Source organism: Trachypithecus francoisi, unplaced genomic scaffold, assembly GCF_009764315.1.
Source record: "Trachypithecus francoisi isolate TF-2019V2 unplaced genomic scaffold, Tfra_2.0 Lachesis_group11, whole genome shotgun sequence".
Lineage (NCBI taxonomy): Eukaryota > Metazoa > Chordata > Mammalia > Primates > Cercopithecidae > Trachypithecus > Trachypithecus francoisi.
The window spans coordinates 80654435-80919497 of NW_022681456.1; the positions used below are offsets into that span (position 1 = coordinate 80654435).

At 45.4% G+C, this 265063-nt stretch overlaps 7 protein-coding genes and 3 pseudogenes across 61 annotated transcripts in view; 5 read left to right on the forward strand and 5 right to left on the reverse strand.

Moving 5' to 3' along the window:
• The window catches only part of ATP5MC2 (ATP synthase membrane subunit c locus 2), a 12657-nt gene extending 2691 nt beyond the window's left edge, over window positions 1-9966 (forward strand). The window contains exons 1-5 of one of the 2 annotated variants that reach the window (XM_033221849.1): window positions 1083-1175; window positions 2170-2239; window positions 5031-5108; window positions 5637-5830; window positions 9705-9966. In XM_033221849.1, the coding sequence (XP_033077740.1) occupies window positions 2201-2239; window positions 5031-5108; window positions 5637-5830; window positions 9705-9819 (426 nt within the window). In that variant the 5' untranslated portion in view covers window positions 1083-1175; window positions 2170-2200 and the 3' untranslated portion in view covers window positions 9820-9966. Of the gene's footprint in view, window positions 1-1082; window positions 1176-2169; window positions 2240-5030; window positions 5109-5636; window positions 5831-9704 lie in introns of those variants that run through there. The other variant, XM_033221848.1, reaches the window with a different exon arrangement.
• Window positions 9967-11588: 1622 nt separating this feature from the next.
• Window positions 11589-43580, forward strand: LOC117090864 (annotated as a pseudogene).
• Window positions 43581-50530: 6950 nt separating this feature from the next.
• LOC117090030 (cyclic AMP-dependent transcription factor ATF-7) lies at window positions 50531-171316 on the forward strand. Of its 5 annotated transcripts, XM_033221855.1 has the most exons (13): window positions 50925-50996; window positions 52243-52296; window positions 80110-80178; window positions 132417-132513; window positions 141768-141886; window positions 148699-148836; window positions 152867-153024; window positions 153949-154048; window positions 154589-154702; window positions 155323-155475; window positions 162530-162727; window positions 163898-164006; window positions 170426-171316. In XM_033221855.1, the coding sequence occupies exons 3-13, from the start codon at window positions 80131-80133 to the stop codon at window positions 170641-170643; spliced, it is 1452 nt and encodes a 483-aa protein (XP_033077746.1). In that variant the 5' UTR covers window positions 50925-50996; window positions 52243-52296; window positions 80110-80130; the 3' UTR covers window positions 170644-171316. The 5 variants fall into 5 exon arrangements, with proteins under 5 accessions (XP_033077748.1, XP_033077744.1, XP_033077745.1 ...); XM_033221857.1 differs by lacking the exons at window positions 50925-50996; window positions 52243-52296 and adding an exon at window positions 50531-50664 and having other exon boundaries at window positions 141768-141919; XM_033221853.1 differs by lacking the exons at window positions 50925-50996; window positions 52243-52296 and adding an exon at window positions 50531-50664.
• On the reverse strand, window positions 72391-72955 carry LOC117090865 (annotated as a pseudogene).
• Window positions 171317-175398: 4082 nt separating the features above from the next.
• On the forward strand, window positions 175399-182354 carry NPFF (neuropeptide FF-amide peptide precursor). Of its 2 annotated transcripts, XM_033221908.1 has the most exons (4): window positions 175399-176673; window positions 181047-181669; window positions 181900-182021; window positions 182149-182354. In XM_033221908.1, exons 2-4 carry the CDS (start codon window positions 181568-181570, stop codon window positions 182264-182266), a joined length of 342 nt encoding a protein of 113 aa, XP_033077799.1. In that variant the 5' UTR covers window positions 175399-176673; window positions 181047-181567; the 3' UTR covers window positions 182267-182354. The 2 variants fall into 2 exon arrangements, with proteins under 2 accessions (XP_033077799.1, XP_033077798.1); XM_033221907.1 differs by having other exon boundaries at window positions 175400-176673; window positions 181047-182021.
• A 254-nt stretch (window positions 182355-182608) lies between these two features.
• On the reverse strand, window positions 182609-188834 carry TARBP2 (TARBP2 subunit of RISC loading complex). Of its 4 annotated transcripts, none has more exons than XM_033221903.1 (9): window positions 187549-188834; window positions 186827-186991; window positions 185913-186015; window positions 185238-185333; window positions 184571-184643; window positions 184225-184342; window positions 183778-183905; window positions 183191-183392; window positions 182609-183047 (listed from the first exon to the last, which is right to left on the reverse strand). In XM_033221903.1, the coding sequence occupies exons 2-9, from the start codon at window positions 186984-186986 to the stop codon at window positions 182890-182892; spliced, it is 1038 nt and encodes a 345-aa protein (XP_033077794.1). In that variant the 5' UTR covers window positions 186987-186991; window positions 187549-188834; the 3' UTR covers window positions 182609-182889. The 4 variants fall into 4 exon arrangements, with proteins under 4 accessions (XP_033077794.1, XP_033077792.1, XP_033077793.1 ...); XM_033221901.1 differs by having other exon boundaries at window positions 186827-186996; XM_033221902.1 differs by lacking the exon at window positions 187549-188834 and adding an exon at window positions 187302-187440 and having other exon boundaries at window positions 186827-186996.
• Window positions 188835-189315: 481 nt separating this feature from the next.
• Window positions 189316-209593, forward strand: MAP3K12 (mitogen-activated protein kinase kinase kinase 12). Of its 3 annotated transcripts, XM_033221852.1 has the most exons (15): window positions 189316-189582; window positions 201695-201868; window positions 201968-202176; window positions 202500-202683; window positions 202874-203065; window positions 203652-203810; window positions 203960-204118; window positions 204943-205051; window positions 205288-205397; window positions 205586-205702; window positions 205823-205960; window positions 206118-206733; window positions 206922-206992; window positions 207079-207352; window positions 207967-209531. In XM_033221852.1, the coding sequence occupies exons 2-15, from the start codon at window positions 201732-201734 to the stop codon at window positions 208063-208065; spliced, it is 2574 nt and encodes an 857-aa protein (XP_033077743.1). In that variant the 5' UTR covers window positions 189316-189582; window positions 201695-201731; the 3' UTR covers window positions 208066-209531. The 3 variants fall into 3 exon arrangements, with proteins under 3 accessions (XP_033077743.1, XP_033077741.1, XP_033077742.1); XM_033221850.1 differs by having other exon boundaries at window positions 201695-202176; window positions 207967-209593; XM_033221851.1 differs by lacking the exon at window positions 189316-189582 and adding an exon at window positions 196178-197091 and having other exon boundaries at window positions 201695-202176; window positions 207967-209593.
• Window positions 208994-237459, reverse strand: PCBP2 (poly(rC) binding protein 2). Of its 43 annotated transcripts, none has more exons than XM_033221887.1 (15): window positions 237129-237459; window positions 234609-234752; window positions 234114-234137; window positions 233991-234023; window positions 233460-233576; window positions 229492-229623; window positions 227758-227886; window positions 226320-226394; window positions 224029-224121; window positions 222908-222949; window positions 221601-221673; window positions 221050-221088; window positions 220056-220108; window positions 217134-217303; window positions 208998-209875 (listed from the first exon to the last, which is right to left on the reverse strand). In XM_033221887.1, exons 2-15 carry the CDS (start codon window positions 234675-234677, stop codon window positions 209839-209841), a joined length of 1086 nt encoding a protein of 361 aa, XP_033077778.1. In that variant the 5' UTR covers window positions 234678-234752; window positions 237129-237459; the 3' UTR covers window positions 208998-209838. The 43 variants fall into 43 exon arrangements, with proteins under 43 accessions (XP_033077783.1, XP_033077781.1, XP_033077789.1 ...); XM_033221885.1 differs by having other exon boundaries at window positions 226320-226406; XM_033221884.1 differs by having other exon boundaries at window positions 220056-220111; window positions 226320-226406.
• Window positions 237460-247907: 10448 nt separating this feature from the next.
• On the reverse strand, window positions 247908-253597 carry PRR13 (proline rich 13). Of its 2 annotated transcripts, none has more exons than XM_033221905.1 (4): window positions 253357-253597; window positions 252424-252462; window positions 251373-251737; window positions 247908-248539 (listed from the first exon to the last, which is right to left on the reverse strand). In XM_033221905.1, the coding sequence occupies exons 2-4, from the start codon at window positions 252440-252442 to the stop codon at window positions 248492-248494; spliced, it is 432 nt and encodes a 143-aa protein (XP_033077796.1). In that variant the 5' UTR covers window positions 252443-252462; window positions 253357-253597; the 3' UTR covers window positions 247908-248491. The 2 variants fall into 2 exon arrangements, with proteins under 2 accessions (XP_033077796.1, XP_033077797.1); XM_033221906.1 differs by lacking the exon at window positions 253357-253597 and adding an exon at window positions 252571-252669.
• Window positions 253598-261283: 7686 nt separating this feature from the next.
• LOC117091182 lies at window positions 261284-261384 on the reverse strand (annotated as a pseudogene).
• Window positions 261385-265063: the final 3679 nt, after the last annotated feature.

Sequence of the window (265063 nt, forward strand, 5' to 3'; positions counted from 1 at the left end):
CAGCAGCAAAATTGGGTTACAGTTACCTATAGGCAAAAATCAGAGTTCTAGATAGGACAAGAGTTGAAGACATCCATTAACCTAAAAGTAATTAAGGCTGGGTGTGGTGGCTCATACCTGTAATCCCAACATTGGGAGGCCAAGGTGGGAAGATCATTTGATCCCGGGAGTTCCACACCAGCCTGGGCAACAAAAATTTTTATAATGACACTGTCACTACAAAAGCAATTAAGATCTTGGATTCAGAAGTGTTTTAACCTGGGACAGTCTGAGTTCAGTTCATTTAAGGAAGTGGCATTTGATAGGCCTAAGCATTCACTGAGTATTTCAGCCTGTAACATTAGAAAGCATGTAACTTAAAAGATCCAAGTTCAAGTCTGTCCTCTACCACTACTGCAGTTTCAAGACTGGGTTTAAGGTCACGCTCTAGCATTAAGTATATAGAATAATCATCTGGAAAACTTGTTTGAAATACAGGCACTTGAGCCTTATTCCAAGAGATCATTTTTGTTTGTTTATAGAGGGAGTTTCACGTTGTTGCCCATACTGAAGTACAGTGGCATGATCATAGCTCACTGAACCCTCCAACTCCTGGGCTGAAGCAGTCCTCCTGCCTCAGCTTCTGGAGTAGCTGGAACTACAGGTGCACTTCCACCTCACCTGACTAGTTTTATTTTTTGTAGAGCCGAGGTCTTGCTATTTGCCCAGGCTGGTCTTAAACCCCTGACTTCAAGTTACCTTTCCGCCCCAGCTTCTTCAAAGTGTTGGGATTACAGGATTGAGCCACTGAACCTAGCTCCCCCAGAGATCTTGACCAGGAAGGTCCAAGTTGGGCCCAAGAATATGCATTTTTTAATACGTACACCACCCAGATAATTCTGGTTCAGATGGGCTTCTCACTTCTCTTGGAGAAACCCTGCCTTTAGGTTTTTAACGCACCTTCTGTTTCAGGTAAGTTCACTTCTGCCAACTTAGTTACCTATAGGGTGTCAGGACTTCTTTAGATCTTGGGGAGACACAATTTAATAATTTTTTTTTTTTTTTTTTTTGAGACGGAGTTTCCCTCTTGTTGCCCAGGCTGGAGTGCAATGGCGCAATTTTGGCTCTCCGCAGCCTCTGCCACCCGGATTCAAGCGATTCTCCTGCCTCAGCCTCCTGAGTAGCTGGGGTTACAGGCATGCACCACCACACCCGACTAATTTTGTATTTTTAGTAGAGACGGGGTTTCTCCATGTTGGTCAGGCTGGTCTCGAACTCCTGACCTCGTGATCCGCCGGCCTTAGCCTCCCAAAGTGCTGGGATTACAGGTGTGAACCACCGCACCCGGCCACTAATACCCTTTAGATAGACTAATAGCAGAGTTCCTCCTTGATCTTCCTCATCTTATTAATACAGGAAATTGAAGTATTTTGAGGAATCTGATAATTCCAGGGATCAGCAAAGAGATTGTTGGAGACCTTCCAGTGTCTTGGCCTTCAACAAATATCTCCCAAAACTACAAAGACTCTAAAGGGCAACTTTTTTGTTTGTCTTTTTGAGACTCATGCTCTGTCACCCAGGCTGGAGTGTGGTGGTGTGGTCTCTGCTCACTGCGGCCTCTGCCTCCTGGATTCAAGCAATTCTCCTGCTTCAGCCTCCTGAGCAGCTGGGATTATAGGCATGCACCACCACACCTGGCTAATTTTTGTATTTTTAGTAGAGATGGGGTTTCACTGTGTTGGTCAGGCTGGTCTTGAACTCCTGACCTCGTGATCGGCCCACCTTGGCCTCCCAAAGTGCTGGGATTACAGGCGTGAACCACGTGCCCACCCTAAAGGGCCACTTTTAAAGATCCAGATGATGAAGTCTTGAGAAGGGTTCCTTTTGCATAAAAACTAGGGAAAACTTAGGCAAAAGACACTCTGGGAAAATTCGTGTGGCAACTGCAAATCCCAAGTGATCACTTGTTGAGACCAGGGGAAGTCACTTGGTTATAAGAAAATCTTGGGAGCTGTGTGGGGTTTCTGGAAGAAGTCATGACTTCAGGGTTTTAATTCTATTTCTGCCCATGACTTAAGGTCAGTCACTGTTTTCTGGGCCAGTTAAGCTTTCTAGGGCCCCTTTTCTGCTAATAAGGATATAGTTTAGTGAATGAGGAGAGTGTTTACAATACTGCTTCTATAATTCCAGCTCTCCTGCCATAGCCCCTCACCCCCTGAAAATGTTCGCCTGCTCCAAGTTCGTCTCCACTCCCTCCTTGGTGAGTACCTGTTTTTCTGGGAGAGTTTTAAAGGAGAGACATCTTGTCTCTCTTGCCAATAGATCTTGTTCTTCACAGCAAGGCTAGGGGAGAGGAGGTCCAGGCGGGCATATCACTTGAGGCCAGGAGTTCAAAACCAGCCTGGCCAATATGGTGAAACCCCATCTCTACTAAAAATATGAAAACCAGTTGGGCGTGGTGGCGGGTGCCTGTAATCCCAGCTACTCAGGAGGCTGAGGCAAGAGAATAGCTTGAACCCAGGAGGTGGAGGTTGCAATGAGCCAAGATCGCACCACTGCACTCCAGCCTGGGCGACACAGCAAGACTCTGTCTCAAAAAATAAATAAGTAAATAAGTAAGAAAGATTCTTGGTGAGGGAAGGCCCTTTGCTATGATTGCCTAACAGGAGAGAGTGAATGCTTGGTAGATACTCTCCTGCCCCATATCCCTTGGTGGCCAGTTAATTCTTTTTTCTTTCTTTTTTTTTTTTTTTTTTTTTGAGACAGAGTTTCGTTCTTGTTGCCCAGATTGCAATGGTGCGATCCACCACAACCTCCGCCTCCCAGGTTCAAGCGATTCTCCTGCCTCTGACTCCCGAGTAGCTGGGATTACAGGCACCTGCCACCACACCCAGCTAATTTTTGTATTTTTGGTAGAGATGGGGTTTCGCCATGTTGGCCAGGCTGGTCTCAAACTCCTGACCTCGTGATTTGAGTAGAGACAGGGTCTCTCCGTGTTGGTCAGGCTGGTCTTGAACTCCCAACCTCAGGTGATCCGCCCTCCTCAGCCTCCTAAATTGCTGGTATTACAGGCATGAACCACCGTGCCTGGCTGTGGCCAGTTAATTATTACCCAGCCATCTTAGGAGAAGAATAGAGATGAGAATCTAGACCAAGATCAAGTTATTCCTACTCCTGAAACTATATGTCATGTAAACTGGCCATCCAGATTGGTAAACATAAGTAGATTACATAACTTGGACTGAGTATGTGCTGTGTGGAGGATCTTGTCCTGAGTGAGCCAGAGCTAAAGAGTTCATTCTGGGACTTAAATTTGGATAGGAAGCTAAAATTTACATAAATACACATTGGAAAAGTATTTGAGAAACAACAATATGGAAGAAATATTTTATTTATTTATTTTTTTTTTTTTTTTTTTTTTTTTTTTTTTTTTTTTGAGACGGAGTCTCGCTCTGCCGCCCAGGCTGGAGTACTGTGGCCAGATCTCAGCTCACTGCAAGCTCCGCCTCCCGGGTTCACGCCATTCTCCTGCCTCAGCCTCCCGGAAGAAATATTTTAAATAGTAGTTAGAGGAGGCGGTTGGTTCATTCACAAATAAAAAGGAGTACCATTTATTTAGCATTTATCATGTGCCTTCGCACTGAGTTAGTTTACTGATTGGTATACATAATCTCATTTACTCTTCAAATCAACCCTGAGAGATGATATTTTGATTTCATAAATGAGAATACAGGCTTAGAAAGGTTTAAGCGACTTATCCTGAGAGTACACTGCTGATAATAGAGTTAAGATTTGAATCTCACTTTATCTGATGCCTAAAGCCCTGGCCGTTAATCACCATGTGTCTGTTTTGGTGTCACTGGGTTGGGGTTAGTCAGAAAAGGCTACCAGAAGGAGATAAATTTTGAGCATGAATCTTTGTTCCTATTTTCCAAAAGGATGTGTTCAGGGAAAGTTACTGGCTTCTTTCTTGTGAGCTGACCATTACCCATACAGATGGCCCCCAACTTTAGATGATTTGACTTAAGATTTTTTTTTTAACTTTATGATGATGCAAAAATGATATGTATTCATTAGAAACCATACTTTGGGGTGGGCGTGGTGGCTCATACCTGTAATCCCAGCACCTTGGGAGGCCGAGGTGGGTGGATCACCTGAGGTCAGGAATTCAAAACCAGCCTGGCCAATATGGTGAAAACCTGTCTCTACTAAAAATACAAAAATTAGCTGGGTGTGGTTGTGGGTGCCTGTAGTCCCAGCTACTCAGGAGGCTGAGGCAGGAGAATTGCTTGAACCTGGGAGGTGGAGGTTGCAGTGAGCCAAGCTGAGATCACGCCACTGCATTCCAGCCTGGTGATAGAGCAAGACTCTGTCTCAAAACAAAACAAAAAAACCATACTTAGAATTATTAATCTTTATCTTTTCCCAAGCTCGCAATGTGTGGTACAACACTCTGTTGCAATACTCAGCAGCAAGCCACAGCTCCCAGTCACCTGCCCAATCACAAGGGTAAACAACCAGCACTCTACAGTGTACTGTGTTGCTAGGTGATTTCACCTAACTATAAGCTAATGTAAGCTTTTTGAGCACATTGAAGGCTAGGCTAGGCCAGACTATGGTGTTTGGTAGGTTAGCAGTAGTAAATGGTTTTTCAATGTGTGATGGATTTATTGGCACATAACCCTATGGTAAGTTGAGCATCTGTGTATATCTCCCTTGTTGAGTGAGGCAAATGCTTCTGAGGCTTAAATTTCTTCTCATTCTCAAGAGCTATAAAAGGATACAGCAAGGGTGGATGCTCCCTTGTAGCCCAAAAGGAAGTAGACTTTCTTTCCTTAAAGCGAAGTCTGAGAAGCAAGAGAAATGGTGTGGTTCTTTAATTTAGACTTTGCTAAAAGGAAGAATGATCCAGAATTCTAACGTATGTATGAAGATGGGAAGGCCATCAGAGGAAAGAAAATCCTATCTGATGATATAACAACGTGGCATAGTTCTGAAACTCCTCTGCAGTCTTCCTTGACCTTCCTGCCCCTGTATATCATTCCTGCTAGGTCAAGAGCACCTCACAGCTGCTGAGCCGTCCGCTATCTGCAGTGGTGCTGAAACGACCGGAGATACTGACTGATGAGGTACCTTACTGGTGGAGTTGGGACTGTGGTTTGGGGGGTGATGGGTGGGGAAGGTTACCTGCCAGAACCAGGAGGTAGAATGCTGAGGATAGTCATCACAGGCTAAAATTCATGAATGGCCAAGGCCATGGGCTTTAGTTGGAGATGGAGAATGTTAATACGCTGTATGCTATAGTGCTCCAGCTTTTGCCACTGGTAGCACATGCCCTTGTGCACTGCTGCTAACTGCTATTACTTGGCCTAGTCAACTGACTTCAGTTGGAAGCATTTAGTCCTGGGAAGATGATCTCCTTGGGGCAGCAAGAATAGACTAGGGCCTCAGTCTTACACTTCTTGACCACACCTGAATCTTAAAGGCATTTGAAGTCTATATCCTACATTATAAGGTTCTGCTTGCCAGCATTTTAGGGGGTTAAACAGTTTTCCGTTTGGGGAAGAAACAATGGGATTTGGCAGCATAAAGGTTTTAAATGGTAAAAAACTTACTAGAGCAAAAAACTTTACCTTCTATCTGCCTCTTTTTCACAGAGCCTCAGCAGCTTGGCAGTCTCACGTCCCCTTACCTCACTTGTCTCTAGCCGCAGCTTCCAAACCAGCGCCATTTCAAGGGACATCGACACAGCAGCCAAGTTCATTGGAGCTGGGGCTGCCACAGTTGGGGTGGCTGGCTCTGGGGCTGGGATTGGGACTGTGTTTGGGAGCCTCATCATTGGTTATGCCAGGTAAGATAAGTTGGGCCCTCCACTGGTTGTCTGATATGCTTTCCAAAGGTCAGAAAATATTTGGGGGTCTAGAACTAGGCTATCCCACTCTGTAGCCACTAGCTACATGTTGGTTGGTTGTTTTGAGACAGTCATATTCTGTCGCCCAGGCTGGAGTGCAGTGACGTAATCTCAACTCACTGCCACCTCTGCCTCTGGGTTCAAGCGATTCTTGTGCCTCAGCCTCCCAAGTAGCTGGGATTATAGGTGCGTACAATGACGCCCAGCTAATTTTTGTGTTTTTAGTAGAGATAGGGTCTTGCCATGTTGGCCAGGCTGTTCTCGAACTCCTGACCTCAAGTGATCCACCCACCTCGGCCTCCCAAACTGCCAGGATTACAGGCGTGAGCCACTGTGCTTGGCCTGAATTTTAGTTTTAATTAATTAAAAATACATAGTTTAGGTTTTCAGTTCTTCAGTCACACTAACCATATTTCAAGTGCTCAGTAGCCAGATGTGGCTAGAGGCTACCATATTCAACAATGCAAATATAGAATGTTTGGGCACAGTGGCTCACTAATCCCAGCACTTTGGGAAGCCGGGGCAGGCGGATCACTTGAGGTCTGGAGTTCAAGACCAGCCTGGCCAACATGACGAAACCCCATCTCTACTAAAAATACAAAAATTACCTGGGCATGGAGGCATGCACCTGTAATCCCAGCTATTCCGGAGGCTGCGGCAGGAGAATCGTTTGAACCCGGGAGGTGGAGGTTGCAGTGAGCTGTGAGCCAAGATCATGCCACTATACTCCAGCCTAGGTGACAGAGTGAGACTTTGGGGGGAAGAAAAAAAGCAGAAAGAAAAACAAATATAGGCTGGGCGAGGTGGTTCATGCCTGTAATCCTGCACTTTGGGAGATCAAGGTGAGTGGATCACCTGACATCAGGAGTTTGAGACCAACCTGGTCAATATGGTGAAACCCTGTCTCTACTAAAAATACAAAAATTATCCAGGTGTTGTGATGGGCACCTGTAGTCCCGGCTACTTGGGAGGCTGGACAGGAGAATTGCTTGAACCCAGGAGGTGGAGGTTGCCGTGAGCCAAGATGTTGCCACTGCATTCCAGTCTGGGCAACAGAGTGAGACTGTATCTCAAAAAAAGAAACAAAAAAATGCATATATATATATAAAAGAATATTTATATCATTGTGTCATTGAAGAAAGTTTTATGAACAGCTTTGTTCTAGAGCATGTGTTGGCAAACTAAGGCCTAAGGGCCAAATCTGGGCCTTATCCTGTTTTTGTATGATTGAGCTAAAAATAATTTCATGGCCGGGTGTGGTGCCTTACTCCTGTAATCCCAGCACTTTGGGAGGCTGAGACGGGCAGATCATGAGGTCAGGAGTTCGAGACCAGCCTGGCCAACATGGTGAAACCCCTTCTCTACTAAAAATACAAAAATTAGCCAGGCGTGGTGGCAGATGCCTGTGTTCCCAGCTACTCAGGAGGCTGAGGCAGGAAAATCACTTGAACCTAGGAGGCAGAGGTTGCAGTGAGTAGCAGTCACGCCACTGCATTCCAGCCTGGATGAAAGAGTGAAACTCTTTTATTTTTTTCTCAAAAAAAAATAGTTTCACATTTTTAAAAGGTTTCATTTTTTTTTTTAAAGGAAAAGAGACTATGTGGCCTGCAAAACCTAAAATTATTTACAATGTGGCCCTTTACAGAAAACGTTTACCTTCTCTGTTCTAGAGACTCAGTGAACCTAGTGACTTTACTGCTGTTTTTCCCCATCTCTGGGAATTTCCCTCTGCCACTCCTGGGAAAACTGGCACTGCAGCCAGCCCCTGGTTTCTGACGCCTGGGACTGTTTAGTACTCCCAGCTCTGGATAACTCAAAGTTAAAACCAAATTAGTCCTCTAGAGACCAGCAAGTTATCTTAATGTGTTTGGGAAATAGAGTTCTTTTTACGAATTTGTATTAAGAAGTCTGACTGCTGCTTTATTCACTATTCTGTTAAATGTTGGTGTTGATTTACCTTACCCATTAAGACTTCTGGAGGTATCAGAGTAAGGGAAATACAGGTTATATATGGGCCTTCAACATTGAGAGTCCTTTATCCATACTACTTCAATTTATAAACCCCATAAACCATTTGTAACTTTTTTTTTTTTTTTTGAGATAGAGTCTCACTGTTTCTCAGACTGAAGTGCAGTGGTACAATCCCAGCCCACTGCAATCTCTGCTTCCTGGGTTCAAATGATTCTCCTGTCTTAACCTCCCAAGTAGCTGGGATTACAGGTGCCCACCACCAGCCTGACTAATTATTATTATTATTATTATTTTTGAGACAGAATCTGGCTCTGTCACCCAGGCTGGAGTGCAACTGTGCAGTCTTGGCTCACTACAACCTCCGCCTCCCGGGTTCAGGCGATTCTTCTGCCTCAGCCTCCCAAGTAACTGGGATTACAGGCATGCACCGCTACCCCCAGCTAATCTTTGATTTCTGTGTGTGTGTGTGTGTGTGTGTGTGTGTGTGTGTTTTGAGACGGGCCTCACTCTGTCACCCAGGCTGGAGTACAACTGTGCAGTCTTGGCTCACTGCATCCTCCGCCTCCCAGGTTCACGCCATTCTCCTGCCTCAGCCTCCTGAGTAGCTGGGACTACAAGTACCTGCCACCATGCCCAACTAATTTTTTGTATTTTTAGTAGAGACGGGGTGTCACCGTGTTAGCTAGGATGGTCTCGATCTCCTGACCTTGTGATCCACCCATCTCGGCCTCCCAAAGTGCTGGGATTACAGGCGTGAGCCACTGCTCCCGACAAGTTTTGTATTTTTTTTTTTATTTTTATTATTTTTTTTGAGACGGAGTCTCGCTCTGTCGCCCAGGCTGGAGTGCAGTGGCCGGATCTCAGCTCACTGCAAGCTCTGCCTCCCAGGTTCACGCCATTCTCCTGCGTCAGCCTCCCGAGTAGCTGGGACTACAGGCGCCCGCCACCACGCCTGGCTAATTTTTTGTATTTTTAGTAGAGACGGGGTTCACCGTGCCAGCCAGGATGGTCTCGATCTCCTGACCTCGTGATCCGCCCGTCTCGGCCTCCCAAAGTGCTGGGATTACAGGCTTGAGCCACCGCGCCCGGCCTAAGTTTTGTATTTTTAGTAGAGACAGGGTTTCACCATGTTGGCCAGGCTAGTCTCCAACTTCTGGCTTCAAGTGATCTGCCTGCCTTGGCCTCCCAAAGTGCTGGGATTACAGGCGTGAGCCACCACACCCAGCCCATTTGTAGCTTCTTAAAGCCCCAAATGTTTTGACTCTTTGAAATGAGAGAACATAATCTGTCTGTCTTACTCTCTTGTCTTCTAGAAGAGTGGTGTTCTAATTGTGTTCCATAAATCCCTAGGATTCTGAGGATGTGCCCCAGAGACTGTCTTAGTGAATAAAGGGGAGACCAAGCCGTTAAAATTTCCCCTACTTTTGTACCATTGCAGTTTGACTTTTGGATGTTTACTATATTGGAGTTCTGCTTTAAGTTTGAAAACACTGCTGTAGATAGACCCTTCCACTCTGGATGCCTCTTCCATCCTATTTGGACCCTGGATATTAAGTGTCTAGGCCAAGAGGTCTTAATTTGTGGTAATGAGATGGGTGAACCATTAGAGAAGGTCATGATTATACCTGGGCCATGTTACAGGATTTTAGATTGTCTGCTCCCCCTTCATTCAGTTCTTATAGAGCCTTTGGGGAATTAGGGCAAGAATTTGGGCATGATGGTGTTACCCTAAAAGCTTCCTTATGTAAGATAAAGAGGAGAATTCTCCCTGAGCCCATCTTAGATATTTGTCCTTTTCTTTGTGTGAACTAGAATTTCAGTCTTTTCTCCTCTCCTTCTCCAGGAACCCTTCTCTGAAGCAACAGCTCTTCTCCTACGCCATTCTGGGCTTTGCCCTCTCAGAGGCCATGGGGCTCTTTTGCCTGATGGTGGCCTTTCTCATCCTCTTCGCCATGTGAAGGAGCCATCTCCACCTCCCATAGTTCTTTCTCCCGTGTCTGGTCAGCCCTGTGTGTTCCTTTTCCTATACCTCCCAGGCAGCCTGGGGAACGTGGTTGACTCAGGGTTTGACAGAGAAAAGACAAATAAATACTGTATTAATAATATGTTTCTTGAGTCTCCTGTGTATATTTCTTTTCCACAGTTGGCTGAGTGCCTTGGTGAGAGCACAAGGCCCGAAGGGTAGTGATGGTGCTAAATTCAACATGGATTTGGCTGAGCTTGCTTTTTCTTAATTCTGTTTCAGGAAAGCTTTATTTGAAATAGCATAACATTTTAAATGATTTTCACCTGGCATGGCTTGCTACTTGCCTGGGAAGATTGGGGTCATTGGCAACTTCAAGTTTTAACTTAAAATGTTGGCTAATAGTCTTTCTGTTTCCACTGTCACTCTCCTGGCTCAGGCCCTCATTGTCATCCTCCTTGTCTATTGCAAGAACCTCTTAACTGACCTTCTGCCTCCAGTCTCCTACCTACAGCATTTACTTCTGCCTACCATTGCCAGGTGAATCATCCTGAAGCATAAGACTGGTTTTATCAGTTACTGGTTCAAAAAGTCACCTCAGCTTTCTCTGCTTTATCTGTTATTAGTCCCATACACTACCTAAAGTGACTTGTCATTTTTCAGATGTTTTCCTGTCTTTACCGTATCTTCCTGCCTTTTTCTTTCTCAGCTTATTTCTGCTTTCTTTCCCTGAATCTTTGCTCACTTTCCTCTTTTTCGAACTCTGTTATCCCTAAAGACTTAAATTTAACCTCCATGAAGCTATTTTCTCGTTTCCATCCACCCTCAGCCAACAGAGCATTAAAGAGCCAAAAGAGATCACACCACTGCACTCCAGCCTGGGCAACAGAGCAAGACTGTCTCAAAAAATGTATTCCAAATCCTTCATTGAAATCTATTTATTTGTTTTTGAGATAGGCTCACTCTGCTGTGGTACAATCTCAGATCACTACAACCTCTGCCTCCCAGGTTCAAGCGATTCTCCTGCCTTAGCCTCCTGAGTAGCTCGGATTACAGGCGTGCACCACCATTCCCAGCTAGGTTTTTTTTTTTTTTTTTTTTTTTTAATTTATTTATTTTCATTTTTAGTAAAGAGGTTTACCCATGTTGGCCAGGCTGGTCTCAAACTCCTGGTCTCAAGTAATGCACCTGCCTCCCCTCCCAAAGTGCTGGGATCGCAGGCATGAGTTACCACGCCTGGCCTGGAATCAAAATTTTTAAAAGTCTGGGCCAGGGGCGGTGACACACCTGTAATCCCAGCATTTTGGGAGCCCGAGGCAGGCAGAGCACCTGAGGTCGGGAGTTTGAGACCAGCCTGACCAACATAGAGAAACCCCATCTCTGCTAAAAATACAAAAGTAGCCAGGTGTGGTGACACATGCCTGTAATCCCAGCTACTTGGGAGGCTGAAGCAGGAGAATTGCTTGAACCCGGGAGGTTGAGGTTGTGGGGAGCTGAGATCACGCCATCGGACTTCAGCCTGGGTAACGAGAGAAACTCCATCTCAAAAATAAAAAAACGTCTGGCCAGAAGACATCTAGAGAGAAAACTCAAGGATGCTGAAGGCAGCAAGACCTGCTTCCCTCTTCTCAGTTTCTTACAAGGTCAGTTGTGTTTCTTCAGCACCACAGGAGGAACATCAGTAAGTTTGCGCCATCCTAAAATTAGAAGCAAATGATGCCCTTTGAAAATCACCTCAATGCTAAATAACAGTAATGAAGAACCATGCTCCAGCCTCCCTTTCAAGATGGATTTAATAGTTTGAGGCCTTCTAAGAGCATCAGGATGAGAAAGCTGACCAGGGACAACACTGGTAATTTGGCTTGAGTTGGTGTCTGGGAACCTAGGGCAGCTCTGTGTCTCCTCACAGATGAGATGAAGGAGTATTCATGTATAATTCAGGAATAGAAAAAGTAAGAGCAGTAGTATCACAGTAGTGAGTAGAGAATATTGTCCTAGTCCCTCAAGTTCTGAGCAATTAAACTTTTTTTTTTTTTTTTTGAGACAGAGTTGCATTCTGTTGCCCAGGCTGGAGTGTACTGGCACAATCTTGGCTCACTGCAACCTCCACCACCCAGGTTCAAGTGATCCTCCTGCCTCAGCCTCCCCAGTAGCTGGGATTACAGGCATGTGCCACCATGCTCAGCTAATTTTTTGTATTTTTAGAGAGAGGGTTTTGCCATGTTGGCCAGGCTAGTCTTGAACTCCTGGCCTCAGGTGATCTACCTGCCTTGGCCTCCCAAGGTGCTGGGATTACAGGCGTGAGCCACTGTGCCCAGCCAAAACTTTGTCTTTATTGGGCCATATCAAAATAGCATGCATTTTCCAACATGTATTCTTAGGAGACATTCTTGGATATCTTGGTGTTCTCACCATTTAATGAGGAAAAAGTAAAACACAGGAAGATCTTTTTGTCCCCAGGCATCCTTAAAATTTATTTTTGGCTGGGCATAGTGGCTCATGCCTGTAATCAGCACTTTGGAAGGCTGAGGCAGGTGGATCACGAGGTCAGGAGACGGAGACCATCCTGGCCAACATGGTGAAACCCCATCTCTACTGAAAATGTAAAAATTAACTTGGTATGGTGGTGCGCGCCTGTAGTCCCAGCTACTCGGGAGGCTGAGGCAGGAGAAACGCTTGAACCCAGGAGAGAGAGGTTGCCGTGAGCCAAGATCACATCACAGCACTCCAGCCTGAGCAACAGAGCAAGACTCTCTCTCAAAAAATACATATATATTTTTAAGCATTTATCTCAAGGCACTGTGAATATTAGCATATTGTAATCAAAGTAGCCACTTTAGAAATGGCAGAAGACAAGGATAGAATACCAGGCATGAGGTTAGTCCTCTCATCCCAAATGCTTGGCTTCTCTTATTAGTGTAAATGGTTAGTTAGAGATAATTTATTCCTGCTTCTTCCCCCAACCACCAAAGATAATTTCTTCTTATCTTTTGAATAAGTGCTACGGTGGGCAGAATTTTTTAAGTGACCCCTTAAGAATGTCCTACCCAAAACAAAAACAAAAAGAATGTCCTACCCTGGCCGGATGCAGTGGCTCATGCCTGTAATCCCAGCACTTTGGGAGGCCGAGTTGGGTGGATCACTTGACGTCAAGAGTTTGAGAGCAGCCTGGCTAGCATGGCAAAACCCTATCTCTACTAAAAGTACAAAAACGAGCTTGGTGTGGTGGTATGTGCCTGTAATCCCGGCTACTCAGGAGGCTAAGGTGGGAGAATCGCTCAAACCCAGGAGGCAGAGGTTGCAGTGAGCCAAGACCATGCCACTGCACTCCAGCCTGGGCGACAGAGTGAAACTGTCTCAAAAAAAAAAAGTCTTTTTTTTTTTAAGTGTATGCCATACTGTTACTATATCTGTTTTGTTTATGTGAAATAGATGTGTGGTTTTTTGTTTTTTGTTGTTTTGTTTTGTTTTCTTGGTGTTTTAAAAGATGAGAAAACTGAGACTCAGGTTCAAGAATCATGATTTGGGCCTGACAGAGTGACACGTACCTATAATCTCAGCTACTTGGGAGGCTGAGGCAGAAGGATCTCTTGAGTACAAGATTTCAAGACCAGCCTGGGCAACATCACAAGACCTTGTCTGTTTTTTTAAAAAATGAATGAGGCCAGGCATGGTAGCTCACACCTGTAATCCCAGCACTTTGGGAGGCCAGGGCAGGCGGATCGCGAGATAAGGAGTTTGAGAGCAGCCTGACCAACATGGTGAAACCCCGTCTCTATTAAAAATACAAAAATTAGCTGGGCATGGTGGCACTCGCCTGTAATCCCAGCCACTCAGGAGGCTGAGGCAGGAGAATCGCTTTAACCCTGGACTCCGAGGTTGCAGTGAGCTGAGATTGCACCACTGCACTCCAGCCTGGGCAACAGAGCAATTCTCTGTCTCAAAAAAAAATAAAAGAATGAAAGAGGGCTGGGCGCGGTGCCTCATGCCTGTAATCCCACCACTTCTCGAGGCCGAGACGAGTGGATCACCTGAGGTCAGAGTTCAAGACCAGACTGGCCAACACAGTGATAACCCATCTCTACTAAAAATACAAAAATTAGCTGGGTGTAGTGGCGTGCACCTGTAATCCCAGCTACTCAGGGGGCTGAGACAGGAGAATCGCTTGAACCTAGGAGGGAGAGGTTGCAGTGAGCCAAGATTGCGCCACTGCACTCCAGTCTGGGTGACAGAGTAGGACTCCATCTCAGAAAAAAACAAGAATGAAAGAGAAAAGAATCATGACTTAATTTTCTAGGTTATCTAGGTAGGAAGTGATAGAACAGAATAAGAACCCTTGTCCAAAGCTCCTTCCATTATACTATACTGCTTCCTGGGGTCAGGATACCATTGGAGGAGAGGGAAAGACAAAATCTGGACAATTTCTGAAATTTCTCAGTGAAAGTGATTGATCTGGTTTTTGTTTTTTGGGGGGTTTTTTTGTTGTTGTTTTTTGTTTTTGTTTTTGTTTTGAGATGGAGTCTCACTCTGTTGCCCAGGCTGGAGTGCAGTGGTGCGAACTCAGCTCACTATAACCTCCGCCTCCTGGGTTCAAGCGATTCTCCTGTCTCAGCCTCCTGAGTAGCTGGGATTATAGCCACACATCATGCCACCACGCCCAGCTAATTTTTGTATTTTTAGTAGAGACAGGGTTTCACCATATTGGTCAGGCTGGTCTCGAACTCCTGACCTCAGGTGATCCACCCACCTCGGCCTCCCAAAGTGGTGGGATTACAGGTGTGAGCCATCGCACCCAGCCTTGATCTGTTTTTCTTATTATTACTATCTCTGCTCTTATCTTGTAGATAGGTAGCATTTTGCCTACCACTGGGTTCATTTTACCCCACTGCTTATTTTCCGAGTTTATGGGTAGGCTGTTTGGTTGGCTCGACTCTGTCCCCAAGATAGATATTTTTAACCATAGTGGATTACAGCCTTCCAGGAACTGTGTGGCTGCTTTTACAGAAATGAACTCTGCATATCTTGCTGGGAGATGGTTGGTGTGTGTGTGTGTGTGTGTGTGTGTCAGGATGGTATCTGAGCCTAAACAGACTTGCAACCCCTCTGTATCCCTGTGACTTTTCCACTCCCATCTCCCAACATCTGGAGTAGGGACTTCAAGTTTCCAAAACATAGCTGCAAAGGGTAACAAACAGCTAGCCCATAGCTCGCTTAGCAACAGAATAGTCAGTAGGGATTTAAGATAGGGAGAACATGTAGCTCAGGGAAAATGTGTGCAGTACAAAAGACCCATAAATTTTTCAGAAAACAGCTTGGCCCTGTGAAGTTGACCAGAATGAAAGTCCCAGAATCCTGGGTTCCAGTCACTCAGGAATGGCTTTTGGTTAATTCTTCCTGTGCTTCAATTCCTTCTCTTGTGTGAAATGGGTGACACCTTATCTGCCTCCCTGAGATGTCATGGAAATAAGCAAAATTAGGTCTTAAAACGACTTGGAAACCTACATTGTGAAAATTATCTTTATCTCTGTTGTTTCTTAGTTACCAGTTTACCAGAAGTAACTTAACACTAGGATTCTCTGCCAGTACTAAAATTAGACCCTACCACTCGGGGCTTTTCTTTTCTCCCTCTTGCTTTTGTTTTCGGGGCGTGGGGGAGACATCTGTGCTGCTGGAGTTAATAATAAACTAAAGACTAAAGAACAACTTCTCCCACTAGAAAATACTATTTTCATCCTACCCACCTGATCAGACTTTAAAAGAAGGAGCCCAAATCTGCCCTGGATTTTGATTATTTGATGCACTTTTGGAAATGTGAGAAAGCCTAGGGAATGAGAGAGTGGAATAAATGGAATTGGAATGTAGGGAAACCAAGCTCCTGATACTTCCAGCCTCCCTTTCCCGGCCAGATAGACTTTCTGCCACTAAAATCAAGGTTCTGTGTCACATCACAAAAGGGCATGAAGTTACTGTTAAGTATGCTGACATCTCTGGAGGTGGGAGGTTTGGGTATTGGACACTTTTCCTGCCCAGGGACATGGGAAAAACGAATAGGCAAGGAGGGAATCAATCTTTTCCAGCTGCAACCTAGAGAGAAAAGGAACAAATTCTTCACCAGGGAAGATTGTGTAAACAGCGCCTTTGGCTGGAGCCATAGGGTTGGGGAAGCAAAGAAAGGGATCTTTGTTCTCTCCTACTCCAGCCAGAGCACAATCGTAGAGCTGGGATTGTTTGCTTTGGCAAAAGACTCCCTGCCTGAAAGGGCTAGGCGTTCCAGAGACTGGTGAGGCCTCTGTTGGGTTTCCCTTATGGAGCTGAAGAGAGGACAACTCCCAGCCTAAATCCTTTACCTAAGGAAGTGAGCTGGGGACTCAGGAGGCCTGAGGCATCTGGCTTATACTTCTCGACCTTGGTTTGCCTCCTTCTCTTCCTACATTCACTTCATTACAGTTGTTAGTTTAATTGAACTCAGTCCTCCTGCCTTTAAGGGTGCTTTCTGTTCTTGTACCAGTGTTCTATCAAAAAAAAAAAAAAAAAATACATTTTCACACACAGCAAGACAATGCCAGAGCTCCTGTCTAAGGACCCAACAGGAAAAGGGGATTCTGAGATCATCTTATCCAGCCTGTGACTTTAGGTGGCATTGCACACGACCCTGACAATTGCAGTCAATCTTTTCAAAAATCTCCGGAAATGTACTACTTTTCTTGGATAACATTAGTGTCTCACAAAGGCAAGGTAATCTTTATGTGGTCCGCTTATGCCAGGTGCTTTACAAATGCCATTTTATTTAATCCTCAAAGCCACCCTATGAGGTAGATAGAATGACCCCTGCTTTACAGATTAGGACACTAGGGATTAGCAAGATGAAATAATTTGGCCAAGGTCACATAGATGATATAGTAGTTTGCAAGGACTGCTATAATAAAGTACCACAAACTGAGTGCCTTTAACAATAGAAAGTTGCCGGCTGCAGTGGGTCACCCCTGTAATCCCAGCACTTTGGGTGGCTGAGACGGGCAGATCACCTGAGGTCAGGAGTTCGAGACCAGCCTGACCAACATGGTGAAACCTCGTCTCTACTAAAAATACAAAATTAGCTGGGTGTGGTGGCACATGCCTGTAATAGCTGCTCAGGAGGCTGAAGCAGAATTGCTTGAACCCGGGGGACGCAGGTTGCAGTGATCCAAGATCGCGCCATTGCACTCCAGCTTGGGCAACAAGAGGGAAACTCCATCTCAAAAAAATATTTAAAAAAAATAGAAAGTTACTAAAATTAGCTGGTATGGTCGTGTGCACCTGTAGTCCCAGCTACTTGAGAGACTGAGACAGAAAGATCTCCTGAGCCCAGTAGTTTTATGCTGTAGTAGCGATGACTGTGCCACTACACTCCAGCCTGGGTAGCAGAGTCAGATCTTGCCTCTGTAAATAAATAAATAAATAAATAAATAAATAAATAAATAAATAAATAAAACTATAGAAAGTTACTATCTCACAGTTCTGGAGGCTAGAAGTTCAAGACAAAGGTGTTGGCAGGGTTGGTTTCTTCTGAGGGCTTTGAGGAAAAATATGTTCCATGTTTCTCCCCTAGCTTTCTAGTGGTTTGCTGCCAATCTTTAGCATTTTTTAGCTTGTAAGTCTAGGCTTTCATCTTCACATGGCATTGTCCCTGTGTCCAAATTTCCACTTTTTTTTTTTTTTTTTTTTGAGACAAGGTTTTGCTCTGTCGCCCGGGCTAGAGTGCAGTGGCGTGATCTCAGCTCACTGCAAACTCTGCCTCCGGTTCAAGCAATTCTCATGCCTCAGCCTTCCGAGTAGCTGGGACTACAGGCACGCAGCACCACCATGCCCAGCTAATTTTTGTATTTTTAGTAGAAATGAGGTTTCACGACGTTGGCCAGGCTGATCTCAAATGCCTGACCTCAAGTGATCCGCCCCCCTCAGCCTCCCAAAGTGCTGGGATTACAGGCATGAACCACCACGCCAGACCTCTGTTTTTGTTGTTATTGTTGTTGTTTTCTTTCAGACCTCCGCTTTTTATAAAGACACCAGTCATATTGAATTAGGGGCCACCCCTACTGAGTATGACCTCTTCTTAACTAATGACATCTGTAATGATCCTATTTCCAAATAAGGTCACATTCCAAAGTACAAGAGGTTAGGACTTCAACATATGTATTTGAGGGGGACACAATTCAACCCCATAACAGGTAGTTGAATCTATCTTGGGTCCATCTGACTCCAAAGCCATTTCATGCTCTTTCCACTGCACTGTGCTGCCTCCTAAAAACTCAGGAAATTATTCAAAATGCCTTCTGGTTTCCAATATCTTCCTTCTTCAATCCAAACTATATTGCTGCTAGAGTTATCTTTCCAACATGTGGGTTTCATCAATCACCCTCTTTCTTAATATCTTTTAGTGACTTCCAGTGGCTAAATAGACTTTGAATAAAATCCAGACATCTTGTGGTGGTAAACAGAGCCTTTCTTTCTTTCTTTTTTTTTCTTTTTCTTGAGACGGAGTCTTGCTCTGTTGCCCAGGCTGGAGTGCGATGGCATGATCTCAGCTCACTGCAACCTCCGCCTCCCAGGTTCAAGCAATTCTCCTGCCACAGCCTCCCGAGTAACTGGGATTACAGGCATACGCCACCATGCCTGGCTAATTTTTTTTTGTATTTTTAGTAGAGATGGTGTTTCACCATACCGACGAGGCTGATCTCGAACTCCTGACCTTGTGATCCGCCTGCCTCGGCCTCCCAAAGTGCTGGGATTACAGGAGTGAGTTGCCGTGCCCGGCCAACAAGGCCTGTCTTTCATGCCTATATTTTCAGTCCACTTGCACTCTTTCCTCCCATCCAGTCACCATAAATTCCAACCATACTGGCCTATTTGCAGTTTCTCAAACACATTGTGGTTACATACTCCTTTGGGCCTTGCTTTCCTCCATCACTTCTCTCAATCTCTTCCTTTTACAGTTATCCTAATTTTAACTATTCATAACAACCTAAGGCTGAGCTGGGTGAGGTGGCCTGTGTCTATAGTCCCAACTACTCAAGAGACTGAGGCAGGGGGAGCACTTGAGCCCAGGGTTCAAGACCAGCCTGGGCAACAAAGTGAGACCCTGTCTCTATTAAAAAATGGAAATATTAGCCAAGAGTGGTGGCATGTACCTGTGGTCCCAACTACCTGAGAGGCTGAGGCACGAGGATGGCTTGAGCCCGGCAGTTTGAGGCTGCAGTGACCAGTGGTCACACCACTACACTCCAACCTTTATTTTAAAGACCCTGTCTCTAAAAATAAATAAAAACCCGAGGCTCATCCTGGATTCCTCTACTTCCTTGATTCTATACATCTACCTCCACTGTCACCACCCTAATCTCAGCCACCATAATATCTCACTTGTACTGCTATAACAACCTCCTAACTGGTCTCCCTGCTTTCATTCTTGTTCACTTCCTAGTAAAGTAATAAAGCAAAATTGTAATTGTTATTCTTCTGAATAAAACCATCAATGGCTTCCCATTGGACTTAGAATAAAATCTGAAGTCTTCACAACATCTATATGTATACATATAATTGCATTATCTATCACTATGTAACATTACCCCAGACTTAGTGGCTTAAAACAACAAATATTTATGTCACAGTTTCTGTGGGTCAGGAACTCAGAAATGACTTAGGTAGTCGGTTTTGGCTCAAGATTTCTCAAGAGGTTGCAGGTAAGATGTCAGCCAGAGCAGCAGCCCCAGATGACTCAAGGAATGGGGCTCAAGAATCCAGTTCCAAGATGTCTCATTCATCATTGTGGGCAAGAGGACTGTACCTTACCACATAGGCTTCTCCATAAGGCTAGGTGAGTGACTTCACAGTGTGGTACCTGGCTTCCCCGAAGTGTGTGATGCCAGAAAGGAAACGGAGAAAGCTGCAATGTCTATTTTGGCCTAGTCTCAGAAGTCAAACACCACTTCTGCTGAATTCTGTTTGTTAGAAGCATGTCACTACATAAGAACACCCCACACTCAACTGGAGTGGAATTAGGCTCCACCTGTTGAAGAGAGGAACGTTAAAGAATTTGTGGACTGGGCCAGGCATGGTGGCTCACACCTGTAGTCCCAGCACTTTGGGAGGCCGAGTTTGGTGGATGGCTTCAGCCCAGGAGTTTGAAATCAGCCTAGGCAACATGGTGAAACCCAGTCTCTACCAAAAACACAAAAATTAGCCAGGCATGGTGGCCTGCACCTGTGATACCAATGAATCAGGAGGCTGAGGCATGAGAATCACTTGAATCTGGGAGGTGGAGTTTACAGTGAGCCAAGATTGAGCCACTGCACTCCAGCCTGAGTGACAGGGTGAGACCTTGTCTTGGCGGGGGAAAAAAGGATTTGAGTACACATTTTAAAACCATACTCTGGCCAGGTGAGGTGGCTCACACCTGTAATCCCAGCACTTTGGGAGGGCAAGGTGGGTGGATCACCTGAGGTCAGGAATTCGAATCCAGCCTGGCCAACATGGTGTCTCTACTAAAAATACAAAAATTAGCCGGGTGTGGTGGCTCGTGCCAGCGCGTGCCTGTAGTCCTAGCTACTTGGGAGGCTAAGGAAGGAGAATTGCTTCAACCCAGGAGGCGGAGGCTGCAGTGAGCTGAGATCGCACCACTGCACTCCAGTCTGGGCGACAGAGTGAGACTCTCAAAAGTAAAATAAAATGAATAAAAAATAGAAACCATACTCTTGGCTGGGCAGGGTGGCGCACACCTGTAATCCCAGCTACTCCAGAGGCTGAGGCAGGAGAATCACTTAAACCCAGGAGGCGGAGGTTGCAGTTAAGCCTAGATTGCGCTACTGTACTTCATCCTGGGTGCGGTACAGTACTGGGTGACAGAGTGAGACTCCATCTAAAAAAAAAAAAAAAAATACTCTTCAAGCTCATTCTTGTTGGTTAAAAAAACAAAAACAAGGCCAGGTGTGGTGGCTCACACCTGTAATCCCAGCACTTTGAGAGGCCAAGGCGGGTGGATCATAAGGTCAGGAGATCAAGACCATCCTGGCTAACATGGTGAAACCCCTTCTCTACTAAAAAAAATACAAAAAAATTAGCCAGGTGTGGTGGCGGGCGCCTGTAGTCCCAGCTACTCCAGAGGCTGAGGCAGGAGAATGGCGTAAACCCGGGAGGCAGAGCTTGCCGTGAGCAGAGATCGTGCCACTGCACTCCAGCCTGGGCGGCAGAGTCAGACTCCATCTCAAAATAAATAAATAAATAAATAAATAAACAAACAAATAAACAAACAAACCTCATACTGGGTGGTGGTTCCTTTAAAATTCAGGTTTATTGGGGAATAATTTACATAAAGTAAAATTCACTTGTTAAATAATGCGCTACCCACAGACGGGGGAAAGACAACAGACCCAGAGGCAGCACGAGAAGAGTGGTCCCAGTCGCCATGGATGTCCTTCCCTTGCATGGTTTAGGCCCGGCCCTGCAGAGCATGACATCACATATTGATCAAAATTCACTATTTTTTAAAAATCAGATTCATGTGGGCTAGGCATGGTGGCTCATGCCCCTAATCCCAGCATTTTGGGAGGCCTAGGTGGGTAGATCACTCGAGGTCAGGAGCTCGAGACCAGCCTGACCAATATGGTGAAATCTCCTCTCTACTAAAAATACAAAAATTAAGTCCAGGCGCGGTGGCTCACGCCTGTAATCCCAACACTTTGGGAGGCTGAGGTGGGCAGATCACAAGGTCAGGAGATCAAGACCATCCTGGCTAACACAGTGGAACTCGTCTCTACTAAAAATACAAAAAAAATTAGCGGGGCGTGGTGGGCACCTGTAGTCCCAGCTACTCAGGAGGCTGAGGGCAGGAGAATGGCATGAACCCAGGAGGTAGAACTTGCAGTGAGCGGAGATCGCGCCACTGCACTCCAGCGTGGGCGACAGAGCGAGACTCTGTCAAAAAATTAATTAATTAATTAATTAATTAAATGTCTTTTTAAATTTTTTTTTATATATAAAAACAGAAAACATGGGAAGTGGTCTCCCTATGTTGCCCAGGCTGGTTTCCAACTCATAGGCTCAAGTGATCCTCCCACCTCAGTCTCCCAAAGTGTTGGGATTACAGGTGTGAGCCTCTACACCCAGCCTGTATATATATAATATATATATTTGTTGTTGTTTGTTTGTTTTGTTTTTTGTTTTTAAACAGAGTCTCTCTCTGTTACCCAGGCTGGAGCACAATGGCACTATCTTGGCTCACTGCAACCTCCGCCTCCCGGGTTCAAGCAATTTCCTGCCTCAGCATCCCGAGTATCTGGGATTACAGGCATGCACCATCACATCCGGCCTGGGCATGGCTTTCTATAAGTACCTAGAGCATATTCTCTGGCTAGAGGTATGTACTTCTTCAGAGGTTAGTCAAAAATGAAACAATACTTGGTCTTTGGTTGCTCTTGTAGGCACAGCTATTCTGTTGTCTCCCAAATGTGTATAGCTAATAACCTCAAATATGGTTCCTTTTGGTGTAACTATGTAAGCTATTAGAAATACCATCATGGACATAGATTAGTCACACCTGGTCTAATAATGAAACCTGATTTCCTTTCTGCCACAAGTAAAGGAATAGCCAGCAATAATCCTATGAATGAAAATCAGCAGTCAAAATGATTGGAGAGTTTTTTTCTTAATTAAAAAATAATTAAGGCCAAGCATGGTGGCTCATGCCTGTAATCCCAGCAGTTTGGGAGGCCGAGGCAGGCAGATCAGCTGAGGTCAGGAGTTCAAGACCAGCCTGAGCAACATAGTGAAAACCCATCTCTACTAAAAATACAAAAATTAGCCAGGCATGGTGGTGGGCGCCTGTAATCCCAGCTACTTGAGAGGCTTAGGCAGGAGAATCGCTTGAACCCAGGAAGCGGAGGTTGCAGTGAACCGAGATAACGTCACCGGACTCCAGCCTGGGCGACAGAACAAGACTCCATTTCAAAATAAAAAATAAAAATAATAATTATGAGCCTGTCTGCCAGTCTTCCTCTGTTTCTTCCTTCCTTTCTTCCTAAAAAAATCAGTCTAAAAGCTATTAGGTGGGGAACATAGGAGTCCAATGAGATGATGAGCAACAGTGGCCCATTTCAGGGTGTTGGAGCTTAAGGAGGATAAAGAAGTTTCTGATTCTAGGTGGGGGCAGCTTCAGTGGGAGAGGCTTTGTGGGTAGAGCTCAAGTAGGGTAAGGAAAGGCATCCATGACAGCAGGGAGGGGCAGGCATTAATAGCAACAGAGATTGTTTACATATTAGGGGGGATTGATTACATCAATAAATATATTGAGGATAAAGGAACCCAGATTTCTTGCTGCCAGACAAGGGTCTCAACTGTAGAACAGGAAAAAATTAGAATTAACTCTGTAACATTAGGTTAGAATTGGAAATAACCAAAGTGAAATACATATGAATTATATATTATATATATTTATATATAATTATATATTACCCCCCAGTTCTGTTCACTGAGAATCGTGACACCACAATAACATTGATTAGATATATGTATATATACATATACATTTCCACAAATTCTGTTCACTGAAGGAATCACAGTACCCCAGTAGCACTGATCACACCTGGTATTGGTTTCCAAATACCATTCTCCTTTTAAAAGAACCATTGCTCCTTGGAGAAAGGGCTGATTCTAGGGCTGGGGAGGGAAAGTACAAGATGAACCTGAAATATATGGTTGTGCCAGAAGGTATGGAAGAGCTCAAAGAATGATGGAGACATATCAAAGGCTTTAGGAGCCCCCTTGAAGGGACTCCCGTTGGCCAAATCTGGAACAATTTGAACATCAAACTAAATCCTGACAGTAAAATATTAAAATCCATTGAATAAAATAGTAATCCATGAGTCACTCCAAAATAAATAAATATTAAATGAGAAGAAAATAACTTTTCTGTCTAAAATGACAGTAAATATAGCAGGAATGATGGAATTAGAATACCTGCATATTATTTAGTAACTATCATAGTAATAACTAAGCTGGCCGGGCACGGTGGCTCATGCCTGTAATCCCAGCACTTTGGGAAGTCAAAGCGGGCAAATCACCTGAGGTCGGGAGTTGGAGACCAGCCTGACCAACATGGAGAAACTGTCTCTACTAAAAGTACAAAAAATTAGCTGGGCGTGGTGGCACATGCCTATAATCCCAGCTCCTTGGGAGGCTGAGGCAGGAGAATCGCTTGAACCTGCGAGGTGGAGGTTGCAGTGAGCCAAGACTGAGCCACTGCACTCCAGCCTGGGCAACAAGAGTGAAACTCTGTCTCAAAAATAAATAAATAAATTAGTAAATAAGCCACAAAACATCAACAAATCCTAAACCTAGTGGGTGATTTGTTGAGGAATATGGTATTTCCATAGTCTCAAAGTACTTTCTCATAAAATACTCATTAATTACAAAGGGAAAAAGAATAATTTTTGTAGTGGAGACGTAGCAAACATTGTCATAATCCAGAAATCAATGTTGGCCGGGCGCGGTGGCTCAAGCCTGTAATCCCAGCACTTTGGGAGGCCGAGACGGGTGGATCACAAGGTCAGGAGATCGAGACCATCCTGGCTAACATGGTGAAACCCTGTCTCTACTAAAAAAATACAAAAAACTAGCCGGGCGAGGTGGCGGGCGCCTGTAGTCCCAGCTACTTGGGAGGCTGAGGCAGGAGAATGGCGTGAACCCGGGAGGCGGAGCTTGCAGTGAGCCAGGATCCGGCCACTACACTCCAGCCTGGGTGACAGAGCGAGACTGTGTCTCAAAAAAAAAAAAAAAAAAAAAGAAATCAATGTTAACATTACCGGAAATGAGACAAATCAAAGTTATGTGTAGCCTTAGAGTATGCAACTAGAACACCATTTTTGTTGTAATTTTTGACAAAAATGCATAACCTGAAACTAAACATGAGGAAATATTGGACACACCCAATTGCTGAACATTCTACAAAATAACTGGCCTGTAATCTTTAAAAGTGTCAAGGTCATAAAAGTCAAGGAAAGATCAAGGAACTGTTCCATATTGAAGGAAGCTAAAGTGACATGACCACTAAATTCAACATGTGATTCGGGGCTGGGTCTTTTTGCTCTGAAGGATATTTTGGAGGCAACTGGCAAAACTTAAATGAGGTCCATGGATTACATGGTAGTAATGTATCAAATATTAATTTTCTGATTCTGGTGGCTCTAGTGTGGCTTTCTAAGAGAATGACCTACTTGGTAAGAATCATGCGTAAAAGTAGAGTTGATGAGGCACCATATCATCACCTCACCGGCAAATGGTTCAGGGGAGAAGAGTTACTTGGTACTATCCTTGCATCTTTTCCTTAAGTTTGACATGAATTAAAAATAAAAAAAAAAGTATGAATGATTTGAAACATTTAAAAAGCACTAAAACTAAGGTGATAGATACCTAGGCATCTGCCCCAAGATGAAAAGATATTAACATTTTGACCTTATTTGCCTCAGATCAACTGCCTGTGCACATTTGCCCTCTCTTTCTGTTTGCTTCAAGAAATAGAACACTAACTGGGCTCAGTGGCTCACGCCTGTAATCCCAACACTTTGGGAAGCCAAGGCAGGTGGATCACTTGAGCCCAGGAGTTCAAGACCAGCCTGGGCAACATGGTGAAATGCCGTCTCGGCAAAAAACACAAAAATTAGCTGAGTGTGGTGGCATAAGCCTGTAGTCTCATCTACTCAGGAGGCTGAGGTGGAAGGATGGCTTGAGCCTCGAAGGCAGAGGTTGCAGTGAGTCAAAATAATGCCACTGTACTCTAGCCTGGACAATACAGCAAGACTCTGTCTCAAATAAATAAATAAATAAAATGCTACAGAAATGTCTGCTCTGCTGGGCGCGGTGGCTCACGCCTATAATCCCAGCACTTTGGGAGGCCGAGGCGGGCAGATCACAAGGTCAGGAGATTGAGACCACAGTGAAACCCCATCTTTACTAAAAATACAAAAAATTAGCCGGGCGTGGTGGTGGACGCCTGTAGTCCCAGCTACTCAGGAGGCTGAGGCAGGAGAATGGCGTGAACCCGGGAGGCAGAGCTTGCAGTGAGCCGAGATCGCGCCACTGCACTCCAGCCTGGGGAACAGAGCAAGACTCCGTCTCAAAAAAAAAAAAAAAAGAAATGTCTGCTCTTATCACTTATATTCAGCATTATGGTTGAGATTAGTTGGTGCAATAAGGAAAGAAAATGAAATTAAAAGTACAAAGCCAGGCATGGTAGCTCATGCCTATAATCCCAACATTTTGAGAGGTTGAGGCGGGAGGATCACTTGAGCCCAGGAGTTTGAGACCAGCCTACACACCATAGCAAGACCCAATCTCTACAAAAAAAATTTCTGTTTTAATTAGTCAGGTATGGTGATGTGTGCCTGCAGTCCCAGCTGCTTGGCAGCTGAGGTAGGAGGATTGCTTGAACCCAGGAGGTCAAGGCTGCAGTGAGCTGTGATTATGCCACTGCACCCTAGCCTGGGTGACAGAATGAGACCCTGTCTCAAAAACAAACAAACAAACAAAAAAAAACAGAAAAAGTACACATTTTAGGAAGAAATTAAAGTGTTTTTTCATAGATAACATGATCATTTATGTAGAAAATCCTATGAAGTCCACATACAAAAAAAAATACTAGAATTAATAAGTGAATTTAGCAAGGTTGCAGGACACAAGATCAACATACAAAAATCAGTTATAAGCTAGGCATGGTGGTGCATAGCTGTGGTCTCAGCTACCCAAGAGGCTGAGGCAGGAGGAGCCCAGGAGGTCAAGGCTCTGATTGCACCACTGCACTCTAGCCTGCATGGCACAATGAGATCGTGTCTCCAAAAACAACAACAAAACCAATTATATGTTTATATACTAGCAAAAATAAAATAAAATAAAATCAGAAATTGAAGTTTTATAAAACAATATTTACAATAACATCAAAACTATTAAGTACATGGGGTGAATTTGACAAAAGATATGAAAAACCTGTACACAGAAAACTAAAGAGAGAAACTAAAGGCCTTAAATACATGGAGGGACATGCCACATTAATGGATCAGAAGACTCAATAATGTTAACAGTCATGTCTCCCCAAATTGTTTTTGATTTTTGTTTTGTTTTTCTTTTGAGACAGGGTCTCACCTGTTACCCAGGCTGGAGTGCTGTGGCACAAAAATGGCTCACTGCAGCCTCGACCTCCCAGGATCAAGCAATCCTCCCACCTCAGCCCCCCAAGTAGCTGGACCTATAGGCATGTGTCACCATGCCTGGCAATTTTTTCTATTTTTTTCTAGAGATGGGTCTCACTACATTGTCCAGAACGGATTTCTCCTCATATTGATGTATAGATTTAACACAATCCCAGTCAATGAGTCAAAATCCATACAGGCTATTTTCTTTTTTTAGAATATGACAAGGCTGGGCACAGTGGCTCACACCTGTGCCAGCACTTTGGGAGGCAGAGGCAGGAGGATAGCTTAAGCCCTGGGGTTTGAGTCCAGCCTGGGCAACATAATAAGACCTCATTTCTCAGAAAAAAAGAAAAGAAAATGACAAGCTGATTATAAAATGTCTTTGGAAATGCAAAGAACCCGGGATAACCAGAACAGCTTTGAAAAAGAACAAAGTAGGCTGGGCGCAGTGGCTCATGCCTGTAATCCCAGCACTTTGGGAGGCCAAGGCGAGTGGATCACCTGAGGTCAGGCATTCGAGACCAGCCTGGCCAACAGGGTGAAACCCCGTCTCTACTAAAAATACAAAAATTAGCTGGGTGTGGTGACAGGTGCCTGTAATCTCAACTACTTGGGAGGCTGAGGCAGGAGAATCGCTCAAATCAGGGTTTCACCATGTTGGCCAGGTCTCGGCCTCCTGACCTCAAATGATCCACCCACTTCAGCCTCCCAAAGTGCTGGGATTATAGGTGTGAGCCACCATGCCTGGCCTCTTGCTGAGTCTTCTGGCTGTCTCTCTCTTCCCATGTTGGACACTTGCTTCCCCTCCTCCTGCCCTTGGACATCAGACTCCAGGTTATTTGGCCTTTGAACCCTGGGACTTGCACCAGCGGCCTCCCAGGGGCTCTTGGGCCTTTGGCCTCAGACTGAGGGCTGCACTGTTGGCTTCCCTGGTTTTGAAGCTTTCAGACTTGGACTGAGCCACACTACTGCCTTCTCTTTCCCCAGCTGGCAAATGGCCCATTGTGGGACTTCGCCTTGTAATAATGTGAGCCAATTCTCCCTAATAAACTTCTTTTTTTTTTTGAGACAAAGTGTCACTCTGTTGCCCAGGCTGGAGTGCAGTGGCACGATCTCAGCTCACTGCAACCTCTGCCTCCCAGATCTCAGCTCACTGCAACCTCCACTCCCAGGTTCAAGCAACTCTCCTGCCTCAGCCTCCCAGGTAGCTGGGATTACAGGCGCCCACCATCACACCTGTCTAATTTTTTGTCTTTTTAGTAGAGACAGGGTTTCACAATGTTGTCCAGGCTGGTTTCAAACTCCTCACCTCAAGTGATCCTCCCACTTCGGCCTCCCAAAGTGCTAGGATTACAGGTGTGAGCCACCGTGCCCAGCCAATAAACTTCTTTTATATATACATATGGCTCATTGGTTCTATCCCTCTGGAGAACCCTAATATAATACATATACATATATATTGGAGATGTGTATGTGTTTGTGTGTGTGTGTGTGTATACATATACAAGCATATGTATAACAAAATAAAGAGGAATACACATAACATTATTACAATCCTCATTTCTGTAACTGGTTACGTGGTTGTAGCTGTTATTTATAACTACCTTCTTCATCTACCCATTCCTTTTGACTTCAGCAAGCACCTCAGCTGGTCATGTTTCTTTACCTGATAGAAGGACCTCAGCCTTCATACCTGAATGGTCTGGACCATTAGTAGTCCTTCCTGGACTGGGTTGTTGTAGTTTGCCATTGACCTTAATTACAAGGCATGATAATACTAAGAGACACTTTGAGGGATCTCTTGTATTCTAAATATACTATTCCTTAACTCCAATGTTCAGTAACAGTCCAGTGTCCCCTCGGTAGTTGGGATCAATCACCCCAACCAGCACAGTGATTTCCTTCTTTGGCTGTTGATGCAGAGGCATGAGGAGTCCATGTGGCAGGTGTCCTGTGAACAGGTAGCAGTCTTAACTTTTATTTCAGTAGAATCATTGTTGTGTCTCCTAGCAAAAGCATTCTTTCCTTTGGAAATAAGACCTCTAGGCCAGCAAACCATAAGGTTGCAGGAATTAGAAGCAAAAATTTTGCTAGGGTGGCCGGGTTTGGTGGCTTACATCTGTAATCCCAGCACTTTGAGAGGCTGAGACGGGTAGGTCACCTGAGGTCAGGAGTTCAAGATTAGCCTGGCCAACATGGTGAAAATACAAAAATTAGTCAGGCATGGTGTCGTCCACCTGTAATCCCAGCTCCTCAGGAGGCTGAGACAGAAGAATCACTTCTTCTGAGAATCACTTGAACCCAGGAGGCAGAGGTTTCAGTGAGCCGAGATCATGCCACTGCACTCCAGCCTGGGCAACAGAGAAAGACTCTGTCAAAAAAAAAAAAAAAATTTTTTTTTGCTAGGGGGTTACTAGAGGTAACAATGAGTGGTGTCACTCTCATTTCTACCCCTTGACTCCTGGACCTGTGAACCTTGTCTATGGAAAAAATAACATCATATATTGGACACTGATTCAACTCATATCTCCTCCTAGAGAACCTTGCCCCAGCTCTTAATTATATATTACCATCTAGCTGGAGCTGTAACTGAGTTTCCAAAAGGTCATTCCACCATTCTATCAAACCAGCTATTGCAGGATGGTGGGGAATATGGTAAAACTAGTGAATTCCATGAGCACAGATCCATTGGTGTGCTTATTTTGCTGTGAGGTGAGTTCCTTGATCAAAAGCAAAGCTGTGTGAAATACCACCATGGTGGATAAGGCATTCTATAAGCCTACTGATGGTAGTTTTGTCAGAAGCATTGTATTCAGGGTAGGCAAATCTGTATCTATAGTGTCTGTTCCAGTAAGAATAAACGCCACTCCTTCCATGATGGAAGCTGTCCAATGTAATCAGTCTGCCTCCAGGGAGCTGGCTTATCACCCTAGGAAACTGGCCACAGTGGGGACTTAGTGTTGGTCTCTGCTGCTGGCAGATTGGGCACTCAGCAGCGGTGGTAACCAGGTTGTCCCTGCTGAGTGGAAGTCTATGTTAAAGAGCCCATGCATAGGTTCCATTCCTGCCACCATGGCCATTTTGTTTATTAGCCCATTGGACAATGACAGGGGTGGCAGGGAAAGAGGGCTGACTGGCATCCATAAAATGGGTCACCATATCCACGTTTTTTTCTTTTTTTTTGTTTATTATATTTTTATTATACTTTAAGTTCTAGGGTACATGTGCACAACGGGCAGGTTTGTTACATAGGTATACATGTGCCATGTTGGTTTGCTGCACCGATCAACTCGTCATTTACATTAGGTATTTCTCCTATTGTAATCCCTCCCCCAGCCCCTCAGCCCCCACCCCCCGACAGGCCCCTGTGTGTGATGTTCCCCCCACTGTGTCCAAGTGATCTCATTGTTCAATTCCCACCTATGAGTGAGTATATGCAGTGTTTGGTCCTCTGGCTTTGTGGTAGTTTGCTGAAAATGATGGTTTCCAGCTTCATCCATGTCCCTGCAAAGGACATGAACTCATCCTTTTTTATGGCTGCATAGTATTCCATGGTGTATATGTGTCACATTTTCTTAATCCAGTCTATCATTGATGGACATTTGGATTGGTTCCAAGCCCTTGCTACTGTGAATAGGCTGCAACAAACATACGTGTGCATGTGTCTTTATAGTAGCAAGATTTATAATCCTTTGGGTATATACCCAGTAATGGGTCAAATGGTATCTCTAGTTCTAGATCCTTGAGGAATTGCCACATTGTCTTCCACAATGGTTGAACTAATTTACACTCCCACCAACAGTGTAAAAGCGTTCCTGTTTCTCCACATCCTCTCCAGCATCTGTTGTTTCCTGACTTTTTAATGATCACCATTCTAACTGGCGTGAGATGGTATCTCATTGTGGTTTTGATTTGCATTTCTCTGATGACCAGTGATAATGAGCATTTTTTCATGTGTCTGTTGGCTGCATAAATGTCTTCTTTTGAGAAATGTCTGTTCATATCCTTTGCCCACTTTTTGATGGGGTTGTTTTTTTCTTGTAAATCTGCTTGAGTTCTTTGTAGATTCTGGATATTAGCCCTTTGTCAGATAGGTAGATTGCAAAATTTTTCACCCATTCTGTAGGTTGCCTGTTCACTCTGATGGTAGTTTCCTTTGCCGTGCAGAAGCTCCTTAGTTTAATTAGATCCCATTTGTCTATTTTGGCTTTTGTTGACATTGCTTTTGGTGTTTCAGTTATGAAGTCCTTGCCCATGCCTATGTCCTGAATGGTATTGCCTAGGTTTTCTTCTAGGGTGTTTATGGTCTCAGGTTCAACATTCAAGTCTTCAATCCATCTTGAATCAATCCTTGTATAAGGTGTAAGGAAGGGATCCAGTTTCAGCTTTCTACATATGGCTAGCCAATCTTCCCAGCACCATTCATTAAATAGGGAATCTTTTCCCCATTTCTTTTTTTTTGTCAGGTTTGTCAAAGATCAGATGGTTGTAGATGTGTGGTGTTATTTCTGAGACATCTGTTCTGCTCCACTAGTAGTTTTATTTTTAGTTCTTTGGGTAATCTCCATACTGTTTCCCATAAAGGTTGTACTGAAATTCCCACCAATAGTATGTAAGCATTCCCTTTTCCGCTGCATCTTTGCCAACATCTGTTGTTTTTAGCCCTTTTTTTTTTTTTTTTTTTGTGAGCTCTCAGGCTGGAGCGTGGTGGAGTGATCTCAGCTCACTGCAACCTCCACCTCTCAGGGTGAAGCAATTCTTGTGCCTCAGCCACCTGAACAGCCAGGATTACAGTGTTTTTAGACTTTGTAATAGCCATTCTGACTGGCGTGAGACAGTATCTCATTGTGGGTTTGATTTGCATTTCTTTGATGATTAGCGATGTTGAGCATTTTTTTTGTGTTTGTTGGCTGCTTGTATGACTTTCGGAAAACGTTTATTCCTTTGGTCACTTTTTAATGGGGTTATGATTTTTTTTCTTGTAGAGTTGAGTTCCTTAGAGATTCTGGATATTAGTCGTTTGTCAAATGCATAGTTTGCAAATATTTTTCCCATTCTGTAGACTGTCTATTTACTCTGTTGATTGTTCCACTTAACTACTAAAATCCTGTGCTACCGAGGTCATGCTTTGGTGAGCTTTCATGTGGGACACAAATATCTTTTCATTTTTTTGCCCAAAGAAGTCTATCCATATACCTCTTTTTTTATTTCTTTGTCACCAATTTTCTAATCATGTTCATTCCACGTCCATGACTAGCCAGCCAAACTATTGGCTACAGACCATGAATCAATATATAATAGAATGTTTGACCATTTCTCCTTCCAAGCAAAGTGAACGACCTGGTGTAATGCTTGAAGTTCTGCCCCACTGGGAGGATTTCCCTTCACCACTGTCCTTTGGGGTGTCCCAGAAAGGGACTCTTGTGTGCAGCTGTCCACTTTTGGGTGGTGCCTGTGTAATGTACAGAACCATCTGTAAATCCAGCCTGAGTCTTTTTTTCTCTGTCAACGGATCATAGGCAACATTCCATGAGGCCATAGGTGCAGGCTGGGAGAGAGAATGCAAAGTAACAGCAATGGGGGCTAGAGGTATTTGGATCACTTCTTCATGTAACTTACCTGTGCCTTCAGGGGCTATTCAAGCCCAATCATGTACACACCACTTCCATTTGATGATGGAATGCTGCTGTGCACGCCCAATGTTGTGACTTGGTGGGGCAGATAACACCAAGTTCATGATAAGCAGCTCAGGTTTCATGGTAACTAGGTGACCTGAGGTTAAGTATTGAGTCTCTATTAACACCCAGTAGCAGGTCAAAGAGTTACTTCTCAAAAGGAGAGTATTTCTGGCCGAGCACGGTGGCTCATGCATATAATCCCACACTTTGGGAGGCCAAGGCGGGCGGATCACCTGAGGTCAGGAGTTCAAGACCACCCTGGCCAACATGGCAAGACCCTGTCTCTATTAAAAATAGAAAAATTAGCCAGGTATGGTGGCAGGCGCCTGTAATCCCAGCTACTTGGGAGGCTGAGACAGGCAGAATCGCTTGAACCCAGGAGGTGGAGGTTGCAGTGGGCCGAGATTGCACCATTGCCCCCCTCCAACCTGGGTGATAAGAGCAAGGCTCTGTCTAAAAAAAAAAAAAAAAAAGAGTACTTCTTTGCAGAGGATTGAAGACCTTTGAGAGTGTCCATATCTGCCCCTGATACTTCAAGCACCACTAGATCTGCTGGATCACATGGCTCAAGCAGCAGAGCTGCTTGCACAGCACCCTGGACCTGTTACAGAGACTTCTGTTCTGGGCTCCACTCAAAATTGGAAACTTTTCAGGTCATTTGGTAAATGGGCTGGAGTAACATACCCAAATGGGGAATATATTGATCCTAGAAGTTTGAGGTTATAGTGAGCTATGATCACACCCCTGCACTCCAACCTGGGTAACAGAGTGAGATCCTGTCTCTAAAATAATACAATAATAATAATAATATCAATGTAATGGGCCAGCATAATATCTCATGGAAGAAAAAAGCAATCAAGATCTTTGTGAACTAAATTATGACAGTGGACTGGAGAGTTGATATAGCTCTGAGATAGCATAGTTAAAGTGTATTGCTGGCCTTGCCAGCTAAAAGCAAACTGCTTCTGGTGGTCCTTATTAGATACCCCTGTGATTTCATCTCCAGCCAGTCAATTGTTTCAGTTCCCCAGGCCTCTGACTGTCAGAGTACCCTTAAAAACCCCAACCTCTGAATTCTTGGAGAGGTGAATTTGAGACATTTCTCCCATCCATCCTCTTGGCTGGATCTGCAATAATTAAACTCTTTATTTGTGGCAATTCTCAGTGCATTGGTATTTTTTGTTTGTTTTTGTTTTCTTTTTTTAGACAGGGTCTCACTCTGTTGCCCAGTCTAGTGTACAGCGGTGCGATCATGGCAAACTGCAGCCTAGACCTCCTGGGATCAGGTGATCCTCCCACCTCAGCCTCCTGGGTAACTGGGACTGCAGGTGAGTGCCACCATACCCAGCTAATTTTTTTGTATTTTTTTGTAGACATGAGGTTTTGTGATGTCGCCCAGGCTGGTCTCAAACTCCTGGGCTCAAGCGAGCTACACACCTTGGCCTCTCAAACTGCTAGGATTACAGGTGTCAGCCACCACACCCAGTCTAGTGCCTTGGATTTTTTCAGGGCAGTGGGCAAAAAGAACCAGTCAGGCTATAACTTGACCTACAGAGGAGAGGGATCACAGAGCTCTTTGAGGATGCTGGAGCCTCTCACAAATTTATTTCTCACAGAACGGTAAGTCATCTGGACCCTCCCAGTGTAGGTAAGTAGGTCTTAAATGACAAATGCACTCTAACATTCCAATTCCCTAAGCCTTTGAATCCCTTCCTCTGCATTAAACCAAGACAGGTCCAGCAATTTCAATTCACTCAACTATGGGACATCTTTGGAATATGTTTTAGCCAACCACTCAAACTGTTAGAGCACTTTCTAACTCCTCAAGCAGCAACATTCAATGCAGTAAGCCCATATCAATAAACTGGGCCAAATCCAATTTTGTGTTGCTTACACTATTATCCCAACCCTTAGTATCTATTCCCATACATGTTCCCCAAATTTCAATTTGTATAAATTGGAAAACTCAAGCAGTCTTTTGGAGTGTAGCCCACCTCCTCCTGGGTAACACTTTATACCTCACCTTTAGACACCTACTAGGACTCTTTTATTTATTTTGAGGCAGAGTCTTACTCTGTTTCTCAGGCTGTAGTGCAGTGGCACCATCTCAGTTCATTGCAACCTCCACCTCCTGGGTTCAAGCAATTTTACTGCCTCAGTCTCCCAAGTAGCTGGGATTACAGGTGTGCACCACCGTGCTTGGCTAATTTTGATATTTTTAGTAGAGATGGGGTTTTACCATGTTGGCCAGACTGGTGTCCAACTTCTGGCCTCAAGTAATCTACCCTCCTCGGCCTCCCTAAGTGCTGGGATTACAGGTGTGAGCAACCATGCCCGGCCAATATATGATTTTAATCGTCCAGTTTTCAACAAAAAATTATGACACATGCAGAGAAAATCTGAATCACACAGAAAAAAAGCAGTCAATATCAATTATCCTTGAGAAAACCCAGATGTTGCACATACTAGATAAATACTTTCATTTGTTTATGTTTGAAAGAGGGTCACGCTGCTCTGTTGCTCAGGCTGGAGTGTGGTGGCACAATTATAGTTCCCTGCAGCCTCGACCTCCTGGGCCCTTGCAATCCTCCTACCTCAGCCTCCCAAGTAGACAGGACCCCACAGGTGTGCACCACCATGCCTAGATAATTTTTTAAATTTTTTGTAGAGACAGCGTCTCTCTATGTTGCCCAGGCTGGACTCGAACTCCTGAGCTGAAGTGATCCTCCCACCTCGGTCTCCCAAAGTGCTGGGATTACAGGCATGAGCACTGTGCCTGTTCAAACAATTAAGGAAACCATGTCTAAAGAATGAAAAAGAAGTGGCTTTGTTTTCTGTTTCTTATAATGGAATACCTGAAACTGGGTTATCTATTTATTTACTTACTTATTTATTTATTTTGGAGATGAAGTCTCACTCTGTTGCCCAGGCTGGAGAGCAGTGGTGTGACCTTGACTCACTGCAACCTCCGCCACCCAGGTTCCAGCGATTCTCCTGCCTCAGCCTCCCCAGCAGCTGGGATTACAGGCGCACGCCCCCATGCCCAGCTAATTTTTTGTATTTTAGTAGAGACGGAGTTTTACCGTGTTGCCCAGGCTGGTCTCCAACTGCTGAGCTCAGGCAATCTGCCCACCTTGGCCTCCCAAAGTGCTGGGATTACAGACGTGAGCCACCATGCCCGGCCAGCAATTTATTTTTAAAAAGAAATTTATTTATTTGTATTCCTTTTTATTTAATTCAAACAGTCATTGAAGGAATTTGTTTCTTATAGTTATGGAGGCTGAAAAGTCCAAGGTCAGGGAGCTGCTTCTGGTGAGAGCCTTCTTGTTGGCAGGCACTACAGAATTTTGAGGTGATACAGGGCATCACATGGTGAGGGGGCTGAGCATGTTAACTCAGGTCTGTCTCCCTCTTGTTACACCGTTTCCACTCTCACAATAACCTGTTAATCCTTTAACCCATTTTTCCATGAATGGATTAACCCATCCATCACGTCAGAACTCTCATGACCCAGTCGCCTCTTAAAGGTCCCACCTCTCAATACTGCCACATTCAGGGTTCAATTTCCACATGAGGCTGGGCGCGGTGGCTCACGCCTCTAATCCCAGCATTTTGGGAGGCTGAGGCAGGTGGATCACTTGAGATCAGGAGTTCCAGACCAGCCTGTCCAACATGGTGAAACCCCACCTCTATTAATATACAAAAATTAGCCAGGCATGGTAGTGCATGCCTGTAATCCCAGCTACTCAGGAGGCTGAGGCAGGAGAATTGCTTGAACTCGGGAGGTGGAGGTTGCAGTGAGCAGAGATTGCGCCACTGCATTTCAGCCTGGGCGACAGAGCAAGACTCCGTTTCAAAAAAAAAAAAAATTTCCACAAATTCTGGAGGGGATAAATATTCAAACCATAGCAGAAAGTATGAGAAATGTGTCACCAAATAGAGAATATCAATAAAGAGATAGAAATTATGACTGGGTGTGGTGGTTCACATCTATAATCCCAACACTTTAGGAGGCCAAAGGGGGAGGATTACTTGAGGCCAGGAATTTGAGACCAGCCTGGTCAACACCCCACCTCAATTAAAAGAAACAAAAAGAAAAAAGAAGAAAACAAATTATTTTGAAAGAACCAGTCCAGACGCGGTGGCTCACGTCTGTAATCCCAACACTTTGGGAGGCCAAGGCAGGAGGATCACCTGAAGTTGGGAGTTTGAGACCAGCCTGATCAACATGGAGAAACCCTGTCTCTACTAAAAATACAAAATTAGCTCGGCATGGTGGCATATGCCTGTAATCCTGGCTACTCCAGAGGCTGAGGCTAGAGAATTGCTTGAACCTGGGAGGTGGAGGTTGCGGTGAGCTGAGATCACGACATTGCACTCCAGCCTGGGCAACAAGAGCGAAACTCCGTCTCAGAAAAAAAAAAAAAAGAACCAAATAGGCCAGGTGTGGTGACTCACACCTGCAATCCCAGCACTTTGGGAGGCCAAGGCAGTCAGATTGCTTGAGTCTCTGCCTACCCTGTCTCTACGAAAAATACAAAAAATTAACTGGGCATAGTGATGTGTGCCTGTAGTCCCAGCTACTTGGAGGGCTGAGGCAGGAGGATTGTATGAGCCCAGGAGGTTAGGGATGCAGTGAGCCAAGATTGCACCACTACACTACAGCCTGGGTAATACAGTGAGACCCTGTCTCAAAGGAAAAAAAAAAGAAAGAAAGAAACCTTGGTGTTGAAGAGTACAATAACAGATGAAAACTTCACTACAAGGTCTTAACAGCAGATTCAAGCAGACATAATGAGAAAGACTGAACTGGAGGCAGGTCAATTGAGATTATCCAATCTGAGAAAAAACAATCAAAAGGAATGACGAAAAATGAACAGAGCCTCAGAGACTTGTCATATGTCATCAAATAAACTAAGGTGAGGAGAGAAGAGAAAGGGACAGAAAGAATATTTGAAGAAATGGCTGAAAACTTCCCAATTTGATGAAAAGCATTAATTTACAAATCCAAGAAGTCCAACCAACTCCAAGTAGGAAAAATTCAAACAGATCCACCACTACACACTACACACATCATAACCACACCATCAAAAGACAAAGATTAAGAAAGAATGTTGAAAGCAGCAAGAGAAAAGTTACTCATGTGTACAAGGGATCCTCAATATGATTTATTAACAGAAACCTTGGAAGCCAGAGGCAGTGGAATGACATCCAAGAACTAAAACAAAAAGACTGTCAGCCAGGTGCCATGGCTCACACCTGTAATCCCAACACTTTGGGAGGCCGAGACAGGCAGATCACTTGAGGTCAGGAGTTCGAGACCAGCCTGGCCAACATGATGAAACCCTGTCTCTACTAAAAATACAAAAATTAGCCTGGTGTGGTGGCACATACCTGTAATCCCAGCTACTCAGGTGGCTGAAGCAGGAGAATGACTTGAACCTTGGAGGCGGAGGTTACAGTGAGGCAAGATTGCACCACTGCACTCCAGCCTGGGTGACAGAGCAAGACTCCATCTCAAAAAAAAAAAAAAAAAATAGAAAAAGACTGTCAACCAAGACACTACATCCAGCAAAGGTATCCCTCAAAAACTAAGAAGGCAGGTGCAAAGGGTCATGCCTGCAATCCTAACTACTCAGGAGACTGAGGCAGGATGATCACTTGAGGCCAGGAGTTTGACACTAGCTAGAACAACATAGCAAGACCCCATCTCTAAAACAAAAATGAAGAAGAAATTAAGACATTCTCAGATGAACAAAAACTGAAAGAATTTGTCACTAACAAATCTGTCCTCTAAGAAATACTAAAGGAAGTCCTTCAGGCTTAAATGAAAGCATACTAGATAGCAACTCTAATCCATATGAGAAAATAAAGAGCTTTAGTGAAGATAATTGTATAAGGTAAATATAAAGATAATATGAATATAATTTTTGCTTGTAAATTTCCTTTTCTCTTGTCATATTTAAAAGACAATTATATTTTAAAATTATAAATCTATGTTGATGGGGCTGGGCATGGTGACTCACACCTGTAATCTCAGCCCTTTTGGGAGGTAGAGGTGGGTGGATCACTTGAAGTCAGGAGTTCGAGACCAACCTGGCTAATATAGCGAAACCCTGTCTCTACTAAAAATACAAAAATTAGCCGGGTGTAGTGGCTCACATCTGTAATCTCAGTTATGCAGGAAGCTGAGGCACGAGAATTGCTTGAACCCCAGAAGCAGAGGTTGTAGTGAGCTGAGATTGCCCCACTGCACTCCAGCCTGAGTGTCAGAGTGAGACTCTGTCTCAAAAAAAAAAAAAAATCTATGTTGATGGGCATACAATGTAGAAACATGTAATTTGTATGACAATAACTGCACAAAGGAGGAAGGTGAAAATAAAGCTATACAGAAACAAAGCTTTTATTTACTGTTAAAATTAAGTTGATATTAATTCAGATTAGATTGTTATAAATAAAGATACTAATTGTAATCCCCAGGGCAACCACTAAGAAAATATTTCAAAAGATTATTAAAGGAAATAACAAAGGAATTAAAATGGGACACTATTTAATACAAAAGATAGCAGGAATCCTGGAATGGGAGGGGAAACACAAGACGTATAGAAACAAATAGCAAAATGGCAGATATAAGTTCTGTCTTATAGGAATTACACTAAATGTAAAAGGCAGAAATTTGCATAATGAGCAAAAAAATATGATTCAACTATAAGCTGTCTACAAAAACACATTATAGATTCAAAGATACTTACAGGTTGATACCTGATGTGGTCACTCATGCCTGTAATCCCAGAACTTTGGAAGGCTGAGGTGGGAGGACTGCTCGAGGCCAGAACGTTCAGGCCAGCCTAGACAACACAGTAAGACCCTGTCTTGCTAATTAAATAATAACCTCACTTTTTTTTAACAGCAAAAAAAAAAAAAAAAGAAAGAAAGAAAGAAAAAAAGACATTTATAGGCTGAAAGTAAAAGGAAGAAAAAAGATACATGATGCAAACAATAACCAAGTAATCTCAATTGGTTTGTACTAATATAAGACAAAAAAGCACTGAAAGTCAAAAATTGTTACTAGAAACAAAGAAGGACATTTAAAAATTATTAAATAGTCTTTTTTTTCTTTCTTTTTTTTTTTTTTTTATCCTGAATCTTGCTCTGTCCCCAGGCTGGAGTGCAGTTGTGCAATCTCAGCTCACGGCAACCTCCGCCTCCCAGGTTCAAGCGATTCCCCTGCCTCAGCCTCCTGAGTGGCTGGGACTACAGGCACATGCCACCACGCCCAGCTAATTTTTTGTATTTTAGTAGAGACAAGGTTTCAACATGTTGGCCAGGATGGTCTCGATCTCCTGACCTTGTGATCTGCCTGCCTCGTCCTCCCAAAGAGCTGGGATTACAGGCATGAGCCACCATGCCCAGCCCTTTTTCTCCTTTTTTGAGACAAGGTCTCACTTTGTCACGCAGGCTGGAAAGTAGTGGTGTGACCATGGATCACTATAGCCTCAAACTCCAGGGCTCAAGCAATCCTCCCACCTCAGCCCCACAAGTAGCTGGGACTATGGGCACACACTATCATGTCCCGCTAATTTTTAATTTTTTTTTGTCAAGATGGGGTCTCACTATGTTGCCCAGGCTGGTCTCAAACTCCTGGGCTCAAGTGATCTTCCCACCTTGGCCTCCCAAAGTCCTGGGATAACAGGTGTGAGTCACTGCACCCAGGCAAAAGGTCAATTTTATCAATCAAGAAGATGGACAAGAAAAGAGAAAAGAAAAAGATGTAGCAATTATCAACATAAATGCACCTAACAACAGAGCTTCCCAAAACATGAAGCAATAATTGACAGACTTGAAAGAAGAAACAGGCAATTCAGGCTGGGCGTGGTGACTCATGCCTGTAATCCCAGCACTTTTGGGAGGCCAAGGTGGGTGGATCACTTGAGGTCAGGAGTTTGAGACCAGCTTGGCCAACATTGTGAAACCCCATCTACTAAAAATATAAAAATTAGCCAGGCGTGGTGGCACGTGCCTGTAATCCCAGCTACTTGGGAGACTAAGGCAGGAGAATTGCTTGAATCCAAGAGGCAGAGGTTGCAGTGAGTAGAGATTGTGCCACTGCACTCCAGCCTGGGCAACAGAGTGAGACTCCACCTCAAAAACAAAAACAAAAACAAAACGGAATAAGCAATTCAATGATAATCATTGAGGACTTCAATACCTCCACTTTCAATAATGGATAGAACATCTAGACAAAAGATCAACAAGGAAAGGGATGATTTGAACAATACTATTAACCTACTAGACTTAACAGCTATCTATAAAACACTCCACCTAACAATGGCAGAATATATTCTTCTTAGGTTCACATGAGGACCAGGGGCAGTGGCTCACACCTGTAATCCCAGCACTTTGGGAGGCTGAGATTGATGGATCTTTTGAGGCCAGGAGATCGAGACCAGCCTGGCCAACATGGCTAACCCCCATCTCTACTAAAACTATAAGCATTAGCCAGGTGTGGTGGTGCACGCCTGTAATCCCAGCTACGGGGGTGGCTGAGGCATGAGAATCACTTGAATCTGGGAGGCAGCGGTTGCAGTGAGCCAAGATTGCACCCTGTACTACAGCCTGAGTGACAGAGTGAGACTCTGTCTAAAAAAACAAAGAAAAATAAAGGGCACATGAAAAAATTTTCAGTATAAAACATATTTTAGGCCAAAAAATAACTCATAAACTTTAAAGTATTATAATAATGCAAAGTATGTTTTGTAATCATAACGGAATAAAATTAGAAATTAATCACAGAAGAAAATGAGAAATTCCCAAATATGCAGAAAATAAAAAACATATTCCTAAATAAACAATGAGTCAAAGAAGAAATTACAGGGATGTTAGATGACCCTTTGAAATAAATAAAAATAAAAACAAAACCTATTAAAATTTTATCGAATGCCGCTAAACCAGTGCTTAGAAGGAATTTTATAGCTGTAAATGAATGAATTTAAAAAAGAAAAAAGACCTCAAATTCAATAGCCTAAACCAAAGGAAAAAAACATCTAGGTGCTATGGCTCATGCCTATTATCACAACATTTTGGAAGGCTAAGGTAGGAAAATCACTTGAGGCCAGGTATTTGAGACCCACCTGGTCAACATAGTAAGACCCATCTCTACAAAAAAAAAAAAAAAAAAAAAATTAGCCAGGCATGGTGACACTTGCCTGTAGTCCTAACTACTTGGAAGGCTGAGATGGGAAGATCACTTGAGGCCAGGAATTTGAGGCCAACCTGGTTAACATAAGTAAGACCCATCTCTACACCACCCCCCCAAAAAAATTAGCCAGGCATAGTGACACTTTCCTGTAGTCCTAGTTACTTGGAAGGCTGAGATGGGAGCATCACTTGAGCCCAGGAGCTTGAGGCTGCAGCGAGCTATGATCGGGGTACTGCACTCCAGCATGGGTGACAGAGTGAAACCTTGTGTCTTTAAAAAAAAAAAAAAATTGTAATTAAAAAAAAGAAAACTAAACCCAAAGCAAGTAGGAGGAAAGAAATAATAGAGATATAGGGATTAGACTGGAAATAAATGAACTAAGGAATGAAAAAATAATAGATAAAATCAATGAAACCAAAAATTGATTCTTTGAAAAGACGAACAAAATTGACAAAACTTTAGCTAGAGTGACTAAGATAAAAAGAGAGAAGACTCAGCTGGGCCTGCTGGCTCATGCCTGTAATCCCAACACTTTGGGAGGCTGAGGCAGGAGGATCATTTGAAGTCAGGACTTTTTGGGGGGATTTTTTGGCTTTTCTTTGAGACAGTGTCTCACTCTGTTGCCCAGGCTGGAGTGCAGTGACACGCCATTCACTACAATCTCGAACTCCTGGGCTTAAGCGGTCCTCCCAACTCAACCTCCCTAGTAGCTGGGACTACAGGTGTGAGCCACCATGCCTGGCTAATTTTTGTATTTTTTGTAGACAGGGATTTCGCCCTGTTACTCAGGCTGGTCTTGTACTCCTGGACTCAAGCAATCCACCTGCCTCAGCCTTCCAAAGTGCTAGGATTACAGGTGTGAGCCACCATGCCTGGCCAAAGTTAGGAGTTTGAGACCAGGCTGGGCAACAAAAGTGAGATCGTGTCTACACAAAACAAAATTCAAAAAATTAGCTGGGCTGGCATGGTGGCATGTACCTGTAGTCCTAGCTACTCAGTAGGCTGAGGCAGAAGGATTGCTTGAGCCTGGGAGCTCAAGGCTGCAGTGAGCTATGCACATACTTCACTTCAGGCTGGGCAACAGAGCAAGACCCTGTCTGAAAGAAAGAAAGAGAAAAAGAGGAAAGAAAGAAAGAGAGAGAGAGAGAGAAAGAAAGGAAGGAAGGAAGGAAGGAAGGAAGGAAGGAAGGAAGGAAGGGGAAGGAAGGAAGGAAAGAAGGAAGAAAAGAAAGAAGGAAGGAAGGAAGGAAGGAAGGAAGGAAGGAAGGAAGGAAGGAAGGAAAAGAAAAAGAAAGCTTTCCAACTTGGGCCCAGAATGGCCTGCAAAGAAGGGTGGTGAGAAGAAAAAGGGCTGTTCTGCCATCAACGAGGTGGTGACCGAGAATACACCATTAACCTTCACAAGTGCATCCATGGAGTGGGCTTCAAGAAGTGTTCCCCTTGGGCACTCAAAGAGATCTGGAAATTTGCCACGAAGGAGATGGGAACTCCACATGTGCGCATTGATACCAGACTCAACAAGGCTGTCTGGGCCAAAGGAATAAGGAATGTCCCAGATCACATCCGTGTGCGGTTGTCCAGAAAACATAATGAGGACGAAGATTTACCAAATAAGCTCTATACTTTGGTTACCAATGTACCTGTTACTGCTTTCAAAAATCTGTAGGCAATGTGGATGAGAACGGCTGATCATCATATACATCAAATAGTTATAAAATTGCTTTCAAAAATAAAAATAAAACGAGAGAGAGAGAGAAGACTTAAATTGCTAAAATCAGGAATAAAATAAAGAATGTTATCATCAGCCTCACAGAAATAAAAATTATTCTAAGGGAATATTATGAAAATTGCATGCCAATAATTAGATAATCTAGATGAAATGTAAGAATTCCTAGAACGACACAAGCTACTGAAACTGACTCAAGAGGAAATTTTAAAAAATTAAATAAACGCATAACAAGAAAAGAGACTGAATTACTCATTAAAAATAAAAAATTTCCACAAAGAAAATCCCAGGACCATATTGTTTCACTGGTGAATTCAGTCAAATGTTTAAAGAAGACTTAACACCCTTCCTTCCTTCCTTCCTTCTTCCTTCCTTCCTTCCTCCTTCCTTCCTTCCTCCTTCCTTCCTTCCCCCTCCCTCCCTCCCTCCCTCCCTCCTTTCCCCCTCCCTCCCTCCCTCCCTCCCTCCCTTCCTTCCTTCTTTCTTTCGCCAGGGTCTTGCCTTGCCTTGCCCTGCCCTGCCCTGCCCTCTCCTGCCCTGCCCTGCCCTGCCTTGCCTTGCCCTGCCCTGCCCTGCCTTGCCTTGCCTTGCCTTGCCTTTTTTCTTTTCTTTCTTTCGACACAGTCTTGCTCTATTGCCCAGTGCAGTAGCATGATCATAGCTCACTGCAACTTCCAACTCTTGGGCTCAAGCAATCCTCCTGCCTCAGCCTCCTGAGGTAGCTAAGACTACAAGCATGTGCCACCATGATGCCTGGTTATATATACATATATTTTTGTAATTTTTGTTGAGATGGGATCTCACTATGTTGTCCAGGTTGAACTCCTAACCTCAAGCAATCCTCCTACCTCAGCCTCTCAAAGTGCTGGGATTACAGACATGAGCCACTGCACCTGGCCATACCACCAATTTTTCACAAACTCTTCCAAAAAAATGGAAGAGGAGTTTGGCTGTGGTGGCTCATACTTGTAATCCCAGCACTTTGGGAGGCCGAGGTGTGGGGATCACTTGAGCCCAGGAATTAGAGACCAGCCTGGGCAACGTGGCAAGACCCTGTCTCTACTAAAAATACATAATATTAGCCGGGCATGGTGGCACGCACCTGTAGTCCCAGTTATTTGGGAGGCTGAGGTGGAAGAATTGTCTGAGGCCAGGAAGTGAAGGCTGCTGCAGTAAGCTGAGATCGCACCACTGCACTCCAGCCTGGGTGATGGGAGTGAGACCCTGTCTCCAAAAAAAAAAAAAGAAGAGGAGGCAACATATCTCAGTTCATTCTATGAGGTCAGTATTACCCTGATTGGTAATCAAACCAGATAAAGACATCACAAGAAGAAAATTACAGACTAATATATCTTATAAACATAGACACAAAAATCTTCAACAAAGTACTAGCAAACTTAAATCCAGCAACATGTAAAAAATTATGCCCTATGACCAACTGAGATTTATCCCAGAAATGCAAGGTTGGTTTAACAAATGAAAATCAATCAATGTTATACACTATATTAACAGAATAGGAGACAAAAACCACGTGATCATCTAAATAGACAAAATATTTGATAAAAATCAAACACTCTTTCATGATAAAAACACTCAACAATCTAGAAATAGAAGGTAACTTCCTCACTTTGATTAAAGTACAGCTACCAAAAAAACAACAGCTAACAACACACTTAATAATGAAAGACTTGCCAGGTATAGTGGCTTATACATGCAAACCCAGCACTTTGGGAGGCTAGGTAGGAGGATCCCTTGAGGCCAGGAGTTTCAGACCAGCCTGGTCAACATAGCAAGACCCCATCTCTAAATGAAAAAAGAAAGAGGCCAGGCATGGTGGCTTATACCTGTAATCCTAGCACCTTGGGAGGCCAAGGCAAGAGAGAAAAAAAAAAATTAGCCAGGCATGGTGGCACCCACCTGTAGTCCTAGCTACTCAGGAGGCTGAGGTGGGGGGATCATTTGAGCCTAGAAATTGGAGGTTATAGTGAGCTATGATTGCACCACTCCAGCCTAAGTGACAAAGGGAGACCCTGTCTCAAAAAAGAAAATAAAAAGTATGAGTAAGTTTAACAAGAGAAATGCAAGATTTGTACAATGAAAACCACAAAACACGGCTTGGCACAGTGGCTCATGCCTGTAATCCTATCACTTTGGGAGGCCAAGGTGGGAGGACTGCTTGAGACCAAGAGTTTGACACCAGGCTGGGCAACATAGTGGGACCCTGTCTCTAACTTAAAAAACAAAATAAGGCCAGGCGAGGTGGCTCACACCTGTAATCCCAGCACTTTGGCAGACTAGGGTGGGTGGATCTAACCCCATTAGAGACGGGGTTTCACCTTGTTGCCCAGGAGTTTGAGACCAGCCTGGGCAACATGATGAAATCCTGTGTCTAAAAAAGTAAAATAATAAAATAAAAATACAAAATAAAAAACAAAGTAAACCTACAAAAAATACAGTTGAAAGACATTAAGAAGCTCTAAATAAATGTTAAGACATTCGATGTCCATAGATTGGAATACGATATTGTTAAGATGGCAATACTCCCTAATCTACAGATTCAAGGGAATTCCTATGAAAATCCTAGATGGAAATTGACAAGCTGACCCTAAAATTCGGGTGGCAATGCAAGGGACCCAGTATATCCAAAGCAATCTTGAAAAAAGAGAACGAAATTGGAGGATTCATACTTCCCAGTTTCAAAACTTACTACAAAGCTAAGATTATCAAGCCTTTTGATACTGGCATAAGGACAGACATATAGAAGAATGAAATAACATTGAAAGTCCAGAAATAAACCAATATATTTAAGGTCCAATGAGTTTTGGCAAGGGTGCCAAGAGGACTGAATGAGGGAAATAATATTTTTTCCAACAAATGGTGCTGTGACAACTGTGCATGAAAAAGAACGAAATTGGACCTCTACCTCATACCATATACAAAAGTATCTCATAATGAATCAAACTGCTAAAAACAACAAAATTCTTAGAAGAAAGCACAGGTGTAAATCTTTATGATGCTGTATTAGGCAATGGTTTGTTAGATATGACACCAACAGCATAAACAAGATAAATTGGACTTTATCAAAATTTAAAACTTTTGAGCTTCAGGCTGGGCGTGGTGGCTCACGCCTGTAATTCCAGCTCTTTGGGAGGCTGAGGCAGGTGGATCACGTGGTCAGGAGATTGAGACCATCCTGGCTAACACGGTGAAACCCTGTCTCTACTGAAAATACAAAAATTAGCCAGGCGTGGTGGCGTGTGCCCGTAGTCCCAGCAACTCAGGAGGCTGAGGCAGGAGAATGGCGTGAACTCGGGAGGCAGAGCTTGCAGTGAACCGAGATTGCACCACTGCACTCTAGCCTGGGTGACAGAGCAAGACTCTGTCTCAAAAAAAAAAAAACACACACACACACTTTTGAGCTTCAAAGGACACTATTAGAAAGTGAAAAGACAACTAACCTGCAGAATGAGATAAAATATTTGCAAATCATATATCTGATAAGCATCTAGAATCTAGAATATATAAAGAATTCTTACAACTCAACAATAAAAAGACCGGGCACAGTGGCTCAAGCCTGTAATCCCAACACTTTGGGAGGCCTAGGTGGGAGGATCATTTGAGTCCAGGAGTTCAAGGCCAGCCTGACCTAGTCTCTACATAATTTTTTTTTTTTTTTTTGAGTCAGAGTCTTGCTCTTGCTCTGTCACCCAGGCTGGAGTACAATGGCGTGATCTCAGTTCACTGCAACCTCCGCCTCCTGGGTTCAAGCAATTCTCCTGCCTCAGCCTCCCGAGTAGCTGGGATTACAGGTGCCCACAATCACACCCAGCTAATTTTTGTATTTTTAGTAGAGACAGGTTTCGCCATGTTGGCCAGGCTGGTCTTGAACTTCTGACCTCATGGTCCTCCCGCCTCGACCTCCCAAAGTGCTGGGATTACAGGCATGAGCCACCGCACCTGACGCGGAAAAATTTTAAAAATCATCTGGACATGGTGGCATGTACCTGTAGTCCTGGCTACTTGGGATGCTGAGTTGGAAGGATTGCTTGAATCTGGGAGGTCGAGGATGCAGTAAACAATGATCATGCCACTGCACTCCAACCTGGGCAACAGAGGGAGACCCTGTCAAAAAAAAAAAAAAAATGGCCGGGGGTGGTGGCTCATGCCTGTAAACCCAGCACTTTGGGAGGCCAAGGCGGGCAGATCACAAGGTCAAGAGATTGAGACTATCCTGGCCAACATGGTGAAACCCAGTCTCTACTAAAAATAAAAAAAGTTGCTGGGCGTGGTGGCGTGCGCCTGTAGTTCCAGCTACTTGGGAGACTGAGGCAGGGAAATCGCTTGAACCCAGGAGGTGGAGGTTGCAGTGAGCTGAGATCGTGCCACTGCACTCCAGCTGGTGACAGATCAAGACTCCGCCTCAAAAAACGAAAACAAACCAACAAAAACCCCCACCAATTTAGAATAGTACCTGGAACATAGTAAAATCTATAAATATTAGCTATTGCATGTATACAGTAAGAGCCAATTGTTCCAGCATGATTTGTAGAATCCTTTTCCCTCTGATTTTTAAAAATTTATTCGTTTTATTTATTTATTTATTTTTTTTTTTTTTTTGAGACGGAGTTTCGCTCTTGTCGCCCAGGCTGGAGTGCAGTGGGGCAATCTTGGCTCACTGCAACCTCTGCTTTCCGAGTTCAAATGATTCTCTTGCCTCAGCCTCCTGAGTAGCTGGGATTACAGGCGTGAGCCACTGCGCCTGGCCAATATACAAATTTTTCTTTTTTCTTTTTTTTTTTTTTGAGACGGAGTCTCGCTCTGTCGCCTAGGCTGGAGTGCAGTGGCCGGATCTCAGCTCACTGCAAGCTCCGTCCCCCGGGTTTACGCCATTCTCCTGCCACAGCCTCCCCAGTAGCTGGGACTACAGGCACCCGCCACCTCGCCCGGCTAGTTTTTTGTATATTTTAGTACAGACGGGGTTTCACCGTGTTAGCCAGGATGGTCTCGATCTCCTGATCTCGTGATCCGCCCATCTCGGCCTCCCAAAGTGCTGGGATTACAGGCTTGAGCCACCGCGCCCGGCCAACATACAATTTTTTCTTACAAATTTAAGGTATGTTTCCATCATTGTATTCTTATTTATTTTTTTTATTTTTTTTTTGAGACGGAGTCTCGCAGTCGCCCAGGCTGGAGTGCAGTGGCCGGATCTCAGCTCACTGCAAGCTCCGCCTCCCGGGTTTACGCCATTCTCCTGCCTCAGCCTCCCGAGTAGCTAGGACTACAGGCGCCCACCAACTCGCCCGCTAGTTTTTTCTATTTTTTTAGTAGAGACGGGGTTTCGCCGTGTTAGCCAGGATGGTCTCGATCTCCTGACCTCGCGATCCACCCGTCTCGGCCTCCCAAAGTGCTGGGATTACAGGCTTGAGCCACCGCGCCCGGCCCATTGTATTCTTTTAAGTAGGAATTGTTTTAGGGGAGAGTAGTTTGGAAGCCAAGACACCTCTCAACTTTTTTCAATTCACTACATAAGAAAGAAAGTGATTCTACACCTGTTTCACCTTAGATATCTAGGGAGAAATCACCTAGATTCTTCCTACCTCTCAGAGGGTGCTGTGAGGATAGATGAGATGTTAGACAGAAAGTTCAGAAAGCTGAGTAACATAAAGCTGCAAAAGGAGAGAACAGAGATTCCATAGATAATATTTTAAGTCAACTACAATTTGTTAAATTTTAAGATGATTATTTATTTTATTTATTTATCGAGACAGGATCTCCCTCTGTTGCCCAGGCTGGAGTGCAGTGGCCTGATCTGGGCTCACCGTAACCTCAACCTCCTGGGCTCAAGTGATCTTCCCACTTAGTCCCCTGAATAGCTACTACAAGTGCAGGCCACCATGCCCGGCTAATTTTGTATTTTTTGTAGAGCTGAGTTTTCGCCACGTTGCCCAGGGTGGTCTCAAATTCCTGGATTCAGGCAATCCTCTTGCCTCGGTTTAGCAATGTTGGGATTACAGGCGTGAGTCACTGCAACCAGCCTGTTTTTTGTTTTTCTTTTTTCTTTTCCTGGTTTGTCTTGAACAAGACCTATAAATTTTTGAATATAGACTTTGCATTTGATAATCCCCCTGAAATCTTCCCAAGTCATAATTCAACTCCTGGTATGTTACTTCCTCAAAGAGGTCTTCTTTCAAACACTAGGAGTAAAGCTTCTTCCCCACTCCTAATCACTTTCTGTCTCACTATCCTGAAGCACTTTTCACTATTTGAAATATTTGTGTTTATTGGCATTTTAACTGTCTCCCGTTCCTCACTCAAATATAAATCCTACCTGGGTTGATAACTCCTTAACCCCATGTTTAGAACAATGCTTTGCATGTAGTATGCCCTACGTTTTGTGAAAATATTTGCTGAATAATATAGTGATTTTAAAAAATCCTCAATTTCATGTACCTCATTTGATCATTACAACAATTTGAATAAAATGAGATTGTTAGTCCCATTGTACAGAGACTCAGAGAAGATTTTCACCCAAGGCAATAGGACTAGTAAAATGGTAGTGTTAGAATTGCTGTGCAGGTGGATTGCTTTGTCCACATATGGACTTCATTTCTAGGGCTAAGGGTATTTTACTTTGCAGTTAAGGAAGCGATGACTCTGAAAGATAGTAGTAACTACCACTACAGGCACCTGTAAAGATCTTCTCTCCTTTTTCCTTTCTCCCGCTAGATTCTGCAGCCGAACACGTGTGACTTATGTGGACAGTACTCGCTCAGTCTCCCTCCCCAGTCCTGCCCACAGTAAGCCCGACACCTTCTTTTCCCGGAGCCCCGCCTCTCGGCCGCTTTCCAACTCAGCCCCCACGGATCTCGCCCTTCCCCCGCGGCCCCACGACTTCTCGCGAGAGTTGAGCGCGCCTGGCCGGACGGGAGGAAAGTATCCGTTCCGCCGAGGGGGGAAAGGAGGAGCTGGAGAGAGATTGTAGGACCGAGCGCGGGCAGGCGGAAGGCAACGGAGCTACCAGCCGGTAAGTCCTTTTAACATTAGCTAGCCCATGATCTGACGGAACTCTCCCTTTCAACTCTGGCCAGTCCCAGCGTTCCGGGCTGGGGTCTCCCCTCCCAGTCTGTATTGGACGGGGGCGCTGAGGCGGTGGCCGGGCCCTGTCTGAGGAAGAGGGTGGGGGCATAGGCCAAAGCCGGCCAATAGGAGAGAAGGATGCCTCGATTGGCGGCGATGAGCGCTAATGGGAGATCGCTTTTTCCTTGCCGAGTGCCGCCCCTCTTCTCTCTGTACTCCCGCCTCCTTCCTTTGGGGGGAAGGCGGGGCCAGAGGCTTGAAGTGTGGGGAGAACTTGGGGTAAGTAGCCCCAGGGGGCACAGGGCGTGGCAAGGAGAGGGGAATTGAATCCTGAGGGAAGGGTAGTCTAGTGGAGCCTAATGGAAGGATCATGGGATGGGGTGGAATGGGAGAAAGAGGAGGGATACTAAACTAGGTTAGAAACCCAGGGCTTCCCAAAGAGTGGGATTAGGAGCTTGGAATTGGAAAAGGGTAATAGGCAGGAGGTAGGATGAGTAGATGAGAACAAAGATCTTGATCTGGTGACACAACACCCCTCTGGGTTTGTCAGGAAAGATAGATAGGGGTGGATTATAGGAAATGAGGGTCGTGGCATTTCGATTGAATTAATAAAAAGAACATCAGGGACATGATATCAGAGAGAAAGTATGGATTTGGAGAAAATTAAGTGAATGAATTTAAGAGGACAGTATGGGTGAGCTGAGTCGCCATAAGGCATGGCTTCTGGAAGGATATGAGCCTCGAGAGCGATAAGAGAAGTGTTTGGGAAGGAGATGGCTGATATACACATGTCTTTTGCCTAGGTATCAGGTGGTTGGGATATTGATTTAGGGCTTCTCGTGGTTATGGCACCTAGACTGGTGACCAGCCTCCAAGATGCTAGGATGGGAGTTGAGAAGGAGAAAAATAGAACACTTTCATCGCTTCTCTGATTTTCCTTCTCCCTCTCTTCTATTTCCCAAACTCTTCCGAAACACCGAGATGTGGGCTTTGGACTTAAAGCAGTCCAAGTTGGAGCCCCATAGGGACTTATATGTTGCTCTGAATTGCTTGTTATGTTCTCTGACTGGGGTGTTTATAAGCCAGGGCACCTCCTACCCAGATTCCCGCGTTGCTGCTTTCCTAACTTTAAAAGTTGGTTTTCTACTTAACAGAGGGTGTTTTAGTATCTCTGAGGGTCATGTCATATTAAGTACAGGTGTGTGGGGGGTGTGCAGAGTTTTCTCAGCAAGCTCACATGAGTCCTGTGTTTAAAAATTTTACAGTAGTGTAATTCTTGTAGAGATACCAGTCTTTATGGGCATTCTAAGCAGAAATACTAAAATGAAGTTTGTTTTGTTAAATGTGGCTTCCCAGTCACTCTCAAAGAGTTGTCGAATGGGTGGTTACAGTTTTAGTTAACTTATATAATATGTTTTTAAATGGTGTAAATGAAATAGACATGTTATTTCAGGAAAGTGAAAAATGTTCAGTTTTTTCCTTTGTGTCCAGACTCAGAAACTAAAGCTATGTCATAATGTCTTAGGCCAAGGGCTGGGGAAATCAAACACAATTTGTACCTACACATGGAAGTTGTAAGGTAAGTGGAGGCTCTTGCGAAATGTATCATGTCTGTAAGAAAAGAAGCTAAAGAAAAGTTTGGCAGCTCTACTAAGTAGTCTTACCAGTTCTTAATTCTGTACAGAAAAGGGTCAGGGCTTTGCCCTTTGTTTGATAGTTGTGTATCATTTAATAACGAATTGGACTAATGTAGCCAATTAATAACTTCTTTGCTCTTGCGTAGATTTTGCTTTTACATTCCTTCTCTTCTCCTTTTATTTTTGAGAAGTGAAATAATGTCTGAAATATCAGTAAAGTTATTATATGAAGAGAAACCAGAGTATGTAGTTGTATTAACCTTTGGTTTTCTGCAATCAGTTGAAACTTTTCTCCCTGGCCAAGAAGTTGCCCCTATAGCACATTGAGACCAATTCATTGCTGACCCTTTAGCATTAACTACTGAGTTGGGTTCTAGTATTTCACTAGAGCATTGCTATTGGACATTCAGAAAATTTCCAGTTTGCCTGGCAGCAGCACAAAAAAATACCCAGTGAGAGAAGCAGAGTCCCTTGTTTTGGTCTTCTGTCCTAGAATTGGTGATTGGCTTTGACTAGGGCACTATTAAACCCGAGATTTTTTCTCACTAGTGTTACCATCTAGCAGAAAGCTACAGTGATAACACTGCTCATCTTTCAACTTGTGGATCAAAGTTTACACCCTGTGGTAGTTTCAGTGTTGTAATTTTTAAACACGTTTGTTTACCACGGTTTTAAAATGTTAATAGCTCCACTTACTGTATCTTGTTCTCTTTCCTTTCCTCATTTCCAACCCTCAATGAAAATTTTTTCAGCCAACTCTTAAACTACTTCTTTGCCTGGAGTAAAGTTGCTGGCTCTGTCTGAACACAGCTGCTCTGAAGCTCTCAGAAGTTATTGTTTTGTGCATGTCAAGACTGAGTTTTTCCTAGGCTACAGTGGGAGGGAGTTAGTATTACCGCAGCCTCCTATCCACGTCTGATAAGGAGGAGCCTTCTCCTTGCAAGGAAGTTTTAGGTGGAACAGATAGAACTCCATGTAAATGTCTGATAAAACTAGCTCTCTTCTTGAGACTAGTTGGCATACTGGTATGTAATTGTCCTTTATCCCTTGATAAAAGTACTAAAGTTAAGGTACAGATGTTTCTTTGAGAAAGACAAATGCAGCATTCATTTAAAAGGAAAAAGCATTCATTTCTTTTGTTGTTGGTTTCTCAGAAAATGGTCCTATGGTTTTGGAGTTCATGAAAAAGTCTGCTGTCTCTTTAAAAATATGTCAAAGAAAATAATTTTTAAGCTTCTCTGACATTTACTCATTTTGACATGTTGCCTTCCTCTAAGAGGTTTTTTTTAAGGAGAGATCAAATAAATTCATGATGTCTGAAAACACATCATAGCTGTTATCGCTGACGGTTGGTCTTTTAACTTCTGAATGCTCTAAGGAGAAAGTGTCCACTTCACAGATACCCTGTTCCATTATTGAAGCTTTACTTTTAGAACATTTTTTACGTTGTGCTGAAGCTCTTTAGTTCTGTTATCTGACGTCACAATAAATAAATCTAGTTCCTTATTAACATGGTAGTCTTCAAGTAGTTCATGACACTTATCGCTTTCATTCTTTTAGAGATAGGGTCTTGCTATGTTGCCCAGGTTGGAGTGCAAGTGACGTGATCACAGATCATTGTAACCTCAAACTCCTGGGCTAAAGATCTTCTAGTCCTAGCTTCCTGAGTAGCTAGGACTCTTGGCCTCAAGCAGTCCTCCCAGCTTCCAAGTGGCTGGGACCGCAGGTGCACGTCACCATGCCTGGCTAATTTTTAAATATTTTGTAGAGATGGGGTCTCCCGACACTGCCCATTCTCTTCTTGAATTCCTGGGCTCGAGCCATCTCCCCACCTTGGCCTCTAAAAGTGCTGGGATTACAGGAGGCATCTCTTTGGGGGTAAATACCCCAAGTTCTTTAAGCTTTTTTTTTTTTTTTTTTGAGATGGAGTCTCGCACTTTTGCCCTGGCTGGAGTGCAGTGGCACGATCTTGGCTCAATGCAAACTCTGCCTCCTGGGTTCACGCCATTCTCCTGCCTCAGCCTCCCGAGTAACTGGGACTAGCAGGCGCCCGCTACCACGCCTGACTAATTTTTTGTATTTTTAGTAGAGATGGAGTTGCACCCTGTTAGTCAGGATGGTGTCGATATCCTGACCTCGTGATCTGCCCACCTCAGCCTCCCAAAGTGCTGGGATTACAGGCATGAGCCACTGCTCGCGGCCAGCTATTTCTATTATTATTATTATTATTATTTATGAGACGGAGTCTTGCTGTGTTTCCCAGGCCAGAGTGCAGTGGTGCGATCTCAGCTCACTGCAACCTCCACCTTCCTGGTTCATATGATTCTTGTCCCTCAGCCTCCCGAGTAGCTGGGAGTACAGGTGTCCACCATCCTTGCCCAGCTAATTTCTGTATTTTTAGTAGAGATGGAATTTCACCATTTTGGTCAGGCTGGTTTTGAACTCTTGACCTCAAGTGATCTGCCTACCTCAGCCTTCCAAAGTGCTGGAATTACAGGCATGAGCCGCTGAGTCCAGCCCGTACAATTTCTTAAGTGACATTTTTAATGAAAGTTCAGGCTCTTCATCAAGTAGTTATCTGAGTGGTTTATGGTTCCTTATGTAGGTCTGAACATCTCAGATATAATCTAATAAATACAAACTACGGGGGGAAGCACAACTTCTATTTTATTGCACTCTATGCCTCTGTTCTTAAAGCCTAAGATCACATTAGTTTGTGTAGTTGATTTTTTTTTTTTTTTTTTTTTGAGACAGAGTCTTGCTCTGTCACCCAGGCTGGAGTACTGTGGCTCGATCTTGTCTCACTGCAACCTCTACCCCCCGGGTTCAGGCGATTCTCCTGCCTCAGCCACCCGAGTAGTTGGGATTACAGGCCTGCACCACCACACCCAGCTAATTTTTAAAAAATATTTTTAGAAGAGACGGGGTTTCACCAGGCTAGTCCCGAACTCCTGACCTCAAGTGATCCACCCACCTTGGCCTCCCAAAGTGCTGGGATGATAGGCGTGAGCCACCGCGCCCAGCCGTGTAGTTGATTTTTTAATGTAATTGACAATTTTACATAAGTTTATCCCTGTGATTATCATCTTGTTAATTTGGTTTGTTGTTTTAGCTTGATAATGTCATTTCACCTCTTGATCATTTCTCATGTTTGTATTATTGATAAATTTGATAAACATGATATGTGTGTTTTTGTTTTCGGTCACTGGTAAACATGTATAAGGATAGAGCAATGCTATACAACATGAATAGACTATCATTATGTTAATTTTTTTTTTTTTTTTTTTTTTTGAGGCGGAGTCTCGCTCTGTGGCCCAGGCTGGAGTGCAGTGGCCGGATCTCAGCTCACTGCAAGCTCCGCCTCCCGGGTTTACACCATTCTCCTGCCTCAGCCTCCCGAGTAGCTGGGACTACAGGCGCCCGCCACCTCGCCCGGCTAGTTTTTTTTTGTATTTTTTCAGTAGAGACGGGGTTTCACCGTGTTCGCCAGGATGGTCTCGATCTCCTGACCTCGTGATCCGCCCGTCTCGGCCTCCCAAAGTGCTGGGATTACAGGCTTGAGCCACCGCGCCCGGCCATTATGTTAACATTAATCTGTTAGCCTTTTGGATAAAATTCAGTTGTGAATCCCACCTGCTGTTTTATATCATCTAACCTTTATTTTCTATGAAATAGCAAGAGATATTCTGTTGAAATCCAAATACAGTATTTTCTGCCTCTGACATCTCTGAACTCCTAGGCTAGTGACCCTATCAAAAAAGAAAACGAAGTTGCATATTAGTTGCTGTTTGGGTATCTTATGCTACTGTTACAGATCATAAGTGATCTGTTTAATAATTCATTTAGAAAGCCTGTAATCCCAGCACTTTGGGAGGCCAAGACAGGTGGATCACGAGGTCAGGAGATCGAGACCATCCTGGCTAACACGGTGAAATCCCGTCTCTACTAAAAAATACAAAAAAAAAACTAGCTGGGCAAGGTGGCGGGCACCTGTAGTCCCAGCTACTTGGGAGGCTGAGGCAGGAGAATGGCGTAAACCCAGGAGGCGAAGCTTGCAGTGAGCTGAGATCCGGCCACTGCACTCCAGCCCGGGCGACAGAGCAAGACTCCATCTCATAAATAAATAAATAAATAAATAGGCCGGGCGCGGTGGCTCAAGCCTGTAATCCCAGCACTTTGGGAGGCCGAGACGGGCGGATCACGAGGTCAGGAGATCGAGACCATCCTGGCTAACACGGTGAAACCCCGTCTCTACTAAAAAAAATACAAAAAAAAAAAAAAATTAGCCGGGCGAGATGGCGGGCGCCTGTAGTCCCAGCTACTCGGGAGGCTGAGGCGAGAGAATGGCGTAAACCCGGGAGGCGGAGCTTGCAGTGAGCTGAGATCCGGCCACTGCACTCCAGCCCGGGCGACAGAGCGAGACTCCGTCTCAACAAAAAAAAAAAAAAAAAAAAATAAATAAATAAATAAATAATAATAATAATAATAATAATAATAATTCATTTAGAATCTTTCTGAGAAATAATAATTCACCAGTCCACAGTTTCTGTACTCGACCTCTCTTGCCCCACATTTTAAAAAATTATAATTTTCCCATTTCCAAGACTTCTAGTCCTGTTTTTTTTTCATTTTCAAATAATTATTGAAAATTAACCATATTTCTTCATAGTTGCAGGGATTTTTTTGTTGTTATTTCGTTATTGTCTTTTGGTTGTGGTTTTTTTCTTTGTTTGGTTTTTTTTTTTTTTTTGAGACGAAGTCTCGCTCTGTTGCCCAGGCTGGAGTGCAGTAGCACGCTCACTGCAACCTCTGCCACCCGGGTTCAAGCGATTCTCTGGCCTTAGCTTCCCAAGTAGCTGGGATTATAGGCATGTGTCACCACACCTGGCTAATTTTTGTATTTTTTTAGTAGATAGGGAGTTTTCTCCATGTTGGCCAGGCTGGTCTTGAACTCCTGACCTCAAGTGATCCGCCCACCTTGGCCTCCCAAAGTGCTGGGATTACAGACATGAGCCACTGCACTCGACCATGGTTGTTTTTTTTGAAACAGGGTCTCACTCTATTGTCCAGACGGGAGCACAGTGGCACAATCATGGCTCACACTGCAGCCTCAGTCTTCCAGGCTCAAGCAATCCTCCTACCTCAGCCTCCTGAGTAGCTGAGACTAAAGGCTCATGACACTATGCCTGGCTAATTTTATTTTTTGTAGAGGTCTCATCATGTTTCCTGGGCTGGTCTCGAACTCCTGGGCTCAAGCAATCCTCCTGCCTTAGCCTCCCGAAGTGCTGAGATTACATGTGTACCTGGCCAGATTTTTTGACATTAAATGAAATTCTGTTTTGGAAACTTTTTTTTTTTTCTCTAGACAGGGTCTCCCTTTGTCTCCCAGGCTGGAGTGCAATGGCGCCATCTTGGCTCACTGCAGTCTCTGCTCCTGGGCTCAAGTGATTCTCCTGCCTCAGTCTCCTGAGTAGCTAGGACTACAGGTGTTCACCACCGTGCCCATCTAATTTTTATATTTTTTGTAGAGATGGGGTTTCCCATGTTGCCTAGGCTGGTCTTGAATTCCTAAGCTCAGGTGATCTGCCTGCTTTGGCCTCCCAAAGTGCTGGAATTACAGGCGTGGGCCACCACGCCCAGCTTGTTTTGGAAACAACTTCTTTTTTTTTTTTTTTTGACACAGAGTCTCGCTCTGTCTCCCAGGATGCAGTGCAGTGGCGTAATCTCAGCTCACTGCAACCTCTGCCTCCTGGGTTCAAGCAGTTCTTCCTCTCAGCCTCCCAAGTAGCTGGGACTACAGGCACATGCCACCACGCATGGCTAATGTTTGTATTTTCAGTAGAGAGCTGGTTTCACCATATTGCAGGCTGGTCTCAAACTCCTGGCCTGAGGTGATGCGCCTGCCTGGGCCTCCTGAAGTGCTGGGATTACAGCGTGAGCCACTGCACCCGTCCTGGAAACTCTTTTAGAAAAAAACTTTATTCCCTGGACATTTTAACTTAGAAATAAAAGAATTAAACTACTCTCTGAAGAACAGTTGTATGTAGCTTCCCCATAATATTGACATCTCCAATTTAGACCTAACTTTTCATTTTCTGTTTTTTTCTTTTGGAGACAGAGTCTTGCTGTGTCACCCAGGCTGGAGTGCAGTGGTACAATCTTGGCTCACTGCAACCTCTGCCTCCCAGGTTCAAGCAATTCTCGTGCCTCAGCCTCCCAAGTGGCTGGGACTACAGGTGCCCACCACCGTGCCCAGCTAACTTTTTGTGTTTTAGTAGAGATGGGGTTTCACCATGTTGCTCAGGGTGGTCTCGAATGCCTGAGCTCAGGCAATCCGCCTCCTTTGGCATCCCAAAGTGCTGAGATTACAAGCGAGAACCATCGCGGCCCTAACTTTTCATTTTCTGTTTGGAATGAAAACCTATACCAACTATAAACACACAGACACACACACACACACACACACACACACACACTTGCCATTTATAATTGTAGTTGATTAGCAAGGATGGTCTAAGTTTACCAGGCTATGTGTTGTAGGTGAAGGGTGCTACAAACAAGATAGAACTTCAGAAGACATCTCTAGGGACTAAAGACTTTACATTGGCAGCCAGCAACTTTTCCTGCTTGTTAATTTTAGACCTGACAGTTGAATTTATGTTTGAGCAATTTTAGCAGATAAATGCATTTTTAAAGTACCTTCCTCTTTTGGCATTTTAATTTTTACTTTCATTTTTAAAAAATTGCAAATTGTGAATGAATGTGCATATTAAATTAGCATGCTACTAGTCAGGGAAGCAATGCATTTTCTTTTGATACTTTCTCATTCATCTGATAGTATTAGTTATGAATTCTCCTGGAAAGCAGAAGGATGGATTTGATAACCCCTCAAGGTCCTTTTCAGGCCAGACATTCATAAATAGAAGTTAAGATCAAGGAATTTACTCTTGAAGAATCAGGAAGAAAAATAGACTGTAAAGAAAATGAAATTGAAATGTTTCTATTGACTTGGTGGGAATGGATAAACACAAGTAAGAAACATAAATAACGAAAAATAATAACTCCTTTGAGCTAAAAACAAAACAAAAATCAACAACAACAAATATTTTGCACTGGGGTCATTTTATATCTTAAAAATATTTTATCATGACATTTTCTCTTCGACATTTCCCTTGTGGACACTTTGTGTTGAAAGAATGTTGGGTTTTGTTCCTGTTAAATCATAGTATTTTGTTTCCTTCCTTTCTCTTGTTTGTCCTTTTGTTTAAAAACTTTTTTTTTTTTTTTGGTCTTCTGTATAATGTACTGACTGCCTGTATACAATGAGGCAAGATTCAATTCCATTTTGAAAGTATTTGCTATATCACTTCCTCAGAAATGAAGGATGAGTGTTACAATTCAGGAAAGGTTGTATGAAAAGATAAACTTGTGTAAAAAGATAAGCTTTTAAATTTTTGTAGGCCAACATTTAAGAAAGGTTCCCAACCAAAGCAAAGGTGAGTTAGTATATTAGTCTTTTTTTTTTCTTTTTAATTTTTTTTTTGAGACGTAGTCTTGCTCTGTCACCCAGGCTGGAGTGCAGTGGCACGATCTTGGCTCACTGCAGCCTCCGGCTCCTGATTACAAGCAATTCTTCTGCCTCAACCTCCCGAGTAGCTGGGATTACAGGTGCCTACCACCATGCCTGGCTAATTTTTGTATTTTTAGTAGAGACAGGGTTTCAACCATGTTGGCCTGGCTGGTCTCGCACCCCTGACCTCAAGTGATCCACCCACCCTGATCTCCCAAAGTGCTGGAATTACAGGTGTGAGCTGCTGTGCCTGGCCTAGTATAGTAGTTTTAAGAAGAACATAATACGTAAGCATTGGCTGGACACAGTGGTTCACACCTATAATCCTAGCACTTTGGGAGGCTTGGGCCCAGGAGTTTGAGACCAGCCTGGGCAACATGACGAAACCTTGTCTCTACAAAAAATACAAAAATTAGCCGAGTGTGGTGACGTGCGTCTGTAGCCCCAGCTACTTGGGAGGCTGAAGTGGGAGGATTGCTTCAACCCAGGAAGCAGAGGTTGCAGCCAGCCGAGGTTGCAGCACTGCACTCCAGCCTGGGCAACAAAGTGATACCCTGTCTCAAAGAAAGAAAGAATACATAAGTTTACAGTAAAACTCATTACAAACTCTTGACGTCAGGTTGTTAGCTTTTTCTCGTCTCTTTTTTTTTTTTTTTGGAGACGGAGTCTCACTCTGTTGCCCAGGCTGGAGTGCAGTGGCACAGGCTCGGCTCACTGCAGTCTGCCTCCCAGATTCAAGCAGTTCTCCTGGCTTAGCATCCTGAGTAGCTGGGATTACAGGCACACACTGCTACTCCTGGCCAATTTATTTTTTTGTATTTTATTTTATTTTATTTTATTTTATTTTATTTATTTATTTATTTATTTATTTATTTATTTATTTATTTTTGAGACGGAGCTCGCTCTATCGCCCAGGCTGGAGTGCAGTGGCCGGATCTCAGCTCACTGCAAGCTCCGCCTCCCGGGTTTACACCATTCTCCTGCCTCAGCCTCCCGAGTAGCTGGGACTATAGGTGCTCACCACCTCGCCCGGCTAGTTTTTCGTTTTTTTTTTTTTTGTTTTTTTTTTTTTTGGTAGAGACGGGGTTTCACTGTGTTAGCCAGGATGGTCTCGATCTCCTGACCTCGTGATCCACCCTCCTCGGCCTCCCAGAGTGCTGGGATTACAGGCTTGAGCCACCGCGCCCGGCCTTTTTTTTTGTGTTTTAGTAAAGATGGGGTCTCACTGTGTTTCCCAGGCTGGTCTCAAACTCCTGAACTCAGGCAGTCCGCCCACCTCAGCCTTCCAAAGTGCTGGGATTACAGGCATGAGCCACCGCGCGCGGCCACACTTTTTCTCATCTGTTGGCAATTTTAATCCTCAGTGTTCCCATACATTTGAAACCAGAATGTGCATAAAGTTTCTTTTTTTCTGTTCAATACTGCATCTCTTCTTTTTTTTTTTTTTTTTTTTGCATCTCTTCTTAATAAATATCGTGAAAGTCTATGAAAGTATAGGTTGGGTGAGGTGGCCCACACATGTAATCCCAACACTTTGGGAGGCTGAGGCAGGCAGATTGCTTGGGCTTGGAGTTTGAGACCAGCCTAAGCAACACAGGGAGACCCCATCTCTACAAAAAATTTAAAAATTAGCTGGGCTTGGTGGTGCACGCCTTTAGTCCTAGCTACTTGGGAGGCCAAGGCGGGAGGATTACTTGAGCCTGGGAGGCGGAGGTTTCAGTGGGCTGAGAGCACGCCACTGCACTCTAGCCTGGGTGACAGAGTGAGACCCTGGCTCAAAAAAACCAAAAACTAAACTAACGGGAGCCAAGATTTAGCTAAAAAAGTCATTTCATGAGCTTGTGGCATGGACATCTGTGGTAACATGTTTTGCCACAGCCCCACCTTCTCACAAAACCCAACTTGCTTCCTTCAAATGGAATTACTTACTGTTTTCTCCTGATCTGATAGATTGCTTCTTTTCGCTGTAGTAGACAGGGAATGTTTGTGTGCTAAACCGGTCAATTTTTGGGGGGCCTTAAAAATTACCATGCAGTAAGAAAAAAACATTCTGTCAGATTGAAAAATAGGGCACAACCATTCTTTTTGAAACAAGAATATGTCTGACTCATTATTATTATTCTTATTTTTAGAGATGGGTCTGGGCCTGTCACCCAGGCTGCAGTGCAGTGGCGTGATCATAGCTCACTGGCAGCCTTGAACTCCTGTGCTCAAGTGATCCTCCAGTCCTCCTGCCTCAGCCTGCCAAGTAGCTGGGACTGCAGACACACACTGCCTCGCTTCCGATCCAGCCAATCTTTAATTATTTTGCAGAGAAAGGATTTCACTTTCTTGCCGAGGGGTCTAAAACTCCTGGCCTCAAGCGATCCTTCTGCCTGAGCTTCCCAAAATACTGGGATTACTGGTGTGAGCCACTGCTTCCAGCCCCTAACTGTATTATAAAATCAGGATGATTTGTTGAATGTGACATAATTAATTACTGTAAATGATTCATGTTGGTACCAAGTTTCTTGCCAGTAATATTTATTTAAGTTGTATCAAACTTGAATGACACCTTGCTGGTTTTATTTAACATCATGTTTGTGGTACCAACATGACTCCTGTAGCACCATTTTCTTTTTCTTTTTGTTTTTTTTCTTTTTCTTTTCTTTTGAGACGGAGTCTTTCCCTGTTGCTTAGGCTGGAGTGCAATGGCACGATTTCTACGTACTACAACCTCTGCCTCCTGGGTTCAAGCGATTCTCCTGCCTCAGCTTCCCAAGTAGCTGAGATTATAGGTGCCTGCCACCACGCCCAGCTAATTTTGTATTTTTAGTAGAGGCAGGGTTTCACCATGCTGGCCAGGCTGGTCTTGAACTCCCGACCTCAGGCAATCTGCCTGCCTCGGCCTCCCAAAGTACTAGGATTACGGCATGAGCCACCGCGCCCAGCCAGCACCATTTTCTTCAACTTATTTTTTAAAGTTTTGGTTAACAGTAGTTTGCTAATACTTTACACATACATGTTTGGGACTGGTGAGAGTGAACTGGTGAGCATTGGAATAACCCCAAATAGATCACTGTTGAAAATGTGTGGACAGACTTAGGAAATAAATATTTTTTCCTGAGAACTTCTAAGTGTCTCAGTGATTGTCGTTGTGGGATAGTGCAGCTGTTTCCTACCCAGAACCAATCTTATACTTTAATATTAAAGCCTGTCAGGTTTTTTGTTCTTTGCAGCCTGTTTAAGATTTTAAATTGGTCCTTTAAATTAAAAGATAATTTTAAAAGATCAGTGTTTTGGGGTTGATTACTTTTGGCTTATTGTTTTGAGGATCATACTTTATCTGAAAATGAGCAGGAAAAAAACAGAATTTTTTGTTTAGTTTTTGTTCAGCATCCTATCAGTTTCCAGGAGTTTTTTAACTTCTAAAATGCACAGTGAGGCCAAACATAGATAAATACAATGTTCTCCAGTTATTTCTAACTTTGCTTCCTTTGCTTCCTGCTGTCACTTTAGCAAGTTGTTGCTTCTTTGTTTTTGCTTTATTAACCTTTCTGGGGATAGCTCAAAATAGTCCTGGAATCCTCTGAAAGCCTAGAGAGCCTTAAAAAAAACTTCAAGTAGTTGCCTGTATAAAGCTGCTTCCAGATAGGTTCTAAGCTTTGGCTATGTGTTGCCTAACATGATTCAGCCTAATTCTCACTCTCATCTGTCTTCAGTCATTTGCTGCAAAACTATTTGGTCTATTTAAGCTGGCTCCTTTCTTTGAAGCCAGTTTCTGCATGTCTGAGCTTGAAATCCAGAAATTAATTTCAGCCTTCTGATTGATCAATCTAGGGCCCTCTACTGCTTGTGTATTTCTTAAAGCAGTGGATCTCAAACTTTTTGGTCTCAGAATTCACCCCATAATACTCTTAAAAATTACTGACGGGCAGGCCTAGTGGCTCACACCTGTAATTCCAGCACTTTGAGGGGTTGAGGTGGGCGTGGAGGGATTGCTTGAGTCCAGGAGTTTGAGACTAGCCTAGGTAATATAGTGAGACCTCGTCTCTACAAAAATTTAAAAAATTACCCGAGTTTGTTGGTGCACTCCTGTAGTCCCAGCTACTTAGGAGGCTTAGGTAGGAGGATCACTTGAGCCAAGGAGACAGAGGTTGTAGTGAGCTGAGATTGTGCCACTGCACTCCAGCTTGGGCAACAGAGTGAGACCCTGTCTCAAAAAAAAATAAAATAGGCTGGGCGCGGTGGCTCAAGCCTGTAATCCTGGCACTTTGGAAGGCCGAGACGGGCAGATCATGAGGTCAGGAGATCGAGACCATCCTGGCTAACATGGTGAAACCCCGTCTCTACTAAAAAATACAGAAAAAAAAAAAAAAAAAAAACTAGCCGGGCCCAGTGGCGGGCGCCTGTAGTCCTAGCTACTGGGGAGGCTGAGGCAGGAGACTGGCGTAAACCTGGGAGGCGGAGCTTGCAGTGAGCTGAGATCTGGCCACTGCACTCCAGCCTGGGCGACAGAGCGAGACTCCGTCTCAAAAAAATAAAATAAGGCCGGGCGCGGTGGCTCAAGCCTGTAATCCCAGCACTTTGGGAGGCCGAGACGGGCGGATCACGAGGTCAGGAGATCGAGACCATCCTGGCTAACACGGTGAAACCTCATCTCTACCAAAAAATACAAAAATCTAGCCGGGCGAGGTGGCGGGCGCCTGTAGTCCCAGCTACTCAGGAGGCTGAGGCAGGAGAATGGCGGGAACCCGGGAGGCGGAGCTTGCAGTGAGCTGAGATCTGGCCACTGCACTCCAGCCTGGGTGACAGAGCGAGACTCCGTCTCAAAAAATAAAATAAATAAAATAAAATAAAATAAATAAAGTAAAATTATTGAGGACTCCAAAGAGTATTTGTTTATCTGGGTTATATCTGTCGATACTTAACATATTAGCAATTATGAGATAAGTTTTTAAAATATTTATTAATTTACTTTAAAATAAGAGCAAACCCATTACATGTTAACATAAATATATAGTTTAAAAAGAATTTGGAGGAAGAACTTCAGATCTCTTTAATGTCTGGCTAAATAGAACACAGCTGGATTCTCACATCTGCTTCTGCATTCAATCTGTTAAGATATGTCGTTTTGGTTTAAGTATATGAAGAAAACGATGTAATGGGAAAAGAAAGGATTATTTTCAGGTAATTGTATATAGGCTTTGATACTACAGCAAAATCTGAAAAGTGATAGTTTCATAAAGGTTAGCTGTGGTATAGAATTTGAAACCACATCTGTGAACTTTTTAGTACTGCTATGTTAAAATGCATTGGCTCAGGATAAACAGCTATCATTGGGAAATTTTTAAAAAATGCATTGGCCTCACTTGCCTTTTTTTTTTTTTTTTTTTTTTTTTTTGAGACAGAGTCTCGCTGTGTCGCCCAGGCTGGAATGCAGTGCCGTGATATTGGCTCAGTGCAACATCTGCCTCCCAGGTTCAAGCAATTTTTGTGCCTCAGCCTCCTGAGTAGCAGGGACTACAGGCGCACACCACCATGCCTACTAATTTTTGTGTTTTTAGTAGAGACAGGGTTTCACAATGATGGCTAAGCTGGTCTCGAACTCCTGGCTGCAGGTGATCTGCCTACCTCAGCCTCCCAAAGTGCTGGGATTATAGGCGAGAGCTACTGCACCTGGCCAGCCACCTCGCCCAGTTTAGCTTGCTCTTTAAATAGATCTTTTACTCACAAATGATTTTAACCTTCATGAACCCCCTGCAAGAACTGTAGGGATCCCTGGAGCCCACTTTGAGAACAGTGGTCTTACAGCACCAACCTCGAAAAATTCAGCTGTTGGGCACGGTGGCTCACTCCTGTAGTCCCAGCACTTTGGGAGGCTGAGGTGGGTGGATCACGAGGTCAGGAGATCAAAACCATTCTGGCCAATATGGTGAAACCCCATCTCTACCAAAAATACAAAAATTAGCCAGGTGTGATGGCACGTGCCTGTAGTCCCAGCTACTCAGGAGGCTGAGGCAGGAGAATCGCTTGAACCCAGGAGGCAGAAGTTGCAGTGAGACGAGATCGAGCCACTACACTCCAGCTTGGTGACAGCAAAAGACTCCGTCTAAAAAAAAAAGAAAAAGAAAAATGCAGCTGCCGGGCACAGTGGCTCACGCCTGTAATTCCAGCACTTTAGGAGGCCAAGGCAGGAGGATCACTTGAGGTCAGGAGTTCGAGACCAGCCTGGCCACTATGGTGAAACCCCGTCTCTACTAAAAATACAAAAATTAACTGGTTGTGGTGGTGCATGCCTATAGCCCCAGGTCCTTGGGAGGCTGAGGTGGGAGAGTTGCTGGAACCCAGGAGGTAGAGGTTGCAGTGAGCTGAGATGGTGCCACCTCACTCCAGCCTGGGTGACAGAGCAAGACTCCTTCTCAGAAAAAAAGAACAGAAAAAGAAGTGCAGCTGTTTTCCTATAATTTTCACATGTCACAACATATTTTTTCCAATTTTTATCAACCATTGAAAAATGTAAAAACCGGCTGGACGTGGTGGCTCATGTCTGTAATACCAGCACTTTAGGAGGCTGAGGCGGGCAGATCACTTGAGGCCAGGAGTTTGAGACCAGCCTGGCCAACACAGTGAAAACCTGTCTACTAAAAACTGAAAAAATTAGCTGGACGTGGTGGCACATGCCTGTAATCCCAGCTACTCAGGAGGCTGAGGAATGAGAATTGCTTGAACCCGGGAGGCAGAGGTTGCAGTGAACCAAGATCATGTTACTGCACTCTAGCCTGGGCAACAGAGTGAGACTCTGTCTCAAAAAGAAAAGAAAAGAAAAATTTAAAAACTATTCTTAGTTTGTGTGCCATATAAAAATAGGTAATAGGCTAGATTTGGCCCATGAGTTGAAGTTTGCTAACCCTTCATGTATGCTATTACGGGATTAATAATTTTTTTGTTTGTTTGGAGATGGAATCTTGCTCTGTCACCAGGCTGGAGTGCAGTGGCGTGATCTCGGCTCACTGCAACTTCCAACTCCCTGGTTTGAGCGATTCTCCTGCCTCAGCCTCCCGAGCACATGCCACCATATGCCTCCCGAGCACATGCCACCATGCCCAGCTAATTTTTGTATTTTTAGTAGAGACAGGGTTTCACCATTTTGGCCAGGAGGGTCTCAATCTCCTGACCTCGTAATCCACCCTCCTTGGCCTCCCAAAGTGCTGGGATTACAGATGTGAGCCACCACACCCAGCCTGGATTATGAATTTTAAAATAATTGTAATAAAACATGCTTAATGTTAAAAATGTGAATATTAGCTGAGCACAATGGCCCACCCCTGTAATCCCAGAACCTTGGGAGGCCAAGGCAGGAGGATCGCTTGAGCCCAGGAATTTTGAGACCAGCCTGGGCTACATGGCGAGACCCACTGTCTCTACAAAAAAACAAAAAAAAAGACCTGGGCATGGTAGTGTGCACCTGTAGTCCCAGCTACTCAAGAGGCTGAGGCAGGAGGATCACTTGAGCCCAGGAGGTCAAGGCTGCAGTGAACTGTGATCATGCCACTGTACTCCAGCCTGGGTGACAGCGAGACCTTTTCTCAAAACAAACAAAAAAAACCCACCAAAAAAACCGAACTATGAACATCACTTAATTTTCCTAAATAAAATGATACCCCAGAACATGTAACCCCTCAAATTCATGTTTCAGGACATTTATTTATATAGTAAGCATATGTAACATGTTTATATATAATAAGCAGATATAACAGTACCTGTTGTGCTCTGAAGTGTTGGTAAAACATGATTCAGTTGTAACTAGTTTTAGGGTTTATAAAAAGATGTGTCCACTCTTGTATCTTTTTTTTTTTTTTTTTTTTTTTTTTGAGACAGAGTCTCAGTCTATTGCCCAGGCTGGAGTGCAGTGGTGCGATCTCAGCTCACTGCAACCTCTGCCTTCGGGGTTCAAGTGATTCTCCCACCTCACCCTCACAAGTAGCTGGGATTACAGGTGCCCGCGATGACACCTGGCTAATTTTTGTATTTTTAGTAGAGATAGGGTTTCACCATGTTAATCAGGCTGGTCTCCACCTTCTCACCTGAAGTAATCCACCTGTCTCGTCGTCCCAAAGTGCTAGGATTACAGGTGTGAGCCACTGCACCCAGTCCATTTTTGTATCTTGTTTGAAATGTATGAGAACAGCTAACGAGGATCAGACCTACCTTAACCCCTTGCCTTTTTTTGCCTATATATATTTTTTGTAACTCTTTGCCTCAGTTTTCCAGTCTGTTAGCAAGTGCTTTACAAAACACCGATATAAAACAATAAGGCTACAGTCCAGGTGCGGTGGCTCCCGCCTATAATACCAGAACTTTGGGAGGCCGAGGTGGGCAGATCATTTGAGGTCAGGAGTTCGAAACCAGCTTGGCTAACATGGTGAAACCCCATCTCTACTAAAAGTACAAAAATTAGCCCGGCATGGTAGCGCATGCCTATAGTCCCAGCTACTCAGGAGGCTGAGGCATGAGAATCTGTTGAACCTAGGAGGCAAAGGTTGCAGTTAGCCGAGATCACACCACTGCACTCCAGCCTGCGTGACAGAGCAAGACCCTGTCTAAAAAAAAAAAAAGCCCGGGCGCGGTGGCTCAAGCCTGTAATCCCAGCACTTTGGGAGGCCAAGACGGGCGGATCACGAGGTCAGGAGATCGAGACCATCCTGGCTACACAGTTAAACCCCGTCTCTACTAAAAAAAATACAAAAAACTAGCTGGGCGAGGTGGCGGGCGCCTGTAGTCCCAGCTACTCGGAGGCTGAGGCGAGAGAATGGCGGGAACCCGGGAGGCGGAGCTTGCAGTGAGCCCAGATCGCGCCACTGCACTCCAGCCTGGGCGACAGAGCGAGACTCCGTCTCAAAAAAAAAAAAAAAAAAGAAACAGGGTCTCGTGGCCGGGCGCGGTGGCTCATGCCTATAATCCCAGCACTTTGGGAGGTTGAGGCGTACAGGTTACCTGAGGTCGGGAGTTCAAGACCAGCCTGACCAACATGGAGAAACCCCATTTCTACTAAAAATACAAAATTAGCTACTCGTGGTGGCGCATGCCTGTAATCCCAGCTACTTGGGAGGCTGAGGCAGGAGAATAGCTTAAACCTGGGAGGCAGAGGTTGTGGTGAGCTGAGAACACGCCATTGCACTCTAGCCTGGGCAACAAGAGCGAAACTCTGTCTCAAAAAAAAAAGAAAGAAAGAAAAGGAAAAAAAAGAAAAAGAAAAGAAACAGGCTCTTGCTTTGTTGCCTAGACTGGTCTTGAACTCCTGACCTCAAGCTGTCCTCTGACCTCAGCCTCCCAAAGTGTTGGGATTACAGGTGTGAGCCATGGCACCTGGCCTATGAACAGAAATTTTAATACCTAAATAATCTACTGCGTAGTAAAACTTGAGTAGTCTACTTTGTTTTCTGGGGTTCCCATAACCTGCATTATAGTCTCACAGTTCATGTGTTAACTGGAATCTTAAGTCAGTTTGCTAGATGTAATGGAAATCAGAGCAGCACTGAGTATCCTGTGGAGAATATAAAATGTTGAGACTGCTGTGGCGAAGAACTTGTATTTGTACTCTTTGCTTAATGGCAGCTAAATTATCTTACAGTCTGAAACGTGGTAACTGAAGTTGTGTGTTTAGAAGAGAGCTGTTTGCATATAATTTCTTTTTATTATCATAAAGAAATGGAGCCCATAGAGCTCTGTTTGGGTACCTTTCTAAGTTTTTCAGCTTGTTTATACTGAGTTGAAAGGTATTCAGTACCTGCTAAACTTGGTTTCAGCTCTATATTCCCTTTGTGATGCATGGTTGGGGCAATTTCTAATTGTCTGGTATAAGCATAATGTTTTTTTTTTTTTTTTTTTTTTTGAGACGGAGTCTCGCTCTGCCGCCCAGGCTGGAGTGCAGTGGCCGGATCTCGGCTCACTGCAAGCTCCGCCTCCCGGGTTCACGCCATCTCCTGCCTCAGCCTCCCGAGTAGCTGGGACTACAGGTGCCCGCCACGTCGCCCGGCTAGTTTTTTGTATTTTTAGTAGAGACGGGGTTTCACCATGTTAGCCAGGATGGTCTCGATCTCCTGACCTCGTGATCCGCCCGTCTCGGCCTCCCAAAGTGCTGGGATTACAGGCTTGAGCCACCGCGCCCGGCCAAGCATAATTGTTAGGGAACATTCATGGGATTGTGAAAATGGGTCCTGGAAGGTAACAAAAGGAGGAGCTATTTTGAATTGTCTGTTTTGCCTTGTGTGTTGATAAACAAGTTTCCACCGTGTTTGTTTCTATATGAAATGGTTTGTAATTTTAGAATTTTTTATGGCTCTTTTTGAACTTAATTTGTCACTTGGTTCTGTTGCTTTGTAGTTAGAAAATGAGTAGTTTTGTATAATTTTAAAATATACTGTTTAATGCTTTAGAATAGTCAGACAGATATGGACTTTTTTTTTTTTTTTAAGAAAAAAAGTCTTATTATTTATTACACTGAACAATTCTGACCACCAATAACCAATGCGGTCCAGGAGAGAAGAACATCTTGCTTCTCAACAAACTTCCTCCCTTGCTTTAACATTTTTGAAGATCCTTTCCCAAACCTATTACATCTGTATTATGATGGTTACAAATTTTCCAACTCTGCCACTCCTTCCAGTGCATTATTTTTAGGATCTTCATTAAAGGGGCAAAATAAAATAAAATAATAAAGATTCCATACTTATAATAATAAAACAATGTTGGAAACTGTCATTAAATCAGGACAAGTGAAAAACAGATCTGTTCCCAGACTCACAGGACTATAAATTTAGGAAGTACACAAAAAAATTAGAAATTAAGTACACTCAATAGGATACATTAAAAATGTACAGTTTTTGTATGTCAATCATACCTAAGTAGTTTTAAAAACAAATGATCCAACCCATACCGCCAGCTAATAAAGAACAAACAAATGAGTCATACAAAAGAAAAATCACACATTTTGGTTTACTCCTACTTTTGAGTTAAGAACACTAACAATAAAATTTGTATGCAACGAATATGGTTCCCTAAATACAACAGATGAATTATTTTATATACACGTCTTATTTTTATTTATGGAGAATCGGTTAATAAACACATTTTAAGTTCAATATATTATATATTTATGAGTGGGAAGCAACCTTAGACATTTTAAACACCAGAAATATACAAAACAATTATAAGTGAAAGAATACAGACAAAGTCCCTTGTGTATGTGTGTTTTTTTTTTTTTTTTTGAGACGGAGTCTCGCTCTGTCGCCCGGGCTGGAGTGCAGTGGCCGGATCTCAGCTCACTGCAAGCTCCGCCTCCTGGGTTTACGCCATTCTCCTGCCTCAGCCTCCGGAGTAGCTGGGACTACAGGCGCCCGCCACCTCGCCCGGCTAGTTTTTTTTTGTATTTTTAGTAGAGACGGGGTTTCACCGTGTTAGCCAGGATGGTCTCGATCTCCTGACCTCGTGATCCGCCCGTCTCGGCCTCCCAAAGTGCTGGGATTACAGGCTTGAGCCACCGCGCCCGGCCTAAAGTCCCTTGTGTTTTGATCCTGGAGTCAAACCATAGAAATCTCAGGTTATTAAGAGAACTTTGAAAAATATTTTTCCGAATATTAAAAATCATGTGTTTGAGGGAGGGAGAGAATTAACAGCCTTTCTTTGCCTTAAAATACTCTACGTTTTATGAAATTGCAATTGGAATGCAGCAGCTCCTAAAGTAGTCAGTGTTCAGAGGAAGAGAAAATTGAGCACAAGAGCCAACTACCGTTTTACTCAACTCCTTCACAATGCTCAGCTGAAGAACTTCTCACTTAAAAGACCTGTTGAAGGTCAGGCACAGTGGCTTATGCCCATAATCCCAGCATTTTGGGAGGCCAAGGCGGGTAGATACTTGAGTCCAGGAGTGTGAGACCAGCCTGGCCAACATGGGAAAACCCCATCTCTACTAAAAAAAAAAAAAAAAGCTGGGTGTGGTAACAGGTGCCTGTAATCCCAGCTACTCAGGAGGCTGAGGCAGGAGAATCACTTGAACTCAGGAGGCGGAGATTGCCCTGAACTGAGATTGCACAAGTGCACTCCTGCCTGGGCAACAGAGTGAGACACTGTCTCAGAAGACAAAACAAAACAAAAAAGAGCTGCTGCTGAAGTCATGTCTATTTTAGAAAAGTAGTATGAATGAGTTTTTCTACATATTAACTACAATTTATGGTAATTTGCGAAATGTTTTTCTGTTTTTAAATCTGAGAGTCTCTATCTTCACTCACAAAGCAACAGGCACTGCTAGGGCTCTTAGGCTAACATCTGCCACCCCACCAGTCAGCATGGCCCATAAACAGGTGTGCAGAGGACCAGAGTTCACCTGTCAGCAGCCCCGCGGAATCGGACTCTCCAGACTTTCTGCCATTAATTATCATAGATGTGGCCTTTTTCCTGATATTCTATTCCCATTGGAGGCTTTTTATTAAGACCTTGTTACACAGGCCTCTTGTGGAGATTCCACTGCCTCTGGCGTCCTCGCCTTGGCCGAAATTCTCGCCCAGGAGGCCAGCAAAGCCTCTGGGGTAGAAATTGTCACCACAACTGTATTAACTCCCTCAAGGAGAGCAGTGGAATCTTCCAGGGCAGGCGGCCCCTCCGCAGGGGGAAGGGCCACTTCAGGAGGATGATGTGTCTCAGAACTTTGCAGGGACGTTTCCCCTTTTTCCACCTTTAATTTTTTTTGCTATGATTTCCGGATTTTGGCCTCTTTTGCTGTGCTAGGAAAATCCTTTTGATTTGGGTAGGCAAAGGCACACAGACGCTTATATGCATCCAATTTCTGGCCTTTGGAGCTCAGCTTCAGTTGTTGGCACCAGGCCCGCAGAATGTCGCAGTGAATCAGATTAACAGGTGGCAGTTTAGAGGGTAATGGAGGGATTTGGTATCTTCTTCTGAAGTCTGGGGTTGTCAGTGTACTCTGCCTTCTTCTTAGGACAGAGCACTTTATTGCCTTTGACAGACATTTTTTCTTTGGTTCCCTTTGCTGATGTTCCTCTTTGCCTTTTGCCTTCTCCATACTTGTAGAAGAAGCCAGACCTCTTTTTTTAAACTCAGACTTCTTTCTTTTTTCATTTTGAGATGGGGTCTTGATCTGTCGCCAGGCTGGAGTGCAGTGGCGCAATCTCGGCTCACTGCAACCTCTGCCTCCTGGGTTCAATGATTCTCCTGCCTCAGCCTCCTGGGTAGCTGGGACTACAGGCGTGCACCACCACGCCCAGCTAATTTTTTTGTATTTTTAGTAGAGGCAGGGTTTCACCATGTTGGCCAGGATGGTCTCAATCTCTTGACCTCATGATCCACCCACCTAGGCCTCCCAAACTGCTGGGATTACAGGAGTGAGCCACTGCACCCCACCAACTCAGACTTTTTTCTTTTTCTTTTTTTTTTTTTTTTTTTTTTTGAGACGGAGTCTCACTCTGTCGCCCGGGCTGGAGTGCAGTGGCCGGATCTCAGCTCACTGCAAGCTCCGCCTCCCGGGTTCATGCCATTCTCCTGCCTCAGCCTCCGGAGTAGCTGGGACTACAGGCGCCCGCCACCTCGCCCGGCTAGATTTTTGTATTTTTTTAGTAGAGACGGGGTTTCACCGTGTTTGCCAGGATGGTCTCGATCTCCTGACCTCGTGATCCGCCCATCTCAGCCTCCCAAAGTGCTGGGATTACAGGCTTGAGCCACTGCACCCGGCCAACTTTTTTCAATCATGCATATCTGCATTCTTTTTTCTTATTAGATTACATTATAATTTTTTGACTTATTAAGACCAATCTGTGATTAGTAGAGACTTCGAAAAATACTAAAAGTACAAAGAAGAAAATAGAATCACCTAGGATACCATTATCCAGAGATAACTATTATTAACATCTTGATGTTAATTCCCTTATCTTTTCTATGCTTATTATTTTGTTTGCTTTTTTATAGATTTACAATTATGGTGCATGTACAATTTTCTATTTTTTTTCTGTTTAACATACAACATTTTCTCATATTTTTAGTTTTCAAAATGTTATTCTTTATAACTTAAATATAGTTTATTATAAGGCAGTACCTTAATTTATATTTATCCATTCTTATTTAATTTAATTCCTGTTCTTTTTTGGTCGTAAAGATGACTGTGGTTAAACACTCAGTGCAAAAATGGTCCACATGTCTGGTTTTATCTTTAGAATAGAGAGTCTGAAAGAAGAATGAACTGTTCAAAGGATATAAAACATTTTAAGACATTTAATGTAAATATTGCCAAATTGACTTCCAGAAAGGTCATCAAAATATGTACTGCCGAAAGTACTATATAAAAGTGCCAGGCCAGGCACAGTGGCTCATGTCTGTAATCCCAACATTTTGGGAGACTGAGGCAGGCAGATCACTTGAGGTCAGGAGTTGGAGACCAGCCTGACCAACATGGAGAAACCCCGTGTCTACTAAAAATACAAAATTAGCCAGGTGTGGTGGTGCATGCCTGTAATCTCAGCTACTCGGGAGGCTGAGGTAGGAGAATCGCTTGAATCCGGGAGGCGAAGGTGGCAGTGAGCCGAGATCATGCCATTGCACTCACTCTAGCCTAGGCAGCAAGAGCGAAACTCCATCTCAAAAAAAAAAAAAAAAAGTGCCCTTTCTGCTGCATACTCTATTGGCATTATCTTGTACTTGAACATGTATCTTAATAGCTCTAGGTGAGGTTTTCAAGGTTTGATTGGGGTTAACTTGACAAATTTCTCCCTTCTTTTCATTTTTAGCACTGTAACCAAAAACTACAGAGCTTCATGTTATTTGGGTGATAAAAGCATAGACTTGGTTGACTGTGGTCATAAAAAGTGCGTTAGACACAAGATAGTCATAAATATCGATTTAAAATATGTGTAGCCTTAAATACATAAATACCTGCATAGCAAATATTTTGTGGATCCAGCAGCTTTCTGCAGAAACCTGAAGTTAAGTGTGAACTTAAATATAGACTTTAAATGTTTATTAAATATTAAATCAATAAATATTTATTGAATATCTACTGTGTTGTGAGAAGAAAGGCTTCCTGAAGTTTTAACCTAAATCTCTATATTCTACCCCATTCCCCTTTTGATTACAGATAATGCAGCCATTCCCTTTTTAGTCAGAAAACCAAAATAGCCCTCATCAGTCACTAACACATCACCTTTTCATTTTCCTTTAATAGCAGTTATCTGCTGTTAATCTAAAATTATTTTGCTTACTTGCTTATTACTTGCTTCTTCCTTTTAGAATATAAGCAAGCTCTGTGAGGGCAGAAATCATGTCTGTCTCATTTGCTCTTGAATTACTTGGGTCTAGGGCATATGGCACTGTGCATAGGCACTGAGTAAAATATTTGGTGAATTAATGAATTTTAAAACTCATTAAATGTGTATAATCCAAAAAGCAAATTATGGTTATTAATTTCAGACTTCTTCCTTGTTAAATCTTTTTTTTTTTTTTTTTGAGACAGAGTTTCACTCTTGTTGCCCAGGCTAGAGTGCAGTGGTACAATCTCGGCTCACTGCAAACTCTGCCTCCCAGGTTCAAGCGATTCTCCTGCCTCAGCCTCCCAAGTAGCTGGAATTACAGGCATGCGCCACCATGCCTGGCTAATTTTTGTATTTTAATAGAGACAGGGTTTCACCATGTTGGTCAGGCTGGTCTCAAACTCCTGACCTCAGGTGATCTGCCCGCCTTGGCCTCCCAAAGTGCTGGGATTACAGGCATGAACCACCGTGCCTGGCTCCTTGTTAAATCTTTTACTAAGACTGTTAACTCCTCTTTTTTATAATCTGGAGTTGCTAGCAAAATAATTTGATAAATGACCATATACAGTAGCATCTAAATGATATGTATACTGATCAACCTCTGACTAATTGAACTTGTAAATTAAGCCATCATTCTTTTTTTTTTTATTTTTTTATTTATTTTTATTTTATTTTTTTATTTTGAGACGGAGTCCGCTCTGTCGCCCAGGCTGGAGTGCAGTGGCCAGATCTCAGCTCACTGCAAGCTCCACCTCCCGGGTTTACACCATTCTCCTGCCTCAGCCTCCCGAGTAGCTGGGACTACAGACGCCCACCACCTCGCCCGGCTAGCTTTTTGTATTTTTTAGTAGAGATGGGGTTTCACCGTGTTAGCCAGGATGGTCTCAATCTCCTGACCTCGTGATCTGCCCGTCTCGGCCTCCCAAAGTGCTGGGATTACAGGCTTGAGCCACCGCACCCGGCCTAAGCCATCATTCTTAATGATGATGATTTCTTTCATGACAGATGAGTAAAAAATTATTTTTGTGTTAAGGCTTATTGTGTTTTTGTTTTTATATCCGCTTTGCCTAGCACTTGATATTAGTGGTTTCTGAATGAATGAATTATAGCTAGTCTTAACATCTTCTAAATTTTTATGATGCTGATACTTACAGTACATTATCCTTCTAATTTTTTTGTACCTAGCAGTGTCTGCTTTTTGTCATTAGGAACCTGACAACAGGTCCCTGGATGTGTTTGTGTGTGGCTTTTATTCCTTGCTTAGAGTTGGGCCATCTTATTACCCAACAATTTATCTAGTTGGTTACTAGAGAAATGATCACAATACACCATGTCTGCATTCTTTTTTCTTATTAAATTATATTGTAATGGTAATATCACACCAGGTTTAGAGAATTTACTTTGTAGTCTTCAGTGACAGACTCTATACTTAGTAGATTAAAATATATAGATATAGACATATATCTAGATATACATAAATCTGTTTTCTTGCACAATGACCATTTTAGGATCTACCTCTGTCTCTAACAAAACTAACATAGGTTTTATGAAATTATCTCAGTTATTAAAAATCATTCTCTAAACCTTGGGTTTTCTTCAGTTCTCTCCCAGCATTTACATAACTTTCTCTTTTGAGTAAATATTAATTTTTTAATCATTTAAAAAATTCTGGTGACTGAGTACCTGAGCCTTTTCTGCAGATGTTGGCCTTTAGGACAGTTTTTTTTATGCTTTTTTGTCTTCCCTGTTCTAAGATCTTTGCTGAAAGCAGCCCACTTCCCCTTATCAGTGCTTCTTAATGTGTGTATCCCTCTTCTGTCATTTATTGTTTAGTTCTATAAAATGCTTATGTTTCATCCTGAAGAATAGATTGGGAAGGAGATGACACACTGTGAGTGCCATACCCAGACACATGGTCTGCTTGTCAAGCAGAATAGTTATAAATGAGCTGTGAGTTAAATTCTAGTGAGTGGCAGTATTATTTTTCAAGATTTCACTTTATGTCTCAGTCTGTTTACACTACAGAAATGTGTTGCTTTTTGTTTTTGAGATGGCATCAGTGAGACCTCACTGAGAATTAAAGATTTGTTTTAAGTGTTAGATTGAAATCAGCAAAATGACATTCTTTATATGTAGCAATTGATGCAGCAGACTAGGAGTGAAGGAGAAATTTTTTTAAAGAAAGATGTTAGCTGGATTTTTTTTTTAAATGGGGAGAGAGATCATTCTTATTTTTGTTAAATACTTAAATTTTTAAAATCACTGTACAGTGAAAAAAATTTTAAACAAGAATAATGGAAACAAGAGGCAAGAGATTGAGGGAATGATTTAAGAATAATTGTGGGTGTTTAAGAAGAGAGGCTTCTTCCTCTCATTGTGATCTTCCTTTGGTAAAAATGGTAAAACAAAGGCCAGCAAATTTAGAAGGAAGCAGGAAATCCTAGTTAGTGGCTGTCAATTGAATATTTAAGAACAATGAAAATACTTCTGTTAGATTTTAATGCTTTTTTCCCCCCAATTTTTTTTGTTTTTGCTTTTTTTCTTTCAGAAAGTAATGATTTTTCATCTCTCTTTTCTAGTAAGTGTGCCACTAAATAAAATTGGGAAGCCATATATTGTGATGTGATTGTGCAAAGCGAAGTTACATTTTGAATTTTGTGGTTTGAGGGAAGCCATTCCAGAATTTATTTCACCACTTCCTATGCCAGTACTGTCCCACTTCTCAGCCAGAACTCTTTCCCTCCTCTAAATAGGTAGAAAAATGAGAAAATTTAGCATCAAATAACAGAACCAAGATAAAAGTAAGGAATCCTGCCTGATCCTTGTGTTATGTCTACTCTAGCCCTTGTAGTTTACTTCCTGGTTGAAAATATATTAGAGGACCTTGTTGAAATAAAATTCTCATTTTGTGATTATATTAGGGAAGCAGATTCTGGGACATTCAGTGAAATTATCTCTAGCACAGGAGTTACGAATTTTTCCGGAAATGAATTGCTTTCTAGACGTGCTCTGAGTTTTCAGCCTTAATGGCCCTGGTCATTGCATTTATTTACTTTTGTTTACTCGTGTTTTGTATCATGTTGTAGTTCCCGAAAGTGCTAAAAAATCATCATGTATTTAAAACAAACCAACCAACCAGAAAACCCCCCTCATCCTGGGGCTGTGTGAAGAAGAATGAAGCTCTCATTTCCCAGTACCCAATCATCAGCTTGAGCTGGCCTCTCCTAGGAACAGAATTTATTGAAGCAATTTATCCTGGCTAAATGTGATATAAATCTGTGTACATGTATGTATGTACAGGCTCTGTTCCATTACAGCAGTGCTGTAGCATCAGTTTCCTTCCTAGTTAGACCGTGTTTCTATCACACTGAAAGATGACCAAGAAACCCCTTCTATTTTATGGGGCACCCCACAATTTTAAACACTGATTAGTTGTGGAATTACTGATTGGATACTAGAAATACTGGTTTCCAACCCCAGAGTGAGTCCTAAGAGAGTAGGAGAGATGTTACCTAGCTACCCTCTGCGTTTTAAGCATGGTTTTCCGATTACCAGATTCAGTCTAGCACATTAACATTTTATTTCAATGCGAGTCTGACAGGCTGTCCTAACATTTCAGTTTATTTCCAAGATAAAAATTTGAAATTTGGTTACAGTTCTGAAGTCATTTGTAGGCATATTCAAATTGTAGTTCCTCTCTCATCTTCCCTTGTTCATATTCTTTTGTATACCTTTTTCTTTTATGGAAGGATGTTTGAAAATATCCTTTAGGAGTTTATAAGACTACTTTTAACCCCACTTCATTTTTCTCTTCCACCTTCCAAAATACTGTTTATCTTTTAGGAATTGTTTTTACTATGATTTGCATTTCTAATCTTTATCCATCTCCACTTCTATTTTTATTCCTAGTTGGAATATGAGAAATTTCTCCCACACATTCAGATTGAAATTACTGTTCTTCAACAAAGAATTTCAATAAACACTTTGAGAGTTTAGCTTCAATAATTTAAAAACGAGTATAAACCCTGTTAAAGTCTTCAGAGGAATAGAAGGGATAGATGGTGATGCCTTTTAGTGCCATTTCTTTTATCCCCTGCAGCAGCACACATCTGTTGGCTGCAACAGAGCAACCCAAGAACACTGGTCGAGAGCAGCACAAACAGCCGGAACATATTCTCCCAGTAAACCCCCAAAGAGTCGACATTTGTTTTATTGCTGCTTTTAAAAACCTAGCCGTAAATAGAATCAGAGGGGGGAAGGGCATCGATATTTCTCCATTTGCCACAGACGATTGGTGGGGGGAGGAGGAGGCTCCTGGTTTTTATTTTTATTTTTTTATTAATGAAAACCATTTCCCATGTATCCCAATAGGATGGGTGCTTTGTTTTCTTTGGCAATAATATGGGATAAACAGCCCTTGCCAACAGTCTCATAGTTTATACACCAGGGAGCCAGATTATGGCCCTGTAAAATGGAGCACCCCTCCTATAATCCCTTAATTAATTAAATGACAAATTTTGGTCTTCTCTAGTTCAGAAATATGGCTTCCGCATCGAGCGTTCAGTGAATTTATTGACATAAGGAACTGCACTAGTTGTAATTCAGCAGGTTGGAGGAGTGTGTTATATACTGTAGTAGAAAGAGGGAAAATCTAGCAAAGGTTTGAAACTCCTTGACTATTTAGATCTCAATCTTTCTAATTAAAAGTTTCAATTGAGACACAGTAGATCATATGCCACCTGTCTAATGGGTCTCCCCAAAGTAGCCTGTGTTTACAACTTTGATAGATGCATTTGTGGAACACCTGTTTCTGGGGTTGATATTTTTGAAGCACTTTTTTTTTTGCTCCAGCATATTTAACATAACTTTTTCCCCCACCTCCCCCTCCTCAGCTCCGCTTTGCTCTATGAAATATGGGAGACGACAGACCGTTTGTGTGCAATGCCCCGGGCTGTGGACAGGTACGTTTACAATATACTTTATTGTGAATGTCTCGTTGTGAATCAAAGTGGCTGTTTTATCACTAAGGCAAAGAGTTTAAAGCCGGTATTTTACGTGATCACTGGAGGTAATAAGATCAGAGGATTTGCAGTGTGTAAATCCAAGTTATGAGGAAGTGTAGGCACTCTACTGTAATGAAATCTGCCTTGCTCTCTTCCATATTGTTATTCTACTGGTGTTTGTTTCCCACCACACAGTGTGGAAGAATACATGTTGCTCTCTCCTCTTTTCTAAAGCTGTCCATCTAAATACAAAGCAGGTTTAGAAATGTTTTCTCTTCATGCCAGGTGCAGTGGCTCACGCCTGTAATCCCAGCACTTTGGGAGGCCGAGATGGGCAGATCACCTGAGGTCAGGAGTTTGAGACCAGCCTGACTAAAACCCCATCTCTACTAAAAATACAAAATTAGCTGGATGTGATGGTGCATGCCTGTAATCCCAGCCACTCAGGAGGCTGAGGCAGGAGATGGCTTGAGCCCGAGAGACGGAGGTTCTGGTGAGCCAAAATTGTGCCACTGCACTCCAGCCTGGGTGACAAGAGTGAAACTCAAAAAAAAAAAAAAAAAAGGTTTTCTCTTCAACCTACATGGATATAAAAGTCTGCTTAACATATTTGGAGAGGCAGCTGATAATGTACCCACTCATTGTGAACCCCAATCTGCCAGAATCTATTTGGATTTTTTTAAATAAGGAAAAAAAAAACGTTTCTTTTGACTGTTGATCCAGAAAATCATTGTTAGCAGCTACGGCAGATATCTATCTAGAAAAGACAAATCCAATATAGAACTTGAGATCTCACAGCATTATATAAACATTTTCTCTGTCTAATGCCATAAATGCATTGTTCTGTATGTCAGCTCTCACGTAATTCATATGTGTATATTGTATGTTATTTTTCATCATATGCTTTTTTAATAAAGTACTTTTGTTGAAATTCCCTTTTTTTCATTTTGCATCTTCTTAACTCTTCTTCCTAGACCCTCCCCTATTGCCATGTTCCACAAAGTATGAAGAAAGGAATACAAAGGAAGTTTTATTTGCCTTCATTAATTCGCTTTATAGAACTCAGAGGGTTGAATTTCTGTTCACTTAGGAATATGTCATGTGACTGTCCACTGACACTTACTGGTGGTATGTGAGATTACAGAGTAATTATATTAAACATTGTAAATATGGACAAAAAGAAGAGCTTAACTTCAGAGATTCCTATAAATTTGAGAGGTAGATAAAATGGGGGTGGTGACAAGGAATGAACAGAAGGAAGATTCCAAATTCCAGTAAATGCTAAAATTTTCAAAAAAGACCAACAAAGGCATTGTATTCTGCAGTATTTGGCATCCTAGGGTGTATTTCCTTTCATGTCAAAGTTTTCAACTTTATTATTTACTACATGTTTCCCCATGTGATTTCTTTAATATATATATCCATTTATATATGGATGTATATAAATATTTGAAGTAAAAGCCAGTTGGGAAAATAGAATACATTTGTTTCACTTTTCAGACAGCTTTATTGAAATACATTTCTAAAAATGATCTCTCCTAGGCTGGTGTGGCTCATTCCTGTAATCCCAGCACTTTCAGAGTCCAAGGCAGGGTGATCGTTTCAGCTCAGGAGTTTGAGACCAGCCTGAACAATATAGCGAGACCCTGTCTCTACAAAAAAAAAATAAAAATAAAAATTAGCCAGCATGGTGGCACACGCCTGTAATCCCAACTACTTGGGAGGCTGATGCAGGAGGATCACTTGAGTCCAGGTATTTGAGGCTACAGTGGGCCATGATCATGCCACTGCACTCCAGCCTGGGCAGCAGAGCGAGACACTGTCTCAAAATAAATAAATTAAAAAATGATCTCTCCAAACTTTTACGTGTGAATTAGATAATACTATTTACTATGATGCTTATGACCAATACCTCATCCCCCCCTTTTTTTTTTTGAGACGGAGTCTCGCTCTGTCACCCAGGCTGGAGTGCAGTGGCGTGATCTTGGCTTACTGCAAGCTCTGCCTCCTGGGTTCACACCATTCTCCTGCCTCAGCCTCCTAAGTAGCTGGGACTACAGGCGCCCGCTGCCACGCCCAGCTAATTTTTTGCATTTTTAGTAGAGACGGGGTTTCACCATGTTAGCCAGGATGGTCTCGATCTCCTGACCTCGTGATTCACCTGCCTCGGCCTCCCAAAGTGCTGGGATTATGGGCGTGAGCCACCGTGCCCGGCCCTCATCCCTTTTTTACTTCTTGCTTTTAGTTGAAAAATAGGCATTTTTGGTGAAAAGATTTATTTTTCTAATACTTACCATTATTTTTCTTCACTTATTGTTTAAGCTACTCCTGAACTCCTCTTATATGTTATATGCTTAAACCACCCAGACAAGGACTTCACAAAGAAGTAAAAATAGATGATAAAAATAAGGAATATACGAGAAAAGCTTCTCTTAAGCTCTCTGAGGAAGAAAGATATAAATAACACCTCTTCAGGCTGTCTCATCAGAAAACAGTAGTATCCACTGAAATTTGTGAAATGTCACAGATTTGTGAAATTTGTTTTTGTTTTGCTGTGTTTTGGACTGGAGTTAGGAAAATATAGGGACTTTTGACTTTGGTTCCTTCTCGTAAAGTTGCGTTCCACTTACCATACGCCATTTCCTTCCCCTACTTCTCTCTCCTGTTTCTGAATTATTTGTTGGTATTTTGGTGATTAGGATTCATTATAACCTCTGGGTTAGGTTCTAAAAGCTTTTTTCCCCTCAGTAGGAAGGTAAGTGTGGAACATTGCTACCTTTTTCTTTTGGATTCAAGATACTGATTTCATTGAAAAAGGATACAAAGGTACAACTTAAGGCTTTGAAGGTAGCATGATTCATCCCTTTACCTCCTTTGCATATCAAAACTGTATGGTCAGGTGAGATTATAGTTCTTCAGTTATATTTAGTCTCTTCCAAGTTTCTCCGACTATCTGGTAATAAATAACTCTAGATTGGAATCTCTACAAGATTTAGTGTGATTGCTTTATGTTATATGAAATAGTGAAAATCTGGCAGACAAGATAAATTTGGTAAAGTGAACTACCCTTGGCCTGTCATCCAACTCCTTAATATCCCTTGAGAATGGTTTCATTCTGGAGCCACCTTGAGCCTTTCAAGCTATTTATAATCCATTTGTCATAGATTCAAGTTCTTTCTTCCAGAAATGGTATAATAACAAAAAGGCTATGTAAATCCCAGAATGGGTAATAAGAACCATGATAATTTTTGCAAGACATGGTTTAGAACCTGCTACCATAGAAGTCTCAAAAAGCAGTGGCTTCTACCGGGTAGAGGAAGTAGGAATGAAAACAGTTATAACTCAGGATACTATTTCTTGTTTTCTATTTTTTATTTTTTTTATTTTTTTAGTTTTATTTATTTATTTATTTATTTTGAGACGGAGTCTTGCTCTGCCACCCAGGCTGGAGTGCAGTGGCCGGATCTCAGCTCACTGCAAGCTCCGCCTCCCGGGTTTACGCCATTCTCCTGCCTCAGCCTCCCGAGTAGCTGGGACTACAGGCGCCCGCCTCGTCGCCCGGCTAGTTTTTTGTATTTTTAAGTAGAGACAGGGTTTCACCGTATTAGCCAGGATGGTCTCGATCTCCTGACCTCGTGATCCGCCCGTCTCGGCCTCCCAAAGTGCTGGGATTACAGGCTTGAGCCACTGCGCCCGGCCTATTTTTTATTTTATTTTTTGTGAGCCGAGATCGTGACACGGCACTCCAGTCTGGGCGATAGAGCAAGGCTCTGTCTTAAAAAATAGAAAACAAGAAATAGTATCCTGAGTTATAACTGTTTTCATTCCTACTTCCTCTACCCGGTAGAAGCCACTGCTTTTTGAGACTTCTATGGTAGCAGGTTCTAAACCATGTCTTGCAAAAATTTATTTTATTTTTTTAAGACAGAGCCTTGCTCTATCGCCCAGACTGGAGTGCTGTGTCGCGATCTCGGCTCACTGCAAGCTCCGCCTCCTGGATTCACGCCATTCTTCTGCGTCAGCCTCCCGAGTAGCTGGGACTACAGGCTCCCGCCACCATGCCCGGCTAATTTTTTGTATTTTTAGTAGAGACAGGGTTCCACCGTGTTAGCCAGGATGGTCTCGGTCTCTTGACCTCCTGATCCGCCCACCTGAGCCTCTCAAAGTGCTGGGATTACAAGTGTGAGCCACCACGCCCAGCCACTATTTCTTAAAAAACAAACAAAACTATAGGAACCTTATATTATGTCAATATCTGCTCCTTCACCAGACTTTACCCTGTGCATTCCTAAACTCAGAAATTGTCCTGTGCCTTAATATTAAGGGAAGGTGAAAGGAAAATTCACCTAAAATAGACTAGTGGATTATGCTCTCCACTATATAATCAAAACCACTAGGCTTTCAATGGATACGTAAACATGTTTTGGTTGCTAGGTCTTTAATGGCTGTTATTTTTGGATTCTGTTCATGATCCACTTCCCAACAGTAAGTCTGATGTGACACAGCTGAGTTCTAAATATGCTGCATGTACTTAAAAAAAAAAAAACGCTGCTGAAGATTGTGCTGTCTGCATTCTTATCAGAAAAGACAGGTGATAGGGTTTTTTAGCCCTGTTATTTCTATTCTCTTGTTGAGTTTTTTTTGTTTCTCCTGAGGCCTCATCAACCTCATGAAGAGGAACTCAGGGAAAGCAATATCCCTGCTAATGCCTCTCTGTGGAATGTGGTAGCAGGAGTAGTTAATAGAGCTGCCTCCTGAGAATGGGGTTAGTGTTGTTAAGGCAACAGTGCCCCAGATACCCTCTTGGCAGAGGACTGGTTGAATTTGAGTTGTGTGGGTTTTTGAAATGTTTATAAGATAGCATCTATTTAAAGACATTGTGACTATAAAACAGCTTCGTGTTGTTAAAATAATAGAAATATAGTTTGGTACTGAATCTATTAATAGGAAGTCTTATAAGTTTTTAATACTTTTGGAGGACACTTTTACTGGAATATGGATTATAAAGTTGTTCCATTGTATGTGGAAGCAGGAATAAATACCATGTCTCTGTCAGTAATCTTGAATTAGATGTTATTTCATGCGTATGCAGTTAGATAACTTACCTTTTGGATGTTTTTGCCCAGTTTTTTATTACTGGGATCAACAAATTCCATATTCCTATGCCTCCCTCTCAGGCATATGACACAGGTTTGCAGTATAAATTATGCAGATTTAAGTAGTCTTTCTGATTACCATAATCAAGTGTTTGAACAGAAGATGGTCATATCAGCTTATTAGAATGTCAATTTCCTTAAAAACAGGAACACATTTCCTCTGAGGAGATACTACTCATGGAGAGTTAGTATCATCCTGTTCTTAGCCAGTGAGAAAGGTTTCTGTCATATCTATTCTGCATCACTTCTGTCCTTTTTTTGTTTTGTTTTGTTTTTCTGAGACGAAGTTTCGCTCTTATCGCCCAGGCTGGAGTACAGTGGTGTGATCTCGGCTCACTGCAACCTCCACCTCCTGGGTTCAAGTGATTCTCCTGCCTTAGCCTCCCAAGTAGCTGGGATTACAGGTGCCCACTAACTCTCCCAGCTAATTTTTTTGTATTTTTAGTAGAGGCAGAGTTTCGCCATGTTGGTCAGGCTGGTCTCAAACTCCTGACCGGAGGTGATCTACCCCTCTTGGTCTCCCAAAGTGCTGGGATTTCAGTCACGAGCCACCACACCCGGCCCACCTTTGTCCTTTTAAGGAAAAAAATCCTTTGATTATTTCTCTGTCCAGTGTGACCCTGAGGGGCTATTACGCTTTTTTTGCCTGAAGAGATCTACTATCAGATCTTCTTCTCTTCTCCCAGAGGACATTTAGGTACAGGTTGAAATTATCTTCATATCTTTCTGACTGAGATACAAAACATATAACTAACTCATAGACCTCTGGGGCCTGCTTTTCCTTTCTAAGGCCAAGAATAGTGATGGAGCCCTAGTTGTGATGGGATTGAGGGCAGCTTCTTGTACCTCCTTATCTTGTCATATAATAGGAATAATGTTTATGGTGTTGTAGTCCTGGCTTCACTTGGCATTTAACCAACCTCCAAAGCTGTTTATTGCTTCGTATCCTCTGCCTCCATGAACATTATCCCTTAAATCTCTATTGCTCTGTAATATATGAGGCAACAAATAGCTCCTATGATTGGTTAAATGCTGGCATGCTGCAAAGGTATATGTTTTATTGCCTATATAACACAAATCTATAGAGATTATTCCTGTTATCCCAGCCCTCCCATTAAATGGGCCATACTGGTACTGTGGGACTCTGGATCTTTAATTCTGTCCCTTTGGTAAGTTGCCCTATTATCTGGCATAAGCACAAAAGAAAAGCAGGAAAGAATGAGTTGGTGGTGATTACTAATTCTTTATGTTAGGGAAGTATCTTGAATTGGAGAATTACAAGGGGAAGCAATGGCTCTGGTAGGTAAATGCCATTTGTGGTAGTATATGCTATGTTTACATGTTTCGACAGGTGAAGGCAATTTCAGGCAAACAAATAAGCCTTTTTTCCCTACCATCTGCCAAGAGTTTTTGAAAATTCTAATTTTTATTTAATAATTCATATTTCATTCAATAATTCATCTAGTTCCCATCTGGTAAGAGTGCCTGCATGCTGTCAGGCAGCTGAAAATACATGGCATTATACACAAATTAGGCCAAATGCTAACCTTATTTTTTGTAATATGTTGACTTTGCAATAACTTTCAGTTCACTCTCTGGATGCTGCACTAACCTGTGGTGGAAGTAGGCCACTCTTATGTATCATATAGACAAAATTGGGACTGGGATTTTTTTTTTTTTTTTTTTTTTCTGTCATCCAAGCTGGAGTGCAGTGGTGCGATCTTGGCTCACTGCAGCCTCCGCCTCCCGGGTTCAAGTGATTCTCCTGCCTCAGTCTCCCCAGTAGCTGGGACTACAAGCGCCTGCCTCAGTCTTCCCAGTAGCTGGGACTACAAGCGCCCACCACCATACATGACTAATTTTTGTATTTTTTAGTAGAAATGGGGTGTCATCATGTTGACCAGGTTGGTCTCGAACTCCTGACCTCAGGTGATCCGCCGCCTCGGCCTCCCAAAGTGCTGGGATTACAGGCGTGAGCCACCGCACTTGGCCTGGGACTGGAATTTTTAAAATGTAGAGATGTTAAGAGCAGGAATTAAACTCAAGTTTTGTTTTGTTTTTTGTTGTTGTTGTTGTTGTTGTTGTTTTTTGAGACGGAGTCTCGCTCTGTCGCCCAGGCTGGAGTGCAGTGGCCGATCTCAGCTTACTGCAAGCTCCGCCTCCTGGGTTTACCCCATTCTCCTGCCTCAGCCTCCCGAGCAGCTGGGACTACAGGCGCCCGCCACCTTGCCCGGCTAGTTTCTTGTGTTTTTTAGTAGAGATGGGTTTCACCGTGTTAGCCAGGATGGTCTCGATCTCCTGACCTCGTGATCCACCCGTCTCGGCCTCCCAAAGTGCTGGGATTACAGGCTTGAGCCACCGCGCCCAGCCAAACTCAAGTTTTTTAATGTCGAATCTGATACTCTTGATACTTGCCCTTAGAAACATGTAGTTGGTTATTTTTGTTTTTCATGTTATATTTAAATAAATATATGTATGTTGCTAGAGCACAGTAGATTAAAAGCATCCTTGCTCTGATCTGCCCCTCCCAAAAAAGGCTACATGAATCTAATTGGTACTACATCCAGGAAATTAGGGTGACATTTTTCAGTTATTCACTCTTGTTTTCCTTAGATATAACTTAATATTTGAAACGGGAACCCAGAAACTGTTTTCAGAGCATTCCTGTTAGAAAAAAAATAAAATCGGCCGGGCGCGGTGGCTCAAGCCTGTAATCCCAGCACTTTGGGAGGCCGAGACGGGCGGATCACAAGGTCAGGAGATCGAGACCATCCTGGCTAACCCGGTGAAGCCCCGTCTCTACTAAAAACTACAAAAAACTAGCCGGGCGAGGTGGCAGCGCCTGTAGTCCCAGCTACCCGGGAGGCTGAGGCAGGAGAATGGCGTGAACCCGGGAGGTGGAGCTTGCAGTGAGCTGAGATCCGGCCACAGCACTCCAGCCTGGGCGACAGAGCGAGACTCCATCTCAAAAAAAATAAAAATAAAAATAAAAAAAAATAAAATCTGTCTTTCCATCTTCTTTCCATCTCAGCTCTTCCTAAGTTAAAAGGCCTCTTTCCTACTCCCTTCTTTTGCAAACTGCTGAGTTTACGAAGTGCCTTCTAAATCTTAAAGTCTGTCTTTCATATATCCTTCTTTTGCCACTCTGGCAAATCTACATATAGCATATAGCTAGGTTGTTGACTTACAAGATACTGTCATTATATAGAATTCTTCATTCTTTTATCAAGTAGTCTTCCAGCGAATGCAGCAGGTTAAAAAGCAGCCGGCGTACTCCCTCTCTCTGGTTAGCCTATTTCTTTAATGCAGATTGACTTGCTCAGCAGTCACATTCTGTCTGCAGCCCTTGTTAGGGCCTCTCTGTATGTGGATTCATAACACATCTGTGTGTACATCTACAGTGCTGTATAAATAATAATAAGTAATCACCAGATGGCCTATAACTGCTCCTCTGGACCCGCTGGGTCTCTTGAAGCTGTTAGTAAAGTCGTCTGGCATTTTGCTGGGGAAAACTTGTCGTAGATTTATTTCTAAAAAAATTCAAACTCACAACTGGGTGTTTAGGACTAGATATTGCTGTCTGTGTTGTAAATATTTAACAGGCTTTGTACAATGACAAGTAAAAGCGCCATTACTAACCACATACAGTGGCTGTGGAGCTCTTCTTCCCTCCTGGCCATTTAGAAAGGAAAAGAAATGCCAATAAATTGTACATTATGAACAAGGTACAAGAGATGCTCTCTGGAAGATTTTTTCTGAAGAGAAAAAGAATTTCAACATTCTGCTCAGAGTCGTGACTGGGCAAACTTAAGCTTTTTAACTATGTGCCAGTGACTTAAACACAATGCCACTTTTATTTTTTTTTAGAGATAGGGTCTTGTTCTGTCACCCAGGCTGGAATACAGTGGTGCAATCATAACTCACTGAAGCCTCGAACTCCTGGTCTCAGGCAGTCCTCCTGCTTCAGCCTCCTGAGTAGCTGGGACTACAGGTGCACACCACCATGCTTGGCTAATTTTGTGTTTTTATTTTTAGAGACAGTGTCTTGCTGTGCTGCCCAGGCTGGTCTCGAACTCCCAGCCTAAAGCAGTCCTCTCACCTGAGGCTCCCAAGTGCTTGGGATTACAGTCATTAGCAACCGCACCTGGCACAAAGTCCCTTTTAAAGTGGACGTTGTAATATTTTAAGAAAAGCCCCATGCCCTGGAGTTCAGTCATACTGAGATTTTGATCTTAATAGAGTCTTTATAACCAAATGATAAACCTTTCTGAAAGAGTTACAGTGCAAGTTGACATTTGGTTAAATGTCAGGCCTTTGGTTATGTCTAAAAACACATGAAGTATAGTGTTTGCCAATATTATTTATAAAACAAAACATCTTTATTTTTGTCCTCTTTCCATTAATTTTTGTGAAAAGGTTATGTATTTTGTTTGGGGAAAATGTTATTCTGATTTTCTGCTTATAATTTTCTGTGCTGTTTTGCTATTACTAATCCCTTTGCTTCAGTACCTATTGTACTAGTGTACTGAGTACACTAGTACATGTTTTTTAAAATCACAATAGAACTCATCACTCCTAAATTTGAGTGTTTTTTTCTTTGTTTGCTTATCATAAGATACCAACACATATTTTAAACAGAAATTGGGTATCTTAACTGTCAAGCCTAGTTTTCTTTTGTCTGTTGGGGGTTGAATCTATTTAACCACAGAGAGCTTGTCCTTTAAATCATAGTACATGGATGTTACTTTTGAGGTAGAATGCGTAGAATGGTTTTCTGTTTCAAAATCTCATCTCGCAGAACTGACATACAAATTGTGAAGAAGAAAGAGTTTTAATAGTTTATTGTGGGGAGATGTTGCTTTTTAAAGTTTTGTGTCACAAAATTATCATGTTAAGGATAGGATTTCAAGAAGGAAAGCATCATGGAGAAAAGATGGAAGCTTTGAGGTTTATCTCTTTGTAACAGTGCCTTTGTGTTTTTACTTCGAAATTTCTTTGTGCAGTGAAATATGCTACCTTCGTATTTGTGCTTTGGTAAGAATGTGGACTGTTTGCAATTGTCATGTGAAAGTACAAAGAGAATGAGAATGAATTTTGTGAAATTAGCTCATTCCCAGTCTGGCACACCATGTGCCCTGTGTGACTGCTGATTCTGCTGGCAGATTGAAGTGCCGAACCAACCTCTGCTCTAACTACTAAAATTGCCAGCCATCATTCCAAGCTTTTAAATCTTGTTGTTCACATCCGTGATGTCAGATTTTGAGCAAACATAGCTCTGTCTTTAAATCCCAGTGGAATTTGCAATTCCCTGGATTGAAAGGAAAGAGTTCTTCCTTTTTGCCTTTGAAAAACTTGAGTGGCTGTGCAGGGAAAGTCAGCAGAATAAATCTGCAGCCTTGCCGTATCCTTTGAGTCATTGTAGAAAGCTGAGTGCTCTGTTCGACATTCAGCAGATTGGCTGTCAGAGTTGCACCGCTGCTTATCAAAGACATGGTCTCTCAAAGAGCCATTTATGTTATTCCAGAGAGAATCATCCTGTGGCAAAAGGAACACCTCCTTTCTCCTCCCAAGGGTCAGATCTTCTTTTGATACTGGGCAATTATCCCTTGCTTTTCCTGAAAAATAGCTCAATCCGCTATAAAGATTGGCACCAGCACAGGTTGCTGACTTGGTTACAATGACAAGCTCTGATTCCTTAGCCACAGGGAGAGGCATCAGGGTGATACTCGTAAGTATGCCAGAGGCTTAATGGTGGTGATTTTTCTGCTGAGAAACTCAGTGTCCCTTATAAGTGTCTTGGCTTCTGTTCTCTTTCTCTGAGGGAAATAAATTTGTTTTTAGTTGTTTGCACACCAGTCACTATAAAATGTCACTATGAGGTTATCTTTCTTTCCTTCACTTCCTCAAGCTTCTTTCCTGTCTTTAGTTACTGTCCTTTAGTTACTGTTTGAGATCAAGCCCTATAGTCTAATTTTTTACATTTTTATGTCGTTTTTATACAGCTTATCTTGGCTCTTATTAGCCTTTGTACCTGGTGGGGATTATTCACCAGTGTTTCCTCTATTTAAAAAAATGAATAGATTTTATTTTTTAGAGCAGTGGTAAGCATATAGAAAAATTGAGTAGAGAGTACAGAGAGTTCCCATATACCTCCTCACCCACCCCCTACTCACAATTTCCTTTATTGTTAACATCTTGCATGCGTGTGCTATATTTGTTAGAATTGTTGAACCAAACATTAATACATTATTATTAACTGAAGGCCATAGTTTTCATTAGTGTTCACTGCCTATACATTCTGTGGGGTTTCACAAAAGTATAATAATATGTGTCTGCTATAACAATACCATATGGAATAGTCTCACTGCCATAAAAATCTCTCGTGCTCCACCTATTCATCCCACCCTCCTGAACCTCCGGTAACCACTGATCTTTTTACTGTCTCGTAGTTTCACTTTTTCTAGAATGTTGTGTAGTAGGAATCATATAGACCTCTAATTTTTTAAAGTTGTGAGTAGAATAAGCATGTGATTGGAAATTGTTGGAAAAAAGGGGGAGGGAAAGACGTGGGAGGCTCCACAGCTCCAAGTTCTATCTAAAACTCCAAGCATTTATCCAGGGAGATTTAGGTGGCCAACCTTTCTTCTTCTTTGCTGGGAATCTCTCTGATGTTATAGGAATTAGCTTGCCTAGTGACAGTTTTATTAGTTCTAGGTGTTAGGAGCAAGGACAAGATGAACACTGAATGGGCTGTACCTGGGGAATCAAGGTATTAGGGTTGAGCAAAAGCAAAAGGAAGTAGAGCATTTCATCTCTTTTCCGTTGAATAGGTTGAGGACAATAAAGTCTCATTCTCTTTCTTCTTCCCATGGGCAGTCTTATATATGATTGAAGAAGATTAGTGCAAAGATTCCTCATCCAGAAATAAACTCTTGTACTTCTATACTAATTAAAGATTCATGTAAATTACGAAGTACTTGCAAAACTATGGAGAACTCTATGGGGGCTGTCATTCACACTTTAGTATGAATTGGTTTAATGACAACTGTGATATTGGCTACATAAAGAAATGAACGTTTTTATTTGGGGTTAGGGGATCACAGATGTGGACTGGCTGAGGTAAAATGGTCCCTGAGCAAAGGAGATATTGATGTTTATGAGGACATGCAAGATAAGCAGATTTACTTTTGCATTTTATTTTGGGCTATCTCAGCTTCTTTTACTAGAAGCTCATACCTGTAATCCCAGCACCTTGGGAGGCCAAGGCAGGAGGATTGCTTAAAGCCAGGGGTTTGAGATCAGCTTGGGCAACAAAGCAAGACCCTGACTCTACCAAAAAATAAAAATAAAAAAAGAAGCTACTTGAGGAGTGTAAATGTTAAGAATAGCCCAAATAAACACTGGAACCAACTTAATTTAGAAAGAAAGAACCATTTTCTCCTTTTGCTACTCTGGAAAATTTAGATTGATAAAATATGGGGGAAGAGAAATACTGATTTCTTTAGTTCTAGGACTCATGGTTCCTGTCTGCTTAGAATTCTAGCTTGTTGGTAGGGAGTAGGATCTTTTTCATAGAGATATTATCTCTTTACCCTCTCGATTTGACGAAATATGAGAATCTCCCAGTCTTGGGTCAGTACTACTTTCCTAACCTGTCAGACTGAACTGACTCTGTGGTAAAGTGAACATTAGCCTAGGGAAAGTTCTTAGCATGATTGTCAGGGTTACCATCAATTAGTGCATACTAACAGGTCATGTATGCATACATGCATATACAATTTAGAGGAAGTATGTTTATATGAGGTACAGGAAAATGATCTTTCCATCCAGAAAGCATACAGGGAAGGGAGAGAATAAAATACAATGAAAATTGTTTGATTCTATTGATATAACAGAAGCAACAGCAACAATAATTATAGCTCACTGAGTTTTTATCATGTACTGTGCCAAAGTACTTTACAGGGATATTTTATTTAATCCTAGCAACCTCTGAGGGAGAATTACCAATGCGAAAACTAAGGCTCAGAGAACTAACTTGTACAGGGTTACTCAGTATTTTGTGATGGAGTTGTAACACAAACCCAGATGATTAGACTCTAGACCAGCACTCTTAACCACTCTGCTAAATTGCTTCCTTGTTATTTTCCATATGCACATCAGTATCCACATCTAGCCTAGAAGAAAATGAGTAAGTAGTGTTTTTTGGTAAATGGTCCAAATCAGTCAGCTAAGTCTTTTGTATAGTTTATTACTGATCTATATATCTAGCTGCCATACCAGAGAGAGCTAAATCTGTAGCTGAGCTCTGTCTGAGGGGAAAAAAAAAAGGTGTAAATTCTTATGAAAATGAAGAAATCTTTCTGCAACTGCCTCAGCCTTAATCTACAATGTTTTTTATCTGCCTGGTAATGATGCTGAAATGTGTCTACACTCTGAGGTAAACCACCATCATTTTGCAGCAAGGACGTGATTCTAAAGAGGAAAGAAAATTAATTTTTGACCAACCAGAAACGTAGACAGAACTAGAAAACTGGGACCTAAAATCATGGCTTCAGCATCCTCTATTAATAGGCCCAGAGAAGCATTGTGGGTGTCATCTTTGTGCATTCTAGGCTAGGTTACTTCCTGATCCATATTTTCTTCTTTCTCGCCTTAAGTTTTATGCCCATAAGCTCCCACATACAAAGGATGGGTATTTTGTTCTGGTGGCTGCCATACTTATTGGTAAGAGGAAATATGACTAAGGTGGAATTAGGGTATGATTACGACAACACTATATTGAGATGTATAATCTGCTCAGTGATTGCTAACTTGCTTATTCTCTGACATTTTTGGCATATGGCTACATAGAGGATCTTGCCTGTTGAATAATACAATTCTCCACTCAGGCTCACATCCTGTCTTTATTTGACTTCATAGCACCTCTACACATCTGCTTTTTCCTTTTCCCTTAGAAACTGTGTTGTGTTAATGCAATGGAGATTTCATTTATCATCGCAAGTGAAAATATCTAGCTATGTAGAGTCACGGAAATATTTATATGAAATAATTTAAGTGATAAAAATATGTAGCAGTGGCCAGGCGCGGGTGGCTCACACCTGATATCCCAGCACTTTGGGAGGCCGAGGCGGGCAGATCACCTGAGGTCAGGAGTTGGAGACCAGCCTTGCCAACATGGTGAAACCTGTCTCTACTAAAACTACAAAAATTAGCTGGGGGTGGTGGCAGTCGCCTGTAATCTTAGTTACTTGGAAGGCTGAGGCAGGAGAATCACTTGAACCTGGGAGGCGGAGGTTGCAGTGAGCTTAGATCGTGCCATTGCACTCCAGCCTGGGTGACAGAGCAAGACTTCGTGTCCAAATGAAAAAACAAATACATATATATATATATATATATGTAGAAGTATACATAGAGGATGAAAAGCGACCAGAGCATCTAATAGTTGATATTTACAGTAAAGGGATTCTTTGTGTATATTGTCTGAATGTCTTTATCTTTCACTGGAAAGTTGCTTAAAACATACATTTTCCTTTTTTTTTTTTTTTTTTGATCGCTCTATCACTCAGGCTGGAGTGCAGTGGTCCGATCTCAGCTCACTCACTGCAACCCCTGCCTCCCACTTTCAGGCAATTGTCATGCCTCAGCCTCCCAAGTAGCTGAGACTACAGGTGTGAACCAGCTAGTTTTAGTATTTTTTTGGTAGAGGTGGGGTTTCACCATATTAGCCAGGCTGGTCTCGAATACCTGACTTCAAGTGATCCGCCCACCTCAGCCTCTGAAAGTGCTGGGATTATAAGCGCGTGCCACATTTTCCTTTTTTTCTTTTGAGACGGAGTCTCCCTCTGTCGCCCACGCTGGACCGTAGTGGCGCAAACTCGGCTCACTGCAACCTCCACTTCCCAGGTTCAAGGGGTTCTCTTGCCTCAGCCTCCCAAGTAGCTGGGACTACAGATGTGCACCACCACACCCAGCTCATTTTTGTATTTTCAGTAGAGACCGGGTTTCACTATGTTGGCCAGGCTGGTCTCAAACTCTTGACCTCAAGTGATCCGCCTGCCTCAGCCTCCCAAAGTGCTGGGATTAGAGGCATGAGCCACCGCACCCAGCACATTTTCCTTCTTGATTCTGATAATGATTCATTGTATATCTGTGAACCATGTGCAATTAACTGTGTATTCAGCTGCAGGAAATACCTGACTAGAGTCTTGTCTTTTCCACCTCTTACCACGAACCCAAGTTCTTGGCATCAGAACTGAGAATGCCTCATTGGGTAAGGTTGTAACTGACCAAAATTATCACTCGTGGTATCCAAAGATCTCATTTGTTTATTTTGCTGGGTGCCTCTGATAGAACAGTTAGTTGCGTATGAGCATGCGTGTGTGCGTGTGTGTGTGTGTGAGTGACGACAGGAGTTCCTATAAAAAAGTAAATGCAAAGAAAAAGTGGTTCAGGGCAGCAGCCTATAGAACTGAGCTAAAAGCGTGGCTCCTGGGAAGTTATCAGAGAGACAATGACAGTTTAACAGGATGGATGAAGACTACATTTTAATGCTAAGCTTTCATTACCTCCATTTTATGTCTGTTTTCTCAAGCTCACTGACAGTAACAAGTCTTTCATTGGCATAGTTATTTGAATCAAGTGAAAAAAGGTGTTCAGATAGTTTTAAAGATCTCAGTTGTAGTATATACCTGGAGTTTGTATAATACCGGAATGGGTAAATAGTATTATAGATATCTGTCACTTCAGTGAACATCTTTTTTTTTTACATGGTGACAATCTATGCACATTGATTTTTAAAATTATATTATGTTCATAACTTCAGACATTTGTCATTTTACTTCAGTTTCAGGTATTTTTTAGGACTAAGGGGGAGACTAGTCTCAGGTTGTATGTATTGTGAGGGAACAATAAAAGTGGTTACTCTAAAAATTTCAAGGGTCTAGATGTCTGTGTATATTTTATAAAATATCACATTATATTCAACACTTTAGCTTTCCCTCTTCAGTCTTTCCTGTTCTTTCCTTCTAGGCTTTACCTAGATAATTGCAGTAGTGGAAAGGGGAGACTTTACTTCAGCCTTCTTTCACTTTCTGTGCAGTTGAAGCTATAACTAGACAGGGCGTTATGGAGGCTTGTACTTTCAGTTACGCGTATTTGACTGCCCAGATGAGGGGATTGTATTCACATACATAGCAGCTCTTGGCAGAGTCATGGTTAAAGGTTTAAACTTATTGTACCTTGTTGGCTATTCCCATCGTCCTAAGGGAGGCATTTTGCTTCTCCATAGACAGTAATCGGCTTGTCAGGGTGGAGTGGCTTTTTGTTTTTCCTTTATCTAGTAGAATGCAGTGGGCTAAGCCTTTCTGGGAAGCAATTTCTTCCTCCACTGCATGAACGGAAGGTCGTGGATACTCTGTCTGAAACAAAGGGGAGGTGGTGATGGAAAGTTAGTGACTAGGGCATAATTGGATTGAAGCTTTGTCAAGGAGACAACAGTTCCTGCTTGGAAGCTGGACTTTCTGCTATGCTTTGGTTTTCTGTCTTAGCATTAGAATAATGAGCAATGGATACTCCAAGATTAAAATTTTAGACTCTTTTCTGAGCGCTCTATGAGAATGAATATACAATAAGCAATTCACATTTACTTAGTGGTCTTCAGTCTTTTCTTTTGTCATTTATGCTCTTCCTTTGCTTTTTTTAAATTAAGAAACTATCTTTGTTAGAGCAGTTTTAGATTCACAGCAAAACTGAGTGAAAAGTGCAGAGGATTCTCATATACCTCCTGTCCTCACACATACTAGCCTCCCCCACTATCAACATACTGAACCACAATGGTACATTTGTTACATTCAGTGAACCTACATTGACATATTATCACCCGAGTCCATACTTTATATTAGGATTCACTCTTGGTATTGCACATTCTGTAGGTTTTAACAAATATATAATGAGGCTGGCACAGTGGCTCATGCCTGTAATCTCAACATTTTGGGAAGCCGAGGCAGGAGGATTGCTGGAGTCCAGGAGTTCAAGACCAGCCTAAGCAACATAGTGAGACCCCGTCCCTACAAAAAAAATAAAAATAAAAATTAGCCAGGTGTGGTAATGTTCACCTGTAGTCCCAGCTATTCAGGAGGCTGAGGTGGGAGGATTGCTGTAGCCCGGGAGGTCAAGGCTGCAGTGAGCCATGATTGTGCTACTGCACACCAGCCTGGGCAACGGAGTGAACTCCTGTCAAATCAGTCAATCCATCAACATATAAAATGACATGTATCCACCATTGTAGTGTCATACAGAATCATTTCAGTGCCCTAAATATCCTTTGTGCTCTGCCTGTTTATCCCTCACTTCCCACTGACCCCTGGCAAGCACTGATATTTTTACTGTCTCTGTAGTTTTGCCATCTTCAGAATGTCGTTTAGTTGGAATCATACAATATAAGGCCACTTCATACTAGCTTCTTTCATTTAGTAATATGCATTTAAGTTTCCTCCTTATCTTTTCATAGCTTGATACCTTATTTCTTTGTAGTGCTGAGTAATATTCCATTGTCTGAATGTACCACAATTTATCCATTCACCTGCTGAAGGACATCTTAATTGCTTCTGAGACTTGGCAGTTATGAGTAAAGAAAGCTGGTATATAAATATCCATGTGCAGGCTTTTGTGTGGACATAAGTTTTCTGTTCATCTGGGTAAATATCAATGAGTGTGATTGCTAGATAATATGGTAATACTATGTTTATGGTAAGACTATGTTTAATTTTGTAAGAAACTGTCAAACTGTCTTCCAAAGTGGCCATATTATTTAGCATTCCCACCAAAAATGAATGAGAGTTCTTGTTGCTCCACATCCTTACCAACATTTAATGTTGTCAGTGTTTTGGATTTTGGCCACTCTAATTAATGTGTGTAATGGATTTCGTTGTTTTAATTTGCATTTCCCTGCCGGGCATGGTGGCTCACACCTGTAATCCCTGCACTTTGGGAGGCCAAGGCAGGTGGATCACCTGAGGTCAGGAGTTTGAGATGAGCCTGGCCAATATGATGAGACCCCCGTCTGTACTAAAAATACAAAAATTAGCTGGGCGTGGTGGTGAGTGCCTGTAGTCCCAGCTACTCAGGAGGCTGAAGCCAGGAGAATCGCTTGAACTCGGGAGGTGGAAGTTGCAGTGAGTCGAGATCGTGCCACTGCACTCCAGCCTGGGTGACAGAGTGAGAGTCTGCCTCAGAAAATAATAACAACAGGCCGGGTGCGGTGGCTCACGCCTGTAATCCCAGCACTTTGGGAGGCCGAGACGGGCGGATCACGAGATCAGGAGATCGAGACCATCCTGGCTAACATGGTGAAACCCCGTCTCTACTAAAAATACAAAAAAAAAAAAAATTAGCTGGGCGTGGTGGCAGGCGCCTATAGTCCCAGCTACTCAGGAGGCTGAGGCAGGAGAATGGCGTGAACCCGGGAGGCGGAACTTGCAGTGAGCCGAGATCGCGCCACTGCACTCCAGCCTGGGTGACAGAGCGAGACTCCGTCTCAAAAAAATAAAAAGATGAAAAATAATAATAATAATAATAACAGTCATTTGTATTTCCCTGATGGCATGATGTTGAGCACCTTTGCATATGCTTATTTGCCATCTGTATTTTTCTTTGGTGAAGTGTCTGACTAAAGTCTGTTGCCCATTTTTTAATCAGGTTGTTCATTTTCTTGCTGTTCAGTTTTAAGAGTTCTTTCTGTATTTTGCATAACAGTCCTTTATCAGGTGTAACTTTTACATTCTTTCCCATTCTGTAGCTTGTCTTTACATTCTCTTGACATTGTCTTTCACAGAGCAGAAGTTTCTAATTTTACCCGAGTCCAGCTTATCAATTACTTAGTTCATGGATCATGTCTTTGGTGTTGTATTTAAAAAGTCATCACCATAGTCATCTAGGTCAGTGGTCCCCCACCTTTTTGACACCAGGGACTGGTTTCCTGGAAAACATTTTTTCATGGACTGGGGATGGAGGGGATTCAAGCACATTACATTTATTGTGTGCTTTATTTATAGTATTATTAAATTGTAATATAATAGTGAAATAATTATACAGCTCACCATAATGTAGAATCAGTGGGAGCCCTGAGCTTGTTTTCCTGCAACTAGATGGTCTCATCTGGGAGTGATGGGAGACAGTGACAGATCATCAGGCATTAGATTCTCATAAGGGATGTGCAACCTAGATCCCTCACATACACAGTTCACAGTAGGACTGGGACTCCTTTGAGAATCTAATGCTGCGATTGATCTGACAGGAGGCAGAGCTCTGGCTGTAATGCAAGCGATGGGGAGTGGCTGTAAATACAGATGAAGCTTCCCTCACTTGCCCGCTGCTCACTGCCTGCTGTGTGGCCCTGGTGTAGGTGTTCCCGTATATTATCTTCTAGAGGTTTTATAGTTTTGCATTTTACATTTAGGTCTGTAATCCATTTTAAGTTTTGTGAAGGCTATAAAGTATATGTCTAGATTCATTTTTTTGCATGTGGTTATCCAGTTGTTCCAGCACCATTTGTTGAAAAGATTATCTTTGCTTCATTGTGTTGCCTTTGCTCCTTTGTCAAAGATCAATGACTATATTTATGTGGGTCTATTTCTGGGCCCTCTATTTATTCACATAAATATAGTAATTGATGGCCGGGCATGGTGGCTCACGCTGTAATCCCAGCAGCGCTTTGGGAGGCCGAGGCAGGTGGATCATGAGGTCAGGAGATGGAGACCATCTGGCTAACATGGTGAAATCCCATCTCTACTAAAGATACAAAAAATTAGCTGGGCGTGGTGGCAGGTGCCTGTAGTTCTAGCTACTTGGGAGGCTGAGGCAGGAGAATGGCATGAACCCGGGAGGCGGAGCTTGCAGTGAGCTGAGATCTCGCCACTGCACTCCAGCCAGGGTGACAAAGCGAGACTCTGTCTCAAAAAATACATATATATAGTAATTGATGTGTCTATTCTTTTTCTAGTACCACACTGTGTTTATTACTGTAGCTTTATAGTCGATTTTTTCTTTTTTTGGCAGGGGGTGTTGGTAGAGACAGGGTCACATTATGTTCCCCAGGCTGGTCTCAAACTCCTGGTCTCAAGCGATCCTCCCACTTTGACCTTCCATAGTGCTGGGATTACAGGCATAAGGCACTATGCCCAGTCTATAGTAGGTCTTTTTTTTTTTTTTTTTTTTTGAGACGTAGTCTCACTCTGTTGGCAGGCTGGAATGTAGTGGCGCAATCTCGGCTCACTGCAACCTATACCTCCCAGGTTCAAGAGATCCCCCTGCCTCAGCCTCCTGAGTAGCTGGGATTGCAGGCGTGTGCCACCACGCTCAGCTATTTTTTTTGTGTGTGTATTTAGTAGAGACAGGATTTCACCATGTTGGCCACTCTTTCTTTGTTCATTCATTCATTTGACAGGGTGTCACTTTGTTGCCCAGGCTGTAGTGCAGTGGTGTGATCTTAGCTCGCTGTAGCCTCCAACTCTTGTGCTCAAATGATCTTCCTGCCTCAGCCTCCTGAGCACCACCACACCTGGCTAATTTTTTTTATTTTTTATAGAGACATGGTCTTGCAATGTTGCCCAGGCTGGTCTCAAACTCCCGGCTTCAAGCACTCCTCCTGCTTTAGCCTCCCAAAGTGCTGGGATTATAGGCATGAGGCATCACCCCTGGCCTACACTAATTTTTATTATTTCTTTTCTTCTGCTTGCTTTGGATTTAATTTGCTCTTTTTTCCCCCTAGTTTTCTAAGGTGGAAGCTTAGATTATTGATTTTAGATCTTTTTCTTTTCTAGTATGTTTATTCACTGCTATCAATTTCCCACTAATCACTGTTTCTGCTGCATCCCGCAAATTTTTATAAGTTGCATTTTCATTTAGTTCAAAATACTTTTTAATTTCTCTGGAGATTTCTTTTTTGCTTCTTGTATTATTAGAAGTATATTATTTAATCTCTAAGTCTTTTCATATTTTCCAGCTATCTTTCTGTCACTGATTTCTACTTTAATTCTATTGCAGTTAGAAGGCAGACATTGTGTGATTTATTTTAAACCTGTTAAGGTGTGTTATATGGCCCAAAATGTGGTCAGTCTTGGTAAATGTTCCATGTGAATTAAGAAGAATGTATAATCTGTTGTTGTTGTTGTTATTGGATGGATTAATCTATAGATGTTAATTATGTCCAGTTGATTGATGGTGGTGTTGAGTTCAACTATGTCCTTACTGATTTTCTGCCTGCTGGATATGTCCATTTCTGATTAGAGGGGTGTTAAAGTCTCCAACTGTTAATATAAGAGCAGATTCATCTATCTGTCTCTTTGCAGTTCTGTCAGTTTTTCCTTCATATATTTTGATGTTCTGTTGTTAGCTACATACGCATTAATTATTTTTGGTTTTATTTTTTATCTATTTTTTTTTTTTGAGATGAAGTCTTGCTCTGTCGCCCAGGCTGGAGTGCAGTGGCGCAATCTTGGCTCACTGCAAGCTCCACCTCCCAGGTTCAAATGGTTCTGCCTTAGCCTCCTGAGTAGCTGGGATTATAGGCGTGTGCCACCACGCCTGGCTAATTTTTGTATTTTTGGTAGAGACAGGGTTTCACCATGTTGACCAGGCTGGACTCGAACTCCTGACCTCAAGTAATCTACCCACCTCGACCTCCCAAAGTGCTGGGATTACAGGTGTGAGCCACCATGCCCGGCCTACATTAAGAATTTGTTTGTCATCTTGGAATATTGTCCATTTTGTCATTATGTAATACTCGTCTTTATTCCTGATATCTTTCTTTCTAAAATTAATATAGCTACTCTCAACTTTTTTGGATTAGGGTATATCTGTCTCTATCTTTTTACTCTTTTTTTTTTTTTTTTTTTTTGAGATGGAGTCTTGCTCTGTCACCCAGGCTGGAGTGCAGTGGCGTGATCTCTGCTCACTGCAAGCTCTGCCTCCCGGGTTCACAGCATTCTCCTGCCTCAGCCTCCCGAGTAGCTGGGACTACAGGCGCCTTCCACCACACCTGGCTAATTGTTTGTATTTTTAGTAGAGACGGGGTTTCACTGTGTTAACCAGGATGGTCTAGATCTGCTGACCTTGTGATCCGCCCGCCTTGGCCTCCCAAAGTGCTGGGATTATAGGTGTGAGCCATCGCGCCCAGCCTTTTTACTTTTAATCTATATGTGTTTTTGTATTAAAGGGGGTTTCTTATATACAATATACAGTTAGGTCTTGTTTTTTGATCGACTCTAACATTGTCTCTTTTTTTTCTTTTTTTGGCAGTAATTTTGTTTTATTAGATAAAACGTTTGTGAGGCCGGGTGTGGTGGCTCACACCTGTAATTCCAGCACTTTGGGAGGCCGAGGCAGGTGGATCACCTGAGGTCAGGAGTTTGAGACCAGCCTGGCCAATATGGTGAAACCTCATCTCTACTAAAAATAGAAAAATTAGCCAGGTGTGGCAGTGTGTGCCTGTAGTCTCAACTACTCAGGAGGCTGAGGCAGGAGGATCGCTTGAACCTAGGCGGTGGAGGTTGCAGTGAGCTGAAATTGTGCCACTCCAGCCTGGCCAACAAAATGAGACTCCGTCTCAAAAAAAAACATAAAGGGTTTGTGAAAGTAGAAGGAAATATTTAAGGTTTCCTCCTACTGTCCAAGGCTAGTTAAGTGCAAACAGAAAAAACCCCGTTTGACTGTGCTGAGGCATTGCGCATAATTTGTCATGTGCATCTCAGTGCTGACCAAAACACACATGCTGGCAGGCTTCACAAGCAAGAGAAGTGCCTCTGAGTGTTTCCTCAGGACAGGACCTTTCTATTGAAGATCCTGCAGAGGGAGAAGGTTCAGAGTTCTTGCTAAACCTGCAGACTGCTTTGTCATAATTCCCCAGGATCCAGGCACAGATAGTTCCCTAAAGACACTACCACAGAGACAGTGACTATCTCTTCCTCAAACACAATTACGCACACTCCATGCTTTTTTTTTATTTTTTATTTTATTTTTATTTATTTATTTTTTTTTGAGATGGAGTCTCACACTGTCGCCTAGGCTGGAGTGCAGTGGCAAGATCTCAGCTCACAACAGCCTCTGCCTCCCGGGTTCAAGCAATTCTCCTGCCTCAGCCTCCCGAGTAGCTGGGATTACAGGTGTATACCACCATGCCTGGCTAATTTTTGTATTTTTAGTAGAGACGGCGTTTCACTGTGTTGGCCAGGCTGGTCTTGAACTCCTGACCTTGTGAGCTGCCCGCCTTGGCCTCCCAAAGTGCTGGGCTTACAGGTGTGAGCCACTATGCCCGGCCCTTTTTATTTAGATGGAGTCTTGCTCTGTCTCCCAGGCTGGAGTGCAGTGGCAGCATCTCGGCTCACTGTAACCATCTGCCTCCCAGGTTCAAGCTGTTCTTGTGCCTCAGCCTCCCAAGTAGCTGGAACTACAGGCACCACCATGCCTGGCTAATTTTTTTGTATTTTTAGTAGAGACAGGGTTTCGCCATGTTGGTCAGGCTGGTCTCGAACTCCTGACCTCAGGTGATCTGCCTGCCTCAGCCTCCCAAAGTGCTGAGATTATAGGCGTGAGGCACCACGTCTGGCATCCACACTATTTTCTTACTGAGAAACCACCAGATGCCTTCGTAAGCTCCCATGCTTGGCTGCAGATCCCAACACACAGCATGGGCAGAAGCCAACAGCAACCTCCAGCCGCAGAGATCCCAGTGTGCTTGGAGTTGGAGAGGACTGATTCGAATCCCAGATTTTTTTTTTTTTTTTTTTTTTTTTTGAGACCGTATCTCACTTTGTCATGTAGGCTGGGGTGCAGTGGCACGGTTGTAGCTCACTGCAGCTTCGACATCCCTGGCTCCAGCAATCCTCCCACCTCAGCCACTGGAGTAGCTGGAACAGCAGATGAGCACCACCATGCCCAGCTAATTTATTTTTATTTTTGTTAGAAATAGGGTCTCCTGATATTGCCCAGGCTGGTCTCAAACTCCTGGGCTCAAGCAGTCCTCCTGCCTCAGCCTCCCAGAGCCTTGGGATTACAGGCATGAGCCACCATGCCTAGCTCATTTTCCTTCTCTCTAAAGAACTTATTTTAAGATTTCTGGCAAGGCAAGTCTTTGGGCAACAGTTTCTCTGTATTTTTGTTTGCTTGAGAAAGTCTTTATTTTTCCTTCACTTTTTTTTTTTTTTGAGAGAGGATCTCACTGTGTTGCCCAGGCTAGAGTGCAGTGGCGTGATCTCAGCTCACTGTAACCTCAACCTTCTGGGCTTAAACGATCCTCCCACCTCAGCCTCCCAAATAACTAGGACTATAGGCACACGCCACGACACTTGGCTAATTTTGTTTATTTTTCATTGAGATGACGTCTCACTATGTTGCCCAGGCTAGTCTCAAACTCCTGGACTCAAGCAGTCCATCCGCCGTGCTGGGATTGTAGATGTGAGCCACACTGCACATGGCCTTTCTTACTTCTGAAGAATTTTGCAGGATACAGAATTCTAGGGTGATGGGGTTTTCTCTTTCACTCTACTCTCTGCTTGCATGGTTTCTGAGACGTTAGATGTAATTCTTGTTTTTGCTCCTCTGTAGGTAAGGTGATTTTCCCTCTGCCTTCTTTCAAGATGTTTCTCTTTCTCTTTGATTTTCTGAAGTTTGAATATGATATATCTAGGTGTAGTTTTTTTTTTTTTTTGGCATATAGCCTGCTTAATGTTCTTATGGTGTGGTATCTGACATTGATTTGTAGGGGACATTTTTAGTTATCACTTTAGTTATTGTTTAGCAATACCAGATATTGTGTTTGTTTCTTTCTTTCTCCTATTATGCACATATTATACCTTTTGTATTTGTCCCACAGTTCTTGGATATTTTGTTGTTGTTGTTGTTTTTAGTTCTTCTTTTCTTAGCTTTTCAGTTTTGGAAGTTTCTGTTGTCATATCCTCAAGTTCAGAGATTCTTTGTTTTTAGAGACAGGGTCTCACTATGTCACTATGTTGCCTAGGCTGGTCTCAAACTCCTGGGCTCAGGTGATCCTCTGGTTTCAGCCTCCCAAGTAGCTGGAGCTACAGACACATGCTACCACGCCGAGCTCAAGTTCAAAGATTGTTTGCTCAGCTGTGTCCAGTCTACTATTGAGCCCGTCATAGGCATTCTTCATTTCTTTTCTTTTTTTTGTTTTTTTTGTTTTTTGAGACAAATTCTCATTTTTTTGAGACAAATTCTCATTTGGTCACCCAGGCTGGAGTGCAGCGGCACGATCTCAGGTCCCTACAACCTCCACCTCCTGCCTCAGGAGGCTGAGGCAATTCTCATGCCTCAGCCTCCTGAGTAGCTGGGACTACAGGCGTGCACCACCACACCCAACTAACTTTTATATTTTTAGTAGATATGGGGGTTTCACCATGTTGGCCAGACTGGTCTTGAGCTCCTGACCTCAAGTGATTCGCCCACCTCCCTCCCAAAATGCTGGGGTTACAGGCATGAGCCACCGTGCCTGGCCGGGATTCTTCATTTCTGTTACAGTATTTTTTATCTATAGCGTTTCTTATTTACTTATTTATTTAATAAAGAACAGAAATTTATTTTCTCATAGTTATGGAAGCTGGGAAGTTCAAGATCAAGGCGCCAACAGATTTGGTTGTCTGACAAGGTCTGCTCTCTGCTTCCAAGATGGTGTCTTGACACAACATCCTCCAGAGGAGAGGAACTCTGTGTCCTCACATGGCAGTTGGAGGAAAGGGTAAAGTGATGCCAAATCCTTTGCCAAATCCTTTTATAAGGGTACCCAATGCCATTCATGAAGGTTCCATCCTCATGACTTAACCACGTCCTAAACATTCTATCTCTCAATAACGTTACATTGGTGATTAGGTTTCAACATGAATTTTGTAAGGGACAACATTGTTCAAACCATAGCACTAAGGAAAGTTGGGGGAGCTGCCAGAGGGAAGAACAAAGGGAGGGAAAGGTTGGTGGAGGGGTCCTAGACTGCTGGGCCATCTAAGGAGGTTAGTGAGGCTCTCAGCGCCACGCCCACAGCCACTGGCTAAGAACATTCCCTGGGAAGTATGGCATGGCACAGATACAACACTGGGAATATCAGCTCAGTAGGAAAGAGACCACATTTCCCCAAGAGTCCAGGTAATCCCCTCCCCTTACCTGGTATCTTTGTTTCCCAAATCTTGGCCTCTTTTCTCAGAATCTCTGGGAATAAGTTGGGCCAAGTTCAGGTTCTCTTAGCCCTCTGGATCCCTTCTGCCTTCATGATATATCCATAAACAAGGTGTACAGTCTTGGCTACAGCTTTTTAAAGAAGCAGAGTTACTTCCCTGAGTGTGTCCTCTGGTGTCTGGTAAGAGACGTCTTCAAGCTGAAGTCTTGCCCATACTCCCTGCCCAAAAATCCTTCTCCCCTGAGTGTGCCTTCCAGTGCTTATCGTAAGATGATTTATACCTAATCCTTTTTCCACACTCCTGGCAACTATAAGGCTTCTCTGCCAAGTATGTTCTCTCATGCACAGTTGACTTTTGGGTAAAGTCTTGCCCACACTCCTTGCATACAAAAGACTTCTCCCCTGAGTGGGTTTTCTGATACACAGTGAGAACTGCCTTCTGTAAGAAGCCTTGCCCACACTCCTTTCACAAGAAAGCCTTCTTCTCTGAGTGTGTCTTCTGGTATGTGAAGTGTGACTTATTTCTAAAGCCCCACCCTCACTTATTACACACATAGGACTTCCCTCCTGCATGTGTATTCTGGTGCAAGAGTAATGCTGACTCATCACTCCCTGCGTATAAAAAACTAATGCTTGGCGTGTGCTTTTTTGTGTATTAGTAGTTTTTTTTTTTTTTTTTTTGAGACTGCATCTTGCTGTTGCCCAGGTTGGAGTACAGTGGTGCCATCTTGGCTCACTGCAACTTCCACCTCGCAGGTTCAAGTGATTCTCCTGCCTTGGCCTCCCGAGTAGCTGGGATTACAGGCATGCACCACCACACCGGCTAATTTTTTTTTTTTTTTTTTTTTTGTGAGAGGGAGTTTTGCTCTTGTTGCCCAGACTGGAGTGCAGTGGTGCAATCTCGGCTCACCGCAACCTTTGCCTCCCAGGTTCAAGTGATTCTTCTGCCTTAGCCTCCCGAGGAGCTGGGATTACAGGCGTGCACCACCACACCTGACTAATTTGGGGCTGGTCTTGAACTCTCAACCTCAGGTGATTAGCCCTCCTCGGCCTCCCAAAGTGCTGGGATTACAGGCGTTAGCCACCACGCCCAGCCTAATTATTGTATTTTTTAGTAGAGACAGGGTTTCACTTGTTGGCCAGGCTGGTCTTGAACTCCTGACCTCAGGTTATCCACCTGCCTCGGCCTCCCAAAGTACTGGGATTACAGGCATGAGCCACCACACCCAGCCAAGTAGCTTTCTTTTCTTTAATTTTTTTTTTTTTTTTTTGGCTTAAGCTCAATGGCAAGAAAGAGTAATTTTATTTTCTAACTAAAGTCTTGCTTACCCTCTGCACATTTGAATGCTCTCCGTCTTGAATTTACTATTTCTTTTAATATTTGTCTATTTCTTTAAAATTTTCCATTTGGGCCTGGCTAGGCTCTTTTTTCACCACTCTGAAGCTTACTGGTTATAAGCTTCCCCTTGAGCTTACTTGTTGTCTTAGGAGACAACCCTTGAAGTCTGCCGCTCTCTTATAAACCAGGGTTTAGTGCTTTTTTCTGTCTCTTGACCTTCTGCTGTATCACTCTGGCTGCTTTGATGAGAATATTGTTGCTACTGTGATCCTGGGCCACAGGTCCTTTTCTGCATATAAGCCAGGAGACCTCTGAGCAGCACGGCTATGCGGCATGTATTTGCTGACGAAGTGTTGACTGGAAAAGACCAGTGGGCAGTAGGGACAGAGATGGATTTCTGGCTTTGATCTTGCTCTCTCCTGGCTCTCTGAGGTCGTAGGACATTGTCTTGCTCTCCATGGAGAGAGAAAGCCTGTGGATGGCTGATGTTTACCAGTTTATTATAAAGGATATTAAGAAGGATACGGATGAAAGCCAGATAAGGAGATGCATTGGTGGGAAGGGGCGCAACGCTTCTATGCCCTTCCTGGGCCTGTCACACTCCTGCACCTCCATGTGTTCAGGAGCCTAAAAGTTTCTCTTTTTCATTCTTTCTTAGAATTTCCATTTATCTTCTTATATTATCCATCTGTTGTTACATGTTGTTGATATTAATCATAGTGTTTGGAATTCCTGAACTGTTAATTCTGACAGTTCTGCCATATCTCACTGGGTCTGAGGCTTATTCAGTTTCTTCAAAGTGTACTTTTGCCTTTCAATATGACTTACAATTTTCTGTTGAAAGGTGGACATGGCCGGGCGCCGTGGCTCAAGCCTGTAATCCCAGCACTTTGGGAGGCCGAGACGGGCGGATCAGGAGGTCAGGAGTTCGAGACCATCCTGGCTAACACGGTGAAACCCCGTCTCTACTAAAAAAATACAAAAAGATAGCCGGGCGAGGTGGCTGGCCCCTGTAGTCCCAGCTACTCGGGAGGCTGAGGCAGGAGAATGGCGTAAACCCGGGAGGCGGAGCTTGCAGTGAGCTGAGATCCGGCCACTGCACTCCAGCCCGGGCGACAGAGCGAGACTCCATCTCAAAAAAAAAAAAAAAAAAAAAAGAAAGGTGGACATGATATACTGGGTAAAAGGAATTGGTAAATGCGTCCTTGGTAAAGTTGTGATGAGGTATGACAGGGAGGGGAACTGGAAGTGTTCTGTTGTCCTGTAATTAAGTCTCAATATTTTGGTGAGCCTATGCCCTGGACTGTAAACTTCACCAGTGCTTCTCAGTTTTGTTTTATTTTCCCCACTTGGATGGGACAGGATGGCTAGACTAGGATAGAACTGGGTATTATCCTTCTCCCAGGTTAGTTAGTCTGTGATAAAACTGCAGCAGGTTAGGCTCTGGTAAAGTATTTTCTCCTGAGGGCGGGCCTTGTAAAGAAGAACAGAATGCTCTGGGGTATTTCAAAATGGTTCCAGTAGTCCCCCCTTATTCACAAGGATACACTCCAAGATTCCTAGTGGATGCATGAAACCAGATAGTACCAACCCTATATACAGTCAGCCCTCTGTATCCATGGGTTTCTCATCCATGGATTAAAACCATCATAGATCAAAAATATTCAGAAAAAAAATTCCGCAGAATTCAAAAAAGCAAAACTTGAATTTGCTGCCTGCCAAGCACTACATTGAATCTACACGAATGAAGTGATATGTAGGCATTGTATTAGGTATTATAAGTAATCTAGAGATGATTTAAAGTATATAGGAGGATGTGCACATTTTGTATGCAAATACTACACTTTTTTTTTTTGAGACACCATTTTTTTTTTTTTTTTTGTTGAGATGGAGTTTCGCTCTGTCGCCCAGGCTGGAGTGCAGTGGCCTGATCTCAGCTCACTGCAAGCTCCGCCTCCCGGGTTTACGCCATTCTCCTGCCTCAGCCTCCCGAGTAGCTGGGACTACAGGCGCCCACCACCTCGCCCGGCTAGTTTTCTGTATTTTTTAGTAGAGACGGGGTTTCACCATGTTAGCCAGGGTGGTCTCGATCTCCTGACCTCGTGATCCGCCCGTCTCGGCCTCCCAAGGTGCTGGGATTACAGGCTTGAGCCACCGCGCCCGGCCTATGAGACACCATTTTATATCAGGGACTACAGTATCTGTGGATTTTGGTGTCCTCAGGGGTCTTGAAACCAGTCCCCCATGGATATGGAGGGATGACTATACTATGTTTCCCTATATGTACATACCTGTGATAAAGTTTAATTTATAAATTCAGCACAGTAAGAGATTCACAATAACTAATAATAAAACAGAACAGTTATAACAATATACTGTAATAAAAGTTATATAAATGTGTTCCCTCTCTCAAAATATCTTATTATACTGTACTCATCTTTGTTTTTTTTTTTTTTTTGGCCGGGTACAGTGGCTCACACCTGTGGTCTCAACACTTTGGAAAGCTGAGGCAGGCAGATCACTTGAGGCCAGGAGTTCGAGACCAGCCCGGCCAACATGGTGAAACCCCGTCTCTACTAAAAATACAAAATTAGCTGGCTGTGGTGGTGCATGCCTGTAATCCCAGCTACTCAGAGGCTGAGGCACAAAAATCGCTTGAACCCAGGAGGCAGAGGTTGCAGTGAGCTGAGATCACGCCACTGCACTCCAGCCTGGGCAACAGAGTGAGACTTTGTCTCAAAAAAAAAAAAAAAAATTTAAATAGAGGCAGGGTCTCACTCTGTCACCCAGGCTAGTCTCGAACTCCTGGACTCAAGCGGTCCTCCCCCTCAGCCTCCCAAAGTGCTGGAATTACAGGCATGAACCACCTTACTCGACCAGTACTCATCTATTTTTGAACTGCAGTTGACCATGGGTAACTGAAACCATGGAAAGTGAAACCATGGGTAAGGGGAGATTACTGTACTTTTCCCTTTCCCCCTGCCAAAAGCACAAGAAATTTCCCCTGATATTCACCGTAGAACCTAGTAGAGCCCGGAGAACCTGGAGGTGAAACTCACAACAGTGTGGGGGCTCCTGTGTGACTGGGTCTCCCTGGCGTTTTTAACTCTCAGACTTGTCCACACTTAGCCTCTAGCTTCATCAATTATAGTTCAGGTTTTCCTCCCCTGGCACTTGATTGTCATGCAGGTTCAGCTCATGACTTTCTGCTCCTTTAGGTTGTGATGCTCTGTATCTGCCAATTTGGGGAACAGCAGTTTGCCCTGTGAACTCACTTCTCTGATAGATCTATGAATAGTTGTTTAGATTTTTCAGTTCAGCTTTTTATTTGTTGTTAGGATAGATTGACAACTGTTATTCTAAGCTCTTTATATGCCAAGCCAAAAACCAGAAGTCTCAATCCTTTTGGTTTATGAATCAGAGTAAGAAATGCATTTTACATTGCAACTTAAAACACTTTTTTTTTTTGAAATGGAGTCTTGCTCTGTATTCCAGGCTAGAGTGCAGAGTGGCACTATCTTAGCTCACTGCAACCTCCGTCTCCCGGGTTCAAGTGATTCTCCTCCTCAGCCTGCTGAGTAGCTGGGATTACAGGCATGCGCCACCACACCTAGCTAATTTTTGTATATTTAGTAGAGACTGGGTTTCTCCATGTTGGCCAGGCTGGTTTTGAACTCCTGACCTCAGGTGATCTGGCCGTCTCGGCCTCCCAAAGCTCTGGGATTACAGGTGTGAGCCACCGTGCCTGACCAAAACACATTTTTTATGTAAAAAAAATTAGAGAGCCATGTAATAGTATTCACCCTTACCTAATGTGACGTACTCTGTAGTTTCTTTTGATGTGATGGTGATATTTCAGTGTGGATTTGTCTCCCTGCTCCCTTTTTTTTTTTTCTTTTTAAAGAGATGGAGTCTCACTGTGTTGCCCAGGCTGGACTCAAACTTCTGGGCTCAAATGATCCTCCGTCCTCGGTCTTCTGAGTAGCTGGGACTACAGGCCCACACCACTGTGCCTGGCTTTCCCTTTTAAAATGATGGTAACAGGGATTTGTGGATATGGGTATAATTGCTTGGAATTTGTCACCTATTGTCTGTTATCTGCCTGCTCCTCTGCTGCTCTTAGAATGGAAATAATGATGTTTAAATTATGAAAAGATAATATGTATATTAGTTTCCAGTAGGTGTTATAACAAATTACCACAAACTAGGTGGCTTGAAAGAAAAGAAATTTTTTTTATCTCACAGTTTGGGAGGCCAAAAGCCCACAACCAAGGTATTGAAGAGGACCGTATCCTCCTGAGAAGGCTTTCCAGGAGAATCCTTTCCTTGCCTCTTCCAGCTTCTGGTTGCTGCCAGCATTTCTTGACTTATGGTTACATCACTTTAATCTCTATGTCTTTCTTCACATTGCCTTCTCCTCTCTGTGTGTATATAATCTCCCTTTGCTGCTGTCTTATAAGGACACTTGTGATGGCTTTGAGGGCCCGTCTGGATAATCCCCTAATCTCAAAGACCTTAATTTAATCACCATATAAGGTAACATTCACAGCTTCTAAGAATTCGGACATTGATATATCTCTGTGAGCTGTTATGGATTGAACTGAATTTTTATCATGAAGTCTTAACCCCAGGTACCTTAAAATGTGACCTTATTTGTAAACAGGGTCATTGCAGATGGCATTAGTTATTATGAGATCATACTGAAGTAAGATGGGGCCCTACTCCACTGGTGTCCTATAAAAAGAGCAAATTGGACATAGACACACAAACACACAGGAAGAACACTGTGTGAAGATTGGATTTATGCTCCACAAGTCAAAGAATGCCAAAGACTGCCAGCAAGCCACCAGAAGCTAGAAGAGGCATGAAACACATTCTTGCTGACATTCTTCAGAAGAAACCAACCCTGGTAACACCTCTGGCCTCCAGAACTGAGAAATAATAAAGTTCTGTTTAAGCCACCTGGTATGTTGTATTTTGGCAGGATAGGTCTATACTGGAGGCATTATCGGCCTATCATACTGTGCTTGAAATCTACAATTGCTATATTGTAGTGAGTTGTTACATAGAGATGAGGACTGGAAGTTCCAACCTCTTAGCTCCTGCCTGACACCCATCAGTGTGTTTAATGGCCTTTGTATTTATCCTTTCTCTCCTGTCTTCCCCTAGGCTGTTGCAATGTGATATGAAGGTTAATAGGATCCCATTAGCACTTCCTGGTTTGTCTACATTATGATATAATAGAGTGGCAGGTTCTATATAATTGGAACAATTTGTTATCATTTTAGACCATAATCAAAAATTGAACATGGGTTTTCCCAAATGTCTCTCATGAGAGACTTAGTGCACACAAATCCCTTGTAAAAATAAAATCAAGGTATTTGATTTGATTTGATTATTTATGTATTCTGCCTGGTATCTCTAACCTTGAGGAAGCCTGGGTTCAGGTTTCCAGAAACTAGGCCATGAATAATTTTCTCAATTCAGTCTCAGACCTTCATAAGCCTTTGTGGGTTCAGTTCAATAAAAAATATTTGAACGGCCAGGCGGTTCAGTTCAATAAAAAATATTTGACCGGCCAGGCGCGGTGGCTCACAGCTGTAATCCCTTGCACTTTGGGAGGCCGAGGCAGGCAGATCACAAGGTCAGGAGTTGGAGGCCAGCCTGGCAAATATGGTGAAACCCTGTCTCTACTAAAAATACAAAAGTTAGCCGAGCATGGTGGCACGCGTTTGTAGTCCCAGCTGCTGAGGTGGCTGAGGCAGGAGAATCCCTTGAACCCGGGAGGCGGAGGTAGGTTGCAGTGAGCCGAGATCGCACCACTGCACTCCAGCCTGGACAACAAGCGAGACTCCGTCTTAAAAAAAAAAAAAAAAAAATGTTGAACATCTACAATGTACCAAACACATGCTAGGTACTAGTGACAGAGAGAGTATAGACATGAAGTGCCGGGCGCGGTGGCTCAAGCCTGTAATCCAGCACTTTGGGAGGCCGAGACGGGCGGATCACGAGGTCAGAGATCGAGACCATCTGGCTAACACGGTGAAACCCCGTCTCTACTAAAAATACAAAAACTAGCCGGGCAAGGTGGCGGCGGCTGAGTCCCAGCTACTCGGGAGGCTGAGGCAGGAGAATGGCATAAACCCGGAGGCGGAGCTTGCAGTGAGCTGAGCTCTGGCCACTGCACTCCAGTCCGGGCGACAGAGCGAGACTCCGCTCAAAAAAAAAAAAAAAAAAAAAAAAAAGACATAAAGTATTCACTGCCTATAGGGGACAGACACATGAAAATGTAAATTACATTCTATATGATAAGTATAACATATACGTATTTGCAAGTACTGAGAATTCTGGTAAACATCAGAGAAGGCTTCCTGGAGGAAATGATGTTTTAACAGGTTTTGAAAGGTAAATAGAAGTTTCCCAGAGAAAGTAGAGAAAAACATTCCATGCATAAGAGAATAGCAGATGCAAGAGAATGAAACAGCATGATATGTTCAGAAAAAATTCAAGTAGTTTAATACTGTGATGGAGAGGAGCAGGAGATGAGACAGGAACAAGACAATTTCCCCAGCTGCTGATGTTCTTCTGTGTTGGATCACTGTGACTGTTTAGAAGTATGTGGATAAGTGTTACTGTTAGGCAGTGTAGATTCCTTTTTTTTTTTTCTTTTTTAGAGACATGGAGACCTGCTCTGTTGCCCAGGCCAGAATGCAGTGGCACAATCATAGCTTACTGCAGCCTCAAACACCTGGGCTCAAGGGATCCTCCTTTCTCTCTCTGTCTTTCTCAGCCTCCCAAGTAGCTGGGACTACAGGCATGTGCCACCATGCTTGGCTACTCTTTAAATTTTTTAAGCGACAGGATTTCAATATATATTGCGCAGGCTTGTCTCAAATTCCTCAGGTGATCCTCCTGCCTCAGCCTTCCAAGTAGCTGGGATTACCAGCATCAGCCACAGTGCTTAGCTGCAGTTTCTTTCTTTTCCCCTGCCTGCCCACCTTCTTTTAGTGTAGACTTCTAGTCTGTGGCCAGCATTCTAAAAAATATCACTTATGGTTAAAAAGCAGACATCCAAAATGGAAGTTTTCCTTTTGCCTAACTATGTCAAAATAAAGATAGCTTATCAGAACTTTCCTGGTTAGACACAAAGATAATCAGATGAATATGTCAACAAATTATGCTAAGAATTCTTTGCTGCATTAAATTAAGATGGCAGGGCAGAATTAGAGCACTCGACCAGTTTATGGTTTATATAGAAGACCTGCCAAACTATTTGAGTCTTTATCGTTGCCTGTTTCTTTACCAGGCTGCAACCTCTTCTGTGGTTTCTGAGTCCCTGGGCCCTTAAGCTTTGATAACTTGTTTAAAACAAAAGCTTAATACTGTATTTTGCAATTTTTTTAAAGTGAGAGAGGGAGAGAGAGAGAAAGAGAGAGAGAGTGTGTGTGCGTAATCTCCTTGTAAACTTGGACCAAGTTTAGAGACAAGTTTAGAGACAGTTTTAGAACCGTGCTGTCTTTCTCTCCCCCTCCTCACCTTCCAGTTATATATTTTCTTTTGGCTTGACTATTACAGTACTAAATTGCATAAAGCCTTAAAGATCAGGGCAGAGTTTTCGTTATTGTGGTTTCGGTACTGACTTATATGTGCTCTACTCTGAATGCATTGTAAGCATTCAAAATTTTAAAACTCCTGTATTATCAGGAAGTATTTACAGTATTGTTTTTCCACGGTGAAATTTTCAGCAGCTCAAGCCAGACCACAATGTAGTAGGTTCATACTTTTCACTCTGTAACTTTGTCCTTCCCACCCATTTGTGAGATCCAGGGATTGTAACACTTAATGTGTAGCAAATTAGAAGATAAAAGTATTTGATATATTTTTCAAGGATTTTGTACCTCATAACATCCTAATAAGAATTTAGGAAGAGAGATGAGATTGAAAAATAGAAATGTATAATGTCAACAAGAACTTAATAGGGCTGTGTGATAATTATTTTGTTTTAAAAAGAACCTTTCCTTGCTTTGTTAAGAACTAAAGTTATCCCTTTGGGGACTTTAATGTTACCCCAGCTAAGTGGCTACATCTGGAAAGTAGAATACTAAAAGGTCTACCATTAGGCAAGAGCAGTGGAGAAAGCAATTAGCCATGTAACTGACACAGGACCAGGCCTGGCTGAATTGCTGCTGGGATTTCTCTGCCTGCTAGGCACTGGTCCTTTAAAGTTTGTTGAGCATTTAATCCATCCAAGTAAGTAGCTGCCATCTAAGGAAATATCATGGATCTGTCCTTGTTAATTCTTAAGCATAGTTCCCGAGAGTGCCCTGGAGTTTGATAAAAAGCCAAACAGGCCGGGTGCGGTGGCTCACGCCTGTAATCCTAGCACTTTGAGAGGCTGAGGCAGGGGGATCACCTGAGGTCAGGAGTTCAAGACCGGCCTGGCCAAGATGGAGAAACCCCGTCTCTAATAAAAATACAAAATTAGCCAGGCGTGGTGGTACATGCCTGTAATCCCAGCTACTCGGGAGGCTGAGGTAGGAGAATCGCTTGAACCCAGGAGGTAGAGGTTGCTGTGAGCCGAGATCCTGCCATTGCACTCCACTCTGGGCAACAAGAGTGAAACTCTGTCTCAAAAAAAAAAAAAAAAAAAAAAAGCCAAACATTAGGTATTGAAGAAGAGAGGCAGTGAGGAATAAGAAAGTATGTTATTCCAGGCCAAGGCGTGGTGGCTCATGCCTGTAATCCCAGCACTTAGCGAGGCAGAGGTGGGTGGATCACCTGAGGTCAGGAATTTGAGACCAGCCTGACCAACATGGTGAAACCCCGTCTCTACTAAAAATACAAAAATTTACTGGGTGTGGTGGCGTGCACCTGTAGTCCCAGCTACTTGGGAGGCTGAGGCAGAGAATTGCTTGAACCCAGGAGGCGGAGGTTGCGGCAAGCCAAGGTCATGCCACTGCACTCCAGCCTGGGCAACAGAACGAGACTCCGTCTCAAAAAAAAAAGAAAAAGAAAATATGTTACTCCAATCTAAAACTCCATTCTTTACTGAGGAGTGATCTTTAACTGCCTCAGTTTCCAAAGAAGCATTATAAGGTGCCACTGTCTTACCATCTTGTTCTTCCCAGAAGCCCAGTGTATAGCCATTGTTTCTAAGGAAACTTGGGGCAATAGGTGATGATGAGATAGAATTTATTTGGTATATTATGTGAAAAAGAAAACAGAATTCTGCACTAGGATGCAACTGGTAAATATTCATGAAGATGTAGAATAAAATACTTTCTTGTATATTTCCATTTCTAAGTTCCTTAGATAGAAAATGAAGCAGAATCTATACATATTGAAAATCATATATTGGTTAGGAATGGTTTCAGATGCAAATACCTAACAGTAGCTTAAAACTTTGTGAACACAGGCCAGGCACAATGGCTCACACCTGTAATCCCAGCACTCATGGAGGCAAAGGTGGGTGGATCACGAGGTCAGGAGTTGGAGACTAGCCTGACCAACATGGTGAAACCCCGTCTCTACTAAAAATACAAAAATTAGCTGGGCATAGTGGCACGTGCCTGTAATCCCAGCTACTCAGGAAGTTGAGGCAGGAGAATCGCTTGAACCAGGGAGGCGGAGGTTGCAGTGAGCCGAGATCATGCCATTGCACTCTAGCCTGGGCAACAGAGCAAGACTCAAAACAAACAAAACAAAACAAAACTGTGTCAACACTTATAACACAAGGTGTCCAGAATTAGGACTATTTCAGCAGCTAAGCAAGTTTATCAAGGACCTAGGTTCTTTCTCTCTGCTGTACCATTTTTAGCTTTTACCTTTTAATCCTCATGCCTGTTGCCTCATTATCAGAGGATGGTAAAGAAATAAGGGGCAGGTAGCATCAGGAACTCTCTTGTTCTGGCTTTCCCTTTTATAAGGAGACAAAAGCCTTACTCAGAAGTGCCATCCTCCACCCACCCCACGGTGGATTTCATTGTCTTATTGGCCTGAACTGTGTGACAGGTTTAATACCAGCTGCATAGGAAAAAGGAATATCTCGCTTTTCAGCCTTTATAGTGAGAGGCAAGCAAGAGAAAATGGTTGAAAAATGGGGGTTGGGTTAAGAAACCAATAATGTCTTCCTCAAACCTATTGCCCCCTCCCTTTCACTGCCTTACTCCCCCTTCTCCTAAGCAATCCAGTTATACAAGGCGTTAATTGACAACAATCTTCTCAGGACTAATAGTTTATAGTTTATAGTAATATACTTTGGCTGTATCCCCACCTAAATCTCACCTTGAATTGTAATAATCCCCATGTGTTGTGGGAGGGACCTAGTGGGAAGTAAATGAATCATGGGGAGCAGGTTTTTCCCATGCTGCTCTCGTAATAGTGAATAAATCTCACTAGATCTGATGCTTTTATAAAGGGGAGTTCCCCTGCACATACACTTCTTGCCTACCGCCATGTAAGATGTGACTCTGCTTCTCCTTTGCCTTCTGCCATGATTGTGAGACCTCCCTAGCCATGTGGAATTGCGAGTCCATTAAACCTCTTTCCTCTGTAAATTACCCAGTCTTGGGTATGTCATTATTAGCAGTGTGAGAACAGGCTAATACAATAGCCTGATTGAAATAAGTCATAAGAGTACTATTAAAAAGAGAAGGGGACCAGACACAGGGCCTCATGCCTGTAATCCCAGCACTTTGGGAAGCTGAGGCAGGTGGATCACTTGAGGTCAGGAGTTCGAGATCAGCCTGGCCAACATGGTGAAACCCCATCTCTACTAAAACTATAAAAATTATCCGGTGTGGTGGCATACACCTGTAATCTCAGCTGCTCAGGAGGCTGAAACACGAGAATCACTTCAACCTGGGAGGCAGAGGTTGCAGTGAGCCAAGATCATGCCACTATACTCCAGTCTGGGTGATGAGGTAAGACTCTGTCCCCCCTCCGCCCCCAAAAAAAGAGCACGAGAGAAGAGTGAGCAAAGAATTATACTTTGGCTTGACTGTGGTGTTTAGGAATCTCATAGCAGAAACTGAGACGACCAAGACTTTGGCTAAGTGTATCTATACCTATGATGAGGTTATATTTCTCAGTCCCATCAAATAATAAGTAACATTTGAAAACAAGCAAAACTAATCTTTTTTAACCCAAACTGATAAGAAATTCTGTTTACTACCCTCTTTCCTACATTGCCCAGTCCCTGATGGAGTTGGCCTAAATGACCTTTGGAGCTCAGTTTCCTTTTTGCTGTGATTTATTGGGCACCTGCAACTTACTTGGCAAAAGATGTGACCCATGGGGCTCATGAATTTTCACATTTGTCAGGAGGAAGGAACAAGGAACCAAAATAGAAGCAAGTGTTGCAGTATGGCTGAGTACTTAAAACTTAGGCTACTTAGAGTAATAGTTATACCATTGGTCTGTATAATGTAAAACAGAGGTGTACAATCTTTTGGCTTTCCTGGGCCACATTGGAAGAAGACTTGTCTTGGGCCACACGTAAAAATATACTAACACTAATGATAGCTGATGAACTAAACAAAAACAAAATTGCCAAAAAATCTGATAATGTTTTAAGAAAGCTTGCAGATTTGTGTTGGGCCATGTTGAGAGCCATTCTGGGCTGCATGTGGTCTGCAGGCCGAAGGTTGGACAAGTTTGATGTAGAATAATAATGCATTGATATTAAACCCAGATCATAACGATGAAGACCCAACAACTCAGTGTTGACTATGGGTTTAATATTCTTGTTCTGTTCCCCTCTAACTAGTTTGTTGATTGGACTGTAATATACTTTTCCTTTTGTCAGATACTGGAGTGTACAGTTTTTTAAAGGAGGAATCCAGTGCTTGACACTGTTTGGCACCTATGAGATGCTCATATTCTCCCTGTAAAATTCAAATAATTGGGACCTTAAAAGAAAATGCTCAGAAAGATGGGGTTACAATTACCACTAGTGGTTTGGGGAGTGAAGAAGGAACTTAAAAGGGAATGGCTTGTAAATTCACATTTTTTTGCACGGGGTATTTTAGTTTAGTTTAGTTTATATTTTGAAACAGAGTCTTGCTCTGTCGCCCAGGCTGGAATATAGTTGCTCAATCTCAGCTCACTGCAACCTCCACCTCCTGGGTTCAAGTGGTTCTTGTGCCTCAGCCACCCAAGTAACTGGGATTATCAGGCATGCACCACCACGTCCAGCTAATTTTTATATTTTTAGTAGAGACAGGGTTTTGCCATGTTGGCCAGACTGATCTCAAACTCCTAGCCTCAAGTGATCTGCCCACCTCAGCCTCCCAAAGTGCTGGATTACAGGTGTGAGCCACCGCATCTGGCCACACAGGGCATTTTAATTGGTAATAAAATTCAGAGCTGGAATCAGATACCCTAAGAAAGTGAATTAACCCACAAAGACCATGGCACCAGTGTCCTTTCGTACAACAGCGATATAACTCTAGCATACTGTAATTGTCTTAGGTACCTTTCTATAAGAAAGGGAATCAAAGGTATCAAAAAAAAGTAGGGAAGAGGATACACTAATTCTCACTGATTTGAAAAGTGAAATTTACTTTGCAAATGGAGTTGCAAAGCCATCAGATCTTTCTGAAAGTGTGCCATGTTAAGGTCTGAAAATACAAGAGTGATAAAGCTTCTCAACAGTTACTCTCATGTCACTATATAAAAATTTACCCAATCAATGAAGCAGGAATTTATTGAGTACCAAACTGGGCAAGCCCAGAGGTGGGGCAGGTGAGAAGGATAAAAAATAAGTGTGAAACATGTTTTTAACCCTCTAGTAGTTTACAGTCTACTTTGTTTGAGACAGCCTTGTCCTATTGCCCAGGCTGGAGTGCGATGGTGCAGTCTTGGCTCACTGCAACGTCTACCTCCAGTTCAAGTGATCCTCCCACCTCAGCCTTCCTAGTTGGAACTACAGGCACACACCACCACACCTGGCTAATTTTTTTTTAAATTTTATGTATTTATTTATTTTGGTAGAGCTGGGGTTTCACCTTGTTGCCCAGACTGGTCTCAAACTCTTGGGGTCAAGCAGTTCTCCCGCCTCAGCCTCCCAGAGCGCTGGGATTACAAGTATGAGCCACTGCGCCTGCCCATGCTGTCTACTTTAAAAAGATAAAAACTGTGAGACCGTATAGCCCAAAATTCTATATATAATTATATAAATAAATTTCCATTTGAATACTATACAAGTTCAAGAAAGATCAATCACTGAAGATTGGAATCATTAGAGAAGCTTTCAAAAAGCTATTGGATTTCAGCTGCGTCTAGAAAAATGGTAGGATTCCAATAAACGATGGAGAGAGGAATGCATGTCAAGGAATATGGGAATGTGCGTGGAGGCACAAAATTGAAAACAAATAGACTTTGCAGATCAGTAAGAGACTGACCCCGGTAGAATGTGTTAGTAGAAGAATAGGAGAAAATAAAATCATAAACAAGGACAAGAGGACAGAAAGGTAATGTATTTTACATTCCTTTAAAATCTTCTTTGGGAATGATTTCAAACCCACCCCACCGCCAGAGTCAAATCCTTCCTAATGATTTAAATCCGCATTGCTGCCATTTTGTCTTTTTCCTGTTGTTACAATTTTTGAAATTCTATTTGTTTCTTTTTTTTTTTTTTTTTTTTTTTTTTGAGACGGAGTCTTGCTCTGCCACCCAGGCTGGAGTGCAGTGGCCGGATCTCAGCTCACTGCAAGCTCCGCCTCCTGGGTTTTTTACGCCATTCTCCTGCCTCAGCCTCCCGAGTAGCTGGGACTACAGGCGCCCGCCTCGTCGCCTGGCTAGTTTTTTGTATTTTTAAGTAGAGACAGGGTTTCACCGTATTAGCCAGGATGGTCTCGATCTCCTGACTTCGTGATCCGCCCGTCTCGGCCTCCCAAAGTGCTGGGATTACAGGCTTGAGCCACCGCGCCCGGCCTCTATTTGTTTCTTACTCTGATCTTCTTGCATCCTTGCGTTAGGGTATTCTTGGTCCTGACTGGGCCCAGCCTCTGGTTCCGTAGGAAAAAGTTGGTGTTTAAGATAGATACCAGTCCGGGCGCGGTGGCTCAAGCCTGTAATCCCAGCACTTTGGGAGGCCGAGACGGGCGGATCACGAGGTCAGGAGATCGAGACCATCCTGGCTAACACTGTGAAACCCCGTCTCTACTAAAAAATACAAAAAAACTAGCCGGGCGAGGTGGCGGGCGCCTGTAGTCCCAGCTACTGCGGAGGCTAAGGCAGGAGAATGGCGTGAACCCGGGAGGCGGAGCTTGCAGTGAGCTGAGATCCGGCCACTGCACTCCAGCCTGGGCGGCAGAGCGAGACTCCGTCTCAAAAAAAAAAAAAAAAAGAAAGTTATGTTTAGTTTGAAGTATGTGTGTATTTAATCTCTTCCTTATTCTCCCTTTCCCTGCTTTTCCAAACTTAAGTGATGTCTGACATTGGGAACAGAAGCACGGAAGTGAGGGTGAGAAGCTTTGTTAGAACTTTTACAGAACAAACTGGAAGCAGTTTCTTCTTTCAGAATATGTGATCAATTGAAGTGACTAATTAAACAGTGTTCAAAAAAAAAGATCAGTTATTTCTTCCTTCACCTGCTTGGCACCAGTATCACTATATTCTAGAACTTACTCTTCATAATTTTTCTCAAGTTTTTTATGACTTTTTTTTTTTTTTTTAAGAGACAGAGTCTCACTCTGTTGACCAGGCTAGAGTGCAGTGGTGCTGTCTTTTATGACTTTTTCATACTATTTTCTTTCATCAAAATATGCCCAAGTATATGGGCACAAATAAATCCAGTTCTTTGGAAGGCTGAGGTGGAATGATTGCTTGAGGTCAAAGTTTGCAATCAGCCTGGGCAACATAGCAACACCCTATCTCTGAAGTAAACAAAACAATAGCCCGTGGTGGTGCCAACCTGTAGTCCCAGCTACTTGGTAGGCTGAGGTGGGAAGATTGCTTGAGCCCAAGAATTTGAAGTTACAGTGATGTATGATCACATCACTGCACTCCAGCCTGAGCTACAGAGCTACAGAGTGAGACCCTATCTTAAAAAAAAAAAAAAAAAAAAAAAAAAGGCCGGGCGCAGTGGCTCACGCCTGTAATCCCAGCACTTTGGGAGGCCGAGGCGGGCGGATGACAAGGTCAGGAGATTGAGACCATCCTGGCTAACTTGGTGAAACCCCGTCTCTACTAAAAATACAAAAAACTAGCCGGGCGCGGTGGCAGGCGCCTGTAGTCCCAGCTACTCGGGAGGCTGAGGCAGGAGAATGGCGTAAATCCGGGAGGCGGAGCTTGCAGTGAGCCGAGATCCGGCCACTGTACTCCAGCCTGGGCGACAGAGCGAGACTCCGTCTCAAAAAAAAAAAAAAAAAAAAAGCCCAAGTATAGATACTGAACTAAAAGAAGCACTGCCACACCCAGAAACTTTGGAGAAAAGGGGTAGTTAAGTTTCAGCATAAATTACTTTTCAGACTATCACAAATGTAAACTCGGTTCCTTGTATTATTTCTTGATAGTTTAGGCACTCAGGGCTCATTTCCTAATAACTAAAGAGTTCTGATTGTCTCCTTCACCCAGTCTAGTCTTCTAAAACAAGGAAAGGGACATGAGTTCATCATAAGTCAGGATATTAAGAGCGTTTTTAAATGTGAGGCAAATCCTCATGAAAACGGGTGCTGTGGTGGCCAAAAGCAACATTTCAGGAATGTATCTGGCTAGGAGTTGAGTGCATATTTCAGAGAAATTTCATTGGTCACAATGCTTTACCAAGGATTTAGCTTGAAACTGTTACATTCCTAATCCCCCTATGCTTGTGCCTGGCTCAGTCAAAAGGCAAAAATTTAATTTTAGTTTGGCCTTATGTCTCATTTGCCCTGAGCCTTCTTTTCAGGTCTGTTCAGTGCTGCTATTTCAAAATACGTCTAGAGAATAGGTTAAATGAGATTAGGAAAAGAACTGCAGTATGTCTAGGCATTTACTTGTTTAGAATTATCCTGGGAAAAAAAAAAAAAGTTACTTTTTTACTATAATACCCGTCTCTCTTGAAATTTAAAAAAGTAAAGAGGAGGCTGGGTGCGGTGGCTCATGCCTGTAATCCCAGCACTTTGGGAGACCAAGGCAGGTGGATCACGAGGTCAGGAGTTCAAGACCAGCCTGGCCAACATGGTGAAACCCCCATCTCTACTAAAAATACAAAAAATTAGCCGGGTGTTGTGGCAGGTGCCTGCAATTCCAGCTACTCGGGAGGCTGAGGCAGAAGAATCACTTGAACCTGGGAGGCGGAGGTTGCCGTGAGCCAAGATCACACCATTGCACTCCAGCCTGGGCAACAAGAGTGAAACTGCATCTCAATAAATAGATATATAAATAAAAATTTTAAAAAGTAAAGAGGAAGGAACTAGTTGAATATGTGCTGTGTGTCCAAGGTACTGTACTGTTTTATATAATTATTTCATTTAAAAGCTTAAGAAAACAGGGATACATGGGAGGCTTCTGTGATATCTGAAATGTTTCATGTGTTGAACTGTGTAGTGATTACACAGGTATATGCAAATATAAAAATTAAACATTCATTGAGATGTACACTAAGGATTTTTGCATGTTTTTTTCTTTCTTTTTTTTTTTTTTTGAGACGGAGTCTCACTCTGTCGCCCAGTCTGGAGCACAGTGGCATGATCTTGGCTCACTGCAACCTCTGCCTCCCAGGTTCAAGCGATTCTCGTGCCTCAGCCTCCCGAGTAGCTGGGACTACAGGCACGTGCCTCCACACCGAGCTAATTTTTGTATTTCTCGTAGAGACAGGGTTTCACTATGTTGGCCAGGCTCGTCTCGATCTCCTGACCTCCTCAAGTGATCTGCCCACCTCTGCCTTCCTAAGTGCTGGGATTAAGGGTGTGAGCCCCTGCACCCAGCCCATTTTCTGTATTTTATACCTCAGTGTTAAAAGGGCCAGGCATGGTGGCTCATGCCTATAATCCCAGCACTTTGGGAGGCTGAGGCAGGAGGACTGCTTTTGAGCCCAGGAATTCGAGATCAGCGTGGGCAACGTAATGGGACTCCCATCTCTAAAAAAAGAGAAAAGAAAGAAAAAGGAAAAAGTAAAAAAATCCTAAGACTTTATTCATTGAGATTTATTCCTTATTTACAGTTTCCACCATCTGTGTTCTTCAGGCCATTCCTTTTTTTTTTTTTTTTTTTTTTTAAATAGAGACAAGGTCTGACAATGTTGCCCAGGCTGGTCTTGAACTCTTGGGCTCAAGCCATCCTCCTGCCTCAGCCTCCCAGAGTGTTGGGATAACAGGTGTGAGCCACTGCGCCCCGCCCATCCTAACTCTTTACTTAGCTCTATTCATTTAGTAAGTTTGTGAGGAGGAAGGATTCTAGATTCTCCTATTACAGAAGGATAGGTGAGAGTAAAACTTACTAAAAATGGAAAGAGTTTTTACTAAAGTTTTACTAACCATGGAAAGTTAACTGTTAATAGGAAACTACTTTCCATGTCCATTCTGGAGGTAGTATCAGTTTTCAGATTGACTTCCTCATAGTCCTGACATTCTATTTTATGCTTCTTAGTATTTCTTTTTCTTTTTTTTTTTTTTTTTTTTGAGACGGAGTCTCACTCTGTCGCCCAGGCTGGAGTGCAGTGGCGCGATCTCGGTTCACTGCAAGCTCCGCCTCCCGGGTTTACGCCATTCTCCTGCCTCAGCCTCCCGAGTAGCTGGGACTACAGGCGCCCACCGTCTCTCCCGGCTAGTTTTTTGTATTTTTTTAGTACAGACGGGGTTTCACCGTGTTCGCCAGCATGGTCTCGATCTCCTGACCTCGTGATCCGCCCGTCTCGGCCTCCCAAAGTGCTGGGATTACAGGCTTGAGCCACCGCGCCTGGCCCAGTATTTCTTAAATGAAAAGAATCTTCTTTCTCGCTTTTTTTCTTCATAAGGGAGTAAAAATCAAAAGTACCTAAAATTATTTTGATTAGCTTCTTCTATATTACCTCTTTGTTACTAACAAGGCAGTGCATGAGAATTCGTTCAGTCTGTTCTCCCAAATACAGTGCCTTCTGTCTCCATCTTCCTAATTTCCCTATCCTAAATATTTGCAGATCTGGAGTCCATCAGCCATTTTATAAAATGAGGCTGGAAGTTTTTTGCCTGTGCTTTTTTTCTTCCAAGTTTCAGATCTAAAAACATGTGTTGGCAGTTTGGAAAAGGAAACTAAAAAGCAGCTTTTTTTCTTATTTCTTTTTCTCTTCCCCTGTTACTCTGTAGCAGGTTTCTCAACAAACACAACTGACATTTTGGGTTATGCAATTCTTTGTTTTGGGAGGCTGTCCTGTGCACCATACAATATTTATGAGCATCTCAGGCCTCTACCTTCTAGAGGCCAGTAGCATCCTCCCAGTTGTGACAAACAAAAATATCTCCAAACATTGTCAGATGTCCCATGGGGGACAGAGTTGCCTCTGGTTGAGAACCACTGCCACATACTATAAACTGCATTTAAAGAAAATGGATTTAGGAGGAAGATTTAAGATTGGTACGTGATTAAAATTCCCGTGGGATCTTGGAGCATATTCTCTAGATTAGAGCTGTCCAAAAGAAATATAATGCAAACCACAAATGTGAGCCACATATGTAAGTTTTAATTTTCTAGTAGCTACATTAAAAAGTGTAAGTAAACAAGTGAAACTAATTGTAATAATATATTTTATTTAACTTAGTATATCCAAAATAGTATCATTTTGACACATAATCAACATAAAAATTAACAAGATATTTTACTAAGCCTTTGAAATCCAGTGTGTGTTTTGATTTTCAGTACATTTCAATTCAGACTAGCCACATTGCAAGTACTCAATAGCTATTTGTGGCTAGTCGCTACCATATCGGATAGTGCAGATCTAGATGATCTTAGTCTCCAGATGGGGGTGTAAATTAGTCTTGGCATAAAGGAGAGGAGAGATACTGTCCTGATTTTGTATTAAGCCTTCTTCTGCCTTGGAGATGGTTATTATATTTACCCTACGGTGAGGGCAAGTGTGTTCCCTGAGTGAGTGGCTATTTGCCAAAACCTTAGACATAGGTAATGCCAAAGAACAAAGAAAGATCCTTTAAGGGTATTAACAAATGAGGGGCTGGGCATGGTGGCTCACACCTGTAAATCCCCACACTTTGAGAAGCCAAGGCTGGCAGATCACTTGGGCTCAGGAGTTCAAGACCAGCCTGGGCAACATGGTGAAACCCCGTCTCTACAAAAAATACAAACATTGCCCGAACATGGTGGTGCATGCCTGTAGTCCCAGCTGCTTGGTAGGCTGGGGTGGGAGGATTGCTTAAGTCTGGAGGGCGGAGGTTGAAGTGAGCCAAGATTGTGCCACTGCACTCCAACCTGGGCAACAGAGCAAGACCCTGTCTCAAACAAACAAGAAAACAAACAAATGAGGGAACTAGATTTTTTAATGGGGAGTAATTTAAAAAGGAAATATTTTGGGGAGTCCCTTCACCCATTTTAATTCAAAAGAATATATTTTTACTTAGGTCAAGATTTTTATCACTTAATAACACTTTAGCTATTTTTAGCCAGGCACAGTGGTGTGTGCCTATAGTTCCAGCTACTCAGGAAGCTGAGGCAGGAGACTCATTTGAGCCTAGGAGTTCAGGAACAGCCTGGGCAACATAATGAGATCCCATCTTACTAAAAAATACTATGATAATAATTTTAGCTATTTTAATTGAGAAATTGCTTTCAGAAGGATGGTTTCCTAAGCATGAAGTGTATGACTAATCTAATTTCTTTTTTTCTTATGGGGGTCCATCCCACCCTTCCCTTGCCATGAGTGAGGGCGCACCAAGCACCCACAGCCCCCTGGCTTAGGCCCACTCACCCCAGCTGTGGCCAAGGACAGGAGAACTGGGACTCAGTATTCTAGAGAATTTCTGAAGTGTTAACTCTTAATAAATGAGAGAAAATATAAGGACTATGTAAACATAGCCAGATTAGCAATCACTTTGGGGTTTTTTTGTTTTTTTGAGACACAGTCTTGCTCTTGTTGCCCAGACTGGAGTGCAATGGCATGACCTTGGTTCACTGCAACCTCCACCTCCTGGGTTCAAGCCATTCTGCACCTGGCCTGGCGATCACTTTGACAGAAAGCGTCAGTAAACTTTTATTCTCCCTCTAGGCATTTAAGATAAGAATTGTATTAGAGGCCGGGCGCGGTGGCTCAAGCCTGTAATCCCAGCACTTTGGGAGGCCGAGACGGGCGGATCACGAGGTCAGGAGATCGAGACCATCCTGGCTAACACGGTGAAACCCCGTCTCTACTAAAAAATACAAAAAAACTAGCCGAGCGAGGTGGCGGGCACCTGTAGTCCCAGCTACTCCGGAGGCTGAGGCAGGAGAATAGCGTGAACCCGGGAGGCGGAGCTTGCAGTGAGCTGAGATCCGGCCACTGCACTCCAGCCTGGGCGACAGAGCGAGACTCTGTCTCAAAAAAAAAAAAAAAAAGAATTGTATTAGAAATAGGTTTCACCATGTTGCCCTGGCTGGTCTCGAACTCCTGCACTCAAGTGATCCACCTGCCTTGGCCTCCCAATGTGCTAGGGTTACAGGCATGCGCCACCATGCCCAGCCTAGAGTAATATTTTTAAATTCATGAAATACATAGAATTACAAAGGAAACTAATGATATTATAATACGGTTTTCAAAAATATATGAAAAAAAGGCCGGGCCACTGTGCCGGCCAACGTTAAGTACATTTTGAAAACTTACAGCCCTGCATAATCTACTACTTGTCGTATCTCCTTAAAATTATATTTTTTGACTGGGTACAGTGGCTCACACCTGTAATTCCAGCATTTTGGGAGGCCGAGGTGGGCGGATCACCTGAGGTCGGGAGTTCAAGACCAGCCTGGCCAACATGGTGAAACCCCATCTCTACTAAAAATACAAAAATTAGCCAAGTGTGGTAGCAGGCACCTGTAATCCCAACTATGCAGGAGGCTGAGACAGGAGAATCACTTAAACCTGGGAGGTGGAGGTTGCAGTGAGCCGAGATTGTGCCATTGGACTCCAGCCTGGGCAACAAGAGCGAAACTCTGTCTCAAAAAAAAAAAAAAAAAGGGTGCGCTGTGGCTCACACCTATAATCCCTGCACTTTGGGAGGCCAAGGCAGGCAGATCACCTGAGGTCGGGAGTTCGAGACCAGCCTGACCAGTATGTAGAAACCCCTTCTCTATCAAAAATACAAAATTAGCCAGGCATGGTGGCGCATGCCTGGAATCCCAGCTACTCAGGATGCTGAAGCAGGAGAATCACTTGAACTCGGGAGACGGAGGTTGCTGTGAGCTGAGATCGTGCCATTGCACTCCTGCACTGCAGCCTGGGCAACTGAACAAGGCTCCGTCTCACACACACACACGCACAATATATATATACATATGTATATGTGTGTGTGTATATATATGTGTATGTACATGTATATATACATACACTATTCTCTCCTTCCCCTAAACCCTCACTCTTTTTTTTTTGAAATGGAGTTTCACTGTTGTTGCCCAGGCTGGAGTGCAGTGGCGTAGTCTCGGCTCACTGCAACCTCCTCCTCCCTGTTTCAAGCAATTCTCCTGCCTCAGCCCCAGTCCCCTACGTAGCTAGGAGTATAGGCACGTGCCACCATGCCCGACTAATTCTGTATTTTTAGTAGAGATGGGGTTTTACCATGTTGGCCAGTCTGGTCTCGAACTCCTGACCTCAGGTGATCCACCTGCCTCAGCCTCCCAAAGTGCTGGGATTACAAGCATGAGTCACCACACCCGGCCAGTTTTTTCTTACGGAAACATCTGTAACTGAAAAAGATGGTGCCTGGAGTTTACCAACAATAGAGAAAACTAAAGTTCTTGGCTAAATTTTACCACATTTTATTCAGTTTTGCCCTAGATCAATCAGAAACCCACTGAGGCTTTTTTTTTTTTTTTTTTTTTTAAGACAGGGTCTTGCTCTGTCGCCCAGGCTGGAGCTCAGTGGTGGGATCTTGGCTCACTGCAAACTCCACCTCCTGGGTTCAAGCAATTCTCATGCCTCAGTCTCCCAGGTAGCTGGGATTACAGGCACCCACCACCATGCCCAGCTAATTTTTGTGTTTTTTGTAGAGATGGGGTTTCGCCATGTTGGTCATGCTGGTCTTGAACTCCTTACCTCAAGTGATCCACCCGCCTAGACCTCCCAAAGTGCTGGGATTACAGGAGTGAGCCACCACTCCTTTTTTGAGAAAGGGTCTCACTGGAGTACGGTGATGTAACCACGGCTCGCTACAGCCTCGACCTCCTGGGCTCAAGTGATTTCCCCCACCTCAGCCTCCTGAGTAGCTGGAACACAGGTGAGCATCACCACACCCAGCTAATTAAAAAATTTTCTGTGGCGGGCATGGTGGCTCATGCCTGTAATCCCAGCACTTTGGAAGTCCGAGGTGAGTGTATCACCTGAGGTCAGGAGTTCAAGACCAGCCTGACCAATATGGTGAAACCCCAGCTCTACTGAAAATACAAAAATTGGCCAGGCGCAGTGGCTCATGCCTGTAATCCCAGCACTTTGGGGAGGCCAAGGCGGGCGGATCACGAGGTCAGGAGATTGAGACCATCTTGGCTAACACGGTGAAACCCCGTCTCTAGTAAAAATACAAAAAAATTAGCCCGGCGTGGTGGCAGGCACCTGTAGTCCCAGCTACTCGGAAGGCTGAGGCAGGAGAATAGGTGAACCCAGGAGGTGGAGCTTGCAGTGAGCCGAGATCACGCCACTGCACTCCAACCTGGGCGACAGAGCAAGACTCTGTCTCAAAAAAAAAAAAAACAAAAAAAAAACTACAAAAATTAGCCGGGAATGGTGGCATGCACCTGTAGTCCCAGCTACTCAGGAGGCTGAGACAGGAGAATTGCTTACACCTAGGCGGCAGAGGTTGCAGTGAGCGGAGATTGCGCCACTGCACTCCAGCCTGGGCAACAGAGCAAGACTCCCATCTCAAAAATAAATAAATAAAAATAAAAAATGTTTGTATAGAAGTGGGGTTTTGCCAGATTACCCAGTCTGGTGTTGAACTCCTGGGCTCAAGCAATCTGTCCACCTCAGCTTTCCAAAGTGCTGCAATTAAAGGCATGAGCCATCGCGCCCAGCCTAGGATTTTGGATCTTAAATTGGCTTTAGTTGTAAATTCAGGTAAATAAAGTGTAGAAACAGTTTGGTGTTGCTTTCCTGACAGGTAGAAGCTGGATGGGGCCAACTCCTGTGTATTTTGTTTGCAGTCAAGAAGAGCTGTGGAAAAGGAGGCTAAACGTATAGTATTTGGTGAGAAGTATACACGTGATGAAGAAAGTAAAAAGAGAGGACTAACCAGTCACCATTTTTAGAAGCAAAAAGGCAAATAGAACCATGTTTCAGAGCCTCACTGTGAAGGAGCTGTGGAAAACTGCAGCATCCAGGCTGTAACTGTGTTGCAGGCATGTTTTAATGAAGGAATATGGCCAGGAGCCTCTAAGGGACTTTTGAGAATATTATTTTTTTGAATTACGGCTGTTCATCTGTTCCCTTCACTCTTCCCCCTTTTAAGAAGGGGTTGGAGCATAAATTATTGTCCAGTAACCCTATTTTACTTAGTCATAAACTGGATAGACTTACCCCACTTTTCTTTATTGTCCTTTCACCCAAATCCCAAACAAATAAAATCTCTATACCATCTCCCTTTCTCTTCCCTCATCCTACCTACAGGCTCCTCCCTACCCCTAAAAAAATGTTTTTTGCTGGCATTTTTATTCTACCATTATATAGTCATCAGCATTGTGCTGGCCTTTTTATGGCTGATAGAGCCCAGGCGGGCTGCCCGATGAGGGGAGACAGCATTTGGCCAATGGGGCTGGTATGTGCCATTACTGGCCATTGGGCCTTGGTCCTCTACAGCTCCATCCTGGCTCATTAAAACTCTGAGCCAAATAGCCATGCAGGCGCCTGCTGCAGCACTGTAGGGGCCAAGAAGTTAAATGGTTCTCCTAATCCTGCATAATTTATCTCCCTGTTAGCCCCCTCATAAAAGAATCCAATTCAGCCCTACCATGGAGGGCTTCATTCTCAATTTCCTGTTTTTGTGATGGCCAACTAGTGCCCAGCCCTTCCCTTTTTTCTTTATTATTATTATTAAAAATTGTTTCCCTTTGTTCAATACGAGTTTGCCTTAATGTTTTTTTCATTTGGAGCCTCCTATTTGGACCCCACTTCACCAACAATCTGTCCACTTCTGTTGTTTGGACCTGATATTACAGAGCAGTTGGTGGTGTGGTCTTCCCCTTCTCCTCTTCTCCCTGCCCTCCAGCACCCTTTTTTCTCCATCTTTTCTCCTCTTCCAGTGTTTTCTCCCTCTCCAGTTCTTCTTTCCAGGAACCAATCTCATTGCAAGATGTTTGGTAGGACATTTTAAAAGGGCACTGAAGCAGGTTTTTGTTTTTTCACATCTCCATTTCTGTTTTGTTTCAGAGATTTACAAACGAGGACCACCTGGCAGTTCATAAACACAAGCATGAGATGACATTGAAATTTGGCCCAGCCCGAACTGACTCAGTCATCATTGCAGGTATTTGCTGCCCCAAAAGCCACATGCCTTGATATCACCAGGCAGTTAAGATTAATACCAGAGACCAGATGTACTGGGAGCTGTACTCCCTTTCTCCCATTAAGAGCCCTTATGTGATCTGCATTTAATCAGGAAAAAGGAACACTAAAAGCTCCCAAGTTTCTATTGTACCCTCCACTCTGTTTTTAATAACAAGATTGTGTTCTGTGGTTTTTGGGGGTAGGTGTGTTGAGGTTTCCTCTCAGTTTTTTTCAGTCTATTACTGTCTTACTTTCTGTTTATTAAGACTTTGAAAGATTTACAGACAAAAGATGCCTTTGACATTTTCCCTACCCACAGCAAAGGGGTGAACAAAAGAATGCAAAAAAAAGCCAACCTAGCCTGGTTGCTTCTCTTCCACTGGGTGTCAGCTTTCCTCCAGCAGGCAGACTGTCAGTTCATAAATTCAACTTCCCTTAACCCAGACACCATTGAGGGCACATTTCCAAAGCTCAAACAAGACATTTAGTCAGTGGGACTTTTCTAAGCCAATTTGGGTGATCTGGAACCTCTCAGCAGTTGTTTTAGATACTGTCTTGCTTGTATATGCCATTCTCAAGGGAGCCCTCTTAGCAACTGCTCTCAAACCAGGCAGCAATTCTGCTGTACCATTTTCAGCCAGACAGACATACAAACCAAAGTGAGCTTTTTCTTTTGATCCACGAGAGGTTCTGATTTACCTCAATCTAAGCAAGCTTAACTCAATATTTAATTCCTAGGGTATTTAGTTGGTGGTTATTACATTAGTTATAATAACTCAGATAAAACAGAGTTTCTCTAAGTATTACTGGCCAAAATGCTACCATAGACATGGAGAAGGAGAGACAGAACCCTCATCATACTTCTATACATGATGAAAGGGACTTGCCACTTGCCTTTACAGGCCTCCTATTCCTCATTAATTCAGCAGATATTTATTTCATGTCTACTATATACACCAGGCACGTTTGCTAGGAGCTTGTAGATTTGTAATCCTTAGGAAAAGGACATAAATGGGAACACTGTCATCAATGATCCATAAGAAAACCTGGGGGAAAGTCAGGTGTGGTGGCTCATGCTTGTAATCCCAATGCTTTGGGAGGCCAAGGCAGGAGGATTGCCTGAGACTGGGAGTTCGAGACCAGCCTGAGCAACATAGAGAGACCTTGTCTCTACAAAACATGTTTAAAAATTAGCTAAATGTGATGATGCATGGCTATAGTCCTATCTACTTGGGAGGCTGAGGTGGGAAGATTGCTTGAGCCCAGGAGTTTGAGGTTATAGTGTGCTATGACCATGCTACTGCACTCTAGCCTAGACCACAAAGCAAGACCCTGTCTCTAAAAACAAAAGGGAAACCTGGGAGAGATCTTAGGGAATAGTGGATAGGGTATACATATAGGTAAGACATAATTAATTCAGGGCATATATTCATAAAAAAATTGTATGTACAGACAAGTATAAGTGAATACTATAAACAATATGAATACTAAATGAGCTAATGTTAAGTAGAACTAATCAGAAGAAGTTTATTTCAGAGGTAAATTTGGGGCAAGGTTATAAAGTTGGAGAGGTTATTCCAAATGGGTGGAAGGGTCTACACCAAGTCTCCAAGGGTGGTAAGAGAAGTCGCTCCAGGATGGTCTCAAGGAGAAAACGTGTTCTCCTGTTACTATTTGCTTTCAGTTCTGGAATGCTCATCTTGTTGCACATGACTTCAGCTATCATATATCTATGCTGGTAATTCTCACATCTCCACTTAAGACCTGGTGTGTCATATGTATCCCAACCCCTTATGTGAACATTTTTACTTGGCTGTCTTTCAAGTCTTTATGTCAGTGACTGAACTTAACCTCCTTGTCTCCTAAACCAGCTCCTTCTCCTTTGTTATTCATTAGTATCTCAAAATCTTGAGTTGTTTTATTCTTCAAATTCTTTCTATTCTATTCCTTCCTATTCTCCCTACCATCACCTTCTTTATGCTTGGATTCCTCTAAAGTCTCCTAGCTGGCCTCCTTGATTAGTCTCTCATTCTAATCCATGTTGCGTACATACTATTGAAAAGCCAGTCTTCCTTAAATTCTACTCTTCTAGTCAAGTCAAAAATCTATCATTATTTTCCTATTTTCTCTTTATTTATATTTATTTATTTATTTTTTGAGACGGGGTCTCACTCTGTCGCCCAGACCGGGGTACAGTGGCGTGATCCCGGCTCACTGCAACCTCCCCTTCCCAGGCTCAAGCAATTCTCCTGCCTCTGTCTCCTGAGTAGCTGGGATTATAAGCGCATGCCACTACCGCTCGGCTAATTTTTGTATTTTTAGTAGAGACGGGGTTTCACCATGTTGGCCAGGCTGGTCTTGAACTCCTGACCTCAAATGATCCACCTGCCTCGGCCTCCCAAAGTGCTGGGATAACAGGCGTGAGCCACTGCCCTGGGCCCTTTTCTCTTTAAAGCTACTTAAGCCTGGACGTGGTGGCTCACACCTGTAATTTCAGCACTTTAGAAGGCTGACGCAAGTGGATCACCTGAGGTCAGGAGTTCGAGACCAGTCTGACTAACATGGTGAAACCCCATCTCTACTAAAAATATAAAATTAGCTGGGCATGGTGGATCACGCCCATAATTCCAGCACTTTGGGAGGCTGAGGCAGACAGATAACAAGATCAGGAGTTCGAGACAAGCCTGGCCAACATAGTGAAACCCCGTCTCTACTAAAAATACAAGAATTAGCCAGGCGTGGTGGCAGGCACCTGTAGTCCCAGCTACTCAGCAGGCTGAAGCAGGAGTATCGCTTGAACCCAGGAGGCAAAGGTTGCAGTAAGCTGAGATCACACCACTGCACTCCAGCCTGGACAACAGAGCAAGACTCCATCTCAAAAAAACAAAAACAAAAAAATACAAAATTAGCCGGGCATGATGGTGCACGCCTGTTGTAATCCCAGATACTTGGGAGGCTGAAGAAGGAAAATCGCTTGAACTCAGGAGGCAGAGGTTGCAGTGAGCTAAGATTGTGCCATTGCACTCCAGCCTGGGCAACAAGAGCAAAACTCTGTCTCAAAAAAAAAAAGAAAAGAAAAGAAAGAAAGGGCTATTTATACCTGGATTTTCAGGCTCTTCATAACCTAGCACCATGGCATTCACCCAAGTTTTAATTTTTTTTTTGTTTTGGGGGGTATTTTTTTTTCTTTTTTTTTTTTGAGACGGAGTCTCGCTCTGTCGCCCAGGCTCAAGTGCAGTGGTGTGATCTCGGCTCACTGCAAGCTCCACTTCCCAGGTTCATGCCATTCTTCTGCCTCAGCCTCCCGAGTAGCTGGGACTACAGGTGCCCACCACCCCTCCCAGCTAATTTTTCTGTATTTTTAGTAGAGATGGGGTTTCACTGTGTTAGCCAGGATGGTCTTGATCTTCTGACCTCATGATCTGCCCGCCTCAGCCTCCCAAAGTGCTGGGATTACAGGTGTGAGCCACCATGCCCGGCCATTTTGGTGGGTATTTTTTGGAGACAGAGACTCTGTTGCTCAGGCTGGAGTGCAGTGGCACAATCACAGCTTACTGCAGCCTCAAACTCTTGGACTCAAGCCATCTTCCCACCTCACCCTCCCCAGTAGCTGGGACTACAGATGTGCACCACCACACCCAGCTAATTATTTTATTTTTTGTAAAGATGGGTTCTAGCTTTGTTCCCCAAGTTAGTCTTGAACTCCTCGCCTCAGACAGCCCTCTCGCCTCAGCCTTCCAAAGTGCAGGGAGGCGTGAGCCACCATGCCCAGCCAAGTACTTATTTTTGTACACTATGATGCTTTCCACATATATTAGTTTTATTTCCTCAACTAGAAAGCACTCTCAACTGAGCACTGTGGCTGACATCTATAATCCCAGTACTTTGAGAGGCCCAGGTGGGAGGATCACTTGAGCCCAGGAGTTAGAGGCCAGCCTGGGCAACATAGCAAGATCCCATCTCTAGAAAAAAATTTAAAATTAGCCAGGTGTGGTGGCACATGCATGTAGTCCCAGCTACTTGGGAGTCTAAGGCAGGAGAATCACTTGAACCCAGAAGTTCAAGGTTATAGTGAGCTATGATCATGCCACTGCATTCCAACCTGGGTGACAAATGGAGACCTTGTTTCTAAAAAAGAATAAAGAAAGAAGAAAAAAGAAAACGTTCTCTGGGGCCTAGCGACACAGTGGCTCACACCTGTAATCCCAGTGCTTTGGGAGTCACAGGTAAGAGGATTGCTTGAGGCCAGGAGTTCAAGACCAGCCCTGGGCAACATGAGACCCATCTTAACGAAAACTTTTAAAAATTAGCCTCAGGCTAGGCACAGTGGCTCACACCTGCAATCCCAGCATTTGGGGAGGCAGAGGCAGGAGGATTGCTTGAGGCCAGGAGTCCGAGAGCATCCTGGGCCACACAATGAGGCCCCCTCTCTACCAAAAAAACTTAGCTAGGCATGGTGGCACTTGCCTGTACTCCCAGCTACTCAGGAGGCTGAGGTAGGAGATCATTGCATTCAGAAGTTCAAGGCTGCAGTGAGCTATGATTGTGCCACTGCCTTCAGCCTGGGTGACGACAGAGTGAGACCCTGTATTTAAAAATACATATATACATACATAGCTATGATCATACCACTGCACTCCAGCCTGGGTAACAGAGTGAGACTTTGTATCTAAAAATAAATACATCATATATACATACATAAAATTAGCCGAGCATGGTGGTGCACACCTGTAGTCCTAGCTACTTGGGAGGCTGAGACAGAAAGATTGCTTGAGCCCAGGAGTTCAAGGTTTCAGTGAGCTATGATCATGCCATTGAACTCCTGGATGACAGAGCAAGACTGTCTCTTAAAAGAAAAAAAGAAAATGGGCAAGTGTGGTGGCTCACACCTGTAATCCCAGCACTTTGGGAGGCTGAGGTGGGCGGATCACTTGAGGTCAGGAGTTCAAGACCATCCTGGTCAACATGCTAAAACCCCATCTCTACTAAAAATACAAAAATTAGCTGGGCCTGGTGGTGCACACCTGTAATCCCAGATACTTGGGAGGCTGAGGCAGGAGAATCACTTGATCCCGGGAGGCGGAGGTTGCAGTGAGCCAAAATTGTACCACTGCATCCAGACTAGGTGACAGTCTGAGACTCTGTCTCCAAAAAAAAAAGAAGGCTGGGTGCGGTGGCTCACGCCTGTAATCCCAGCACTGTGGGAGGCCGAGGCAGGTGGATCATGAGGTCAGGAGATTGAGACCATCCTGGCTAACACAGTGAAATCCTGTCTCTACTAAAAATACAAAAAATTAGCCAGGCATGGGGCAGGTCCCTATATAGTCCCAGCTACTCAGGAGGCTGAGGCAGGAGAATGGCGTGAACCTGGGAGGCGGAGCTTGCAGTGAACGGAGATCACACCACTGCACTCCAGCCTGGGCGACAGAGCAAGACTCTGTCTCAAAAAAAGAAAAGAAAAGAAAAGAAGGCCGGGCGCGGTGGCTCAAGCCTGTAATCCCAGCACTTTGGGAGGCCGAGACGGGCGGATCACGAGGTCAGGAGATCGAGACCATCCTGGCTAACATGGTGAAACCCCGTCTCTACTAAAAATACAAAAAAAACTAGCCGGGCGACATGGCGGGCGCCTGTAGTCCCAGCTGCTTGGGAGGCTGAGGCAGGAGAATGGCGTAAACCCAGGAGGCGGAGCTTGCAGTGAGCTGAGACCCGGCCACTGCACTCCGGCCTGGGCGGCAGAGCAAGACTCCGTCTCAAAAAAAAAAAAAAAAAGAAAAGAAAAGAAAAAGCCAGCCTGGGCAACATAGTGAAACCCCATCTCTACAAAAAATACAAACATTAGTTAGGCATGGCGCCTAACTGTAGTCCCAGCTACTCAGGAGGCTGTGGTGGGAGGATCACTTGAGCCTGGGAGGTGGAGGCTGCAGTGAGCCGAGATCGTGCCACTGCTCTCCAACCTGGGTGGCAAAGTGAGATATTGTCTCAAAAAAAGAAAAAGAGGCCAGGAGCGGTGGCTCATGCCTGTAATCCCAGCACTTTGGGAGGCCAAGGCAGGTGGATCACTTGAGGTCAGGAGTTTGAGACCAGCCTGGCCAACGTGGTGAAACCCTGTCTCTACTAAAAGTACAAAAAATTGGCTGGGCATGGTGGCATGCACCTGTAATCCCAGCTACTTGGGAGGCTGAGACAGGAGAATCACATGAACCTGGGAGGTGGAGGTTGCAGTGAGCCAAGATCACACCACTGCACTCCAGCCTGGGAAAGAAAAGAAAACATCATCTTAATTTTCTACAGCCAAAAGCCATGTTTTCTTTTTTCTCCTGTTTTTTTTTTTTTTAGACAGGTTCTGGTTCTCTCACTAGGGTGGACTGCAGTGGCGCAATCTTGGCTTACTGCAACCTCTGCCTCCCAGGCTTAAGCCAGTCTCTGAAAAAACTAGGATCACAGGCATGTACCACCACACTGGTTAATTTTTGTTGGGTTTTTTTTTCTTTTTTCTTTTTTTTTTTTTGTTTTGAGACGGAGTTTCACTCATTGCCCAAGCTGGAGTTCAATGGTGCAATCTCGGCTCACCGCAACATCTGCCTCCCAGGTTTAAGCAATTCTCCTGCCTCACCCTCCCAAGTAGCTGGGATTACAGGCATGCACCACCATGCCTGGCTAATTTTGTATTTTTAGTAGGGACAGAGTTTCTCCATGTCAGTCAGGTTGGTCTCAAACTCCCAACCTCAGGTGATCCACTCGCCTTGGCCTCCCATAGCGTTGGGATTACAGGTGTGAGCCACTGCACCAAGCCAATTTTTGTATTTTTTGTAGAGATGGAGTTTCACCATGTTGCCCAGGCTGGTCTTGAACTCCTGAGCTCAAGAGGGGATCTATCTGCCTTGGCCTTCCAAAGTGCCGGGATTGCAGGCCTTAGCCACTACCCCCAGCCTAAGAGCCATGTCTTAAATCTGGGCGATACTCCTATATTCCTATCCCTCCCCTCCCCCAAACATATACACAAGTGTGTGCATGTAGCACCAAAACATATAGAAAGTATTCAGTAAAAACTTACTGATTTTTTTGGCTAGGCGCGGTGGCTCACGCCTGTAATCCCAGCACTTTGGGAGGCCGAGACAAGTGGATCACCTGAGGTCGAGAGTTCGAGACCAGCCTGACCAACATGGAGAAACCCCGTCTCTATTAAAAATATAAAATTAGCTGGGCATAGTGGTGCGTGCCTGTAATCCCAGCTACTCGGGAGGCTGGGTCAGGAGAATCCCTTGAACCCAGGAGGCAGAGGTTGCGGTGAGCTGAGATAGCACCTTTGCACTCCAGCCCGGGCAACAAGAGGGAAACTCTGTGTCAAAACAAAACAAAACAAAAACTTACTGATTTTTTTTTAGGATTCGTTAGAGCAGGTTCAGGGTTCTCTGATATATTTTCAGTCTGTTTGTTCACAAACCAGAGCCATTTGAAAGTTAGAGGCCACCTGCAAAGTGAGGAATTAGGTTTAACACTGGGGAGCCTTTAAAAAACCAGAAATGAGCCTGAACAGCAGGGCGCAAAAGTTTGTTTGAGCCTCATATCAAAGGTCTGAAAGTCCCTCCTCTGCCATAGCCATGCCCTTAGCTGCCCCCTCCTGTTCCACTTGAGTTGTGATTTTGGGTATGCCCTTATTAAAGTACTCTAAGCATAAAGGATGATATTACTTCTACTCACCCAGGGAAGGAGGGAAAGTGGCTTTATCATTAGCCAACCAAAGCTGCCAGAGAACCTTTTAAAACTATTTTGAGAAGTAGTGGTAACTTTTCCAAACACTCTGATTCAGAAGAGGTTTTGTTTAAATTTTTTATAAAAATCGTGCTGTTTCCATGGAAAGTCCCACTGTACTATTTTCAACTGATCAGGCTAGAAGGGGTATGGTTTTTTTTTTCTATTTTGTTTGTTTGTTTGTTTTGAGACAGAGTCTCACTCTGTTGCCCAGGCTGGAGTGCAGTGGCAGTAATCTCGGCTCACTGCAGCCTCCACCTCCTGGGTTCAAGGGATTCTCCTGCCTCAGCCTCCTGAGTAGCTGGGACTACAGGCGCCTGCCACCATGCCCACCTAATTTTTGTATTTTTTGTAGAGATGGAGTTTCACCACGTTGGCCAGGCTGGTCTCAAACACCTGACCTCAAGTGATACACCCATCTCAGCCTCCTAAAGTACTGGGATTATAGGCATGAGCCACTGCGCCCGGCCAAGAAGGGGTGATTTTAACCCCAGGTCTCACTCCTTAAAATATCATTTAAATATTGTTTTCTATTTTTGTCATTCATTCTAGTGGTTTGGGGTATGAGATGAATCCCTGAAGCAGCATGCCAAGGAAAGCTATCGTAATAGAGTTAGGATCTGTGAACAAGATTTAGGTCTAAAGAAGCAGGATTGGGAGGGAGAAGCTCAAATGTAAAATTCAGGTTGCTTAAAAAGTTCCAATGGTTTACCAAGAGCCTTTTTCTTCTCAAGGGCAGAGGCACAGTGTTGAGGAGATTCGTGCAGCCCCTGTGGGCATATTTGGGCTGGCAAAACTAAATCCAAATATCCTGGTTTCGGGAACTTGCTCTGGGCCTAGGTCTCTGTGAAATTAGGTCTATTGTTTGCAGTTTCCTTTTCTAGCTCATGATCTTGCTGTCTTACTCCTCAGCCCCTATATTTGCCTGGAATCCTTCAGAAGGTAACAGATCATTATTACCTTAGTGACCACTGAAAGACAAGGCACTATTTCTTACTTGGTAGCTTTAGTCAGCAAACTCAACCATCTGATCCTCAGTTTCTTCTCATCAGATTTTAACATCCATCTGCTTTTTCTGCTCACTTCAGACCTAGCTAGCAGGGAGTAAGTTTACAAAATAAAACATTGCTTAACTATACTTGGTTTTCAAGTCTGTGTCACCTGTGTGTGTAGTTTGGTTTGGTTGGAGGTAAACAAGGTAAAACTAGCACTGAGAGAAAAGTGGGTACATGGATAGTCACACAACAAAACGCTGTTCTGTCTTCCCCCTGCTGGCTTTGAGGCAACACAACACAGACACCCTCTGGTGGCCTAGCACCAGCCTTCACCACCTACTAGAGCTCCATTAAAGCAAATTTGCCCTAACACAAAGACTCTATCTCCCAATCAAAAAGTACAAATGCATTATCTATATACTATTTAATATCAAGTTTTAATTTCAGATCAAAACTAAAACAGTTTCCTTTTCTTTCACATCTACAGATCAAACTCCTACTCCAACTAGATTCCTGAAGAACTGTGAGGAGGTGGGACTCTTCAATGAACTAGCTAGCTCCTTTGAACATGAATTCAAGAAAGCTGCAGATGAGGATGAGAAAAAGGCAAGAAGCAGGACTGTTGCCAAAAAACTGGTGGTATTCAGACCTAGGCTATTTTCATTGTGCTTTGGGATAATGTTCTTAATTGGTTAAAACACAAAATCATGGGCTTAGTAGAGTAAAACCAGATAGTAGTCACTAATCCCAGTCAGCCATTCAGGTCTTTAGGAGTTCCAGATGATGGATCAGCACAAGTCTGTTGTCACTGAAAATTAGTCCTCTTGTTCTTCCAGGGGAGTATTAGTTTAATAATCTGTTTTTTAAAAAATATTTATATTATAAATATGTTGAAGATGTTAAAAGGTGATAAATTACTCAGATTTTGTTAGATAACATATTCGTTGCCAAATCCCACTCTTTCCTGAGCTGATCAGACTTCTCAGCTGCACTGTTTTTTTGAATCAGCAAGTCAATAAACATTTATCAAATTTCCACTCTTCTTTGTTTCAGTATATGTGGTTTTTGCGTTTAAGTAGCTTTCTACTTTTATTCAAAGTATTAAAGATAAGGATGTTCTTACTATCTTTCAAAGGAGATCAACCAGGACGGTGAAAGAACTAGAAACTATGTTACTTCAGGAACTTTTAAAGAAATCGAGTGGCCAAGCACATTGGCTCATGCCTGTAATCCCAGCACTTTGGGAGGCCAGCGTTTCAGGAGTTCAAGACCAGCCTTGGCAATAGCAGGACCTCCATGTTTACAAAAACAGTTTTAAAGATTCATCAGGCATGGTGGTGCATGCCTGTAGTCCCAGCTACTCGGGAGACTGAAGCAGGAAGACTGCTTGAACCCAGGAGATCAAGGCTGCAGTGAGCGATGATTGCACTACTGTGCTCCAGCCTGGGTGACAGAGTGAGACCCCGTATATATATATATATTTTTTTTTTTTTTTTTTGAGACAGAGTCTTGCTCTGTTGCCCAGGCTGGAGTGCAGTGGCGTGACCTCAGCTCACTGCAAGCTCCACCTCCCAGGTTCACGCCATTCTCCTGCCTCACCCTCTCGAGTAGCTGGGACTATAGGAACCCACCACCACACCCGGATAATTTTTTTGTATTTTTAGTAGAGACGGGGTTTCACCGTGTTAGCCAGGATGGTCTGGATCTCCTGACCTCATGATCTGCCCACCTCGGCCTCCCAAAGGGCTGGGATTACAGGTGTGAGCCACTGCACCTGGCCCAGAGACCCTATCTCTTAAAAAAAAAAAAAAAAAAAATAGGCCAGGCACAGTGACTCATGGCTGTAATCCCAGCACTTTGGAAGGCCAAGGCAAGCGGATCACAAGGTCAGGAGTTCGAGACCAGCCTGACCAACATGGTGAAACCCCGTCTCTACTAAAAATACAAAATTTAGCCAGGCATGGTGGCACACGCCTGTAATCATAGCTACTCAGGGGGCTGAGACAGGAGAATTGCTTGAACTCGGGAGGTGGAGGTTGCAGTGAGTCGAGATCGTGCCACTGCACTCCAGCCTGGTCAACAGAGTGAGACTTTGTCTCAAAAAAAAGAAAGAAAGAAAGAAATTGAGGAAATTTTGGTTGGAAAAGAGATTTAGTGTGAACAAATTGCAGTCTTCAAAAGTATTCATTAAAAGAAGGATTGCATTTATTCCATGTGGCCCAACGGTAGAAGTAGGACCACTGGGTGGAAGCTCTCACAAAACATGTTCAATTATATGTAGGCCACTTAGTAGAGGTATTGTAGAGGGGATTAAAATGCCAGAATCCCTTCTAATCCTGAGACGCTATGATTCTCTGATTTTAGCCTTTATATAGTCCAGATCCCTAGAGAATCCCTTAGTTTGGAAGACCAGAGGAAATACTCGAAGAAGCAGAGTTAAAGGGAGATAGTTCCCATGGAATAAGGGGCTTGGGGGAAAAAGAAAAATGCAAAGATCAAATTTTACTTTAGAATTCGAATTCTAGGTTATTGGTCACTATTTTTTTTTTTTTTTTTGAGACGGAGTCTTGCTCTGCCACCCAGGCTGGAGTGCAGTGGCCGGATCTCAGCTCACTGCAAGCTCCGCCTCCCGGGTTTATGCCATTCTTCTGCCTCAGCCTCCCAAGTAGCTGGGACTACAGGCGCCCGCCTCGTCGCCCGGCTAGTTTTTTGTATTTTTAAGTAGAGACAGGGTTTCACCGTATTAGCCAGGATGGTCTCGATCTCCTGACCTCGTGATCCGCCCGTCTCGGCCTCCCAAAGTGCTGGGATTACAGGCTTGAGCCACCGCACCCGGCCTATTTTTTTTTTTTTTTTTGAGACGGAGTCTCGCTCTGTCGCCCAGGCTGGAGTGCAGTGGCGCGATCTTGGCTTACTGCAAGCTCTGCCTCCTGGGTTCACACCATTCTCCTGCCTCAGACTCCCGAGTAGCTGGGACTACAGGCGCCCGCCACCACGCTCGGCTAATTTTTTGTATTTTCAGTAGAGACAGGGTTTCACTGTGTTAGCCAGGATGGTCTCAATCTCCTGACCTCGTGATCCGCCCGCCTCGGCCTCCCAAAGTGCTGGGATTACAGGCGTAAGCCACCGCGCCCGGCATCACTATTTTTAAAATCAAGTCTGTGTTCCTGATTTTCTGGAATCATAAAAGATTCCAATATCTCTATCCCAAAACATATATATATATACACATTAACCTCACAATTGCATGGTATAGTGAGTCATGGGATCCTATCAGAATATAGAATAGCTGGAACCACTTCTATTTTTCCCTATATTTAAGAAGAAGTTCCCCGGGGGCTCTTTCCTTCTAAGAGGGCATAACAGGTAAATCCAGATAGTTATATATGACTTTTCCATCCAGTTTAAGTGGTAAGAAAGCAAGATAGTGTCTTTATCACTGGAGTTATTTCCAAGTTCCATAGATTTCTATGAGTTTCTTTTTATGCTATCTCCCTCAAACTAACAGAAAGTGGACTGCACAAGGCATGGTGGTTCATACCTGTGATCCCAGTGCTTAGGGAGGCCATAACGGGAGGATTGCTGGAACTCAGGAGTTCGACACCAGCCTTGGGCAGCATGGTGAGACTTATCTCTACAAAAAATTTAAAAACCAGCTGAGTGTGGTAGCACACGCCTATGATCCCGGCTACTTGGGAGGCTGAGCCTAGGAGGTCAAGGCTGCAGTTAGCCATGACTGAACCACTGCACTCCAGCCTGGGCAGTGGAACAACACCTGTCTTTATTTTGTTTTATTTTATTTTATTATTTTATTTTTTGAAACAGAGTCTCCCTCTGTTACCCCAGCTGGAGTGTGGTGGCGCAATCTCGGCTCTGCAACTTCCACCTCACAGGTTCAAGCGATGCTCCTGCCTCAGCCTCCCGAGTACCTGGGATTACAGATGCATGCCACTACGCCTGGCTAATTGTTTTGTATTTTTAGTAGAGTCAGGGTTTTGCCATGTTGCCCAGGCTGGTCTCCAACTCCTGAGCTCAAGCAATCTGTCCACCTCAGCCTCCTAAAGTGCTGGGATTACAGGCATGAGCCACCGTGCCTGGCCCAGACCGTGTCTTTAAATAAATTAATGCAGCGGGGAAACTCAGTAGCATATATTTGTAGTTCTACTTTTTCTTTCTTTTCTTCTTCTTTTTGAGACGGAGTCTCCCTCTGTCATCCAGGTAGAGTGCAGTGGCGCAATCGTGATGGCTCACTGCAACCTCCGCCTCCTGAGTTCAAGTGATTATCCTGCCTCAGCCTCCCAAGTAGCTGGGACTACAGGTCCGTGCCACCATACCTGGCTAATTTTTGTATTTTTAGTAGAGACAGGGTTTCACCATGTTGGCCTGGCTGGTCTTGAACTCTTGACCTCATGATCCACCCACCTCAGCCTCCCCAAGTGCTGGGATTACAAGCATGAGCCACTGCACCCGGCCTCTTTTTTCCTTTTTTTTTTGAGACGGAGTCTCGCTCTGTCGCCCAGGCTGGACTGCAGTGGCCGGATCTCAGCTCACTGCAAGCTGCGCCTCCCGGGTTTACGCCATTCTTCTGCCTCAGCCTCCCGAGTAGCTGGGACTACAGGCGCCCGCCACCTCGCCCGGCTAGTTTTTTGTATTTTTTTAGTATAGACGGGGTTTCACCGTGTTAGCCAGGATAGTCTCGATCTCCTGACCTCGTGATCCGCCCGTCTCGGCTTCCCAAAGTGCTGGAATTACAGGCTTGAGCCACCGCGCCCGGCCTTTTTTTTTTTTTGAGACAGAGCCTCACTCTGTTGCCCAGGTTAGAGTGCAGTGGTGCTTGCAACCTCAAACTCCCAGGCTCAAGTGATCCTCCCACTTCAGTCCCTGGAGTAACGGACTACGGGCATCACCACACCCAGCTAATTTTTGTATTTATTTTTAGAGACAAAGTTTTGCGTTGTTGCCCACACTGGTCTTGAACTCCAGGGCTCAAGAGATCCACCAGTCTCAGCTTCCCAAGGTGCTGAGATCACAAGCGTGAGCCACCATACCTGGTCTTGTAGTTCTACTTTCAAATGGCAGAAGTAGCCACAGTCTTCTCATCATTCTTTTTCATTCATTCATTTACAGGATCTTGCTCCGTCTCCTAGACTACAGTGCAGTGGTAGAATCATGGCTCACTGCAGCCTCCACCTCTTGAGCTTAAGCAGTTCTCTCACCTCAGCCTCCCAAGTAGGTGGGACTACAGGCACATACCACCATGCCTGACTAATTTATTTTCATAGAAACAGGGTTTCACTATGTTGCCCAGGCTGGTCTCAAACTCCTGGGCTCAAGCTATCCTCCCACCTCGAATTCCCAAAGTGCTGAGATTACAGGCGTGAGCCACCACACCTGGCAAGAGGGTTTTGCTATGTTGCCCAGGCTGGTCTAGAATTTCTGGCCTCAGGTGATCCTCCCACCTTGACCTCCCAAAGTGTTGAGATTACAGGCAAGAGCCACCATGCTTGGCCTATGAGGGATTTTATACCCAATTTACTATAGGCAAATTCAAGAAAATTAGCATCCCATAAAAAGCTTCAAGTCTTTTTCATTGCCATTTTAGCTCGGTTGACACTTCCGGGAGACTAGTTCATAGTTAGTCAGCCCTTTCCTCACTTGGCATTCCTTGGTGTTTCCTCCTGCCTGTACAGGAGTGGTCTTTACTTCCCCTTAATGAGAAGTACAGGCTTAGTGGAAGAGTCTCCAGAAGCGGAACTTTCCTGAACCACAGCTTTGCTAGGAGATGCCCTAGAGGATTTCAAATCTATCGTTGTATTTACTTAGAGCCTTCTCCTTCCCACTAATCTCTGACTTAAGAGATCTCAGAATTAGCTAAATTGGACCTGACATCTTAGCAATGTAGAAAAAATGAGGCAGAAATGAAGCCACCTTTGCTGTTACTCACCCTCCTCAGATTGGGGAAAAAGAACCACTACTACCTTCTGTAATGTAGTAGATACCACATTATCTTTAATTTACTCAGCTAGCTATCAAGAAGGTTTCTGAGGATTAAGGTAGCAAGGGAAGATCTTGAAACAAGCAGTTGCTTCACCAAGAAGCCTGGGATATGGGATAGATAGAACAAAGGATCCACTTTGTTATGAAACAACTGCAATGCCAACGCTCCTGTCTTGGTACAGTGTCAAGGCCATTATCTCAGATGGTTTATTGTTCCCTACAAGGCCATTTACAGCTCCACAGTTCTGTGAGGTGATTGCATCACTGCCAGGAAAGTGCTCTCTTTCCTTTCTGGTTTTCTCCAGTCTTGCTCCCAAGACTCATTTATTTCACCAGTCAGATGATCAGCCTTTCTTTTCTTTGTTACCCCAAAACCCTTATCTACCTGATACATCCAGTAGCAGATTTTGGGATGAGATCACCATCAAGCATGGTGAGTTCCCCAGAAAATACCTTTCCTATCTGGTTTGCAGTACTTGAATAGCCAGTTTGTCTTTGTCTGCCTTTGGTAATTGGGTAATCTAGTCATCCTTGTTGGCAGAGAAAGTGTTCACAGCTCTCCAGTGGCCAGCAGATTCAGGAATCATTTTGATTTCCTGAAAAATATTATAATATTTGCATGGATTTAAATGACATCTTTTTTTTCAGGTCTTTATAAATATTTGCTTACCATTGGTGAAGTAGGTATTATCTTCATCTTATGGTTGGGGAAACAGAAGCCCTGAGAATTACCGACAAAATGATTTGGCCAGAATTGTACATAAAATATAAGGGGCCCACATTTCTTGGCCAGGCATGGTAGCTCACGCCTGTAATCCCAGCTACTCGGGAGGCTGAGGTGGGAGAATCGCTTGAACTCGGGAGGTGGAGGTTGCAGTGAGCTAAGATCATGCCATTGCACTCTAGCCTGGGCAGCAAGATCGAAACTACAGGCCAGGCATGGTGGCTCACGCCTGTAATCCCAGCACTTTGGGAGGCCGAGGCAGGCGGATCACCTGAGGTTGGGAGTTCGAGACCAGCCTGACCATCATGGAAAAACCCCGCCTCTACTAAAAATACAAAATTAGCCGGGCATGGTGGCGTGTGGCTGTAATCCCAGCTGCTGGGGAGGCTGAGGCAGGAGAATCGCTTGAACCCAGGAGGCGGAGGTTGTGGTGAGCTGAGATCGTGCCATTGCACTCCAGCCTGGACAACAAGAGCGAAACTCCATCTCAAAAAAAAAAAAAAGATCGAAACAACGCCTCAAAAAACAAAACGAAACAAACATAAAGGGCCCACATTTCTTTGACATGCAGTTCAGTGCTTTGAACAAGAGTTGAACTTCTTAGAAGCATATTCCCTTATCTTGGAAATGGGAAGATACAGATTCAACCTGAAAGGAATCATAGGGTTAAACTCTGTTCATTTTTCTTTCACAACAGGCTGCTGCTGGGCCCCTTGACATGTCTCTACCTTCCACACCAGACATCAAAATCAAAGAAGAAGAGCCCGTGGAGGTAGACTCATCCCCACCTGATAGCCCTTCCTCTAGTCCCTGTTCCCCACCACTGAAGGAGAAGGTAAATTCTCTACCAAAGGTCATCTCAAATGTTAATTGATAAAGCTTTGATTCATTAATTATATAAATAGTGTGTCCTAACTACTCAGGAGACCAAGATGGTAGAATCACTTGAGCTCAGAAATTCAAGACCAGCCTGGGCAACATGGATAAAGAAACCCCATCTCCACTTAAAATCCATAAATTGGCCGGGCGCGGTGGCTCAAGCCTGTAATCCCAGCACTTTGGGAGGCCGAGATGGGCGGATCACGAGGTCAGGAGATCGAGACCATCCTGGCAAACACGGTGAAACCCCGTCTCTACTAAAAAATGCAAAAACTAGCCGGGCGAGGTGGCGGGCGCCTGTAGTCCCAGCTACTCGGGAGGCTGAGGCAGGAGAATGGCGTAAACCCGGGAGGCGGAGCTTGCAGTGAGCTGAGATCCGGCCACTGTACTCCAGCCTGGGCAGCAGAGCAAGACTCTGTCTCAAAAAAAAAAATAAAATAAAATCCATAAATTACCTGGGCGTGGTGGAGCATTCCTGTAGTTCCAGCTACTCAAGAGGATGAGGTGGGAGGATCACTTAAGCCCTGGAAGTCGAGGCTGCAGTGAGCTGTGATTGCTCCACTGCACCCCAGCCTGGGCAACAGAGTGAGACTGTCTCAAGAAAAAAAAAAAGTATGTGTTATAGGAGGACTGATTGTATTTAAAGGAATGTTATTTAGAAGATTTCTATAAATTATACCTATTCTCTTTCCCAGCAATTCCATTTATAAGTCTATATAGAAGAGAAATTAGTGCATATGTCTACCAAAAGAAGTATGTTAGAATGTTCCTAGCAATTGTATTCTTTTTTATTTATTTTATTTATTTTATTTTATTTTTATTTTTTTGAGACAGAGTCTTGCTCTGTCGCCCAGGCTGGAGTGCAATGGCCTGATCTTGGCTCACTGCAACCTCTGCCTCCTGGGTTTGAGCGATTCTCCTGCCTTAGCCTCCCAAGTAGCTGGGACTACAGGTGCATGCCACCACGCCCGGCTAATTTTGTAATTTTAGTAGAGATGGGGTTTCACCACGTTTGTCTTGAACTCCTGACCTTAGGTGATCTGCCCACCTCAGCCTCCCAAAGTGCTGGGGTTATAGGAGTGAGCTACCGCGTCCCGGCCAGCAATTGTATTCTTTTTCTTTTTTTTTTTTTTTTTTGAGACGAAGTCTTGCTCTGTCACCCAGGCTGGAGTGCAGTGGCCGGATCTCAGCTCACTGCATGCTCTGCCTCCCGGGTTTACGCCATTCTCCTGCCTCAGCCTCCCGAGTAGCTGGGACTATAGGCGCCCGCCACCTCGCCCAGCTAGTTTTATTTTTTAGTAGAGACGGGGTTTCACCGTGTTAGCCAGGATGGTCTCGATCTCCTGACCTCGTGATCCACCCGTCTCGGCCTCCCAAAGTGCTGGGATTACAGGCGTGAGCCACCACGCCCGGCCTAATTGTATTCTTAATAGCCAAAAATCAGCTGGGCACGGTGGCTCATGCCTGTAATCCCAGCACTTTGGGAGGCCGAGGCGGTGGAATCACTTGAGGCCAGGAGTTCGAGACCAGCCTGGCTAACATGGTGAAACCCCGTCTTTACCAAAAATACAAAACTTAGCTAGGTGTGGTGGCGTGTGCCTGTAATCCGAGCTACTCAGGAGGCTGAGATAGGAGAATTGCTTGAACCCAGGAGGCTGAGGTTGCAGTGAGCCAAGATTGCACCATTGCACTCCAGCCTGAGTGACAGAGCAAGAGTCTGTCTCAAAAAAAAAAAAAAAGTAAACTGATAATTACACAGCAATGTGAGTGAATCCCACAAACATATCCAACAACAACAAAAAAGTCATACACAAAAGTACATACTGTATAATTCAAGAAGAGGCAAAACTGTTTGACAATGATAGAACTCAGGATAGAGTTTACCTCCTGTGAAGGAATGGTGTGGATTGGAAAGGGACATAGAACTTTATGGGGTGCTGGAAATGGTCTGTATCCTGATTTTACATCTGTAATAAGTCATCTTGTTTTTTTTTTTCTTTTGAGACATAGTCTCGCTCTGATGCCCAGGCTGGAATGCAGTGGTGCAATCTCAGCTCACTGCAATGTCTGCCTCCCAGGCTCAAGCAATTCTTTTGCTTCAGCCTCCCAAAGTGCTGGGATTACAGATGTGAGCACCGCACCCAGCCTAAAAGTCATTTTGTTGTTATGACTTTAATGCACATCACTGTATGTTATACTTCAATTAATAAGTGAGAAAGAAAAATTCACATAGGCCGGGCGCGGTGGCTCAAGCCTGTAATCCCAGCACTTTGGGAGGCCGAGACCAGGGGATCACGAGGTCAGGAGATCAAGACCATCCTTGCTAACACAGTGAAACCCTGTCTCTACTAAAAAATACAAAAAACTAGCCGGGCGAGGTGGCAGGCGCCTGTAGTCCCAGCTACTCAGGAGGCTGAGGCAGGAGAATGGTGTGAACCTGGGAGGCGGAGCTTGCAGTGAGCTGAGATCCGGCCACTGCACTCCAGCCTGGGCAGCAGAGCGAGACTCCGTCTCAAAAAAAAAAAAGAAAAATTCACATAATTCATAAATTGGACATCAAACAGTTTAGAAAAAAATGTAATCCTACAGGGAAGTGATTTAAAGAAAGTATCTACTAGGAGTCCTACTATTCTTTTTAAAGGAAGTACTTTCATGAAGTACTATTTCTAATACATTTATTGAAATATAGTACATGTACAGAAAAGTATATAAATTGTAATTATATAACTTACTGAATTTTCACGAAGTCAGTAACCTATATAACCAGCACCTAGATCAAAAATATTTTATTAGAACCTCAGAAACCCCCTCATGCTTCCTCCTCCTTTCAATCTCTACTGCTCTGCCAGTGGTTATTAATTTTAACATCCACTATGGATAGAGCATCTGTACCTCACGTTACTTCCCTCCAAATTTGGCTTGATAACTTCACAAATCTGTCTTCTCATAAACATTACAACCATCCCATCTCCTCCCCTTTTCTTTTTATTTTTTTTTGTTTTTGAGATGGAGTCTTTCTCTGTCACCAGGCTGGAGTGCAATGGCACCATCTCAGCTCACTGCAACCTCCTCCGCCTCTCTCCTCCCTTTTTCATCAGCAACAAAGTCCTAGAGACTGTCTGGAGATGCTCTCAAGGCCATTATGACCACTGGCAGTCTGAGATCTTAAGAAGTTAACAGTGAGGCTGGGCGCGGTGGCTCACGCCTGTAATCCCAGCACTTTGGTAGGCCAAGGCAGGTGGATCACGAGGCCAGGAGTTCAAGACCAGCCTGGCCAAGATGGTGAAACCCCATCTCTACTGAAACTACAAAAATTAGCTGGGCGTAGTGGTGGGTGCTTATAATTCCAGCTACTCGGGAGGCTGAGGCAGGAGAATCACTTGAACCCGGGAGGCAGAGGTTGCAGTGAGCCAAGATTGTGCCACTGCACTCCAGCCTGGGCGACAGAGCGAGACTCTTATCTCAAAAAAAAAAAAAAAAAAAAGTTAAAGAAGTTAACAACGAGAGCAGTTTGTTTTATTACAGTATGATCATTATCCAAACTTCTATAGCCCTTTTTTAAGAGGTATATTAGAGATATTGGGTTGCCTCGTCACCAGTATACCTGCCTTTTCCCATTGAAGTTCAGAGGACACTTGGCATCGAGTTTGGAATGAGAGTATCTAGATTGTGAAAAATTGTAACAGTCTCTAGAATTTATATGGTACTACAGTGCTGCTTCAAAGATTTCAAGTGATATTCCAGCTGTCATCTTATTTATGTAGCCATTGTCTCTGAAGGGGGAGATGGCCAAGAGATCTTAATACACCATTTCTCCTGAATGGATGAGTGAGTTATGGGTCCCTGATCCTGATGGAATCAGATCATGATTTAATGAGTGGCTCTAATGCCCTTTCCAATAAATTTGTACTAGATGTTACCATCTATATATTTCCCTATAAGCACACCTTAAAGCATTTTGTGATCTGTTGGTTTCTTCTCCCCAGGAGGTTGCCCCAAAGCCTGTTCTGATCTCTACCCCCACACCCACCATTGTACGTCCTGGCTCCCTGCCTCTCCACTTGGGCTATGATCCACTTCATCCAACCCTTCCCTCCCCAACCTCTGTCATCACACAGGCTCCACCATCCAACAGGCAAATGGGGTAAGTACAGAGAGCAGGGAGAAATAGTGAAGGCTGCATTTCTTTCCATTACATGAAACTAGTTGATAAAACTGAGACAGTTTTTCAGTACTCAAGGAAAATAAGTCACTGAGATTATCTCTCAAAATAAAATTTTCCCCCATAAACAGAATCTTCTTTACCTTTTTAATAGACAAGCAAAATATTTATTTGGGGGTAATACTTTCTTAATTTAAGGGTAATACTTCTTTAATCTAAAAAGAGGAGCTCTTAAAACATTAGAAGTTCATTATGGTGTGGAAACCACACCCTATAGAAGTCTGTTGGGGTACTGCTGAATGAAACACTGAAACCCATTAAGTCTCCTCAGTTCCAGTTAGGGTTCTTGGTCTTTGCCATCTCTAATTTTATTTGTCTTGTTTGTTTTCACTCCTGGCACGGTACCCATGGGTTAAGAGGCTGTTGTCAGGATTCAGATTCTTAGAGCTTATTGTTCTCTGGACCCACTAGGAAAAATAAAAAGAGACAGCTTCTTTTTGAGGCAGGGTAGAGCAAGTCATGGAAAGGAACAAGAGAAACATTCAGATTTGGCCATCATGTGACCTAATTCAGTTTTGCAAAATGACGACTTTGATCCAACTCCCCCTTTCCCAAGGCTAGCCAGTGGTAGGGATATTTAATTGTTCTAAACCCTTTAATAGGATTAGCTTTCTACTATTTGAGTTTGCTTAATTTGCAAAGTATAAAGATGTTGCCATTTTTCTCCATCTGTAAGGTAAGTTGAATAGGATTCCCTGCCTTCCCACATGAGGGTGTCAAGATTTTTACCATGCTGCCTTATACCTTTGCTAACTAGAGAAGACTGGAAAATCTTCTGTAATTATAGGAGGTAGATCCATGGACAAAAGGTCTGTGTTTGAGCATTTCACTTCATGTCTCCTCTAGGTCTCCCACTGGCTCCCTCCCTCTTGTCATGCATCTTGCTAATGGACAGACCATGCCTGTGCTGCCAGGGCCTCCAGTACAGATGCCGTCTGTTATATCGGTGAGCTCTGTAGTTGGGGCAGCCAACCCTACCAACATGGTAATCCTTCCCTTCCACCTGAATGGTCATAAAACACGCACAAGCCCCAGGGAAATGTGGGCTCTGATCTATATTAGTTGAGCATGGCAGCCTGCCTAAACTCTTCACTAACCTCTGCCAATCCAGCACTATGGAACACTAGATAAAGACTCATCTGGACAATTGGCTCCTAGTCTAGGAGTTGATCTTGCCAGCCCACTGATTAGTTGCTTTCACTTGGCATGTAGCACCTCCCAAATTGCCCAACATTTTCCTCAAGATAACAGCCCCAACCCTTCCCACAGAAATTGTCCCAACACTGAAGGATTAAATTCCCTACTCTGTGGTGCTCCATGGAGAAAGTATTTCCCAGGCTGTCCCTGCATGCCCTATGGGCACATTGCACACAACAGGCTCTGATGTGCCAATCTCAAAAGCACTTCATTTTAGGAAAACTGTTGCCCCACCGATAGTATTATGTTCCCTTCTGTTTTTTTTTTTTTTCCCCTTCTCTCCATCCAGCTGGCCAGACCTGTGTCCATGGTGCCCAACATTCCTGGTATCCCTGGCCCACCAGTTAACAGCAGTGGCTCCATTTCTCCGTCTGGCCACCCTATACCATCAGAAGCCAAGATGGTGAGTACATCTCAGCCTGGGGCAATGTTGGCCTTTCTGAAAGAAGTGGGTGATATCAGCCTAGGTCTTTCAAGTGAGCCAAGCAAAGGAACCTTCTGGGACTTGCAAAGCTAAGGACTCCCTGCTGTGGAGTCTGGAAAAGAAAAGACTCTGATTCATAGCTCCCATCTCCTCTCCTCACCTTTAGAGCCTGGTACGTAGACCATGGCAGTGAAAAGAGGCAGCACAGATTGTTTGGAATGGAACACTTGCCGTTTTAGTTTTAGGGGTGACAGATGGAGGGTGGGTGAGTGGGCAGGGGAGCTGGCCAAGAGGTGAATAGCTGCGTAACCAGCATTTGGCCAGGCTCCAGAGGAGAGCTTTCATCTGGACACTATTGTTTTAACAACCCCTAGCCCCCAACTGTGCCCAGGATGATAGCCAGGGAACAGAGTAGGCATTTTAGGGATCCAGGTGCACATTTTCTCTGCCTGTCATTTTCTCTTAATTCCTCTGTTAAGAGAGAACTAGAGTGGAAATTTTAGCTATCTATAAGGTCAGTAATAAAATCTAAGGCCACTCTTCTCATCCTTGATAGAATCTCATCCTTAACAAGCATTTTTTCTTATCTTTGCCCACAGAGACTGAAAGCCACCCTAACTCACCAAGTCTCCTCAATCAATGGTGGTTGTGGAATGGTGGTGGGTACTGCCAGCACCATGGTGACAGCCCGCCCAGAGCAGAGCCAGATCCTCATCCAGCACCCTGATGCCCCATCCCCTGCCCAACCACAGGTCAGTGGCTCTTACTCTTTATGTCATATCTTTATGACGTATCTTTATGTCATATCTATTTTTCAGGGAGCAGAAGATTAGAGAAGAATGGACTTCAGCTTTCTGGGCTTCTTCCTGCTTACTTTGGTTCTTGATGGCAGTTTGACTACAGCAAAACATACCATTCTTTTTATTATTTATTTATTTTTATTTTAACTGAGACCATCATTTAATAGCAAAAACACACCGTTTTTTATTCACTCTTGTGTTAGACTTTCATACAAACAGACGGAGTAATGCAGAACTGTTGCAGCAGCAGCCTCGCCTTTTTTTTTTTTTTTTTGAGACGGAGACTGGCTCTGTCTCCCAGGCTGGAGTGCAGTGGCACGATCTCAGCTCACTGCAAGCTCCACCTCCCAGGTTCACGCCATTCCCCTGCCTCAGCCTCCCGAGTAGCTGGGACTACAGGTGCCCGCCATGACGTCTGGCTAATTCTTTTTTGTATTTTTAGTAGAGACGGAGTTTCACCGTGTTAGCCAGGATGGTCTCGAACTCCTGACCTCGTGATCCGCTCGCCTTGGCCTCCCAAAGTGCTGAGATTTCAGGCGTGAGCCACTGCGCCCAGCCGCTTTTTGTTTTGTTTTTTTTTTTTTTGAGACAGGGTTTTGCTCTTGTTGCCTAGGCTGGAGTGCAGTGGCCCAATCTCAGTTCACTGCAACCTCTGGCTCCCAGGTTCAAGCGATTCTCCTGCCTCAGCCTCCTGAGTAGCCGGGATTACAAGCACCCACCACCATGCCTGGCTAATTTTTTGTATTTTTAGTAGAGTCGGGGTGTCACCATGTTGGCCAGGCCGATCTCAAACTCCTGACCTGAAGTGATCCACCTGCCTCAGCCTCCCAGAGTGCTGGGATTCCAGGCGTGAGCCACTATGCCCAGCCCCGTTTTTTCCATATGTGAGTCATGGTTTAGTGTATCTGCAGAATCCTCTAAAATATGACAAAGCCTTACTTCAAGCCACACACTAAACAAAAGACGCTCCCCTAGTCTCTTTCCCATCTATTAAGTCTTAAAAAGTAGTAACTTACCTGATAAGATTTTACAATAAAAACCATAACAATTTATTAATGAAATGTGATGTTATAGTACTAAGATACCTCAATAAAAAATAGGCCAGGTGAAATGGCTCACACCTCTAATCCCAGCACTTTGGGAGGCTGAGGCAGGTGGATCTCCTGAGGTCAGGAGATCGAGACCAGCCTGGCCAACATGGCAAAACCTCGTCTCTACTAGATAAACAAAAAATTAGCTGGGCATGGCGATGCATGCCTGTAGTCCCAGCTACTCAGGAGGCTGAGGCAGGAGAATCGCTTGAACCTAGGAGGTGGAGGCTGCAGTGAGCTGAGATCGTGCGCTCCAGCCTGGGCGATAGAGCGAGACTTTGTCTGGAAAGAGACAAACTAATGACAACAACAACAACAACAAAAAACGAGACACACACCAAAAAACACCTCATTACCAATGAAATCCCTTTTTATCACAGAGAAACTAAAATGCTAAAAAAGGCAGAGGGGGTCCCATTTAGTTACCCATTTCTCTTCTCAAGGAGGTCTCAGTTTTAACAAGATTCTTTGGAAACTGAATAGTCCTCAGTTTTCATATCATCTGCACTGGACAGGTGACAGCACCTGAGATTGGTTTCTAGAATTATACCCTTTGCCTGGCCCCTCTTTTCCTGATGTCACCACCTGCTTCATCAGTTACTGCCACATGTCCAAACATTTCATGGCCATATGCTACGGTAAAGCTTGGCCAACAACAAAAGCTTTCATTTGAGTTTTTCTGTTGGAAGCTAAGCCTGCCTACCCTCCTGTAACCCCACTGAAGCCAATCCTGAAGATGGCAAAGCAATAGCCCCCTTGCCTGAGTTATGCTGCCTTCTTTCTTGGGGAAATGACATAGCTTCCTTTTTAGTGTTATTTGTTTGTTTTTAAAATTTTTATTATAAATAGGCCAGGCACGGTGGCTCACGCCTGTAATCCCAGCACTTTGGGAGGCCGAGGTGGGCGGATCACAAGGTCAGGATTCGAGACCAGCCTGACCAACAAGGTGAAACCCATCTCTACTAAAAAAAATACAAAAATTAGCTGGGCCTGGTGGCGCACACCTGTAATCCCAGCTACTCAGGAGGCTGAGGCAGAAGAATCGCTTGAGCCTGGGAGGTGGAGGCTGCAATGAGCCAAGATCATGCCACTGCACTCCAGCCTGGGCTACAGAGCAAGACTCCGTCTCAAAAAATAAATAAATAAATAAATAAATAAATAAATATATATATATATATATATTTTATAAATAATAGTAGCAGGCTAGGCGCCGTGGCTCACACCTGTAATCCCAGCACTTTGGGAGGCCAAGGTGAGTGGATCACCTGAAGTCAGGAGTTCTAAACCAGCCTGACCAACATGGGGAAACCTGCCTCTACTAAAAATACAAAAAAAAAATTAGCCAGGCATGGTGGCACATGCCTGTAATCCCAGCTACTCAGGAGGCCGAGGCATGAGAATCACTTGAACCCAGGAGGTGGAGGTTGCGGTGAGCCCAGATCACACTGCTGCACTCCAGCCTGGGCAACAAGAGCGAAACTCCATCTCAATAAATAAATAAATAATAGTAGAAACAGGGTCTTATTATGTTGCCCAGCCTGGTCATGAGCTACTGTACCTGAAGCCAGTCCTGAACATGGTAAAGCATTTCCAGCTTCCTCTTTTTTTTTTTTTTTTAATAATTTTTTTTGAGACGGAGTCTCGCTCTGCCGCCCAGGCTGGAGTGCAGTGGCCGGGTCTCAGCTCACTGCAAGCTCCGCCTCCTGGGTTTAGGCCATTCTCCTGCCTCAGCCTCCCAAGCAGCTGGGACTACAGGCGCCCGCCATGTCGCCCGGCTAGTTTTTTGTATTTTTTTAGTAGAGACGGGGTTTCACCATGTTAGCCAGGATGGTCTCGATCTCCTGACCTCGTGATCCGCCCGTCTCGGCCTCCCAAAGTGCTGGGATTACAGGCTTGAGCCACCGCGCCCGGCCTTTTTTAATAATTTTAAAAGAGATGGAGTCTCGCCATGTTGCCCAGGCTGGTCTCATACTCCTCAAGCAGTCCTCCTGCCTCAGCCTCCCAAAGTGCCAGGATTATAGGCCCTAGCCACCACGCTCAGCCCGTTTCCTTTTTAATCAACACTGATTCCTTTCCTTGTCATTCTTCCCCTCTTTCTCTTGGCCTAGTCTTTCACCTCCATTCCCTGCATGACTTACTGAATTGTCTATGACAGAATAGGAACCTTTCCTTTCCCCTGTCCTAAAGAACTAATTTTTTCTTTTTTTTTTTCAAGATGGAGTCTCGCTCTGTCGCCCAGGCTGGAGTGCAGTGGCATGATCTCGGCTCACCACAACCTCTGCCTCCCTGGTTCAAGTGATTTTCCTGCCTCAGCCTCCTGAGTAGCTGGGATTACAGGCACCTGCCATCATGCCCTGCTAATTTTTATATTTTCAGTAGAGATGGGGTTTCACCATGTTGGCCAGGCTGGTCTCAAATTCCTGACATCAGGTGATCCACCCGCCTTGGCCTCCCAAAGTGCTGAGATTACAGGCATGAGCCACCGCGCCTGGCCAGTTTTTTGTATTTTAGTAGAGATGGGGTTTCACCGTGTCGCCCAGGCTAGTCTCAAACTCTTGAACTCAGGCTATCTGCCCGCCTTGACCTCCCAAAGTGCTGGGATTACAGGCATGAGCTACTGTACCCGGCCATAAAGGACTAATCTTTACATATGCTCCAGTCAGCTAAAGATAAAGAGGAAGCCGAAATTCTCAGGAGAATTGTTATAAATTTCTTATACCAAGAGAAGCAGTGACCCAAGGCCTCTAGTTCATTAAATTGAGTTGGAAATTTCCTCTCCATTTTTTTATTTTGGGAGAGATAATATTAGTCTGAATTTTAAAAAATTATTTCTTGGCCGGGCAGGTGGCTCACGCCTGTAATCCCAGCACTTTGGGAGGCTGAGGTGGGTGGATCACGAGATCAGGAGATCGAGACCATCCTGGCTGACACAGTGAAACCCTGTCTCTACTAAAAATACAAGAAATGAGCCGGGCATGGTGGCAGGCGCATGTAGTCCCAGCTACTCAGGAGACTGAGGCAGGAGAATTGCTTGAACCTGGGAGGTGGAGGTTACAGTGAGCCAAGATCACACCACTGCACTCCAGCCTGAGCGACACTGCAAGTCTCCATCTCAAAAAAAAAAAAAAAAATCATTTCTTAATTATCTATATTAATGGAGAACATAATTCAGTAGGGCCTAGAGTAGAGTACGAGATTCTTTTTTTTTTTTTGACAGAGTCTCACCCTGTCACTGTGGCTGGAGTGCAGTGGTGTGATCTTGGCTCACTGCAACCTCCATCCTAGTCTAAGCCATGCCTCAGCCTCCCAAGTAGCCGGGATTACAAGTGCGCACAACCACTCTCAGCTGATTTTTATATTTTTAATAGAGGTGGGATTTCACCATGTTGGCCAGGCTAGTCTTGAACTCATGGCCTCAAGTGACCACCTGCCTTGGCCTCCCAAAGTGCTGGGATTACAGGTGTGAACCACCATGCCCAGCATCTTTTTTTTGTTTTTGAGTCAGGTTCTTGCTCTGTTGCACAGGCTGGAGTGCAATGAGACAATCATGGCTCACTTGCAGCCTCAATCTTCTGTGCTCAAATGATCTTCCCACTTCAGCCTCGTAAGAAGCTGGAATGACAGGAATGCATCACCATGCCCAGCTGATTTTATTTATTTGTAGAAATGGATCTCACTGTGTTGCCCAGGCTGGTCTCAAACTGCTGGGCTCCAGTGATCCTCCCAACCTCGGCCTCCCAAAGTTCTGGGATTACAGGCATAAGCCACTGCACCTGGCCTCACATATAACTTTTTTATTTTTTACATTTTTGAAACGGAGTCTTGCTCTGTTGCCCAGGCTGGAGTGCAGTGGCGCAATCTCAGCTCACTGCAACCTCCGCATCCCGGGTTCAAGCGATTCTTCTGCCTCAGCCTCCCGAGTAGCTGGGATTACAGGCGCCTGCCACCACACCTGGCTAATTTTTGTATTTTTAGTAGAGACGGAGTTTTGCCATGTTGGCCAGGCTGGTCTCGAACTCCTGACCTCAGGTGATCCACCTGCCTCAACCTCCCAAAGTATTGGTATTACAGTCATGAGCCACCGCATCTGGCCACGTATAACTTTTGACTCCCCAAAAACTATACTAATAGTCTACTGTTGACCAGAAGCCATCCCAATAACATAGAGTTGTTTTAACACACATTTTGTATGTTATATGTATTATCTACTGTATTCCTACAATAAAGGATGCTAGAGAAAAGAAAATATTAAGAAAATCATAAGGAAGAGACAATATATTTACTATTCATTAAAGCAGAAATGGAGTATCATACAAGTCGTCATCCTCATCATCTTCGCTTTGAGGAGGAGGAGGAGGAAGGCTTGGTCTTGCTGTCTCAGTGAAAGCAGAGGCAGAAGAGGTGAAGAAGTTGGAAGGGGGGTCGGAGAAACAGGCACACTTGGTATAACTTTTTTTTTTTGAAATGGAGTTTCACTCTTGTTACCCAGGCTGGAGTGCAATGACTCGATCTTGGCTCACTGCAGCCTCCGCCTCCCAGGTTCAGGCAGTTCTCCTGCCTCAGCCTCCCGAGTAGCTGGGATTACAGGCATGTGCCACCACGCCTGGCTAATTTTGTATTTTTAGTAGAGATGGGGTTTCTCCATGTTGGTCAGGCTGGTCTCGAACTCCCGACCTCAAGTGATCCGCCTGCCTCGGCCTCCCAAAGTGCTGGGATTACAGGCATGAGCCACCGTGCCCAGCTGGTCGGTATAACTTATTTTTTTAAATCTGCATTTAAGTGGGCCTTTGCAGCTCAAGCCTGTGTTCAAGGGTGAACTTTTTTCTACAGATGGTTGACCTTTCTACATTTTAAAAAATTTTTGGCGTCTGTTATAAAATTGGCCTTTCTTCTCCAAGTGCATCCCAACTAACAGAAAGGGATGATCCAAAAGTGCTTTAGTGACAAGGGACTTCAGCCCGAACTTTAAAAACAAAAGACAGTCCTGTATCACCAATTTGCAAAGTGATTAAACATTTTTGGTTTGTAAACAAAAGTGGGGGGTTGTTCTTGAGGATGATTAATAACTGATTATAAATAAAAATAATATGCTTATCTATATCTCCCCATAATAACTCACATGTCACTAGTAATGAAATGGATGAGAACATTTGTCTCCATTTCTGAAACCTGTAATAGTATGCAATTGTTTTTACATGTCACTTGTCCAAAGCAGTGATTCTCAAACTTTTTTATTTCACAGTCTTCTAAAAGTTCCCCTAATATCCTCCCCCAATTCTGATTTCCCTGCCTATAAGATTCCCTTTTGTTTTGTTTTGTTTTTTGAGATGGAGTTTCACTCTTGTTGCCCAGGCTGGAGTGCAGTGGCATGATCTCAGCTCACTGCAACCTCCGCCTCCTGGGCTCAAGCAGTTCTCCTGCCTCAGCCTCCCAAGTAGCTGGGATTACAGGCATACGCCGCCATGCCCGGCTAATTTTGTATTTTTAGTCGAGATGAGGTTTCACCATGTTAGCCAGGCTGGTCTTGAATTCCTGACCTCAGGTGATCTGCCTGCCTCGGCCTCCCAAAGTGCTGGGATTACAGGCGTGAGCCAACCGTGCCAGTCAAGATTCCCTATTGTTAAGAAACATAAAGTAACCATAGTTTCATTTGTCTGTCTGTCTTAGAAATAATCAGTTTCCAAATGAACTGTAGTTTGTCTAAGTATGAGACTGAGAAGACTGGAAGGAAATAGGAGGCAAAATTGAGGACTCCTACATAAGAGAAGCTCGGGGACATAGTAATGAGACTTGCTGTGGTTACCAGAGGCTGGTACATCCTTCTACCAGATCTTACTACTCTACCTAACATCAGGTGTGATTTGGAAAGGATTAATGTTCTCATCAGGTAACCTCTCTTCCTTCCTGGGCACCAGGTCTCACCAGCCCAGCCCACCCCTAGTACTGGGGGGCGACGGCGGCGCACAGTAGATGAAGATCCAGATGAACGACGGCAGCGCTTTCTGGAGCGCAACCGGGCTGCGGCCTCCCGTTGCCGCCAAAAGCGAAAGCTGTGGGTGTCCTCCCTAGAGAAGAAGGCCGAAGAACTCACTTCTCAGAACATTCAGCTGAGTGTGAGTGGATGCTTACTGGAATTGTTGAAAATCCAGAAAGTGGAATGGAATCAGAAACAGTGGTACAATTTGATAAAAGATGGTAATTCTCTAATTAGGACAGATCTAGAAGTTGTTCCAGGAAGAATCTCTTAACAGTCAGAGTTGAAATCTCTTTCATAGGGATTGGTGAAGACACTCATCATCTACCCCCAAATCTCCTGCTAGAGTCATCCATAAACGCGTGTGGATGAAGTAATTAGATTAAGCACCCCAGGGTGCTCTTTTAAATCATCTGTAGAATCTGACGGGGGTCATGAAAACCCAAAGGGAAATGTGTTTGCCCTAGATGATGCAGCTTAATAAAAGAGAAAAAAAGTGCTACAAGAACAAATAGAATAACTATAATCTATAATCCATACATTCTCTTGAATGTTATTTTTCCTTCTGATTATTAAAATATTTAATTTAAAAAGCAATATATAAATACATTTGTATTATAAAATATACACACAAATGTATAGAATAGAAGCAAAGTCCCTCTTTAATCTGCCTTTTCTAGTCCCATTCTCTTTCCTGTAGATACATTTAGTATGTACCTTCCAGACAGATTCATATTCCTAAATATTTTTTATTTATAGTTTTTATGTAGGGCTGGAAGGGTTGTGTGCTTGTTTTTAAGATAAACAGGTTAACAGTATTTCCCGGAGATCTAGCCATGGGTATGGGAGATCTACCTCATTCTTTTTAATAGCTGTATAGTAGTATATTCTGTAGTGTAGTGATGTTATAAGGTATGGATATTGATACTGCTCTAATTTTTTGCTAGAACAACGTTGCAGTGAACATTGCATGCACCTGAGTAAACAGTTCTGTTACGTAGATTCCTAGAAGTAGGCCTTCTTAGTCAAAGAGCATGTGTATTATTAATTTCAGTATAATCATATTTATCTTAAATAGGAGTAATTTTTCCATTATAAATCCTGACTTTTCACTGTCAGCAACTCCTGTCATGGAATTCATGACTATACTGGCCCTGGGCCCTGTGAAAACTTGCTGGATGAGGAGTCTTGTCCCAATTCAGGGGAGAAAATCGAGGCAATATTCTCTCCTTCCTTTGGGAACAGCCCCTAAGGGTGCAAGAATAGAGGATGAATTTTCTTGATACTCTTTTCTTCCCTCCCTCCTCAGAATGAAGTCACATTACTACGCAATGAGGTGGCCCAGTTGAAACAGCTACTATTAGCTCATAAAGACTGCCCAGTCACTGCACTACAGAAAAAGACGCAAGGCTATTTAGGTGAGTGGCACACAATCTAAGTTCAGTCAGTCAGTAAACTGCATGTCCTGAGTGTCTCAACTGCTTATAATTTTGTAACTCCATTCTGAATATTCTAGGGACCCCACACTGATGAGTGAGTAGCCCCTGTGGCGCAACCAGACCTAGAAAAATACTGTTTTTGACAACAATATAGAGTTATCCTAATTATCTGTTATAGTTGGAGGTTGAAGGATAGCAGTATTTACTGGGTGCATATTTTGTGTTAGGCATGCTACAGTGTTCCCAGATCTCTCATGAATTGGATATTACCTACATTTATATGTGAGAAAACTGCACTCAGATTAGGTCATTTAGCTGAAGTTACCAAGCTGGGAAAGTGGTGAAGCCAAGATTTACATCTATGTTTTTTTGCTTTGTTTTGTTTCGTTTTGTTTGAGGCGGAGTCTCGCTCTCCCCCAGGCTGGAGTGCAGTGGCGCGATCTCAGCTCACTGCAAGCTCCGCCTCTCAGGTTCACGCCATTCTCCTGCCTCAGCCTCCCGAGTAGCTGGGACTACAGGCACCTACCACCACGCCCAGCTAATTTTTTATATTTTTAGTAGAGACAGGGTTTCACCATGTTAGCCAGGATGGTCTCGATCTCCTGATCTCATGATCCGCCCGCCTCAGCCTCTCAAAGTGCTGGGATTACAGGCGTGAGCCACCTCGCCTGGCACATCTATTTTTTTTTTTTTTTTGAGACGGAGCCTTGTTGTGTCGCCCACGCTGGAGTGCAATGGCATGATCTCGGGTCACTGCCACCTCTGCCTCCCAGGTTCAAGCAATTCTGGAGTAGCTGGGACCACAAGCTCCAGCCACCATGCCTGGCTAATTTTTGTATTTTGAGTGGAGACAGGGTTTCACCATATTGGTCAGGCTGGTCTCAAACTCTTGACCTCAGGTGATCCATCTGCCTCAGCCTCCCAAAGTGCTGGGATTACAGGTGTGAGCCACCATGCCTGGCACATCTAGGTATTTCTTACTCCAAAAATAATGTCTTGGCCTAGAAAAGACATAAACCACAGATGATACATTGGGATATAGGATATATTTTATCTAATGATAGGCTGATGTTGGTTTCAGTTTGTAATCTATGAGCACACATAAAATACTGCTAGAAGGCAATGGCCACAGAGTTGTGCTCAGGACATACAATTCTGAAGTTAAAATTACTGTGAATAATTTGCTTATGGGCAATAAAAGCTAATAAATGCTAGTTTTCTTTTTGCAAATTAAATTCATAGAACTATTGCTATCAAATTTTGATATATTGAATTATTTTTCTGCTGTCTTTATTATTTCAGAGATGTGTTCCCATAGAAAAGGAGTAACCATATCACCAATTTTAAACATCTCTATTTAAATTTTAATTTTAATATATACTTCAGGGTGCATTCATTCATTAAGCAGATATTGATGGAATGTCTATTCTGTGCCAGGCACTGTTTTTCATGCTGGGGATATAATAAGGAACCAAATAAATTAGATTAAATCCCTGCCCTTGAGGAGCTTGTATTTTAGTGGGTGAGACAGACAATAAACAAGATAAATAGGTAAAATATATGACATGTTAGATAACAGTAAATGTTAGAAGAAAAACAAAACAGGGAAGGGTAATATGAAATGTTAGCAGCAGGACAGAAATTTTAGATTAGGTGGCTTTTGAATAAAGACCTGAAGGAAGTGAAGGAGCTATATGCATTTATGTGGAAGAAAAGTACTATAGGGAGGAGGTTCAGCAACTGCAAAGATGCAAAGTCGCAAGGTACCTGGTACATCTAGGAACATCAAGGAGGCTCAGCTGGAGTTGGGTGTGGAGAGTAGGTGGAGACCAAGTAGGAGAGGTAATAGCAGCATTTCATGTAGGGTCTCATCAGTCATGGTGAGGATTTCAGCTTTTACTCTACACTGGGAGCCATTAGAGGGTTTTCAGCAGAAAAGTGATATAATTGATCTGACTAGGCTGGGCGCCGTGGCTCACGCCTTTAATCCCAGCACTTTGGGAGGCTGAGGCAGGCGGATTGCCTGAGGTCGGGAGTTTGAGACCAGCCTGGCTAACATGGTGAAACCGTTTCTACTAAAAATACAAAAAATTAGCCGGGCGTGGTGGCACATGCCTGTAATCCCAGCTACTTGGGAGGCTGAAGCAAGAGAATCACTTGATCCTGTGAAGCGGAGGTTGCAGTGAGCTGAGATCGCGCCATTGCACTCCAGCCTGGGTAACAAGAGCGAAATTCTGTCTCAAAAAAACAAAAAAAAACTGATCTGACTTACATTTGTACAGGATTCCTCTGTTAGAGACATCAGGGGTACAAGGGCAGAAGCAGACAGTCCACTTAGGAGGCTATTACAGTAATACAAGCAAGGGATGATGGTAGTGAAAGCAATGAGAACAGGTTGAATCCAGGATATATTTTGAAGTTAAGAGTGATGAGAGCAGGCCAGGCGCGGTGGCTCAAGCCTGTAATCCCAGCACTTTGGGAGGCCGAGACAGGCGGATCACAAGGTCAGGAGATCGAGACCATCCTGGCTAATACGGTGAAACCCCGTCTCTACTAAAATATACAAAAAACTAGCCGGGTGAGGTGGCAGGCGCCTGTAGTCCCAGCTACTCGGGAGGCTGAGGCAGGAGAATGGCGTAAACCCGGGAAGCGGAGCTTGCAGTGAGCTGAGATCCGGCCACTGCACTCCAGCCTGGGTGACAGAGCAAGACTCCGTCTCAAAAAAAAAAAAAAAAAAAAAAGAGTGATGAGAGCAGATGGGGTGGTATATACGACAAAAAGAATAAAAAATTGCACTAAAGTTTTTGGCTTAAGCAACTGCAAGAATGAAGTTGTCATTAATTTAGATAGGGTAAAGTGTAGGGGAAATGGTTTGGGAGATCTGTCAGGAACTCAGTTTTGGACAAACTGAGTTTAAGGAGCCTATTAGGCTTATAGGTGGAGATGTCAAGCAGTCGGTTGGTTATATGGATTTGTAATTCAGAGGAAAGGCTGCAGATAAAACTTTGGGAGTCGGCAGCATATAGCTAGTTTTGGTTTTATTTGGTTTGGGGTTTTTTGGAGGCAGGGTCCACCTCTCTCTCCTAGGCTCTCAAGTGATCCTGCCCCCTCAGCCTAAGTAACTGGGACCACAGGGGTGCACCACCATGACCAGTTAATTTTTTTGTTATTTTAGAGATGAGGTTTTGCCATGTTGGCCAGGCTGGTCTCAAACTCCAGGACTCAAGGGATCTGCCCGCCTTGGCCTCCCAAAGTGCTGAGATTACATGTGTGAGCCACCACACCTGGCTATAGTTTTTAAAGCATTGAAACTAGATGAAGTTCCCAAGGGAGATAGCAGAGATGGAAAAAGAGAAGTCCCAGGAATGAACAATGGGGTACTCCAACATTTACAGTTCATAGAAATGAGAAAGAAGCCACAAGAGACTGAGAAGAAACAACCAGGAAGTGAGGAGGAAAACCAGCTACAGAGCTGAATGTGGTATTCTGTAAATCAAAATAAAAAAGTGTTTCAAGAAGTTCAGTGATTTTAAATCCTGTTGCTGGGCACGGTGGCTTACGCCTGTAATCCCAACACTTTGGGAGGCCGAGGCGGGTGGATCACAAGGTCAGGAGATCGAGACCATCCTGGCTAACATGGTGAAACCCCGTCTCTATTAAAATTTAAAAAATCAGCCGGGCGTGATGGTGTGCATCTGTAGTCCCACCTACTTGGGAAGCTGAGGCAGGAGAATAGCTTGAACCCGGGAGGCAGAGGTTGCAGTGAGCCAAGATAGTGCGACTGCACTCCAGCCTGGGTGACAGAGTGAGACTCTGTCTAAAAAAACAAACAAAAAAAAAAACCAAATCCTGTTGATGGGCTTAAGAGGATAAGGACTGTTTATCAGTATATAATCTATATAGGGTCAGTTTTCCACTTAGTCCTTGCAAGAACTCTGATACGTAGTTAGTCCATTAAACTACTTATTCTTTTTTTTTTCTCCTGCCCCAGCCTCCCGAGTAGCTGGGACTACAGGCCGGCGCCACCAGGCCCAGCTCGTTTTTGTATTTTTAGTAGAGACAGGGTTTTGCCATGTTCCCCAGGCTAGTCTCAAACTCCTGGCTTCATGTGATCTGCCCACCTCCGCCTCCCAAAGTGCTGGGATTACAGGTGTGAGCCACCACACCCGGCCTTACTTATTCATTATAGCAAAGATGTATTTAGTTCCTGCTGTGTGGTATAGACATTATGTAAGTACTTGACACATGATGAATAAGACATTGTCGCTACCTCTGAAAGAATCATAGGGTCATATAAACCTGTGGATGAGGTAAGGATGGATATTCTAGTCAAGGAGCCCCTGAACTGGGAGCTTCCTAAGGGCAGTGTCCCCGTTTTCTTCTCTGTGTACCCATGCCTGGTACATGGATGATGCTCAGTAAATGTTTGATGAATATACGCTGTGAAAACACAAAGAATAAAGCAGTTAATGTACTGAGGGTAACAAAGATGGCTTCACAGAGGAGGCAATATTTGAATTTTTTTTTTTTTTTTTTGAGACAGAGTTTCGCTGTGTCGCCCGGGCTGGAGTGTAGTGGTGTGATCTCGGCTCACTGAAAGCTCCGCCTCCCAGGTTCACACCATTCTCCTGCCTCAGCCTCCCAAAGTGCTGGGATTACAGGCGTGAACCACCACGCCCGGCCATATTTGAATCTTAAAAGAAAACTCAGGCATTCATCAGGGTGTCAGAAATACAACTGACTATGGAAAGTTTGCCTTTTTTCCACATACCTCTGTTTAAGCAGCTATAGAGGCTGTCTGATGTTTAATAAAACTCCTTGACTTGCTGAGTGTGATGACTCATACCTGTAATCCCAGCAATTTGGGAGTCTGAAGCAGGAGGATGGCTTGAGGCCAGGAGTAGAAGGCTGCTGTGAGCTGTAATTGTGCCATGGCACCTCCAGCCTGGATGACAGAATGAGACCCTCTAAAAAAATTTAAAAAGGCCGGGCGCGGTGGCTCAAGCCTGTAATCCCAGCACTTTGGGAGGCCGAGACGGGTGGATCACGAGGTCAGGAGATCGAGATCATCCTGGCTAACACAGTGAAACCCCGTCTCTACTAAAAATACAAAAACTAGCTGGGCGAGGTGGCGGGCGCCTGTAGTCCCAGCTACTCGGGAGGCTGAGGCAGGAGAATGGCGTAAACCCGGGAGGCGGAGCTTGCAGTGAGCTGAGATCTGGCCACTGCACTCCAGTCCGGGAGACAGAGCGAGACTCCGCCTCAAAAAAAAAAAAAAAAAAATTTAAAAATATTTGACTGATGAGCAACATGGAGTTACCATTGTATGTAGCTCAGGTAGTTGTGTTTGGTAGTCAAATGTTAATGTCACTTTAGGTGGAGTGGCATAGGTCATAATGTTTTATAATCATTAATGCCTGGCTAATTTTTAGTCAGGAGGGTCTTAAGATTTCTTTGTAGTTTTACATGTTGACTGAACCTGGGCCAGGGACTGGCCATTCATAATATCATTTGATTATAACTCGATATTTATCAGACTTACCTGTGGTACAACTACATGGTAAAGGAACATTAAAAATGATGGAATAGGCCTGGCACAGTGACTCACGCCTATAATCCCAGCACTTTGGGAGGCCGAGGCAGGCCGATCACTTGAGGTAAGGAGTTTGAGACCAGCCTAGCCAACATGGTGAAACCCTGTCTCTACTAAAAATACGAAAATGAGCTGGGTGTGGCAGTGTGCACCTGTAGTCCCAGCTACTGGGGAGGCTGAGGCGTGAGAATCACTTGAACCTGGATGGCGGAGGTTGCAGTGAGCTGAGATCGTACCACTGCACTCCAGCCTGGGCAACAGAGCAAGACTCAGTCTCAGGAAAAAAAATAATTAAATAAAATAATGGAATAATTCAGTTCCTCTGATAATTAATCAAAGAGGATGGCTAAAAAGAGATCTGTTTTAAATCACCTTTGAAGAAATGAAGGCCAGGCACAGTGGCTTATGCCTATAATCCCAGCACTTTGAGAGGCCAAGGCAGGAGGATCACTTGAGACCCTATCTCTTAAAAACAAGAAAGAATGGAAGTAATGAATAATAAGAAGAGTTGGGTAATGAACTATGCAAAGACCTAGAAACCAGACAGTGTAATTAACATGTTGGAGATTCATTTTATTGGGATAGATAGGTTAATTTTGGCCTAGTTCTTCCCTTCTTACAACTTCCCATTTCCTAGCCCATTTATGACTTAGAAGCCAGGATTCTGGGAAGTGTTTCCCAAAAAAAGATGGGTTTCATTTCCCTTTTGGTCTCCTTTAGAATTATGGCAAAAGGTAGTCCTGCCTCTTTCCCCATTCTGTTTTCTAACCAATTGCTCTCTGCTCTTTGCCCTCCTTCCTGGCAGAAAGCCCCAAGGAAAGCTCAGAGCCAACGGGTTCTCCAGCCCCTGTGATTCAGCACAGCTCAGCAACAGCCCCTACCAATGGCCTCAGTGTTCGCTCTGCAGCTGAAGCTGTGGCCACCTCAGTCCTCACTCAGATGGCCAGCCAAAGGACAGAACTGAACATGCCAATACAATCGCATGTAATCATGACCCCACAGTCCCAGTCTGCGGGTAGATGATGCCTCCTCTGGTGGAGAGGTCCTCAGCCAGAGCTCGCCCGCCCAAGAGCCAAGAGAGATGTCATCTTATCTCCTCCCATCTGCCTTGGACATGGCAATATGGGTCGGTGGGAACTGTGTGTTGTGAGTAATGGACAGATATGGGGCGTTTTAGCCACATGGTCATGTACGTTTGACACCTGTGCTGGGGGCCTCCCAGCCCCAGAGCCTCACAGATCATCCCCCAAGGGTGGGGTTTCTGATGCACCCACAGCCAAAGGCCTTTCCAGATGGTCCGAACAATCACCGCTGCCCCATGCACGTGTATCTGTCTCTTTTAACACTAACCCTTGGCACTTCTAGGTTTGGGGTTTCTCAGTTCCCTCTCTTCCCACTAAGCTGTGGCTGTTACCTTTTTGTTCCTTACCAGCATGCCACTTCCTGCCAGATAGAGGGAGGCTAGATTTGATTTCATATCACCCACTGACCCAGCCCCAGCCCCCCCATGGACTCAGGACTCTGTCTCCCATAGCTGCTTATTTACCCCTGTTTCCTTTTTCCCCTTCCTTAATTCTAGTTAAAACATTCACTTACAGAGAATATAAGGTTCCCTTTGATGTATGAAGTAGCAGTATTTTCCAGTTCTTCCATAAGCTTTATTCCTTCTCCCTACCTGCTACCAAAAAAAAAAAAAGCAAAAGAAAGAGACCCTCAAGAGTTCTAATTCTTTCTCATCTATTTCCAGAGCTATTTGGGTACCTCATTTTATTGCTTGACTTTATCTAGTGTAGTGGTGGGGTCTTTCCCACCACCCCACTAGGCCTTGGCAACCTCGTTTTGTGGCCTTATTATTAAAGATTGCTTGGTAGTGGAAAGGGAAGGGCCCAGAATCTGACTGGCTGATTCTGTCTCCTCCCCTCCCTCCTTCTTCGGTTTTAATCATCAGGGCAGACAGGAACAAAATATTTCAAAGCTTGGTCCATCAGGTTAGGGATCAGTTGATTCCTTTATGTTTTATAAGAGTTTACTGGCCAAAGCATACATATTGTCATCTTTGGTCATCTTTCTGCTCCTGCCTCTCCCTCTTCATTTCCCTGTCAACATTACCCCCCCCCGTCTCTCTTCTGTAACTACTTCAGACACAGCCCTCCTGGAGGCTGTCATGTAGGGGACTCTCGAGGTCCCTTGCTCTACCCCATCTCTCCCCCTCACACATCTGTCTGCTTTTCTGAGCTAGAGTCTTCTGTTCACAAGTACCCATCACCATCTGGACTATCCTCTTTCTCTTTCACCAGGTTCCTAGCTTAGCCACTAGGTCTTCCAGGTCCTCCAGAGTTTCTTCAACCCATTTCTGCTCTCTTCCCCTTACATGCAGTGCTCCAGGATCTTGAAGCATCATAGCCAAGGTCCTGAGTGGGTTTATTGAGTATAAGATTGAAAGGAGGGAAGAAGGGAAGAGGGAAAGTACAGAACTGGCCCCCCAGCAAAGGACCCCAGGGTCTGGCCTGGGAAATTGGTGACTATTGCTCTCAACCATTCTTTGAAGAGTTGGGTTGCAGAGGGAGCAGTTCATCTCTCTTGTCCCTGTTTCTTCCACATTAAGGCTTCTCATCTCCCCTGGGCTCTGAACTATGCAGTTTCTACCAGGACCATAGGAAGCAATTCAGAGCCAGAGGCCTGTGGATAGATAGGTCAGCTTTAATTGCCTTTCCGTATGAAACCCTTCCAGTTGTCCCAGAGCCACTTTCTGCCATCTGTGCAAGCCAAGAATGTCCTTCTCTCCATCTTTCCTACCTCCATCTTAAACATACAAATAACTGCCAGCTTCCTTTCTTATTTTGTTTCCAAAATTCACTGTCACAGGGGAATGAGAAAATATTTTTTTTTTTTTTTTTTTTTTTTTTTTTTTTTTTTTTTTTTTTTTTTGAGACGGAGTCTCGCTCTGCCGCCCAGGCTGGAGTGCTGTGGCCAGATCTCAGCTCACTGCAAGCTCCGCCTCCCGGGTTCACGCCATTCTCCTGCCTCAGCCTCCCGAGTAGCTGGGACTACAGGCGCCCGCCACTCGCCCAGCTAATTTTTTTGTATTTTTTAGTAGAGACGGGGTTTCACCGTGTTAGCCAGGATGGTCTCGATCTCCTGACCTCGTGATCCACCCGTCTCGGCCTCCCAAAGTGCTGGGATTACAGGCTTGAGCCACCGTGCCCGGCCGAGAAAATATTTTAAGCTACAAGATTCCCATTTCCTTAAAGTGATATCCTATCCTAGTGAACCAGTCAGGTAGCAGGTTCTGCTGCATTTGTTTAAAATTTCCCCTCCTGCTTTTCAGAGCTGGTGCTAAACAGGCCACACCCCTAAAGACAAAGGAGAGAAAACATGGTTTTCTCATCCTCTACCACCAGGTACCCAACAGGAATAGGCCCTGAAGTGATTCAGACTAGCAAATGTTATGGCAGATGGTCAGGATGCAGGTTACCACATCCAGGGACTTCACTTTTGCCTTTAAAAATTCACAGCCATAACTTGTGCTCAGGACTTCCCCTTTAGCCGGCTGCTCCTTGGGATTTTCTCCTGCTTTTGTTTCGTTTTTTATTGTCTTGATTTCCCAGTAGCAGCCTTGCCCTAAAGCTTGACTGAGTTTATAGCTCCTAAGGAGCTTTCCTAAGACTCTTGACTATTTTTCTTCCGCCTTCAGTCAAGTGTTTTTACAGTTAAGAATTAATTTGTCACTACATACACGTCCTGCCAGTCTGTCCCTGTGTTGGGTGACTATGTAGAGGGTCTTTTTTATTTCTTAGCCCCCATGACTAATTATCTAGTCCTAACTTCATTTTTATCAGTGGGAAGATGTATACGGGACCTCAATGAGGAGCACTGCCAGAACCACAGTAACAAAATGGCACTGAATTAAGGAAGTAGCAGGTCAGAACCCCCTAGATAGTTCTTGAGTTGGTTCTCAGTCTCACTAAGGAGGCAGAACAATTGCCTACGCTGAAACTTCTCTAATAGTCAAAGGTGACATCACTTACCTTATTACTGCTACCAGCCAGACCCATCTGGACCAGAACCAAACATCATGGAAGGTGTCACTTGGTCCTTCCTAAAGTCCATGGCCTTTCTAGAGGCCTAAGGGAGGACACTTTCAGAAAGGAGCTGAGTGTATGGTGGGTGTCCTGAATTCATTCATGTGAATACAGGACTCAGACTTCCCACCCCACTCCAGTGTGAGTGCTCAATACACAGGCACTCTAGCTAGCTGCCACGTACCCAAGGCCATAGAGGAAGGGGACAGAACCAGGTCTTCTGGTCTGCTCACTTTCTGCCCCATTCCCGTAACAGAAAGCTTGCTTAGAGTTGAAAAGTCTGAGAAAGGCTCCCACACTACTAGAGAGGCCACCAAAAAAAAGTCATGCCCCCTTTACTTACTCTTTTGCTGCTGTTTATGCACCCCAAATCTGACTTCCTTAGCCTTCACCTGCCTCCTTGGCCCCAAGCATTAGACCATGTACTCTAAGTAGTGGTTAAAGAGGGACTGGGCAAACTGAACCTCCTCTCGCTCACTTCTCTATCCCTGTTCCATTGGTTTTGGCTCCTTTCTTGATTCACTGCCCTCTAGCACCACCCATCCTGGTAGATGGAGAGTGCTTAACCCCAACCATGCTCTATGTACAGCCTGAACCACCAAGTAGACACCAAAAAAATTCTTCCTGTGGTTTCTGGGGCTCCCCTGCTCCACACTGAGAGGCTCCTTAAAGGTGCTAGCCCCTGAGACAGCTATCCCCACCAGTTTTCTCCTTTTTTCATAACTTTCTTCCCATCCCCAAATCATTAATTTTTCATTAATATTGTACATTGTATACACAGGAAGGAAATATGTTATTTTTTTTAATTTCATAACCAGTCTGTTTAGATTCCAGTCTTCCTAGCTATATCACATATGCCTTGTTGATATGCTCTTTCTGCTTTCTTTAGACTTAATGTTTGACGGGGGTGGGGGTGTTTGGAAGAACAGGAAAGGTGGGGATCCTAAGGCAGATTGAAGGACTCCCTCCACCCCACTACAGCCTCCCACAACTCTAGTCGTCCCTCTCATAGTACAGGACTGATTTCTCTGTGTCTGTTTGTACACACAAATGTGCATACAGACATAAATTCCCCACCCCATACCAAGGTGGTTACCCAGCAGGAATGAGCATAGGTGGCTGCTGGCCACCATTACCACCCTCTGCACTAGTTGAGTTGTCTCTCTTTGGGGTAAAGTCCTACCCCAGAATGAGAAAAGGCTGGGGAGAGTAGGGCAGGTTAAAGGAGCTTATGTCCTTTGTAGATGTAGGTTTGTATCATAGCTACTAAGGTTTATTTTTTTAATGGGGGGGCCAATAGCACAGAGATATCTCACTAGCAGTAGCTACTGGTGAGTGATGTTTTAGCTGTAAGAAGTGGCTATGAGCAATAGTTTCACTGACTTTACCTTAGGGCAGTGGTTCCCAGAATATGGTCCAGGACCAGCAACATCAGTGCCACAATCGTCTGGGAACTTGTTAGAAATACACATTCTCGGCCGGGCGCGGTGGCTCAAGCCTGTAATCCCAGCACTTTGGGAGGCCAAGGCGGGCGGATCACAAGGTCAGGAGATGGAGACCATCCTGGCTAACACGGTGAAACCCCGTCTCTACTAAAAAAGTACAAAAAACTAGCCGGGCAAGGTGGCGGCGCCTGTAGTCCCAGCTACTCGGGAGGCTGAGGCAGGAGAATGGCGTGAACCCAGGAGGCGGAGCTTGCAGTGAGCTGAGATCCGGCCACTGCACTCCAGCCTGGGCGACAGAGCGAGACTCCGTCTCAAAAAAAAAAAAAAAAAGAAATACACATTCTCAGGCCCCATCCCAGACCTATTGAATCACAGACGCTGGGGGCAGGATTTAAAAGCACTCCAAGTGATTCTAATGCACACTAAAGGTTAAGAACCATTTCTTAGGGATAAGCTGGGAAAGTATTACAGGTGTGGAGGATATTTCAAATGCATATTTTGCCTTTGCACTAACATTCTTCCATTTCTTTCAGTCTCTTCCTCCATTCCCATTAAAGTAATCCCCATCATATCACTGATCTCAAAATCTAGATTTGTCTTCTTTCTAGTCGTATCCCTAAAACCATGCATTGGTCTGGACAGGAGTTGTCCCATATTCCCTTGCAGACTGGTCACTCCATGTTCTCGGTTACAGTAAGGACCAGCCAGAGCTTCAGCTGTCCCGTTCCTCCCCACACAACACACACACCTTTCAGGCAGGGAGGAGATGAGCCTCCAGCCCCAAGAGTGGAGGCTGCCACATCCTAACATAGTATCTATTGAAAAGGAAGCAGTGTGTATCTATGATTATATCTCTGATCATCTATATATTTTTGACATGTAGCGACACCTCTCCATCTTATCAAGGAACTCGGTCTGGGTCTCCCCAGTGCCCAGTGGTGGCCTTTGACAGGTAGGAGGATGCAGTGCTACAGGCTATTTTGTTTTTTGTTACAAAACTGTCTTTTCCCTTTTCCCCTCCACCTGATTCAGCATGATCCCTGTGAGCTGGTTCTCACAATCTCCTGGGACGGGGCTGAGGCAGGGGCTTCGCTCTATTCTCCCTAACCATACTGTCTTCCTTTCCCCCTTGCCACTTAGCAGTTATCCCCCCAGCCATGCCCTCTCCCTCCCTTCCTTGCCCTGGCATATATTGTGCCTTATTTATGCTGCAAATATAACATTAAACTATCAAGTGAACCACTGTTATGTCTGATGCTTCACTCCTCTATCCACAGGCCCCATTGTCCACTCTTCTGGGAGGTCACTGGCCTTTCGCATCTGTCATCTTCCTTACTCCCCCATTTCTTAGGACAGAAAGAACAGGGATTCTTGTCTTTTTATGCAGGGGAGACACAGCCTATAGAAGGTGGGTGATTTCTATAAATTACAAAGTATGACAGAAGGCCTGGGGCAAAGCTCCTGTGGACTGCCTTGGAGACAAAGGCCCTTGGCATCCTGGCAGCAAGCACTCACCAGGAAACTTAGTATGTGCTTTATGTGGATGGTGGGTGGGAGAGTTGCTGATGGCAAATGGCCTTTTACTTTTCAGTGTTTTGTTGCCAACCCCCACCCAACCATTAAAAAAAAGTTGCCATTGTGACCAGGGAGCACACACACAGACAAAGACAGAAAGTATAGCTTTCTATGGTAAGGAGGAGGCTGGTCTGGAAATGAGGGGCAGAGTTTATTTAGAAGCAGGTAAGAAAACCAGGCATGGTGGCTCATGCCTGTAATCCCAGCACTTTGGGAGGCTGAGGCGGGTTGATCACCTGAGATCAGGAATTCAAGACCAGCCTGGCCAACATGGAGAAACCCCATCTCTACTAAAAATACAAAAATTAGCCAGGCGTGGTGGCACATGCCTGTAGTCCCAGCTACTCAGGAGGCTGAGGCAGGAGAATCACTTGAACCTGGGAGGCAGAGGTTGCAGTAAGCTGAGATCACGCCATTGCACTCCAGCCTGGGCAACAAGAGTGAAACTCCATCAAAAACAAACAAACAAAAAAAAGAAGCAGGTAAGAGTTCACAAGAAAAACAGGTAATGCTCAGAGACTATGGGACTCAGGAAGACGTTTAGGGAAATCACAGGTAATTTATTGCATCTGTATATTCCTTTATAATTAACATCACAAATGAGAACAATGAGCCAGGCGGAAGAATTTGACAAAAGAGATAGCAGGTGTCTCTGGAGTTTCCCAGTAGGAGAGAAGTGATTTAAGAAGCTATCTGTGGCTGGTGTTTGGTAGACAATTGACACAAATAGCCTGTGCCTCCTGAGGAGAGCAGGAAAGTCAGTGGTGGTCTTCACTGTGTTGTGGCCAAGAGCACATGGGGGTCCAGATAAGGGTAAGAAAGTAAATTGCTAAAAGCCAAATACCAAAGCCCAGATTATGAGGTTTTGGAGGTGGGAGTGCACTCTGAAAACTGGGCAGTTCACCAAATTAGAGGAATCAACCCATTCCAACTTCAAAGGAGACCAGTGACCTCCATCCTGGACACAGGAAGCCCCCTAGATCAGCCTCTTTCTGAATGCAGCTCAGCCCAGAGCCACTTGTAATTGATGTTTAAGGAAATACTAGAAGCAGCAGGATGGTAAACATGGAATGTCTGCCCTATGCTACATGGAATGGTAGATTGCTTTACTGTTCACCTCGTGATAACAGGAATAGTCGCCTCATTTTATTGATGATGAATTGAGGTTTAGCCAAGTCACACAGTGACGTTCAAGAGCTAGGATTACAACTGAGTTCTGTCTGACCCAGAGCCAGCTCTGCAGTGTCCCATCCACCCTCACACTGCTGCTTCTCTGGACCTCTGTCAGATAGGAGCAGACAAGGATCATGCTGAGATGCAGCAGCTACTGCCCACAGAAGAGCCATCTTCCCATGTCCTTGATACTCCCTTCTAAGAAGTGGTAAACTGGCCGGGCGCAGTGGCTCATGCCTGTCATCTCAACACTTTGAGAGTCCCAAGCGGCAGATCACCTGAGGTCAGGAGTTCAAGACCAGCTTGACGAACATGGAGAAACCCCATCTCTACTAAAAATACAAAACTAGCTAGGCACGGTGGCGCATGCCTGTAATCCCAGCTACTCGGGAGGTTAAGGCAGGACAGTCACTTGAACCTGGGAGGCAGAGGTTGCAGTGAGGTGAGATCAAGCCACTGCACTCCAGCCTGGGCAACAAGAGCAAAACTCCGTCTCAAAAAACAAAACTACAAGATGCCATGATGATGAATGTCAGGTTCTATGCTTGGGACCAACCATGAGACAAAGCTTACAAAAAGGTTTACCCTGACTTAGTCTGCATTAATAGAAATACAGTATCTGGAGCATCCAGATCCAAACCTGCTGTGATCTGCATATCTAAAGGATAAGTTGGTTCCTAGATGCCTTGCCTTAAAGAGTGGGGTGCTTCCCCTTGAGCAAAAAAGACTATGGAGTGGGCCGGTTGCGGTGGCTCACGCCTGTAATCCCAACACTTTGGGAGGCCAAGGCAGGTGTATTGCTTGAGGTCAGGAGTTCAAGACCAGCCTGGCCAACATGGTGAAACCCCAGCTCTACTAAAAACACAAAAATTAGCCAGGCATAGTGGTGTGTGCCTATAATCCCAGCTACTTGGGAGGCTGAGGCAGGAGAATCACCTGAACCCGGGAGGCAGAGGTTGCAGTGAGCCGAGATCGCACCACTGCACTCCAGCCTGGGTGACCGAGCCAGACTTCATCTTTAAAAAAGACTGGAGTAGGCCGGGCGCGGTGGCTCAAGCCTGTAATCCCAGCACTTTGGGAGGCCGAGACGGGCGGATCACGAGGTCAGGAGATCGAGACCATCCTGGCTAACACGGTGAAACCCCGTCTCTACTAAAAAATACAAAAAAAACTAGCCGGGCGAGGTGGCGGGCGCCTGTAGTCCCAGCTACTCTGGAGGCTGAGGCAGGAGAATGGCGTAAACCCGGGAGACGGAGCTTGTAGTGAGCTGAGATCTGGCCACTGCACTCCAGCCTGGGCAACAGAGCGAGACTCCGTCTCAAAAAAAAAAAAAAAAAAAAAAAGACTGGAGTAGAAGAATGAACTCTGTCTTCAAAAATATGAAGAGCTTTTTTTTTTTTTTTTTTTTTTTGAGACGGAGTTGCTCTGTCGCCCAAGCTGGAGTGCAGTGGCCGGATCTCAGCTCACTGCAAGCTCCTCCTCCCGGGTTTACGCCTTTCTCCTGCCTCAGCCTCCCGAGTAGCTGGGACCACAGGCGCCTGCCACCTTGCACGGCTAGTTTTTTGTATTTTTAAGTAGAGACGGGGTTTCACCGGGTTAGCCAGGATGGTCTTGATCACCTGACTTTGTGATCCGCCCGTCTCGGCCTCCCAAAGTGCTGGGATTACAGGCTTGAGCCACCGCGCCCGGCCCATGAAGAGCTTTTACACATGAAAGAGATGAGAGACGTTCTGTTGAGACTTAATGGAGCAAACTAAGACACCCAGTAGAAGTCACAGGAAGGCCAAAGCCCCCTCAGCACAAGGATAAATATGTCTGAAGACTGTCTGAGGAGACGGTAAGTTCCCCGACTAGGGCACGTGAGGTAATCACAGCTAACATTTTGAGGATACCTGTTCTATGCCAGCTGTTTTACTGAATGGATTACAAAAAGTATGTTAAGTAATGCACACCCTAGGAAGGAGTTCCTTGTAAAATGGGCCCATGTTTTAGGTGAGGAAACTGAAGCTCAGAGCAGGAGACAACTTGCTCAAGCAGAGGCCAAGGCCTTTATGTCTTGGCTCTTCCTCAGCACAGGCTAGAGACCCACAGTGGTGGGGATTCTCAGAAATGGACTCGAGGATTAGAAGGAACCTGCACCATATGGCTTTGAAGGCCTCTCCCTGAGGATTAGTGATTCTGATTTTTCTTAAGACAGGATTCGAGGCTACCCTAGCATGTGAGAGCAAGAGCCAGAGCCAGGCAGCGGCTGTGGTGACCAGAGTTGGGGGCAGAATGATAGTCCAGCCCCATAGTAGCCTGCTCCTGTCTTTCTGGGACTCCCTAGAGTCTGGACCCTAGCACCTCCACTCAGCCTCACCCTCCTCACTTCCTCTGCAGAGGTCTGTTCTAGGAAAAGGAAATGGCCGGAGCGGGCAGTGAGGAGCTGTGACCACAGGGTGGCAGCAGTGCTTCAGCTGTGGAGGGCGACTCTGTAGCAAGAGCAATGAGCCCAGTCCGAAGCAGTGCTCTCTAGTGAAGATGGGGATCTGTCTGCAAATATTTGAAGCCACACCCATTCAGTGGGCTCCAAAACCCTGTAGCCTCCTTCTATATCTTAATGGTTTTTCTTTTTTTTTGAGACAGAGTTTCTCTCTTTTTGCCCAGGCTGGAGTGTAGTGGTGCCATCTCAGCTCACTGCAACCTCTGACTCCCGGGTTCAAGCGATTCTCCTGCCTCAGCCTCCTGAGTAGCTGGGATTACAGGCACCTGCCACCACCCCCAGCTAATTTTCGTATTTTTATAGAGACAGGGTTTCACCATGTTGGCCAGGCTGGTCTCGAACTCCTGACCTCAAGTGATCCACCCACCTCGGTCTCCCAAAGTGCTGGGGTTACAGGTGCAAGCCACTGCACCGGCCAAAAAAAAATTTTTTTAATTAAAAAAAAAGATATAGGTTGGGCATGGTGGTTCACACCTGTAGTCCCAGCTATTTGGGAGGCTGAGGCAGGAGAATCGCTTGAATCCAGGAGCCAGAGGTTGCAGTGAGCCGAGACCGCGCCACTGCACTCCAGCCTGGGCAAAAAGAGCGAAACTCTGTCTCAAAAAGAAAAAAAAAAAAGTTAAATTCTCTGCACCATCATGAAGTTGAATATATTTTTTCTATCCACAGGCAAATCTGAGTAGCCTCCAAGAGGCATACAAGCAGAGGATAGGCTGTGTGGCCCTGCCTAGTCGTCCTGACACTCTGACCCTGGCTCTTCCCACTCCTCTTCCACTCCAGGACATCCTACTTAACTACTCCTGACATGAGTTTCTTGTGCTTTAGTCTACAAGTTAGGAAAGAGGGGAAGTGATAAACTGAAGCTCTCCAACCTGTTGAGGGATTAGGGGTTCTTGTAAGGCTCCCCAGGGCCTAGCTCTGACAAAGCGTCTGCAACTAATGATGCTTCTTGAGCTCTGGAGACAGGATTTATGCATCTAATAAAATCTATAACTCCAGGCTTAGGGGCCTGGGGCAGGAGGCTGAGAGCATGAAGTCCTGGGGGCGCCATGGGAGATCCCAGGCGGCTCCTAATGAGCCCTGCATTTCCATTTGCCTGCTCTAGATTCCCCTAAGGCTACTGTGAGGCTGGGGGTGGGGGGACAGCAGGTATAAGAGGCTGGGGTGGCTGTAGGAGGGTGGATGGCAGCATGGATTCTAGGCAGGCTGCTGCACTGCTGGTGCTGCTGTTGTTAATAGACCAGGGCTGTGCTGAAGGGCCAGGAGGCCAGCAAGAAGACCAGCTCCCCGCGGTGAGTGTGTGTCCCGTCCCCATAGCACCATTGCCTCTACCTCGGTTGAGACTTGTGCTCTAGGTTCTGATACTTTCTCTGGCTGTCAAGGTTGCCATTAGGTCCTCACATCTGAGGAAATGGTTCTGCAGCCTCCTACCCCTTGCCCCTGGAAGCCAGTCCCTTCCCCTTGTGACTTACATGTCCAGGGTATTTGCCCATCTTCCTTCCCTGATACCCCCTTGGCACAGGAGGAAGACAGTGAACGCCTCCCGCCACAGGATGCCCAGACCTCTGGGTCACTGTTGCGCTACCTGCTCCAGGCAATGGAGAGACCTGGCCGGAGCCAAGCCTTCCTGTTTCAGCCCCAGAGGTGAGTCTGAAAGGGATACAAGCATGGCAGGGGTTGGGGGTAGAAAGGGCAGGAGACAGAGGACGAGGAGAAGGAAGGGGGCTAGAGAAGGGAGACTGCAGGGACCTGAGGACAAATCTTTCCTAAGGTTTGGCAGAAATACCCGGGGATCCTGGAGCAATGAACGGCTGAGTCCCCGGGCTGGAGAGGGGCTGAATTCCCAGTTCTGGAGCCTGGCTGCCCCTCAACGCTTTGGGAAGAAGTGACATGTCATCCCTTGATATGTTTGCATGCAAGGCCCACACCCAAAAGTGTCAATATTTGCCCCCCAAATAAAGATGTCTGGCTTCTGAATCCATGTGTGTCTGTGTGAGACTTTACAGGGCTGGGTGGAAGCCCAAGAGCAAGAACCACTGCCCTTCCCTCTCCACCAAACCCAGCCCTCCAACAAGGCAGCCGACAACATTCCAGGAGGCCACTGCACCCAGCCTCCTCCCACCAGAAAGGAACACATGAGAATGGCTGCAACAGGAGCTCAGGGAAGGCACACAAAAGTAATGTGGTAACCTCCTCTGCTATCCACACTGCTCAGGAAATAAGAGAAGGGCTTAAAAATCTACAAAGCAGCATATTTATTCCAGGCTCTAGTAGACAGCCCCGATTTCATTCCCATTCATCATCACCAATAAAATGAGGACGAATCCTGGGCTGGCTGAGGCCCTGTGGTCCTTGGCTCCTTGCCCTGTGCCTTCTCAGCCTCAAGGCAGGCAGTCTGTGTCAGAGGTAGAGATGGTACCCACAGAGGGTACCACAGCTGCGCAGATACATGAGCCCAGAAGCAGAAAGAGCAGGGAGCAAAGGGTGCACATCCATGAGTCTAGCTGGGGCTTCACTTGCTGCCTGCCATGATCTTGAGGTACTGCAGGGCACGGCGGGCAGCCTCACCACGGGCTGCCTCCCTGGTGGTTGCAGAGCCATGACACACAGTGGCCGGCTGGGTGGACAGTTCCACCAGGCACTGGCAGAGTCCACTCAGGCTCAGTTCCTCTGGAGAGCAAGAGAGAGGAGGGAGGCAATGTTGGGTGGGGAGGTAGCCCTGGGGAGGGGTGCGTTCACGTCATCATCACCCCCTTCTACTTGCTCCAGTCCAGCCCCTACCATCCCCTGGCTCACTCCCCAGCTAGCCATACCAATATCCAGGTAGCTGACATGGAAGGCCTGCTCCTCAGAGAGCTCACTGAGGACACGGCAGCAGGCAGGACCCAGGGCACCCAGGGAGCCCAGGGAGCAACTGCGGAGGGACAGGATCTTCTCTCCCACTGAATTTCGTAGAGAATCCCAGGTGCAACCTGGGCCCCGGTTTCGAAGACCATCCAGGCGGGAGCCCACACCCTGTCAAGATGGAACAGTGAGAAAGATGAAGCGAGAGACTGTGGGACCCAGGCATTGAAACATTCAACGTCAAAGGAGAACAAAGAACAAAGAATGCTTCCTCCAGCTTGCCTCCCCCCACTCAATCCCTGGGTGGCCCCTTCTAACTACCAGGTCCTGGGCCAGGTGGCCAAGCATCCCTCCTCATCCCAGTAACAGAGCTACAGAGCGGGCCTACAGTCAAGGCTGTGTCGGCCCCAGGAACCCTGGGTCTGGTAGGAAAAGTGTGGCAGAAGCAGGCCTAGGACCCAGAGAGGCTCACTGCTGAGTCACAGACCCAAGTCCCTGGAGCCCTGCCCTGGCATGGAGGATGGGCCACGGTGCCCAGCCCACATGAGCCACTCACAATGGAGAAGTGGTCATCATCAGGCTCCACCTCATTGCCATCCCGGGCATCCAGAGGCACCGTGTGCACTCGAAGCAGCATTTTGGCCGCCGCATTCCGCTTTGCCAATTTTTTGGAAGTGCCGCTCCCTGCATGTGGAGAGAGGGCTGCTGGGTTATGATTCCCCACAGACCCAGTGCTTTCACCCAGGTCATACTTGGATTAAGGGTCCCCCCAGAATGTCAACTGGAAAGGGGAACTCAAGACCTGCCCGTGCACCTGAGAACCTGGTCGGCCAGGGAGAAGGGGACAGATAGGGTGTCAAGAAGCTAAAAGGAAGGGGCTGAGCCAGGGACTGTAAAGCTAAGAGAGCAGGGGGTGTAGCAGAGTGAGGCTAGGAGCTGCTCTGGGGCTGGGGCCAGAGTGCTGCGGGAGAGGAGCTGTGAGAACCCCCTCCTGCCCGGTTACCAATCTCAATGAAACGCTCCACTCGGCAGGTCATGGTGAATTCTTTGCGGTGGGCTGGCCCAGACTCCTGGGTCACTGTGTACTCTGGCAACCGCCAGCCTTTCTGCACCACCAGCTCCTTGGAAGGGAGACACAGGGTGCATGAGGCTAAGTGAAAAAAGGCTTCTCACACCCACGCTGGTCCCCACGCAGGAGCCTCAGACTCTAGGTGAGAGGAAGGAGAGAGGGGGGTGGAAAGGGCCTCAGCACAGGGAACTGCCCCCACCCCCAAACACACATAACCTTCCCTCATGGCCCCTGGCTCAAGGGAAGACAGGCATGCATGCGAAATGAGGATGGGGCACACCTGCAGAGCACCAACGGGATTGCACTCAGACTGCTGAGGGGAGACGGGGGGCTGCAGTTCCATGGGGGGGCTCCTGAAGGAAAAAGGGCGCAGGGCCAAAGTTGAGGTGAAGGGTTCCATCTGAGCCTGCCCATGAGTTCCAAGCCTAACCACTACTTTAGATTCCCGACTACTATCTCCTGATTCCCACCGGGCAGGCAGCTGTCTGTCCACACATCGAGCCTGCTCCCTCCTGCTCTAGCTGGCTTCTTTCCCCCTCCCACTCAAGGGAGGCCGTCTCCAGGCCCCAGCCCATTTCCAATCTGGAACACTTGTGTATCATCCAAGCCAGGACAGTGGGAGAAGAGCTGTATTTCCAGTCCCAGAAGTGCCTGATGGGCCTCAAACACAGAACTGACATGTGGTCAACCCAGAAGAAAATGGGGCCTGCAAGACCCTTAAATATGGTCGAACATCATCCATAAGGCTATCTGAAAATCACAAATGGCCTTCTGACCCAAGAGCTTACCCCAGCTGCTGTGATTTCTTCAAGTTCTGGTTCCCAACTATTCCATTCTGTTTATTCTCAGACTTCCTCATGCCTGACCAGCCTGGGTCCAAAGACTGAGGAGCCAAAAACCAGAACCCCTTCCTCCACCCACCTCAGGCAGTCAGGGGACACAGATACCTGGTTAGGACAACAGCTGGAACTGGGGTAGCAGCTGCTGCAGCAGTAAAAACCGGAATGTCCTCAGGCAGTGAAGAGTCTAGGGGAGAAAAAGAACTTCCCGAGGGGAAGGGGGCCTTTGATTCACACCCATGTATAGGGGGAAGAGAGGGGTGGGGAACCCACATCCTCCTGACCTCCCGATCCCCTAAGAGAACTTCCAAATTGAGCCAAAGAATCAGGGAGGCTCAACCAACAGCTTCCTCCTGGGATCCTTTGCCGCCAAACACCGGCAAAAAGACTGAGAAAAGAGGGTCTCAAAGAGGGTCTCTTTGTACCAAAGAACCAGAGGAGCAACGAACTCCAACCTGCGTGTGAAGGAAGGACATCTTGCTAGAACAAGGAGGTATGTTGGGGAGCAACTCCCTTTAGCCTCAGCCTCCACCCCTCTCCCTCCCTAACCCAGGTCCCAATCTACTGTCACAACCCCTCTATGGGGCTAACCAACCCCTCCACCCCAAGAATTCTTCATAGCAGCAGAAGCCCTGGAAGACCCTGTTCAGGTCCAGAGGGACTCTCAGGAAGAGGCCAGGTCAGGGTGGCTAAGTGTCACCTGGCCAGGCCTGGTGGCAGACGGGGTGGTGCAGGGCCTGGGTTCCTTGAAGGGCTTCTAGGATGCCTCGGTTCCTCCCTCACCTGCTGTCCTCCAGGGCCGGCTCCAGCATGCTCCCCCCTTTGAGGTGTTTGAGGGCCACCTCAGCTGCCTTGTGCTTGGCTGCCTTCTTGCTGGGGCCCTGACCTGAGAGAGGGGGCATGGGCAATACTGGAGGTCACTGGAAGGATGGGAAAGAAACCAGCATCCCACAGCCTCTCTCCTCACAGCCAGAGGGAATCAATCAAGCCCCTTCTGACCAACCACCTCCTGCTGAAGACTGGAAGTGTTTCACTAATTGCTAGAAGGAAGAGCCCTTATCTTTCCATCAGCTTCCAGAATTAAGCCATGCCAAGCAGGACTTCTGAGCTCAAACGCCTTGGGTGGACTTCTGAGCTCAAATGCTTTAATTTCCTTTGCAAAGCACTTTCTTTTCCCTCAATAAAAACAGAGAGCTGGAGTAAGACAGGGTAGGCTCTGGAGTAAAAGCCCCACTCCGCCACATACTAGGCATGTGACCATGCACCAGCCATTTACTATCTCAAATACTCAATATTCAACATGGGCGGGTGGGGGGAGGAGTGGGGGGGGATACTGCCACCTACATCACTGGTTAGACTGAGGTTTAAAATTAAATGGGAATTTGGTTAAGCACCGGGAACAGAGCCCAGCACGCCAGGCACTCACTCCCCCAAATACTCCACTGGGATTTCAGTTATCTTCTCTTCCTTTTCCTCTAGGGTGATGTGGCAGTCCTGATCGATCCTCTAACTCTCCCACGTCCTACCCACCTTCTCACAGCCCTGTTCTCCCAATCCAGTCAGTAGCTTTTCCCCTGAAATCTCTCCTTCCCTCACTGGCCTTGGAGAAAAGGACTGTGAAGAGAGAGACTCCAAGAAACAAAGCCATGGGGACCTGCAAATGCACACCCCAGCCAGGCTGCCCAAGCCTTCCTCACCAGTGCAGCTGGTGTCGCCAACGGTGACCCGGAAGGTGAAATTAGGCTGGTGGGCTTGGCCCTCGGCTTTGAGAAGGTCGTACACAGGCGTCTTCCCTATTCTGGTCCCATACTCCTGCAGAAGGCTGATCGGGGTCTTGCCTGGGTTGGCGGCCAGCATTTGCTCTATACTGGGGGAAGGGGCACAGATCCATATCACACCTCCCCTCTCTGCACCCACCTGGCCAAGCACTTCCATACCAGACCTAGGCATATTATGGGGGACATAGGGTCCAAGGAACCCCAGGCAGTCTAGCATCCATTGGCTGGGTTCCAAGTGTAGGTGCAGGCTGGAAGAGTAGGGCCCACTACCCCAAAGCAAGGGGGGAAGAATGCACTGCTCCTGCCTCAGTTAAGGTGGGCACGATCCTGTGCCCCATGCAGGTTGAAAGTGCATATCCCCTGACACAGTGCAAGCCAGGAACTCAGTACCCACCAAATGCACTGAATGTGGGGGCATAAAGCCCAGTGTTCCAGTGCAGTCTGGGAACCGGGCCAACCCCAAACTATTTAGAGCTGGAGGCAGCAGCCACTGCCCCGGTGCACGCCGGGAACCACTGCCCACTGCCCCAGTGCTTGCTGGGAACAACCCTCAGGCCAGGTGCATGCTGGGGCCGCGCCGCTACTCCCTCCGCACGGCCCCACGCTTTTTGCCCAGAAGGAATCGGTACGAGGCGGCTCACCTAGGCAGCCCGCAGCCCGTGGTAATGCCGGAGCCTTGCTCCTCTTCACTCATTCCCTCCTCCGTCCCCGCGGGCGCCACCGTGACTGCAGCCTCCACGCGCCCCAATACACCGCCGACGAGCTAGGGCCGGGGCCAAGCCCGGAGTCGCGGCCGGTAGGGCCCGCCGAGGGGCACGCTGGGATATGGAGTCCCCCGCCCACCCTACTTCATGAGCCTCCATCTGGAGAGGAGCTATCCGCCCCACAACCCTCCGCGTGGCTCGCCCGGGCAGGCTGCACCGCCTTCTGGGAGGAGCGGGCTCTCCGCAGTCACTTCTCGAGAAGGCCGTATTTTTTTGTTTGTAATACCGTCCCGCCTCCTTCCTTCCGCGCCCCCTCTCTCCCGGGCCGTGAGGCTGTGGACATGCGTACTAGCGGAGGGGAAGCCACTGGGTAGCGGGGCGGTAAGGACTCACTTGGGCACGGAGCCTTTTGGATCGCGAGAAACTACAGAACCCAGGAGCCCGCGCGCCATCTTTGCCGCAGCCGGAGGGGCAGGGTCAAGCACGTACGAGAAGCTTCATGTTGTCATTGGTTACTCCCATTGCGTTTACTTCCTCTAGGCACATTGGAATTGGTTACTTCGACTAAAGGGGCGGGGACAAGGAAAAGTCAGCCCCCTGACCCCGCCTCCTTGGTGAAGGAAGGTTGTGATTGGTCCGGAGAGGTTGCTGTCGGATCCGGGCTCTTTGCGGTCTGAGAGGGTGGGCTTTACCTAGACGTCGGAGGGGACCGATGTCTGTCTGCGCAGGGCTCTGGAGCTGGTGCAGATCCAAGTCAGTCTCAGACAGTCCCCTCAACCCACAGCCTAAGCCCCTGGCCCTTAGGCCTCCGTGACACAGAACTTGCTTCGTCTTCCTAAGTCTTCCTTCACCTCCCTTCGGGTTTTGCTTCTTTCGTAAAACCTTTTTAGAACGGCTCTAGTGAACCTCTCTAACTGGCAAGGAAACCTCTGGAGCCTGATAATCAGGCTGTAGTGTGGGGCGACAGGATTAGAAGGACTAGGCACTTGGGGGTTTCGTTCCCTCTGCCATGAGTCTTGGGTCGCTCAACTGAAGAAAGCAAGAGTGAATTTTGGCCGCCTAAGACTAATCAACTGATCTGGGTGTTGAGCAGACGCAAATTTTTTAGTCCTAGAGCCCCATTGCCTCCTCCCCCAAAGTCGCACAACCACTGGGCTAAGGGAAATCTTGTGACCTTGGAGAAAGGGAGATATCACATTAAAATAAATAAATAAATAAATAAAGGTTCTAATGAGTGTTCTGAGAAGGGGTCAAGAAAGAGATGTCTTACTCTGAGCCGGGGTTGGAGGTCCAGAGGAATCTTTAAATGATAATGAGGGGTCATCCAGGAACACTGGAGGAGGATGGGGCCTAGAGTCGAGTGAATTCCAAGTGAGTGAAATTAGAGTGAGCGGTGACAATCAAGGGAAGGAGAGCTGGCAAGATCAGTATGATAGGGGGAGCAATGCCAGAGCGCTAGGGATCCCAACTGAGGGGCTGCTCTCTCCGATGTAGAAAGGAGTCTATAAGACGAGTTATAGGGGGTTCCTGTGGAATCAGCCTAAGGCCTGAGGTGGGACCTCCATAGGACACCGCCAGCAGGGAAGCGCGGGGCCCAGGCGGGCCAGGGACGAGCGTGGAGCGCGCCGGATGGCAGCAGCGGGCTCCTTTAAGAGGCCGGCGGCTCCATCGCAGCATCCCCCGCTCAGGGCGTGTCCGTCCCGGGGGCCAGGGGCGGGGGCCCTGGAAGGAGCGGGAGTTCAAGCCGAGCAGGGACGGGGCTAGGGGTCGGGGGGTGGGGGCAGCAAGCTGAAGCTGACACCCGTGCATCCGGACACCGCACGAGCATCGCCTGTGACAGCGCCCTGGGTCCGGTGGAGGGCAGCGGGGGGAGGAGGGAAGGAGGAGGAGAAGGAGGAGGAGGCGGGAGCAGCATCCGGAACGGAGCTGCAGCAGCGCCGCCTTTTGTGCTGCGGCCGCGGAGCCCCCGAGGTGAGAGCCTGGCCGAGTTGTGGGGGGGTGGGGGGCAGGGATGGGTCCGGGTCCTGGGATCCGGGCGTGGAGGGAGGGTCGGGATGCATATGTGGCCTGGTGCGGGGTGGTGGTGTGGGGATGCTGAAGCTGTGGGGATGGAGGAACTGGGGACCTGGACCCGACGCGTGTGGGGCTGGGAAGGAAGGGAATGGAGCGGAGGGATGCCGCGGCCCAGCTTGGAGACGAAGGGCCTCCAGAGCTGGAAAGGACCGTATTGGGGTGGGGTGGAGGGTGATTGGGGGACAGACTTAAAGGACAGAGGGCAAGAGAACATCTCCTCCCACTCATCCTCAGGAAGGGAGAGAGGGAAGGAGGAGGGAGAGTTTTGGCCCCCTCCAGGGAAGGAAAGGAAGGGCAAGGACTGATGTACCCACCATCTCCCTCCACACACACACAGACACACACAGACACACACACACTTAGCAGGCTGGACCTGAAGATTAGTCAGAGAGCACCTGTTCCTAGATGCCCAGGCGTTGGTCCCCTCCCCTTCCAGCTGTGATCCTCCTAATCCCCTCTAGCTGTGGCATTCACCTCCATCCAGCTGTTGCATCCTCCCCTCCCCCATTCACGTGTGGGTTTCTCCCTCCTCTTTCTCTCCATCTCCTCTGGCTCCCCTAACCCGTCTCCCCCAGTCAAACCCTCCAAAACCCTCCTCCCTTTCCTACAAACACTCCTCAAACTCATTGGCTTAAAAATAAGCAAGAGTTGAGACTTGCTGGTAACCAAGGCCTTGACTGAGAGGAGGGAAGAGTCAAGGCTCTGTAGACAGTGGGAGGAAACAGTAAGGTGTCCCTTAGAATTAAGGGAGGAGTCCTACCTTGTAGATGCTCATCTGCTGCCTTTTTCAGAGGAGCGTAGGTGAGTGGCCTCCAATCAGGAGGGAGTGCACATGAGGTCTCCTTACCCCACCCAGAGTCATCTCAAGCCACAGTCAGTGTGTCCTTCTAAACACATTTCCCTTGCAGTTCTCAAGGTGGACTCCATCGCTCTAGGAGCTCTGAGTTTCAGCCAGAGGGTCATACCAAGCAAAGGCCAACAGAAAGGATTTAGGAAGGAAAGGACTCAAGTGCCCCCTGAGCCTTCCTGTCCAGACACTGAAGTTTCTCTGAGCTTTAGGGCCCCACTCCCTCCTATCTCACACTTACAGGTGAAAAAAACATGTGTGTGTCCCCTCAAGCATACCATTCATCCACTCACTCCCATTGTCAACTGGGGTAATGTTGGGAAAACCCCAGCTCTCAACATGGAGACCACCAGCTAAATACCCATCCCTGTTACGGACAGAGGAGGCAAGAAGTTAGATGTGGCTCAGGATTTCCTAGGCTTCCTTATAGCTGAAGAGGACAGAACCCTTCTAAAAACCAATTGCTCTTCCCCTGGTGGTGACAATATGGTAGGATCAGGCTTTTCTAGGAATAGGACCCTTGGTTCTACCACTCACGGCCCAGACTGTTGTCATACACAGTCCTCCCTCTCCCCTGCCTGGATCTGGAGAGAAAGAAGGAATGAGAGAATCAGCCCCGTAAGAAGTCCTTGCTAGGGTGGACTGGAGATCACCCCTACATTCAGGTCCTCAGCCCTACACCAGTCAAGCCCTGGCACCCCCAGCTGCTATGCTTCTTCCAGTGAAGTGGAAATGTCTGCCCCCTCATGCCCGCCACTCATCCATTCACTCACACTGTTGACTGAGGTGATGCTGGGAAGAAGGAGGATACTGTTGAGATGATGCCAGCAGGGGACATAGAGGCTTCATGAGGGCCTGGCCACAGACACTGCTCTGTCCGGTTCACTGGCTCCCAGAAGCACTGGGGTCCTATGTGTGTGTGGGGAAGGTGAGGAGACTGTGACAGTGACCAGATTCCAGAGGAGGCTAAAGATCATTCAGGATAGAGCCCTTGTCCTTTGGTTTCTTCATTCTTTGGTCTTTTTTCCCTCTTGTTTCTCCACCTCCCTTTCCACCTGTACCCTCCCTACTGGCACTTGCTTTGAGAAAGAACAAGGGCTGGCCGGGCGCGGTGGCTCAAGCCTGTAATCCCAGCACTTTGGGAGGCCGAGACGGGCGGATCACGAGGTCAGGAGATCGAGACCATCCTGGCTAACACGGTGAAACCCCGTCTCTACTAAAAATACAAAAAAAAAAAAAAAGAGAAAGAACAAGGGAAAGAAGGGAAGGGAATCACATTCATAAAAAACTTACAACTGTGTGTTAGGCACTTTCCATATGGCTAATGCTTAGAGAGAGCTTCCTGTGTGCCAGGTCCTGGGCCAAGAACTTTATTTTGATTGTCTTAATCATGCCCTTAACAAGACCAAGTGAGATAGTGTTATCATCATCTCTGATGGAGGAGAAAACTGAAACTTAAGTAATTTGTTTAAAGTAAAAAAGTTAGTATGTGGCAAGAGGTAGGATTTGAACCCAGGTCTGTGTGACCCAGAACCTGTGTTCTTACCCACCACATTATGTGCTGCATTGCCACTGTGGGACATAGGTACCACTGTCCCCATTTAGCAATGAAGAAACTGAGGTTTGTTGAGAAGGCTCAAGCCAGGTCACCCAACTGGCCAGAAGCAGAGACAAGACCTCAGGAAGCCACTCTGAGTTTGAGGCCTGTGTTCTCTCCTCTACCACCTACCCTCTCCCTATTGCACAACTGTCCTAATAAGCTAAATGAAGGAATGCATGAGCAGTCCATCAATCTTATTTTCTCTTTTACAATTTAAAATAAATGTTATATCTTACTTTAAAAGCAATTCAAAGTTGTTACTGAAATACTAGGAATAGACGTAAACCCAAAGGAGAAAATTAAAACACTCATGATTCCAACTACCTAGAAACTGTTGTTATACTTTGGTATTTATTCTTCCAGTTTTTTTTTTTTTTGAGACGGAGTCTCGCTCTGTCGCCTGGGCTGGAGTGCAGTGGCCGGATCTCAGCTCACTGCAAGCTCCGCCTCCCGGGTTTACGCCATTCTCCTGCCTCAGCCTCCCGAGTAGCTGGGACTACAGGCACCCGCCACCTCGCCCGGCTAGTTTTTTGTATTTTTTAGTAGAGACGGGGTTTCACAGTGTTAGCCAGGATGGTCTCGATCTCCTGATCTCGTGATCCGCCCGTCTCGGCCTCCCAAAGTGCTGGGATTACAGGCTTGAGCCACGGCGCCCGGCTCTTCCAGATCTTTAAAAATGTCCATCCAGCTGAGGAACTATTTGTTAACATCCACTGAACTTCTTCTTGGTCTATCTGAGGTCCTAGGTAGGAGGGACTCCTGAGGCCCATCCTACCCTGCTCCTGCTCTCCCCTTCCCCGAGGCCTCTATGGGTAAGGCTGAGGGGTGATCCAGGACCACATGATCAAAGGGAGGATCTTAGCAGTATAGCTGCTTAAGAGAGCAGATTCCAGAGATAACTGGTCAGGGAGTGAGGATGGGGTACAGAAAATTAGGCCTTCCCCCTTAGTCCAGAGGAGACAGAACGGCAGGATTTACAGAGGAAGGCCTGGTGATCTGGTAAAGGAATGACTGGAGATTCCAGCACAATCACTAGCACTGTGACCTGGTTCTCCTGGAACCTGAAATCACGGTTTGTCCTGGGAAAGCAGAAGGTCAGAGACCAAGTCTTCAGCCTCTCCAGGATCCACAAAGAAAGACCTGGTGTCCAGCCAACCAGGAAGACAAAGCAAGGAGGAAGCATGCTGCTCCCTGCACCCCCGCCATCACCTTACTTAACCTTCACCACCCCAGCAGGGAGGGTTGGGCACCATGAAGAGATTACATTCCTTAAACTAATTGGTGGCAAAACTGGGATTCTAGCTCTGATCTCTCCAAATCTGAAGCTGATTCTTTTTTCCTAAATAGTACTGTCCCTCCCTTCCCTGAACCCTTTCACTGTCCACCCCATTGGAAGAAGTGTGGCAGCTAGGGGTCTCAGGGCTTGATTTTCCAATCAAGGACCCGAATTTAGGGGTGATCTCCAGTTTTCCCCCAAGTTCTCAGGGGAAGTCATTTCCTCCTCATGAGGGCACTAAGAAAAGCGATAGCACTTTCCATCTTGGGACCCTGGGGCCAGGACCACAAATCCTGTAAAAAGGAAAATCAAAACAAGCTGCAGGGCAGGGCACAGTGGTTCATGCCTGTAACACCAGCATTCTGGGAGACCTAGACTGGTGGATCATTTGAGCCCAGGAGTTTGGTACCAGCCTGAGCAACAGAGTGAGATATGGTCTCTACAATTTTTTTTTTTTTTTTTTTTTTGAGACAGAGTCTCGCTCTGTCACCCAGGCTGGAGTGCAGTGGTGCGATCTCAGTTCACTGCAAGCTCCGCCTCCCGGGTTCACGTCATTCTCCTGCCTCAGCCTCCCAAGTAGCTGGGACTACAGGCGCCTGCCACCACGCCTGGCTAATTTTTTGAACTTTTAGTAGAGACGGGGTTTCACCGTGTTAGCCAGGATGGTCTCGATCTCCTGACCTTGTGATCTGCCTGCCTTGGCCTCCCAAAGTGCTGGGATTACAGGTGTGAGCCACCGCACCTGGCCTCTTTTTTTTTTTTTAATTTAGTCTGGTGTGGTGGTGAGTGCCTGTAGTCCCAGTTACTCAGGAGGCTGAAGGGGGAGGATCACTTGAGCCCAGGAGGTTGAGGCTGCAGGCAGTGAACCGTGATCGTGCCCCTGCACTCCAGCCTGGGCAACAAAGCGAAACCCTGTTTCAGAAACAATACAAGCTGCAGCCAAGCGGACAGGAGGCATGGCTGCGATTCATCAGAGACCTTTATCCTCTCAGGGCCTCAAAGCTTGCAGAGGTGGAATTAGGACTCCAAAGTCTTGGGTCTCCTTTCCCTTTGAAAACTCCCCTCCCTACCCCTACTCATGAGAGAAAGGGAATCATCCTTTTCCTGAGTGAAAAATGAGGTTTCAGACAGTGGAGAGCACTTAGTGTGACAGCCCAAGATTTAGGCAGATGACCTGGCCTCTGAACTGAGCCCCTAAGACCACCAAACAAACAGCTTGACATTGACATTCTGCTGTTATACAAGAAGAAGCTAGAGAGAATTCAGAGTTTACGTGCCACAGGCTTCCAAAATCTCAGGCCAGAGAACCTGGAAGGTGGGATAGATGGGGGGTGACTTCCTACCCCACTCTACCCTGTAGCCTCCTTATGGAGTCACTTTGGGGCCACCAGCAAAGCACTGAATTAGGGCCTCTTGGGTATCCGAAGAGCCTCCTCCCCTGGCAGTTGTATGGCTTAGAGATCATTCTGTCCCCTCACCCAGTGTGAGGCAGAACCACCATCAACACATGGTAGATATGGTTGACAGAATGACAGAGAGACCCACCCTCCTGTCACATTGCTGCCCTTCCCCCATGCTCTGCATAATTGATAACGGAGAGTCAGCTCCCATCCCCCAGGGTGACTGAACGTCTGGGCCAGGGGCTCCTAGTCATCCTAGACGCCCCTCCAAAACTCTGGCGCCAAGGCCCTGCCAGGGGGCAGTGGGACACAGCTGGCAGGTCAGAAATAAAGGAAACAGAAAGGGGTATGTGTGTGTGTGTTGGGAGAGAGGAATCGCCAGTTTACTATAGCTCCCAGGGGCAGCAGCTTTCCCTCCATTCCAGGTCAATCTGGAAGACCTGTCATTAGCCTGAGATCTTTCCCTTGGTCCCATCTCCTACTTCTTCAGCTATCCCCACTACCCTAAAAGATAAACAGGTGAAATGGCTTCTCTCCTTCTCTCCCCAGCTGCTGGCCCTGGATACCAGAAGGGCCTCTGGGGAAGCCTGGTAAACTGGAGGGAGGCTCTGCTGGCTGCAAGTGTCTCTGAGCATGTCACCCTTTCTATGCCTAAACCACCTAGTCGTCAAACAACCAGATGACGGCTGAAAAATTCCTTTAAAAAGTCAGGTGTTGTGCCTACTCAAAGCTCGGCTTCTAGATAGAAAAGGAGATGGATGCTGTCCGTGTTTCTCACTCCCCTTTCATCTCCATTTTCTCGGGGTCCTCTGCTTTTCCAAACAGCTTTTCAAGCCATCATTCTCGGGCTTGACACCGCTTCACGCTGCTCCGGTGTCTGTATATGTCTTGGCTCCTTCCTTCTTCTCTAGCTGTGCCTCGCCTTTTCTGTGCCGTCTCCCTTTCTCTCATTTCCTGCTTTCCTTCCCCGTGGTACTGCACCCCCAATGCCAACCCCACAAGTCCCCTCCTGCCAATACCCGACGCCTCAGCCGAAGAGCTCTCTGCATGCGGGGGCAGGGGAAGGAAGGGAACACAGATGGGGCAGACCGCTGGGTGGGGGTCCGCACCTACGATCCTCGCAGCCATCCCGGCAACCAGCCACCTGGGCCGGCCCAGGTCAGGGGCGGGGCCCAGGCACAGCCCCGCCCCCACGTCGCGCTCACGTGATCCGGGGCTAATCTTGTCCTGGTGACTTCACGCGCCGCCTAGGGCCCAGTCGTCATGGTTACGCCGCAGCGCCCAGCGCTACCCCCAGCCGGCCGTGTCCCCTCCCCTTCCCCACCCGGACCACCCCCTTCCGCCGCGGCGGCCCCCGCCCCAATCACGCGCCACGTGACAGCCGGGAAGGAAGTCGGGAAGTGGGAGAGGGCGCTGTGACTGTAACCCCTTCCTCTCCACTTTGAGCTGCCCAGACTTGGGCTTCGGCCTTCCATTGCCGGTGACCAAGCTGTCAGCTCCTCCCCGAGCGCTCCAATCCCGCCATTCCTCCCTCCTGGCCTGCCAGGCGAGAGCGTCCCAGAGTCCTGGGCCTTGTTTCTGGGTGGTCCAGAAGCGAATCCCGTGCTTGCGGCGGAGTGGGAGGTGGTGGGGGCGCGGGGTTGCGGGGTGGCAGGCAAAATCCCTTGGGTCCTCCAGACGAAATTCTACCATATGTTGGCATTTTACTTGGTCTGTGTTTATCTGTGATTTGCATTGCAACCTACACCTTACCTCTTGAAGCCACAAATACTGCATGGGATATGTTGGGGATTTGGAAGCTGAACTTTACTGTGATTTGTGCTTTCTGGGCCTCAGTTCTCTCAAGAATATAATGGGACCAGTAGTACTTCCTTCACCTGGCTCTTCTGAGGATTCAGGGAGCTAATTTGTGTGTGTGTGGTGTGTGTGTGTGTGTGTGTGCGCGCGCGCGCGCGCGCATAGAGTGTGTGGTGCTTAAGGCGATCCTCCGGGGTGGGTAGAGCAGTGGTTCCACCTTACCAAGCACCTTCTGCGCGCCAGGTGATGCTGCAAACCATGGTTCCCTTGTGATGCGAAGTCGTCTCTCTAAAGGCTGTCCAGGCTCTCAGAGGAGCCAGAGGCCCGACCATATTGTACCTCCAGTATAATGGGAACCATAATAGAGGAAGCATACCGGGGCTGTGCCCGCCCAGAAGGCGCATTAACCTGGAGCGGATCAGGAAAGAAGGACGTCCAGGATAAAGTGACACCTGGAGAGAGATGAGAAGCGCCTTCCAGGCTGGGGGTGAAGCTTGAGCTTCTTTTTCTTTATTTCTTTTCTTTTTTTTTGAAACAGTCTTGCCCTGTCACCTAGGCTAGAGTGCCGTGGCACACTGCAACCTCCACCTCCTGGGCTCAAGCGATTCTCCCACCTTAGCCTCCCAAGTAGCTGGGACCATAGGCATGTGCCACCATGCCGGTTAATTTTTTGTATTTTTAGCAGAGACAGGCTCTCCCCATGTTACATGCCCAGGCCCATGTTGCGCAGGCTGGTCTCAAACTCCGGAGCTCAAGCGATCCACCCACCTCGGCCTCCTAGAGTGCTGGGATTACAGGCGTCAGCCACCGCGCCCAGCCGAGCTTGAGCTTCTTAATAGCTATAGCATTGTGGGCAGGTTATTTAATACCTCTATGCCTTAGTCTGTAAAACGGGGCTAATAATGCCCAGCTTACCGTTTTGAGGATTAAGTATGCAAAGTGCTAATGCACCTTTACCAGAAGCTAAAATACTTAGCAAGCCTTTTTTGTTTTGTTTTTCTTTTCTTTCTTTCTTTCTTTCTTTTTTTTTTTTTTGAGACGGAGTCTCGCTCTGTCGCCCAGGCTGGAGTGCAGTGGCCGGATCTCAGCTCACTGCAAGCTCCGCCTCCCGGGTTTATGCCATTCTCCTGCCTCAGCCTCCGGAGTAGCTGGGACTACAGGCGCCCGCCACCTCGCCCGGCTAATTTTTTTAATTTTTTTTTTTTTTTTTTTTTTTGAGACGGAGTCTCGCTCTGTCGCCCGGGCTGGAGTGCAGTGGCCGGATCTCAGCCCACTGCAAGCTCCGCCTCCCGGTTCACGCCATTCTCCTGCCTCAGCCTCCCGAGTAGCTGGGACTACAGGCGCCCGCCACCTCGCCCGGCTAGTTTTTTTTTTTTTTGTATTTTTTAGTAGAGACGGGGTTTCACCGTGTTAGCCAGGATGGTCTCGATCTCCTGACCTCGTGATCCGCCCGTCTCGGCCTCCCAAAGTGCTGGGATTACAGGCTTGAGCCACCGCGCCCGGCCCTTTTTTTTTTTTTTTTTGAGATGGAGCCTCGCTGTGTCGCCCAGGCTGGAGTGCAGTGGTGCTGGAGTGCAGTGACGCGATCTCAGCTCACTGCAACTTCCGCCTCCCGGGTTCAAGTGATTCTTCTGCTTCAGCATCCCGAGTAGCTGGGACTACAGGCGACCGCCGCCCTGCCCGGCTAATTTTTTGTATTTTAGTAGAGACGGGGTTTCACTGTGTTGCCCAGGCTGGTCTCGAACTCCTGAGCTTAAGCAATCCTCCTGTCTCAGCCTCCCAAAGTGCTAAATTACAGGCGTGAGCCACTGCGCCCAGCCGTAAGCCTTCCTTAAGTTAGCCATTATCATTGGGTGTCCTGGTTCAAAAACCTGACATGGCTAAGTTCCGGTGTTGGTGCAGGCAGTTGTTTTTTCTTTTGTGACAGGGTCTCGCCCATGTCGCCCAGGTTGCAGTGCAGTGGTGCAATCAGTGCTCACTGCAGCTTCACCCTCCCAGGCTCAAGATATCCTCCCACCTCAGCCTTCTGAGTAGCTGGAACTAAAGGTGCACATCACCACACTCGACTAATTTTTTTTTTTTTTTTTTTTTTTTGAGCTGGAGTCTTGCTCTGTCACCCAGGCTGGAGTGCAGTGGCGCAGTCTTGGCTCACTGCAACTTCCACCTCCCAGGTTCATGCCATTCTCCTGCCTCAGCCTCCTGAGTAGCTGGGACTACAGGCGCCTGCCACCACGCCCGACTAATTTTTTGTATTTTGTACTAGAGACAGGGTTTCACCGTGTTAGCCAGCATGGTCTCGATCTCCTGACTTCATGATCCGCCTGCCTCGGCCTCCCAAAGTGCTGGGATTACAGGCTTGAGCCACTGCACCTGGCTGGCTAATTTTTATATTTTTTGTAGAGATGGGGTTTCACTGTGTTGCCCAGGCTGGTCTTGAACTTACAGGCTTCAGTGATCCACTTGCCTTGGCCCCTCAAAGTGCTGGGATTAAAGGTGTGAGCCACTATGCCTGGCCCAATCTGTTTTTTTTGTTGTTGTTGAGACAGAGTCTTGCTTTGTTGCCCAGGCTGGAGTACAGTGGCGTGATCTCAGCTCACTGCAACCTCCTCCTCCCAGATTCAAGCAATTCTCGTGCCTCAGCCTCCCAAGTAGCTGGGACTGCAGGTGCACACCACCATGCCTGGCTAATTTTTTTATATTTTTAATAGAGATGGGATTTCACCATGTTGGCCAGTCTGGTCCCAAACTCCTGACCTCAGGTGGTCCGCCCGCCTCAGCCTCCCAAAGTGTTGGGATTACAGGTGTGAGCCACCACACCTGGCCCCCAGTCTGTTTTAGAAAGATCCTTCTGAAGGAGCTGAGTGAAGAATTGGGGGTAGGGAGGGCACTTGGAGACCAGCTGTCCTGGGCCAGGTGAGGACAGCTAATGAGACTTGAACTAAGGCAGTAACAGTAGGACTAGAAAATAGCGTGCACTGGGTTAGAGCTTAACAAATCTAGGGTGTTTGTTAAATATGCTGATTCCAGGCCTACCACCCTCATCCCCCAGGAAAAAGTCTTCAAGGGAAAGGCCTGGTAATTAAGTATTACAAGAACTATCGAAGTTTCCCAAGCCTTCTTGTATGCCTGTGTAATCATCTACTGAACCCTTCTGCATGTGGAGATTCCTGCCACCCCTCCCCCTGTAATTCTCCACTGTAATTCAGAATGTATGGCAATAATTTCCAGACTAACCCAGGGGCTCATGGAAGGACCCTGCTAGCTATGAGGAACAATTAAAGGGATGCTTGTTCTAGGGAATCTTCAAATCTCAGGATTTGGTAACTGACAAGTGTGGAGTGAGTTGGGAGACCAGGATGGCTCCTGGTGCCAAGTTCTGGACAAATCTCGTGTAGCCTTAAGGGTTTGCTGTGCCTTAGTGACAGCCAGTTTATTCCTTTCTATAGCTGGAAAAACTGAGGCTCAACTATAGCTCGCCTGAGGTCATATAGCCATTATGTGGCAGAAGCAAGTCAGGATTCAGGGTATTTTTTGTTTTTTGTTTTGAGGCGGGGTTTGGCTATGTCGCCCAGGCTGGAGTGCAGTGGCTTACTGCAACCTCCACCACCTGGGCTCAGGCAATGCTCTCACTGCAGCCTCCAGAGGAGCTGGGACCACAGTCACAGGATCACCATGCCTGGCTTTTTTTTTTTTTTTTGTATTTTTGGTAGAGACAGGGTTTTGCCATGTTGCCCAGGCTGGTCTGAAACTCCTGAGCTCAAGTGATCCACCTGTCTCAGCCTCCCAAAGTGTTGTGATTACAGGCATGAGCCAACACGCCGTGCCGGATTCAGGTTTTTTAATGGTTGCGTTTTATTTATTTATTCATTTATTTCTTGAGACAGAGTTTTGCTCTTGTTGCCCAGGCTGGAGTGCAGTGGCGTGATCTCGGCTCACCACAAACTCCGCCTCCCGGGTTCAAGCAATTCTCCTGCCTCAGCCTCCCAAGTAGCTGGGATTACAGGCGTGTGCCACCACACCCTGCTAATTTTGTATTTTTAGTAGAGACGGGGTTTCTCCATGTTGGTCAGGCCGGTCTCAAACTCCTGACCTCAGGTGATCCGCCCGCCTCGGCCTCTCAAAGCGCTGAGATTACAGGCATGAGCCACCACGCCCGGCCTAATGGTTGTTTTTTAAATAGCACCCAGCTATGAACTGGGACACATCCCCATTGCCTGGAAAGTTTGAGGAGCAGGGGACAGGGCAATGAAGAGGAAAGAGGAGACAAGACCTTGTTTGACCCCTGGGAGAGCCGCTGGACTGAAGGGAGGGCTAAGGGGGATGAAGCAGTGGCCTTCTGTGACAGCGTTTGCATTCCCATTGGTTGCTTCTGCCAATGTTGGGGGGACACAGAACGCTGTGGTTACAACCTTCAGTTACCTTGGAGAGGCCCAGGAGTGTGTCTTGTCATGAGGCTCTCACCTGAGTTGTGTTCCTGAGAGGGCCTCAGTAGTACCGTGTGTAAGTACCTGGGTGGGAGGCCTGGGGGTATCACCTGTATGTAGGCAGCTCAGGAATGCTGTCCAAGGGTGCCTGAAAGGTTTACTAGCATCCTGTGTGTGCTTCAGTGTGAGGGAGGTCTAGGTGTTACTATTGTGTGCCTGAGGTTGACCCCGAGGTAAAGGTGTAAATGTGAGACCCTCCTGATACCTGTGTGTGCCTGTGAGTCTCAGGTGAAAAAAATGTGCCGCAGCAATGAATTAGTCATCTTACAGGGAGAAGGGAACTCATCTGTTACCATTATACTTGAATTTGAGACATATTTTACCAGTGTGTACCCACGTGGGGCTGTTACCTGAGAATGATACCCAGGTATGATACCTATCTACCTATTACTTGCCTTACTAATATGCCTGAGAGGAAGCCCAAGTGTATCAGATTTCCTAAGATGGGTCAAGGTGCAACTTGGAGGGGCATGAGAAACGGAGCCACAAGTGTTATCTCCAACAGGGCTTCTGTGAACCCAGAACCCCAATCTGTGCCTCTGGGGTAAGTATCCTGAGCGGGCACGCCTGGGGCTTTAACAGCCCCTCCTTCCTTCATTCCCACAGGGCCCAGCATTCACCATCACACCAGGGGCCAGAGGCCATGGCTTGCCTCCATGAGACCCGAACACCCTCTCCTTCCTTTGGGGGCTTCGTGTCTACCCTAAGTGAGGCATCCATGCGCAAGCTGGACCCAGACACTTCCGACTGCACTCCCGAGAAGGACTTGACGCCTACCCAGTGTGTACTTCGAGATGTGGTACCCCTTGGTGGGCAGGGTGGGGGAGGGCCCAGCCCCTCCCCAGGTGGAGAGCCGCCCCCTGAGCCTTTTGCCAACAGTGTCCTGCAGCTACATGAGCAGGATGCAGGGGGCCCAGGGGGCGCAGCTGGGTCACCTGAGAGTCGGGCATCCAGAGTTCGAGCTGACGAGGTGCGACTGCAGTGCCAGAGTGGCAGTGGCTTCCTTGAGGGCCTCTTTGGCTGCCTGCGCCCTGTCTGGACCATGATTGGCAAAGCCTACTCCACTGAGCACAAGCAGCAGCAGGAAGGTAGGCCACGTCCTTGTGGGAGCCTCCTCCCTGTTTCCCTGAGCCCGAGATCTGTTGGTCAGCTCCACTAAAGTCATGCAATGGTCCCTCCCCTCCCCATGACACAGCCCTAGTCCCTTAGCCATCCATCAGCCTCTAACTTCCCAGCTTCTTTTAAGGTCACCCATTCATTCCTTCCCTGTCCCCTCAAACCTTCTTCTCGGCCTGTTTTTGGCTGCCTTTCTGCCTCACCCTCCTTAATTCAGCCAACCCAATGCTATCCCGTCCCTGGCCTTGAGTGTGGCTCTTTCTGAGGCTTGTGGCACTGTGCCTCCTGCCCACAGACCTTTGGGAGGTCCCCTTTGAGGAAATCCTGGACCTGCAGTGGGTGGGCTCAGGGGCCCAGGGTGCTGTCTTCCTGGGGCGCTTCCACGGGGAGGAGGTGGCTGTGAAGAAGGTGCGAGACCTCAAAGAAACCGACATCAAGCACTTGCGAAAGCTGAAGCACCCCAACATCATCACCTTCAAGTGAGGTCCAGGGCAGGGGCTGGGTGTTGGGGATACTATGCTAAGGCCTGGTACCCTCCTGGGCAGTGGGACCTACCCCATCCTTCCCAGAGGAGACCCTTAGGTGGAATGGGTGGGAATGGGGGTTCCAGGCATTAATCAGGTGAAGGCTCAGCCAGCTGAGGCCTTCATACCATTGTTTGTCTCGCAGGGGTGTATGTACCCAGGCTCCCTGCTACTGCATCCTCATGGAGTTCTGCGCCCAGGGCCAGCTGTATGAGGTACTGCGGGCTGGCCGCCCTGTCACCCCCTCCTTACTGGTTGACTGGTCCATGGGCATCGCCGGTGGCATGAACTACCTGCACCTACACAAGATTATCCACAGGGATCTCAAGTCACCCAAGTGAGTAAGCAAGCAGAGAGTAATAGATGTGCATGCAGGTGACCCACTCAAGTCAGTGTGGCCTTCTCCGCACTTCCAAACCATGCCCTACGTCCATGTGGCCATCTCAGAAACCTCTTCCAAGTGATAATCCCATCTCAGGAGGGCTGTAGTGAGCCCCTCACCTTTGGGTGTCCCAAATGATTTAAAACTGAAAGGCAGGCCGGATGCAGTGGCTCACGCCGGTAATCCCAGCACTTTGAGAGGCCAAGGCGGGTGGATCATGAGGTCAAGAAATCGAGACCATCCTGGCCAACATGGTGAAACCTTGTCTCTACTAAAAATACAAAAAAATTAGTGGGGCATGGTGGCACATGCCTGTAGTCGCAGCTACTCAGGAGGCTGAAGCAGGAGAATCACTTGAACCCAGGAGGCGGAGGTTGCAGTGAGCTGAGATTGAACCACTGCACTCCAGCCTGAGTGACAGAGCGAGACTCTGTCTCAAAAACAAACAAACAAACAAACAAAAACATGAAAGGCAGAGTTGCTGCAGTTAGATGAGGTGTGTGGAGGGGTGTGGACCCCAGCTGACTACACTCTTTACCAGCATGCTAATCACCTACGACGATGTGGTGAAGATCTCAGATTTTGGCACTTCCAAGGAGCTGAGTGACAAGAGCACCAAGATGTCCTTTGCAGGGACAGTAGCCTGGATGGCCCCTGAGGTGATCCGCAATGAGCCTGTGTCTGAGAAGGTCGACATCTGGTGAGGACTAGGCTGAAAACTGAGAAGAGTGGGTGGCCAGCCCTGGGGGCATGGTGGGCAACTTCTAGGGCTTGAGCACAAGTGATGGGCTGGTAGCAACCAGGACCTCTGGAGGAATCCCCTCCCAAGTGATGTCCCCTCATCCCTAGGTCCTTTGGTGTGGTGCTGTGGGAACTGCTGACTGGTGAGATCCCCTACAAAGACGTAGATTCCTCAGCCATCATCTGGGGTGTGGGAAGCAACAGTCTCCATCTGCCCGTGCCCTCCAGTTGCCCAGATGGTTTCAAGATCCTACTTCGCCAGTGCTGGTAAGGATGGGCTGAGCTGGGATACTGGGCCTGGAGAAGTTGAGAAGAACAGCAGTACTGATGGACAGCCAGTACCTAGAACCCTAGGTGGCCAAGTTCGGAATCCTTAACAGGGGAAGGGTGTCAGGGCTCCCAGAGGTAGCTCCCCAGGTACTGAGGACTCAGGATATGGATCCAGGGAACTACAATCTAGAACTGAGAGGGGCTGGACTGACCAATAAATAGCAGGGGCATTTAATACAAAGGACTGACTTGCATCTGAATCAGGCTCATGTACCTTCTGAGCTGAGTCACCAGGGGCAAGTGGTATCACTCTGAAACTGTTTCCTCATCTATAAAATACAGTTAACAGTATCTGCATTCCTGGTTTGTCATGAAGTGTCAGTGAGTGCATACAAGTACAGGGAAGGAGCAGCATAACCACCAAGCATGGTTCGTTGGGCCTCAAGTAAACAACCTCAGAACACAGAAGGAAAGGGTCCCAGACCCTCATTTGGAACCTAGACCCAGGGAAGTTTGAAGATGGCTAATCTGATGATCATCTCCCAAAGTGTGGTTCCTTCAATGAAGTTATTCAGAAAAGGCCTTTATTTGGGGAGACAAGTTGGAAAATATGGGGTTCAACAGGTTTCCTTACTGCAGGATTTTGACACACTAATGAATAGTGTGTAATATTCCCTAGAGACCATTGACCATAAGTTCTTTTGTCACAGAGTACATTCTAGGATTGGATTCTCCAGGACACACTTTGGGAAAGGATGCTCTAGTTCCTATCTGATCCTCCCTCAAATTCTCCCCTCTCCTCCTAACTCCATTCCTTTCAGGAATAGCAAACCGCGAAATCGCCCATCATTCCGACAGATCCTGCTGCATCTGGACATTGCCTCAGCTGATGTACTCTCCACACCCCAGGAGACTTACTTTAAGTCCCAGGTGTGCTGTGGGTAGGAAAATGAATACCTAATTCCCCTTCTTTGCAGAGATGATGCCATTTGAGGGGGAGGCTGGGAAATGGGTTAAGTGGGACTGAAGAGATTGGCTCTTAGAGAGCGGAGTCAATCCACTCCTTTTTGCTCCAGCACACACATTGGCAGTGACGTGTAGACAACCTGCAGAGCCTTTCACTGGGTGAAAGGATGGCTCACTCCTCGTCTGCTCTTCACCCACAGGCAGAGTGGCGGGAAGAAGTAAAACTGCACTTTGAAAAGATTAAGTCAGAAGGGACCTGTCTGCACCGCCTAGAAGAGGAACTGGTGATGAGAAGGAGGGAGGAGCTCAGGTGAGTTCCTGTGCTTGGGGAGGTGATTTTACCAACAGCAAGGACTATGCAGCCAGTCAGCTCCTACCCAGCCCCAGGGAGGGTGGAAGGACTATGAAAGGACTGTGGACAGGAATTCTGAGACTGCACATCTATTATGGCCCTAGGTGAACCCAGTTCACCTTGGGGAACCCTTCTGCCCATTGCAGACATGCCTTGGACATCAGGGAACACTATGAAAGGAAGCTGGAGAGAGCCAACAACCTGTATATGGAACTTAATGCCCTCATGTTACAGCTGGAACTCAAGGAGAGGGAGCTGCTCAGGTAACCCTACCTGTCCTTATGCACCAAGCCCTGGAGCTGTGCCTGCCTTAGAGATCCTACTGAGACTGGGGTGCCCCTTCCTGGTCATTTGCCCAGCTGAGAAGGTGCCTGGATCTTTAGGCGAGAGCAAGCTTTAGAGCGGAGGTGCCCAGGCCTGCTGAAGACACACCCTTCCCGGAGCCTCCTGCATGGAAACACAATGGAGAAGCTTATCAAGAAGAGGAATGTGCCACAGAAGCTGTCACCCCATAGCAAAAGGTGGGTCATGAATGGTGGTTCCAATATGGCAAGAGGGATACTGAAGTGGCAGCAGATGTTTAGCAGGGAGATGCGTACTTTAGTGTCCAAGGTTAGGGAGTGCTTTTGAGTACACAGATTTGGCAGTCTCAACCTTTGACTTTTTCTCTCCTTCCAGACCAGATATCCTCAAGACGGAGTCTTTGCTCCCTAAACTAGATGCAGCCCTAAGTGGGGTTGGGCTTCCTGGGTGTCCTAAGGGTCCCCCCTCACCAGGACGGAGTCGCCGTGGCAAGACCCGTCACCGCAAGGCCAGCGCCAAGGGGAGCTGTGGGGACCTGCCTGGGCTTCGTACACCTGTGCCACCCCATGAACCTGGAGGACCAGGAAGTCTAGGAGGGGGACCCTCAGCCTGGGAGGCCTGCCCTCCCGCCCTCCGTGGGCTTCATCATGACCTCCTGCTCCGCAAAATGTCTTCATCGTCCCCAGACCTGCTGTCAGCAGCACTAGGGTCCCGGGGCCGGGGGGCCACAAGCGGAGCTGGGGATCCTGGCTCACCACCTCCGGCCCGGGGTGACACCCCACCAAGTGAGGGATCAGCCCCTGGCTCTACCAGCCCAGATTCACCTGGGGGAGCCAAAGGGGAGCCACCTCCTCCAGTAGGGCCTGGTGAAGGTGTGGGGCTTCTGGGAACTGGAAGGGAAGGGACCTCGGGCCGGGGAGGAAGCCGGGCTGGGTCCCAGCACTTGACCCCAGCTGCACTGCTGTACAGGGCTGCCGTCACCCGAAGTCAGGTAAAGTATGGGAAGGCTCCTGAGCTCTTTCCCTTTTTCCTTATTCTCCCTGGGGTCCAAGTCTAATCCCTCACATTATGCTCAATTTTAAGCCATTCCCTACTTTACCCTTTTTAACTGTGCTCTTCTCCTGGATTCTTAGTGACCTCTTTCCACTTCTGACCACAGTCCCCCCATCTCTCCTCCAGAAACGTGGCATCTCATCAGAAGAGGAGGAAGGAGAGGTGGACAGTGAAGTAGAGCTGACATCAAGCCAGAGGTAAGTGATGGAGTACAGGAGTTAATGGCATTTTTGTTTTCTGCAAGGGGCAGAACCAAGCTGTAATCCCACTCTTCAACATGTAGGTGGCCTCAGAGCCTGAACATGCGCCAGTCACTATCTACCTTCAGCTCAGAGAATCCATCAGATGGGGAGGAAGGCACAGCTAGTGAACCTTCCCCCAGTGGCACACCTGAAGTTGGCAGCACCAACACTGATGAGCGGCCAGATGAGCGGTCTGATGACATGTGCTCCCAGGGCTCAGAAATCCCACTGGACCCACCTCCTTCAGAGGCCATCCCCAGCCCAGAACCCAGCTCCCTGCCCATTCCACACCAGGAACTTCTCAGAGGAAAGCAGGTGAGTGGCACAACAGCAACAAGCAGATAGATGCCTTATCTTTTGACAGCTTTTGGGGAGACAGCTGCACAGGCCAGAAAGTACCATAAACAGCAAACATCCACGTGGTGGAATTTCAGAAGCCTCTTGCAGAGCATCTATTATGGTGCCTGACCAGTAGCTTGTGTGTAGCTGTAAGTTGCAGCCAGGGAAGGATTCTGAAAGGAGTCTGACATCTTGGAGAATGGCCTGAGCAACTGAAATCTGGAAGAAATAAATCAGTAAGCCGGTCGGGCACGGTGGCTCACACCTGGAATCCCAGCACTTTGGGAGTCCGAGGCAGGTGGATCACAAGGTCAGGAGTTCAAGAACAGCCTGACCAATATGGTAAAACCCTATCTCTACTAATAGTACAAAAATTGGCCGGGTGTGGTGGTGCGTGCCTGTAGTCCCAGCTACTCAGGAGGCTGAGGCAGAATTGCTTGAACCTGGGAGGTGGAGGTTGCAGTGAGCTGAGACTGCGCTATTGCACTCCAGCCTGGGCAAAAGAGCGAGACTGCCATCTCAAAAAACAAATCAGTAAGCCCAGCAAAGAACCCTAAGGAATCTCACTCCATTTCTACTCTTTCTCACAGGGCCCTCCCAATTCTGAGGACTCAGACTGTGACAGCACTGAATTGGACAACTCCAGCAGCATTGATGCCTTGCGGCCCCCAGCTTCCCTCCCTCCATGAAAGCCACTCATATTCCTTGTACATAGAGAAATATTTATATAAATTATATATATATACATATATATATATGCGCCACATAATCAACAGAAAGATGGGGCTGTCCCAGCCGTAAGTCAGGCCGAGGGAGACTGATCCCCTGACCAATTCACCTGATATTCTAGGGACACTGGCAGCTGTGGAAATGAATGAGGCACAGCCGCAGAGCTGTGCCTAAGGGCAAACTGGCCCCTTCCTGCCCCACCCCATTCCTTATATTCAGCAAGGTACAAGGCAATAGAAAAGCCAGGGTTGTCTTTATATTCTTTATCCCCAAAGAATGGGGGCGGAGGGAGGGAAGGGTGGGAGGGGCAGGAGAGAAAACCACTTAGACTGCACTTTTCTGTTCCGTTTTACTCTGTTTACACATTTTGCACTTGGGAGAAGGGAGACTAAGGCTGGGTCTTCCCCTCTGAGGTTTCTCAGGTGGCAATGTAACTCATTTTTTTGTTCCTCCATTGATCTTCTCTGCCCAAGCCCTGTCTTAGGGTCCAGGGGGAGGTTAGGAGACTGATAGCATGTGATGGCTCAGGCTGAAGAACTGGGGTGCTGTTTAAGTCCCTACTTTCTTCCTGGTGCCTGATTGGGGTGGGGACTGTCCTACTGTAACCCCTGTGAAAAACCTTGAAATATAACCACTCCATGCAGGCCCAGCTGTTGAGGGTTTTCTTGATGAATGAATGGGGTACCATACATGGTTAAGATAAAGCCTTGGGCTCCGGACTTCATCTAAGGTGCCTGGACAAGTTCTCCTGCCCCTCCACTTTTTTGCATCTATTCTCACTAAATTGAGTATAATGTCAAGCCCCAACTTTCTAAAATTATAGGAATAAATGGTAGCAGGTACATCCTTCTAACTCGTTATGGAGGACTATAAATGAAGTTACTAAAAATACACTGAAATTTTTAGTTTAAAATATGCAAGCCTGAACAAGGGGACCAACACTCCCAAAAAACTGGAACCCAGTCAGACATATGACCAACTGCTTAATGTGTATGCCATGTATGTCATGTGTCATTCCTTTCCCCCACCCCCAAGTGGAAGTGCTTGCCTGCTTGTAGGACAGGTAAGTCCTAGGAAAGTCTAATCCTCAATCTTTTGGACACACGTTTTATAAGGGCCAACCAAGCATGAAGTCAGGGAAAAATAGGATCAAGGGCCACAAAAAAAGATGGAAGTGGTAAAATAGAAGAAAACATCTTAACCGGAATAAAGGCTTCTATTAAAAACCCAAGAAGGGTCCTTTGAGGGATAAAAGGTACAAAAATAACAGCAAGACAAGAGGAATAAAACCCACATGAATCACTGTGGCATCCAGTTTCTATTCACAAAGAAAAAGCTCCAGTCCATCTTTTAATTTTTTTGAAAAATTCCTGACATTACAGAACTAAACTGAAATGTATTAATATTCCACTCTTACATTTCCATGACAAACAGAAAAATTCATGAGCCAAAAAAACAAAACAAAAAACCAAAAAAAAAAAAAAAAAACAAAACAAAAAAAAAACCAGGGAGAAGCTTATAAAACTAAATATGGATCTCAGCATCAACAGCTGAACAGAGAAAGGAATTAAAACGCTTTAATTAAAAAATCACGAGTGGATGATAAAGTGTGTAGAAACTGAAAATTTACAAACTATTTAAAACCTGGAATCGCTGACTGTTCAGAAACTACACAGATGGATCATGGGTGGTGGTGAACAGCAGAAAGGGATTATGGATGAATCTGCATTGTTCTAGCTGCTCCCCATGCCACCCGTCTCCGAGGAAAGCCTGTAACACAGAAACAAGAACTCAGTTAGTTTCCCCAGTGCCCAGCTGCACTTCATCTCTACCTGGTCCATGAAATGTGAAGAGTAAATAATCAGTGCTGGAGTACCAAGAGAGACATTTTTAAGGTTTCTTAAATTTACCAGTACCATAATCCTTTAATCCTTGCAATCCAAGCATGTGGAAGTCTATTACCTCAGAACCAAGGGAAACAGCCCTTGGTTATCAAATGTCCCTCAAACTATATTCTTAGTTCCACCTCCATGGTGGGCTAACCAAGGAGCATACTTTCTGGAAACAGGCCCCTCTAAAGAGTGCTCACAATACACAGAAGCAATGTTTCTTTATTGCTGAGCTCACTGTGGCTCCTCCCAAACAGCTGACAGATATACCAGTTTAGGAAAGAAACAGTCATCTGAGAGTAGTCTCAAGGGTTTAATGCTGAGACAACTCAAGGCCTTTACTTTAAAACCCTGAAGTTCTATCAATGTGTAGGGTATGAGGTAACACAGTTTTAAAGGTAAAGAGATGTTAAAAAGAGATGTAAAAAGAATAACTATGGGTCAAGAATTATACTCAAATTTATTTATTTAAATTAATTAACTGATTTTTTTTTGAGACAGAGTCTAGCTCTGTCACTCAGGCTAGAATGCAGTGACGTGATCTTGGCTCACTGCAACTTCCGCCCTCAAGCAATTCTCCTGCCTTAGCCTCCACCCGATAGCTGGGATTATAGACAGCCACCACACCGCTCCCGGCTAGTCGAGACCCGGCTTCAACGTGTTGCCCAGGCTGGTCTCAAACTCCTGACCTCAGGTGATCCACCTGCCTCGGCCTCCCAAAGTGTTGGGATTATTACAGGCATGAGCCACTGCGCCCAGCCTTATTGTTTTTTTTTTTTTTTTTTTTTTAGACCAAGTTTCACTCGTCACTCAGGCTGGAGTGCAATGGCGCAATCTCAACTCACTGCAACCTCCACCTCGCGTGTTCTAGCGATTCTCCTGCCTCAGTCTCCTGAGTAGCTGCGATTCCACGCAGCTGTCACCATGCCCAGCTAACTTTTGTATTTTCAGTAGAGACGGAGTTTCACCATGTTGGCCAGGCTGGTCTCAAACTTCTGATCTCAGGTGATCCACTTGTCTTGGCCTCCCAAAGTGCTAGGATTATAGGCATGAGCCACTGCGTGCGGCGGACTTAAAAGTAGCATACAAAATAATTTGTTTTAACTCTGTAGCTCACTCTACAAGCTCCTAGATCTTGTCAAGCCATATCCTCCATCTAAACATACCTGGCTACAATGCCTTTCTGTTTCAAAGAGATGGTCATTTAAGGTCCTGGAATCCAATTTAGGGCTTTCAGGGAAAGGTATTCAAGTACTCGGTATGCTTCATTGGTAGGTAGATAGGCAGGCAGCAAGACAGGCAGGCAGCTCTCATTTTGAATAGAACCAAATGTATAAGACTTCATTTCAGTTCATGAAGTTATTTCATAAGATTTTAAATTGGCATAAAATATTTGTGATATGTCATGAAAACATGACTGGTAATTCACCATCTGTATCCCTTCCACAACAATGCAAAGCCAAAAGCTGGGTAGAAAAGCAAGGGCCAAAAAACTGAAAAGTCCTTCAACTACAAACTATTTATTTTTAGTCAGAAATGGTTTCTCCACCTCAGCATTAAGGGAATATTTAGTTCTTAAAAGGGGGGTAGACTCGTGCTATTTCAAAACACAATGATCTACGGAAAGGTAAACAATAGCCGTGAATTAAAGGGTTCAGTAAGAACTGAAGGTCTAAGAAAGCAACTGCTAGATACCATTAGACCTAGGACCTAAAAAATTAAGTTTATAAAAATTGGTGGTAGCACTCTGGCCCCACCAGAGCTCTAAAAGAAATGTCCTGAATGTGTATCAAGCCCAAATAGGGATTTGCTGGAGTAGGGGAGGTGAGGCAAGGAGAAATGCTATGAAATACTGGGTCAGGTATTCTAGGATAGAAGACCACATGGGGGAGCTCTAAGCTTGAAAAAAAATTAAAACTGAGGTATTTTGGACGTACTGATGGTAGCTAGTCCCTTAAACATGTGGAATCCTTCCTTGGGGAATAGCCACTAGATTAAGAGGCTTTCCAATCAAGAACTACATAAACAAAACCAGGTCCCTGGGGGGAGATGGTATCAGCACGATTAAGGCCTAACTACAGAAGGAGAGAGCTTACCAAGGGAGAGAGCTGGACCACATGATAAAGGAGCAACTAAAGAAAACTCTTAACTGGACAGGTTTGGCCATCTAACCCTTTACGCATACTTGGGACGTGTAACACTTCTTCATAGGCCCAATCTGGGATAGAGGGGCCACAATAACATCAGAGAATGAGACAATATATTGGAATACTAACAGCTTTTTTTTTTTTTTTTTTTGGTCAGCCAATGGGGATGCTGGGAAAAAGTCATCAGGGGAAGTATCTCTACACTGAGTTCTCTAATGCCCTGGGAAGAGCATTATACTTTCAGCACTGTGGCAATGTGTACTCTGGTTGAATGGAAGGCTATCAAAGGCCTTATGCCACTATGTAAGTACCTTTGTGTTTTATGAGAGGCCTGTACCCATCTTAGCATAAGAAAATGAACAAGGTTTCAGGGAAGTTAGTATGATATGAGTAAAAGTAAAGCTTAAGTTCTTAGTCCTGGCTAGTCACTCATAACCTATGAATTTAAATTATCTTAGGGCCTCTATTTTTTAATCTGTAAAATGAGGGGATCAATGTGTTACAGATTAGTTGATCCTTAAGGTTCCTTCCAAATCTAAGCATGTCACTTCCTACTTGTGATAGTGTTGGTGGGGAGGAGAAAGGATACAGCAAGGAATAGAAAAAAGGGTAAAGAAACTTGGTTAACAGAGTTGGTTTAGGATGAGTGGATGGCATCATGTCAAGTTGTGGATAATGTCACGGGTTGGCTGAGATATACCCTAATGTCACAGAAAAGAGGCATAATGGTAATTTAGAGGAATGCAGACAGAAGCTGCCTAATTTTATTAGACTTATCCCACTTTGCTCCTCCCCTTCATTCTGGGTAAAGAAGTACGTTCTTTTAATGTATGACTTGGAAGAGATCCCTCACGGTAACCATTCACCAGAGGAATCCTGGGATGAACACCTTGTTAGCCGCTGTGCTGGCAAGGTAAGGCCATCTGAGAAGTCAGACAAACTTCCTCATTAGTGAAGCTTGTTGCCAATTACAGAGGACCCTCAGGATCTAAACTGCCGCAGGCTTTTATCTCTTTGTGGGAATATTGACAAAGGACTATAAAATTCACTTGGGATTCAAAAAGCCCATGTCAGTTATACAGGCTTCCTAGTTGAACAGCCACAGGTCACAAGCCCCCAACCCTTTACCCTTCACAGCACACAGTGTACTAAGGTTCTTACTGCGCCAACTTTATTACAGCTAGAAACACAAATATGGCCAAGAAGGCGTGCTGATAGCTTAACCATTAAATAATTATTAAAAAAAAAAAAAAAAGGTTAACGAAGCAGCTTTTATTCATTAACACAGAGCCTAACACATTGTTATATTGCAAGGCAGAATAAAGCTACAAAGAAGAGTAACAAACAAGAAAGAAGAGAAAACTGTGGCTCTAGATAAAGAATTCAAGTCAGACCCTGAAACAGGCACTCAGCTGAAATGGCCTAAACCTAAACAAGGGTTACCACTCCCCCCACCCCCACCCAGTTATCCCCCAAAGTAGTAAAAAGAAAGGGTAACAAGCTCACAATAGTTTCATTCTCACCAATGTTAACAAAGGAAAACAAAATGAATCAAATAATACTGGAGGAGGTGCCTCAAGATATGCAATCAGTAGGGAGAGAATCTCTGTTTCTCGCCTTTCAGTTTGTTAGTTACACATGGCACGGCAGAGGTGGTGGTGGTGGTAGCTGAAGCCCCGGTACCCTTAGCAGCAGACACAACATTTAGAGCCAGGAGAGGGATGGGTTTCATGCCAAGCAGACTGGAGACACAAGGGGCGGTCGGAAGAGGGTTGGGGAGGCTGGAGGGTGCGTCGGAGGTCCCCGCTGTGGCGAGCGAGGGGGTGGTGGTGGAGGAGGAAGAAGAAGAAGGGGTGGAGGGTTGAGAGAGGTTGATGCTGAGGTGATCAGGGATCGTGACGGAGGCTGCCTGGGAGGAGGGTTTAGCGTTTTCTAAACTGTAACAGAGGAAAAAAGGAACAAAAAAAAAAGGGTGGGTGGAAGGGAAGACCACAAAAGGGAATAAGTACAGGACAAAAACTGCTTCAGTTATATCAGTAAGTGCCTCTAGTTGACAATTAGGAAGACCTAGTGTCAACTTGTGACAAGCTTTCTTTTAGCCTGTGTCCCACCCTCTAAATACGTATACTTCCATTCCACAGAGCTACTTAAAAACTGCTATGGGGAAGAAAAAGCTGACAGAGAAAAGAAAACATAGGGCACATACTTCCATGTATCTGACACACTGACCCAACCCAGATGTTGAAGGAATGATTTCAGGTAGAAAAAAGATACTCATCAATCACCCAACAAGGAAGAAATGTTTCCTCTAATCAAATGTCAATTTCCTATTCTAACAGAAAATCAATTATCCCGTAATTACTTGTGAAGCTTTGAATATTCATAAAGCAGAATTTTTAAAAATCCTTCCAGCTGTAGTATTAAAGTCTGCTTACATTTCCACAGCAAATAAACCAATATTAGGGTAGAAAGAGACAAGAGTCCAAAGTAGGTCACTGACTAATTTCAAATTTCAAAGAATGTAGCATTTTCAAAGAAAAATGCTGAGAACAGAAGTGTAGATAAGAACTAGGGAAGCTTTTCTGGTGGGAGGTGGTATAAAAAGTTGTTTTTGACCGATCATACTTTTAATGTGGACCTTTCAGAAGTGGAAAAGAGAAACTCAAGCATCACCTAAAAATTCATACTTAAAAAGCAAAAATGCTGCTGCTTCTACTCCCAAAATAAGCTCCACAGAACAGTAAGGATATGTGTCTCCCAAATGCCTGTATGTGTCTAAGCCAGAACCACATATATTTGGGAAGTTTGCCTGGACAATTAAGCCCATAAGGCTAAGTCTTCAAGAGCAGAAAGGCTCCTCTTAAAACCTAATTTTGTTACCTATGTCCAAAGACAGCCGCAATCCATAAAGGAGAGGGAGGGATACAGAAGTCCACTAACTATATAAAAGGACCCAGACTGCCACCATGAAAAATCAAGAGACAGGAGAAAAGGCCCAAAATCCAGTGAAATCCTTCTCACCTTAAAAAAATGAAACAAAACAAAACAAAAAAACCTTTTGACTTCTACATTTTAACTGCACCAAAGAATGGAAAGAATAAGCTTTGTGCATGCAGTTTTTGCTTTGGTGTTAGATGAAACTTTGACCCTAATCCAAGGCTTCAATGATACTCGATTGCTATTCAGTAACAATGATCCTGAAAAGAGGGACTCTACCAAGAGAATTCTGCTTCCTGAAATGTAGCCACTGACCTATTGCAGGGGCTAGACAAGCAGGTCACATTTAAACAGTCACAATTTAAATTACATGAAGGGCAAGCCTACCGAAAGAACAAAACAAATTCCAGCTTTCAAAAACATGATTCTTGCCACTAAAAACCAAAAAATTCTTGCCCTCCAAAATCCTAATTACAAACAAGAAAAGCCGGGCACAGTGGCTCACAACTGTAATCCCAGCACTTAGGGAGGCCAAGGCGGGCAGATGATGAGGTCAAGAGATTGAGACCATCCTGGTCAACATGGTGAAACTCCGTCTCCACTAAAAATACAAAAACTAGCTGGACGTGAGGGCGCGTGCCTCTAGTCCCAGTTACTTGGGAGGCTGAGGCAGGAGAATCACTTGAACCCAGGAGGCAGAGGCTGCAGTGAGCCGAGATTGAGTCATTGCACTCCAGCCTGGTGACAAGGGCAAGACTCTGTCTCAAAAAAAAAGAAAAACAGTTCTTGTAATCCCAGCACTTGGGGAGGCAAATCACTTGAGGTCAGGAGTCGGAGACAAGCCTGACCAACAAGGTGAAACCCTCTCTCTAAAAAAGAAAAAGACCTCTTTGCAAACAACCTTGGTGTAAAAGTCTACTACTACCATTTCATTCTCAACATTAAGAACCTAGTGTGCTTGGTGGGTGGACAAGAAAACAAATCGAGGAATGGGAAAGCTTTTCTACACAGAGAGTAGCAGCACCTAAAGAAATGAAGAGACTTAAAGCAAAAGTCAGACTGCTACTGGGGAAATGGTATGTTCTTAGCTAGCACTAAATAACCATGGCATACAAACATGGTCAGTACAAGCACAACAATACAGACCTCATAGGGATTCCTTTCCCCTGTACTAGATTCAGGAACTCATATAAAACTTTTATGACAAAGAGACCAAACACTTGTAAGAAAAGTAAATGATAACTAGACAACACTCCCCATTAAAAGAGACCTAAGGGCTTCAGGGCTAACAATGCTTTAAAAATATTAATAAGCAATTAACGGTGTGGCTTCAGCACATGAGTTGAGAAAGCAAGTAATATAAATGACTGTAGGATCCCATTTGACTGTGAACAGTGTCCTCAAATTCTCAGAGTAGTAACATTATCTAGCCATGGATAAGGGAAATAAAACCCTCAAGAAGTCATTAAGGGATGAGATTGGGGGTGGGGTGAGATAGAAAACACACTTCACATTTCCAAAACATTCCAATACCTGTGCTTCCCACATTCCCACAAGCTCTGAATAAAACACGTGCAATTTGAGAAAAATGGGTGTTTCCAGAACAAATGGTAATTGCTGCCTCCAAGAAACTGCCTTGTTGTCCTATTACTCCATTGTCCTTATTACAATTAAGGGTGCTTTGGACTCCAAATCAAATCAGTGGAAGAAACAGTAGTCTATATGCTATGTAGAACAAGAGACCCACAATTGATTTTGTGAGTGCTCTAGCCAGAGAACTCTTATTATTGAAGACATGGGCCACTCTTTCCTCTTCCCATATCATCAAGTTAAATGAGGGCAATCTGTGCTCCCTATTCTCCAACCCCTTGCAAACTTATTGCAATTTGTTTACTTTTTCTGCTACACTCAAAGTAGGGCTACCAAAAAAACAAAATTTTTGGCCATCTTTACACATTGCCCATGTAATCCCACATTTAATAACATACTGCAGCTCTCCCTAACACACACATTACTGTGTTGGCATAAGTAAGACAAAAGGTAGGGCAATCTTACCTGACATTGATTAGATATTGAGCCAGGCTAATACTGGCAGCAGATCCAGTGATGGTAACCTGCCTATCAGTAGATCCTTCCACTGGGTTCGCAATTTTGATCTGCGCCCCAGACATCTGACGGATCTCATTGATTTTGGCGCCTTGACGCCCGATTATGCAGCCAATCAACTTAAGGGAGAAAAACAAGGCACAACAAATTAGAGTTGCATGGCTAGGTCCAAGAATCCCACCCCCGCCCTCTAGCTCCTACAACTGTGGCCAGGCTGGAGTGCAGTGGTCTGATTTCACCTCACTGCAACTTCAGTCTCCTGGAGTTGAGCAATTCTCCTGCCTCAGCAGGACTACAGGCGCATGCCATCGTGCCCAGCCTACTTTTGTATTTTTAGTAGAGATGGGGTTTCACCATGTTGGCCAGGATGGTCTCGATCTCTTGACCTTGTGATCCACCCGCCTCAGCCTCCCTAAGTGCTGGGATTACAGGTGCGAGCCACCGCGCCTGGCCTTTTAAAAAAAAAAATAGAAACAGGGTCTCGCTATGTTGCTCAGGCTAGTTTCAAACTCCATGGTTGAAGCCATCTTCGAACCTCAGCTTCTGTATCTCTGTACTCCCTGTACCTGGGATTACAGGTGTATACCGCCCTGCCCAACTTCATCCTACACCCTTTATCCATACACTTTTGATCAAAAAACTCAACTCTTAACCCATTCTTCAGTCGTACCATGGTGAGAGCCAGTTCTGAGCCAACTCACTCTTAGGTCCAAGTATTAGCTCTTCATTATTTCTGTCCTCAGAGTATTAATTCCAAACAAAATAAACCAGAGCCAAAACAAGAATAAATTTAGACAGCTAGAAATAGATAAAGGTAGAAATACATTGTTTCTGGCAGCAAAGATGCTTCAAGTCATCCTGCCGTAATTACCACCTTGACAAGAATTCTGGCCAATTCCTAAGGTGTTTTTGCCTTGGGAAAAGGTGGAGGAAAAAAAAAAAAAAAGGTCAACATTTGCACTAATACTGTAAACAATATGACCTTGGATAGCACAGATCTCAAGTTCATGAACCACTACACTGTGGTGGGGGACAGTGACTCACATCTTTAGGCTGAGGCGGGTCAATCACTTGCGCTCAGGAGTTTCACGATGAAACTCCATCTTTACAAAAAAATACAAAAAAAGCTACCCAGGCATAGCAGCATGCACCTGTGGTCCCAGGTACTTAGGAGGCTGAGATGGGAGGATCTCTTAAGTCTGGAAGTCCAAGGCTGCAGTGAGTCAGGATCATGCCTCTCTTGCTCCAGCCTGGGCAATAGAGGGAGACCCTGTGTCAAAAGAAAGCCACCACATCTTTTTTTTTTTTCTTTCTCGTTTTTTTTTTTTGAGACAGTCTTGCTCAGTTGCCCAGGCTGGAGTACAGTGGCACGATCTCAGCTCACAACAACCTCTGCCTCGCGGGTTCAAGTGATTCTCCTGTCTCATCCTTCTGAGTAGTGGGATTACAGGTGTGTGCATGTCTGGCTAATTCTTGTATGTTTAGCAGAAACAAGGTTTCACGTTGGTCAGGCCTGTCTCCTGATCTCATGACCCACTTGCCTCGGCCTCCCAAAAGTGCTGGGATTATAGGCATGAGCCACTGCACCCGGCCGAAAACCACTACGTTTTCTAAGGATAAGGCTTTAGCTTCTATAAAAAACAAAGGCAGGCTGGACGCAGTGGCTGACGCCTGTAATCCCAATGCTTTGGGAGGCTGAAGGGGGGATCGCTGGAGGTCAGGAGTTCCAGATCAGCCTGACCAACATGGAGAGACCCCATCTCTAATTAAAAAAATACAAAAAACAGCTGGACATGGTGGCACACGCCTGTAGTCCCAGCTACTCGGGAGGCTGAGGCAGGAGAATCACCTGAACCCAGGAGGCAGAGGTTGCAATGAGTCAAGCCTGGGACACAGAGCAAGGGCAAGACGCTCGTCTTAAAAGAAAAAAAAAAAAAAAAAAAAAAAGGCAGCAAATGGACAGGAATTTCTTTCCCCCTTTTTTTTTCCCCTTGAGATGGGAGTTTCACTCTTGTTGCCCAGGCTGGAGTGCAATGGCACTATCTGGGCTCACTACATCCTCCCACCTCCCAGGTTAAAGCGATTCTCCTACCTTAACCTCCCAAATAGCCGGCATTACAGAGATGTGCCACCATGCCCAGCTTTTTGTATTTTTAATAGAGATGGATTTCTCCATGGTAGTCAGGCTGGTCTCGAACTTCCAAGCTCAGGTGATAAGCCCACCTCGGCCTCCCAAAGTGCTAGGATTACAGGTGTAAGCCACCGCGCCCAGCTAGGAATTTCTATTGTCAACAAAGTTACTGTTGTCTTGTCATACCTCACACAATAATTCTATCATATCTGTCATCACAATTCTACATACTACAACCAACTTATTTTTGTATCTAAAAATTCCCATTTTCCATTCTTGGGGTATGAAGAACAAAAACAAAGATAAAATTATAAAATTCCCAGTTTCTTTCCCTAGGGCTTAAAAGTAGCAGGACATGTAGGCCAAGTGCAGGGGCTCACACCTGTAATCCCAGCACTTTGGGAGGCCACAATGGGCAGATTACCTGAGCTCGGGAGTTCGAGACCAGCCTGACCAACATGGAGAAACTCCATCTCTACTAAAAATACAAAAGTAGTCAGGCGTGGTGGCACATGTCTGTAATCCCAGCTACTCAGGAGGCTGAGGCAGGAGAATCAGCTGAACCCGGAGACAGAGGTTACAGCGAGCAGATCGCGCCATTGCACTCAAGCATGGGCAAGAAGAGTGAAACTCCGTCTCAGGGGGATAAAAAAAAAGGTAGCAGGACACTGCTGAAACGACATCTATTTCTTTAAAGTCAATTTTCTCATTTTCATCCTACACAACCTAACTACACTTACATCGTTTGGAATGGTGAGTTCATGAGAAGTAGTCTGAGCAGATGCATCCAAACCTGCTAAAAGACAGAAGAGAGCAAGCAAATTCAATGCACAGCATTCAAAACCCCACTGACTTGCACATTAAACTAACAGAAGGAAATAAACTGGAAACCCAGCATCATTGGCTGTTGGGATTCATCACTAACTTGGAAGCCTCCAAAGAGGAAAGAGGGGGGAGAAGGGTGTAGAAATAATGCTCGAAAGGTTCTTCTGTACACTCAGAAGAGCTGATTTCATGCCATTTCCTGCAAAGCCCAGCCTATTAGGGACGGGGGAATGGAAGCAAGGGCAAGGGAGTGTGGTATCCTCAAAGAGGACCAATGTCTAAACAAGTCCTTCTGTACTTCTACCCCTATCCTGCTGTTGTGTTCCAAACTGTATCTCACCTGATGCTCACTAGCACCAGTGCCAATATTATGCCTGTTAATGGGTACCATGGACTTTTGGCACACATGCAGAGTTGTTTTAAATATACCTGTGTCAGATTAAGGCCCTCCACCCCCTATCCTCCTAACCTAGACTGGAAGGTCAGATAGAATGAAATGGCAGTCAGGTGAGGGGACTTCATTTCTCCAGATTTAGTCCCTGTCTTTTGTTCAGTAATTTTGTTCTGGCTTTCATTTTGTTTTCCAAAGAAAAAGAAAGAAAAAAAAAATCCCATCAGCAAATACCCATACCCATCTTGAACAACACCTGGACTGAACCAGGCCAGCTGGCTAATACTCAAGCTTAGTCCTGATCTCAACTATGGCTGCTGGTCTCATCATTTTTAGAAGGGGGTTGGCCAGATCCATCAAGGGACCCTCAGGGGCACCAGGCCCACCCCTTCGCTCTCTCAGCTCCTCTCTGCCATGTGCATGTTGCTGGTATGGTTCATGGGCAGTGAAACAAGACTCCCACCAGTTTATTAATATAACAGTAGAATACTACAGATTTTTTTTTTTTTAATCATTACCCCAATAGCCTTTCACCTCTGGAGAGCTGGATTCAATGCCTGTTAAGATACAAGTGAAAATGAGTTTGGTGGTCTCATCCTAACCCTATCGGACAAGTTATTCCTTATACAGAAAAGCCCCAAAAACAGAAACAAAACAAAAACAAAAACAAAAACAAAAAAACACTACACAATTTGGCACAAATGGATGGTCTCTACCCAAGCCTGTGAATTGCTGGTGGAGAGAAAGGGGGTGCTGATCAGATCAAGGGGGCAGCAATCAGGATGGGCTCAAAGAAATATCAGCCTACCCTTTGCCTGACAAGCATCCCCAAACCTCACCCCCAATCCTTCCAGGGCTTTTTTTTTTCTTTTAGAATAACTGACCCCAAATGAAAACCACGTTAACAAACACATTACCTCCTTGGGCTTAGCCATAGTAGACAGGCAAGTTTAAACCAGCAGGATGCTGGATAACGAAGTTTGTTTTAAACAGATGTCAAGCTGAGACCTTAGGACTGGCCTCTCTCTTGCACTACACCTTACAGAAATAAACACTGAGGTATCCATACCACTGAATCCGGTGTTGCCATGCGTCATGGGAAAATGAGACTGTTGCATTGCCAACTGGTGCAGCTTGGTCAACTGCAAGGAGGAAACAGGAGGTTGGCATTAGAAGATTTAAAAAAGCCAGGGCTCAAGCACATTCAAATTTGAAAATGCAGGTCCTGATCCCCAAAATTGACTCTACTACTCAAACTACAACAGAGGGTAGGGATGGGGCTTGCATCACAAACCTGGGGATTGGCAGAATATGAAGGGTAAGCGTTAGAAATAGAAAGGGTGCCTGGAAGAATAGAATGAATGCCTTTTGGGTGTGCGAATAGAAAAGCAACAGCACTTGCCCAACGACAATCCCCTTGGGAGCTACTTATAATGAAGGTAGTTTGCAGCCATTGCAACAGTTGCCGCAGGGACAAGCACAGACAGGCTAGGTAAACAAACTGTGCAGTGGTGCTAGGGAAAACACACCATGCAGGGTTTCATCAGTATTGGGGAGAGGGAAGGAGATGAGGGGGGCAGGGAGACTGCGAGGAGGAGAGGTGTAGAAACCATACTAGGTTTAGTCCCATCACCACCACCACTGACTACTACAGCTATTTTTATTCATCTATATAAACTGTCCTGTCATAAAATAATCCTCCTTCACATCTACTTCTCTCTCTCCTGGGGCCTACCACTAACCAAGACTGAAACTCAATTTCCCAAGCCTAATGCTCAGCACCTGGAAACGTTAGTAAGAATAAAAGTGCAGGAAAAAAATGCCCTTGAAGTCTCAATACCAGTACTTTTAAATAGGTTTTAGCAGCAAGAAGGTTTGAGTTGAATTCTGAAATGTTCAGGTTCCTATCCCTCTCTGTGTAACATAAACCCCTTCCCCATCCCTCCAAATACTTTTGATATTGTCATCTCAGATTGAGGAGTTCCCAAAGGCAAACCAAACCTCCCACTACCCTCATGGAAAAGAGAACTGCATGCAAGGAAGTACAGTCCCAATGTCAATTTAAACTGTGCCCTGAGATAACAAATCACAGTATACCACGGAACGTTTCCCTTTTAGAAACAGGGTAATCTGAAACACAGGGGGAAAGGAGAAGCTAATATGCTGAATTAAATTTCAGGGGTTAAATGTTAAAAGGCAAACAGGGCATTACCCTGATTAAAGGGCTGAAATATGGGATTGACCTTGTGAAGAAAACAACTTAATATTGCAAATGCTGAAGACCCAACTCACTTCTGGCTACTTGGGAGAAAGGAGTGAGACAATTTTGGATGGGAGAGGGAGCTTTTCAAAACAAGAAGTGAAAACAAAACTTACATCTGGCTGTGGAATGGCATACTGTCCTTGAATGGTATAGGCCTACAAAAGGAGGAAAACAGTTCCTATTAAAAACCAATCACGGACAGCCACCCAGTGGGGGGAAAAAGACATTTCAACTAGCCAGGAAGCCAGAGGTGAACTACAGAATGGGGGAGGCCAGAGATTGAGGCAGTAGATGGAATCTCACAAATACAGTCAGACCCAAATTGGCCTTCTTTGAAACCTAAATATGACTTTGTTCCAGGGATCCTATAAAGATAGACAAGTTCCCTGCAATCAAAGGCAAAATATACATAACTGTTTCTTAATGAAAATGTGGGAAGTGAGATTAGCAATGCCTCGATTGACCAAGCCCCACTCTTCCTCGCTGTATACAAGATAGCCTAGGAGGAATAATGATCTCTTCCCTCACCACCCCAACCCTTCTACCAATTGTGGTGATGTGGAAGATCTCTATCTGCACAAACCTACATGGCATGTTTTGAAACACTTCCCTTTCTCCAACTTATTTTTCTATCTGCCTAAAGACCTTAAGAACACTGGATGCTAGCTGAGTCCCTAACACTAGGGAGCTGATCACAGGTAAACAAAAACCACTGTGTTCTAATTTCTGTCTTCTCCGACCTCCCCTCCATAGGCACTTGCAGCTCCCACTATGCCCTCCTCCCCCCGCAACGTAACCTCCCAAAAAGGGAGCTGGGTCTTCAGGGCAATGGGGTAGGGAACAGGAGGAAAGGAAAAGGGAACAGGGAGGGAGGGGAAGGAAGGAGTGGCTGGTTAACAGGATGTGAAGCTTCTCACATCACAGTGGCCAGTACCCCCAAAAGTACACCCAGGTGGGGGTGGAAGGAAGGTGAAAATGGGGTGGGAGGAGTGGGAGAGGGGAAGAGGGGTTGAACAAAAAAAAATTTAAAAAAAAAAAAAAAAGTTGGGTGTTACCATCTGGTGGGCTACGCGGCCTGGGTGAAATGAGGTTGGGGGGGTCAGTCCAGGTCCCCGTGGACAGGTGGTGTCCACAGCACCAAAAATCACCAGCGCCACTGGCCCCCCGTGTGTTGGCAGTCTCGGCTGAGGCGGAAGGATTGAGTGAGCCTTGGAGACTGAACATCCCCTCTCACCTCTAGAGGTGGTCCCTCCAGGTCAGGGTTGAGGCACATGGACGGGGTGGTGTGGGGAAAGCTCGCACTGTCGCTGCCTGTGCTGTACCTGTCCTGTGGATAAATAGAGGATTTCAGTCTCCAGGGCTGTCAATCCGGCACCTTGTCACCAGCATGAAATTCACACAAAAAAAGTTGTTTATTTTTTTCCTTTTTCCTTTAAAAAGGAGCTCAGACACAATTTGAAACGAGCTGTAATCAGTGAATTAAAAAAAAAAAAGTTACCTAGTGGCAGATTTCACACTGCACAATTGGGCTATTTTCAGTAAGAATGAAGGGGTGGGGCAACAGAGCTGATGCCAGCTCCTGGTCAGTGTGGGATTAAGTTGAACCCCTACAGAGCCCACTTTGCCACAAAGGAACAAAAGACACAGGTCCATCTGTGGACATTGTATATTTAAAAAGGCCTGTGGGAACGATCCATGACAGGGCCACTCATAGAAGAAACTGCAAATTTTTAGACGGTGGTCCATCAACTAAATAAAGGGAAGGGAGGGAGGGAGGGAGGGTAGGGAAGCAAAGAGGTATGAAGGGGGAGGTGTGATGGGGAGGGGGGAAAAAAAAGGAAGTGAAGGAAGAATTTTAAGTACAGAGGATTGCTGCCACCCAGTATGGGACTCTATATTCCGAAGGGGGAGTGGGAGAATCCAGAAGAGCAGGAACCTGGAGTTCCTGGGAAGGAAAAACTCCTAAGGCTAACCCCTTCCGGCTACACTGACTCTGGGTCTTTGCTTATCCTGCCCAACTCTAACTAGACTGAGAGTCCTTTGACCAAACCAGTTTGTACTTGTCTAAAAGTAAGGTACTAAACTGACTCCAAGTTAACACTGTGACATAACCGACCTTCCTGTGAAACCTCTCGTAACTACACAACAAACTAAATCCCTAAAAACTTGTTCATTTTTATGCCAATTCAACAGAATGTGAATGAGATGGACTCCCAAGTTTATGCTTGCCCTCTAAATGGCTCCCAGATCAAAGGCAAATAAGATGGAACTAGTTAACTAAATATGCTTATAACAGACCAACCCCAAGTGGGAAAAGGTGTTTTGAGCAATGCACTTGCTCAGGCAGCTACCAAAATCAGTCACTATTCCAACCTGAATCCCAATACAGTTGTCCCTAGGTTATTGGTGGGAGATTAGTCCTAGGATCCCCCCATAGAAACAAATATCCATGGATACTCAAATCTTTTACATAAAATGGTATAGTACTTGCATATAACCTAAGCATAGCCTCCCATATACTTTAATCATCTCTACATTACTTATAATATCTAATACAATGTAAATGTTATATAAATATTTGTTATACTGTATTGTTTAATGACAAGACAAAGCCTGTACATGTTCAGTACAGACGCAACCACCCATTTTTTTTCCCTGAATACTTTTGATCTGAGGTAGGCTGAAGGTGGAACCCACAAAGGGCCGACTCTATTTTAAAACCTGAGCTACCTACTCCTCAAATACAATCAGAGCATAGGACTAAGTCCTCATCAATGCTTCTATCATAATACTCTAACTTCAGAATCGTCCATGTGCCAAAGATCAAGAGTTTAGGTTGATGAGGAAGGAGCAGAGAGAGGCCATGGTGGTGCTTTGGTGTTCTTACTCTAACACGAAATGTCACAGCACCACAGTCCAACACGCTCACCCCCTTCTATTCTTGCACACTGAACTCTTACCCCAGCTGATTTCAGGCATGCCATGTGGGTTCAAACCAGTGTTTATGAGGTTAAGAGCCTAGGGGACAACACACTGGAGTTTGGGAGTGAAGGGGTAGGAGTAGGGGAGGTGAGGTGGAGGGAAGGGGAAGTTTGTAGGACACTCAAATTCAGGACCCCCAAATTTTGAGACCACCATCCAGAATCTCCTTCAGAGGTCCGATTCTTTGCTACCTTTTATTTATTTAGACCTCTAAATATCACCCCACACACATAAAACACGGATGGGGTGGGGACAGGGAGAGAAGTAGAGACAGTAAGGCAATTCAACTCATATTCCAACCCAACCCGCCTTAAGTAACCAAGTAAGTTACCTCTTCCGAGTGCCTACAAAACTTCCATTGCCTGCTAAAAATTAAGGCATTCAGCTTTCTCCAGTACAAAAAATAAAACTAAAAGCAGGTCAAACTATGGCCAGAGTATAGGTTTCAGCAAGCATGCAGAGTGGCTTGGTGTGATGCTGGCAAAGTTGATATTTCATATATAATCTCTGTTCATTCTAGCCCACCAATAAGAATTTTCTTACCTGACCACCTGCAAAGATGACCGGAGAGCTGGACGGCTTGGGCCGGTACGGGATGGTCACGCCCTTCGGGGGGGACTGGGAGAGAGTCAGAGGGGAAAAAAACAAAAAGAGATAAGGTTTCAAAGCTGCTTCAGCTGTGTGGCTTTAGCTCACACAGGTCAGTTAAATTAAAAACTATTTCCATCCCTTTAACTACCAAATTGTCTCTGGCTAGATCTAATCTCAAATCATCTACTAAACGTTATTTGCCTTTAATGCAGTAAGTCCAAGGACTACACAATTCAAACTAATTCTCATCAAGTGAGATGTCCATGTAATAATCTTCGGCACTATTTCCAAAATTTTAGATAAATTTAATGAACACGAAAAACTGTTGAACATATACATTTTAGTTGGTAATTTTTAGTATCTCACAATTTTTTTTGGCCTGAATAGGAAATAAAGCCAAAACTGGAAGTAAAATACTCAAGTGTTATGTCCAGAATAATATAGACACTATCTATAAATAAAGGCCCAATCAAGGTTTTTCTAATCTCTACTCGAAAATTCCAGTTTCCAGGCCGGGTGCATCGGCTCATGCTGGTAATCCCAGTACTCTGGAAGGCTGAGGCAGGTGGATGGCTTGAGCTCAGGAGTTCAAGACCAGCCTGGGCAACATGACAAAAATCCCGTCTCTACAAAAAATAAAAAAAATTAGCCAGGTGTGGTGGCTCATGCCTGTAGACCAAGCTACTGGGGAGACAGGTGAGAGAATCGCTTAAGCCTGGTAGGCAGAGTTTACAGTGAGCCAATATCGCGCCACTGCACTCCAGCCTGAGTGACAGAATGAACCCTTCACACACACACACACACACACACACACACACACACGAAAGAAAAAATTCCAGTTTCATTTCTCACCAATGAAACCAACTCCGTATCACAAATCTGCAAAGGCTTAATTTTTCTGAATTTTGCTATTCTTTTAATAGAGTAATAGTATGTAATGAGGACCTCATTAGCCATTCGGAAACATCATCATACATACGTCTTTCTACTCTTTGAATACCCTCCTACAAAGTGACAAGTTGTTAAAGAACATGTCCAATTTCCATGTAACCAAAATACAGCAATTCAAAAAGTAGTAACTCAGCTACTCAGGAACCCAAATACATCTGTGGCCCCCTCAGTCCATGCAGTGCATCTTCCCCACCGACTCTGGTACACAACTGCTGTGAACCAAAGATCATCGCTGCTTAGCAGTTTCTATTTTTGCTCACAGACCATAAGAAAAGTCAAAGCTAAGGGAAGGAAAATATGAACTCAGGGAACCTTTTACCCCCACCCCCACTGGAAGCCTTAACAGCTTCACTTAATTCTAGTCTTACTAAATATAGATCAGTCCCTCTGTCCCCAGAATGGCCCTCCCCCCATTCTCAGCATGAGCCTGAGGGCTTACCTCCAACATGACCACGCAGATCTGTTTGACACACTCAATGATGGATTGCGGAATGCCAGCAATAGTGATGGCCCGCTCAGTTGAGTTGGGTAGCATATCCCCTGCCACCTGGACCTGAGCCCCTGTACTCTTTGGAGTAAAAAGAAATTCAAAATCAGAGAAAAACGGCTCATGCTTTTCCAATTCCTCCCAGCAGCAATTTCAGAGTCTAAAACTCTAATGGATATTTATCCATTTCCAATCTTCCCTTTTTGTTCTTTGTCCCACTCTTCCCTTATTCCAGATAGAACTGTTTAATGAATTAGAGTTAAAAATAAATTAGCCACTGAAAGACAAGAATAAGCCTCAATAACAGCCTAAATTTAACCTACTCTCAAGCAAAAGGTCCTTCTAAATAGTTTTCTCTCAACTAATGATAGTTCTCTGGGCAAAGCAAAAGCCCCACCAAGTATCACCCACCTTTCATTATCTTACTGAATAAATATTTACATCAAGGCCATTCATGTGTCAGGTACCAGGACAAGTGCTTGGAATACAGCAATTAACAAAATGAGGATCTCTGTTGTCATGCCATGTACAATACGCTCCCAAAAACTCAAGCAGCCATTCGAGTTTCATTCCAACACATTCAGTAACATCTAAATACAATTAAAATCTTCCACAATTACAATGTAACTTCCATAGTTAAACAGGAAGTAGGGGCCAGGCATGGTGGCTCACACCTGTAACCTGAGCACTTTGGGAGACCAAGGCAGTCAAATCACTGAGGCTCAGGAGTTGGAGACCAGCCTGAGCAAAACAGTGAGACCCGTCTCCATAAAAAAAAAAATTAGCTGGGCATTGTGGAGCGCACCTGTGGTCACAGCTACTCAGGAAGCTTGAGGTAGGAGGGTCACATGAGCCTAGGAAGTTGAGGCTGTAGTAAGCCATGATCATGATTATGCCCTGCACTTCAGCCTGTGTGACAGTGAGACCCTGTCTCCAAAAAAAAAAAAAAAAGTAGAATTACATCTATTTCCCTGTACATCTTCCTATTTTTCTCCTTGCTGTTTATAAGCCTGGTCAAGAAAAATGACACTGCAGGCAAGCAGGCGTGCTGACTCAAGCCTGTAGTATCAACAATGGGAGACTGAGGTGGTGGATTGCTTGAGCTCAGGAGTTCGAAACCGGCCTGGGCAACATGGCAAAACACCATTTCTACCAAAAAATACAAAAACCTGGATGTGGTGGCAGGAGCCTGCAGTCCCAGCTCCTTGGGAGGCTGAGATGGGAGGATCACCTGAGGCTGGGAAGGTCGATGTTTTCCTGCAGTGAGCCATGACTGCACCACTGCACTCCAGCCTGGGGAGACAGAGTGAGACCGTGTAAAAAATAATAATAATAAAAATTAAAATTAAAAAATAGAAAAACTGTTGCTACTACTGCAAACTCATCCCTTGAGACATGAAAAAGAACTATGTAGCCTCATGGAAAAGTTGCCAAAAAAGAAAGAAACTTGTTATATGTAATAGCTGGAAATTCTGATTACCTTTCTCACGTTCTGATTTACTACAATTTATGAATTATGCAAAATAATTATATTGCATGATAGTTTTCAGTACAATCACATTGTAATCCTCCAGAACTGCTACTTCAACAAAAATTTCATCTCACTGCTAACTTTTCCCAGCCATACGAAGAGCCAATCTGGAACAAATATTTAACATTTCTAAAAGGAGCACAAAAGTCACTGACCTCTCGTATTTCCTTGATCTTGCAACCACCTTTTCCAATGAGAGAGCCACACTGACTAGCAGGGACCACCAGCCTCAGGGTGACCGGGGGTCTACTGGCAGCTGTGCTATTGGTCATAGAGCTGCTTATGTCCTACAGAAAGAAAGAACACCAGGATAAGCAGATCCCTGGAAACCAGTAACTGCCATTAAAGAACCACTCACCCTTGATCTTGTAAAGACATGTGAGGTCATAACCCACCATAGACAAAAGTTCCAATACCATGCCCCTCTCAAACTATTTCTGATGTACAGATAAAAGCTCTTGAAAAAATTCCTCAGAATTAGCCATAAATATATTTTCCTTCACCCTGAAGGAATGTACTTGGTAGGGATAAAAGTGATAATCTGTTTTGCAGTTACATTGGCCAGGCAATGGGGAAAAAAGGTGATGTCAAAATTAAATCAAATACTGCCAGGCACCGTAGTTCATGCTTGTAATCTCAGCACTTTGAGAAGCTGAAGCAGGTGGATCATTTCAGGTCAAGGAGTTCAAGACCAGCCTGGCAAACAGTGAGACCCCAGCTCTACTAAAAATACAAAAATTAGCCGAGCATGGTGGCTGGCACCTGTAATCCCAGCTACTCAGGAGGCTGACGCAGGAGAATCACTTGAACCCAGGAGGCAAAGTTGCAGTGAGCCAAGATTGTGCCACTGCACTCTAGCCTAGGCAACAGAGTGAGACTATCTCAAAAAAAAAAAAAAAAAAAATTAAATCAAATCAAATATTTTTTTTTTTTTGAGGCGGAGTCTCGCTCTGTCGCCCAGGCTGGAGTGCAGTGGCCGGATCTCAGCTCACTGCAAGCTCCGCCTCCCGGGTTTACGCCATTCTCCTGCCTCAGCCTCCCGAGTAGCTGGGACTACAGGCGCCCCCCACGTCGCCCGGCTAGTTTTTGTATTTTTAGTAGAGACGGGGTTTCACCGTGTTCGCCAGGATGGTCTCGATCTCCTGACCTCGTGATCCGCCCGTCTCGGCCTCCCAAAGTGCTGGGATTACAGGCTTGAGCCACCGCGCCCGGCCAATCAAATCAAATATTAAGAAAAAATATAAAACAGGCCAGGCACAGTGGCCTTTGGGAGGCCGAGGTGGGCGGATCACCTGAGGTTAGCAGTTCAAGACCAGCCTGGCCAACATGGTGAATGCCCGTCTCTACAAAAATACAAAAACTAGCTGGGTGCGGTGGCATGCGCCTGTAGTCCAGGCTACTCAGGAGACTGAGGCAGGAGAATTGAATTCAGGAGGAAGAGGCTGCAGTGAGCTGAGAATACACCACTGCACTCCAGAATGGGTAACAGAATCAGACTCCATCTCAAAACAAAACAAAAAACAAAAAAGGTAGATATAAAACAATACAAACCTACTTACACCAACTCTACCCTGTTAGAAAACTAAAAACAGGCAGGGCACAGTGGTTCACGCCGGTGGATCACCTGAGGTCAGGAATCCAAGACCAGCCTGGCCAACACGGTGAAGCCCCGCCTCTACTAAAAATACAAAAATTAGCCGGGCGTAGTGGTGAGCGCCTGTAATCCCAGCTACTCGGGAGGCTGAGGCAGAATTGCTTGAACCCGAGTCGGAGGTTGCAATGAGCCGAGAACGTGACATTGCACTCCAGCCTGGGTGACGAGGAAACTCCATCTCAACAAAACAAAACAAATAAACTCGTAGATTTGACTGTATTGGTTCAAAGCCTATACTCTTTCCCATAAACACATGCTGCATCCAAAAAGTCCTGGTTTTAATCTAGTTAAATTTAGCCTTCTGAAGATTAAGTGGTTTAAATGTCGCTTATTAGCCTAATCTCTAGGCTGGTAACTAGAGATCTGGAAACTGCTTAAGCAGTTAAGACCCCTAAAGACAAGGACATGTTTATTCCTTGGTTAAGAAATAAACAGTTCGGCCGGGCGCGGTGGCTCAAGCCTGTAATCCCAGCACTTTGGGAGGCTGAGACGGGCGGATCACGAGGTCAGGAGATCGAGACCATCCTGGCTAACACTGTGAAACCCCGTCTCTACTAAAAATACAAAAACTAGCCGGGCGAGGTGGCGGGCGCCTGTAGTCCCAGCTACTCGGGAGGCTGAGGCAGGAGAATGGCGTAAACCCGGGAGGCGGAGCTTGCAGTGAGCTGAGATCTGGCCACTGCACTCCAGTCCGGGCGACAGAGCGAGACTCCGCCTCAAAAAAAAAAAAAAAAAAAAAAGAAATAAACAGTTCGTATTCTAGCTTACAATGCTTTTTTTTTTTTTTTTTTTAAAATAAAATAAAAGCCTGGCCTGGTGGCTAGTTCCTGTAATCCCAGCACTTTGGGAGGCTGAGACGGGAGGATTGCTTGAGCCCAGGAGTTCAAGATGAGCCTGGGCAACACAGGAAGACTCAGTCTCTACAAAACCCACGAAAACTAGCCAGACATGGTGGTTCGTGCCTGTGGTTCCAGCTACTGGGGAGGCTTAGGTGGGATGACTACTTGAGTACAGGAAACTGAGGCTGCAATGAGCCACAGTAACACAACTGTACTTCAGCCTGGGTAACAGAGCAAGACCCTGTCTCAAAAAACAAACAAAAAAAAATAGTTCATGCTGGGCATGGTGGCTCACCTCTGTAATCCCAACACTTTGGGAGGCGAGACAGGAGGACCACTTGAGGCCAGGAGTTTGAGACCAGCCTGGGAAACATAACAAGCTCCCATCTCTACAAGAAAAGGTTTTTAAAAAGTTATCCAGGCAGGGTGGCATGCACCTGTAGCCCCAGCTACTCAGGAACCTAAGGCAGAAGGATCACTTGAGTCTGGGAGGATGCAGTGAGCTACAGGTATACCACTGCACTCTAGCCTGGGTGACAAGAGCACAACCCTGCCTCAAAAGAAAAGATTAATTAAATACTATGATGTATAAAAACTATTTCAAGTTCATTCTTGAACTTGAACAAGAATAAAACTTTTTTTAAAGCCATGAGTTCTGGACTTCCAGAACTTCTAGTTCTGGACCCTGGGGGTCAAAAGATAACATTTCTAATCTTGGCAAGGATAAGATGTCAGGCACCGTTTAAGTACCAATCACCAAGGAAGCAGCACTCCTCTGCCTGTGTTATCAATTGCACAATTAGCTGCATTACTGCAGAAGGGGGAGAGAGAGGGACTGAATACAAGACCCAGGACAATAGCTCAGCCTCTGAAGGTTGGCGGGGGAAAAACTTCCTCTTGATAAAACCTCTGCTGTTGAGTATTTTAATTCTGATAACCCAGGTCTCTTCCCAACAAGTGTAATTTTGACACAATGTTAGCAGATTGACTTTTTAACCTAAGAGCATCAGGACTGGAAGATTGTTTATGTAAACCGTATCAGTTTGGTGTATACTCAAGCCTTTTACCAAAGCAATGGCATACTTTCAACAGATGTTTTTCATGCAAATTATTTACATTAAGCCCGTGGCAAAACTCAAACTGTTTTGATGATTCAAGTGACTTTTTTTTTTTTGAGATAGAGTCTCGCTCTGTTGCCCAGACTGGAGTGCAGTGGTGCAATCTCGGCTCATCACAACCTCCACCTCCCGGGTTCAAGCGTTTCTCCTATCTCAGCCTCCCAAGTAGCTGGGATTTCAGGCGCACGCCACCATGCCTGGCTAATTTTTGTATTTTTCAGTAGAGACGAGGTTTCACTATGTTGGTCTCTTAACTCCTGACCTGGTGATGTGCCCGCCTCAGCCTCCCAAAAGTGCTACGATTACAGGCACAAGCCACCGCGCGCCCAGCCTCAAGTGACTCTTTTTTACCTACAAATGGTTGAATTTTGTGGCAGGCTACAGGAAGCTAAGAACCCATTTACGGAGTCTCATGGTCCAGTTTGTCCTTAAATTTAAAAAGCTCTTAGAAAATCAACAAGCTCTCTGGAAGCACTTAAAAACGAAGAATGAGGGAGTGGGAGACAACAAACCTCTTCCAGTTTGTCAATGATCATAGCAAAGGCTTTGAAGATGGCATTAGTGGGTCCAGCCAAAGTGATAATTCTCTCAGGACAATTCCCTTCTGAGATGTTGATACGTGCACCACTCTAGATAGGAAACAAGAGCCAAATGAAGTTAAAGATACAAGATCTGAGTATGTACAGGATCTACAGTCCCTTGTAAAAGGGACAAGGAACTGCCAATGTACATGATCCTGATGCAAAGCAAAGTCAGCATCATTCCAAACACTGCTGCTCCATGTCTATCCTCAAATATAGCCTACAGCAGCTGCCTTAGGTCTTGAATGAATTCTATGACTTGTCAAAACCACACTTCCCGAATAGGGGGAAAAAAAAAAAAAATACACTTCCCAGATTGTCATCAAGATAACCAGGCTGGAAAAAAATACGTATTTCCCTTATTGAGACTTTCCTCCCTAATTCCTGAAAAAGAATTTTCACTTGTTTTAAAGGTTTTGTTACTTCCCAAAGTTAACAATCTCAAAGTCTTTCATAACTTACCTCCTCGCGCATCTTCTTAACTGATTCTCCTTTCTGTAAAGGAAAAGTCAAGCATGAGCTCCAACTGCTATTTCAATCCAGAACAACTAAATGGTAATTAAAGTTGAAGTGAAATTGTCTTACCTTTCCGATGATACTGCCAACTTCCTGCAATGCAGAAAACTAACATCAGTAAGAGGAAACCCCAAAGTATTTCTTTAACATTTTATTTTTCCTTTCTCTACATGTTCTAATGAAGTATTCACTACGAAAATGAATTTTAACTGTCCAGCTGACAGACTGCTATCTATGCTAATTATTACCCCAAAGGAATGGAAAGATTTGAAGATTTATTGGGGGGATTGGACTTACTATAAGCAATCTCAATAAGAAAAACCCTACCATCCAGGTATGAGACAGTTTTTGGCTCCAGCCTCTAATTAAGCCTTTCCTGCTCAGTGGAGCTTCCTAGTCAAGTCTGTCCATTTTCCCACTACACTCACATCTACTCCATTAGGGAAATGTGCTAAAGCCAGATGCCCCACAGTGCTAATCTGATGAGCTCCAAGATGCATGTCTGTTCTTCCTGGCCCCTCCCCTAGCAGTTACTATGACCCAATTTCCCAAGCTGGAGCATACCTTTCCATGCATAAGTAGCCGGATGGTGAGAGTGACATTTAATCCACCTTCAATCACACCGGTGTCCATGTCGAGCAGTGTTCTGGGGAGCTGGACTTTGAGTGGTCAAGTCTTTGGTCACTGGTAGGGGGTGAAAGCCAAAAACTAAAATGCAAACATGACCAAAATCAGAGGAGAAAAACAACAGGATTATTATTTCCCAAATTATTTTCACTTTATCAGTATTTTCTACTTTCCATTTTTCCTTAAATGACAGTATGTCAGACTTATATACACACCAAGCACAACTGCATGACAAAATATACAGTTCAGGTTCTGTTACAGAGTATAGAAGGCAACTTTCCAGTTCCTCTCATTAATGATAGGGTTTCCGCTGACTCCCGGGATGAAGAAGGTTCCTTCAATTGGCAATGGTTCTAAGGGAACTGCTGAACGTGCACCACTTGTCCTTCAGCAGAAAAAGCTTCAAAGAATTCAGAAACACCTGGAAATCATGAGAGCAAACTTCCAACTAACTACAGTGAGGGCAAATGACCTTTTTGTCTCCCTGCTGGGGAGCAGTTTAAGTTGGAAACTAGAAAGAACACATGTAAATTTTCTTCGTAGTAGCAATTTCTAGATAAGGAAATTTAGATGTATCCCACATTATAAATTTCAAATGCTGATGGCTAACACCAAATGATTTCTAAAAGATTTAGATCAACATCCTCACTGAAAAGACATTATCTGAGATGCCTTCCATGCAGGCTGGGGTTCCATATTCCCCTTCAGAAAATGACTCAATAGGTTAAGTACACTTGAGTCCTTTCCTCCTCTTTCCTCCTTCCAACCCAACTTGTTACTCAGATTTGAGATGTCTTCCTTGCTTTTGTGTCTACCATCCAGTTTTTATTTCAAGTCTGTTAAATCTTAAATTTCCTTCCAAAGAAAACAATCAAAATAAAACTGGCACTGCTAAAATTTTATTTTTGTTTTCAGGAACAACAGCAGTGTACCTTTCCTATACAGGATGGCCCTTTTCCCACCTATGAAACAATTCCTAATATTGTTCCTAACATTTCTGCTTTAGAATAACTATAGTTATGTGTAGAAAGAAAATTTGGTTTTTTTGGATATGCCTTTGCCTTCAATACCTCCTTTAGCACCTAATCGTGACAGCTTTAAAAAGGACGTCTCCCAAGTTGTAGAATGTCCCCATTGACATTTTAAGTATCCATCCTTTTAAAACTCAACATGTCATCTCTCTCCTCCCACAGCTAGATTTCCTCCTTCACAAAACCAGCCACTGTGTTAACTTTCCTCTAACACAAAGCCCATACCCTAAATATCTTAGGTGCTTAAGTGGCTGTCACACCATTCTGTATATGGCAAACTGTCCTCTGGCTACTCCAAGAATGTAAGTGATTATATAAGTGCATCCCCAAAGCACATCATTTCCCCTTTTTCAGAATACAATTAATTGCTGGCAAAATCCCAGAATTCAACACTTTTCACTCATGGAAAAATAGTGCTTGGTGGGGGAAGAAGCGTTAGGTCTGTAAGAATGACTTTCTTTTTTTAATAAGGTCTGGTAAAAATCTGGCAGTTTAATTCCTTATCCCCTTGCAGATGTAATAAGAAACCCTTTACAAATATTACAATAACGCAACTTCGAAAAGGCAAAAAAAAAAAAAAAAAAAAAAAACCAGGAAACCTATTTGAAGCCATTTCTTGAGGTAAAGTACAAAGATGCATTTTTAACTCCAAACCATCTAAACAATCCAAGAAATCTGTCAAATTTCCCTCCTGACTAGGTCAAGATAAATGTACCCCCATTCCAGCAATCCAGCTGCTAATACTGCTGTCCAATACCCCTTCCATAAATAGTTCGGTCTGGGTTTACACCCGCAGGCATTTTGTAATTTAAAAATTCGTTACCCAGAGAAACGTCCTGATAAACTCGGCAACTGGGAGCCCGTCTACCCTTTCTTTAACTCCGCAGCCCACTCTCCCCTCGGTCATCCAAGCATTTTCCACTTAAGAAAAAAAGCCCCCCCCCCCCCGACTAGAAAAGAAGAGGGGGGGAAAAATAAACGGTTCGGTCGGGGGGGGGCGCTGCGATACAGGGGGAGGGGCCGGACTAATAGCGCCTCCTCGTGTGGCTGCGCCAGCGCCTGACCCCCGCGGGGAGCCGCGCTCACCCGCCCGACCAGCAAGCCGGCCATCGCCTCCCCCAACCCCCCACAACCAACAAATCCACCGCCGCCCCCCCTACCGCGCGCGCGCCCTCCCTGACTCCTGCGCAGCCGCCACCGGGAAAAGGCGGGGGGAGGGGGGAACAGGCCTTGCGCGAGGCCTACTAGGCCGCGCCAGAGCCACGGCCTCGCGTGAATGACCGGCCAGGCACAGTGAGGTGGTAAGCGCTCACGCGGGACTACGCGAGCCCGGGGCTCGTGACTAGGACCCGAGCTGGCTAAGAAAGAAGACGAAAGTGGAAATGGTAGCCATAGTCGGGGACGCAGGGAAAATTTTTAGGCTTACCTGCAGGCGCGAGGCGACTGAGGGGAAAAGGGGAGCGGGCGGGAAGGGGAAGGGCGGGAGGCCGGGGGCGGAACAATAGGGGCGGGCGGGAAGGCGAGGGGGGCCCCGCGGGCGGGCGGAGGAGGAAGGGGGGGTGGAGGAGGAGGAGGAGGAAGGGGGAAAGAGACCCCGGGGCGGGTGGAGGGCGGCGGAGGGCGGGCGGGCGGGCGGAGGGCGGGCGGGCGGGAGAGGGCGCAGGCTGCGGCTGCTCCGGCTGCTGCCTCTGCTGGTCTGGGAGGGGGACGGGGCGGAGCGGCCTGCTTTCAACCCCGCGCACCCTTCGACCCCGGAAGCGCTAACCGCCCCGGGGGCCGGCGAGGCGATTGCGTCGTCCAAACCTGCCCCACGCAATGCAGTCGGCCTCCCAAAAGCCTAGAGTGGCTCGTTGGACAGCGTAAGCACCAGCGAGACAACGGCTGCTAGCAAGCGGAGAACTGAGATAGAGAGGAGGCGTGGAGACGGGAAGGAAACCAGTGGCCCCTAGTGGACTGACTGGAAAGTTCAGGCGTTAGTGCGGAGACGGAGCAGTCGCCATGGATCAAGAAGTGGCGAGTAGAGAAAAGGATGGGTGGAAAGAGAATGAGAAAGGATGAAGAAATCCTAGTAATCTACAGGGATACTCGAAAAAGAAAGAAAACTAACTTTCCACGTTTGAGGTGACCATTGTATCAACTCCTTACTCTTAAAAGGGAAGAATTAAGCATTTAACTTTCCTTTTAGGAAGAACTGTGTGTAGTTCATCTGTAACTGATAAGGGAAAGCTCTTTTTTAAAGAGTTCCATGAATAAATGTAGAAGGAATGAAAGAAATAGAAGGAATGGGAGTTGAAAAGTCACCATTCTGCAACCCAGAATGAAATAATTGATTCAGGCAAGTGTACCAATCATTAAAAATTTGAGAAAGGTTGTTAGGGAACAGGATATTATCATGGCACCAAATATCACCACACAAATTTGCAAATATTTTTCTTTTTTTTTTTTAAGTAGTTTCAGGCCGGGCGCGGTGGCTCAAGCCTGTAATCCCAGCACTTTGGGAGGCCGAGACGGGCGGATCACGAGGTCAGGAGATCGAGACCATCCTGGCTAACACGGTGAAACCCCGTCTCTACTAAAAATACAAAAAATTAGCCGGGCGAGGTGGCGGGCGCCTGTAGTCCCAGCTACTCGGGAGGCTGAGGCAGGAGAATGGCGTGAACCCGGGAGGCGGAGCTTGCAGTGAGCTGAGATCCGGCCACTGCACTCCAGCCTGGGTGACAGAGCAAGACTCCGTCTCAAAAAAAAAAAAAAAAAAAAAAAAAAAAGTAGTTTCAAATGGGCCAGGGGTAGTGGTTGGGAGGCTGAGGCAGGCAGATCGCTTGAGCTCAGGAGTTTAAGATATCATCTCTACTAAAAATACAAAAATTCGCTGCTGTGGTGGCACACACCTGTGGTCCTAGCTATTTGGGAGGCTGAGGTGGAAGGATTACGTAAGCCCTGCTGGTCCAGGCTACAGTGAGCCATGATGATGGCCACTGCACTGCAGCCTGTCTCAAAAATAACAAATTTTTTTGTTTTGTTTGTTTGTTTTTTGTTTTTTGGAGACAGAGTTTCGCTCTTGTTGCCCAGGCTGGAGTCCAATGGCATAATCTCGGCTCACTGCAACCTCTACCTCCTGGGTTCAAGCGATTCTCCTGCCTCAGCCTCCTGAGTAGCAAAAATAACAAATTTTTTTTTTTTTTTTTTTTTTTGAGGCGGAGTCTCGCTCTGTCGCCCGGGTTGGAGTACTGTGGCCGGATCTCAGCTCACTGCAAGCTCCGCCTCCCGGATTCACGCCATTCTCCTGCCTCAGCCTCCCGAGTAGCTGGGACTACAGGAGCCCACCACCACGCCCGGCTAGTTTTTTTTTTTTTTTGTATTTTTTAGTAGAGACGGGGTTTCACCGTGTTAGCCAGGATGGTCTCGATCTCCTGACCTCATGATCCGCCCGTCTCGGCCTCCCAAAGTGCTGGGATTACAGGCTTGAGCCACCGCGCCCGGCCGCAAAAATAACAAATTTTTTAAAAGCAACTTCAAATGGAGAGATCTAGCAGTTACCACCTTACCCAAGTACATAAATGATCAAACTGCATCACTCATAGTAGGACAACTTTGACACCGGGTGGTCCTTGGAAAAAATGCAACAAGAAGTACACCACATCATCTATTAAATATTCTTGCCAAAAGTGCTTAATCTTAATCTAATCAAGCCATTAGATCTGATTTGCAATTTATAGGAAATTTAATACAACGCAAGGAGATATTTTGCAAATCCAGAACATTCCACAAGACAGCTAGCCAGTCTTGTCAAAAAAGCAATAGAATACAAAAAAAGAAAAAAATTGGCCGGGTACGGTGACTCACGCCTGTAATCCTAGCAATTTGGGAGGCCGAGGCACATGCATCACTTGAGGTCAGGAGTTCAAGACCAGCCCGACCAACATGGAGAAACCCCATCTCTACTAAAAATGCAAAATTGGCCAGGCGTGGTGGCGCATGCCTGTAATCCCAGCTACTCTGGAGGCTGAGGCAGAAAAATCACTTGAACCCAGGAGGCGGAGTTTATGGTAAGCAAAGATGGTGCCATTGCACTCCAGCCTGGGCAACAAGAGCGAAACTCCGTCTCAAAAAAAAAAAAGAATTAGTTGAACATGGTAGTATGCATCTGTATAGTCCCAGCTACTCAAGAGGCTAAGGTGAGAGGATCACTTGAGCCCAGGAATTCAAGGCTGCAGTGAGTTAAGATGGCACCACTGTACTCTAGTCTGGGTGACAGAGCAAGACCCATCTCTTAATTGGTAAATAAATGAAACAAAAGCAGGAATTTTAAAATGCTTAAGGCAATAACAAGCAAATATAATATGTGGCTCTTGCTTGGATCCCGGGTTTTTTTCTTTTTTTCCTTTTTTTTCTTTTGAGACGGAGTCTCGCTTTGTTGCCCAGGCTGGAGTACAGTGCCACAGTCTCAGCTCACTGCCACCTCCGCCTTCCGAGTTCAAGTGATTCTCCTGCCTCAGCCTCCTGAGTAGCTGGGATTACAGGCACCTGCCACCAAGCCCGGCTAATTTTCTGTATTTTTAGTAGAGACAGAGTTTCACCATGTTGGCCAGGTTGGTCTCAAACTCCTGACCTCGTGATCTGCCTGCCTCAGCCTCCCAAAGTGCTGGGATTACAGGCATGAGCCACTGCGCCCAGCCTGGATCCTGGTTAAAAAAAAAAAAAAAAAAAGGTGCTGCATAAGATATTTAAGGAACAAGTGAGAAAATTCAAACATTAGCTGGGCGCGGTGGCTCATGCCTATAATCCCAGCACTTTGGGAGGCCGAGGCAGGTGGATCACAAGGTCAGGAGATCAAGACCATCCTGGTCGGCCAGGCGCCCCGTAATCCCAGCACTTTGGGAGGCTGAGACGGGCGGATCACGAGGTCAGGAGATCGAGACCATCCTGGCTAACACTGTGAAACCGCGTCTCTACTAAAAAATACAGAAAACTAGCCGGGCGACGTGGCAGGCACCTGTAGTCCCAGCTACTCCGGAGGCTGAGGCAGGAGAATGGCTTAAACCCAGGAGGCGGAGCTTGCAGTGAGCTGAGATCCAGCCACTGCACTCCAGCCCGGGCAACAGAGTGAGACTCCGTCTCAAAAAAAAAAAAAAAGACCATCCTGGCCAACATGGTGAAACCCTATCTCTACTAAAAATACAAAAATTAGCTGGTCATGGTGACACGCGCCTGTAGTCTCAGCTACTCAGGAGGCTGAGGCGGGAGAATGGCTTGAACCTGGGAGGCAGAGGTTGCAGTGAGCTGAGATCCAGCCACTGCACTCCAGCCTGGTGACACGGTGAGACTCCGTCTCAAAAAAAAGAAAAGAAAATTCAAACATTATGTGAATGATAATATTAGGAAGTATTTTTAATTTTCTTAAGTGTAACAATGGAACCATGGTTATGTAAAGAAATGGTTTTTAGGATGTACATGATGAAATATTTAAGGGTGGCCACACGCGGTGGCTCACCCCTGTAATCCCAGCACTTTTGAGGCCGAGGCAGGTGAATCACGAGGTCAAGAAACTGCAATCATTCTGGCCAACATGGTGAAACCCCGTCTCTACTAAAAATACAAAACTTAGCTGGGAGGGGCAGTGGGCGCCTGTAATCCCAGCTACTTGGGAGGCTGAGACAGGAGAACTGCTTGAACCTGCAAAGGCGGAGGTTGCAGTGAGCTGAGATCGCGCCACTGCACTCCAGCCTGGCAACAGTGCAAGACTACATCTCAAAAATAAATAAATAAATAAATAAGTTAGCCAGGTATGGTGGTGCACATCTGTGGTCTCAGCTACTAGGTATGCTGAGGTGGGAGGATCGCTTGAACCTGAGAGGTTGAGGCTGCAGTGAGCTGTGAGTGTGTTACTACACTCCAGCCTAGGCAACAAAGCAAGACCTTATCTCAAAAAAACAATTAAAAAAAAAAAAAAAATCGAGGGATGGCCAAGCATGGTGGCGCATGCCTGTAATCCCACATTTTTGGGGGCAGAGCAAGGTAGGAGGATCACTTGAAGCCAGGAGTTCGAGAGCAGCCTAGGCAAAATAGTGAGACCCTGTCCCTGTAAAAAATTAAAAATTAGCCATGTATGGTGGTACACACCTGTAGTACTAACTACTTGGGAGGCTGAGGTGGGAGGAGCACTTGAACCAGGGAGATCAAGGCTGCAGTGAGCCTTGAACATGTCACTGCATGCTAGCCCCTTGACTCTCAGTCACGTTTTATTGGGCAGCCCCAAACTGATGGAGGCATCTAAAGAGAGGTAACTTCCTGAAGTGGAAAGTTAGGCTTGAGGACTAAAATGCCTTTCCTCCCACCCCCTAAATTGTATTAGGAACAATGTGAAATAGAAAGAAAGGGCCAGGTCGGCCGGGCGCGGTGGCTCAAGCCTGTAATCCCAGCACTTTGGGAGGCCGAGACGGGCGGATCACGAGGTCAGGAGATCGAGACCGTCCTGGCTAACATGGTGAAACCCCGTCTCTACTAAAAAATACAAAAAACTAGCTGGGCGAGGTGGCGGGCGCCTGTAGTCCCAGCTACTCGGGAGGCTGAGGCAGGAGAATGGCGTAAGCCCAGGAGGCGGAGCTTGCAGTGAGCTGAGATCCGGCCACTGCACTCCAGCCTGGGCGACAGAGCAAGACTCCGTCTCAAAAAAAAAAGAAAGAAAGAAAGGGCCAGGCATGGTGGCTCACTCCTGTAATCTCAACACTTTGGGAAACCGAGGCAGATGGATTGAGGTCAGGAGTTCAAGACCAGCTTGGCCAACATGGCGAAACGCCATCTCTACTAAAAATACAAAAATTAGCTGGGCATGGTGGCACTTGCCTGTAGTCTCAGCTACTTGGGAGGCTGAGGCAGGAGAATCACTTGAACCCAGGAGGCAGAGGTTTCAGTAAGCCGAGATCATGCCCCACTGCACTCCAGCCTGGGCGACAGAGTGAGACTCCGTCTCAAAAAAAAAAAAGAAAGAAAGAAAGAAAAAGATGGCCAGGCAAGGTGGCTTATTCCTGTAATCCCAGCACTTCCGGAGGCCAAGGCAGGAGGGCTGCTTGAGGCCAGCCAAGAGTTGTAGAGACCAGCAAGAATCTCATCTCTACAAAAAAATTTTTAAACGTTAGCCAGCGCCACCTCTAGCAACTCAGGAGGCTGAGGCAAGAGCATAGCTTGAGCAGCCTACTGCACTCCAGCCTCGGCGACAGTGAGACCCTGTCTCTGAAAAAAGAAGAAAAAGAAGTCTGTCATCTGGTAAGGGGCAGACCAAGTGATGAAAGGGAAGAAATGAAGTAGGAAAATGTTAGGACACCCAGGAAAAACCAAACTAAGGAGTGTACTTATGTGAAGCCCTGGCTGAAGGTCACGTTTAACCTTAAGATTTCACAGGGGACATTCATACCTCTGAGAACTGGGGTGAATCTATCCAAGAAATCATCTCTAATGCGGGGGGGGGCAAAACAAATATCAAATGTCTGTATTGGAACTGGCCAACAGTTGCACCCAGCTTTAAAAGAGAAAGATGAGGCCGGGCGCGGTGGCTCAAGCCTGTAATCCCAGTACTTTGGGAGGCCGAGACGGGCGGATCACGAGGTCAGGAGATCGAGACTATCCTGGCTAACACGGTGAAACCCCGTCTCTACTAAAAAATACAAAAATCTAGCCGGGTGAGGTGGCGGCGCCTGTAGTCCCAGCTACTCGGGAGGCTGAGGCAGGAGAATGGCGGGAACCCGGGAGGCGGAGCTTGCAGTGAGCTGAGATCGGGCCACTGCACTCCAGCCTGGGCGACAGAGCAAGACTCCATCTCAAAAAAAAAAAAAAAAAGAGAAAGATGAGACGCCTCTGATAGCCATACCTGATAATTTTATGAATCAATAAATTCTTCCCAGAAGAGGAACCAAACTAAGTCAAGAGAATGAATCTGCCTAGGGCCATGAAGCAATCTGATATAGGAGTTGATTCCAAAAAGGCAGCAAACTAGATAAAAGATTCATCCCATTAACTCACAGTTCCTTTTTTTTTTTTTTTTTTTTTGAGACGGAGTCTCGCTCTGTCGCCCAAGCTGGAGTGCAGTGGCCGGATCTCAGCTCACTGCAAGCTCCGCCTCCCGGGTTCACGCCATTCTCCTGCCTCAGCCTCCCGAGTAGCTGGGACTACAGGCGCCTGCCACCTCGCCCGGCTAGTTTTTTGTACTTTTTAGTAGAGACGGGGTTTCACCGTGTTAGCCAGGATGGTCTCGATCTCCTGACCTCGTGATCCGCCCGCCTCGGCCTCCCAAAGTGCTGGGATTACAGGCTTGAGCCACCGCGCCCGGCCAACTCACAGTTCCTAAACTAAAATGTCAACTTGTATTTTTAGATCCCATGGATTTCCTATCTTTCCCATTCTCGTATGAATGGAAATCTTGCTAGTTCCTAGTAAAAAAAGAATAGCCTGTAATCCCAATACTTTGGGAAACTGAGGTGAGAGGATCATTTGAGCCCAGGAGTTCAAGACCAGCCTGAACAACATAGAAAGACCTTGTCTCTACAAAAAATACAAAAAAATGGCCAGGTGCGGTGGCTCATGCCTGTAACCCCCAACACTTTGGGAGACCGAGGCAGATGGATCACCGGAGGTCAGCAGTTCACAACCAGCCTGGCCGATATGGCAAAATCCCGTCTCTACTAAAAATACAAAAATTAGCCGAGCATGGTGGCACACGACTGTAATCCCAGCTACTCAGGAGGCTGAGGCAGGAGAATTGCTTGAACCTGGGAGGCAGAGGTTGCAGTAAGCCAAGATTGTTCCACTGCACTCCAGCCTGGGGGTTAAACCAAGACTCTGCCTCCAAAAAAAAACTAGCTAGGCATGGTGGTGGGACATGCCTGTGGTCCTAGTTACTCGGGAGGCTAAGGTGGGAGAATCACTTGAGCCTGGCCAGGTTGAGGCTGCAGTGAGCCGATATCACACCACTACATTACAGCCTGGACAACAGAGTTAAGACCACGCCTCAAAAAAAAAAAAAAGAGAGAATGACAGAATCCCAGAGGTTCTTGTATGAGATGCTGAAGGCATAAGACAAAAACATTTGTGAACCGCCATCTTAGTAGATTTATACTGATGCACAAAGCAGGGACACAAACACAAAGCTCTCAAGAGCCAAGGATTAATCTAATCTGGCCTACAGAAAGATAACAGGGAGTTGAAAAGACTATGGGAAGACCCATCTACATATAATTATTACTACTCATAGTCACAAATTTCTTCCTCCAGGAATGTGGGCCCACTCTTGCTAGACTTGTCAGTTTGAAATCTGAATCTTTACTGAAAATGCCTGATATTTAACATAGAGAAGGCCAGGCGCGGTGGCTTAAGCCTGTAATCCCAGCACTTTGGGAGGCCGAGACGGGTGGATCACGAGGTCAGGAGATCGAGACCATCCTGGCTAACAAGGTGAAACCCCGTCTCTACTAAAAAATACAAAAGAATAGCCGGGCGTGGTGGCGGGCGCCTGTAGTCCCAGCTACTCGGGAGGCTGAGGCAGGAGAATGGCATAAACCGGGGAGGCGGAGCTTGCAGTGAGCTGAGATCCGGTCACTGCACTCCAGCCTGGGCAACAGAGCGAGACTCCGTCTCAAAAAAAAAAAAAAACATAGAGAGTGATCCCTCCAAAAAAAGTCTCAGACCCAGGTATAACATGGGCTCCCAATTTTTCAACCTTTGATAAAGATGTATGAACCAACATGTTCACAACAGTAGTTAAGTATATATCAAAACTAGAAACAAATATAAAATTATAGTAATAAAAGATTGGTTGAATAAGTTGGAATGCTGGGGCCAGGCACCGTAGCTCAGGCCTGAAATCCCAACACTTTTGGATGCTGAGGCAGGCAGATCACTTAAGGCTGTAGTGCAGTGGCACAATGTCGGCTTACTGTAACCTCAGCCTCCCAAGTTCAAGCAATTCTCCTGCTTCATCCTCACAAGCAGCTGGGATTACAGGCTCAAGCCACCATACCCGGCTCATTTTTTTTTTTATTTTTATTTTTTGAAGAGACAGGGTCTCGCTATGTTGCCTAGGCTGGTCTTGAACTCCTGGACTCAAGAAATCCTCCTGCCTCAGCCTCCCAAAGTGCTGGGATTACAAGTATGAGCCACTGCACCTGGTCACCATCTATTTCTCTTCACCTCACAATCTGTCCCATGCCCACCATCTCCCTCTCCCCTCCAAAAAGGAGCTGATAAAGGAAAACATAGAGTGACTGGGGGGGAAACAATTAGAAAGTTGGGCACGGTGGTTCATGCCCATAATCCCAGCACTTTGGGAGGCCGAGGTGGGAGGATCATCTGAGGTCGGGAGTTTGAGACCAACCTGACCAACATGGAGAAACCCCGTCTCTACTAAAAATACAAACTTAGCCAGGCGTGGTGGCGCATGCCTGTAATCCCGGCTACTCGGGAGGCAGAGGCAGGAGAATCGCTTGAATCCAGGAAGCGGAGGTTGCGGTGAGCCGAGATCACGCCATTGCATTCCAGCCTGGGCAACAAGAGCAAAACTCTGTCTCAAAAAAAAAATTACAATGGCCCCCAAATCCAAGACACTGGAAAAGCGGACCTTGGCTTTGGATTTTTTTTTTTTTTTTTTTGAGACAAGTCTTTCTCTGTCACCCAAGCTGGACTCACTGCAACCTCTGTCTTCCGGGTTCAAGTGATTCTCCTACCTCAGCCTCCCAAGTAGCTGGGATTATAGGCACCTGCCACCATGCCTGGCTGATTTTTATATTTTTAGTAGAAACGGGGTTTCACCATGTTAGCCAGACTGGTCTCGAACTCCTGACCTCAGGTGATCCGCTCACCTCGGCTTCCTAAAAGTGCTAGGATTACAGGTGTGAGCCACTGGGCCCAGCCATGGATTTTCCAATAAAATTAGAAGCTAGCTGTAAAATATAAGAAGACCTCAGGCATTTATTTCATAGAACTCTTTCCAGGGAAGTTATGGATGCAGTATAGCCAACTCAAAACACTCCTTCTTCCCTGTTCCTCCTCAAGCCCTACACTCAATGCCCACACCCATGGGTTCCACCTCAGAAACATCTGTTAAGTCTACTCCTTCCTCTAGCCCCATGTCCCCAACTGCAGCCTCATTTCCTGCTTTCAGGAACTCAGATTCAGGAGCTCCTAACTTTCATCGTACACTTTTTGCAACTTGGCACCTTTGTAAAACTGCTGCTTCTGCCTGGAATCCATTGGGTTAAGAGCAGAGATTCAGAAGCCAGGCTGTCTTGAGCTCCAATTCTGACTGAACCTCTGCCTCCCGGATTTAAGCGATTCTCCTGCCTCAGCCTCCAGAGTAGCTGGGATTACAGGCATGAGCCACCACGGCCGGCTAATTTTGTATTTTTAGTAGAGATGGGGTTTCTCCATGTTGGCCAGGCTGGTCTCAAACTCCTGGCCTCGTGCTCTGCCCACCTCGGCCTCCCAAAGTGCTGGGATTACAGGCGTGAGCCACCACGCCTGGCCCACAGTTTCTTAAATATACTGATTTGTAGGGACACATGTAAAAAGTCTTAGCCAAGCACGGTCGCTCATGCCTGTAATCCCAGCACTTTGGGAGGCTAAGGCAGGTGGATCACCTGCGGTCAGGAGTTTGAGACCAGCCTGACTGACCAACATGGTGAAACCCTGTCTCTACTAAAAATACAAAAATTAGCCGGACATGGTGGCAGGTGCCTGTAGTCGCAGCTACTTGGGAGGCTGAGGCAGGAAAATCACTTGAACCTGGGGGGTGGAGGTTACAACTGCGCCACTGCGCTCCAGCCTGGGCAATAAGAGCGAAACTCCATCTCAAAATAAATAAATACATAAATAAAAATAAGAAGTTTTAGGAAAAAAAATTTTTTTTAAAATAAGTATTATTCAGTAGATTTGGGGTAAAGCCCCATATTACTCTCTCATAGCTGATGGGCAGCCAGAGTTAAGAAAACATAAGCTAAAGGCCTATATCCATTCACCCAAGGGAAGATAATATTCATGCCACTCTGCCTGACCCAATTTTGAAGAGTTCTCCCACTTAAAAAACATAGGAATCACACGGTGTCTTCCTCAGTGAAGCTCTGGTTCCCTTCTATAAAATTGATACACTTTAAAGGGTCTGTGGAAGGTTAGCAATAGTAGTAGAACGTGCCATACCCAGCCAAGGTGATAGCACAGGTGAACAGAGACCAGGAGAAATATCTTTATTTGAATAGGACCTGAGACATTATATTGGGCTAAGGAGGAAAGGTAAGGTTCGAAAATGGCGGTCAAAGCTCATCGACCAAACGGACTCTACCTCCCAGCAACTTTGCAGTTAGTGCAACCAACAAAAGGCCTGCTGGGGAATGTATTTGCCACTAAATTCCCCAAGTATGGCAACATTACAAAAAAGATAGAGGTTTTTCATCATAATTAAATTTCCGCAAACCTCCTCAATCACAAGTATTATAAGCGGAAGTAAAAAAATCACATTTTACAGATCTCAAACTTGTCTTCAACATTTAGTTCATCATTTTCAAAGAATAGCTCCCCTGCCTAATTCATTAGCTATATGATCTATCCAAGCAGCAACAAGATGGCCAGGCCATGGCAATCCTCTTCCCATTTCCCCTAGCCACTCAGGGCTCAACAGCAGGGTGAGGCTCAGGTGGAGGTAGGGGGTGGGGAGTACAAGGGCTACTTTCCCCCAGTACAACATGGCATCTGAAGCTTGATGGGAGAGCAGAACTGGTGAGACTTGAGGGAAGGGTCCAGGGCCTGTATTCAGTCAGAATCACTGCTGGAAGAGGAGGAGGAAGAGGAGGAAGAATGCTGCAAGGGGAAAGGGGAAAGAGGAAAGAAGCATCAGATCCAAATGACCTTTCATCACTCCGTGGGCCATTCTTTGGTGCCCCACCCCTCCACCCAAGTATCCCTTGCTTCCCTAAGAAGGTCAGGAGTCTTGAACAGACTGTACCTAAACAAAAGCAAGGGTTTCCTTCAGCAGTGAGCACACAGGAATGGATTAAACCATCCTAAATTATCACACAGAATTTTTAAAATTTAACATATTGCCTTTGGAGCAAATTTCCAACTTTCTTTACCTGAATCGATGCCTAGGCAAGGAATAAATTACAGGCACAAGCATAGTATGATGCTAGGAAACAGCAGTTACCTTATAAATGCTTATTCATTAGCTGCATGCAAAGTCCTATGATTTTAAGAAATTGGATTCTACAAATCTAAGAAGACAGTAGAAACAGCAGTTGTGTGTGCACGTATCTCTACTTTTTCCAAAGCACAATGGGAAAAAGTGGGAAACATGTAAGAAAAGGCTGACAGTTCTATTCAATGTTCCTTAAGCACATACTCCCAGCAATGCTACAGTTATTAAATAAAAACGTTTTTCAGTCTCTCCAGGGTAACTTCTCCCCCTTCTTCCCCACTAAATCTCAATTCTCTTCAGACTTTTTTTTTTTTTTTTTTTTTTTCCAGATGTAGTCTCACCCTGTCGCCCAGCTGGAGTGCAATGGCATGATCTCGGCTCACTGCAACCTCCACCTCCTGGGTTTAAGAGATTCTCTGCCGGGGGCGGTGGCTCACGCCTGTAATCCCAGCCCTTTGGGAGGCCGAGGCGGGCGGATCACAAGGTCAGGAGATCGAGACCACGGTGAAACCCCGTCTCTACTAAAAATACAAAAAATTAGCCAGGCGCGGCCGGGGGCGGTGGCTCAAGCCTGTAATCCCAGCACTTTGGGAGGCCAAGACGGGCGGATCATGAGGTCAGGAGATCGAGACCATCCTGGCTAACACTGTGAAACCCCGTCTCTACTAAAAAATACAAAAAACTAGCCGGGCGAGGTGGCGGGCGCCTGTAGTCCCAGCTACTCGGGAGGCTGAGGCAGGAGAATGGCGTGAACCCGGGAGGTGGAGCTTGCAGTGAGCTGAGATCCGGCCACTGCACTCCAGCCCGGGCAACAGAGTGAGACTCCGTCTCAAAAAAAAAAAAAAAGAAAAGAAATTAGCCAGGCGCTGTAGCAGGCGCCTGTAGTCCCAGCTAGTTGGGGGGGCTGAGGCAGGAGAATGGCGTGAACCTGGGAGGCGGAGCTTGCAGTGAGTCGAGATCGCGCCACTGCACTCCAGCCTGGGGGACAGAGCGAGACTCCATCTCAAAAAAAAAAAGAGATTCTCCCGCCTCAGTCTCCGGAGTAGCTGGGATTACAGGCACGCAGCACCATGCCCAGATAATTTTTTGTATCTTTAGTAGACATGTTTCGCCATGTTGGCTAGGCTGGTTTCGAACTCCTGACCTCGTGATCCGCCTGCCCTGGCCTCCCAAAGTGCTGGGATTACAGGTGTGGACCACAGTGCCTGGCTTTCTCTTCACACTTCTATCAAATACCCAGAATCAGGAATTAGAATCCACAAGGCAAATAAATACTGGGCAGTTAAATGTAAATGGAGGCCTCATCAAGATACAGATTGGTTTAATCCTTCCAGAGTTGTCCTCAGAGTTGCTTTCATCCTTGCACTTTTTTTTTTTGAGATGGAGTCTTGTCTGTCACCGAGGCTGGAGTGCAGTGGTGAGATCTGGGCTCACTGCAACCTCCGCCTCCCGGGTTCAAGCAATTCGCCTGCCTCAGCCTCCTGAGTAGCTGGGATTACAGGCATGCGCCACCACACCCAGCTAATAATTCCCAAGTGCTGGGATTACAGGCATGATCCTTACTAATTTTTAACAGTCCTCTAAAACAAAGATACTCAGCCTTGGGGCTGAGTATAAAACCTCCTTAGTCCTAGGCTTTGTTAGAGGCTGAGTCACTGACTGCTCTTGTCCTCACTTTTTCTGCTGGATGATAGGGCAAAGGGCCCATGTAATTAACACAAGGCCCTAAGAACACTGAAAGAGAGAAAGAACCCCAGGAACTAGGGCCATATTATTATTCTATTAATTATTATAAGACTTTGCTTTGTCAAAGGAATGACTTTAACTGACGTTTTGACAATGTCTGTGGGGGGGTCCAACTTGCTAGAATATGCACCTGTGGAGAGGGGAGCAAAAGTTCTGGGAGAGAGTAGGGCAGAAAAGATTTGGCTTTTGATTCTAAATTCCATTTTAAGGCTCCCCTAGCTCCCCCCAGATAGGAGATGCCTGATGTTTCTTTTCAAGATAATCAGATTCTTCCCAGTAGCAATCTTTTACAAAAAGGAAGAATCGGCCGGGCGCGGTGGCTCAAGCCTGTAATCCCAGCACTTTGGGAGGCGGAGATGGGCGGATCACGAGGTCAGGAGATCGAGACCATCCTGGCTAATACGGTGAAACCCTGTCTCCACTTAAAAATACAAAAAAAACTAGCCGGGCGACGAGGCGGGCGCCTGTAGTCCCAGCTAATCGAGAGGCTGAGGCAGGAGAATGGCGTAAACCCGGGAGGCGGAGCTTGCAGTGAGCTGAGATCCGGCCACTGCACTCCAGCCTGGGTGGCAGAGCAAGACTCCGTCTCAAAAAAAAAAAAAAAAAAAAAAAAAAGGAAGAATCATCTACCAGAGCGACACAATCGTCATCCCCCCACGTCCACAGAATGTGAATCCCTCTCATCCAACCCCTGCCTACCTAGTCCCTCTGAGGGGGCACCCCTTCCCTAGCCAGGCTCCAGAGGGTACTGACCTTGCCACGCTTGTGGTGCTTGTGCATCTTTTTATGAGCTTTCTTCATTTTCTTCTGCATCTTCTTGTCCACTATCACTGCTGGTCCGACCATGCCAGGAGCCACGGGATTCACAGGAGGGATTCCAGGGGCAGGCGGGGGGTATGGAGGAGGGTAGGGACCCAAGGGTTGGCATCCTGGATACCCTGGCTGTGGCACAGGATGAGGGGGCCCACCTGGGGGGAAAGCTGGATTGCCCTGGGGAGCTCCTGGGGGAGGAGGACAGGGGCCTGAGGGAAAGAGTGGGTTAATAGGTGGTGGGTGGGCAGGATTGGAACCTCCAGGGCACCCGATGTTGGGGGTATATGGATTTGGCCCTGGCCGCCCTGGTGGAAGAAGCAGATAATAAACATTAGAATTCCCTAGAGTCTCCGACAACAAACAACAAAAAGAAAGAGATTCTTTCTCACCCAACACTTAAAGGGAAATGGAAAGGTGACAAAGGAAAATAGAGGGTAGGGGAGACAAACCTGAGTTGGGGATAAAAGGGGGAATGTCCCTGGAAGGACTGGAGAGAGGAGGGAGACAGTGAACCCTGAGGAAGACAAAAGCACTGGTCAGGCCGGGGGGCGTGGTGGCTCAAGCCTGTAATCCCAGCAGTTTGGGAGGCCGAGGTGGACAGATCACATGAGGCCAGGAGTTCGAGACCAGCCTGGCCAACATGGTGAAACCTCGTCTCTACTAAAAATACAAAAAGTAGCTGGGCGTGATGGCGCACGCCTGTAATCTCAGCTACTCCAGAGGCTGAAACAGGAGAATCGCTTGAACCCAGTAGGTGGAGGTTGCAGTGAGCCGAGATCGCGCCACTGCACTCCAGCCTGGGCAACAGAGACTCCATCTCAAAAAATAAATAAATAAAATAAAATAAAAAAGCAATGGTCAGCTGTAGACTAAGGACTTTGCTTTTGCGGGTGTGGTGGGTCGGGGGTGGGGCAGCTGATAGAGAAACTTCCGGTTATAGAGTCCATCAGAAAAAGGGTTAGGGGTGGAACAGAAACCCCCAAACACTTACCGGCATTGGGATTCCACATGTTTAGGTGTGTCCTCCAGCCTGAGGAGAAAGAAATGAGGCAAAAAAGATGACAGTCTAGAGGTAGGAAGTGGACTTAGCACCGGAGCCCAGCCCTAACGTCTTCCACCCCACAGGAGGCTCTCCCACCTGGAGCACTACCACGACTTCCACATAAGACACATCTCTTTTCTGGCTGGGCACGGTGGCTCACGCTTGTAATCCCAGCACTTTGGGAGGCCAAGGCGGGTGGATCACGAGGTCAGGAATTCGAGACCAGCCTGGCCAACATCGTTAAACCCCGTCTCTACTAAAAATCTAAAAATTAGCCGGGCGCGGTTGCGGGCGCCTGTAATCCCAGTTACTCGAGAGGCTGAGGCAGGAGAATCGCTTGAACCCGGGAGGCGGAGGTTACAGTGAGCTGAGATCGCGCCACTGCACTCTAGCCTGGGCAACAGAGCGAGACACCGCCTCGAAAAAAAAAAAAAGAGAAAGAAATGTCTCTTTCCACTTGTTTCTTCGCCCTCAACACCTACTTAGTTCCTAACACAGGAATCTAGTTCCCAGGGCCCCTCCACCCAGGTGGAAGCGTCTAACTCTTCGCAAGAGGGCAGAGCCCGCGAGTCTCGGCACCCCCATTATTCATCTCCCTTTCCTGGAACTGAGTCCGGAGGCCTTTAACCACCCACAGAGTAAGAAAGGATCTCAAACAACTTTCTCCCTGGGGAGGACCCCACCTCAGGCTAAGAAAAGGATACGCCTGGAGGCGAAGAAGGAAGTTGCTCAAGAACCTCAAATACTTAAATATATGGACACAGCTCCTTTCCTCCAAAAAAGAAAAAAGGCAAATGAAGATCCTAGCCCCAAGCTGCGAAGGGGCTGTTAACCCAGCAATGGGAAAAGGAAAAAACCCATGGAATCCAGATACCACGTCACCTTTCCACCGCCGCCTGGGGTTGACGCGCTCTTCGCAGTCTCGGCTCTTACTTCCTAGTCACCCAGACCCGGTACTTCGGTACCCGTCTCTGCTACTGCCTAATTGGTAATTATGTGGCCACTCGGCTGATGATTGGACAACAAACTAATCAATCACTCTGGTCCGACAGAGGAGGAAACGGTTGCTCTAGCGGCAGAGCTGAGCCCTTTACGACTAGGCCAATACTGAGAAGCCGGAAATCTCCTGGGGGCGGAGCTAGGCGGAGAGCGCTAGAGCGGGCGGGGCCAGCTGCTGGGCAAAGTCCCAGGGACACCGAGAAGAAACTTTGCCCTTGCTCTCTACTAGTCATGGTTCACTGGGTGCAATACCTTGTAAAGTGAATACACTATGGTAAGTGTTGTAATACAGATATAGACAGAGTTCTCGGTAAGGGCAGAGGAGCTACTGAGTCCTAGCCCCAAGCCTCAGTGTTCCCGGCTCCCTCTTACACTCGCAAGGGAAGCAAACAAACATTCTTGGGGAAAATACAGAGATTTCATAATCTCTCCCAGGATTCTCTCTCTCAATTGCATAGCTCCGCCATCTGTCAAGAAGCCTAAACCAGAAACCAAGGAGGTTGTCCGTGATCCCTCTGTCTCCTTCACCTCCCTTACCCCAAATTATCAGTTTTGTCTCTCAAATACAAATGGAATCTCTCCACTTCTCTCCGTCTTTCCTGAGACGGAGTCTCGCTCTGTTGCCAGGCTGGAGTGCAGTGGTGAGACCTCGGCTCACTGCAACCTCCGCTTCCCGGGTTCAAGCGATTCTTCGCCTCAGCCTCCCGAGTAGCTGGAACTACAGGCGCGGCTAATTTTTGTATTTTTTAGTAGATGGGGTTTCACCATGTTGGCCAGGATGGTCTCCATCTCTTGACTTCGTGATCTGCCTGCCTCGGCCTCCCAAAGTGCTGGGATTACAGGCGTGAGCCACCGCGCCCAGAATTTTTTTTTTTTTTTTTTTTTTAAAGAAAACAATACAAGTGGCCAGGCACTTTGGCTCATGTCTGTAATCCAAGCACTTTGGGAGGCCGAAGCTGTCGGATCACGAGGTCAGGAGTTCGAGACCAGCCTGGCCAATATGGTAAAACCCCGTTTCTACTAAAAATACAAAAATTAGCTGGGCGTGGTGACATGTGCCTGTGATCCCAGCCACTTGGGAGGCTGAGGCAGGAGAATCGCTGAACCCGGGAGGCGGAGGTTGCAGTGAGCCGAAATCATGCCACTGCACTCCAACCTGGGTGACAGAGTGAGACTCCGTCTCAAAAAAAAAAAAAACAAAACCAAAAAAAACACACAATACAATTAACAAACTTGACCTAATGAACATACATTGAACCATGCTCTCAAAACTTAACGACTGCTAATTCTCCTTAAGCATGCTTACAGCATTTATAAAAATTGGTCACATTCTAAGTTAAGCATGTCTCAACTGATGCAATTCAATTTTGAAAGAACTGTTCAATACATATTCCCTGACCACGATGTAAAATATAAGCAAACATACAGCTAGATTTTCTTTTTTAGAAAAAAAATTGTTTAACTGTCATCCAGGCTGGGCACAGTGGCTTATGCATGTAATCCCAGCACTTTGGGAGGCCGTGGCTGGAGGATCACTTGAGGTCAGGAGTTCAGGACCAGAATGGGCAACTTAGTAAGACATCATCTCTACATCTCCACAAAAATAAAAAATTAGCCGAGGGTGGTAGTGCACGCCTGTAGTCACAGTTACTCAGGAGGGTAAGGTGGGAGGATCGCTTGAGCCTGGGAGGCAGAGGTTGCAGTGAGCCCAAATCGCACCACTGCACTCCAGCCTGGGTGACAGAGCAAGATTCAATCTCTAAATAAATAAATAAATTGCCTTAAAATAACCATGGAAAGAATAAGCCATGATGGAAATTAAATACTTAGAAATAAGTAGGCGGGCACGGTGACTCATGCCTGTAATCGCAGCACTTTGGGAGGCCGAGGCGGGTGGATCACGAGGTCAGGATTTTGAGACCATCCTGGCCAACATGGTGAAAACCTGTCTCTACTAAAAATACAAAAATTGGCTGGGTATGATGGCACACGCTGTAATCCCAACTGCTCCGGAGGCTGATACAGGAGAATCGCTTGAACCCGGGAGGCAGAGATGGCAGTGAGCTGAGATGGTGCCACTGCACTCCAGACTGGCAACAGAGCAAGACTCTGTCTAAAAAAAAAAAGGAAGGAAGGGAGGGAGGGAGGGAGCGGGCCGGGTGTGGTGGCTCACGCCAGTAATCAACACTTCAGGAGGCTGAGGCAGACAGATTGAACTCTTGAGTCCAGGAGTTCAAGACTAGCCTGGGCCACAGGGGAAACCCTATCTCTAATACAAATATTAGCCGGGCATAAAAATACAAAAATTAGCCGGGTGTGGTGGCTCACACCCAGTTGTCCCGGCTACTCAGGGCTGGGGTGGGAGGATCTCTTGAGCCTGAGAGGTGGAGGTTGTAATGAGCCAAGATCATGCCACTGCACTCCAGCCTGGGCAAAAGAACACAAAAAGAAATAAGCCATAATGAAAATATTAGATCCAAAATTTGTGGGATATAGGCAGAACATGGTGGCTCATGCCTGTAATCCCAGCACTTTGGGAGGCCGAGGCAGGTGGATCACATGAGGCCAGGAGTTCGAGATCAGCCTGGCTAGCATAGCGAAACCCTGTCTCTAATATACAAAAAAATTAGGCCAGGCAGGGTGGCTCATGCCTGTAATCCTAGCACTATGGGAGGCTGAGGCAAGTGGATCACAAGGTCAGGAATTCAAGACCAGCCTGGCCAACATGGTGAAATCCCATCTCTACTAAAAATACAAAAAATTGGCTGGGCGCGGTGGCTCACGCCTGTAATCCCAGCACTTTGGGAGGCCAAGGCGGGCGGATCACGAGGTCAGGAGATTGAGATGATCCTGGCTAACATGGTGAAACCCCATCTCTACTAAAAATACAAAAAAATTAGACGGGGCCGGGCGCGGTGGCTCAAGCCTGTAATCCCAGCACTTTGGGAGGCCGAGACGGGCGGATCACGAGGTCAGGAGATCGAGACCATCCTGGCTAACATGGTGAAACCCCGTCTCTACTAAAAAAAATACAAAAAACTAGCCGGGCGAGGTGGCGGGCGCCTGTAGTCCCCGCTACTCGGGAGGCTGAGGCGGGAGAATGGCGTAAACCCGGGAGGCGGAGCTTGCAGTGAGCTGAGATCCGGCCACTGCACTCCAGCCTGGGCGACAGAGCGAGACTCCGTCTCAAAAAAAAAAAAAAAAAAAAAAAAAAAAATTAGACGGGCGTGGTGGCGGGCACCTGTAGTCCCAGCTACTCAGGAGGCTGGCGCAGGAGAATGGCGTGAACCTGGGAGGCAGAGCTTGCAGTGAGCCGAGATCACGCCACTGCACTCTAGCCTGGGCGGCAGAGCGAGACTCCGTCTCAGAAAAATAAATAAATAAATATATATATATATATATATAGTGTGTGTGTGTGTGTGTGTGTGTTTAGTAGAAATGGGGTGTCACCATGTTGGCTAGGGCAGTTTCAAACTCCTGACCTCAAGTGATTCACCCACCTTGGCCTCCCAAAGTGCTAGGATTACAGGCATGAGCCACCAGGCCTGGCCTGTTATTTCTTGACTTTTTAATAATCAGCATTCTGACTGGCATGAGATAGTATCTCATTATGGTTTTGATTTACATTTCTCTGATGTTCAGTGATGTGCTTTTTTTCATGTTTGTGGGCTGCATGTCTTCTTTTGAGAAGTGTCTGTTCATGTCCTTTGCCCACTTTTTAATGGGATTTTCTTTTCTTGTAAATTTGTTTGAGTTTCTTGTAGATTCTGGATATTAGACACTTTGTCAGATCATAAAAATATTCTCCCATTCTGTAGGCTGGCGGTTTGTTCTGATGTTAGTTTCTTTTGCTGTGCAGAAGCTGTTTAGTTTAATTAGATCACATTTGTCAATTTTTGCTTTTGTTGCGATTGCTTTTGGTGATCTCATCAAGAAATCTTTGCTCCTGCCTATGTCCTGGAGTGGTATTGCCTAGATAGTGTTCTTTTTTTGTTTGTTTGTTTGTTTGAGACGGAGTCTCGCTCTGTGGCCCAGGCTGGAGTGCAGTGGCCGGATCTCAGCTCACTGCAAGCTCCGCCTCCCGGGTTTATGCCATTCTCTCGCCTCAGCCTCCCGAGTAGCTGGGACTACAGGCGCCTGCCACCTCGCCCGGCTAATTTTTTGTATTTTTTTAGTAGAGACGGGGTTTCACCGTGTTAGCCAGGATGGTCTCGATCTCCTGACCTCGTGATCCGCCCGTCTCGGCCCCCCAAAGTGCTGGGATTACAGGCTTGAGCCACCGCGCCCGGCCAATAGTGTTCTTTTATTTTGAAATAATTTTAGACTCACAAGAAGTTGTAAAATTTACCTGGCATCCCCAGTGATAGTATCTTACATAACAAAACTGCGTTTTGGCCGAGTGGGGTGACTCATGCCTGTAATCCCAGCACTTTGGGAGGCCGAGGCTAGTGGATTCCCTTGAGCTCAGGAGTTCGAGACCATCCTGGTCAACATGGTGAAATCTTGTCTCTACAAAAAATAGAAAAATTAGCTGGGCGTGGTTTTGTGCACCCATAATCCCAGCTACTCAGGAGGCTGGGGTGGGAGGATCACTGGAGCCTGGGAGACAGAAGTTACAGTGAGCCAAGATCATTCCACTGCACTCCAGTCTCACTCACAGAGTGAGACCCTATCTCAAAACAAACAGGCTGGGCGTGGTGGCTCGCGCCTGTGATCCCAGGACTTTGGGAGGTCGAGGTGGGCAGATCACGAGGTCAGGATTTTGAGACCATCCCGACGAACATGGTGAAACCCCATCTGTACTAACAATAAAAACTTAGCTGGGCGTGGTAGCACATGCTGTAATCCCAGCTACTTGGGAGACTGAGGCAGGAGAATCTCTTGAACTAGGGAGGCAGATGTTGTAGTGAGCCGAGATCACACCACTGCACTCCAACTTGGGGGTGACAGAGCAAGACTCCGTCTCAAAAAAAAAAAAGGTTTGCCTACTCTAGAAGTTTATTTTTACAAAAAAAAAAAAAAAAAAAAAACAAGAAATAAAAGAGAATAGAAGTTTATTTTTCTTTTTTCTTTTCTTTTCTTTTCTTTTTTTTTTTTTTTTTTGAGACAGAGTTTCGCTCTTGTTGCCCAGCCTGGAGTGCAGTGGTGCCATCTTGGCTCACGGCAACCCTGGCCTCCTGGGTTCAAGCCATTCTCCTGTCTCAGCCTCCCAAGTAGCTGGGATTACAGGTATGCACGACCACGCCTGGCTAATTTTGTATTTTTAGTGAACACAGGGTTTCTCTGTGTTAGTCAGGCTGGTCTCAAATTCCCGACTTCAGATGACCAGCCCGCCTCTGCCTCCCAAAGTGCTAGGATTACAAGCATGAGCCACTGCACCCAGCCCAGGTTTCTAAAAAGTGTATTTACATGCCTAATACATCTCTAGGAGCATGAAATCACTACTCGTGGGTATATCATATTAGGCAAACACTGGATTTGGTAAACTCGTCTTCACAATTGGGACTTTCATATTTTATCATTTTATCACAAAATCATGGAACTATAGGGTTGGAAATGACTTAGAAAAACATTTATTCAATTCCTGAGAAAAATAAACTTTCCTAAGAGTTCACAGTTAGGAGAGACAAGATTATAACCTATATTTTCTGGCTTTTAGCGATCTCTTATTTATTTATTTATTTATTTATTTATTTATTTATTTATTTATTTATTTATTTTGAGACAGAGTCTCGCTCTGTCACCCAGGCTGGAGTGCAGTGGTGCGATCTTGGCTCACTGCAAGCTCGGCCTCCTGGGTTCACGTCATTCTCCTGCCTCAGCCTCTGGAGTAGCTGGGACTACAGGCGCCCGCCACCACGCCCATTTTGTATATTTTAGTAGAGACGAGGTTTCACCGTGTTAGCCAGTATGGTCTCGATCTCCTGACCTCATGATCCGCCTGCCTCGGCCTCCCGAAGCGTTGGGATTACAGGCGTGAGCCACCGCGCCCGGCCTAGTGATCCCTTCTATACATACATATTACAATACATTCATTCAAAAATACTACAAGTAGAGCCGGGCGCGGTGGCTCAAGCCTGTAATCCCAACACTTTGGGAGGCCGAGGCGGGCGGATCACGAGGTCAGGATTTTGAGACCATCCCGACGAACATGGTGAAACCCCATCTGTACTAACAATAAAAACTTAGCTGGGCGTGGTAGCACATGCTGTAATCCCAGCTACTTGGGAGACTGAGGCAGGAGAATCTCTTGAACTAGGGAGGCAGATGTTGTAGTGAGCCGAGATCACACCACTGCACTCCAACTTGGGGGTGACAGAGCAAGACTCCGTCTCAAAAAAAAAAAGGTTTGCCTACTCTAGAAGTTTATTTTTACAAAAAAAAAAAAAAAAAAAACAAGAAATAAAAGAAGAATAGAAGTTTATTTTTCTTTTTTCTTTTCTTTTCTTTTCTTTTTTTTTTTTTTTTTTGAGACAGAGTTTCGCTCTTGTTGCCCAGCCTGGAGTGCAGTGGTGCCATCTTGGCTCACGGCAACCCTGGCCTCCTGGGTTCAAGCCATTCTCCTGTCTCAGCCTCCCAAGTAGCTGGGATTACAGGTATGCACGACCACGCCTGGCTAATTTTGTATTTTTAGTGAACACAGGGTTTCTCTGTGTTAGTCAGGCTGGTCTCAAATTCCCGACTTCAGATGACCAGCCCGCCTCTGCCTCCCAAAGTGCTAGGATTACAAGCATGAGCCACTGCACCCAGCCCAGGTTTCTAAAAAGTGTATTTACATGCCTAATACATCTCTAGGAGCATGAAATCACTACTCGTGGGTATATCATATTAGGCAAACACTGGATTTGGTAAACTCGTCTTCACAATTGGGACTTTCATATTTTATCATTTTATCACAAAATCATGGAACTATAGGGTTGGAAATGACTTAGAAAAACATTTATTCAATTTCCTGAGAAAAATAAACTTTCCTAAGAGTTCACAGTTAGGAGAGACAAGATTATAACCTATATTTTCTGGCTTTTAGCGATCTCTTATTTATTTTTATTTATTTATTTATTTATTTATTTATTTATTTTGAGACAGAGTCTCGCTCTGTCACCCAGGCTGGAGTGCAGTGGTGCGATCTTGGCTCACTGCAAGCTCGGCCTCCTGGGTTCACGTCATTCTCCTGCCTCAGCCTCTGGAGTAGCTGGGACTACAGGCGCCCGCCACCACGCCCATTTTGTATATTTTAGTAGAGACGAGGTTTCACCGTGTTAGCCAGTATGGTCTCGATCTCCTGACCTCATGATCCGCCTGCCTCGGCCTCCCGAAGCGTTGGGATTACAGGCGTGAGCCACCGCGCCCGGCCTAGTGATCCCTTCTATACATACATATTACAATACATTCATTCAAAAATACTACAAGTAGAGCCGGGCGCGGTGGCTCAAGCCTGTAATCCCAACACTTTGGGAGGCCGAGGCGGGCGGATCACGAGGTCAGGAGATCAAGACCATCCTGGCTAACATGGTGAAACCCCGTCTCTACTAAAAAAATACAAAAAACTAGCCGGGTGAGGTGGCGGGCGCCTGTAGTCCCAGCTACTCGGGAGGCTGAGGCAGGAGAATGGCGTAAACCCGGGAGGCGGAGCTTGCAGTGAGCTGAGATCCGGCCACTGCACTCCAGCCTGGGCGACAGAGCGAGATTCCGTCTCAAAAAAAAAAAAAAAATACTACAAGTAGAAACTGTAATACCACAACACTCCCCTTGTCTTTCTATTTATGGCCTCTCTGATGTTTGGGATATGGTCATTGTTTGTTTGTTTGTTTAAAATACGGAATGCTTCACAAATGTGCATGTCATCCTTCCACAAGGACCATGCTACTCTTCTCTGTTTTTTTTTTTTTCCTTTGTTCATTTCGATATGGAGGCTCACTCGTCCAGACTGTAGTGCAGTCTGATCTCAGCTCACTGCAAACTCCACCTCCCGGATTGAAGCGATTCTCTATCCTCAGCCCCCGGAGTAGCTGGGATTGCAGGTCTGCACCACCATGCCCAGCTAATTTTTGTATTTTTAGAAGACACAAGGTTTGTCATGTTGGCCAGGCTGGTCTCCAACTCCTGACCTCAGGTGACCTGCCCTCCTCAGTCTCCCAATCATAGGCTTATTTATTTTATTTATTTTTATTTTTATTTTTATTTATTTATTTATTTTTTGAGACAGGGTCTCACTCTGTCACCCAGGCTGGAGTGCAATGGCGCAATCTTGGCTCACTGCAACTTCCACCTGCCGGGTTCAAGTGATTCTCCTGCCTCAGCCTCCCAAGTAGCTGGGATTACAGGTGTGCACCACCACACCAGGCTAATTTTTGTATCTTTGTGGGGTTTTTTTCTGTCTTTTTTTTTTTGAGACAGAGTCTCGCTCTGTCGCCCAGGCTGGAGTGCAGTGGCGGCGTGATCTCGGCTCACTGCAAGCTCTGCCTCTCAGGTTCACGCCATTCTCCTGCCTCAGCCTCCCAAGTAGCTGGGACTACAGGCGCCCAGCACCACGCCTGGCTAATTTTTTGTATTTTTGGTAGAGACACGGTTCCACGGTGTTAGCCAGGATGGTCTGGATCTCCTGATTTCATGATCCACCCGCCTTGGCCTCCCTAAGTGCTGGGATTACAGGCGTAAGCCACTGTGCCTGGCCTAATTTTTGTATTTTTAATAGAGATGGGGTTTCACCATGTTGGCCAGGCTGGTCTCGAACTCCTGACAGGTTATCCGCCTGCCTCGGCCTCCCAAAATGCTGGGATTACAGGTGTGAGCCACCACGCCCGACCCATAGGTTTATTTTTTATTGAACATAGCCTTATGCTCATCAGCATGTTTGTACATTCTTTTCTTTTCTTTTCTTTTTCTTTCTTTCTGTTTTTTTTTTTTTTTTTTTCTCTGAAACAGAGTCTGGCTCTGTTGCCCAGGCTAGAGTGCAGTGGCACCATCTTGGCTCACTGCATCCTCCGCCTCCCAGGTTCAAGGGATTCTCCTGCCTCAGTCTCCTGAGTAGCTGGGATTACAGGCGGGCACCACCATGCCCAGCTAATTTTTGTATTTTTAATAGAGACAGTGTTTCACCACATTGGTCAGGCTGGTCTCGAACTCCTGACCTCGTGACCCTCAGCCTCCCAAAGTGCTGAGATTACAGGCACATGCCACCTGGCCCAGCTTCTTCTTTTTTTTTTTTTTTTTTGACGGACTGTTGCTCTGTCACCCGGGCTGGAGTGCAGTGGTGCGATCTCGGCTCCCTACAACCTCCACCTCCCAGGTTCGAGCCATTCTCCTGCCTCAGCCTCCCAAGTGGCTGGGACTACAGGCACATGCCACCATGACCGGCTAATTTTTGTATTTTTTGTAGACACAGGGTTTCACCATGTGGGCCAGGCTGGTCTCGAACACCTGACCTCAGGTAATCCATCCACTTTGGCCTCTGTAAAAAAAAATTTTTTTTGTGAGTGAGGCTCCGTCCGAAAAAAATTTTAAAAAATAAAGAATATCCAGAGAGTACTGTTTAGCCTAGATTAGGGGAAACATAAGCTGCCAGGGGGTAATTATAGTAGTTGGGGCCTGCAAGTCCTAGGAAGAAGGAAAGAGAAGGTGCCCAGAAGCAGGCCCTGCCCATCAAAGTATGATGTAGGTTGATTAAGAAAGAAAAAGAAGGCCGGGCGCGGTGGCTCAAGCCTGTAATCCCAGCACTTTGGGAGGCCGAGACGGGCGGATCACGAGGTCAGGAGATCGAGACCATCCTGGCTAACACGGTGAAACCCCGTCTCTACTAAAAAATACAAAAAAAAAAACTAGCCGGGCGAGGTGGCGGGCGCCTGTAGTCCCAGCTACTCGGGAGGCTGAGGCAGGAGAATGGCGTAAACCCGGGAGGCGGAGCTTGCAGTGAGCTGAGATCCGCCACTGCACTCCAGCCCAGGCGACAGAGCGAGACTCCGTCTCAAAAAAAAAAAAAAAAAAAAAAAGAAAGAAAAAGAAGGCCAGGCATGGTGGCTCACACCTGTAATCCTACCACTTTGGGAGGCCAAGATGGGTGGATCTCGAGGTCAGGAGTTCGAGACCAATCTGGCCAACAGAGTGAAACCCCATCTCTACTAAAAAACACCAAAAATTAGCTGGGTGTGGTGGCGGGCGCCTGTAGTCGCAGCTGCTCGGGAGGCTGAGACAGGAGAATCAGTTGAACCCAGGAGGCAGAGGTTGCAGTGAGCCGAGATCCCTCCATTGTACTCCAGCCTGGGCAACAGAGCAAGACTCCATCTCAAAAAAAAAAAAAAAAGAAAAGAAAAGAAAAGAAAAAGAAGAACTAGCCCCTACCTAGGTTGCCTCAGTGGGACTTGAGAACTGACTGGATGTGGATGAGAGCTGGGTCACAGGAAGGGACAAGAACACGCTCCTGGGAAACTCTTGCTCAGTTAAGACACAGCTCAAGCATCCTGTGCTCTGTGAAGCATTCCTGCTCAAGTCTCTCCTGTTACCCCCAGGACAGTGTACAGGACCCCAACAATGTGATGTACAAGGTCTTTGAGCACCTTTAGGGCAGTGATTTTTGTTGTGTTTACCCTTCTTTCCCCAGTGCCCACCATGAGATCCCACCTTTAAAAATAAATGTTAAGGGCCGGGCGCGGTGGCTCAAGCCTGTAATCCCAGCACTTTGGGAGGCCGAGATGGGTGGATCACGAGGTCAGGAAATCGAGACCATCCTGGCTAACACGGTGAAACCCCGTCTCTACTAAAAAAATACAAAAAAATTAGCCGGGCGAGATGGCGGGCGCCTGTAGTCCCAGCTACTCGGGAGGCTGAGGCGAGAGAATGGCATAAACCCGGGAGGCGGAGCTTGCAGTGAGCTGAGATCCGGCCACTGCACTCCAGCCCGGGCGACAGAGCGAGACTCCGTCTCAACAAAAAAAAAATAAAAAATAAAAAATAAAAAAATAAATGTTAAGGCTGGGTGTGGTGTCTCATACTTGGAATCTCAGCACTTTGGGAGTCCTAGGCAGGTGGATCCTTTGAGCCCAGGAGTTCAAAACCAGCCTGGGCAACATGGCAAAACCCTGTCTCTATGAAAAAATACAAAAATTAGCCGGGTGTAGTGGCACGCATCTGTAGTCCCAGCTACTTGGGAGGCTGAGGTGGGACGATCGCTTCAGCCCGGGAGGTCAAGGATGCTGTGAGCTATGATCACAGCCTGGGTAACAGAACAAGAGCTTATCTCAAAAACAAAAATAATAAACAATTTACTTTGGGAGACCAAGGTGGGCGGATCACAAGGTCAGGAGATCAAGACCATCCTGGCTAACACGGTGAAACCCTGTTTCTACTAAAAATACAAAAAAATTAGCCAGCTGTGGTGGCTGGTGCCTGTAGTCCCAGCTACTCTGGAGGCTGAGGCAGGAGAATGGCATGAACCTGGGAGGCGGAGCTTGCAGTGAGCTGAGACCGTGCCACTGCACTCCAGCCTGGGCGACAGAGCAAGACCCAGTCTCAAAATAAATAAATAAATAAAAATTTTTTAAGGTAAACAATTTAAAGTGCTGGGTGCAGTGGTTCATGCCTGTAATCCCAGAAC

Excerpts from the sequence above, each read along its gene's own strand:
- PRR13 (XM_033221905.1), bottom strand. Across the intron at positions 248,540-251,372 it reads AGCACCACAAGCGTGGCAAG|CATTCTTCCTCCTCTTCCTC; the intron begins GTCAGTACCCTC and ends TTCCCCTTGCAG.
- LOC117090030 (XM_033221857.1), top strand. The coding sequence starts at position 80,131 with ATGGGAGACGACAGACCGTTTGTGTGCAATGCCCCGGGCTGTGGACAG. Across the intron at positions 132,514-141,767 it reads TGACTCAGTCATCATTGCAG|ATCAAACTCCTACTCCAACT; the intron begins GTATTTGCTGCC and ends TCACATCTACAG. Across the intron at positions 154,049-154,588 it reads AGATGCCGTCTGTTATATCG|CTGGCCAGACCTGTGTCCAT; the intron begins GTGAGCTCTGTA and ends CTCTCCATCCAG.
- TARBP2 (XM_033221901.1), bottom strand. The coding sequence starts at position 187,601 with ATGAGTGAAGAGGAGCAAGGCTCCGGCATTACCACGGGCTGCGGGCTG. Across the intron at positions 186,016-186,826 it reads TGGCGACACCAGCTGCACTG|GTCAGGGCCCCAGCAAGAAG; the intron begins GTGAGGAAGGCT and ends CCCCTCTCTCAG. Across the intron at positions 183,906-184,224 it reads GGAGCGTTTCATTGAGATTG|GGAGCGGCACTTCCAAAAAA; the intron begins GTAACCGGGCAG and ends CTCCACATGCAG.
- PCBP2 (XM_033221858.1), bottom strand. The coding sequence starts at position 234,677 with ATGGACACCGGTGTGATTGAAGGTGGATTAAATGTCACTCTCACCATC. Across the intron at positions 220,112-221,049 it reads AGAGGTGAAAGGCTATTGGG|CAGGTTTGGATGCATCTGCT; the intron begins GTAATGATTAAA and ends TCTGTCTTTTAG. Across the intron at positions 217,304-220,055 it reads AACTCACCATTCCAAACGAT|TTGATTGGCTGCATAATCGG; the intron begins GTAAGTGTAGTT and ends TTCTCCCTTAAG.
- MAP3K12 (XM_033221850.1), top strand. The coding sequence starts at position 201,732 with ATGGCTTGCCTCCATGAGACCCGAACACCCTCTCCTTCCTTTGGGGGC. Across the intron at positions 205,398-205,585 it reads AGAAGGAGGGAGGAGCTCAG|ACATGCCTTGGACATCAGGG; the intron begins GTGAGTTCCTGT and ends TGCCCATTGCAG. Across the intron at positions 207,353-207,966 it reads AACTTCTCAGAGGAAAGCAG|GGCCCTCCCAATTCTGAGGA; the intron begins GTGAGTGGCACA and ends TCTTTCTCACAG.
- NPFF (XM_033221907.1), top strand. The coding sequence starts at position 181,789 with ATGGTTCTGCAGCCTCCTACCCCTTGCCCCTGGAAGCCAGTCCCTTCC. Across the intron at positions 182,022-182,148 it reads TTCCTGTTTCAGCCCCAGAG|GTTTGGCAGAAATACCCGGG; the intron begins GTGAGTCTGAAA and ends ATCTTTCCTAAG.